Source organism: Vipera ursinii (genome assembly GCF_947247035.1).
Source record: "Vipera ursinii genome assembly, chromosome: 4".
Classification (NCBI taxonomy): Eukaryota; Metazoa; Chordata; class Lepidosauria; order Squamata; family Viperidae; genus Vipera; species Vipera ursinii.
In genome coordinates, this window is record NC_139514.1 from 19,049,629 (window position 1) to 19,293,421 (window position 243,793).

Below are 243,793 nucleotides of genomic sequence, written 5' to 3' on the forward strand. Positions count from 1 at the left end.
TCATTTTAGCCCGGTATTTTAGTCATTGTTTTTCTCTGTGTTGCTGTTCTAATCATATGAACCATGTTCTGAAAGATTTTTCTTGGAAAATTATCATAGGAAAAGATTGCCTCTCAAGGGATCAGTCTGAATTCTGTTTAGAGGACGGCAAAACATCCTTGAATTTTGATTCAGTATAAACTGACTGAGAGGATAAACTACCTTGTTATAAAGAAATTCTTCTGAAAATGGCCCATGCTTCCAAAGCTGGAAGTTATGTAGCAGAGAAAAGCATCAAAAACAGTGAAATAATATTTCTTTCTTACAATTTAAAAAGATCCAAGGTACTTTTTTTTAACTGCAGCTAGGTATTTATATTGTTTAGCTGTATGTACCTATATTATCATGGAGAAACTCTATCTGTGGTCACTAAGATTTGAAAATAGCACATAATCAATAAATGTGCTTATAACAAATAACAGATATAGAAGGAAACACAATTGGGATCTAAAGTAAGGAGTCTTTGGTTCTTTGACGCAGCTGTCTTCTCAAGAAGCATCAGGGGCATTACTCGCAGATCAAATTTTATTCATACTTTAACCTCTTAGCCTCAATTTTAGGTTGGACCATTGGTTATCCTCAATTTATGGAAAATCAGTTAATGATTGTTCTAAGTTCTGACAGACCCCGCCTCAAAAAAGGATTTAAAATGTGCATCCAAAGTTCTGCCAGTTGACCAGCCCTGCTGCAATCATAGGACCACACTGTGAGTGCTCAGCAACATGTCATTTGCAACATCCCACAGTCACATGACTGCATTTTACAATGGTTTTGCTGAAAATGGGCAGTTACTTCCAGCTTTTGGCAAAACTGTGCCCATAGTGAACCCACTGGTCTGCTTAACATCTATTGCGTTTGCATAACGACTGATACGTTCGCTTTACGATTGCTGCATTTGTTTAACAACCATCGCAAAAAAATTGTAAAATTAGGTAGCTCACATGACCAACCTGTGTTACAACTGTTACAACTTACAACCATAATGGGCAGGCTCCATGACGCTTGTAACTCAAGGACTATCTGTATGTTTGTTTGTTTGTTTGCATATGAGAGTGTGTAGCTCCACCATGCAAATTCCATGCGTCCACCTTTGTACTGCAATTCTTTGGGTTGTGCTGTTGGATTTATAGTATATTTCCTTTTGTTTTTCAAGCTATTTTGAGACAGTTCCTCTCAGTTTTGGTAGACGTCAAGGAACACCTTTCAAAACTCTTGATTGCCTGTTGGTCTGGCCCACATTCTGCAAATGCTGCTATGGGAATGAGCTCTTCCTAGTGTGGACACAAATTGGAAAAGTTAGCAACTTTTAACTTATTTTCCCCCTGCCAACAACAACAATAGCTCTAAGCAGCTTGGAAGCATTATAATATAAAAGAGTTTGTATTAGGAGATAGGCAACCAGATGGGACTCCGGCTGCCAGCTTTAAAAAGAAAACATTAGATGCCAATTAAAATGTACTTTGGATTATATTTCATGAAAGTTTTACAATAATTTTAGAATGAGAGAAAACAGCCCGTTATGTAAAGCTACATCTTCTATTTTGACTTTTAAATACTGAAGATAAGAATGTTAGATTCTAGTTTTCTACAATGCATTCACTGGTCATCCAAATAGTATATGATGTATCTGGCTCATAGAGGAACAGCCTTTTTGACTGGTGGAAATATTTGAAATTGTGAAGTCTTATCAACAGCATTTTCAGAATGTTTGCACATTCACAAGCCATTGAACTATGGTGAGCACCCATTGCTTCCTCTTCTCCCAATAGAATTATTCCAATTTTTACTGGGGAGTGGGCACATTTCAAGACACAACAGTAAGCTGTAGCTACCCAGCATTTTTATCTCCTATGAACAGTAACAAGGTCTGTTAGGACCCAGAACAATTCAGTTTTCTATTAATATTTATATTTCCCTCTCACCCTCAGGTCCTCTACCACAGGGTTCCCCAACTGCCCCCTGCCAATCCACAGAGCCAGAAAGGTTGGGGACCACTGCTTTATCTGATGCCTGGGAGAGGTTTGAGGGGTTTCCACTGTATCTTAGTGGTTTCTAGCACTGCAATCTTCCAGAGAGGAAGCTTTTATGTCATTCCTGGAATCTCTTGGAACTACTCTCTCAGCTTCAGCATCGCTACCCCAGGTGCTCCTACTACCACTTAAAACATTTTGGCCTAGGTAAATAGATGGTAGAAATGGAAGAATGATGTTGTTGTTGTTGTTAGTTGCGAAGTCGTGTCTGACCCATCGTGACCCTATGGACAATGTTCCTCCAGGCCTTCCTGTCCTCTACCATCTTCTGGAGTCCATTTAAGCTCACGCCTACTGCTTCAGTGACTCCATCCAGCCACCTCATTCTCTGTCGTCCCCTTCTTCTATTGCCCTCAATCTTTCCCAGCATTAGGCTCTTCTCCAGTGAGTCCTTCCTTCTCATTAGGTGGCCAAAGTATTTGAGTTTTAGCTTCAGGATCTGGCCTTCTAAAGAGCAGTCAGGGTTGATCTCCTCTAGGACTGACCGGTTTGATCGCCTTACAGTCCAAGGAACTCGCATGAATGATAGATTAGATATATGGTAGACTAGAGTAGAGTAGAGTAGAGTAGAGTAGAGTAGCATAGAATAGAATAGAATAGAATAGAATAGAATAGAATAGAATAGAATAGAATAGAATAGAATAGAATAGAATAGAATAGAATAGAATAGAATAGAATAGAATAGAATAGAATAGAATAGAATAGAATAACAGAGTTGGAAGGGACCTTGTAGGTTATCTAATCCAAGCCCCCTGCCCAAGCAGGAGTCCCTACACCACTCCAGTGATGAAGCACCAACTACATCTGAAGGCAGACTGTTCCCTTGGTTGATTGTTCTCACTGTCAGTAAATTTCTCCTTATTTCCAGGTTCAATCTCTCCTTGATCAGTTTCCATCTGTTATTCCTTGTCTGGCCTTCAGGTGCTTTGGAAAATAGGTTGATCCCCTCCTCTCTGTGGCAGAGAGAGAGAGACAGAGAGAGAGAGAGAGAGAGAGAGACAGAGAGAGAGACAGAGAGAGAGAGAGAGACAGAGAGAGACAGAGAGAGACAGAGAGACAGAGAGAGACAGAGAGAGACAGAGAGAGAGAGAGAGAGAGAGAGAGAGAGAGAGAGAGAGAGAGAGAGAGAGAGAGAGAGAGAGAGAGAGAGATGAGACAAACAGACATAAACATGGCCAATTAAAAGAATCTTTAGCAAGCATAAAGTCAAGTCAAGCAGCAATCATGAACAACACCCAGCTGAGGTGTCTTGAACCACACTGAGGCTTGGGTGTACTAAGTGGCTTTGAAGTCCTATTTTTTTCAGCCATGTTTGCTAGGCAAGTTCTTTTTCCTGACTTACCTTTCACTTTTAACAGCTACATGGGAGCGTCTATGGAGATTCTCAGTCATCCAGGTCATAGTTATCCCAGGATGCTTTTTGACAAGGCAACTGGACTTTTTTGTTTTTCTTTTGAAGACTTTTCGCTTCTCATCCAAGAAACTTATCATCCCCCACCATCCAGGCAGAGCTGAAGAAGCTTCTTGGATGAGAAGGGAAACGTCTTCATAAGAAAAACAAGAAAGTTCAGTTGCCTCGTTGAAAAGCATCTTGGGATAGCTACATGGCAGGCAGATTCTTGTAGTGAATAAGCTGTAGTGGTGATGGTGACGTTGATCAGAAAAGTAGTGAGAATTTCATTCAATAATTTTCCACATTTGAAGACAGAATATGCTTTTTAAGAAAATCAAAAGTGGAAAAACTGGCATACAAATTTAATAAAATAAATAAATAAAGTGCCTACTCTACATACATGTGAATGCTCTTTCTAAGATATCTTCTGCCCATATATTTTGCATTTGAAAAATTGCAGAGACAGACCAATTGAGGTAACCATAAAGAATACTAAAACAAGCTTATTATATTTGGGATGGTAGAGGACAGGAAGGCCTGGAGGAATGTTGTCCATGGGGTCGCGATGGGTCGGACACAACTTCGCAGCTAACAACAACATATTTGGGAAGAAGACTAATGACTATCCTGAGATGAAGTTGAATTAATGAAATTATGATCCAGCAAAATGTAGTTCCTAACTGGAGCCTTAAATAATGGTCAGCTCTATGACTGGTAAGGACTGAGGAAACAGCAGTTTAAACAGCCATCTGAAAACTCTTTCACTATCATTGGGGGCAAAAAACAGCTTGCCAGTTCACAAGGCAGTTAAAAAGAAAATGAGAAAGACGTCACCATAATGTACACTGAAGACACATTGCAAAAGATTTAAGTTGCTGGAATTCCTTTCTTCTTAATAAATTATTGCAAAAGACATTCTGTGGAAATTTTGCTTGGAGGAAGATATCCTTTGGGTTTTACACAGAGAGTAAGAGTCTGACACTTCACATGAAAACAAACTAGTCTAAAATGGATCAAGGCAGGATAGAAAAGGAAGAGGAAATAGGTATTGCCAAGCCTTTTGATTGAAGATACCCAGAGCCTCTACTAGTCAGCAAATATAGGTTGTAATGCAATAGGTTCACTTTTCATTTCATCTCCAGCTTTTTTTAAAAAAGGTTTTCTGTTCTTTTTTCAAGATGATGTTAAATAGCTGAGAACAAAGGGAGGGCACGATCTTAAACAGGAAAGGCATGGCGATTCAGTACATGACTCCTAAATTTCTTCAGCTGGAAGATATCCTCAGAGGTATTTACATGCAGAATAAAAAAAATGGAATGGCAGCCATGACTGTTGATAAAAACTCTGCTACTTTTCACATGACCAATATTGGGCCTACACCATCATTAGAGCTATGATTACCAATAGAATATTTGTAGCTCAGGATTGAACTGTAGGATCCTTGGTGCTCCTGAGCTTACTTGTTTTGATTACAATGACATTTGGAGTTATATACCACTTCACAGTGCTTTACAACACTCTCTAAGTGGTTTACAGAGCAGCATTTTGCCCCCAACAATCTGGGTCCTCATTTTATTGATCTCGGAAGGATGAGTCAACCTTGAGCCGGTCAGGATCGAACTCCTGTCAGTGGGCAAAGTCAGTGTGCAATACTGCATTCTAATCACTGTGTCACCACAGCACAACCAACTTCCTCTCCAGTTGGTTACTATAGCTAGTATGGAGATGGTGCCTGATCTTCTCCATCTTGATTTCAGACAACCATGCTTCCTATGTTTGTCCTTTGATTTTCCAGAAATTTGATATGCCATTTATCAAACAAAGACCTTGCAGATTATTAAAAAAATTACATACTCTATTTATTGAAATACTACCATGAGACTATATGAAGAAATACATTTACTGGAGTTTATTTGCTATTCCACTCCAACAATTACTTTTGTAAAATATTCTATTTATTAACGTAATTTCTATTCTATTCCAATCTGTCATTTCTGGCAGTATGTAAGAATCTCACCAAGCAACATTGAAATACAATCAATCACAATACAGTATAATACATAGAACACCCCAATTAAAAGTGATACATAATGTCAAACATTATAATAGGTCATAATTAAACAGGTCCACACTATCATGAGCTCTCACTATCATGAGCTCTCAAATACTGAAATAGTGTAAACAAAACACTTTACTCATACCCTTCAACTGTCAATATGTTTTCTTTCATGGACAGGGAATTAAAAAATAAATGGAAAAGTCAATCTGTAGGGTACCTGCATGGTGTGAAACAAACAGAAAGGCTCAGAAAGCAATTTCAATGCGCAGATATCTTTGGAAGAAAGTGTCTTCTCAAGTATTTTGATCTAAAGTTGTTGAAGGCTTTATAAGCTAAATACCACACTTTAAATCTGACTTGAATACACATCAGCTAAATACAATATACAACATCTTGACAAGTTATTACTTCTGTACTGTGTATAAGGTTAATCCCACATAGAGTACATTATCATAACTGAGATGTGAAGCTATCTGTCATGGAATGGTGGTGGTTGTTAATAGCATGGATGGAGCGTCAAAAGTCAAGATGATCATAGCCATCTGATAGAAGCCTCACCTTATTTTATGCAGGTGGAACAAGCAGCAAGGCTTAGGATTGTCCCTCCCTCACAGACTTCCCTGGTTGTTGGCATATAAATTGACATATAAATTGATCATGTGACATCAAATTGGGCAAGGCTGAGTGAATCCCCCTTGTGGGTGTCTGTCTCTTTCTTATTCAGTTCTTTTTTTATTATTTATTATTGCTTTTTACTGTGAGCCGACCAGAGTAATTCAGAATCAGAAAGCATGCTAACTGAATTAAGTAATTATTTAATTTTTTAAAAAATGTTAACCCTACATAGATTTTTTCTAGGTTGTTTCTGTCCCCAGCATGGTCCTTCAGGTCTTTGAAGAATACACCCATGGTCACTATAATTGCTTGTTCATCCTTTTTTCTTTCCTTCTATCCTTCCAAGCATTATATTGCAATGTGGACCTACATCTTCAAGAGGATGTATCCAAAGTATGATTATTTGAGTCTGGTCATTTGTGCGACAAATAAGACTCTGGGTTAATTTGTTTGATGGTCCATTTGCTTGGTTTAGTCAGGAGTCTTTTCCAGCATCGAACTGTTTTATCCTGCTTCTTCCAAGTCCAGCTCTAGACTTTTAAAAAACCACTGCCTGAATAATTCTGATCTTTGCAGGTACAGTATAGTCACATCCCAACATCTGAATATCTTTTCCCAGGCTTCATGGCTATTCTACTAAGTGCTAGACATGGTACACTTTTTGACTCCTGATTCAAATTCAAATCAGTTTCTTACAGTCATATGGCCAGAAACAATAAAATATCCAATTGTAGGCTACTTACATACATATATAAAAATGCACTGAGTATGATCTAATTATAAATAAGAACACATATAATAAAATTAATTTTAAAATAAAAATTATTAAAAAGGTATAAAAATAATATTTGTCTTATATATGTTTCCAGCAAATTCCCAGACTCCTGATTTTTTTATGGTTGATAGTCAATCTGAAAAGGCAAAAACTATCCATAATTTCAATGTCTTCATTGGCAATTCCAATGGCATACAAATAAAAAGTGAAAAAGTTGTTAGATGTTGAAACTGATTTGCTCTGGTGTGCACTACTTACATTGTTTGAGACGTCTATGGCATATTTAGGATTGAACTCCCAAAGAGAAGGGGAAGGTCATTGAAGAGTTAAAGGAATGGAATGGATGCCTTAAGTATTTCTCCAAAATGCAAAACTGGTCTAAATTTTTGATCCATGGACTCATGCATCTCTGACCACTGCAAAAGGATTGCAGTCAAAAGCAGGCAGCTTATAGGTCATTGTCATTATTATTATTGTCATTATTATTATTATTATTATTATTATTATTATTATTATTATTGTTGTTGTTGTTGTTGTTGTTGTTGTTGTTGTTGTTATATTATATTTTGGTATGTCCCAGCCTTTCAGAGAGATTGCATCCTTGAAATTATGGCGCTTTGATATATCTGAGTAGATATGATCAGCTGTGCCTGCACAGTGTCACAATATTTATAATCAGGAACTCAGTGACTGGAATATCGAGTGATTGAATTGCATCTGTGAAACAGCCATGACAGATTAAACACTTGAGATGGGAGCTTTCATATCACTTCAAATTTCTTTATATCAGATATAATGCTTTATACAATGGAAATAATTTACACCTCCATCTAAGAGCCAGCAAGTGATGAGGAGTCAAAATGACATTTTTAGCCAGACACAATCTGTTTACATGTTTTCACCCCACGTGTTTCAAATGCTGAATGAAAACAATATAACAGAAGGGAAACCTAACTCTTCCTAAACGTTTTTATCCAGAGATCACTCCTGGTCTTCAGCACTGCATTAATGGATTAGGAAGAGGAGAGAAAGAGAGAGAAGAAGTGTTTATTAAATCTGTAGATGAAATAAATTTATGCAGACTAGCTAATACCCTAGGTGACAGAAAGAATATTCAATATTATCTTGATAAGAAAAACAGGCTGAAAATGCCAAAATGAAATGTAGTAGAAACACTTTTTTTCTCTTGGAAAAAGAAATCAGGTATGAATGGTAATTAGCTTTGGAATAATAATTTAGAAAAGATCTGAAACTGTAATTTATTACAAGCTGATATGAATTAGCATTGTGATTAGTGTCCAAAAATACAGAAATAATTTTAGGATGCATTAACAAAAATGTAGTTGTTACTTTTATTGCAATTATTACATTTTACAGCATACAATGAGATAATTTTGGCATTGTACAATAGCTCAACCAACTACATTAAATATTCTAACAAAAATTAGAGTAGAATAGCACAATGCTCAATTGCTCTTTTTTAAACCAATAAATACTTGAGTATGCACATTTTATCATCTTGTGCATACATATTAAACTGGATCAAACTATTAGAAAATAATCAGCTATACCAAGCTTTTTCCCCCCTAACTTTCCTCACTTTTGTTTTGGGGAGGGATGCATGTGTCAGTTTCTTTATTAGGGCTATCTGCCAAGTTGATGAATCCAGAATTATCATTCCCTGTGTTCCAAACATATGTCATAAGTTGTTTATCAGCCACTAACAAATACATTATCAGTTGTTTTTACTGCCACTAATTTTCATATGCTTCAACAAATCCTGATAATAAGTTTGACCTGGGATCCTCTGCAGTACCTTGATTATTTCAATAAAAATATTTGCCAAAAGTTTTGAATTTTTATACAAGACCATCCACATAGGTAAATGTTCCAATTCCATGTTCACTGAGTGATCAGTTGGTCTATTTGTTATCTCCCTATAACTTTTAGGTTTTAAATATGGTTTATGTAGCAGCTTCATGGAACTTTCCATAGTTTTAGCTAATATATGGTTAATTGTGTGGATTTTTGCCCATGCAAAAGTTTAAAATCAGTTTTCCAAACCTTTTACATATAATCTAGAGTACTTGCAGAAGCTTTGAGGAAAATATTGAAATATTAGTGATTCTACCTCTTTCTTCTGGCATATCTGAGTTGGATTTTGAATCAGGACAGAACTTTTGTGTTGGGGAAGACTCCTGAGAATACCACATGATAGTTAAAAATATTAAGATGTGGATCACAGAGCAATCAATCCAGAATCCTCACTCAAGTCCAAAATGTCTAGACTCAAATTATCGTATATGAAAATATATGAAGTTTGCTTGAAAAATTGATACTGCTGAGAAAATAGAAGGAAAGAGAAGAAGAGGAAGACCACCAGCAAGGTGAATTGACTCAATTACATTAGCAATGAGTACACCATGGAAGACCTGGTTGGGAACAAATCATCCTGGGGAAAACCTATGTAGTCACTAAGAACTGCTACTGAGTTGATAGCACATAATCAATAAAAAAGCTTTTGAATAATATTCCTAAAAATGGCTCAAAATTTAAAGAATATAATTCCTCCAGATTTTTAGCTTTGTCTACCCAGAAAACATTGAGGGTATTTAGCTTTTATGCCTAATAATCTCTGGAAGTCTTTCAGTAATCATTATAATGTTACTGTACATATAGTGTTACATAGTTAAGGAGAGAAGCAACCTAGAACTAAGGAGAAACTTCCTGACTGTTAGAACAATTAACCAGTGGAACAACCTGCCTCCAGAAGTGGTGAATGCTCCAACACTGGAAGTTTTTAAGAAGAGACTGGCCAGCCACTTGTCTGAAATGGTATAGGGTTTCCTACCTTAGCAGGGGTTTGGACTAGATGACCTCCAAGGTCCCTTCCAACTTCTTCTTCTTCTTCCTATTATTATTATTATTATTATTATTATTATTATTATTATTATTATTATTATTATTATTTTACATCATTTCTAATTTACTCAGACTCACATGTAGGCCTGTCAAATAGTAAGACCTCTTGACAAGATTTATTAAGTTTTAAATGAACTCTTTAGGGTTGGTGATAACAAGAACTATACTGTCAGCAAACAAATTAATTTTCATATGAGCTGCTTTAAAAGCCATACCTTTTGATGTTCTTTAATCTCTGCAGCCAAGGTTCTACAGCAAAACCAAAAAATGAACATGGAAAAAGGGGACACTCTTGTCCCTCAGTCAATATTAAATAAGGGCAGGTCTATACTATTTAATCCACAGCGCGCATACTAGGCCACAGCTTGCATACTAGCCCCTCACAAGGTCAGTGTTGCTCACAGACCTGATTGGACTTTATGAGCTTGTGTCATGCGCCATAAAGATCCACTCCCCAATGAAGAAAAATCCTCCGTCGTGTACAAGATGTCATGCCAGAATTGCAATTGCAATTACATTGGGGAGATGGCAAAACGACTGAGGACTAGGGTGCATGAACACAAGCTCGCTATTGGAAGACAAGAACAACATTCACAGGTGTGGGCACACATGGCTACACACAACCACATCTTTAATCTAACAGGGACCGAGGCAATTGCCAGTGACAACACTAAAGGCGGCTGCTTGTTTAAGGAAGCTTGGTTTTCAAACCACTCCTCTATCAACCGGCACATAGACCTCCCCCTGCATACCAGGCACTAAGGAATTGGGAAGAGGAACGATGTGCACGATATGAATACAAACAGCGCAAGCATTCACAGAGTGCCTCATTGTATCAAAATCAAGATTGCACCAACACACAACCACCCCGCAATGTAGAACACAGGGAAGAAGAGCAACAACCATTTAGGACCTCTGGTATGAGAACACGGGCAATGACTAGAGCTATGGCTACAACACATGGAACTATCAGCAATTCACTTTTAACAACAGATACCCAGAGACAACTACATCCCCCAAAAGCGGATGCGCGACAACTCAAAGAAATACGGCCGACCTCAACAAATAGATTGGTGACACGCTCCATGAGCAGAGTGCAGACACCAACAGTATAAACGCGATCTCCCCACCCCAGCGTTTCATCCTGATAACATTGGCAGTTAGCCAATGAAAGCTTGATCTTTTAGCAATAAAAACTGTTTTAAGCTTTTCTTATTCTATCCCAGTGTTCGTTTAGTTTGTTAACTATTTAATCTTTAATTAGCTCTTATACGATAACTGATTATGTGCCAAAATGTAAATTTATTCAGCTTTAATGACCCCATAGACAGATTTACTCCATGACATGTATCACAATACCAATTATAAATTGTTTGTATAAAGTCCCCCTTGCAAATTCATGTAGTTTAACAACGAAAAAGGTAAGACCAACAAGTTTTACAGAAGTTGGTGGAGTTTTTTTGCAAAATCTAACAAAAAGATTGGAAAGTTTTTACATTTTTATTTAATTAATACATTTAGGAGTCTCCTGAGCATCATAAAAAGTTCTTTCTTCATCAGTGGTGGTGGATTTCATGTGTGATGGAATGTATGAATGACCTTGAGGAAAGAGGGCAAAAAATGCTGCCTAGAAAATAATCAGGCCAGTGAAGCACAAGCCAAAGTAACTTAAAGATCAGAGGAAGACATTTACCTGTAGGAAGTATATGCCCTAACAGATCAAGTAGTTAAAAGTGGAAGTGGGAAGTCTGCACATTCAGATTTGCAAGTTTCTGTTACTGTGGCATTACAATAAAGTAGAATTAGTTCATCTTGTTGTGTTTCCTGTCTGGTTTACACATGAGATCTTTACTCTCTCCGCACCTTCCGGCGCGACTTGAAGACTCACCTATTCCAGCAGTCCGGCCTGGCCTGATAGCTCTAATTGGGGTCCCAGTTTGTTTTGTTTTGTTTATTGTTTTTCAGTACTGTTCATTATGTTTGCCTACCTTACTCTGTACACCGCCCCGAGTCCCTCGGGAGAAGGGCGGTTTATAAAAACAAACAAACAAATAAATAAATAAATAAATAAATAAATAAATAAATAAATAAATAAATAAATAAATAAATGTTCTCTTGATTCTAACCCTTTAAGGTTCTTTGGCATCTGCTCCAAATTTGGATGGAATATTTTCTCATGAATGAAGGCATATATATGTATCCCAGGATCAAATATGGGTTGGTCACCGGGACCAGAGACTTACTCTTCCATATTTTCTCTACTGAATGATAAATGGCAGGTTGTGACAGTTCTATGGAAGTCCTATCAAATTCTACTGTCGTTTTTTTTTCTTACTCCCAAGGTTTAACAAACCAATTCTGATGGATATCTGGTTGGATTCCTTTTCAGATATCTGTCAGAATTTCCCCACCCCTCTTTCTTCTTGATATAAAAAGATAAAAGATCTAGTGGTACCATCACCGTCCATCAGGATTTTCCAAGCCTGATATAGAAGAAAGGACAAGTTTTGACCTTTATTAGTTAAAGCAAAATTAAATGAGGAATAAATATATGAGATGTGATATCTGATCTAGGTTTGCTTTTCCAAAGATTAACTAACAAAACCAATGTCTAAATGGGCATTTAAGAAGCAAAAACAACTAAGTCTCACTTTTTGAAACACTAGGAAATTTGTCATCATCTGTGCTCTCTATAGGTCATTGGAATCCACAAATGCTTTCAAAATGATAAATGTGTTGGTCTTTGAGATCTATAAAATTCTTTCTTGTCTTAACAAAAACGACAATATGCTGGAAAATGCACTCTATCAAATGTAGGCCACTGCAGTTGCTGCACTGGGACCTTTCCCCATGAGGATTATGGCGATGAGGGTTTCTTCTCGAAAGGCAGGAATGTTGCTTAGATGATGAACAGAACAAAATAATACAAACAAAATAATATTGTGTGTGCGCAGTCTAATCTTCTGTCTGCAAACATCCACAGTTTTGAATCATCCTTTAAAATCAAGGCTGTGCAGCTTTTAGCTACTTTGAAATGGCACAATGGGGCACCTACTTCAAACTGTAAGCAGGGATGAGACAAACCAGTAAGTAGTGTCAGCACAAATGCTAAATGTGTTTTAATGTAGCTTAAAATTAAATTAATTATATAGCATTACTGTATTTGAATAATTGCACTTTGACAGCAACTTTGGGAGGAAGAAAAAGATCATATTAAAAACTTGGACGTAATCCAGATGGTTGCAAAGGGGTAGAAATTTGCTATGAGAAACAAGGAAATACTGTGGCTGCTAGGAAGGAAGTGGGTGCCCAAAGATTGGTAATTAACAAAAGTAAGAAGCAATGGTAAGCCGGGAAGTAAAGAAGTAGTAGAGCATGGGATAATTTATTGTCTGGGACACTACACATCCTCTTCACGACCTGTTTTCCTTGTTATCTTCTGGGAGGAGGCTCTGTGGTATTCGAAGCAGAACATCCAGATTCAGTCACAGTTTTGTTCCATATAGTATCAACCTTGTGAACTCTCATGTTTCCTCTTCCTGCTATGTATGTATTCAAAATGGACAGTGATTAATATAAATATGTATGTATGTATGTATGTATGTATGTATGTATGTATGTATGTATATGTGTGTGGGCATGGGTGTAGGTATATATATGTATGTTTATTACATGTGTATATGTCTGCAATGTATGGGTATGGGTAAATGTATACTTTCTATTGAGAGCAGGCAACAGAATGTCATGTTTAATGCGGGCCAGTGTGCTCACAGTAAAAAATTACAATAAAGTTTATCTTATCATGTAAAATAAAGGTCTTCTTTGAAAACAAAGTGGAACCTGTAGAAAAACAGAACTGGGGACTCTTTAAAGGGCTAATGAAGGACATTCCATGGAGTTCAGAAAAACAAAACAAGATTTGGGGGGGAAAGTGTTCAAATTAGGAAATACAGTATTTGTTCAATACTTCAATACTCAAAAGAAGAATGCACAAGATTTTTCTACCTGCCCTGCTAGTTGAACTGTTAGCTTCCCTATCTGCATTTTAGGTGCAAGGAAGTAGATCACCTGGAAAGTTCAACCATGAAGGGAATAATCCTAAGAGTTGGAAGCCAATTTCGTTGTTCTGTATGGGACAATAACAATAAAGATTATTGTATCGTATCGTATAATGAGAACTGCCTGTCTGTGATGGTTAAAAAAGTGGAAAGGGACAGATATAGCCTACAATTAGCCAATCTGGGCCAACAAGTCACCAGAAATGAGATATTTTTTGCATGGCTGAGAATCATTGCCAAGGTAAAAGTTGGAAAAATTGGACTCTATTGACTAAATAAAACATATTTGTATATGTTCTCAATAGTTGAGAATGTATTTCTTTTTAAGAAAACTAATGGAAAACTGAAGGAGACATAAAGAAAACCTCCATACCCTAGGATTTCCACCCATCAAGTTCAGTAATGGCTGTTCTTTAGTTATTCTTATGTGTTTATATACTGTGTACATCTAGTGGTTGATATGGAGAGTTATTATTCCACATAGGTAGAGCTATTCCTAATCTTTAATTGTGAATGCAAGTAGCAGAGCAAAGTTGTGGATGGGTCCTTGGGGCTCTCTGAATTTTGTTGTTTCTTGTAGATGTTTCATTACTCAAACTAGGTAATATTATCAGTGCTGTAGGAATAGTAATGCTAGTTACTTAGTTTGGATAATGAAATGCTCACAAGAAAACAACCAAGTTTAGAGAACACCAAGGACCTCTCATTTCAACCCTGAACTAAACATATTCTCCTTTGTGTGTCTGTTAATTAGAAGTGTATATTGATCTGTGGAGGTAAAGGAATCACCCCATAGTGTTGGTTGAAGTTGGTTGGTAGCAAGTGTGGTTAATGGGTTAGACAGAGTTAGAGGCACTGTATGGAAGTTCTAAGTTTTTCAACCTTAGAACTAATCCTTGTGTGAAATACAGGGCTACCCAAACAGGACTACTACATGGAGGATATCAATGAGAACAGAAACAGGAGTAATAGTTTATAACAATACAATCAGAAGGCACAAGGATAGGAATCACAGTGTCAACCATCCCATCTAGCACTTTCAACAAAAGAAACTCCTGACTCTTTAGATTGACCAAGAGTGTAGCTTGATTGAAAAAATCCATCTAGGCAATGCAAAAGCAAAGTCAGTTCTGGGATTTTCCCACAAAAACACTCATAGTAACTCACCTGTTCCCCTCTGAGCCACCCACAGTTCATAGTTCACCGATTGAGTTTAGTTCTTTTGCTTTGGGGAAAAAACTGTGCTCCGGTCAAACATTCTTCATGTCTTGGCCTTGGTAGATAATGTTTCTCCAGCAACAGAAGGTTTACTTGCATTCTGTATCCTCCTTCCCCCCTTTTAGGATTTCACCACCCTTCTCCTGCTGTCACTGTTTGACCAAGCTGCGAGCAAAAGCAGATGCAGACAACTATGGAGTCAAGTCAGGTTTGACACACTGCCTTATACAGTGAAGGAAGTGCCCATTTCAAAAGTCATTTGCAGAAAGGTTGTGACATCATCTGAGGCTACTTTAAAATAACAGCAACCCTTTTGATGTTATTTAATTCATATCAAAATAGATTGCTTAATTCATCCACTTTTTTCCTGCAAAATTACAGTACAATTGAAGTAAGAAAATCTTGCAAATGAGAATAATAAAACTCCAAAGATATTTCTTGAAAAGGATACCAGGTATTTTAAAGTTATTCTATGCTATAATGGGGAGGGGGGGGAGAATGGTGAAAAACCAGAAGATCCTTCTGTCTATTGAATTGTAGACTCCATTCAGTTGAATGGAACTACCTTGCAAATAAATTCATAAAACCAAGTTGGGAGAGTTTCTCAATTTCACCACATATTTTTTTCTACAAATTACTATATCAGTTTCATGTATTTTGGATGCTGCTTCATAATTTGGTGCTGCTTTCATAAACTGGATACATCTCTGTGAAATGAAAATTACTGTACTGTGTGTTCAAAAATGGGAATTTGAAGAAAAGATTATGCAGTTCTGAAGAAGCTTCTTGAACGAGAAACAAAACATCTTCTAGGAAAAATAAGGTCCAGTTGCCTTTGAGAAAGCACCTTTGGGACAACCATGACCTGGATGACTTAGTATCTCCATAGCCTTTTGCCCATATATTTATTTTCATAAATGGTAGCAAGGAGGTCTATAGGGAATTCAAACTGATGGCTCTACCTGCTTTGAACCCCACTCTTTTAATGTATATTTTATGTTATGTCCGGAATGACGAGCGTAGACAGCGAGGTTGAACAAGGGAACGTTTATTGAATGCACATGGGTCAACTGGCTAGCAGCTGTTGGACCCCATCTTATATACTAAGGTGCCTTTAAACATAACCAATCCCTGGCCCAGAATCTCCCGCCGGGAGTGTAACAACCAATAACTGCACCTGGGTTTCCCGCCTAAGGAAAACCACTTCCATTAACTCTGGACACAACATTTTAGATGCAGGGCATATAAAAATGGAGTCAGAACTTCTCTCTTGTGGTGGTAACTGCCATTGTATCTTTTGTTTTGCCTCCCCTTTGGATAAATGATGTATCATTGAAAATATTGGGTGAAAAAATTATGTCTCCTAAGCCAACCACCTGACATTGATTTGTGCTTAGATTGTAAGCCGCCCTGAGTCTTCGGAGAAGGGCGGGATATAAATGGGATTAAAATAAATAAAATAAAAATAAACCCCCCAGGGCTAAAGAAAAGAGCACTGAAACTTAAATAGTGTTGCTTTTCCTCTAATCACACAGGGAAAGTTGAATTTTAAACCCTATTGCAGAAAAAAAAAGTTATGTTGAATGTAGCAGCCTCATTTTATTGGTCCAAAATATGACTGCAGTACATCAGTGCTGAATTTTGTCTAGTCTTTAGGGATATTTGGTTTAGGCACTAGGGGATTTGGATGCTGCTTTAATATTAATGGAACTTTCTTTTAAAAACAAACTATTTTAGAGTGATGCCATCTGTATGTTTAGAGATAAGACAAATAAATGAAATAAAATCAATGGTATATCCAGAGCACGGTGTTCAGTATCATTAACATTCCAGACTAATACACATAGCTCAGTACTCCAAAATAACATGGATTTTACTGTTTTCACAATAGAACAGAGGTGCTAGGAATCCAGAGGGGGGAAAAATCCCTAAAGTTTCTGCATATTGATTCCTTTTTTGGATGTGGACTGCACAGCAATTGGATGAGGATGAGCACCTGAAATTCTTCTCCTTATAATATTCATTCAAATGAGAAGCACGCATTGGTACATCTTCATTGTGAAGAAAGATGCACAGACTGTCTTACCCATCTATTTTCTAATACAAAAGCCAAGCACTCTGTCCTTTGTGGCTAATAATACATAGGAACAGACTCTGTAAGACTCATGTGTCCATCTTGGTACTAAATGCATGACACTGTGTGTGTCAGACAGAGTGAGAGTGACTAGTTAAATTGAATTTTATAAATATAATAGAAAAAAACAGATGGGAGAAATATTGGGTAGAGAAACCTTGTGCTTACATCTGACCTTGAGGAGAGTTAAAAAGCATGTGCAGGATGTATGTGTGCCTGGGAAGAGAAAAAAATCTGATTACCCATCTCATAAAAAGAAAATAAAGCTAGAGTGATAGACAGAGGGGAACCAGAGAAGCTAAAAAATCATTGCAATGTAATTCAACAATCCCCTCTGTTTGCTTATAGGTCACATTCTAAAACCATATTGAGGACTATTAGGGTGCTTCAGTCAGCGAGTAAAGGCCATGATTAAATCAGATTGATATTTCTTACAAACCACATCTTTTCCCTTCCCTTCTCCCTTGTGTGTGTGTGTGTGTGTGTGTGTGTTCATTGACTTGAATTCAGCCATAAAGAAACCAATCTTCCTCTCTGAAAGAACATTGGTCTGTTGTGTACTTTGCTTCTAATACATTCAGAAACAGCCAATCTCAGTCCTGGGTATGGGCAGAAGAGACATGAGGTCCAAACTTGCTGAATTCAGAACAGAAAAAACTAAAATACCCACCAAAATCTCTTTTCTTGCGAATGAGAGATTTTGCAAATACTGTAGGCCATCTTAATGGTCCAGCGTTGGCCAGAAATAAAGAACAATTCATTTTTCTTTCCTGCAGCCCCAAAATAGGATGCATTTTCTTAGAGACAATTCTGTTTGAAGAGTGCCAACTAAGAAATTCTCCTCTGGGGACAAAGAGGCCTGTTTGTCAGCCAGCAGAAATAGATATCACACAATAGATCAAAAGTTTCAGCAAGACAATTGGAACAGTTTGCATGACACAATGTGAGACATCGTTTGGTGAAACACAGGATCAAAACTGATGAACATTTGTCAGAAAGGAAGACCTAAGGGTAGGACAGCCTGTGTGGATCTATGTCAGTCCCTGTGTGATAGCTTGGAGCAGCATGTGTAGCTATCACCGCGTCCCTTAGTAATAGACTACTTTATTGTCATTTCAACAATATACAGTACAGTACACAGTGAAATGAAACAACGTTTCCCCAGGACCAAGGTGCTACATCAGACGACACGAATCAAAAGAAGAACAAAACACAAACTACACATAACTCTAAACTAAAAACTTAAAAAACCACAAATACAAGAATCCGTAAAATATAAACCATTCCCAACCAATTAAGTGGATACAGATTGGCCTGCACATAAAAAAAAAAGATGTAAAGGAAAACCTCATTATTCTGCAGAAAGGAAGAAGTTGCTGTATAGTTGCAATCTGGCTTCCAGATTTGGCCCTAAACTGGGCAAAATGAAGCAGAGGCCTCGTAGTAGACTTGAGGGAGTATGTGGCAGAGAGTAGCATTAAGATATTGAAGACATGACTTTTATTCCTTGAGGACCACCCCACAAATTTGGTGAGACAATGTAGGAGATGACAAAGCTGAACCTAAGGGCAGGATCAAATGCATCATCAGTCTGGAGTCCCTATGCCCCCAAAAGAGACCTCAAAGTGCTTTCTGAACTCTGTCCTGGATCCTGGTTTCTTGTGTCTGACAGAAAGGACCCTTTTTAGGAATTCAGAAGTTTTAAAAGGTGAAATGGTATAAGACATAAGGTAATGCATGTTTCCTCTCAACACCCCCACCTCAAGTAGGGGGAGGAGGATTTTTGTCCCTTATATACTCTGGGAACATAAAAGAGGCACTAATGAGTTATATTCAAACTTTTGATAGCATGTTTTCAGTCTGTAGAAAAACATGTTGTCACATTTCCTGATTTCCTAATTTTTAACTGCCAATCCAAGTTTTTACTGAATTTTTTTAATGAATTACAGTGGGGAGTAATACTGATTCTGAATGTTCCAAGCCATGAAAATTGGATTCCCAGCTATGATCTCTTCAAAGAACAAAATAGGCAGTTCTTAATTCGTATAGCATTAGGGAAGGATGGCCAATCAAACCTACAGACACATGTGCTTCCTGAATCTGATTTTTGTGGCCTTCAGAGCTCCTCCTAGTTGTTAAACCTCAACATTATTTTCCCACATCTTTAGAGAGAAGGAGCATAAACCCTAATGTAGACATAGTGTATTAAAAGTTTGGTCTTTGGACAGGCATCAAAAGATTTTCACTGAAATCAACAGGATAAGATGCCACCATCAAAATTCCCACTCATAAGACTTGGCGCAGTGGTTAGAATGCAGTATTGCAGGCTAATTCTGCTGACTGCCAGCAGTTTGATTTTCACTGACTGAAAGTTGGCTCAGCCTTCCATCCTTCCGAGGTCAGTAAAATGAGGACCCAGGTTGTTGGGGGCAATATGCTGATTCTGTAAACCACTTAGACAGTGCTGAAAAGCACTATGAAGTGGTATATAAGTCTAACTGCTATTGCTACTGCTATTGCTATTCTCAAGTAGAATAAGGTATGTAGATTCTAAAACAAGAAAATAGTTATGATCTCCCCAATTAAACCAAGGCTTCACCAATAAAATTATTATCTTGATCACCTATTAGTTGACCACCTGGTTATGATTTGAGGATATCATCTGTTCTTAAAATTCTTTCTTACTTATCAATGTGGTATCTAGTCCAACTGAATTTCCCTCTTTTTATAGCTGGAAAAAAGATTGAAACAAGAACTATGCACATTGCTGGATGAGGAGAAAGAAATGTGATATTTTTATCCTAAGGAATTAAAAGCTTGCAAAAGAAGGCAAAGAACTTGTCTAGTTAAAAATGAACTGAACAGTTGGATATTTGAATGTTGAATTTTTTGTCACAGAGGAAAAATCCTTTCTAAGCAGGTCCTTACAATACTTAGAAAATCCAATTAAACTGAAGCCATCTATAGCTGAATTTTGTACTTCTCTCCATTATGTGATAGAGTTTGTTTTTCAGAACCAAAAATATATTTTGAAAATATTTATTGGATTTTATCTTTTTGGAAATAAAATCTTCATATGTTGAGAATTTCTATACTTAAAAAGACTTGTATCAAGCATGAAGGGGAGGTCTCTCTCTAGAAGAAGGAAGGGAAGTAAGACTAAGGCAGAAATAGAAAAGAATGATATGTTATCAATAAAACACCTGGAAAGCCAGGTGAGGGGCCTTTGATGCTGAGCTTGGTGATTTGCTTGCAGACATTTTATTAAGCAACTAGGTAACATAATAAATCCTAGTGAATGTGTGGTTTCCTCCTTGTTTATAGCAGCAGCTTGCCCTGCCAGTGTGAGTGGGGGTGTGGAAAACCATGCACACTAGCACTGAGGATGTTCCTAGCCAGGTAATGAAACATCTGCAAGCAAGCATCCAAGCTCAGAGAGCACCAAGGACTCCAGACGTTGATTTATCTTTTTCCTAGATAGAAGAAAGTTTGGATCGTCTTTGGAAAAGGTGGTTCTGGTTTTGTCTTCAGATTATATAAATCTTTTGCCTTTTGAGGGTGGAGGGTGAGAGACCTAAACAGTTCATTTTCTTGAGACTGAGCAGCTCTCTGCAGTGAGAGCTGACAACCTCATCTTGAAATACTTGCCAATGTAGCAGTAGAATTGCAATCATTATTTCTGAACTGCATAAAGCCAAGGGAAGATTATTTTAACAGTATGTGGGAGATGCATTTTGCCTGATAAAAAGCTATCTTTTGCAACATTTCTTCATTGGTTAGTAATTAATGCATCACTATAAATAGCAAGGCTTGATTTGTAAAAAAAATAAATAAATAAAATAAATACTGTTATATTACGGAACCATGGAAACTCAATTGAATGCAGCCTACAATCAATATTGTGCCTTTCTCCTTTGCAGTGGGAAAGTGCAGCTGTTCTCGCTGGTGGTGGAAAAAAAATAAAGACTTCTGACTTCAAAGTTTGTGTAAAAGAGGAGGGTTGCTGAGAAAAGCAAAGGCAACAAAAGAATGAACAGATTAACATGTTCACTCTGAAAGTGTGTGTGTGTGTGTGTGTGTTGTGTACAATCAGTTCCTGGAACGTGGAGCTCTGCTCACACTGATGCATGCCTTCATGCTCTCCTGTCTGGATTACTGCTGTGGAGAAAATCCAGAGAAAGAAATATTTTGGGAAATATTAAAAAGGTAGAATATATTTCCCCAAAGGCAGAAACACACCCCCCACACACACACAACCAAATTGTAACAATTATATGATGAAATAGAGCATACTATAGGTCTCTTACCTACAGGAGATAATATGAACCAGAAGTGAGGATCCTGTTTTCTGTTGTGAAAAGAGGTGGAATATTTTTTGTTATCAGATGCCAGCAATGAGTTAACCTGGAATAAAATGGGCAATCAAAACCAACAGTAGCTAGTTTTCTATTTGTCTTTCTGCCATTCTTTCAATTTTCTTCTTACCTGCTCAGCCAGAAGAGGTAGATTACTTTTATTGAAAACTTGCATGTGAATTGATCCTTTGCAACGGACTTCCTTGTCTCTTCCTTCCACAACATTCCCCCTTTCTCATTTTCATGATCGATTACTTACATAAAATGGAAGAAGGAAATAGATTTGCTATAAAATGGGGCACAACCAATCTTCATTCAAGCATCTTGTTTGCTAGTTACCATTACTGTTGTGCAATTTGAAATGCAGTCTAGTGAAACCAGTCATGGATAATTCTCCGCTGTCTTTTTACCCAAACATTATCTGCATATTATGCAAACGACATATAGGATGTGATACTGACTGCATTTGCATGGTATATTCAACTACATTAATGGAAAAAAAACAGCAGTGCCATTCACAGTACATGCAAAGTTTGTTTAAGTTTTATCCTTCTGTGGTTTAATTGCATATAGAAATCCTGCCCGATTTCTTTATTATTCAGTTCATTGGATGAACCTCCAAACTTAATTTATTCAGCAATCAAGTTAAGCCTGTACTTCAATCGCTGTAGTCTAAGAATGAGCCGTACACTAAATAAATAAATAAGTCTAAGGCATGGGACATATTTGCAACAGCAGTTCTCAAAATGCATTTCTTTTTATGTGTTGTCTTATTTTGAGGATGAAGATGACGAATTTTGCAACCATTTAATCTCCAGTAAATGGACCCTCAGATTTAATTACAGCAGTGGAAAACAAATTGTTCAGCTGCATATTAAGCCAATGCCCTAGTTAAGCTAATAGGTACTGTACAATTTCATATCTGTTCTATTCCGTTGTGAGAAATTGTTGCCCATAGTTTAAAATACCTAGAAAAGCACTCCTACTGAGAGACTATGATGTTTATTTTAATTGGATCCCCTAATCAGTTAAAAACAGTGAAGGAGGAAAAATCTCTACATAATTAATGAACTAAACACATTTAATCAGTTAATGGCTGTGAGTATTTTAAAGTTAGTTGCAGTCTTGCATTTGTTCCTCAAACTTTGCTTAAGTTGAAGACATTACAATAATAGGTTAAGAGCCTTGGTGGCACAGTGGTTAGAATGTAGTATTATAGGCTAATTCTGATGACTGCCAATTGCCAGCAGTTTGGCAGTTCAAATCTCACTGGCTCAAGGTTCACTCAGCCTTCCACCCTTCTAAGGTCAGTAAAATGAGGACTGAGATTGTTGGGGGCAATGTGCTGACTCTGTAAACCATTTAGAGAGGGTTGTAAAGCACCGTGAAGTGGTATATAAGTCTAAGTCAGGGGTGTCAAACTCAATTTCATTGAGGGCCGCATCAGCATTGTGGTTGCCCTCAAGGGGCCGGGTGGGTATGGCCAGGGTGGGCGTGGCCTACTGGGTGGGCGTGGCTAGAGTGCGTATGGCCTACTGGGTGGGCGTGGCCAGCTCTACATTGTTCGCATCAAGGGTGCCTATGGGGGCCTGGGCAGGAGTGGGACAGATCTGAGGGTCTCTGGCAGAAGGAGGGTCTCTGGGCCAGGGCCAAGGCAGTGGGGGCCATTCCCTCACTGTTTCCAGGATGGCTTCGCGTGCCACATGAAACCACTTCGCGGGCCGCATCCGGCCCCCGGGCCTTGTGTTTGACATGTCTGGTCTAAGTAGTATTGCTATTGTTGCTGAGATGATAAACACATCTGGTTAGGGAAACTACGTTATTAAACATGGTTAAAGACACATTCTATGAGGTTCTTTTCTTCCATAAACCTTACAAATAGGGACAGATAAGGAAATGGCAAAAAAAGCCCATGGTTATTTTTCATTCACTACAGTAGTGCAAAACTAAAAAAAAAAGGTGCCATTCTTTGTGCAGAAGCAATACAGAAACATAAATTGTTGAACTAATTATACATCCTGCTTAGTACTATCTGGAATGCTTGGCAGTTTTCCAGAATGTGTGACCAAAATCTTTCTTGCTTGTCTGACATGTCATACATTGAACCATGGGCCTTCTATACAAAATCACGTATTCAACCACTGAACCATGATAGGTTAATCAAAGCTATTATGTGATATTTTAACAGCAGATATGGCTATTGGTATTCATGTACTTGTAGTCTTCCATACTAAAATATTATAAACATATTTAATAGATACATTCCTGCCATCTATAGTAAATACTCTACCACATATTTATTGTCAGTCAGTGGTACCTCAATCCATATTCCTTAGGTGAGTTTAGAATCACATAGACAGGAAGATTATTTTAAAATCCACCAATTTTGATGAAGTATTGAAATGAAGTAGAAGATGGAAGGAAAGGCTTAGAAGAAAATTGGGATTTATTCATCTCCCCAGTAGCCTCAGAATTGACTGATTAGAATCCCAGGCATTTGGAAGGAAAGTTCAGCAATAGTTTTCTGAAATGATAGGTAAAATTTAGATAAGAATGCATATTTTTAATATTTATTATGTGTACTTAAGCCTAACATTTATTTCCTCTGTAACTATGTGCAACTTTGAATCTTTGTACAATTTGCTTCCTCTATGAAATCTGAGAAGACTGATTAGATTCGATAACTTTTATTGTCATTTTTTACTGTGGGCACAACAGCACACATTAAAAATGAAATTTAGTTGCTTGCTCTTGAAGTGTACACATACATAACACACATTTAAACATACTATATACAACATATGTATAGAGCTGTTAAACTATGGCTGATTAAGATATTCTCATCAGTAAGTAGTGATTCTTTTGAACTTTTGTGTTGGAGAAGACTCCTGAGACAGCCAAGAAAATAAATAAATGGATCATTGAACAAATCAACTCAGAGTTCTCACTTGAAGCACAAATGACCATTCCAATTATCCTAATTGGATGATTATGTGAAAATCCAGCAACTTAGAGAAGATTCTAATGCTGAGAGAGGTGGAAGAAAAGATAAAAAGAGGAAAACTGGTAGTAAAGTGGATAGACTGAATCGCAGTGCTGATAAGTGCACTATTGGAAGACCTAAGGATCACACTGAAGATAGATCATCATGGACAAAATCCATGGAGAAAATCTATGTGTTCACTAAAAGTCAACACTGACTTGATGGCACATAATCAATCAAGAAATCAACACTGCCAGTACACTATATTAGAGTAAGACATCAAAGACTGTTACAGTGCAGTACAATACAGTACTGGTAAGATTGAGATGACTCTGAACAATTGCAGCTATCAGAGATGGAGAATGCGTTAGTTAACCTTCCGGTCAGCTATTTCATGACACAGCTGATTAGGTAAGTTAAATTAACAGGTATTTAGGGTTAATTGACTGCTCCATAGGCCCAGTTTGCATATTTCTCCAGCAGAAAGAGTAAATGATAAAAGAAGCATCCGCCCCTTTTTATGTACAAATCATGCTATGTCACAGAAAGCTTCCATCATGACAGCACAAAGCTGCTTATGTCATTTTGAGGAATGCAATAAATCTTATCAATTACAGTGTCCATTCATACAACTATTAGGGCTCCTGAGCTAGGTGAGAACACATTGACACCATTCATACAATAAACTTAATCAGTCCGTATTGAATCAGTTCATTTTCTCAGTTTGTAGGATATAAAATTGTAAGTAACTAAATGAGTTAGACCTGCACAACACACAAAACCCAAAAAAAAAAAACAAGATTAATTAAGCTTACGAATGCTATATTATGGAGTGGAAAAAATGGATTGAATATATCCAGAAGAAATATGGGACTAACAAGTTTCATTTAGCATTTGAATAAGTCTTCCTTTCTATTTTCTTTTTTTTCCTATATGAAATATTAGTATTGTTTTTAGTTATCTTATATGAGTTAGAGAGTGATAGATTTAAGAACTTATTGTTGGTAGCATATGGATGTTTATGATTGTTTTCTGTTTTTATACCCTGTACTTAGCTCTGGGAAGTCAGGGGGGGGGGAGAGGGGGGGATTGTTAAAGATAAAATGTATTTTAAAACTTTTCAATAAAAAAAAGATTAATTAAGCTTACAATGTTGTGCAAATGCAGCTACTAAGTTAAGCATTTGGGTGAAGACATCCTTGTAGTTACAAACTGGAGAAACAAATCCCTTAGTGTTTATCCATGCTTTTCCTATTTTTTCTTCAGGAAAATTGAAAATACCTTTCCTCTTTATACAAAGGAAATTTTGCCTGCTATTTATTTAGCATTCTGAAAGCATCATCATTTACAGATAAATTCTTAACATGAAATATTACAACCCCCTTTTAAATGATGTATAAAAACATTTCTTAATATTTTCTTCAAAGACAAAACAAGCCTTAAAATTTAATTAAATTGAACCAAAATGAAATTAAATATTAACTTTATTTTCATTATAATTGCGAAAGAAATACATAAAGGAAAAGTATGCTTTTCCATCATCACAAAAATCAGCCTGAGGTGGCCAAAAGAACCAGCTCTAAAGTCACCTTTGACATTTTAGGAACATTTGTAAGTTTTTAAAAGCTCAAACGTAAGTTTGAAGCAGGCTTCTCTAGTTAAACAGGTTTGATCTTTCATGTCCTTAATAATTTGAATAATCCTTCAAGTAGGGGAAATATGAATTGTATTATGCTTCCAAATAATTCATTTTCCAAATTTCCTCCATTTGTTTCTTGGTTTTCCAGTTCTCTCTTCAAAAACATAAACAAACAGATATTTCCTTTGCTGATTACAAATATTTTACCATATAAGTGCCAGCTATTCTGTTACACTTGTTCTGCTGTGCTAGCTCCATGAGAGATGGAGGATTTTTCACAGGGAGCTTTTATGGAACCTGTGGACTAATCTGATAGCTGCTCCAAATTTTTAAGATCCCCAAATCTTATTGCTACCTGGGTGTGGTATACAGTGAAATTAGTATTTTCTTTTGCTTTGAAACAATGCAACACCTGAGAGTTTGTGGGCAGGTTATGTCAGAATGAGCCCAGAATGAGCTCTAAAGTTCTAGATTTTCTTAATATGAAGGCGAGTAAGCAAAATATTTGAAATAACAATGGTCTTCCACATTGCCACTACAGATGGGGCAGTGCTACAATTCTATTTATTTTCCTTTTCTTTAGAGTTAGTGAGATGATGGTGATGGTGATGATGGTAATGCTGATGATTCATGAGTACTATGCTTTAATGAGTTGGTGAATGTCTGTAAAGTAATATTACAGTTTGGTTTAGAGAGCCAGTTTGGATGAAGGCACCAGACTAGAAAGCAGGAGGCTGAGTTCTAGTCCAGACTTAGGAATGAAAGCCTGCTAGGCAAGTCACATTCTCTCAGCCAATCTCACCACACAGGGTAGTTGTTGTGGGGATAATATATTATGTATGTTCGTTGCCCTGAGTTAGTTATAAAAATAATAAAGGCAGAATAAAAAATATGAATAAAAAAATAATGCGATCAGAAACCTTGTCCTTTATTATTACTGGGAGCACACAGTATATAAATGAAATAAACCCAATTTGATTTCTGAGATATAGATTTAAAAATCCTGCTACAATCATACTAAATCCACTGATGGATTCCATATCAACCATTTCACAAATAAGTTGATATTCATGATTTCTTTTCTTGAGGACATGTCAGTGAGTGGTTTTGGTTTCTCATTTGTGGTTGAGATTTAACGTACCATTATGGTAAAAAGTGTTTTATTTTCAACCCCACAAAATGCATTAGAGGTCAGATGATTTTCTCAATTATTTCAGATGGAATACAGTTTGGTCAAACCTGGAATATTATAGTTGTTCCAGGTTTTGCTAAAATAAAATTCATATGTGTCTTGTAAGGCAAATAATGTAAGGTTGATATGCCTTGTTTCTTTCTCTTCCTCTCTGCACACCTTATGCCTTAGCCCAGCATCTTCCATTGCCTGTATGCCCTTAGCTGCCCTTTAATGGATTGTATGGATGACCTTGAGGAATAAGGAAAAGAGATGCTCTCCAGGAAACAGATAAGAGAGACAAGAGTCCCCAGTGGTTCAACAATCAGAGAAATAAACTTAGGAAGGACCCACCCTAATGGATCAAGCAATTAAAACTGACAGAGGGAAGTTTATGTTTCAGACTTGCAAGATTCTGTTAATGTAGCCTTACAAGAAAGGAAAATTAGTTCATTTAGTCATGTTCTCCTATCTGATTATCTGGGAGGGGGGTGGGCTGACATTTACATAGCTGCCCTTGGATTCAAGCCCAGTATCTCCAATCAACTGTTCGCTCCATACTGAAAAGGTTGAGTAGGGGAGCAAAGGGATAGCACACAAACTGAGTGTAAACTCAAACCTTCTGTCCAAGAGGAAGAGGAACAACTTCATCTTAGCTTTGGCTGTCCTTGAATGGCATATTCAACTGATCCAGCCAGTTGACATTAGAAAGGCAGGATGATCAGTATTCTGACTCTGACTGTTGTTTAATGATGTATCCCCTTGCTGAGACCCCTGTGCCTGGCCTGTATATGTGGATACTATCACTGCTAAGAGCCTTTGCCAGATAGCAGAACTCATGAAATTACCTTTTTATCATCCAGAAGGACCTTTATTTGCATGCAGAGAAGATTACAGCAAACAAGATGTAGTAGATGATGAATGGACGGTATTTCAAGGTCAAAAGACAGTAATGGTCCTACTGTCCGCATGTAATGGTGGGAAGTGATAGAACAGAGTTAGGAAGAAGGAGGAAGTACGTCACAAATGGGAGGGGTTGGCTGAACAAATTAACATAAATGTAATTTCCCAAACAACCACATGGTGGCAGCACAATATGCACTGCATAATACTTTATGGCTGATGTAACAGCACAATCAGTTCCATGCTTCGGTACAAAAGCAGATTACTATCTCCCAATAGCCATTAATTTCTTGAATTCAAGTAGTGCATATCAAACCTGCCCACTCACCCCAACCTGGGAAGATTGGGGGTAGTAAGTGGCTCCATCATTTTTCCTTCTTCCCCTTGCTCAAAAGCCAGGAGGCAACACTTGTGGATATTTCCTTTCCTTTTCATCAGTATATACTGGAAGAGGCAAAAAAAAAAGAATGCTAGTACTTTGAAATTTTATGCTTCCGTAGAAACCCAATGAACAAAAGGATCTGCTGAAGTGTTAAAAATGCATAAATAAACCCCATATCACAGCAATCCATTGGACGTTCTAAGGAAACTGAAACACTTACCTCTCTGAACTGGATTTACAGATATGAAACATAGCTAATAGGCCCTCAAGCTAGCAACATTTGTATAAAGTCTCAGTTCAGTAATCAAGGCTCAATAACCAATTCATGTTCTTTATCATAACATGTAATTCAACTCAAATTGCTTTATGCACCTAAGAGCAATATTTCAGACCCAAACTAGAAAATAAAGGCTTGTGATTATTGCAGACAGCTGTCTGACAGCCACAGCTGAAAACATGTCCAATTCAAAACTTAATAGCCATACATAAAAAGTTAATCTCCACAAGCAGCCAATTTCCCACTGTGGTCAGTCAGATGCCCCAAAGCAGGTCATGAATGAAGAAAGCCGTAGTAGGAAACATCGAACAGCTGTGTTCTCCTCTAGTATTTCTTTCCACCTGGGCTGGACTCCTTTGCTCTTTTCTCAGAGGCTATCAAGACTAACTAAAGGCAGAACTGCCCTGCAGCTTAAGCTGATTGATTTCCATGCTGTCAGCTCTTTGAAATAAGCCAGCTCAGGAAATAACTTCACAAGAAATATTTAATCTCAGTAACTTTAAGATGGGTAAGCATGCTGGCTGGGGAATTCTGGGAGCTGAAGTCCACTCATCTTAAACTTGCTGTAGTTGAGAAACACTGGTCTATAGTAACTGAATCTTAAAAGCCTGAACATTTCTCCTTTCTTCTCTTTACATCAAAAAGCAGAATCACTTTCTTAACATTTTCCTTTCCCAGGCTTCAGTCATGTTTTGGTAATTGACAGCTAACCTCTTCAAAGTCATCTCTTTTTAATTTTGGTTAAAGTCAGTGTAGTGCGGGATGCTACACTGAGAGATTTTCTCCTTTCCAGTCTACCCTAGTTGCAAATGTTTCTGAAGGAGCATCCACTAAGCAGCTTGGGCATGGTGCAGGAGTTTTGTTATCAATTATAACTAGCCAGTGTCAGAGATGCATCCTACAAGCCTATCATTTCCAGCCATTTTACAGACCCAGCTCCTTTTTTTTTTTTTTTGAAAAAATAAATTGATGATCTGGACAACTGGCAACTTTTGACCATGCTATAGAGTTTGCAGAACAAAACTGATGGGAGGGATATATAAATCCAAAATAAACCTTGTGTTATTGGTGTTGCCTAACCTCACAGCTGCCTGGGATTTAGATTTTTGCATGATATCTAACCCATCCATAATTCAGTGCAGCATGCTAGGCAAACATAGCCAATAATACCAGTTCTCATATTGCCATATGTTTAAATAACTCATTTAAAGATCTAAAGACTGTCTTCATATAATATGTTGAGCTTGATTTAATCTAGCTTTTGGCTAGCTTTTTGTGGTTTATCAGGTTGTGCAACTCATAATAACAAATCTATGTAGAGCATGGCTAATTCAATAACCAGGTTAAGCATGTACTTAAAATAGTTGCCAAATAAGAACCTATTTGGTTTGTTTTTGTTCCCAATACCTTTTCATTCTGTGATTACTCTTTTTGGATTGGAAGTTTAAGGTAGAGCTGCTAGTGATCTAATTCCAAATGAATTTTTAAAATTCAGTGCAGAATGTCCTATTTCTAATTTGTTGTTATTGTTGTTTATTCACACATTGATTAATCTAGCCAAATATCCAATAAGTAGAGTCATTCAATAACCAATCCAATTTTCAAAAAAAGTGATCTGTCTGGGCAATTCTTGCTCACTTAGTTTGTTCAATAAAATGCATTGAGCAAACTATATGTTGAGCCTTTCTACAAAATTGATTAAATGATTCAAGAAAACATTACAGCTATAGCTTTTAGCCAGGCATCTCAATTTTTAACCCGACAATACTTGGCTGAAAAACATTTTAGCTGCTCTCATGGGAAGCTTTATCTTGCTAACATTGACTGAAAGTTAGATTTGGCTTTCAGCTTAAAAGCTATGGAAGAAATTAGCTGCTATCTTTACTGGTTGCTGTCTTCTGCAATTAATTTAATGCTTCATGAAAACTTCTTTATGCAATGACAATGATCGCCTAGCAAGGCCAATCCCCACCTAAAATGGCATCAACCAAGGATGCATTCCATTCCCTCTTTTGTTTAATTCTTACATTTTTTAAAAAATCAACTATGCTTTTTATCCTCCTTTGCCAAACCATGTACTGCAATTTCAAGACCGTAGATTTGTACAGTTATAATGAATAGGATGATATAATGAAAAGGATCTTGAAGAAAATACAAAGCAGTGATTTCATTGAGTTCTTACCCAATGTTGGAGTTACAGCCTTACTGAATTCAAAGGAAAAAATGCCATATAACCTCTTGATTGACATAGCTATAAATAGGGAAGAAGAGAAATCATTTCAGTTGGACGGGGTGTCCAAAGAACAATCTTAGCCTAACTAATTTCTGAATGCTTTGCCAACACTGAAAACCAGGTTGGACAGGATGAGTCATAAGAATAGCTAGTAATGATGAGGCTGGTAATTAGCCTCAAGGACTTATGTCACTGTTTCTGTGCAACCGAAGACTAATGTTGCTTTGTTGCTTATCTCTATTGTCACCTATCTATAAATATATTTGTAAACCATTGCAAGAAACAGGGTATGGAATTAAATATACCTTTTGATTGATCAAACAGAGTTGCTCTTATATTTATTCTGTAGCTTCTCCTTTACACCTTTGTCTGGGTCCTGCTGGCTTGGAAGCAAATCTTAAAGTTAAATGTATATATAGAGCCTAGTGTAGGAGTGGATGCCCCCATAATTTCCAGGTAACTTTCTAGTCCCCATTTTGAACCCTTTGCTCAAAACAGTTCCACATAATTGACTGTTAAAATTGGGTGGATCGTTTTCTACCAAATTTCACTCACTTCCCCCCAAAAGATCTAAAATAGGTGTGTTATCCCTCTGTGAGTCTTAATGTGCCTTTTGTATTTAGGCCAAAGAAAGAGAGAGAGTGTGTATGACCCATCCTCAGGTGATTGGCCTGGCAACCCATAGAACCCAACAACAAAAACAATTAAAAGTGTGATTCCCAATGGAAAAAGAAAACTATCCTTCCTTTCCATTTGCACCAGAGTAGGTTTGCTCCTATTCAATAAAATGAGAAGGAGCCAGATTCCACTCTTATCTCAACACCATCATCATGGGTTTGTGAAGAAAACCATATATTTAGCATATATTTCTTCCATCCTTTTTTTCAGGCTGAGGTCTAAACTTGGCCTTGAAAATGGCCAAGGAGTCAGGCCAGGACAAAATGTAAGTATGATCTGATTTAAATTAAATAAGAATAAAATAAAGTTACCAGAATTAATTTTACTAATTCATATACATCCATGACAGTATTCAATAAACAATCATAAAATAGAAGACAGGAATTACAGTCCTCAGAACTATGCAAAACTTTAATAAGTGATAATAACCCTAAATAATAGTAACAATAGGTGAATCAATGGCAGATTTTAAATAATATTCTTCTAAATAGTTCCATTTGTAATGTTTTTTCTAAAGGTTGGAAGTGATGCATTTGTGCAGATTTCTCGTGATATGTTCCACAGAGTTCCACAGGATAGATATCCTTGTTTAAGAATGAAGATGTTCTTGTTCTTGTTTTCCCAACACTGTGGGGGTCCTCTGAACTCTCATTGCATTGTAGAGTTTCCTAAGATCCTGGGACACAGGCTGACAGCATCTAGGTTAGGGCCAAAGAACAAGCTCCCATACAATATACATTAATTTGGGAGCAGTTACTCTTCACGGTTGAATCAAGAAGAAACATAGGTTAGCACAAAATTTGCCTAGTGGTGATTGTGTGCTGAATGGAGCATTTCATGAAATGAAACTGTTACCCATTGTATATAGCTTGCAAATTTGGCTGATTTAGGATGTTAAATATAGTATGAAGGATCTATATAGGATTACGTACATCAGTTGCTGTTGGGTTGCCAAGCTCATTCAATATTGCAGTGCTGATGTAAACAGGATAAAGCTAGATAAAAGTCAATTAATTGGCCTTCAGATTAGCCTGGTACATGCATTACTTGAGCTGCAGTGAGAGTTTATGACATGCTGAGTCATAACTTCACTTTAGCCCCTTCAATGAAATTGATACACTAGCAACCAACTTTGCCTATTACAATGCCCTATCTATTACAGTAGACAAGTTCATGAATTTACATTTCTAAATGGCTGAGAAAGCAAGCTAAAATAAATTTCACTGCATCTGGAATTTGGCAAAATTCCTCAGTACAAATAAAGCTGAGGTATCCTTGATTCACAGTTGCTTTTTCTCAATGAAAGTTTTAATCATAACTTTAGTTGTCAGTCATGCCGTTAATTAATGTAGACTCCTAGACTCAAGAGGACTCCTGAAGGACCTCCTGTAATGACCTTACTATCAAAATGCCTCCGCATAGAGGATGTCACAGAGCACCACCCAAAGCTTGCAAAGCTATATGCTGCACCAATTCTTTTACTGCCCTAAATACCACTGAAACCTGCTTCATTATATAGTATAGTAGGGCTAAACCAAAGGATTTAACCCAAAACAACAGCAAAATGATGATGATGATGATGATGATGATGATGATGATGATGATGATGATGACGACGACATCCATTCACTTGGTGATTCTATGAGCCACGTCTCTCTACATCTTTTGATCTTGCACTACATCTTTGAATGTTTCTATGGTCTGGGTGGCGTCATCTTTGATGGTGTCCAGCCATCATATTCTTTGATGGCCTGATTTCCTTTTACTACTAACTCCTCCAAACACAATTGCTTTCTCCAGTGAATTCCCCCACATGACATGGCCAAAGTAAATGAGACACGGTTTTGTGATTTTTGTCTTCTAGTAACATGGCTGATGTTATGCCCAACAAAACAATGGCAGTATGTAAACTATCATAGAATTACGGGACACATAGCAGCTGCAAAGATCATCTCTGCTCAAAAACTTTCAGGTGGATTCCATTGCAACTGGGCTAGAAGTTTGGTGTCCAATAATCAGAACAGAGTTTTTCCAGATTGCTGAATTTGTGATATCAGGATACTGTGAAAATCAGTCTTAATGGAAACTTCAAGGAAGTTCCAGCACTGCAAAATTTGAAAACACTTATCTTATTGGTATTGTTGCAACTCACTGTTTTTATGTTTACTGAAACAATACAGCTTTTTAAAATAGAAATTGGTGTGCCCAGATTACCTACTTTAATATTGGTGATTTTGAATCCCTCTGTTCCAGAATTAAAGAGCATAAAAGGAACATTAGGCTTAAAACACAGGACAGTCAGCACAGGACGAACACTATTATAATGGCCAACCATAAAATAGACCTGGAGAACATCAACATCCTGGCACGATGGGACAGATGTTTCCCCAGAATCATAAGACAGGCAATATAAATGTATAAATACCAAAAAAAGTTAAACAGAAGGAAGGTTACCAATTGTTAGCACTTGGTTGTGGGGATTGAACACAGGCCAGAAGATAAGGACACAATGTGCAGAGCTCACTTTCAGATCTGCACTGAAAAAGCTAGCGTCGATAATGGTAAACCCATCCCATATTTACCATTTCATAAGGCATTACCAGTAAGCTATTTCACTAGCTCAGTTTCTATTGCTGTTATTATTGTTGTTTCCATGCCTCCTTACCAATAAAAACAGAGGTCTGACTTGGTATCTGTCGTGCTTGGCTCTTTTTCCCAGGAGTAAAAAATAAAAATATTGATACTTAGTCCTTGACACTTAGGACATATGCAAGTCAGCCTTATGCCATGGAAGGTTTTTTGGCAAAGGGGTGGAGCATTGGGTAAACCATCCTGAATGATATGAAAATATTAGAAAGATAGAATTTTTCAGAGTATATGTTTGTAAATAAATAAAGTGTAAAAATATTTAAACTGATGGCCAAACAAAGGTTCTTTTAATTAAAATTTAGAAATCAGTTTTCACCAGAAGTAGCCTGAATAAAGCCTAGCCCTAGAAGAAAATAAGGGATTATGAAATGACATAGGAAACACGTTTCTAAAAATCTGCGATTAATATTTGTACCAGGGCAAGGAAAAAAAAACTTGCTATAACAAGCTGGAATGTGTCAGGTTTTCTATATGAATTGATCCTGACTCTGATGGCCAATTAGGCATTATAAATTTTCAGTACTGTAGCTATATTGCTACAGAATTTAGATGGTGGGATTAACACTGAGACAGATAGGTGATGTTTTTTCCCAGTCATGGTTGGTTGCAAGTCTTGTAGGGCAAGTGTCTGCCCAGGCCAACTCACCACAGCCAATTCTGCAGAACAAAGAGTTACACTAATATTAACAAAATGCTAGAATAGAATCATTAAAGAAAGGATGCCAAAGGAGGGACAAAATGAAATGTGAATGACAAAAAGTAAAATAATTTTTAATTATTTTAAATAACTAAATTGAATTGTTGAATTGTCCCATGCCAGGTTTTCTCCTCTCTTGACCAGCAAAGTCCAAAAACACTTGTCTTTATCCTTGACACTAAAATTCAATAATAATAATAATAATAATAATAATAATAATAATAATAATAATAATAATAATAATAATAATAATAATGACTATTATTTTTGCTGCCAGTTAATATTATCCAGTTAATGACAGAGACAGTCCTTAGATAAGCAAACAAAATTCTAATTCAAGCATACTTTTAACTACCGTTTCCCCCAAAATAAGACCCAGTCTTTTTTTTTTTTTGCCTCCAAAAGAGGCACCAGGTCTTATTTTGGGGGGTTGTCTTTTCCACTCACCTCATGGCAGAGGCACCAACAACCCCACTCAGCCGGCCCACTTCTTTTGCGGCCAAAGGAGCAGCTTCATTTTGAAGCTGAGAATGAGCTCCGGCCTGCATTTTGCAGTCAGAGGCCTTTCCTCTGCAGCGGAGAACCAAGCTACGGATTGAATCCATAGATTGGTTCTCGGCTGCAGAGGACTTCCGGAAAGGCTTCTGACTGTGAAATGCAGGCCTGGGGATGCCATAGAAAAAGTGGGCCAGCTAGGAAAGGCAGGTGTCGATTCATGGGAGGCCTGGTAAGTGGGTACAGGGCACGTGGGGCAGCTCCACCTCCCCATCCCCACCCTAGCTTGATTTTTAGGCGTGAGCCTCACCCCAAAATTAGGGCTTATTTTTGGGGTGGGGCTTATATTAGGCACACCCCCAAAAATCAAGCCAGGGCTTATTTTCAGGATAGGTCTTACTTTCAGGGAAACACGATAGTATCAGTATTTTAATGAATACTTCAGTGCTGTTTGGTTTTGTTCTCTTCGAGGAAGGAAAGAATGGAGGGAGGGAGGGAGGAAGGAAGGAAGGAAATAAATAATGGTATGTGAGGGAAACAGAACTGAAAACCATACAGACTGGACAACTGCCACATAAAAGATAACATAGCCCACAGACAGAGATGGGGAAAATGTTTCAGGAAAAAACCCATCCAGGTTTTCCAAACAGTAAAAGTAAAGGAGGGGAGAAATACTATCAATCTCGTAAGACTCTGTTAATGTAACCTTATAATATAGTGTTAATCCTCATGGTTCTGCTTCTTGTCCAGATCATCTCAAAGGGCTAACAGAAAGAAGGAAGACTCTTACTATACAGAATGTGTGAGCATAGAATGTGATTCCCTTATATTAAACCAAATCCAAAGCTTAAAAAGTTGCTCCAATTTCAGAGACATGATTTTTGCAGAGACTAATTTATATTCATCAAATGATTTAACAGCATTTCTTTATTATATATAATTTATAATGTGCTTAATAGATTTCTCCTGTGAAAAGAGTAAAGCATCTTGTCTGTCATACATAATCAGACTGAAATATTAAGATTTTATTTTTATTATATGAAATGGAATCCATTTGTGTGTGCATTGCTTGGCAATCTTTTTGTAATATGAAATGATTGGTAAAATCAGTTCCTAAGAACAAAACCTAAAAAGAATGCTTTTTAAAACATCAGTAGAGATTATTGATCCCCAAAGCATCAACGGAAATACCGTATTTTCTGGCGTATAAGACAACTTTTTAACCCATGAAAATCATCTCAAAAGTTGGGGGGTCGTCTTATACGCCCAGTCGTCTTATACGCCGGAAAATCAGCGAGCCCGGGAAGGCACGCCCTCTCCTCTCACTGTGGAGGAAGCAGGGCAGGCTGGTGTCTGGCGGGAGCTGGCAGGGCAGTCCTGCGCACGCGCGCGCTCCCCGGCTGTTAAGGAGCACTCCTTAGCAGCCGGGGAGTGTGCGCGTGTGCAGGACTACCCTGCCGGCTCCCGCCCGACGCTATTCCCTCTTGAAGCAGCATCGCTCCCCGGCTCCTAAGGAGTCCTCAGGGATGCTGCCTCAAGAGGGAAGAGCGTCGGGCGGGAGCCGGCAGGGCAGTCCTGCACATGCACAGACGGAGTGCGCGCGTGTGCAGGACTGCCCTGCCAGTTCCCGCCAGACGCCAGCCTGCCCTGCTTCCTCCACAGTGAGAGGGGAGGGCGTGCCTTCCTGGGCTCGCTGATTTTCCAGCGTATAAGATGAAAAATCTTGAAAATCATCTCAAAAGTTGGGGGGTCGTCTTATACGCCCAGTTGTCTTATACGCCGGAAAATACGGTAGAAAATATGTGCAATGCTGAATAAAAAACAATTTAGCATGTTGGCATGCGTATGTGCACACTGTGTACCAGTACATATTGTTCCATAATCATCCACACATGTAGTCCTGAGCCAAACTCTATGACAGTGTTTCTCAAGTTTAAGACAAATTTTGTCAAGTTTAAGACAAATTTCAACTTCCACAATTCCCCAGCCAGCATGAGGAACTTATGGCTGGCTGGGGAATTCTGGGCGTTAAAGTCCATACATCTTAAACTTGCTGAGGTTGAGAAACACTATTCTAGACCAGGGGTGTCAAACTGCCAGCCCACAGGCCGGATGCATCATGCTGAAACCATGCCCACCCCATTGCCAGCAATGGAGAAAAAGTTGCAATACATCGCGACACGTCACGTGATGTTGTGAGTTTGACACCCCTGTCCTAGACCGAAACTATTTTATAAATTAATTTCTACTTTTTATTATCTGTCCCCTTAACCATCTAGGTAGATAGCAGATCAAACCATCTCTATTATCTAGAACAGGGGTGTCAAACTGCCGGCCCATAGGCCGGACACATCATGACGAAACTGCACCTACCCCATTGCCGGCAATGGGGGAAAAGCTCCAATACGTCTCGCAACGTCATGTGACGTCGCGAGTTTGACATGCCTGATCTAGAATGTAAAGAGAAAAGAAGGTTGGAAAAGAGTCAATTTTGCTAATCAGCTTCATATTTGATCTCATAGCAGAAATGAGGTCATTACTCATACATCACAACCAAAGGTCAAATTGATTGGAGGAGAAAATGAGGACAAAACTATTTTTTTTTAAATCCCATTTATATCCCGCCCTTTCTCTGAAGACTCAGGGAGGCTTACAATCTAAAGCACAAATCAATGTGCTTAGCAATAGCCTTCATTCTATGTATATGCCTGCTTATTAGGGATTTTGGGGGCCCCCAATTATAGGTGGTCTTTGATTTATGACCACAACTGATCCCAATTTCTGTTGCTAAGCAAGACAGCTTTGCCCCATTTTACAAGTTAAAATTATAGTTTATAGTTTAGTTTATAGTTTTATTTAATTTATATACCGCCCTTCTCCTTGGTGGGGACTCAGGGCGGTTCACAGGGCATATATAAAAAAGACAATACAAAAATTAAAAAAGATTAAACCCATGCCCAGTTAAAAACAGTGAACAAATCTAAAACAACTATTAAAACCCATCCCCGTCAGGCCAGACCAGATATTTCAAATAGGTGGGTCTTCAGGTCACGACGGAAAGTTCGGAGGTCTGGTGCCATCCGGAGCTCCACCGGCAGTTGGTTCCATAATGCCGGAGCGCCCACAGAGAAGGCCCTCCCCCTGGGGGCCACCAGTCGGCATTCCCTGACTGGCGGCACCCTGAGGAGGCCCTCTCTGTGGGAACGCACAGGGCGGAGGGGAGTTGACGCCGGCAGCAGGTGGTCCCTGAGGTATCCCGGACCCATGCCATGTAAGGACTTAAAGATCGTTACCAAAACCTTGAACCTCACCCGAAAGACAACTGGTAACCAATGCAGCTCGCGGAGCAAAGGTGTAACATGGGAGTACCGGGAAACTCCCAAGACAACTCTCGCGGCCGCATTCTGTACCAGTTGGAGCCTCCGAGTGGTCTTCAAGGGAAGCCCCATGTAGAGAGCATTACAGTAGTCAAGGCGAGAGGTCACGAGCGCATGAGTGACCGTACACAGGGCATCCCGGTTCAGATAGGGCCGCAACTGGCGCACCAGGCGAACCTGGGCGAAAGCACCCCTAGTCACGGCCACTATATGATCTTCCAGGGTAAGCCGTGAATCTAGGAGGACTCCCAAGTTGCGAGCCCTATCCACGGGGGGTAAGAGCTCACCCCCCATAGAAAGAGATGGAACATTTTGAATGTCCCGGGATGCCGGAATGTACAGCCACTCAGTCTTGTCAGGGTTGAGTTGAAGTCTGTTCCTCCCCATCCAGACCCGAACCGCCTCCAGGCAACGGGACATCACAGCGAGGGCATCACTGGGGTGGTTTGGGGTCGAAAAGAAAAGTTGGGTATCATCGGCATACTGATGATACCCAACTCCAAAACCACGAATGATCTCACCCAGCGGTTTCATATAGATGTTGAACAGGAGAGGCGAGAGAACCGACCCCTGAGGAACTCCACAAACGAGAGACCTAGGGGCCGATCTCTGTCCCCCTGCCAACACCGACTGCGTGCGTCCCAGGAGATAGGAGGAGAACCACTGAAGAACTGTGCCTCCCACTCCCAATCCCCTGAGACGGCGCAGCAAGATACCATGGTCGATGGTATCGAAAGCCGCCGAGAGGTCTAATAGGACTAGGACAGAGGAATATCCCCTATCCCGAGCCCTCCAGAGATCATTCACCAGAGCGACCAATGCCGTCTCCGTGCTGTACCCGGGCCTGAAACCCGATTGGTAGGGGTCCAGATAATCCGCTTCATCCAGGACCAGAGGGAGCTGATGCGCCACCACACTCTCGACAACCTTCGCAAGAAAGCGAAGGTTGGAGACTGGACGAAAGTTGTTCAAAACAGCTGGGTCCAAGGCAGGCTTCTTGAGGAGAGGTCTCACCACCGCCTCCTTCAAGACGGTGGGGAAATAACCCTCACTCAAAGAAGCAGATATAACCGCCTGGAGCCAGCCTCGTGTCCTCTCCCTAGCTGCATAAACCAGCCAGGAAGGGCACGGGTCCAACAAACATGTGGAGGAGCTCAGCCTCCCCATAATCCTGTCCACTTCATCAGGGGTCACAGAATCAAACTCTTCCCAGATAACATTGACAAGACCACCCGTGTCCTGATCGCCTGACTCTGCCCAGCTGGAGTCCAAACCGGTCCGAATCCGAGCGATTTTATCCGACAGATGTTGACTAAATTCCTCGGCACGACCCTGCAAGGGATCCTCCCTCACCTCCTGATTAAGAAGTGAGCGAGTCACCCTAAACAAGGCGGCCGGGTGATTATCTGCAGACGCGATGAGGGTGGAGAAGTAATTGCACCTCGCCACCCTCATCGCTGCGAGATAAGACCTAATATAGGTTCTTAACCGCAACCGGTCGGGTTCGGATCGGCTAGACCTCCAGCAGCTCTCTAGGCCCCGTTTCCGACGCTTCATCTCCCGAATCTCCGCGGAAAACCATGGAGCTCGCTGGGATCTGCGCCGGGTCAGGGGCCGCAAGGGTACAACCCGGTCAAGTGCCTCAGTGGCTGCCCTTTCCCAGGCTTCCACTAAGGCATCCGCCGAGCTGTGAGCAGTGGAGGCAGGTGGGGACCCCAGCGCCGCTTGGAATCTATCAGGATCCATTAAGCGTCTGGGGCGGTACCATCTAATTGGCTCCGTACCCCCACGGCGGGGGGTGGCAAAACGGAAGACCATCCGCAGGAGATGATGATCGGTCCATGACAGGGGCATAATAAATGGAGAGCCCCCACCAAGATCATCCAACCACCGTCTACATAAAAAAATCAGGTCAAGGGTGTGGCCTCCCTCATGAGTTGGCTCTGAAATTACTTGCGTCAGGTCCATGGCCGCCATGGAAGCCATGAACTCCCGAGCTAGCTCAGATGAACCTCCCAGGGATGGTAGATTGAAGTCTCCCAAAACTATAAGTTTGGGAAACTCAACCACCAAACCCGAGAGGATATCGAGCAGCTCGGGCAGGGCTGCCGCTGTGCGACTAGGCGAAATGTACACCAGCAGCAAGCCCAACTGCGCCCCAGGACCAAATCTCATAAAGAGAGACTCACACCCGACTATCTGAAAAACGGTGGTCTCCCGCGGACATAAGGTCTCCCTAATGGTAACCGCCACTCCCCCACCCCTGCCATGAGCTCGTGGCCGGTGTAGCACCCGGAAGCCTGGTGGGCAGAGGTCAACCAAAGGGACCCCACCCTCTGGGCCCAACCAAGTCTCCGTGATGCAGGCCAGGTCCGCATGCTCACCCTCAACTAAATCCCTAACGAGGGGAGCTTTATTAACCACGGACCTAGCATTCAGGTACACCAGCCGGAGCTCAGGAGGCTGCACATCCTCGCTCCCGGCACCTCGGGGAAGAACCAGAGGGTCGGAGCGCCTCACCGCTTGTAAACAGCAGAGACGGCCCTCCCAGTAACGATACGGCCCTCTGTCCATACGCCTGCTGCCATACCCCAATGTCGTGGGAATCGGCAATCCCACGACCCGCTCCGGAGCCCCAGATGTAACCACACCCCGCTCTCCCCGAACGCCGTCAGACCCAGGCCTGGCCTGCAACGCCGTTGTTTGGCTACCCCCCACAGCCAGACAACCACTACCCCCCACCCCCCTCCCCAACCCCCTAAAAAATTTGACTAAAAAATTAACCAGGGGCCTCTTATTAAATTTATATCGAGAGCCCCTGGCCTTACCCGGCCATCTCTCAGGGTCCCAATAATTGGGCCCCTCATCGAGACTGGGGATAGAGAAGAAGGCGGGACGCACCCAGGAGAGGGGGGCGCCCCTGAGGGCGAGCAAGTCCGTATCAGAATATCGATGCATACAGTCCGAGCAAGTCCAGGGAGGGCAGTCCAATGATTAAAAATCCAACAGGAGGTTCGAAGGTAAGGAGTGGAACATTTGGGCCATCCACCAACCTACTGCCACTCGGTTGGATACTCCCAGGGGCAGACCACAACCCGTCCTCTCACAACGGGCCGGGAGTCTGCTCCCGGGGATGGTCCAAAATGCCCACCCTGGGTGGGGCAGCACCCACAGAGCTCCCACCTCTATGGGGCTGCCGATGTAAAACAAGCCACTCTCCCACTGTGGCCTGTACCCAGGTCCGTCCCAGTCCAAAGGGGAGAAAATATTCTTCAACTATTTGCTTATACTGTAGACTTGATATAATTCTGTTTTTGAAAACATGTTTAAATATCTGGAACCTGTGACTAAAAAGTATTTAATAAATATTGGAAATAACAAATGTCCCTAAAACTGATCTATTAAATAGAGGTTTCAGGATACTCCAAAATACAGGCAGCACAAGACTGCATAGTTTCAATGCAGTTTGGAATGATAAAATAGTGGTTTCAAAAAGTCAGTAGTGTATATTTTATAGCAGTTCCAGCATCTCAGAATTTAGTATTGTTCAGGGATTCCTGGACCTCCATGACAACCAGTTTCTATTCCCAGCCCCCAAAAGATTGTAAATTGCATCTTATCCCAAAGGTGCTTTTTCAAAAGGCTACTGGACTTTCTTGTTTTTTCCTTGACAACCTTGCTTGTCATCCAAGAAGCATCTTCAGTTCTAAAGAAGCTTCTTGGATGAGAAGTGAAATGTCTTCAAGGAAAAAACAAGAAATCCAGTTGACTTTTGACAAAACACTTTTGGAATAATAACCATGACCTGGATGACTGAGAATCTCCATAGACAAATTGCATATTAAGATTTGTTACTTCAACAAATGTTGGGCCAATGGATTTATGATATGGATTATATAATGGAAGGTCAATTAAGATATTCCAAATTTTAAACTGATTGATTCATGCTCATATCTGAGCATCTGTATATCCATAACCATAAGGAGCACTTTTTTCTGATAATCTGAATCTTAACCATTAGGTATATGGGAGCAGGCATACTTGCAGACAACTAGGATGTGTGGCAAACTGAACCCTTCTATCTCCTTTTCAACCCACTACATGGATCAACTACTTGATTGCACTTGACCTGGTCAGCTATCCCATATGTATCCCTCTGTGCAGTTGCCATAGCAATGATCTGCAAGGTAGCAACACTGTTAACTTCACAGCCTGATGTTCTGAGGAACACCTCAGAATGACGTTTATTTTTCACCTTTTTAATTAAATATTGTAAAGAAAGAATATAAACTATGAGACACAGAAGACATATCAAGTGGGTAAAAGAGATAAGTACATTAAAATAAAATATACAAATAAGGGATATATGGTATCATAGAAATTAGTTTTCCAATATATCATTGCAGAGCAAGTTTTATATAATGTTAATGCAACAGACTAGAAACCAGAAGACTATGAGTTCTAACCTTCTCTTAGGCATGAAGCCAGTTGAGTGACCTTGGGCCAGTCACTCACTCTCAGCCCTAGGAAGAAGGCAATGGCAAGCCATTTCAAAAAAATTGTGCCTATCTGTAGTGTCTTGTACAGGCAGTTACCAAGAGTTAAAAAAAATCTGACTCAAAGGCATACACACACACACTCACAGAGAGAGAGAGAGAGAGAGAGAGAGAGAGAGAGAGAGAAAGAGAGAGAGAGAGAGAGAGAGAGAGAGAGGAGAGAATGGCAACAGAAATTTCCCAGACTAGGCTGTGACCTTTTGAGTTTGTAGAGGTCACCCATCAAAGTAATAACCTCTTTAACTTCTTTTGCAAATGGAAGATAGAGCCTAAAACCCTTCTGTTGCCATACCACAAATTTCCATAAATTTATGTGACTTTCAATTTCAATGAAGGAGACTCTGTAATTATATGTAGTTGTTCTCACCTGCAGAAAATATTCTTAAGGTGCAAACTAATTAGAGTTTTAGATGAACTGGTTGTCAAGGTAATAAATAATCAACTCTTCTAATCATTGGAAGACTTGCACTACTTAATTTGAGCTTTATTGTGCAGAATGCAAGCCACTGTAAATTAACCCGAACAAAAATGCAGTAGTGACTAGGACAGAAATCATCTTTGAACTCATCCAGCAGAAATGTGTGTGCTGAATGCAGCCTAGCTATAGAGTTAATAGATTCATACATTAAGTATTGGAATCTCAGAATGTTATAGAGAAAAGAGATGTGGAGTGTACCATTTTCATTCTGCATGGAAAAAGATGTACCACTACAGTCACTAAAAGCAGAAAATTAGCTTACTGACGTGAAATATATTGCCATTTCTCTTCTATTTCATTTGCAGGTTTTGTACCTAGACCAATCTGATTCATTTTGTCACATTATTCCACTGAACAGGAAAAGAAAAGGCCACGTGGACTGTTCTGTATTTTTGAACTATATTATGCAATAGATAGTAAGAACTAATGTGAAGAAAAATCCTATTATTCATAGCAAACCTTAATGCCAATAATTTGTTTGCAGGAGCAGATTGAAATTAATTAAGTTAATGAACCATTTGTGATCACTTATATCATTCCATCTATGGTTAGCAATATACAACACAAGTTCTTGGAGAATATTGTATGGGCTTACTTTTGACAACCTATAAATGAAATTACACAGAGTCATATATTTTCATGGTTATGCTAACAGGATGTTGTTTGTTTTTGCTTTAAAAATGACTATGGGCATTATTAAAATATACCAGGAAGATAGGTCACAATAACAGTGTAGCATTAATTATATGCAATTTACGAGTTCATCTACAGAAACTCAATTTAGTGGTTTAATTTTTAAGTAAATTTAAAGCTACATTTAGCAGATAAGTAATTACACATAAGCCTGGAATTTGAGGAAAAAGGTGCAGGGAGGGGAGGAGAATTGAGGCAAGGGAAATATATTACCATAGCATAGTTCTGTTTAGAAAAATTATATTGGATAATTTTGGAAAGAAAACTCATGAGACCACAGCTCCCTCTCTCTTCTCAGTTATTTTTACAGTGAGATTCATCCCAGTCTGTTCATCTACTCAGTTAAGATCACAAGCCAATATGCAAGCTCCAAAACATTATTTGTAAGAGTCTGCAGAAGCTGGTCAGTCATACAAAGGAAGGACACATTACTCATGTTTCTAAGGTGAAAGACCCCCTCCCACTGCCAAGTACAGACCATATCTACATTACAGGAAGAAAGAGACTGAAATTACAAACAGATTATTGGTTGCGAGGTAGGTAGCAAGCATTCCATATTTGGATAAAGATGACATCATGGTAAGAAAAAACAGGTGTCTTAGAAAATTTTCATGTCTCTACTGTGTTGGGCTGTGCTGTGCCCATATCATGCTTAACTCTAACTAGCAAACACACATTTCTCTATTTGTCCGCAGTATTCACTCTTTGTAAATAGGGCTCGCTATATATACTGTATATGGGCAGATTAGAAAACATGGGCCATCTTCCATCAAGCAAAGTGCATTTTTGGCTCAAGTAACTTGATCATAATGTTGGCTACCTAAAGTCACCTCTCCTTCAAAATATCACACACACACACACACACACACAAACACCCTCTTTTCAGGGAGAGACTTCAAATCATTCTTGCTCCAGGAGACTTAGACACAAAGCCAACTGGGTGAATTTGGCCAGTTTCTCTCTTTCCAAAAATCTTGTCCACAAAACTGCAAGGACAAAGAAGCCTAGAGAGACAAAAATTTAAAATACTGTAATAATCCTGAAAAGAACATTTGGGATGTACAGTTCAGTAAAAAAAAATCCTATGACTTTACTATATGCGTTAATAGCTCAGTATTCAGGTCAGGCATTTTTCCCCATCCAGATTTAAAAATAAACACACAGAAAATATTGTAATTGTTTATGTTCACAGCATCTTGCAATATAGGGAGATTTCATCATCACTTTCTCCTAATTTATATAACTGTTAAAGTAAAGTGCTGAACAGTGTTTCTTTAATGCAATCACTAGAACCAAATAATATTGTTTTCTGCAAAGGTTTAAAAACCCTTTCTTCTGTTTAGCTTTGGATCCTTCAAACAGCAAATGTTAAGTTCCTCAATTACATTTGTTTTAGAATTTATAGCAACATAGACCAAGGGATTTTAATCTTTCACACTACATCAGCTACTAACCTAATCAGCTACTAACCAAACATTTCACTTTTAAATTTGAAAGTACACTGTCTACAGTATGTACCAGTAATAAAGGGCCAATAAAGAGGAAATAATCATTTCTGACCCAGTACCTTAACAATAAACAACTCAAGAAGCTTGGGAAATTTTGAAAAGTGAGATAATAAAGGCCCAATCTAGCACAGTACCAACAAAGAAGAAAAATAACAGCTCTCAAAAGAAACCAGCATGGCTGCATAAAGAACTCTCTGATAAATTAAAAAAATAAGAAGGAAAAGTATAAAAAGTGGAAAGAGGGGCACATAAGTAAGGCAGAATATCAGCAAATAGCCCATGCCTGCAAAGATGAAGTGAGGAAAGCTAAGGCTCAAAATGAACTAGGGCTTGCGACCAAAATCAAAAATAACAAAAAAAACTTCTTTCAACATGTAAAAAACAAGAAAAAAGTTAAGGAAATGATTGGTCCATTAGTGGGGGAAAGTGGCAAGAATGTTACAAGCAACAAGGAGAAAGCAGAACTATCTAACTTGTTTTTTGCATCTGTCTTTACACAAAGGGAAAAAACAGTCCAACCTATCAAAAAGTGCCATAAAACACAGAATAAAAACACAAGTTAAGATAGGCAAGAAAATGGTAAGTGAGCACCTGTCCAGCCTAGACGAGTTCAAATCACCAGGACCAGATGGATTACACCCCAAGGTTCTCAAGGAACTGGCAGATGTGATCTCAGAACCACTGAGCTATATTTTTCAAAGATCCTGGAGCACTGGGGAACTACCAGAGGACTGGAAGAGAGCTGATGTAGTTCCCATCTTCAAAAAAGGGGAAAAAATAGATCCAGGAAACTACAGAGCTATCAGCCTGACCTCAATACCTGGGAAGATTCTGGAAAAGATAATCAAACAACGAATCAACGAACACCTAGATGCAAACAAAGTCATCACTAAAAGCCAACATGGGTTTGTCAAAAACAGATCATGTGGGACAAATCTTATTGCATTTTTTGACCAAGTGACAAAATGTGTGGACTAGAGGAATGCTGTGGATATAATTTATTTGGACTTCAGTAAGGCATTTGATAAAGTAGATCAAAAACTACTACTAGATAAGATTAAAAAATGTGGGTTAGACAACATCACCACCAGATGGATTTGTAGCTGGCTGACAGGCCGTACTCAGTGTGTAGTCCTCAATGGAACTGCATCTACATGGAAGGAAGTGTGTAGTGGTGTGCCCCAGGGCTCTGTTCTGGGCCCAGTGCTCTTCAACTTCATCAACGATTTGGATGAGGGGATAGATGGGGAACTCATCAAATTTGCAGACAATACCAAGCTGGCAGGAATAGCCAACACTCCAGAAGACAGGCTTAAGATACAGGAGGATCTGGACAGACTTGAACACTCGGCACTAACAAAATGAAATTCAATGGTGAAAAAAGTAAGATTCTACATTTAGGCAGGAAAAACCAAATGTACAGGGGTACCTTGCTCAATAGTAGTAACTGTGAAAGGGATCTCGGAGTCCTAGTGGACAATCACTTAAATATGAGCCAGCAGTGTGCTGCAGCTTCCAAAAAAGCCAACACAGTGCTAGGCTGCATTAACAGAGGGATAGAATCAAGATCACATGAACTATTAATACCACTTTACAATGCCTTGGTAAGGCCACACTTGGAATACTGCATCCAGTTTTGGTCACCACGATGTAAAAACGATGTTGAGACTTTGGAAAGAGTACAGAGAAGAGCAACAAAGATGATTAGGGGACTGGAGGCTAAAGCATATAGGGAACGGTTGCTGGAATTGGGTATGTGTAGTTTAATGAAGAGAAGGGCAAGGGGTGACATGATAGCAGTGTTCCAATATCTCCGGGGCTGCCACAAAGAAGAGGGAGTCAAGCTATTCTCTAAAGCACCTGAAGGCAGGACAAGAAACAACGGATGGAAACTAGTCAAGGAGAGAAGCAACCTAGAACTAAGGAGAAACTTTCTGACAGAACAATAATTAACCAGTGGAACAACCTGCCTCCAGAAGTGGTAAATGCTCCAACACTGGAAGTTTTTAAGAAGAGACTGGACAGTCATTTGTCTGAAATGGTATAGGGTTTCCTGCCTGAGCAGGGAGTTGGACTAGATAACCTCCAAGCTTTATTATTATTATTATTATTATTATTATTATTATTATTATTATTATTATTATTATTATTATTATTATTAGAAACTCAGTCAACTGAACACTCAAATTGACTGGCACTAATGCTGCCAGCATCTTAGGTATCAACCAGGTATCTCCTTAAAATGTAAGATGTTCCGAGTAGCGCTGTTTTTTGTAGCTGTGCTGGAGTTATTGCAGGAAGCTTCAATTTCTTGATCTATTTTGCAAAGTTTTTGGACATAGTTCCCAGTGCCCCGATGACAATGGGTATCACTGTTACACATTTCATCCATAATTGCACAGTTTCGATGGCCAGGTCACAGTATTTCGTAATTTTTTCCAGTTCTTTTTCTTCAACTCTGGCATCTCCTGGTACAGTGATATCAATCAGCTGTACACCTCGGTTCTCTACAACTCCGATATCTGGCATGCTGTGTTCCAAATGGCGATCTGTCTGTATTCGGGCGTCCCACAAGATCTTCACCCTCTCATTCTCGACAACTTTTTCCACCCTATGTTCCCATGACTTTTTGGACACAGGCAAGTCATATTTTTTACACAATGCCCAGTGGATTAGTTTAGCAATTCGGTCATGTCTAGCTTTGTAAGCAGTTTGCATGATTTTGCTGCACTCGCATATTAAATGTGAAACAGTTTCAACTTTGTCGTTGCAAAATCGGCAATTTGGATTGTCAGTAGATTTTTGTATCTTCGTTTTCATGGCATTAGTTTGTAGTGCTTGTTCTTGAGCAGCCAGTATTAAGCTTTCTGTTTCTTTCTTGATGGTTCCCTTCTTAAGCCATGCCAATGTCAAGTTGTTATCACATTTTCCTTCAATGTTTTTCAAATGTTGTCCATTATTATTATTATTATTATTATTATTATTATTATTATTATTATTATAATAACAGGCTTCAGAGTGTCCAGTTCTGAGCATTATTAGGGCACGTCAGCCAGGCCTTGAAAGTGAATTTTCTCTCCCACTGCTTTGCTTCCTGGTTGGTTCCAATATTATCTGAAGAATCATGTCACCCCAATGGGATTGGCCCACCCCATTGTCTCTGGCACTGTCTCTTTGGAGCCCATCAGCCATGGAATATTGGCAAATGAGGTCAAAAAGAAGAGCCTTCTCTGCCATGGCCCCTTTCCTCTGGAATACCTTGCCACTGGAGGTGAGGTCCCTCTCCACTCTTCTGGCCTTAAAAGAGCCTTTAAATCTGCCTTAGCTGGTTAGCATGGGGGCCCAATGGAGGCATTTTATGCTGGAGGGGACTGGCTGAGTGAGAAACAAAAGCCCACCTCCATATCACTCTAAAGGTGCTTTTTCAAAAGACAACTGGACTTTTCTTGATTTTTTTCCCATGAAAACGGTTCGCTTCTCATCCAAGTACCTTGTTCAGTTCAGCTTCGTGGATGAGAAGCGAAATGTTTTCAAGGGGGGAAAAACAAGAAAAGCCCAGTGGCCTTTTGAAAAAGCACCTTTGGGACAACCATGACTTGGATGATTGAGAATCTCCATAGACATCTGTGCTCTTAGTTTTTAATCTTTGCTTAATTTTGTTAGCTTGTAATGCTTTTTATCTTTTATCTTTTTGTTTTTATTACATTAATATCTGCTCAGAATCACACAGGATAGTGTGACAGGCAGCATATAAATTTCATAAATAAATATTGATACTGCTCTGCAGTCAACTATATTCCACATTCCCACCCTTATAAGAACTAGGGAATAGTATGCAAGAATACACGCATGCATACTTTCCATCTGTGAAATGTTAGAATGGGACTACTTTTAAAGCTTCTTTGTACTTTTCAGTGTCACTGATCTGTTGTCAGACATAAATCCTTGCTAAAGCTTTGGCCAAGGCTATGTGCCAATGACACTGTAGCTTTTGCAGTTCACGCTATGGATCCAGTGTGAATATTTATAGTCCCTTTGCTTTGCTTCACTTTGATCCCCTGGGCTGATTAATGTAAAGTATTCTCTGACACACTTTAGACCAAACAGGCCCACTGGGGCTTGCTTTGTTCCTGGTAGCGAGTGTCTCCTAGCAGACTTTCAAATTCCCACCAGGTATCTTGCATCTGCAAGACAGGGCCAAAAATGCAAACAGGGAGAAAAAGCTTCTATGTGAAATTCCAGCTGAGAAGCTTTGAAAAATACTTGGCTGGAAATCTATAAAAAAAACCATCCCTGCTCACAAAACTCTTGTCCCCAAAAGCCAATTAAGCTCCCTGATATTTTTTCACCTTTGAAGAAGGTACCTTTACTCTCTTCTGTTTCTCAAATGTTTCCTAAATGCATATGTTTTGTACAATCTTGGCTTTAAGTTAGAAGTAAATTGAGTTTTCTGAAAGAATATGGGAGGAGAAGGGAACAAAAAAGAAGTTGGATTCATATATCATGCAGTGTATGCCTCCCAGCATACACAAAGGACAGCACAGCAGGAGGCTGATGGTGCAGATCAGCAGAGGGGTTGGACAGCTCCGGGCGATAACTGCTCACTCAGGATAAGCCTAATGAGTTAAGCTGTTGACAGCCCCAGGCATGGTCAGCCTGGTGGGAAGCCAGGATCTACACCCATTGTCACCTGCACTGGCAGGAAGCCCAGGTTTGAACTGATTGGATGCCATCCACCTGGGCAGGTACAAATAGACGCCAGGCTTCCCTGTTTCCCCAGTTCATTCTGTTCAGAATAAACTCATCTTTACCCCAGCTCTGTGTCCGTCTCTATGTGAAGCACGTGACTTTACATATCACATTAAGTTATACAGACAGTCCACAACTTAAGACTCTAATATTGCCCAAAGTTATGGTTCTGTGTCATGCCAATCATTAAGCAGGTCAACATATGGTCATGACTGATTTTATAACTTTTTTTTTTGCAGTGGTCACTAAGCAAATGCAGCGATTGTAAAGCAAATGCCACAGTCATAAAACAAATGTCATGGTTGCTAAATGAATGCCATGGTTGTTCAGCAAATCCATGTGGTTTCATTCTAAATCACAGACTTTTGACTGCAGACACTGCAAACAGCTGTAAATGTGGGCCTGTTGTGAAAAGCGCAGTAATATGACAGGGCGGTCCATTGTAACTTCAAATGGTCACGAAAGCATTGGTTTTCCCAAAGGTGCAAGTGGACTTTCTTTTTTCTCTTTGAAGATGTTTCACTTCTCATCCAAGATGCTTCTTCAGCTCTGATGCCACCTGGAGGCTTATCTGTGTTCCAAGAAGACTCCACACCCATTTGCATTACTCAGGTGACCCTGATGACACAGAAAAGCCTCCAGGTGACCTCAACGACTCTCTAAAATAATTTAAAGGACCAGCTGTCTGCAAGGAATATAAATCCTTCCATTTTCCACCATCCAATCAGAGCTGAAGAAGCTTCTTGGATGAGAAGTGGAAACATCTTCAAATAGAAAAAAGAAAGTCCAGCTGCCTCGTGAAAAAGCACCTTTGCGACAACCATGACCTGGATGACTGAGAATCTCCATAGACATAAGGCATTGGTTATAAGTGGGGACTACCTGTAATGCAGTTTGTTTGTGCTGTGTGAACTCAGACCCTTTAGTTTCTAAATGATGACTCATGGCATAACATACTGTGTGAATCCAGCCAATTTTGTTTAATAGAATATAGAACATATAGAACATGGAATAATAGAGTTGGAAGGCACTTGGGGGGCTTCTAGTCCAGAAGGCCCTATACCAGATACATGATTGCCCAGTCTTCTGAAGGCAAGTTGTTCCATTGGTTGACTGCTCTCACCGTTAGAAAGTTTCTTCTTAGTTCTAGGCTGTTTAATTAAATTATGAATAAGCAAACCACCATATGTTATATGAACATAAAGAGGACTTTCCCCATCTCCCTAGACATTTAGTTTCCATATTCTTTTCTGCAAAGAGGATCCCCTGATATGTGGAGGATTATGTACACGTGCAACGCATGGACAGATACAATTTTGGATATGGGGAAGATATAGTGGTTATGTACAGAGTTCGTTTTAGAAAATCTGTAAACTATGTCCTAAGACTTTTAATTACAAATCACTTTTAACGTTAATGTCAATTTGTTTTAATTTTATGGAAAAATTTTTTACTGTTAATAGTCCTGAGCAGAAAAGCAAGGTTTAAACTGAAGAAAGAAAGAAATGTGCATATATGTGATCAATCATTTCTGTTTTCCCCAATATATTGTATTTTCCCTAACTAACCTACTTTCAATTCTTGTTATCTTATTTCCTAAAGTAGTTTTAAGTAGTTTGATTGTTGATGTCTTTTCAGGAATAATGAAATGCTGAGTTTACACTTTTTCTCCTAATCTAGAGAAGAGTCTTAATAGGGTCTGATTAGATTTCTCATTATTTTGAGGGACAGAATGCATTGAATTATTGAACTCTGCCTGACTAAATTAGATGGTGCTAAATCAGTGAGATCCTCTTGGGAATTTACATAAATACTGTAATGAAATCTCAGCTAATTTCTGTTTCAGTGCTGGCTTTTATTGGGCCTTTGCCTAGAATTTCATATTGAAGCATTCTGTAATAATGTGTTGGAAGCAACAAAACTCAGAAGCATAAACAAATCTAGAACAATAATTTTCCTAGTATAAATTAGGATGCAGAGGTTTTAGTGGCCATAAAAATCTATGATCAATGGAAAGAATAATCAATTTTTTATTGCTGCTAGACTGCCATCCACCCTAATGTTTCATGCAATACAGGTACTCGATTTACAACCACAATTGAGCCCAACATTTCTGTTGCTAAGCGAGAGTTAAGTGACCTTTGCCCCATTTTATGACCTTTCTTGCCACAGATGAATCACTGCAGTTGTTCAGTTAGTAACACGGTTGTTAAGTGAAGCTGGCTTCCTCATTAACCTTGCTTGTCAGAAGGTCGTAAAAGGTGATCACATGACCCCAGGACACTGCAACCGTCGTAAATATGAGTCAGTTGCCAAGTATCTGAATTTTGACCACGTGGCCATAGGGATTCTGCAACGGTTGCAAGTGTGAAAAACTCTGATAAGCACTTTCAGTGCTGCCGTAACTTCAGATGGTCACTAGCTGAACTGTTGTAACTTGAGGACTATCTGTACCTTTCAGGTGGATTTACAGTTTTTGGGTGAAAGAATTCCCCATTCTGATCGTTGCCTCTTGTTTATATGGTAGAGAAAAGGAGAAGGCATGTTTCATTGTGTTGATGTGTGGATATTGTTGTCTTTGCCAAAAAAAAGTCTCAGAAGTAATGTTGTAAGAGCATGATGTATTTCCCCCATTTCAGTACATTTTAATAAAGGTTGCCTGTTCTGAGGATTGGTGAATGGGGCCAAAATTGTGGGGCAGGCAGTAGGAGGTGTCAGACTTGCCCCAGCTAGGACCTGGCCATAGGAGAGAAAGACCCTCGACTCCATTTGGTTGAAGTGATAGACTCTTTTACTAAGGATCAGTGGTTGCAGCAACAGGAAGGCTAGATCTAAGTATTAACAGAGGGATAGAATCAAGATCACATGAAGTACTAATACCACTTTACAAGGCTTTGGTAAGGCCACACCTGGAATACTGCATCCAGTTTTGGTCACCACGATGTAAAAAAGATGTCGAGACTCTAGAGAGGGTACAAAGAAGAGCAACAAAGATGATTGGGGGACTAGAGGCTAAAACATATAGGGAACGGTTGCTGGAATTGGGTATGTGTAGTTTAATGAAGAAAAGGGTGAGGGGTGACATGATAGCAGTGTTCCAATATCTCAGGGGCTGCCACAAAGAAGAGGGAGTCAAGCTATTCTCCAAAGCACCTGAAGGCAGGGCAAGAAACAATGGATGAAAACTAGTTAAGGAGAGAAGCAACCTAGAACTAAGGAGAAACTTCCTGACAGTTAGAACAATTAACCAGTGGAACAACCTGCCTCCAGAGGTGGTGAATGCTCCAACACTGGAGGTTTTTAAGAAGAGACTGGACAGCCATTTGCCTGGTTTTCCCCTTTCCCTGGACCTCCCCCCTTGACCAACATCGTCAGTGTCCAATGACATCCCTGGGTGTGATGTTTTGGGAACTACTTTGATGTTAGACATGTCTTGAAATGGTTTCACATTCTTTCCTAAGCTAAGCATCCTTGGGCACTGGATTATTCCAGTTTGACACCTCTGGTTCCTCTCAACGTATTCCTTCCCCCTTACATCCTTCTTCTTTTCTTCCGCTCGGCTTCCCCAAATTCCTCTGCCCCCTCCTTCCATTTATGGCAGGATGGCAGTGAGGTAAATTGAAATTGTTTGAATTTTATGAAAAAGCCTTCACCATTCTCCCCTTCCTGATTTCAGGAAGAGAATGGATGGAGCAGACTACAAAGCTGAAGAGGAGTTAATTCAAGTAGACTAACACACAGTCCCCCTTCATGGATTACTGCCTTGTCATGGCGAAGGGGCTTGCGTAATTCAATGAAGCTATGAGCTATGCCGTGCAGGGCCACCCAAGACGGACAGGTCATAGCAGAGAGTTCTGACAAAACGTGATCCACTGGAGAAGGAAATGGCAACCCACTCCAGTATCTTTGCCATGAAAACCTTATGGACAGTACCAAAAGGCAAAATGATATGACGCTGGAAGATGAGCCCCTCAGGTCGGAAGGCGTCCAATATGCTACTGGGGAAGAGCAGAGGGCTAGTACTAGTAGCGCCAGAAAGAATGAAGCGACTGGGCCAAAGCCGAAAGGACGCTCAGCTGTGGATATGTCTGGTGGTGAAAGGAAAGTCCGATGCCAGGAAGGCCTGGAGGAACATTGTCCATAGGGTCGCGATGGGTCGGACACGACTTCGCAACTAACAACAACAACAACAACACACAGTCAGGAAACTCAGCATACAGGGACTTCATTTGTTCCTAATATGGATCTCCTACACTTTTCTTGTTTGAATTTAATGAAAGAATATCCATGCTAGATTTATCTAAATCAAAATTCTATCTAGACTCTTCCCTCAGTGGTTAACTAGAACTTAGTGGGAAGCCCAGAAGAAGTGACAGCATTAAGGCAATATCTGAGAATAGTGTTTTCCTGAGATGTGGATTTTTATGGGAACAAATAAATCAGTACTTCAAATTCTTCTATAAAGAATGCCAATTCTAGCATTTTGAGCGTGTCACGTTTTCACTTTTGCTGGAATTAATTTTATAGCATATTATAATCATTTGGAGTCTGTGTGTGTGTGTTTGCATGCGCGTGCGTGCTAGCAGTGTTCCTTTTAAAAATATTATGTTGAATTTCTTTCGATACTATTTTTTCATTCCATTTCCTCCAATAATGAAACATTCAAGGATCACAATCTCTAGTGAAATATTTTTGTTTTTAATAAGTGTCTACTTCTGCAATTATTGCATATATTTTTATGCAAGGATGTTTTTATTATAGAAAGAATTATTTATAAAATTACGTTTTACATAAATATATCTTAAAATAAGTTCTAGAGCAGTTTTAGAGCAGTTATCTAAAGATGGCTGGAAACAGGACAAGCTTAGCATTGTGAGTTCATAACCGTCACGTTAGTATTTAACTTTATCTGCATAATACTCTGATTAATTATCATTACAATCTGGTTTTGTTGTGTGCTAGGTATTTCTAATTGGCCTAAAAGCAAATAAAAAAGAAATAAAAGTTGCATTAGTGTTCTTACAGAAGAGTGCCTTCCAGTTGAGAAGCCTGAGGAAGCTATATAGTAGATACTCACAGAGCTGAGAAGTAGCACAAACAAGTCTTTGCAGAACCAGCAACCATTGGACAATAGATTCTGGAGACTATAAGGTAAATTATTTGTTAGCAAGATAATTATTGTTCTATATCTGCCTGTGTTCAACTGTAGTTTCCTTCAGGCTTTCAAAAAAAACACCAGTCACAACATAGTTTAATTTAGAGACGGCATGGATACAGCCTTTCAATCACCCTTCACATGTACAGGAGCTTGGCTATAGTGGAATACATCTTTAGTCTATATTTATTATCCACACAAGTAAGAATTGCGAAAATCCCAGATCTCACAATGCAAGATAGTCTCCATTGCAGAAAATCAGTCTTCATATATGGAGGATGATATGAAAAATTGGTACTAGGATGCTTATCTCTGTTGACACTGCACAGAGGTTTGTTATCATCAAATTCCTCAGGACCCACATACATATACTATAAATGCTTCTATTTCTATTCATCAGGAGCAGCTAAAATAACAAAAATTAATGAAAGCATTCTACTATTTCTAAACTTGGGCTCCAAGATTATGGCTGTTCTAGCAAATCAGAGCAAAAGTCATGATTTCACAATGTTTTTTCCATTTCTAGTTGATTAAGGGAGCAACAGGACAGATATTTCAGTTTAACTGTAATGACAATATTTCTTAATTTAAGTACCGCTATTGTGGATGCAATCACCTGTGAACAATAAACATGAATATTAGGTATTTCATCTGAAATTGGTCACTGAGAGTATAATCTTTTCCAACTGATGTGGCATAATCCAATATACATGGAGAAAACAAGTTTGGAAAATATTGGTATCAATCTCTTGCAATACGAGGGGGAGTAGAAGAAGGCCTTAAATCAAGGACTTTAATGTGACAACAGGTAAGCTATTTTCAGCTATAAAATCCTGGGAAGGCATGAAGTTCTATTATATGCTTTATTCCATTATCAACTGAACAGAAGTGAGAACTGCATCCACATGGATAAACACAAACACTTATAAGCAACATATTTTATGAGCCTTTTATGTGCATCTAATTTTCTCTGCCCAAGTAGAACAGATTTGTTTAATCTGGAAATATTTAATTTAATTTAATATTTGCATTTGTATACCGCCCTTTCCCTGAGGACTCAGGGCGGTTTACAGGGAATTAAAATCGAAACATACAAAAGTTAAAACCAATTAAAAAAAGCATTAAATTCACCCTGTAGATTAAAACCCCAGTTAAAATTTTCTCCTCAGCCTGGGCCCGAGAGCTCAAAGAGCCAGGTCTTCAGGCCCCGGCGGAATGATCGGAGGTCGGGAGCAGTCCTCAGCTCTACCGGCAGCTGGTTCCAGAGGGCAGGCGCTCCCACTGAGAAGGCCCTATCCCTGGGTGTCACCCGCCGGCAATCTCTCACCGGCGGAACCCTGAGCAGACCCTCCCTGTGGGAGCGCACTGGGCGAAGGGCGTTTGATGCCGGCAGCAGGTGTTCCCTCAAATAACCCGGACCCAGGCCATGTAGGGCTTTATAGGTGATAACCAGCACCTTGAATTTCACCCGGAGGGCAACCGGAAGCCAATGCAGCTCGCGGAGTAGAGGTGTTACATGGGAGTATCGGGAAACCCCCATTACAACTCGCGCGGCCGCATTCTGCACCAGTTGAAGCCTCCGAGTGGTCTTCAAGGGCAGCCCCATGTAGAGAGAGTGTCTAGGAGTGTGCATGCACCTGAAACAACTTGTGTTTCGTTACTTTAAAATATATCTCCTTGGAAATGAAATTCTTCCATCACTGTGGAATGAAATAGTTTTACAATCCAGATCATCTCTGAAGAGATAAGACAGGTACCAGAAATAGAGGATAAAACAAGAAAATCCTCTATTTTCCATATTATGAAAGTATTATTGCCAAAGTTTGATCCAATACCATGACCAAGATAACATATACAATTTTGTTAAACTTAACTGTGCCATGTATGATATGCTTGGTTATAGTTGCCCATATTCTTATAACCTTGCCCTGTGACTACAGCAATATCCTATACAGTATTGTCCATGAAAACAGTCCTGAATCTGCGGCTGATTCCAAAAAAAGGATAGCAACAGAGTTAATCAGGGCTGAGCAATTCAACACATCAGCCATATTATTCTCTGGGACAGAAATTGTGGTAAAGTTTTAGGAGCAATCACTGTAATCATCCTACTGGATGCTCATTCTTTCAAGTATTGACAAACATTTCATTATTAATCAAAGAAGGTGGGATGATTCATGATACAGTACATAGGGCACGAGCTGGCATTTCCATTTTGCTCTGCCAGAAAGTACAGTTTTAGTAAATGAGAGTTCTGAGAGTACTCATGCCCACCATGTAAGACAATTTGTGTGAGGTTCACCATTTCCATATTGTCCACTAGCCAGCTTTGGAAACCCCATTCTGATGTGGAATACTGGATGTGATCTCATGTCTATGTTATTGTTTAAACAGTGCATCTGTGTCCAACCTATATATTCACATTTGAACTCAAATATTACAAAATATCGTGCTCCTCCAGTGACCTCTTGTGAAAAGAAATCAACCTTTTCCTTTTCAGAAGCATTTCAATCTCCTCAGCTGATTGTCAGCTTAATGGGAATTAAAGGCAGTTCTTAGAATCTCTACAAATGCCTTCTGTACATATAAGTGTGAAAATGAAATGGTATTCTAACTAGATGGGTAATCAAAACAAAACTGTGCATGGGGCTTGTATAGCAATTAGTAGAAATTGTAGATGCACAAAAAGAGAACTATTAATATTCAAAGTAGTCTTCCATTGACAATCAGTTGATTTGATATAACTTGCGTCCCATTACTTTTTGCTACTCGGGCAAATATGTTTTCATCCGTGCCTCTCTAGAAAATATATCTTGAATAGTTTCATAAAACTTCAAAATCCCGGTCAATGTTGTCCTGATTAAAATCTGCCTGACACAGCTCTACTCACTTTAATGAGATTACACAAGATCTTTTAAAAGTCTATTTAAACTTGATAGCGTGCTTTTGCAATAGGTTCATTAACCAAGACATATTGATTGTCATGATATGATACTCATGTGAATGTTATCTAAGGCTATGAGTTCAGGGAAGAAAATGCCACTTTTGCTTATTTATTTATTTTATTTTATTGGATTTATATACCGCCCTTTCCCACAGGACTCAGGGCGGTTTACAGGGTATTTAAAACAAGAAATACCAAACTTAAAAACAATTAAAAATAATTACAACAGTCCCTGAAAAAAGTAAAAAACCCCAATTAAAATTAAAATTAAAATTAAAATTCTCAGCCTGGGCCAGAGAGCTCAAAGAGCCAGGTCTTCAGGTCCCGGTGGAATGAACGGAGATCGGGGGCAGTCCTAAGCTCCGCAGGCAGCTGGTTCCAAAGGGCAGGCGTTCCCACTAAGAAGGCCCTACCCCTGGGTGTTACCCGCCGGCAATCTTTTACCGCCGGCACCCTGAGAAGTCCCTCCCTGTGGGGGCGCACTGGACGAAGGGAGCTTGATGCCAGCAGCAGGTGTTCCCTCAGAAATCCCAGACCCAAGCCATTTAGGGCTTTATAGGTCATTACCAGCACCTTGAATCTCACCCGGAGGGCAACCGGAAGCCAATGCAGCTCACGGAGTAGAGGTGTTACATGGGAGTATTGGGAAATCCCCATCACAACTCACGCGGCCGCATTCTGCACCAGCTGAAGCCTCTGAGTGGTCCTCAAGGGCAGCCCCATGTAGAGAGCATTGCAGTAGTCTAAACGGGAGGTCACGAGCGCATGAGTGACTGTGCGTAGGGCATCTTGGTCCAGGTAGGGTCGCAACTGGCGCACCAGGCGAACCTGAGCAAAAGCCCCCCTGGTCACGGCTCTTATGTGGTCTTCAAAATTGAGCCGGGAGTCAAGGAGGACGCCCAAGTTGCGAGCCCTATCAACGGGGGATAACACCTCACCCCCCATCGTTAAAGGTGGAATGAACTGGTTAACCCGAGATGCCGATATGCACAGCCACTCAGTCTTGGCAGGATTGAGACGAAGCCTGTTTCTCCCCATCCAGACCTGGACCACCTCCAGGCAACGGGACATCACGGCGAGGGCATCGCTGGGTTGGTTCGGGGTGGAAAGAAAAAGTTGGGTATCATCAGCGTACTGATGATACCCCACCCCAAAACCACGAATGATCTCACCCAGTGGCTTCATGTAGATGTTGAACAGGAGGGGCGAGAGAACCGACCCCTGAGGAACTCCACAAACGAGAGGCCTCGGTGTGGATCTCTGCCCTCCCGTCAACACCGACTGTGAGTGTCCCAGGAGATAGGAGGAGAACCACCGTAAAACAGTGCCTCCCACTCCCAACCCCCTGAGATGCCGCAGTAGGATACCATGGTCGATGGTATCAAAAGTCGCTGAGAGATCTAATAGGACTAGGACAGAGGAACAACCCCTGTCCCGAGCCCGCCAGAGATCATTCACCAGCGTGACCAATGCCGTCTCCGTGCTGTGCCCGGGCCTGAAACCCGATTGGTATGGGTCCAGATAATCAGTTTCCTCCAGGAACAGAGGAAGCTGATGCGCCACCACACTCTCAACAATCTTCGCCAAAAAGCGAAGGTTGGAGACTGGACAATAATTATTTAAAACAGCCGGGTCTAGGGCAGGCTTTTTGAGGAGGGGTCTCACCACCACCTCCTTCAAGGCGGCGGGGAAGACACCCTCCTTCAAAGAAGCAGTTATTACTGCCTGGAACCAGCCTCGTGTCTCCTCCCGGGCCGCATAAACCAGCCAGGAGGGGCACAGATCCAACAAACAGGTGGTGGAGCTCAGCCTCCTCATGATCCTGTCCACATCATCAGGGGAAACAGGATTGAACTCAGTCCAGATAACATGCTCAAGACCGTCCGATTCCTCCACATCAGACTCCGCCCAGTCAGAGTCCAGGCCGGCCTGGATCTGAGCGATTTTGTCCGTCAGATGATGACTAAACTCCTCAGCCCGTCCCTGTAAGGGATCCTCCCTCACCTCCTGGTTATTATATTATTATAATAATAATAACTCATCTTTCAAGGGTGTAATAAAGATATTACAGATCGTTGTTTGGGTTTCCTTTCATTAATAAATCTAATTTATTGATTTAGTCTTTGGTTAGTTCTTCTGCTTTCCAGCTCCAAAATCCAGTTAAAACAAGTAAATTCCATAAATTGTCCTTTTGAACCACCCTAAAATCCCTTGGTACTCCTCCAATCCAATTGAAACTTCCAGTGCTGTTTTATGCCCAATGTTCAGTCAAGAGCCTTGGTGGAGCAGTGGGCTAATGCCTCCTTAAGTAATAATAATAATAATAATAATAATAATAATAATAATAATAATAATAATAATAATAATAATAATAATAATAATAATATAATAATAATAATAATAATAATAATAATAATAATAATAATAATAATAATAAAAGTTGGAAGGGACCTTGGAGGTCATCTAGTCCAACCCCCTGGATCCATTTTTTTTCCCTTTTTTGAAAATGGGAACTACATCAGCTCTCTTCCAGTCCTCTGGTAGTTCCCCAGTGCTCCAGGATCTTTGAAAGATATAGTTCAATGGTTCTGAGATCACATCCGCCAGTTCCTTGAGAACCTTGGGGTGTAATCCATCTGATCCTGGTGATTTGAACTCATCTAGACTGGACAGGTGTTCACTTACCATTTTCTTGTCTATCTTAACTTGTGTTTCTATTCTGTTTTTTACGGCACTGTTTTTGATAGGTTGCTCTGTTTTTTCCCTTTGTGTAAAGACAGATGCAAAAAACAAGTTAAATAGTTTTGCTTTCTCCTTGTTGCTTGTCACATTCTTGCCACTTTCACCCACTAATGTATATTTATAATAATAATAATATATTTCTAATTTATATTTATAATGATATTTATATCAAGTCACATTACTTGCTGGTATAATAAATTGATTGATGAGGTTCATATCAGCAAAAAATAAAAAACGGAACCTGAGTTCCAGAGACAAAATAAAGTGTACACATATTTTACCTCTTCAGCAAACAGAAGAAAAATAAATAGTAGTTTTGCCTGCCTCTTACTTCAGTCTATGGATTACAAGGAACGCTGAATTAGCTGGCAAATTGTTTTAGCTGCTGTCATTAAAAGTGACATATTCAAATACAACTACAAGGATTAAATCACCAAAAACTCAATACAAATAACTTGGGAAGGGAAATGGGGAACCCTCTTATCTTAGCTCTCAGTAAATGTTTGATAAGGGAAAATGTGACTGTGATATAGAGGGATTAAATCAAACACTCCCCAACCTCCAACTTTCTTGAAGACCAAAGCAGAAGGGCAACTGAGTAATTTTAAAGTCTGAGGTACGTTGTCTTAACAAAGGAAGAAGAAAAGGCAGATTTTTAACATGTTCAATAAGAATCACCAGTATTTAAGGAGAAAGATAGAAAATAAATAACTGTAACTGTGCTGAACTAATCTATCCACTCTCCTGTCACTATCAAATACTTTTAAAACATACACAGAGAAGGAATTAGATTATTGTTGGGCCCCATTATGACTACTTCAACCCAGGTGGACGTAGAACTGACCTACTTTGCCTGCCACACTCTGTAGTTACTGCACTGTCTTGTCCTACTGAGCCATTGACCTTAGTTCTCAGGTGTACATTCCTGAAGCTATTCAAAGTTTGACAAGACTTACACAGTCAATGCAATGGCTACTGAGATGTGTTAACCTATGAACAGAATATATGTGACTCATTTATCCAAGTAAGAATTTGTCAGGCCTGCAGTCAACAATTTGCCAGAACTAACAAGAAAACAAACTAGATAGATCCCTAAAACAAAGAAAATAGGAGATCTTCAGACTTAGAATAGAGAATAACAGCGTTGGAAGGGAACTTGGAAGTCTTTTCAGTTTAACTCCCTGCTCAAGCAGGAGACCCTATACCATTCCAAACAAATGGATATCCAACCTTTTCTTGAAAACATCTAGTTAAAGGAGCACCCAACTTCTAAAGGCAAGCTATTCCACAGATTAATTCTCCTCATTGTCAGGAAATTTCTCCTTAATTCTCTCTTTAATAACCTTCCATCTGTTACTTTTTGCCCTATCCTCTGGTGCTTTGGAGAATAGTTCAACCCTCTCTTGGTTGTGACAGTATTAGAAGATTGCTGTTATGTCACCCCTAGTCCTTCTAGTATTAGACTAGATATACCTAGTTCCTGCACCTCATCATACAATTCAATTCTGGTTGCCCTTAGGGTGAGATTCAAGGTGCTGGTGATGACCTATAAAGCCCTAAATGGTGAGGGTCCGGGATATCTGAGGGAACACCTCCCTTCGTCCAGTGCGCTCCCACAGGGAGGGTCTTCTCAGGGTGCCGCCGGTAAAAGATTGCCGGCGGGTAACACCCAGGGGTAGGGCCTTCTCAGTGGGAACGCCTGCCCTTTGGAACCAGCTGCCTGCGGAGCTTAGGACTGCCCCCGATCTCCGTTCATTCCGCCGGGACCTGAAGACCTGGCTCTTCGAGCTCTCTGGCCCAGGCTGAGAATTTTAAATTTTTAATTTTAACTGGGGTTTTCATTTTCTCTCAGGGTTTCATTTAATCTTTTTTAATTGTTTTAACTTTTGTATTGATTTTCTCTTAAATATCCTGTAAACCGCCCTGAGTCCTTCCGGAAAGGGCGGTATATAAATCTAAATAATAAATAAAATAAATAATAAAGTAAGCCTCCAGACTCCTTGCCATCTTTGTTGCTCTTCTCTCCACTCTTTCTCAGCATCTTTTTCGTATCGTCACGATCAAAACTGTATTCAGTATTCTAAGTGTGGTCTTACAACTGTGGTATAAAGCAGTACTATCACTTCACATGATCTTGATACTATCTCTTTATTGATGCAGCCTAGGACTGCATTGACTTTTTTGGCAGCTGCAGCACACTGGTGATTTATACTTAAGTGGTTTTACGCTTAAGTTTTTAGATCAGCTAAGGAGATTACATGAACACTTTTTAAGGGAAATGATTGCTTTTCACATAGTTGGATTCATTCATTGTATCTGTTGCTTCATTTCCAGTAACTTACAATGTAGTAAGTAGTTGTAGACTAATTTCTCAATGAGTTACCATTCGGGGATAGCTAAAGTTCAATCATCCCAAAATGCATTTCAGTAGCGGTTATTCTAAGAATATTAGAGAGGGGTTAGTCTGACTATCTGCAGGTAAACTGTCCTGAAGAAAAGTGGTATTTATTACAGAGAAGGCTTGACTATAAGTGGCACTGCTGGTGGGACCTTCTACAAGGTTTCTCTCCCAGAAAGTGGGAGAGTCACAGGAAGTGGACTGTGAAGACTATGGGGGACATTTTGTTTTATTCAGCATACATTGGGTATGCAAAGACAGCAGAGGGAATAGGAGCTATTTCTTGCACTGTGCAACTAACTTTCATTTTTGATGTGTGCTGTTGTGCCCACAGTAAAATGACAATAAAGGTTATCTATATCTATATCTAAGTACCATTCATTCCATATCAAGAACTTGCAAAGAGTTTCAAGGTCAGAAGGAACAGAATGCGCCTTTTTTCTTTCTTTCTTTCTTTTATACTAACAATCATTTATCCTGATTATATTTTGAAGCAATATGTTTTCTCTGGTGCTATTACATTTAGGCTTTCCATTTCTTTTGACCATGATAAATAGACGTGAAATTATTATCTTGCTCCAGAACCACAGAGATTTGTTGGCAAGGTAACAAGCCCTTGCCAACAAGATCAGCAAAAATGCCCAAAGTTCATTAAAAACAGCGTCATAGATTGACATTCACAATAACACAATTTTTGGTGTCTCGGGGAAACTAAAATCTCCTCATTGATTGAATTCATTCAGACTTGCGTAAACATGCATAAGAGGAGTTATCTCAGGAGGTTTTTCATGAGGTTTAATGCATACATGGGGAAAAGGGAAACTGCAGGTTCCTAGATACATTATTATAAGATGAAAACAGAGAAATTATACCAAATACTGAGCCTCTTAGTAATTAAATAAATGCAACGCATTCCACCTCAGGCTTACCAGATATCTGAACAGGCAAAGAAGGACACAGGCAATTGGAAAGGAGGAGAAAAGAGGACATCCTCGGCATCCATGACAAAAAAAAAAATCCCAGTGAAAATTTGGAAAAAAGTGTACTTTGGAATTACTTTTCCCATTATTTTTCAGTTATAATATTTTTCCAACACATCTGTATTTTCAAAAACACAGGCTAGTGATAATACAGGTAGTCCTCAACTTATGATCCCAATTAAGCCCAAAATTTCTGTTGTTAAGTAAAACATTTGTTAAGTGAGTTTTGCTTCATTTTACAACCTTTCCTGCCACAGTTAAGTGAATCACTGCAGTTGATAAGTTAGTAACCCAGTTGTTAAGTGGATCTGACTTCCCCATTAACTTTGCTTGAGAGAAGTTTGCAAAAAGTGATGACATGAACTTGGGACACAGCAACGGTCATAAATATGAACCAGCTGCCAAGCATCTGAGTTTTGATCACATGATCACGGGGATGCTGCAAATGTTGTAACTGTGAAAAACGGTCATAAGTTACATCTTTCAGCAGCATTGTAACTTTGAACGGTCACTAAATGAACTGTTGTAAGTCGAGGACTACCTGTATAAAATTGACGACAACATGCTTTCCAAATGTCACCACAGATTATGTTGACGTAAATTTGAGAGGGCTGGATTGAAAAGTATTGCTGGAGTCAGGAAATAAATTTAATAACATAAATCTCGGTTGTCAAGAGTATCGACACACAAGGAAAAGAAAGAAGCAGACAATAGGCAAAAGTTTGAATGACTATTGTGAAAACTGTCCAATTTTTTTTAAAAAAAGAGAAACACTAAAAAAGCTAGATAATATGTAATATGATTTTATACGACTGTGCCTGCAGTATGTAGAACATGAGGACAAAACTTCTCCTTTTGACAAATGTCTGGTAACCCTATCCATGAGTGAAATTTTATCCAAAGGTCTTGTTTGTTGAAATAATTTCTAAAGTAGATCTGTTTACTGAATGGGAACTGGTAGAAAAAGATTGCCAGAACTTCCCTACCCCACATTACAAATTTGTATTCTGAGTTTTACTCTATTTAATTGGTCAAATTTCTCTGAATGTAATAGAAGACACTTCTAGGGATAAAACTCAATCTGTCCCATATTAAAACTCATTCTAGTCAGCAGCTATGTCCATGTCATTCTGTTCTGACACGGATGAGCCTTCATCTCCCCAGTTTTGTAAAATATGTGTCTGCAAAACCCCCAAAGAGACTGTGTCTGTCTACCAAGACATAAATTGGGTTTAGTTTGCTGCTGTGGTAATATCTTCTCCTTGTGCTAACAGCTAACAGTGTTTTTATTCTACTGCAGTGACTGATTGGCCTGGAAATTCAGATCCAAAGAATGAGACTTCATCTATAAGTCAAGGGAATGTTAACTTCCATATTATACGTGTTATTTGCATTATTGTAAGTCACTAATTTGGATTAATACAATCTACTATGGCAAGCACTATTTTTTTCCATTCAATAGTGTCAGTTACTAAAGACTTCCCGGACGGGTCCCTTTCAAAAGTGGTTTGTCGTTATCTTCTTCCTACAGCTGAAGGGAAGTGACTGGCCCAAGGTCACCCAGCTGCCTAAGGCAGACCTAGAACTCACGGCCTCCCAGTTTCTGATTTGATGCCTTTGCCTCTGCATAAAACTGGTTCTCTAATAAGTGCTACAGTGTTATATTAAGATAATTTATAAAATAAAATAATTGATATAAAATATAATTAATGTATAAAAATTAATAATAGCAATAGCACTAAGACTTATACACCATAGTGACAAATATCTGTAGCTCGATGTAGGATGAGACTGAAGGTTCGTTCTCCGAGCTTGTGGGTTGGTTTCTGAATGTTTCATTACCAGGCTAGGTAACACCTTCAGTGGCATTTGGGGGATGTCTGTGTCAGTGCTCTTCTATTTATAATGGCTTCAGGTGTAAGTGTGTTTGTGATGAGTCATCAGAGGGAGGCTTGTGATGGGTCTTGTGATGGGAGCTGAAATGAAAAAAAACAATGTAAACTACAAGATCAATTGTAACGATTGCAACCACTTCTATGTGGAGCAAACATCACATCAATTAAAAACCAGGATCCACAAACACCAGCTAGCAGTCAAACACCATGATCCCAAATCCTTAATGGCTACCCACACTGACACCAAACAACACCAGTTTGATTGGAGCAACACTACCACCCGCCATGCTCATGAGTTCATTGAAGTCTGGCACTCCACAAGCAATTCCATCAACAGACACATTGATCTACAACCCGCCTATGAACCCCTCAGAATCCAAATCAACTGCACCAACCCTCAAGCCCCTCTCCCTCCCCACCCAGCTGTTCACCTCTTAATGATTCTGACCTGACCCTGACCCCTTCACAAGACCCACCACCAACTTCTCACTGATGACTCACCCCTGACCCACTGATAATTCACACCTTCCAACGACCCTGACCTGAAGTAACCTCCCCATCACAAGACCCATCACAAGCCTCTCTCTGATGACTCATCACAAGACCCTCGCTTGGCACACCCACACCTGAAGCCCTTATACATAGAAGAGCCCTGAAACATACATCCTCCAAAGGCCACTGAAGATGTTACCTAGCCTGGTAACAAAACATTCAGAAACCAACCCACAAGCTCAGAGAACAAACTTTCACCCTCAAAATTATATACTATTTCATAATGTTTTACAGTCCTCTCTAAGCAGTTTACAGAGTCAGCATATTGCCCCAACAAGCTGAGTCAACCTTGAGCCGGTCAGGATCAAACTGCTGGCAGTGAGCCGAATTAGCCTGCAATACTGCATTCTAATAACTGCGCCACCATGGCTCTTATTGTTAACATTGTTCTAATATTAATGGAATCTAATCAACACTATAATAAGCACTGAAGATGTTGCCTAGTCAGTAACAAAAAGTCTGCAAGCAAACAACCAAGTCCAGGGAACACAAAGGAGTACAGAATATAAACTATTGCAGAAGCCTTTAAAGATTGGACTGTAAAAAAAAAAGTGAAATGAATTCTCAAAAAGAAATACATAAATAGGCTGCAAACCTTGTTTTCTTTTTAATCATGTACTGTATCATCTCCAATCTTTTTCCTTACCACAGAAGGTAATCTTTCTTTGAGTCACTTTTGGAATAATCTCTTAGTGAACAAAGAAAAAAAGAAAAAAAGAAAGAGTACAAGCATTCTCTGATTTCCGGAGGGAGGGAGTGTCTTTTGCTTTTTCTCCCAAGGAGAAAAGAACAACAAGAGGGGGTTTTTTTGTTTGTTTTTGTTTTGTAGAAGTTTAGGGCTGCAGAAAATTAGCTCCAAAACTGTCCATCCCCATTCTATTAAATGGTATTATTATTATTCCCATTGTTTCCATACGATGAGAACTATCCACAGATTTTGGTGAAAACAACCTAGAAAGTAGGAGGCTTTGAGTTCAAGTCCTACTTAGCCATGAAAAATGGCTGGGTGACTTTGAGCCAATCATTCTCTCTCAGCCCAACACACAGGGTTGTTGTTGTGGGGAAAATAGGATGTGTTACATATGTTCACTGCCTTGAGTTATTTGTAAAAATCATAAAGCTGCAGTACAAATAAAAAATAAATATATACTTCCTGAAACTTTGCTCTGTGTAGACATATGAAGGAATGAATACCCTGTAGGGAAAAGGACCGTTCAAAGGACTTTGATTGTTCTTGTTCTTGGCGTGATCTTGTGTGGTTGACTATCAAGAAGGTGTCCAGCCATGTCTAACAATGCAGTTTCTCGCTAAGTTTCATATCATAGCACAATGCCTTTGCCTAGGAATTCAGTAATGCTGAAGAAGAGAAGGAGGCATTGTCTTGGATGTACACATAACTCAATGGCCACTGCCAACTAGAAATAATGGAATTCATATTAAGTAATTGTGACCTTCTGTTCTACTGAGACTAGAGCAACTGTATTTATCACTGATGGTGGAGGATGAAACAAAAGATCCTAGGCAGAATGGCGCACTGCCATCTTCTGTTTCAAGCTAGTAGCTGATCTCAGATGGTCCTCAGATTCACTTATGAGTATGCTAGAAAATAAACTGCTGGATTTCTGTCACAGCTTTTCCTGACCTGGAGCTGCCTAGATATAGAGTGCCAGGTTTCTTCATGCTGCAATCCCCATACATCAGAAGATGAAAATCTTCAGGTTGGAAATATGTTTGTTTTTTTCAAGTTGTAATGCTTTGATTTAAGGTGCTGGTTCTTACCTATAAAGCCCTACATGGTTTAGGCCCAGGATATTTGCAGGACCGTCTGCTGCCAGGAACGACTTCCCATCGCCCAGTGCGCTCACACAGAGAGGGCCTCCTCAGGGTGCCGTCGGCTAGACAATGTCGGCTGGCGACCCCCAAGGGGAGAGCCTTCTCTGTGGGAGCACCATCCCTGTGGAACCAACTCCCCTTGAGCTCCAGATGGCCCCGGATCTCCGGTCCTTTCGTCGTGACCTCAAAACATTTCTTTTCCATCAGGCTGACCTGGACTGATGATAGGGGTTTTTAAAAAGAAAATGTTTTTAATATTTTATCACTGGAGCTTGTTAGTTTAATCTTTTTTAACATTTGTATTATTGTGTTTTATTGTTGCTAGCCGCCCTGAGTCCTTCAGGAGATAGGGCGGCATATAAGTCCCAATAATAAATAAATAAATAAATAAATAAATAAATAAATAAATAAATAAATAAATAAATAAATAAATAAATAAATAAATAAATAAATAAATAAATAAATAATGCTTTGCCTCACATCCAAAGAAAGCATTCCAATCATTCCATGACTTAGATTTTAGATACGACGGAAGCCCAAATGTACAACATCCTTGTTCTCTAGCATTTCAGATATCTCTGGAATAATTTTGTTTCTCTTGTTGGCATCAACAATATTAGTTATCCAGTGTTGAGAGGGGTGTCAAGAAGTCAAGATGGCAGCCACAACCATGTCATCAAAGCCTTATCTTTTTTTTTTTTTACACGTAGATATCTCTATAGGTTAAACAAACTAAGGATCTTATTCAGGGCAGTTTTCTATGTTTTTTCTGGGTTTTATTTTGATAGGGTTTTAACTTTATTTTTATATCTGTAAGTTCATATTATCATGTTTTTATGTTTTATATGTATTTCTTATGGTGTTTATACATTTTGAAATGTTTTTATGACAGCTGCTGTCCCAGGGATAGCAAAGGCAAAGAATTCAACCACTCACAGCAACTACTTTGCCACTTACACTGATTTTAAGAGCTATTGTCCATATTGTGCCTTCTTGGCGTGAAGGGGAGTTTAGCTTTCGGTTCATAACATCATCTCAGAGAGTGAAGTAGAAATAACTCTTCAAGAATATCAATTTCTCAGCTTGATGTTTAGAAAAGAAGGAGATGTGTTTTGAAGGTTAAAAGCCAATGACAAACCATAGTAGTGCATTATTATGCTGCAGTGTCCCACAGAGGCTTGCACTGTAGACAAAGGTTGTAATCATGGATATTTTAGTAAGAGGTTTTAACACCATGAAGATCTGTTGCCTTCTGACTCCTTCATTTTTCATGAAAAGAAGGTCAAGGGGTTTCCTGGAGAGTTTCTTTCTTGCTGAAACATTGCAGCCTTAGCATGTTTAATTTATTAAAGGGAAAACGTGGAGTTTGTATCAGGGCATAATTTATGAAGGAAAGGAAAGAGCTCAATGAAGCCTACAGACTCATCAAGATATATTCCAATTTTAACCAAATTGTCCCCCATAGCCTTCTAAAAAGCGGGTCCCTTCTGCTTCTCTTGATTGATTTATATAGCAGCCTCTCCTGGGGATCAGTTATAATGTGGGATAGTTTCTTCTATAACTGCCTTAGTTTGTTGTCCTTACAAAAAGCTGCAGTTATGTTCAGAAAGCTGTTTCAAAGTTTCTTTTAAATTATTTCAAAATAATGAATGGCTGAAATAGGATAGTGGGAGCATCCGAAATTGCAATTTGAGTGATTGATGCTTTCTGTGACTGGATTGTGCGAAGAGATTGTCTGTCAGCAGCCTGGACAATAACTGACTGGCCAAAGGTATTCAGGGGAGGACATGTCAAAGTTGTTACATTGGATTTTTGCTGAAATTCTGCTGTTGATCGTATTACCCTGAATATAATAACTATCTGTTACAGTAGGATTGTCGGATTAATCTGTTGTTGGTAGTCTCCCACTCCCACACACCCACACAAATCATATTTTCCAGACATAAGCATTATTTGCCTTTTGACATGATATTGAAAGAGGTTTTGGTGGTGCTATACACAACTATTTCTATGCAGTTGTAATCTGTAGCTATAAGCACCTTGGAAACTATAAATTGATGAAGAAACGTATGACTAAAGGCCACCTAATTAGTTTTCTGGGGGTCCAATTTGAACTCAAAAATTAGTCTGAACAGTTTTTACTGGAAATATTTTGAAGTAACTCATTGTCTTTATTTTGAATAAGATACAAGAAAACAAAGCTCCATTTTCCCGGATGGAAAAAAGGTTGCAGCTTTTTTATGATTATTTTCAACTGAAGAAAATCATCACACCAGTGATATCAGTGCCAAATTTCAGATAAAGAAATTGCCAAGGGGTAAAAGAAAACAAATATTTGTGCGGAATAAAGGTGTTTTTTTCGTGAATACTGTGAAACAAACAAGCATTCATCTTTTCATAAGATAAATCAGTCACTAGAACAAACCAGCTAGCTATCACACAATTCTTTAGAATAAGAAACTGGTCAATATAGAAGATTTCTGCTTATACCAAATACTGTGATTTGAGGACCATTGGACATTTAATAATCTCCCTTCCATCACTTATTATAACGTTTTCTTCCATAAACCTGTTTTGCCCCTGTTGATGTAATGTTACAGACTTGAACCAATGTTTTGTGGTATGCATAATCAAAGCAGAAAGTATGTAGTCTCACTCTGGGAAAATAAATATCACTTCCAAATTATGAAGAACCAAGTTTCAATTGAAACCCACTGCAGATATTGTTAGGCAACTTTACTGATTCATAAACAAGATTTGTTAAAGGGGAAAGATTCATAAACAAGATTTATTAAAGGGGAAAGAATTAGGTTAGGGAGTGGTGTTGACTGCCTTGAAATAAGCAGTAGTTTCTACTTTTGAAAAGTCATTTCCTGGAATTTCCTGGACTAGCCATCTTAGAAAACTGCCACCTCATATCCTATTGCACTTTCAAGGAAAAGTTGTTGAGAAAGTGATGAAGCAGTATAGCACCATAGAAGATATGAATTATCTGGATGCTTTTCAATCAGGGCTCAGGTGCAGATTCAAGGTTCAGTTACAGTTTGTGTAACAGAAACCACGTGAATCACTCAAGATTATGGCCACTGTAAAGACTTAGATTGAGAGAGTAACCTTATTGATCCTCTAGGATGTTTTGGCAGCCTTTGATACCATCATTCACAATATTTTTCTCAATATCTGTAAGGGTTAGTAAATTTTACCATTGCTACCTTATGTAGTTCCTTATGATTCATCTCCCTGTTTATTTAGAAGCAGGTGCATGATTTGGGAATTCTCTTAAGTTCATAGCTACTGCTCATAGGTAGGCGGAAGCTGTGGCCAGGCCTTCATCTGTTGTACCATTTTGGCACCTTCCTGAAGCAAGCATATGCCCTTATCACTCAGGGTGAGACTATTGTCATGTGATTTACATGAGGCTATCCTTGAAGAATACTCATAAACTACAGTTGGTGTAAAATGCAATTATTTCATTGTTAGTGAATGAGAGCCACCAAGTTCATATAACCCTAAAGTTGCAGATCTTACACAGATTTTAGTAGCAAGTTTCCAAGTCCAATTCAAGATGTTGGTTCTTATCTTAAGCTCTTTACTGTTCAACACCAAGGTACATTCAAGATCATCTCCTTCAGAGAAAACCAATCCATTTAGCATTACTTAAGATACTATGAGTTCTCTCCTTAAATGAGGTTCTGGAGAGCAGGAGACCAGATTTCTTTATTAAAAATACCAATCTTTAAAATTTCTTACAACTGGAAATGCACATTAAGAAGACGGTTCTAAATCTGAGGCTTTAATATATGCTAGCAAATTTTGATTTTTACTTACCATTGTTTTTTAAAAATTGTTTTGTTGCTATTAAGTTTTATTGTTTTTCTAACAAAACTATTCTAAAATGTTAGAATTCTTGTAGAGTGGCAATATTCCATCTGAATGTTCGAATAAATAAAAATTGTCCAAATCTGCATTCCAGTAATAATCAAGCCACAGATGGAAATGTTATAGAAGTAAGTCTGTTCTTTGTTGACTAAACACACAGTCAAAAATACAGATATCTGTAAGAAATGACCAGGCTGAGCCCAAGGGAGGGGTCAAACATACTGATGGTCATGACTTTCTGCATACCCACAAGAGATAGAAATCCAGTGCACCTTGAATTCCTTTCTGTTCCTAACTCCTGCATATTTCCCTTCACCGTCAATAGTTCAGATTCTTATAGAGAGCTTAAGCTTGCAATAAATCTTCATACTTATTTGAACTGCCTGAATCTCCTGATTTTCCTGGTGCTTGACAATTTCTTCAACTCATGCAAACTCCAATAATAATAATAATAATAATAATAATAATAATAATAATAATAATAATAATAATAATAATAAAAATAATAATAATATTCATTACTCAGCAACTGAAAAACAAAATAAGATGAAAAAACTAAGGCCAATAATCCCAGCTGGGTCAATGAAAGGAAGAAGCACTAAGAAATGGGGAAAATCCAAAGATCCTACTACTATCCTCAAAAAGATCCTACCTTCACAAACCAGAATTTCTTTAGCCCTGTCACACATTCCACTGCCCAACCTTTTATAATATGTAATATATTCCAGAATTTAAAATGTCTTTTCTTCTTCTTCTTCCTCCTCTGCCTCTTCTTCTTCCTTTTAACTGTTGTAGGAATAATAGGTCACAGAAATAGATACTTGAGAGGGGTTGTTGAATTTTTATTACCATATAGAGGAGCCTGATACGTCCCTTCGTGAATGAAAATCCTTTTCTCAGCTTTCCTGTCTTCCATGATTCTGTCACTAAAATCTGTCTAGCCTGTCTATCATAATGAAAACATTCAAGGTATCCATTATATTATTCATTGGCACACATTTTAATATTCCATCCTGCTCTTGGCTGATGAGTGTCTGAGACGGAAGCTTTCTTTATTGCAGAACTTTCTCATCAAGAAAGAGCAGAAAAGAACAGCCTCCTTCATATATTCATTAGTTCCTTATCATCTCATGCAATAAGGCCAGTTTGGGAGGGGGTGGGAGTTGCAGTGTATGCAGCTGCATTGGACTTCAGAAATTTAATGGTATGTAAGGAGAGGAGCAGACTGAAGCAGACTTCGGGCAAGTAAAGACACAAAAAAGAAAAGGCTACACTTCCCCCACCCACCCACCCACCCCCAACAACATTTTGAGTGTGCCTGAGGCTGACCGAGTTTAGCCAGTGTCACTGTTCCGTGTCATTCAATAGTAGATCAAGGAAATGGATCGTTTTCCTAAGTAGAATTTCATTATCTGGTAATTTTTGTTTCCAGGTGTGTTTTTCCCCCCAAGATAAATCTTTAATTTTAATCTTTAATTTTCAGTTCAGATTCTACGATTCTGAATGCATAGTTTTAATTTCCATCTTGCAGGAAACTATCTCAAGTGTTATTCTAGGGCATTGCAGAAGCCTCCAAATCTGCTATTATCTTGGACCCTAAAGCTCCTTAAGCTGGCACTTTTTCTCAAGGTGCCTATTACACATCTCAAAGAGATTCCCATCTCATGGGCTTTTGCATGTGACCACCATTTTTTCCCTATCATTCACCAGACTCCTTCAAACAAGTCATATTTCTATGAATTTTATCTTGTCCAGATTCTAAAAATGCATCCTATGTTAAATCTAAAAGCAGGCACTTTTTCTTTGTTACCTCTGTTTTTAAAAACTGTTGTCTTACAGTCATAAGGAATATAGATGGTGATCATTAGTGCTTTTTTTGTAAAAGAAAAAGGTGCCGGAACTCACACGTCATACAACCCGCCTTGCCTACCCTACAAGGTTCCATCCAAAAAAGGTGCCGGAACTCCGTTCTGAGCGTTCTATGAGAAAAAAAGCCCTGGTGATCATCTATATTCCTTATTTCAAGAAGGAAGAAAACTGATATTTGGGGGCTTCTTGAGAAGTCAGACTTTTTGCTGCAATGGGTGCCTTCTATCTGGCAAAAGTTTAAAAGTATTTATCTGCAACATAGTTTTCACAAAATCAGTGTTTAGACATGCATTTGGCACTGCAATCTCAGAGGGTAGAGTCATCTTCAAGATTGGTTTAAAAAAGTTAAGATGAAAGCTGAAAATATGCAATCAGCACCCCATCTTTATCACATTTGTTGCATATGCAATATACATAATGAGGGGGGTACTTGGCATGGTGACAGTCACTATCTTGATTTTTTCTTAACCCTGTGAAGTTCTTGGTGCTTTGTGATTTGGCCTACCCATGGCTGTCCCCATTAGAGGCTTCTGAAACCTAGGCTAGTGTGTTACTGGTCTAGAGAACTGCCTTGTTCCTGTGTTATTCAGAAAGATTTTTCTCTAGACTTAATCTAAAAAATATTAGATTTCTCATTTGAGCCAGTTCAGTTATCTGTTACATGCTGTGATTACTGAAACATACTTTTTGATTTAAAAAAGAAATGATTCTGTAAAAAATTAATGTGTGTAGAATATCATAGTTTAGAGAGAGACTGTGTGATTTTTGACATGACAAATCCTAAATAACATCAGATATTATAGCTGGTGAAATAACTGCCAGACCTTAGAGAGAAGGTGATTTGATTCAGACAATATTGACCTTTACTATGTGTTAAAATAATGGTTAGGCCACATTACTGCCCTTTTAGTAGTATGTCAGCAGCCACGTTCTAAAAATAGTCAGGGTCAGGGCAAAGAATTAGGAAGAGTCATTTGCTTTAATTTGATTGAAGTGTGAATGGAATTAGAATTAAATTTATTATATAACCAGTTCATAGGATGACGCCTGCTGTATTTAATAGTGCTGTGCCAGATTGTTCATTCTTCTTTTGTTTGTGAAGGTGGAAGGCAAATTAAAGAGGTACCAATGGAAATTGGGAAGAGGGCAAATTCCACTAGAAGTTTAAAGGAGGACCATCTTTATCCATTTCTTTTTTTGGACATTAAAAGATTCTTAATGTGTACCTAACCAATTGTAATGGTCCACCTATGCTTCCACCTCCCACCCCTGTGAAAATTCTATCTGCTCACCACTGGAAAATAATTGAAATTTGCTTTGAGCACATCAACATTTGCAGTAGTATATTTAAGGTATAATTAAGATAAGGTAAGGTAAGGTAAGGTGAGGTGAGGTGAGATGAGATGAGATGAGATGAGAAGAGAAGAGAAGAGAAGAGAAGAGAAGAGAAGAGAAGAGAAGAGAAGAGAAGAGAAGAGAAGATGATAAGATAAACTTTATTGTCATTTTTTACTGTGGGCACAATGGCACACATCAAAAATGAAATTTAGTTGCCCGCTCTCAAAGTGAGACATATACATGACACATCCCCAAAGCATACTACATACAACATATGTATAGACCCACACCCCTACATATACATAACAATAAAATATTAAATACTGTCCAAGTTGAATATGTAACAGAAGGAGGATGCCTGAGAGTTCACAAGGTTAATGCTGTATGGAATGAAACTATGTTTGAATCTGGATGTTCTGCTACGGATACCACGAAGCCTCCTGCCAGAAGGTAACAGGGAAAACAGGTTGTGAAGAGGATGAGTAGTGTCCCAGATAATCTTACGGACCCTGTTCAAACAACTCTTCTGTGCTATGTCCTTGGTGGGAGGGAGGGAAATGCCAATGATCTTTTCAGCCATCCTCACCACTCTCTGCACCGCCTTCCAGTCTGAAGCAGTGATGCTTCCAAACCAGACTGTGATGCTGTATGACAGGATGCTCTCAATCGTCCCCCTGTAGAAAGTGGTCAGAACAGGGGAAGGAAGATGAGCTTTTGTCATGCGACACAGAAAGTGCAGGCGCTGCTGTGCCCGCTTCACCAGTTTCTCACTGTTGAGCCAGCCTATGTGTTAGCTGCACACCCAGGAATTTGATGCTGGTAACCATCTCCACAGGTGAATCATTAATGCACAGAGAAGTGTGGCTGTGCTTGCCTTTTCTGAAATCGACAATGATTTCTTTGGTTTTACCAGTATTTAAAACTAGGCTGGTTTTTTTACACCAGTTCTTTTTTTTCTTTTATTAATTAAGGGGGAGTACAATGATTTCTATTGCCTTTTCTGTTTAAATTTTACCCCAAATTTTACATATTGCAAAAAAGACAAAAAAGGAAACAAGCTCTCAAATATAGAGATGTTTGAATTCAGTACAACACTGATTTTTATTCATATTCCCCTTCTGTCATATTAAAAAGGGCAATTCAGTGGCATGTTTAGAGGAACTCTTCAGCTGGACCCAGCCAGTCTTCCCAGGTAAACACTAGATGAGCTAATTCTACTTTATTGTATGGCCAGATTGACAGAATCTTGCAAGCCTGAAGATGCAAACTTCCCACTACCACTTTTAACACCCAATCAATTACAATGGGTTCTTCCTGAGCTTCTTCCTCTAACCATTAAGCCACTAAGACAGCCAGTGTGCCTGGCTGAGGAATTCTGGGAGTTGAAGTCCATGAGTCATAAAAGGGCCTAGTTTGAAGACCCCTGCACTAAGGGCTCCTCCAACGTGCAAACCAGTGTCTGCATTTCCTGTGTCAGATGAGGAGAGCACATCTTTTTTCTCCTTCTGTCCTGGCCACATTTTACAGGGCAAGATTGAGAGAGTCTTAACAAACTGCATCACTGTTTGGTTTGGTGGCAGCAGTGCCTCAGATAGAAGGTCCATACAGAGAGTGGTAAGGACAGCTGAGAAGATTATAGGAAGCTTGCTTCCCGTTATTCAGGACACTGCTTATAACTGCTATGCGCTCAGAGCTCGAAGCATTGTTAGAGAGATCCCACACGCTCACTTCACGGTCTGTTTCTGTTGCTCCCCTCTGGGAGGAGGTTTCTAAGTATTTCCAACAGGACTACCAGATTCTGTAACAACTTTGTTCTCTATGTCATAAAAATCCATGTGGTGTACTCACAAGATTCATTTTTCTTGCCATATCTATGTATACATCTGAACTAGACTGTGTTGTTTCTCTGGGTCATATATCCGTGTGTATGTGAATATATGCATAATTTTTTGTCATGTTTATGCAGTATATATTGGACGTAGTTGCCCTTTGAGAGATGTATGCAATGAAATCTCATTGCCCAAATCTCATATGTTGATTAATGTACACTTATAGCAACAATAAAGTTATTATTCTATTCTATTCTATTCTATTCTATTCTATTCTATTCTATTCTATTCTATTCTATTCTATTCTATTCTCACTTTCTTATCTGATCATTTCATAGGCAGTACCTTTTCCCCTCATCCCTCAAGCTCAGTCTGATATACCCTACATTCCCCAGAGTTTTGCATAATTATATACATCTTTGGCACCTCTGTCATGGACTTCCCCACCTCTCCATCAAACATCATCTGCTAGCAGTTTGAACAATAGTGTGTTTAGCAGTTTGTCATTTTATTCAATAGATCTCAGGCACTGGAGCTGCTCTGTTCTTGTGAAATTTCAGTTGGGCTAGTTCTAAGCACAAATCTAACATTTTGTCTGAAATGGATTAAACCTGTGTCCAAAATTGGCAGAATACCTGGAATGCATTCAATGGGCAAAACCCAATTCTCCTTCAGTCACCCAAAGTCTCTGGGAGCCAGGCAGCATATAACTTTAATTGACTATGATTGGTCAAACAGTCAGCCTGGTGTTTAAACTGGACTTGGAATTTTTGACCCTCTATCTAGTCCTCCCCAACATAGCTGGATGTTATTGTTTAGTAAGCATATTGTCATAGGTGTAAATTGTTCCAAGTGAAGCTACCTTTTGCAATTGACTGATGGTGATTTTGTCAATGTTGATAATGTTTAAATTGTGCTCCAGATGTTTGGAGGAGGAGGATTATCCATAGTTTAAATCAATCTGTCAGCACAGGTGTTGAACTTAGTCAAAAGATCGTTCAACCCATGTTTAGAAAACAGGTCTAATGCTCTTTCAAAAGAGCACTGATGTAATGTTTAAAAGGAACCTGCATCAGATCTAGCAAGCACTTTACGGCAGGACAGTCTGATATTATACAGTACATGGTGGATGGCCATGGATGGCAACTCTCAATGGCCAAAACAAGGAAGTGTACCTGCACCAGCCTAAATTGGCCAGTAAGATTTGGGCAGATGCCACCCCTGACTGCAGCCACATATTGATGAAGCCTGTTTGATTCTATCCACAGCATACAATAAGTGGTGTTTGAAGAAAAGGGAAAACATTACTTAAAACCGGAATAGCTAAAGACAACTTTAAGCTGCCTCATGTGATGAAGACAGTGCCATGAGAATGTCATTAAAAAACTGTTTGCCAGGCCATGTTTGTCCTGCAAGTAGGAGACATGAATACAAATACACACATTCCCATAGATTCTTCATCTAATGATACATCTAGATCAAACATTAGCCATTACTACTGGAATTCAAAAGGAAATGCAGTACACCTTGGTGGAGAAGTGAATGTAACAGTGCAGCCATTTTTTTTTGGGGGGGGGAACCAACATAGCAATGTGTGGCTGTAGCAAAAAAAACCTTTTCAAGCAGATGGCATCATGCCTGTGGAAGGCAAGAAATGACAGGCACTGATTTTGCTGCTGCCAATGTAGAATTTTATGTCTGGGAAAGTCTGAGCAACTTTCCTCTTTAATAGAGTTATTGGATCATAAACAGTTGCTGTGGATGGGTCTAGTTTGACTGATTGTGTAGTAGTCTGTACTTCTGTTACATATGCATACTGCTTAGTGCATGCCTTAAAATAATTGTCAGCAACTTTCATTTTTAATATGCTAAATAAACCATGCAATCATCTAAAATCTGGAGGAATTTACTAGCATCTTTTCCAGCTAACAAATTCTATTGTAAGGCATATGCACTACAATAGATTTTGTTCCTTTGAAAAACCAGATTTTTTTTCTGATTCTTTTTTTTATTACCATGGATTAACATGGCTCTCCTTCTTCAGTGTGAACTCCTTAAAATTCTTGGTCTTCTTTTTTTGCAGCTCAGATTTGGGTTCTACAACAAGCTAGCTCATCTGGATATCCATTCCTCTCCTCCATCCCATTATGACTTTTGAAACCCAAGGAGAAAATAAAGAAAACCATTATGATAGCTGCATTATGACAACTATATGAGAAAGTGAAATTAATCACTTCAGAGCGGCTGTTTCAAGTGGCTTTTAAGAACATTGCCCAATAAAATATGTTGAAGCAATGTACGCTTTTGGCAAGCTGAGCAGCATTCAGCATTGCTCCCAGAGGATGTCTTAATGAAATGCAGACAGCTTGGCATCTCATTGGATGTCAGCCTTCTGGAGCATCAGTCATGACTGACAGCTGATCAAGAAAAGTGTCCAAAATACTTTGGATGGGAGCTTGTCAGAGGCTTCTGTGCATATGATTTATACCCTAGTTCTAAGTGATGGTGAAAAGACAATTTTCACAGTATGCCACATCTTTCAATCCAGAGGAAAATGATCTACCTATTTGTAATAGCAACAACTGCAATTTTCTGGCTTACTCACCAATTGACAAAACCAGTTCAAACTGATGCAATACTCTTCATGTTAATGCAATTCATATGGACAAGCACTGCATGTAAAATAACAATAAACTTAAGAACCCCGTAATGTTGGATGCTCAGTTGTCCCTGTGGTTGCTATACTTACATTCCTGGGATAGGCACCACTTCAGCTGTACTCTGGCAAAGTCCATTTTGGTATTTCAACATTCCATACACCTCCATTCATCCAGTATGCCTGCCAGCAGATACAGTACAGTTCATGGCTTTGGGATGGTTAAAGGAGGGAATTGAGATGAGGGAACCCCTCCACATCATTGTGACATTACTAAATTCATATTCTGATTTCCTTCAACTATATGTGACATATCTTCTATATGTACAGCATATATAGAAGAGGGCTCCTTGGTGATCTCTGAGCTTGCTTCTTTACTTGCAGAAATTTCATTATCCTAACTAGGTAACATCATCAGTGCTCATGTTACCTAATTAGGGTAATGAAACATCTGCCAGAAAACAAGCAAGCTCAGAGAGTACCAAGCACCAAGGACCCCTCTATTCTCCTTCATTGATATACCGGTACTGTATAGAAGAGTCTAGGCTTTGTCAGCATCAGCATCCTGCCTATATAATACATTTACAAATTGGTAAGCATTCTAAGTCCTGTAAGTTTGGTGTAATGGTTAAGGCACTGGACGAGAATTCAGGAGACTGTGATTTCTCATCCTGCCTTGTGCACAAAAGCCAACTGGGTGACCTTGGGCCTGTGACTCTCTCTCACCCCTAGGAAGCAGGGAACAGCAAACCACTTCTGAAAATCTTGCCAGGAAAACTGTAGGAGTCCAGGCAATCACCAGGTTCTAAAAACTGACTTGAAGGCACACACATACAAAACTCTTGATGGTTTTACCCTGGTCTTGTGCTCCTGCTTACATCCTATGGAAGCCTGACTAAAAGAATTTCTGCAACTACTGGCTTGTATGTGGCTAATTCCAAATAAGAAAATTTGAATTGATAAAAAAAATGAACTTGTAAAATGGGCCCAGAGCAGAATTCTGCATTAAAGGGACCATGTTGTTTTGTGGAATGTCACATCCACATGGGAATCAGCACAAAGGTATTGTGACATAACCAACACAGAGTCTTGTTGTACCCTAACCTTGTCTGTAGCATAGTCCAAGTATGCATTGACAAGGAAACCCAAACAAACTTTAGGAGAGAGAAAGGAAAATGTGTCTAAAAAAATAGAACAACAAATTTGTGATCTCAGGTACTTTGGATACTGGTTACTCCCACATCTTGTATATACCTGCCCCCAAATGTTCCCATAATTTATTTAATTTTTTATTCAACTGACCACATACACTTTTATACGTTTCATAAGATACTTGGAGCTATTCTGAGTTGCCAAGGAAATATATGCATAATTGTGGGGTACTAAACGATATAAAGAAGCTAAGGAAAATGAAATGAAAAACCCCCAGATCTTGTGAATTACATTATAGTGGGTATATAATTAAGCAGAGTGATAATTCACAAAGCCAAGTGAAACATAACGCAAATATTCTAACATTGATAAACTATCAACAGTTGTGGGACAAAAATTGATTATCTGAATTTAATATTGAAGCTCTTTATAAACTGTAATTCCTCAGTTTCACACCAGACATTTGTTCAAAAACGGCCTTTTCAAGGCAAGAGTACAGTATTGAATGGTTGGAAAGATTTCCCACTGGTTTCTGTATATTGCCTTTCCTAATGGCAAATTTGTGCCATACCCAGTGTATCATTTACTTGAGTTTGAGGTAGACTTCAAAATGTCCATTAGTTATGGTGAATAGCCTCACTGCATGAAGCATGGGTCAGCCAAAAATGAAGTGAAATAAAATTAAAGATTGATCTAAAATTTTTCCAAATAACAATTTTCACCATTTTATTTTTTCTAACCCAATAGGGGTGTTATATATAAACTATATACAAGGATTAGGGAACTTATCTATTTATATCTATCTACTCATCAGCAAAATAACTCTCCCAAAATGGGATTAAATTTGGTGCCAGCAAAAGAAATATTATGTTTGAAAAATGAGCCAGAATAGGCTGGAGAAGAGCAATTCAGGGAGAAAGATCCTTAATATGTCCAGTGGAAGAGACAACTGGGCAATTCATTGGAAATTTTCATGGAGAAAAATCTATGTGATCACTAGGATTAGAAAACGACTTGGTGGTACATAAGTCGAAGTATTGTTGATTTTTCCATTTTAAGTCCCCCCTCCCTTTTCCTTCCTGGTCACATGACCTACAGCACCGTGTACACAGCTCATTTTTCCCAGTGCGTACACCCACACATACATGGACACAACAAGAGAGAAGACAGAAAGAAAATAAAGTTGCCTTCTATGATTTCTGGTGGTAAAGGGTTTAGAAAGCTTTTCCATCTTTTTTTCTAATGACACATTTACCAGGGTGGAAACAATATGTTACCCCAGTGCTATGTCTGCCTGACTAGAGTTCCAACAGTTGTAATAATATACAATTTTAACTGTGGATGAAAAGGCAAGGAAAAGAAGATAAAAGAGTATCAGAAATTAAAGAAGTCTGCTCTATTTACATCCTATTATGGAAAATATGCTACAGTATTACGGGAAACAAAGTTTCATAAAAACATAAAACAGAAAGACTGTATGAGTAATTTGTATACTTTGCTAATAATTTAACAATAAATTATTTTAAGACTTCTCAGTGAGATCCTGATTCTGGCAGGCAATATGTCATCCTGAATAAAGTAAGATCAAAGTCATTTAAATTTTGGGAGTTTGCACAGATTGAACTCTAATAAAATCCTGTTCATAATTCAGAACTGTCAGATTCAGGATCATGTTCCAGATGGATCCACTGAGTCTATGCAGCATTTCCATATATAGACAAAAAATATAAATAACTAAAAAGGATGCAATAGTCTTGGCTTGGGGGTTTTAAAAATACATCCATGGTATAAAGCAAGTAGGTAGCTATATGCATTCCTTGCCATAGATCTATGAGTCAGAACTATAAAACTCTAATAAAACTGATTTACATTAAGGAAGACATAAGAAAGTCATTTCCAAAGCCTAATTAAAAATGAAATCCAGCAATACAAGATAACTACAAGCTTAGATAGGTTTTTTTTTGAACAACAAAAATTTTGTAGCACCTTAAAGACTTTTTCCCCCCATTATAATTATGTCATCAGCTTTCACAGACTTGAAGCCATGGAATAAAATGTCTCAAATGCAATCCTCAGGGGTTTTTTGGTGTATAAACACAGAGATAAACAGTATGTGTGTTGCGTGCCTGCAGTAGCAGGGTGAGATAATAGCTGGAGTTAAATAACAATGGAATGTAAAAAGCACAATGCGACAATTCAACAAAGCATCAGTAATTAACACTGCATGGCAAAAGTGATCAATTTGTGATGGCACAGTTATTTTAGCATTGCAGAGTTAATTAATACCTTAGTGACACACACCAAAAAAAAAACCCAAAACGAAACAAAAGACCAAATCACAATGCCATACTCTGCCCTAAAATAAGGACAATCTTTTTGTTAAGTTACAATACACTATTTTCAGTGAAGTTCCCACTCAAAGTTCTTTCTTCAGCAATGGCCAACTTAAGATCAGTAACCAAATTAGTTGGTAGGATAACTGAGGATCTGAAATCCTGTAGGACTAGATTAGAGAAAGATCATCATGGAGAAAATCTATGTGATCACTAAGGATTAATACCAAGCACATAATAATAACTGAGGATCATAACCCACGTATCTAATGTTTGGGAAGGCACTTTTCATGACATTCCTCACCACTCTATTTATTTTCCTAGAGCAGTTCAAGATATGAAAAAAACTGTATTCATAGCAGTTCAAGATATGAAAAATTGTCAGCAAAATGGCCGACTGTGAATTCAGAAGGCAAATTAAGAGTGAGAATGAAAGGACATTTCCACTTCCATTCCCATTCTGAACTTCACCCAAACTCCAATATCAATTATCCTCAAGCTCAAACTAATGAGTTTCCTCCTTGCTAACCAAGAATCTCTGTAGTAAAACCTGGTTTAATTCTGCATTGCTACCAACTATCTCATAAAGTTAGCCATTGCAGTTCTGTTAATAGCACATTCACGTGTGCTATTCAATTCTGCCATGTGTGTGATAACTGGGATAATAAGCAGAGATAAGAACGTCTGAATAATTGTACTATATCCTAGAGCCCTACTATCATTATAACTGGAGTATAGGATTGTATATGCAGTGTAGAAGGTTTTTTTACCACAGCTTTGTATGAATAATATATTTATTTATCAAACTTGCATGCTGCCCATCTCACCAAAAATGACTCTAGTAATTAACAATATTAATTAATACAGAGGATTTACATCAATTAATCTATGGTAATTACCAAAAGTGAAACCCTATGATCTTTGGAAGGGATCTTCATTTGGAGGGAAAAGGCTGCCCTTATATATCTTTTTGCTGATAGACAGGAAAATGTTCTCTGTTGTCTTTCCTTCTCTACCAGATATGCTGCAGCTTCAAAAACTGGACATGCCAGAAATTTGTAGGCAAATATTTGAATCCAAGTTAATGGCATCAGTGGGGTTTCTGTGTGTCAGTATTGATAAGATAGTAAATGGAGCATCACAGCCCAAGTTCCATCTTTTTTTAAAATGTTTGTCAAAGTGCATACAAAAGGTGTGAGTCTTCTTCACAATATTCGATACATTATCTTACTACCGGTAATTTTGATTCACCCCTGTCCAGTTTATTGAAGAAATGTAGTATATCAGGCACAAAGCAAGTAGGATCAGAATCCATCTACTAAGATCTGTAGAGAAAACAACTGGTATAAAATTGGCTGCAAAGAACAGAAAAATAAATATCATTACTTTGCCTCTGATTTTCATTCTGCAGATATGGGCTTCCTCCCTGAGATCACCCTCAGCACACTGAATTCTTAATAATTACATTATTTTATAAAATAGATCTTTATCAGAGCAATTTTTTTTAATCTGGCTTAATGAGGATTTGATTTCACAATCCAGCAGTGAAGCTTTAAACTTCTACTCCTTGATTAATACAAAATGTCAGCAATTCTCACTAGCTGGAGAGCAGTACTAATGAATAGCTGCCTAAAGTAGATTTCTTTCCCATATGGGCAATGCTTGTGGTGATCTATGATTTGAGATATGAAAGTCACTTAGCATAGTCTCAGAAGCTAGGATCAACACTGCATTTTCCACTCTGTGATGCATATACAACATATAACCACCATAGGCATAAGTAAGTAATCAGTTCAGTGTCACTAAGGATAATTTCTATGGAACAATAAACAACTTCATGCTAAACCAAGGGGCATCTGCAGCTCTGACAAGGTTTTGCTAAAGCTTTTTGGGCTTTTTAATCACAGCTATCCAATTGTTATAATTTCCTTTTAATGCAAACCAATGTGCTTTCTTAAAAAAGAAAAGTGCAATGAATTCCATTGGTTATTGGCAATTTTTAAAAAAAATCTCTGTTCTAATAGTTAAGTAAAATGAGTGTGAAAGTAGGCTCATAATTAAAAGGGTCCCTCCAAGTGCAAGCATAAAAAATCTCCAATGCAATTTGTGCAGTTCACAAAGCAATGTTACCAAACTGGTGGTGTAATTTCCAAACTGATTTGTTCACAATCTGTGACATTCAACATGATTAATGTTTTGAAAGTATCACATTAAAGGGAAAAACACGTAGATGGTGAAAAACCAGTGGGTGAAATAGTATTTGCAATTTATTTTTTTATTTTTGCTGCCTGTTTTATTACCAACCATGACAATGTTATAACTGATGACCACTCATATTAACTACTGGCTGCCTGCCAGTCCTTCAGTAATTAGTGCCATCACCTGCTTCCTGATTTTAAAAAGTGATGGAATTTTTAAAAATTGCATTGTAAATAATTAGCAATGCTAAGCTTATAAACTAACTTTTTGTAAATTTAATACATTACTTTGAAATAAAACAAAACAAAGATTCAGTTTGGGTCTTTCAAAGGTACAGCTTATTTCACATTTGCCATGGTCACTTCTACACGACAGCTTCTTTATCCAACCTCTCTCTCTTCTGATGGACTCCCATTATTGGCTATGCCAACTGGAATTCTGAGACTTATAATTTAATATACCTGGAAGGCACCAGATGTAGGAAGGCTGATTTGCAAGCACAGCATTGGCATGAAGAACATTGTAGTTGAAGAGGTCAACAAAACCATGGATGCATTTAGCACTGCACTGGCATCTTTCCTAGAGCTGTCACCCAGATGACTTGGAGCTATTACTTAATTTCCCATAATGTCAAGAAATATTAAAGGGAGCACAATATGACCAGAGACCACTGATATAAGATGGAGTTATCCACTTTAGTGAGTACTCTCTCAAGTATGGTCCTGACAATAGGAGGGGTCTTCTAAATCCTGGTATTGATCACAACTGTAAATAAAGAGAAACCCTGGGTCATTCTTTCTCCTTTACTTATTTTATTTTATCTCTCTCCTTTGTAGTTGATCCTCCCTGCAGCCTCCCCTCCAAATAAGAGAGGTGTGCAGAAATGCCAGTTGATAGAGAATCACAGAACTATCTGCTTATGAAGAGGCATGGTGTCTCAGTATTTTCATGATGCTGCAGAAGATCTTTGCTCCAGCAGTTCAGGTTCTAGCACTAAATGGCGGGATGAACTCCTGGCACTCGCCTCAATTTCTACCCACTTAGCAGTTCAAAAGCATGTTATATATGAGTAGATAAATAGGTACCACTTTGGTGGGGAGACGAGCTGGTGCTTCATGAAGTTAGAATCCTGCTGGCCTTGGACCTTCCCTAATCTAATTTCTCAGGTCTTGCAATGGTGCACTGATCACCATTGTAGCTAAGTCCATGCACCTTGCTGCTGGTCGTCTTCTCTTTCCTTCCCTCTCTTCCATCATTAAAGCCTTCTCAAAAGAACAGGTCTTTTGATAATGTATCTGAAGTACAATAATTTGAGCCTGGGCATTTGTGCCTCAGGTAGGAACTCTGAACTGATCTATTGCATTTACAAATAAACTATTCAAATTGGTTTTCTATATTATTTGTATATGCCAAGGATTCCTAAACCCTTTACAGTCAGACTTCCCTTTGATGTAATCTTGATGCATACACACACACACACACACACACACACACACACACTAAAATCCAAACACCAAAATGAACAATGAAAACAATATACCGGTAATAAAACTGTTGGAAAGGTGGTTTAAGCTTGTAAATTAACCTCCTTAAATACAGTGGAACTTCTGAATAGACCCAAATAGGAATATCAAAACAATGCTTGAAACATTGAACAGTAGCCTGAAAGTGATGACACAAAAAATTCTATAACATAAAATCTAATGTTTTTACCACCTCCAGAATTATTTTAAAAAAGGACATCCAACTTTGCTTAACTTAGATCTAATCCTGGGATTTGGCACAGGCCAATATTTCTTTTTTGCTTTCTCAAACATTGTCAGCACTGCATAAAGCTTGTGCCAGGAAGATGATTGATCTATTTTGATCCAGCACGATGAGCAGGAAACCATAACTCTACTGGGATTGTATTTAATTTGTGTGGTATGCAGGAACGGCAAGTCTATGTGCTTGCCCACACAGAGAAAACATAGATTAAAATGGTGTCTAATACACTCAACCCTCTAATTTTCAGGGTTGCTGCTCATGTTACCAGGTTACTATTATACTGAGGAAGCCTTTAGAGCAAAGTCAAACTAAGGCTAAGGATATGTAATAGCCATCTGCTCACAATCGCTGTGTTTCCTTCCTCCTCTGCTTTCCCCATTATCATTTGGTTGTAGCTTTATTAAGAGAAGTGAGCTACAGTATATCTACATTGTTGCTCTTTTCTAATGAAGATCTAAATATTGATCTATAAATTATGGTAAACAGAGAATAAAATACACATTGATCTCCTTTTCTTTGCTACAAGCATCAAGACATGGAATCCTGGTTTTGAAGTATGAATGACAAAAGCAGAGGAACCATCCATAGTCAGCTATTTCAGTTCCCATTTAAGGCCCCCAAAGTACCAATATGGATATTTATTTATTTATTTATTTATTTATTTTATTTGGATTTATATACCGCCTCTCTCCCAAGGGACTCGGGGCGGTGTACAGGGCAATTAAAACACTATTAACAACACATAATATACAAAAATTAAAATGAAATTAAATCAAATAGCCCTAAACAATAAACACATTCTAAAATTTAAAATTTTTAAAATTTAAGATCTAAAATCCCAATCCCTCAGTCCAGGCCGGCAAGTTCAAATAGCCAAGTCTTCAGGTCGCGGCAAAAAGAGCGAAGGTCGGGAGCCATCCGGAGCTCAACAGGAAGCTGATTCCAGAGGGCAGGTGCGCCCACAGAGAATGCTCTCCCCCTGGGGACCGCCAGTCGACATTCCCTGACCGACAGCACCCTGAGGAGGCCCTCTCTGTGGGAGCGCACAGGAAGATGGGAAGTTAACGTCGGCAAAAGGTACTCCCGTAAATAACCCAGACCCATGCCATTTAGGGCTTTATAGGTCATCACCAGCACCTTGAATCTCACCCGGAAGACAACCGGAAGCCAATGCAGCTCGCGGAGCAGAGGTGTTACATGGGAGTATCGGAAGACCCCCATCACAACTCTCACAGCCGCATTCTGCACCAGCTGGAGCCTCCGAGTGGTATTCAAGGGCAGCCCCATGTAGAGAGCATTGCAGTAGTCTATCCGAGAGGTCACGAGCACATGAGTGACTGTGCGTAGGGCATCTCAGTCCAAGTAGTAATGCAGGCAGGGCTTTTTTAAAAGGGGTTGGTTCCTCAGCAGAGGGAAGAAGCCTTTTCCATCTATCCCACTCAGGCCATAATCTTGTAAATAATTATTTGGGAATCAAGATGCCAGCATATTCATATTTCAACAAGGTGGTAGAACTTTCTGAACTGATTTGCACTAGTTTGAGCAACTAAGCAGTAACAGCCCAAGTTAATTCTTGGATAGATTACCTAGAAAATCAAGGACTGCAAAATATAGAAGAAGAAGGAGAAGGAGAAGGTTTATATTGTTTCTAAGAAAACTGCATGGATGCCCCTCTGTAAATTAGCAGGAGCTGAGTTCACCTTAAAGATTTTAAAATCCACATTATTAAGAAAACCTCCTTGAAAGCCAATCCCTTCCACGTGTTGACTTTGTGCCAATCTGTGATGGGTACACATACTCCTGCAGCTCCATTAAACTTGATAGAGATGCTTCCTTCATGCAATGAAGTTGCTGTAGTGAATAAAAGAAAAGGTTAAGCTAGGCCAGCGATGTGAAAATGTCCTTATTAATTGGATTATTCACACCTGACTATGTTTTGCAACACAGTTCTTTGTTTAAAGAATGCACCTGAAATTTTTTTAAAAATGTAAACAAAATGTACTTTGGGATAATCTACAGGTAGAGGAAGGCCCCACTCATATCTGATAAGATATAGCATATAGCCCATTGCAAGGCCTCTGATGCAAAGAAGCAGCAAAAAAGCTATTTCCTTCTATTCATAAAACACCTGAAAGCTCTCAGCCTGCTGAGTTGCTTAGATGTGAAAGGGCTGCATATGCTCATTTGCTCTACCCAGTTCTGTTATAGAATTTTCAGGTGCTTTCAGTGTATTTGGGGGGAGGGGGTTTCAGATAAAATATCTCATATTTGACTGACCTGGATGTCCCTTTTGATGTGCAATAGTCTGTGGATTGATAGAGGTCTGTAAGGAAATATTCATAAGGAACAAGTTAGACGTTTTGAGCATGTTACGCCTGGAGAGAAGAAGACTTCAGGGATATATGAGAGCACTCTTCAAGTATCTGATGCGCTGTCATGTAGAAGACATGGGAAAATCTTTCAGAATTGTTACAGAAGACTCAAATATAAACAATGGATTTTAGTTACGTGGAAGTAGATTTCAGTACAGTATCAGGAAAAACCCAAATGGTAAGAGTTCTTCAACATACTGTCTTAAGGGGAAGTGGGCTCTCCTTTGTTGAAAGTGCTTACAACAGAAATTGGATTTTTATCTGTTAGAGAAGCTATAGTCATGGACTTCTGCACTGGACAGAAGATTGGACTCCATGATTTCTTCCAACCCTTGTGTTATAAGACTGCTTTTATATAGTTAGACTATACCAGTCCCAGTTTGAGATAACTAATGATGTGAACAGGATGCTTAAGTAATAAATCCCACCACATTCTGGATCCTTGTCCAACTTAGTTTATAACTTTTAGTCAGAATGTTAATAATACCTTGATTATCATCATAAATGCTTCTCTGAGAATGAGAGCAGATGCTTCCTTGTTTAATAGTGGCAATAATTAGAACACTTTTCTAAGATGTCTGCCTTGGAGACCCCAGACAAACTAATTAACCTAACATGACTGGGTACAGGAAAGTTTCTTAACTGCATGTAGTCCTGAAGTAAATATATACTGCTCAAAAAAAATAAAGGGAACACTTAAACAACACAATGTACTGTATTTAATAGTAGGATGTCTTATCTTGTGTTCCCTTTATTTTTTTGAGCAGTATATTTCTTAATCTATTTTACATTGGCATCAGAGTGAGGTACAAAGTTGAGATTGTCTTGGTGGGCCTGATGGATTATCATTCTCAGGGGGCAGACAGAGAAAATTCATGTTGACTTTTTATTAACTTTCAGTACCATCAATCATGATATGCTCTTGGATTGCCTGAAATTAAGAAGATAATGGTCCTGTTCTGTCTCTGAGGTAGATTTCAGATGATGTCTTTTGAAGACAGGTGCTTCTGTTATATTATTATATAGTTTTTAATATATACAGTATATACTATAGGATTTCTATATCAAGGCTTCATTCCCCCTTGAATAAAGCTACTAAGGGAGATGATCCGGATCAGAAGAATTGGAGCTGGATGTCCATCACATTTTCAGGAAATGGTGCATCTTCCCAAATTCCTGTCAGAAGTCAGTAACAGACTGGGTAAGGAATAGCAGGTTGAAATTGTGACCAAAGAAGACAGAAGTGTTCTTTAGAAGGACTCATAAATCTAGAAAAGTGATCAACCTACCTATCCTGAATGAGATTAATCTCCCAGAAGGAACAGTTTATGGTGCTTCTGGAACCCAAAGCTTTCCTTTTTTTCCCATTTGAAAAAGTGATAAAACCCTTGACATGGCAACTGCTTTTTTCCCTAGAAGATAGCAGTACATACTAGTTACTTGTACACTTGACTACACTTACAGTATGTGTTCAGTTGGGCTTGCCTTTATAAATTCCAGTTGGTACAAAATTTGGCAAGCCCCTGCAAAGAGACAAGAAGTCACCTGTGATAAAAAAAAATAAGCCTGCACTGGGAACCAATTCGTTGTTGGGAACAACTATCAAATCGTAGTCATTATTTAAACATTCCTAAATGGTTTATGTTCAGATAAGCAGCAGCAGCAGCTTGCAGGAGAGGGCAAGATTAACCATAAAACATTGCCATGCAAAGCCCGGTTTTGAATGTACATATGATAGACATGCATAGAAAAAAGAATGGGTTTGCATCATTTGTTATCTTGCTGAGTTTATTACATGCACACATACAGAGAACCATCACTTTCTCAGGCCATCTGAGAGAACGCCACCTTCAGTAAGACCACCCTGCTTACCTGTGGTTTGCCTACAATTGCTACCAGCTTAATATTAGGGGATTCAGAACAACAGAGCTGGAAGGGTCCTTGGAGGTCTTCTACTCTTTCAGACAAATGGTTGTCCACTCTCTTGTTTAGAACTTCCAGTGTTGGAGCATTCACAACTTCTGGAGGCAGGTTGTTCCACTGATTAATTGTTCTGTTAGGATATTTCTCCTTCATTCTAGGTTGTTTCTTTGATTAGTTTCCATCCATTGCTTCTTGTCCTGCCTTCAGGTGCTTTGGAGAACAGGTTGACCCCCTCATTTGTGGCAGCCCCTTAGATTAGATTCCTGTTCAGCCTTCTCTGCTGCTGCCCTAGCTCTCTGCAAAGTGCCTGTAATGGTCTGTGGGGATGATCTTGGGAGGCAGAAGGAAGAGCTGCAGCCTAGGCAACCATCATGCAAAAGGTATTTTGGTCCACAGACAAAAAGGACTGTGGGAAGCTTTTCCAAAGGGCTCTCTTTAATTTTCTGGAAAGTAAAAGTAAAGAAAGGGAAAAGTGCAAGATTCTGTTACAATAATGTTTATTATTTAATGTTTAAAGTCATTGTTGTGCTTCTTGCCTGGACTACTTCAAAAGGCTGACAGTACCCTCTTCGTTGCTTCTTTTAATTTCTGTTTATGCTTCAATTTTATTTATTTATTGTAAACTATTGAAAAGAATCTGGTAGTCTGTGGAATCACAAGTTCATATATTCATATATTTATATGAATACATTAATGGAAGAATTGTAAGAAAATGAGTTTTGCCATTTAAAAAATGATGATGTAGAAATGGAAAAGATGGATTTATGACTGAATCTGAAATAGATTGATTCCTATCCCTGCTTGAATGAAATGGAAATAAATAGGTTTATACTCTCACTCAATCTCTCATTCCTTCTGGCTGTCTCCTATATACTTACATTTCTTTTTTGAAAATCTAAATAGCACAGTTCTTAATCTGACACTTAATAGTCAGTCCAATAAATCTTTTTTATTTAGAAGGATATGCCATCTAAGATCTGCAGTGTTCATCTTTAAAAGTGCTGGAAATATTTGTTTTGTTTTACTTTCATCATATTCTTGGTTATTGAAAACAACATAACTTTGTCATATCATAATTTTTCTATTATAGATACTTATTTGCTTTACAGGGCAATGCATTCCTTTAAAGTTACAGTCTTCCTTATAGTTTCAACTGATTTAAACTCATGGCTTCTTGCTTCTTCAGCTGATAGTGTGAAACATTTGGTTCCTCACTTCTTTTTGACATCTTTGTAAATATTTCAGAACTGTCAACATATTTCCCCCATGCTCATCTGTTCCCTAGACTAAGCATATCAAAGTGCAATTTGTCTGTTAACCCTTTCATAACCCTCAGAAAACTCTCTCTTATATCCTTTCCAACCTGTCAATATTTGTTGTTAAATCCCAAATCCCAACAGACATAACAATTGCAGGGATTTTTTAAACAATTAAAAACAAATAGAAGCCAAGATCAAAGATTTCAGCATTTCAAAAGAGCATGTGGCAGAGCAAGCCATAGCTATCTTGATCATAGCCTTGCTGAAAAAGGGCTATATTTCAAAAGCCAGTAAGCAAACAAGGTTTGTACTGAAGCTGATTGAACTGTCCTAAAAGAGAAGTGAGTGGCAGAACTAATTGGCAGATTTTATGATAGCAAAACCTGGAAGGCTTGTATATAGAAGATCATTAGTACAAGAGGTGTAATTTTGCTGCATGAGGAATAACAAATGTCAGCCATTAAAGATCAGGTTCACATGTGAAAGTCCAATTAAACTGATGTATTGCAAATCATACCTATGGACAAGACTCTTCTCAAGTAAAGATTAACACCTGCTAGGGGTTAGATGAGGGTCAATGGAATTCAAGAGAGGTTGGACTTAGACCACCTGTGCTTACATAGGGATTCTAAGCTGATTCCTGTTTTCACCCCCAGGTTCTGCCAGCCTTTCTCTTACAACAGGGGTGTCAAACTCGCAACGTTACATGACATGTCATGACGTATTGTGACTTTTTTTCCATTGCCGCCAATAGGGTGGGCATGGTTTTGCTATGATGCATCCGGCCCACGGGCCAGCAGTTTGACACCCCTGTCCTACAATAATTCCATGAAAATGGGTCCACAGAATTTGAGTGCAGGGAAGTCTAGTATACTGATAGGAGAGCATCCAGAAGTTGCCATTGTCTGAGATCATAAACCAACACATATACATACACATACGCATACGTATACGCATACGTATACGCATACGCATAAGCATACAAATACGGATGGATTAGATAGATAGATAGATAGATAGATAGATAGATAGATAGATAGATAGATAAATGGAACTAAAAAGAAACCTCAGCTTAGAGCATCAATATACGGTATCTGCTCAAAAGTTTAAAGCAACAGCTTTGAAGGCCTTCCCATATCTTCTGAGCATGTGTGTGCATGAATCTTTAGCTTTCCAAGAGTCTAATATAAAATTAGAGAACACAACATGGCTTCATTATTGAAAATATCAAGGTCCAAGGCCACTCTCAGCAATGGAAGTTCATTGGATTATTCGGGATCAGTTCTTCACTCTCAGCCCTAATATTTTAATAGTATTGTTGCTGAGAGGAAAAATTGGGAAAGGAAGCCATAGCTTGTTAATTCCATTGAGTTAAAATTTAATAATTTAACAGAAGAACAGAATTGAAAGAGACCTTGGAGGTCTTCTAGTCCAATCCCCTGCTCAGGCAGGAGACCCTATGCAATTTCAGACAAATGGTTGTCCAAAGTTTCTTAAAAACATCCAGTTATGGAGTATTCACAAATTCTGAAGACAAGACATTTCACTGATTAATTGTTCTGTCAGGAAATTTCTCCATAATTCTAGGTTGGTTCTCTCCTTCATTAGCTTTCATTCATTGCTTCTTGTTCTGCTTTTAGATATTTTGGAGAATAAATTGACCCTCTCTTCTTTGTGGCAGCCCCTTAGATATTAGAACACTGCTATCATGTCACTCCTAGTACTTTTTTTTAAACTAGACATACCCAATTCCTTCAACCGTTCTTCCTACGTTGTAGCCCCAGTCTCCTAATCAAATTTTGCTCTCCTCTGCACACTTTTTAGAGTCTCAACATCTTTTTTTATATTGTGGCCAAAACTGGATACAACATTCCAATTGTGGTCTTACCAAGGCATTATAAATGTACTAACACTTTGGATGGTCTTGATTCTATCCCTCTGTTAATACACCTAAAAGGAGGATTAGTCTACTAAGTGTTTCTCAACCTTGGCAACTTCAAAACATGTGGACTTCAATTTACAGAATTCCCCAACCAGCACAGCCAAGGTTGAGAGATAGAGGACCCACAGGTTGAAGGACAAAGCGGACAGCTTTCTTCCATTGCTGTGGGGTGCAAATGGAAAAGGCAGGAGACATTCTATTTTTGGTACTATTCCTATTGAATCTTTTGACGCTTATTCCTTTCCAGACTTCAGATTCTCCAAGAGCTACAGGTGGTTTTGACAGTGATGATATCTTCTCATTCTTCCCAAATTTATTCCTATGGCCCTATGGCTACAAAAATTCCAGAGCCACCATTTATTTATTTATTATGGAGAAGCAACCCCAGCAAAGATATAAATATGCAAAGATTGCCTCGTTTCAGAGTCACTAGATAACTAGCAGATGGGCAGTTGAACACAAAGCTCTTTCTTACCCAAAGAAAGTGTCCTTTTGGATACAAATGGCACCATCTGGCTTGAAATGACACCCCGCTCGGAAGACAGAGAAGCAGGAGAATAATAAGGCAGGAACTTACCTTAGTTTGCATATAGCAATAGTTAGTGCATTGTAGTGAATCTTCTGAGGTCTTCATTGGCATATATCTTTCATTATGGTGCTGTTAACAGCCTTCCCTTCTCCTCTCCGAACACATTGTCTTTATGCACCACAAAGAATAACTAGTGAAACTGTGCCCCTTGACTTACATTTTGTAGGCAGGGATTGCTTACAAAAATTGAAACTGTGTCGTACTGTGCCATGGTGGCATGATAGTTAAAATGCAATATTCAGCTGACTGCCGACTGCCAGCAGTTCAGCAGTTCGATTCTCACTGGCTCAGGTTGACTCAGCCTTCCATCCTTCTGAGGTCGGTAAAATGAGGACCCAGATTGTTGGGGGCAATATGCTGATTCTATAAACCGTTTAGAGAGGGCCGTAAACCATTGTGAAGTGCTACATAAGTCTAAGTGCTAAGTATTGTCTATGGCAATGTTTCTCAACCTTAGCAAATTTAAGATATGTGGACTTCAATTCCCACAATTCTCTACCAAGCAGGGAATCCACTGCCATGTCCACATGTCTTACAGTTGATAAGGTTAAGAAACACTGGTCCATGCCATTAAAAAGTTAGCTCAGTAGTCAGGTTTGCCTTCCAGTTATCAGATTTTTGCTGTATTAATTTGTCATGAGAGTTCCTTGACTGGGGAGAGCACAAAAAACAGAGGGTATTTAGGAAGTTATTGTAAGATTTAAATTCCTAAGAGCATTTTTTCCTCTTATGTTTAACAAATCTTTATTAAAAGCTAAGGCATCAACAACACAGAGAAAAAGTTGAATTACAAACCGACATTTTAAGTTTACTGCAGATTTAACTCAGATTTAGAGTTTCTTGTGGGTTAGCTGACAATGCTGCTAACATCGGGTGTTATTGCTTTGACAACAGATGGGAATGCATTCATTTTTCTCTTTTGCTTTTAGAGCTGATTGATGCTGGGAGGGGGGATGTGGATGAGAGTCCAGGTAGTCATAACATCAATTTCAAGTCATGGGAATTCAAGGTTACTGAGCCTAGAGTTGATAACGATTTGGCGGGCTGGAGAGCTATGCAGAGAGCCCACGTTTCAAACTAATTGGGGAATGTGATTTATGACTGTTAGTTGGAGGAGGTAATTGTGCTTTGCTACTTTGTGCCAAGGGGAGGGGAATTCAATTTTTGGCTTCAATTATGTAGCGCTGATATTATGCTTCTCAAATAAAAGATTCTTTAAAGTAAACAATGCCTCAAAGTTCTTTTGAAGAGTTTCATCTGTCAGAACCATGACATTAGCTACATATTTAATCCATTCTTTTGTTTTAAAAGCCTTCCATTTAAGATCAGAGAATTAAGTCAATTTTTTCTGGCCATCTAGAAAACATGGAAATTATACATCTACTATACCTTACATAAGCACTAGTAGTAGAAAAAAATTGCCTAACCATTCTTTTTTTGTCTTCTTGAAAATTAGGTCCCCCATATCTACACTTTTCATTCGATTTTAGACTGAGAAGAATAATCCACACAGAAATTCAAGAAGTAGAGGTGCTCAGAACATTTTCCCATTAACACATTTGTACCTGACACATCCATAAAATTAATTTTTCTCCTCAACCACCGAACTAAGGTAAGGAATGTTCACACTACATTCTACAGGGACATTATCTTCACCAGTCACTTTTATTTAGGTACTTATTAAGGGTATTTATATACTAGCTTCTTATTTTATAACTGACAACAAATGAATAATAACAAAATACAAGCATAGAATAAAAACAGAATAAGAAGTGCAAAGTAAATTGTTAAACTTCTGTGCAGATAATCTTGACTTATAACCACAAGTGAGAACAGAATTTCCATTGCTGAGCGAGGCAGTTGTTGAGTGAGTCACACACAATTTTACAAACTTGGTTTGTAATGGTTGTTAAGTTAGTCACTAGAGTTGTTAAGCAAATCTGGCTTCCCCCATTGATTTTATTGTCAGATGCTAGCTGGGAAGGTGGCAAATGGCTATCACAGGATGGTCATAAGTGCGAGGACTGGTTATAAATCACTTTTTTCAGTGCCATTGCGTAACAAATGGTTGTAAGTCAAGGATTATCTGTGCTGTAGAATACATGAGCATTGGAGGCCTAGCATTTTACAGAGGGCAAGTCTATTCACGGGCAAGATCCAGCTCAGAAAATGCCACAACCAGCAATCACTGGAGAGAGTAGGAACTGCAGGGGGCTAAGAGACAGTGTCATCAAAGAACTGCTTTAGGTCAGCGGTCCCCATCCTTTGCAGATTGGCCACCTGCTGGGAGGAGAGGGGAACCCAACTCGTGCAGCCAAGTAGTGGGTTGTGGTCCAGGAGTTGGGGACCCCTCCTTTAGGTAGTCTATTGAGCTGTAAGAATATGACAGGCATTAGCACAAGTAGACGCAACTGGAGTCCAAAATTGCCAATGGTCCATGCATATTTTCCTGTCCCATCTGAATTTAATTTTTCACATACCATTATTTTTTTAAGAGATGTTGTAAAGCAGAGCAACATTTTTTTTAAACTGCTCCCCCCCCCTTTTTTTGGCAAGATTTCCCCATCAGGCATTATTTTTAGAAAATAAAAATGATGGGGCTCTGCAAACCAGAGTCTTCTTTGCCAAGAAAAAAAAGTGTTACTAACCTTACTAATGTTGGTATTTGTTAGTGACCATAAGAAGGCGCTACACCCTGGGTTTTGCCCTTGTACTGTGTTGAGACTCTGGTCAAACTAGTCCTATACTGCCACCAAGTGGTCAGGAAATGCAATCAAAGCTGATACAGATAGACCTCAATTTACAACCATTCATTTAACAACCATTTAGTATGATGGTGCTGAAAAGTTGTCTTATGACTGGTCCTACCATCGTGCCACTGTTCCCATGGCCATGTGATCAGAATTCAGACACTTGATAACTGGCATGTATCTATAAAGGTTGCAGCCTCCTGGGGTCACAAAGCCATTATCTGCGAGTTTCTGACAAGCAAAATCAAAAAAACAATGATACAGGTACAGAATGATGATACAGACACAATGATACAGAAACACAGATTCACTAAACAATTGTGTGGTTCACATAACAACAGCAAAAAGGGCATAACATTAGACATGACTCACTTAACGGCCACATTGTTTAGTGATGGAAGTCCTGTTCCCAATGGGGGTCATAAGTCAAGGACTGCCTCCCTATATATACAAAATGTAGATGTTTGATTGTGCGATTGTGCCCAAGTTCTTGCAAATGCCTTTGCTAGCTTTATGGCCCTCTGCAACAAGAAACAATCATATTTTCTGAAAATGCAAGAGTGGTTTACTACTGCCTTCTGCTATACAGGACAACGTGATTCTCTTGCCATTCACTAAAGTGATCATCTTCTCCAGCTTCTTCCTATATCATTGCTGCCCAATACGAGCCTGTTTGCTTTAGACGGGCAGCTGGGATGACCTTCACCCCTCAAATGACCTTGCTTGGAATATATATTCCAACTTGATGGCACATGATCAATCCATCATTACTGGCTTCCACCATTTTCAGCTGAAGGTATTGATCAGGTTTTAAATATTTCTGAGCAGCCTCAACATTGCTATTATTAATCTGACATTCACTCGTAGCATTGTCAGTTTTATTGCTTTATGTTTTATTGTTTACAGAGGAACACCCTGATTGAGCCTTAAAAATCAATGCAGGATGGCCAAATCTGAGCTGCAAAGTTGTGGATATGCAGTAAATGGTAAAAAAGAGATACCGAAAACTAATTCTTTACTGTCCTCTAGTGGTCCTCTGAATTCTTATAGCCAGATTTAATAACCCTAATAATTTTTCTCTTGAACAGTGGAGAATCAAGGACTTTGAGCCTTAATTTAAGCAGATTTCATTACCAGTTCATTTTTACATTAATGTTACATAATAAAAAAATACTAAAGTACTGATTATAAAGCAGAGGATAAAAGGAATTCAATCCAGTTACATCAGGCAATAATATTATTGCTGAAATATACATTTTAAATGATATTTTAAAGGATGGCACATAAATTTAAAAATAGAAAAAATATCTTCTGTTTTATGAAGCAGTACAGGTCCCCAAATTTCTGTTGCTAAGCAAGGATGCTTAGCAACAGAAATTTGGGGACCTGTTCTGCTTCGTAAAACAGGAGCTATTTTTTTCTATTTTTAAATTTATGTGGCATCATTTCAAAGGGTGTTGTTAAATGAGTTGTGCCTCATTTTATGACCATTTTTGCTACGGTTGGTAAGCAAATCAGTGCAACCATTAAGTGAATCACAGAGTTATTGAACAAATCCAGCTTTCCACATTGACTTTGCTTGTCAGAAACTGGCAGGGAAGGTCACAAATGATGATCACGTGATCCCATGGTACCACAGCCATTGTAAATACATGCTGGTTGTCAAGCACTCAAATTTTGATTGTGTGACTGTGAGGATGCTACAAAGGTTGTAAGTACAAGTAAGTCACTTTTATCAGTGCTATTGTAACTTCAACAGGTTACTAAATAAATGGTTGTAAGTTGAGGACTACCTGTGTGTAGTAAACCTTTAGCTTCCTTCTTCTGAATGCATGTTTAAATTCTCTCAGTTTAATAGCAGTAACACTTAGACTTATATACCACTTCATAATGCTTTACAGCCCTCTCTAAGTGGTTTACAGAGTCAGCATATTGCCCCCAACAATCTGGGTCCTCATGTTTACTGATCTCGGAGAATGGAAGGCTGAGTCAACCTTGAGCCGGACAGGATTGAACTCCCGGCAGTGGGCAGTTAGCCTGCAGTATTGCATTCGAACCACTCTGCCACCATGGCTCAATGGAGATGGACGTTCACTTAGCTACCATAACCAAGCATCTCATGCAATGTGCAGGAGAAAAGAGTGTTTAGAATCAATTCCATCTTGAACTTTTGATGTTGGGTTTTGCTGATTAATATAGTTTGTTCTTATAGAAATAGCTAGTATTTGTTAAATTACTAAAGTAAAAAGCTGATGTTGCAATTTTATTTTGTATTTCATTGCACTGAGAAAGTCGGAAGTCTAGAAAAAATGTTAGAGAAACACAAAGACCAGGAGTCTTCAAACAAAGGCATGCTGGCTGAGGAATTCTAGGAATTGAAGTCCACAAGTCATAAAAGGGCCAGGTTTGAAGACCCCTGACATAGACTATAATCCTGAATTTTTTTATTAGGTATAATGCCAGGAAAACTTGATAAACAAAGTACATATTTGATTTTACATGTGATACCAGCAGCAAGAATTATATTTGTACCATACTGAAAGAATGAAGAAACACCACCAGAAGAAATAATTAAAAAAATACTACTGTGCGGAAATGGACAGACTTACTTTAAGGTTGAAAGAAAAAGAAGAAACAGAACATTTTCAAACTTGGGACCTATTTTATCAATGGTTAGAGAAAAGATTTAGGGATTAGGAATTTAATTTGTATTTGTGAATAGGATACTCAGACAACAGTTTTGTTGAATGATTACTATTGAATTCTATATAAAAAATTATTTAAAAAAGTTGGAAGTCAATAAATTTTTCTTCTTTCTTTCTATCTCTATACTTCTCTTTCCCTTTTTCTACTTTCCCTTCTTCCCCATTTTATTTTCATTTGTATTTTATCTTATAATTTTAATAAAATTCTTTTAGAAAGAGAATAAGTTCCATCGGCCACTTGCTTTTAATGCCTATGAGAACAGTTACAATAAATCATTTTTGTCTGAACGGAAATCCATTCACGTCTTTCAAATGAGGGAAAACGCAGAATGAAAATAATTCCCTATTTTAGGGAATAGCATTTTTCATGCCGTACCAGAAGAACTGAAATGTCCATAAATATTATACACAGTTATTATACTGCCCTCTACTGTCTTAATGATGTTACTTGTCTTTTTGTTTTTTAGATTTTTGTCTGCAGGCTGAGGAAAAGGGAAAAGCAGTCATTTGGACCACATTTGGAAATTTCAGAGCACATCTGGAATATTCCCACAAAATGGAATAAGCCTGCAATTTCCTAAGGCCACTGCAGAATCCAAATCTACTTCTTTTTTCATTAAAATTCTAAAGTCTGCCCTTTGGAACTGAATACAAAGAGCAGAAACAGGAAGTTTTGGAGTCACCAAGGAAGTTGTGATGATGTTTTCCTCCCCTCTCAGTTTCCAGGCATTCTTTTTAACAGCCTGATTAGGAGCGAAGGAGGAACTTTTTAACGGTTGCTATTCAGGCTGAGCCAACCAACGCCGGCCTGAAAATATAACAAATTCATCCAATCAAATTCTGCTTCTGGTGACTATATGGGCACACCCATAAAATGTTCTTGCAACTATTTTTTTTTAATCCCATTTATATCCCGCCCTTCTCCGAAGACTCAGGGCGGCTTACAATCTAAAGCACAAATCAATGTGCTTAGCAATATACAGAAGTAACTTAACATGTCTTCTCCAGAATTGTTCTTTATTTTTCTCCCTTTAACTTTCCAACCTCTAGCCCAGTGTGACTCACCTTGGCAACTTGAAGAGGTGTGGATTTCAACTCCCAGAATTCCCTAGCCAGTGAGCTCTTAAAGTTGCTAAGATTGAGAAACATAACTCTGTTCTAACCTCTAGCCCATTTCTTAATGTTCTCCCATTCAGGTTCCACCCTGGAATCCTGCTTGTTTGTTTGTTTATTTAGGCACCATCTGCTATGTTACTCCAACAATAAAAGGGAGATCAGTCCTAGGATACATCGGGCATAAAATTAGCATGTGTGAAGATTAGCCTCAATTGCCTTAAGGGTTGCTATCTGCTGCACATGTAATCCTCAACTTACAACTGTTTGTTTAGAGACTGTTCAAAGTTACAACATCACTAAAAAAAAAGACTTAAGTCACTTAAAGTCTTTGGCATTTACAACTGTCACAGCATCCCCAGGGTCATGTGATCAAAATTCAGGCACTTGGCAACCAGCATATATTTTTGATGGTTGCAGCATCCTGGAGTCATATTATTGTTCATTTGCAATCTCCCTAGCCAGCTTCTGATGAGCAAAGTCAATGGGGGAGGCTAGATTTCCTTAGTTTCTGTGTGATTTGTTTAAGGCTAAGCAGTGAGTGATTCACTAAACAAATGTGCCAAAAAAAAGTAATAAAACCAGGCACGACCCACTTAACAACCACCTTGCTTAGAACAGAAAGTCGCATGGCCATTCGTTGAATAGCAGTGGCACTTAGACTTATATACCACTTCACAGTGCTTTACAGCCCTCTCTAGTCAGGATCGAATTCCTGGCAGTATGAGCAGAGTTAGCCTGCAATACTGCATTCTAACCACTGCGCCACCACTGCTCTTGAAGACAACCTGTACCCAGAATGTGCCTTATATCAGGGCTTTTCAACCAGTGGTACGAGTACCACCTGTGGTACATTGGCACCTGGCAGGTGGTACACGACCATCCTAGAAAAGTGGTAGTGGGGGAGGGGAATGAGCTGAACCAGTGGTAACACTGCACAAGCCTGTGGGAGAGTTGGCTGGAGCTACAGGGCTGTCAGGGCTCAGCGGAAGCGCCAGGATCAGCGCTTCTTCGGGGCTGTCAAGGCTCAGCGGAAGTGCCAGGATCAGCGCCAGGCTCCAGCTGGAGCTCGGCGCTGATCCTGGCGTTCTGCTGAGCCCAGAAAAAGCCCCAATCAGCTGGAATGTTGCAGCATCTCCAGGGTCTTGTGATTTACATTCAGATGCTTGGCAACTGATTCATATTTATGATGGTCACAGTGTCCCAGGGTCAAGTGCAGTGACCAAAACCTTCTGCAACCACCCAGCAGAGGGGGGTGGAATAAAAACCAAACACCCACCCCACCCCACCCCACCCCACTGACAATCCTCAACAGAAATGCTCACAACAATGTAAACCTCGGACAGGAGGAAGAGCGCTGCTGCGTGGGCAGGCAGGTGTCTTGCTCAGCTGTGGCTTGGGGGGCACTTTTTTCAGTGCCATTGTAACTTTGAACAGTCACTAAGTGAACTGTTGTAAGTCGAGGACTACTTGTACTTCATCACTTTTTTCCCTTTTTTTGTTTTGTTTTGGTTATCAAGTTTTTGACACCTTGCTAGGCGACTGGTGGTACTCGGATGTTGCCATATCCTAAAAGTGGTACAATGGGTGAAAAAGTTGAAAAGCCCTACCTTACAGTTCCTTAGGCTTAGAAACATTCTTCTTTGAAAGAAGCTTCTGTGCCATGTTCTCTTTTCCCCTAATTTATTCTCAAGTTTCTCTTGATGGCATTTTTGAAGTTCTTTATTTTTCAAGAGCACAAATAATGTTGTCACTTATTGCTTACTGCGGTCAACCAAATACTCAGGCTTCTCTTGCAAATGCTGCAGATGGGATTCTTTTGAGGAATGTACTTACCAGCATGAAGAAAACCACAGGGTTTAGTCCAGATGGTCACCAGGAGTCAACACTAACTTGAAGTCACAAAAGAACAGCCAAGCTATACCTAAACATCATAGGAACTTAAAATGTGGCTGAGCTCTTTGCTCATTGAGCACCCCAAAACTGCACTCACAGTGTGGAAGACTAATGATTTTAAAAAAACAAGGTCCTCACTTCACAAATATTACTTGCTCCATAGCGCAGCTTTGCATCAGTTTGGTGACTTACTCCACAGTAATTTGGAGCACAGTCAAACTGATTTGGAAACATGTAAGGCTGCAAATATTTGTATTCTTTCCTGTTCAGCTTCTTGACTTTCATGTCAGTACACGCACACCAGATTGTGTTAGACTTTGCTAAACTCAACTGGAGTCTAGTATTGTTTTGTGTCTAATGTAGAAAAACCATCAGTTTCCAGTAGAGGGCACCATCCTACAAAGTCACAGGAATGATTAGCAAGATCCAGCAAAACGATTGCTCTGTAGGGACTCATCATGCCTTTAAAACAGGGCAAGCCTACTTTGGGGCAGGCCATGGAGGAAGGGGAACCACACAGCCAGCACTTGTGTGTCTTTAATAGGAGATTTGAGCTCCTTGAAAATTCACCATCTCTCCTGTTGGTGCTGTGGGCAAGAGCAAAGGGGAAAAGTGCAAATATAAAAAAGGGAAAAAAAATAAAACCAATGAAGTGGAGAAATAATAAAGAAGTAAATCATTTAAAGAAAAAAAACATTTTTTATTTCAAAGGATGCTGTTCTTGTTCACATTCATTGCTCTTTTGTCTCTGAATGGAGGCTTCTGCTTATCTCTGATGATTTCTCCAATCTCTAAATGTGTTGGATTTCATCTCCCATAATTTTCCAATTAGCCAGAAGCCCAATCCATGCAGAGGGCACAGGTGGGAGAATCTGGCCTTGCGATGTATTACATACAGGGAAGGAAACATACAAGTAGTCCTTGACTTACAACTATTCATTTAGCAACCATTCAAAGTTACAACATTGGGGGAAAATGACTTATGACTAGTCTTCACATTTACAACCGTTGCAGCATAATCACCATGATTCAAATTCAGGTAGTTGGCAATCAGCATGTATTTACAACAGTTGTTAACAGCCTGGCGTCATGTGATTACCAAATGGAGCCTTCCCAGCCAGCAAGCAAAATCAATAGGTGAAGTTGGATTCACTTAACAACTATGTGATTCACTCAAGAACTGCAGTGATTTACTTATCAACCTGTGGCAAAAAAAACCCTGGGCACAACTCCTGCTTAGCAACTGAAATACTGGTGCCAATTGTGGTCGTAAATCAAGGACTAGCTGTACATATCCAGCAGCAAAGATGAACCCTACAAAGTAAAACTCAAACACCAAATTCATGAATATGAAAAATACTTTTATTATAGGGTTACAATAACAGAATCGTACAAGTCTGAATGTGTCTCCACTCCCTGTGTTTATCCGAAGGAGAACTAAGGAGTGTCCAGTCTAAGACTTTTTCTCCACCCCATTCTTTCTATGGGCTGAGATTTCTGTTATCTGACCATTGCCTGGACTGTGTCTCTTCCTCTTCTTTTTCAAGGTTATTCTCAGAGCCCATTACACCAAGATTATTCCAAGTTATGCTAGTCCTTGCTATATGAAACAGATAGCATTGCTGTGAAAAGGATAACAGTGCCACATACAAAAACATGTCAGAAACCACCAATAGACTGTTACAACCATGTGGCATCACCATAGGACTCAAACCAACTAAGGTCCTCCAAAACATTTTAAATAAACCAAAAGACCCAGCAACCCCGGAAGAAAAGAAAAAAGTACCCGGCCACTATGTAGAACAAACAGTACATGAATAACAGCTAACAGTCAAAAGACATGATGAAAACCCCTTAATTTCCCAGCATGTGGATAGACTGTTGGGAGTAGACTGTAGTTTCAAATGGGAAACTGTGAGCATCCTAGAGCAAGGGTGTCAAACTGCCAGCCCGCGGGCTGGACGCGTCATCCCAAAACCACGCCCACCCCATTCCCGGCAATGGAGAAAAAGCTCTGATATGTTGCACAACGTCATGTGACATTGGGAGTTTGACCTGTCTGTCCTAGAGCAAGCCAAATCCAAGAGAATTCCTAGAAGAGTAACAGTATTAATGAGGAAGTCAAGAGGTAGTCGTGACCATAATTGTGTCACATACAATATGTAGTGCGTAAAAAGGGGGGCAGGGTTGTGATTCTGTTGCAACTGCCATCTTGATTTTTCTGACAAATGTTTTGGGAGTTTATTCTGAATCTTTGCAATCAGCATGAACATCTTCAGAATCTCACTATTCCTTAAAGACTCCATATTTTCAATCAATTGATTATTTGTGAAAATATTTATTTCCACCCAAGAGTGCTGGCATATATATGCACTTTTCTTTTTTTACTGTACTACTTTTCTTCCTGCTGCTGATTTCATGTAAGGTCCCAGTTTTGAATTCAGGCAAGGTGATTAAATGTGACTCATATATAAAATACTAGCACAAAATCATAGCTACTTATTAAAGTGCTGGTGTGTTTTCTACGAATCTGAATGGAATACAAAATGCCATATTACTTGTATGGTTTACCAAGTAAAATTTCCACTTTAAAATGGAGAGTGTTTAAAAAGAATAATCAGCTTTGTGCAGTCCTCCCATGCACTCTTGAAAGAAAATCATTACAGCCCTTTGTAAGAGGTTCTTAATTTGCTAGTTTTAAGACTTGTTTTTCACAGAGGCTCAAAAAGAAGCAGGAACAGAATTCTACTCAGGGACATGATTTTTATCATAAAAAGAACATTTCATCCATGCCACAATAGTATCACTGTGTCCTCAGACATGATTCCTACAATTTCCAGAAAAGGGAGGGAGGGAGGGAGGGAGGGAGGGAGGGAGGGAGGGAGGGAGGGAGGGAGGAAGGAAGGAAGGAAGGAAGGAAGGAAGGAAGGAAGGAAGGAAGGAAGGAAGGAAATTTTTGTCTGTTAAATCCTGTTTAATTCTGTTTCATATATTAATTTTTTCTGCAACCTTTGGTACCACCACAATGTCACTTGACCATGTCATGTAGTGACAGCAGTCCTAACCGTTCCAGTTACTTTAGTTAGGTGAGGACTATGCGGGTTGTTAAACTGGGACCTTACATGACAGCGAGTTCTGTCTCACCCATTGATTTTACTTGTTGAAAACATCAGAAATTGCAATCTTGTGACTGAAATTTTACTCCCTTGGGAGACTTCTTGAATAAAGTGATTTTATACATGCAGGCTAAGTGGACATTAAATGTGAATGTAGACAATGAAGGTTCACATTTGGTTGGAGTTGCTTTGGTTTTTAGAATACCTTTGATGTTAAACAAATAAGATATTGTGTGTTATATGTGTACATCTACATACACATTGACCAACCTTTTTGATAATATAATTGCCTTGCCTATTTCCCAGAAGCTTTTCTCTTTCAAAATCCATGTGTTGTTTTCAGAACTTATAATAGTATTATGAAGAAATGCTTTTATAATTATTTATACCAATGTTTTTAATTCTAAGCCTCTTAATAATAGTTTCAAATAGGCTCACAAATCTTTAGCAAAAGAAAAGTGAATCTTATAGCCCTAGAAACATATGTAGGCTCTAGTTCTCTGTAAAAGACAAACCTTTGCATGCGAGAACCAATTTACTAATGTCTCAAGGCAGTCTTAGAGGAATTCATGGACAAAAAAGTAAGAATTATTAATGCAAAAGCCAAGTGAACAGACTATGAGATACTTTGCTAAGGGAAGATGCTGTTCTGGAAAATGAATCTACACATCAGTGTTGAATAATATAATCTATATGCTGTATATAAGAGCAAGCAGTTTGTTGAATGCTTTTATCTGTCTTCAGTTAATATCCAATGCAAGCAAGAACACAACCCAACAACTGTATTTCCAATTCATTCTATTTACCGTAACTCTCATTAGTATACAGACATAATGGGTGGGTGGGTGGGTGTGGGTGTGCAGATCTCTGCCTCCTTTAGGATATGTGAACTGTCTTCTCCTGCAAAGAAGTGTTTATCACTGTAACTCCAACTATATCTCACCTCTGTAAAGCCTTGAATCGGCAGGAGGGACATAAATTTAATACACAGCTGGCAGAATTCAATAACCTTGAGGATCCATTCCCTCAAGAGTATTTGGTTTAAAGTCAGCCCAGATAACTAGCCACATTTATATCTATAGGACCAGCAGAACCCAAGTCTTAACTCTGAGCAGATCTGAACAACTTTACCTGGCAGATGCCTTGCATAACTCTCAGAGTGGCCTTTCAAAGGTTCCCATTAATCTTCTTACACAGAAAGGACCAAGTCCTGAAACAGAATTGTGGCAGCTCTCTGTGGATGCTCTAAGAGTGGAGAAATGTGTACATTTCATCATCCTTACAACCATAGGATAGATCTTAACACAAACTCTCACCTGTTCTTGGTCAGATTCATTCTTTGTCTTCCTCCAGTGCTCTATGTATCTCTTTATAGTGCTTCATCTCTTGAGGTCCTTCTGTAAAACAAAAGGTCATCCAAGATCCATACACATAGAGAATCTACATAGCCATAATCCAGTCCAAGGCCATTATCACTTGTTCATTCTCAGAAGTGATTAAGCCTCAGTCAAAGCATGCACCAGAGCTTCAGGAACTCCTGTAGCAAGGAGAGAACTCTAAAGCCATCAGCAGGGAGTGATCCATGCATGACACGTGACTGATAACAATATCTCCCAATGCCACATCACAATACTCCAATCCTGAGATCTAATGGGTGACACCCACTATAATTCTGGCCAGGTCCATGGTTGTCTTGATGGCAGGCCCAGTAAAGGCAAGTTGAAGTCCTCCAGGACCATATGCCTGGGGATGTTCACTGCCACGTCAGCCCTAAAGTCAAGTAGCTCAGGCATGGAAGTCATTGTGGAGCAGGAAGGATGGTAGACAAGCAGCACCATGTGATCCTACAGTCCAATATCTGGTTATCTATAGAAAAGTACCTCTGGAAACCAACAGAGTCTCCCAGATGATAATCAGCTACACTTTCTCTTTGCCTGTCTTGGCTGATGCAAAGAAGGAAGTCCCGGGGACCTTGGAGAGACGGCAGTCGACCCAATCGGTCCAGGAGAAGCCTTCTAGAAACCAACAGGAGAAATGCTAGCCTAACTTCAGAGTCTAGCTCAAGCTGCAAGCAACCGAAGTCAAAAGCACTATTTTAAGCTTATTGTAAACAGCGTGTTTGAATCTGGGTAAGAACATCAATTTTCTCTATCCTACTTATCAACTTTCCTGAAGAAAAAAAGATCCCAAGAATCAAAAAACCTCCGAAAGAGAAGGAGTGGAATTTTTGCCCCACCCTTTTACTAACGGAAGCAGCGAATTAAACCTTTTTGGAGGACCAAAACATATTGAAATGAAATGAAATGACTATAAAACCTAAATTTGGATAAGTTTGAAATTACTGAATGGTTAAGATTCTTATTTTAAAGGCAATTTGTTCATTTTGAAAATTTGAAAAATAAACCAGTGCTGACATCTATTGGTGGATGAAGACTATGACAGTTATGGCTTTCATGCTGGACTTGGCAAAATCTGGGAAAAACTAATCTCTACTTGTGACTTTCAAAGCTCTAATAATAGAGAACAGCTGTGACAAAAAAGAAAACAATCTGGGCTACAGACAAAGTGAGACTTACAAACTTCAGGGGACAAAAAAACTTTTTTGAACTTTCTGGATTACAAGTATCTGTTTAATTCTGACCCCAAAGCTATTTGCAGAGAAAAGAAAATTTGGATTCTTGGTCATCATGGAAAATCAGAGAATTATAGAAAGAACCTATCAAGAAAAAATAAATACTTTTCAAGAGAAGACATGATATGTTGCAACTAATTCAAATAACAATGATTTCAAACCACAAAGAAATCCAAAATAACTTTGAAAATATAAACCAATTCATCTCCAATTTAACTTTACAACAACAAAAACCAGGAAACAACAACAGAGAAGGAACAGATAAAACAAACAACTGAATACAAATTTGAGGATAGAGACTTAAAGATGGAATCTAATAAAACAAAGAAGTATGATTTAACCCAAGTGGAAAAATTTACAAGAAATACTGGATTTGGAAAAAACATCCTATACTTTAACACAACAAAACAAATTTGAGGATAAGAAAAAAAGATTGGACAAAATAGACTACAGAGATGCCAGGAAAAACACTAGAACTGAAGAGACAAAAATGATAAGAGAAACAGAGAGAAAAAGAAAAAGATTTTCAACAACTCAAATGGGCAAATGCTCCTTACAAAGATATTGTACTTGACTTACCTTTTATATCTACAGTAACACTTACAAGAATATGGAAAGATTCTTTGATTCAGCAGAACATATTAAGAAAGGTACTGGGCAAAAGAAAAAAGGCTAAAGTGAAAATTAAGAAAATAGATGATGGGGCCTATCAGAGAGAATATTTAAAAAAGAAACACCTGTTTGAATATGGTTAAAGAAATAGAAAAATTTTGGATGTGAATTTGACTTTAAGAGGGAAGAGCCCCTCAAGTAACATAGTACTTTCTTTTTCTTCTTTTTAAATTTTATTTCTTGATATGAGTAATATAAAAGAGTTGGAATGGTTTATATAAAGGAAATGTTTTAGATATCTAAAGGTGATTGACTTTAAGAAAATTGCAATGGATTAAAAAATGTTTTGAATAAGAGTTTTGAATAAGACTAGAGGACTAGATTTATTAAATGGAATGTTTAAAGATTAAATATATTTTTAACTATGGTAAAAAAGAATGAAAAAAATTGGAAATAAATATGTATTAGCTTATAGGAAATCGGGATTTTAAGTAGCATACTATCTTTTTATTTATTTTTTTATTCTTATTCTTATTTCTTTTTTAGTCTTATTTATTCCTTAAGAAAGGTAAAAGTATTGGATTGGCTTACATGAGAAAAAATAATTTAAATATTTAAATGTAATTAACTTTGAGAAAATCTTAACCAGTAAGAATGTTTTGGAACATTGTGGGAAAAACAAATGTAAATGAGAACTGTAAACAGGATCTATGATGAGACAACCAGAATGACTAGATAAAAAAGGAATATTATATTGATGTGATTATTATCTGTAGAAATATTAGAAAACTTTTATACTCCATCATCATTCATTAAAACAACAAGAATCATATTAACTTAAAGTTGGTAAAAGAGAACATTATGGGAAAAAGAGGAAATCAAGTAAAGTTATTATGTGGATTATAGATTATAGAAATCCATTGTTAGTGAATGTTTCTTAAATATAAACCCATACAACACACAGTTTACCAAATATTAAGGTGATTACGGTATGTTAAAAATTAATAAAACATATTTTTTTAAAAAGATCCACCAATCAGGCTTTTTTTGTAATTCTTTGTAATTAAGTCTGAGATGTTAGGTGGCTTGTCCAATTCTAAAATCCCAGAGCACTTTAGTCCCATGAGTTCTTGATTGCAGGCAAAGGGTATTTTTTGCAACTATTCCACTGCACCATTGTTGCTACTGTGTCATGCTATTGTTTGTAGTCAGTCTATGCCAGTGGTGGCGAACCTTTTAGAGACTGAGTGCCCAAATTGCAACCCAAAACCCACTTATGTATCACCAGGTGCTGGGTGTGCGTGGCCTGCTGGGTGGGCATGGTTATGGTGGTCATAACAGACTGGGTGAGTGTGGCCAGTGTGGGCATGGCCAGCTCGATGTTGTTCTGGCTGGTGGGGCAATGGACAGGAGGGCATCTTACTCAGCAGGTGGGGGGGGCATGGGGGGAGGCTCCTGAGCTCCTTGTGCCTTCCACTGCCTGCCACGGCTCCGCTTGCCTGGCAGGATGGGGGCACACTCACGCACAGGGAGGCACATAGGGCTGCTGCCTCGATTTCCATGCTGTACCAGGACTGTGCTGGACTGGGCATGAAGCCTCCTCATGGCTTCTTCCCCCATGGACATCAGGAGACCCCACCCCACCTACCACTCTTTCCAAGGTAGCTGCCGCCATCCTGCGCTCTCCAGCCCGTTGCCAGGCATGCTGGGATCCCTCCCTTTGGGCTGCCTCAGCCTTCCCCCCCCTCCAGGCAGGTGCCCTGCACCCATTCCCGGCCAGCCCTTCTCTTCCATCTTTCTGCTCTTGTGGGTGGACTGTGGCTTATCGAGCCAGGCGGTGCCTCTCCCTGGCAGAGGAGCCAGGCAGCCATGGCTCTCATTCCCCTCCGGCCTCCATCTGCCCAAGGCCTGAGCTCGGCATGCCCAGCTGGCCAGCGACAGGCTGGAGAGCATGGGATGGCAGCAGGTGCCCCAGGATGAGCAGTAGGTGGGGCGGGTGCTTCCGATGTTCACGAGGGAAGAAGTGAGGTGACTTCCAGCCCAGCACCAGCATGGCACAGAAAGTGAGGCAGGAGCCCCACGTGCGTCGGATCCAACCCTTGCAGAGCGCCCTTCCCCGCCCCCCCCACCTGGTTCCTTACCTCCATCCGGCTTGTTCTGCGGCCTCATGGCAGTGGCATTGGGCAGGAGGCAGCAAATAGGGCTTGCTGAGGATCAAGCACGCTTGCTGCTGCCACTGCCACTGCCCTCGAAGCCAGTGATCAGCAGGGCCCCGTCACGGGAGGACTCGGGGGTACCAGGATCCAACCCTACAAAGCCCACCTTCTTCTCACCCGAGCTGCCTGGATACACGCCCCCTTTGCACGACTTCTGCAGTGGCAGCGGAGCGAAGGCTTATCGCAGGCGCTAGCAGGACAGCTGCGCAGGGCAGAGGCGCTACTCGGGGCTGAAGCAGAGCTGGGCGGTACTGTGGCGGCTCCACTCCAGCCCTGGGCAGTGTTTCTGCCCTGCGTGGCTGCCTGTTGTGCCTGCGATTGGCTGCCAGCACCCACAATCTGCCCGGCCTCCCCTCCACCTGCTTTGTGCAGCTACTCCTGGGCCCCCTGCACTTGCCATTAACCCTCCCGCCACCATGCAGGGCAAGGTTGCCGCCCCCACCCAGATGCCCTTGCCTCCCCCAAGCGTTTTTTTACTAACCTGCCTTGCAGCTGCATTCCGTTTCTCCGTTTGCTTCTCAGCCTTCACCACGTGTTTATGGGACTATCGGTTTTAAAAAAAAGTTCCATGAAACTTTTTAACTTCTCGCGAGATCTCGCAAGAAGTTAGAAAGTCTCATGGAACTTTTTGTCCCACAAACATGTGGCGAAAGCTGAGAAGCAAATGGAGAAATGGAATGCAGCTGAAAGGCAGGTTAGTAAAAAAAAACACATGGGGGAGGCAAGGACATCTGGGCAGGGGCGGCAACCTTACCCTGCGTGGCTTCGGCAGGTGTCTGGCAGGGGGAGGGAAGCAACAGGCCCTGCCCCACCCCTCACATGGAGTGCTGCTCCCCCCACCCCCCCACAGCACCTTTTTTCCAGCTCTGACCCAGATTCAAGGTGCTGGTGATGACCTATAAAGCCCTAAATGGCGAGGGTCCGGGATATCTGAGGGAACACCTGCTGCCAGCATCAAGCTCCCTTCATCCAGTGTGTTCCCACAGGGAGGGTCTTCTCAGGGTGCCGCCGGTTAAAGATTGCCGGCAGGTAACACCCAGGGGTAGGACCTTCTCAGTGGGCGCGCCTGCCCTCTGGAACCAGCTGCCCACAGAGCTTAGGACTGCCCCTGACTTCCGTTCATTCTGCCGGGACCTGAAGACCTGGCTCTTCGAGCTCTCTGGCCCAGGCCGAGAATTTTAATTTTAACTGGGTTTTTTTTATTTTTCTTTCAGGGACTGATTTAATCTTTTTAATTGTTTTAACTTTTGTATTGATTTTTCTTTTAAACACCCTGTAAACCGCCCTGAGTCCTTTGGGAAAGGGCGGTATATAAATCTAAAAAATAAATAAAATTAAAAAAAATAAATTACCTTCGCCGCTGTGTGGGACTGAAAATAAAGTTCAATCTAGCAATTCCAACTTTGCGAGTTCTTTTTCCCCACGAGAAGTTGAAATTGATTGATTGAACTTTTTGCACACAGCAGCGGAGGCCTAGGACTGGGGCGATGGCATGCGTGCCCATAGAGAGGGCTCTGCGTACCACCTGTGGCACGCGTGCTATAGGTTTGCCACCATGGGTCTATGCAATCTACTCAAAAAGCCTGAGTGCGGTCTATGTAACTCTGTTACTATCTTTTCAATTCTGGATTATATGCACTTATTCTTAAGGCTTAGGCTTGTGCAGCCAGAATTAGCTTCTCTGTCTCTTTGTTCCATTTTCCTGCTCTTAAGACATGCCAGATCTTGTTGTCATCTGCTTCCTGCTATTATTTTTATGTACTAGCCAAGTAATCCTTTGCCTTACCATGTCTCTTTTCTACTCTTCACTTGGCCTTTCAAGTAGGCCAGTTTGGTCTCTCCAATACTTAGTAAGCCTTCATGGTGTACTTAACTTTTGTGCATTTTCTTCACTGTCCTTCAGGTCTCATCTTCATCCTCTTCCTCCTCCTTACCCCTTCATCAGCCATTTATTAATTGCAACCAGAGGCATCTCTGTATAGTGCTAAGTCAGGGATGTCATCAGGAAACCGCGCCCACCCCATTGCCGGCAATGGGAAAAAAGCTCCGATACATCGTGCGACATCACATGACATTGCGAGTTTGACATGTCTGTGCTAAGTGCAAAGTCCCAAGATATAAAATTTTTCAAATATGAAATTTTAAAAGCAAACATTCTATAAATTTAAAACATGCACACTAAAATCTTTAAAATGTCAGGTGTGTCATCATTACTTAGTTCTGGATGCTTATTCACGAGCCTTGAGAAGTCTCTTGAGCATTAATCATTTTAGTATTAAAACATTTCCAACTCCTCCAGGTTATTGTCTACTTTTCAAACAAATGCCTCTAAGTGGGATTCAAGAGATATCGGAAATGTGGGTGTTGAGGGGGAAGGCATAGAAAGTGAGCGTACATTTATAACTTTTAAATGTAATTTATAAGCTTTTAAATTGATTCTTCATTACTAACACAACATTCTTCGTGACACAATTTAGTTTTTTCTTGGGTTGTACACTGTGAACTGTCTTGAGTCGACTGTGAGGATTATTCCTGGTAGATAAAATCACTCAAATTTGGCCTGTGTTGGACTCCCAACTAAGCAAGAAAAAGGATCACTATATAAACTAAGGCACACCACTATATATTTGTCCAAAATATCAGAAAATATTTCATTCATGAATCTGGAGATTACTGGGACCAATTAATCAATTTAAAAGGTATCACTGCATATTCACATATGCTCTATTACAGGCTGTTAAACATTCATGGTCCTTCTTCTGGTCAAATTGTACACGTTTCAAGTGCAATTTAATAAAAAGGTTTATGTATCCATGGAAGTTACCCCCAACTTGAAGGAAACCTTACTCTTTTTAAGTATATATTTCAGTGTAGTAAAATGAGTTGCTTTGCATATTTCTCTGTCCAAATTCAAAACACCGTTACTTATCCATGACAACCAAATACCTTCATTATTCTAAAATGCATTTCCTATTCATATCATGATTTCAGCTATGTTTTTCCAACTGTTTTCTCAGACATTTCAAAATGGTGTTTTATTGCTTAATGGTAGTATTGTTGATATGTAACAGGGAATAATTATAGGTGAACTATATACCTAGGCAGATCAAAGCTGTTCTGATAGTATAATTATTTCCACATTTTGGAAGAACATCACGTATAGAAAGTCAGATTAAACTTGTTCAACAAGACTTAATAGTATAGTCAGTCTGACATGCTGTCTTTTCAGAGACAAGTTTATAATTATTAAGCAGAAATTAAATTTAGTACAATAGTGAAAATTTGGGATCTCATTCTAATCCCCTGCAGATTCAAAATTATCGTATTACTGGTCAACATTCAAACATATCAGAATATTTAATACAGGCAGTCCTTGACTTACAACCACAATTGGGAGCAAAATTTCCATTGCTAGGCAAGGTGGTTGTTAAGGGAGCCATGCCTGAGTTTACAACCTTTTTTGCCATGATTGGTGAGTGAATCATTCAGTTGTTAAGCAAATCCAGCTTCCCCCATTGACTTTGCTTGTCATAAGCTGGCTGGGAAGGTCACAAATGGTGATCACATGACTCTCCAATACACTGAAACCATCTAAATAAATGCCGGTTTTTGCCAGGTGCCAAAACTTTTCATCACACGACCATGGGAATGCTGCAACTGGCCACAGGTCACTTTTTTCAGTGCTGTTCTAACTTCAAACAGTCGCTAAATGAAAGTTGTATGTCAAGGACTACCAGAAAATAGAAGGTAATGTTTTAATGAGTAAAAATGCTTGGTAGAGGACAGGGGTCGGCAACCTTGGCTCTTTTATGACTCGTGGACTTCAACTCCCAGAATTCTTGAGCCAGCATAGCTCAGTACTCAGTGGGTTAGGACACTGAGCTTGTCGATCAGAAGGTCGGCAGTTTGGCGGGTCAAATCCCAAGTGCCGCATAACAGAGTAAGCGCCTGTTACTCGTCCCAGCTTCTGCCAACCTAGCAGTTCGAAAGCACGTAAAAAATGCAAGTAGAAAAATAGGGACAACTACGGTGGGAAGGTAACAGCGTTCCGTGCGCCTTTGGCGTCTAGTCATGCCAGCCACATGACCACGGAGACGTCCTCGGACAAGCGCTGGCTCTTCGGCTTTGAAACGGAGATGAGCACCGGCCCCTAGAGTCGGAAACGACTAGCACACATTTGCGGGGGAACCTTTACCTTTTACCTTTTTATGTGTGTTATTGTTTTAATACACATCTTGTGTGTCTTCAAATTTCCCATTATTTGCTCTCTTAAATATTTTCATAAAGGTAACTTATAAATTGTATTATTATGATGATTTAATCCACATTCTGAACCATCTCCCCCCCTCCTTAATTCAAGCACAGGTTAGAATTGTAAAGCTTACAGCTCTGTGTGCTTGTTCATCTATAAACAGAAGAGCATTAATCTACTTAAACCATTTATTTGAATACTTTGTAGTTACTAAAGATGCACTAAACATAAGCATAAAAAAGAATATATTAAAGAACAATGAACATAGAGTAAAGAGAAAGAAAAATGATGATCTGAAGGCAGGACAAGAAGCAATGGATGGAAACTAACCAAGGAAAGAAGCAACCTAGAACAAAGGAGAAATTTCCTGACAGTTAGAACAATTAACCAGTGGAACAACTCGCCTCCAGAAGTTGTGAATGCTCCAACACTGGAAGTTTTTAAGAAGAGACTGGACAGCCATTTGCCTGAAATGGTATAGGGCAGGGATGTCAAACTCAATTTAGTTGAAGACCGCATCAGCATTATGGCTGCCCTCAAAGGGCCAGATGGGCATGGCATGGTATCTCTTCCCCACAAGCAAAGATATTTATTATGCTATAAGCCAGGGGTCTTCAAACTTGGCCCTTTTATGCAGGATGAGGAATTCTGGGAGTTGAAGTCCACAAGTCATAAAAGGGCCAAGTCTGAAGAGCCCTGCTATAAGCATTCCTTACTGCAGTCTGTTTCACAGACACATGAGTTGTAAATGAAGAAGAGATACAAATAGAATACACAGTTGGTTTGTCTGTGGCAGTTGTGAGCAGTTATATCAAAGGGAAATGAAATACTGAAGCATAAAGAATGATAATTCTGTTATTAATTGTAGATATTCACAATGGTGTTAAAAATTAATTATATAGTAAGGTACAGAACAAACATCTACTCTCTTTCTGGCAAATGCCTTTGAGTTTTGTCTTCTAGCAAGTCAACCTGTGTTCACTTTTGTCAACATTGTTCTTCAAACAAAGTGCAATCACATGATTTAACTACGATTCTTTTCTCGACCTCCCTTCAGCAATAAGAGTTTGCCACTGAAAGAGTACAATAGTTTCTTCAGCACAGATTTTCCCCCCTGGAAAAAGGAAACCTTATCCATTTAACAGTACAGTAGTAAGTAGAAGCAAAAAAAAAAAAAGCTAGGATGCCTCAAAGCAAGATTTACAGGAGAGCGTTTCAGATGCCTGTAGGATTTAAGACATGAAGGATGTTTGAAAGAGGGAACCACCTCTAGCACTCATAGGAATCAGCTTGTTGAGAGACTCACACTGGCTTTTTCAAATCATGGAGTGCAAGAAAAGAATTATAAAAAAGGAGGTGCATGAGGCAGAAAGAAATCTACAGTTGTTAATTCCCACCTCTCCCTAATTTTTGTCAGGCTCCTTCCTGGATCCTTTTTCATTCAGATACTGGATAACTCCAGTAAGAAGCAAATGATGCAAGATAATGGAGACAAAGATCACCAGGTAAGAAGAGTGCAAGAGGTGATGATGGGGAGGAAACATACCAGCAGATTAAAATGCACAGGGGAATTGCTAGGAAGGGAGAAAGAAAGTGCAAGGAAACAGAGAAGAGTTTGAGAGTAGGCTGTTCTGCAAGCTGGGGTTCAGACATTTAAGACTGAAAGAAAGTGGGAAGGGAAGGACGATGGGAACTACAAGTAATGTATGAGATGCTACATGGAATGTGCTAGAGATGGATTATGGCAGGGGATTATGTTTGGGGACCTCTGCATTATGGGATACAGAATTCACAGCAGAACAGTCTTTTTCAAACTTCGCAATTTCAAGATTTCAATTTGCAGCATGCTGGCTGGGAAATTCTGAGAGCTGAAGGATTTTAAAAGTTGCCAACTTTGAAAAACACTGCTGTAATATTAATATAAATATCACAAAGAGCATGTTTATATTTACTGCCCTCTAGTGGATGTCTGGCATTTTGCATCCCAAATCATCCTAGATTGCACAAGATCATTAAGGACTATCATTGGGAACATGCAAACCATGAGAGATGAGGTGGGAAAAGAAGGGTGCTAGTTGATGAGTAATCTGGCTGATAGTTCAGGCATGATAATAGCAATCTGCAAAAGGTGGGGGTGCCTAGATGAAATCAAAAGTTGGAACAGAAAGAAGGGATGTGTGTGTGGCATTTATGGCAGAATTGGTGATAGGAGCAAAGCAATGTGAAGGGGCTGTTTGCTTCACACAAAGGAATTGCATTTTAAGAGTTGCTTCCTAATGGGCAAGTTGGAGAAAGGATGAGAATGGATACGAGGATAGGTATGGGAAAATTCCCCAAGACCCAATTGATGAGTGAAGACCACACAATCTGCTTGAGCCAAGTTTTTTAAAGTGCACAGGGAACAAGAGTTCTGTCCATTGAAGGAGGGTACAAACAACCTTTATACAAATATAGTTGCATAATAAATGCTGATTACTAATGGCATTAATACGTCAATCATCATAGTATTTTGAAACCAAGAATTAGATTTATGCTTATGGTGTAAAATTCTGCAAAAATCAGTGTTTGTGGTTACTTCCCATTTCACATCTAAAAATACTAGTAATGTTGCAATAACAGGGAAGCTGGCTGGTTCTGTAACTTTGTATTCGTGTGTCTAGGCCAGGGGTAGGCAACCTCGGCTTTTATGACTCATGGACTTCAACTCCCAGAATTCCTGAGTCAACATAGCTGACTCAGGAATTCTGGGAGTTGAAGTCCATGAGTCATAAAAGAGCCGAGGTTGCCTACCCCTGGTCTAGGCAAACTAATGGTGTAAAATTCTGCAAAAATCAGTGTTTGTGGTTACTTCCCATTTCGCATCTAAAAATACTAGTAACGTTGCAATAACAGGGAAGCTGGCTGGTTCTGTAACTTTGTATTCGTGTGTCTAGGCTCTTTGAGCTATCTGGTCTGGACTGAGGGGTTTAATGTTTTTAAATTGTGATTTAATTTTTATGGCTAGACTTAATTTATTTTAATTTATTTTAATTTTATATTGGATTGTTTTTAAATTTTGCCTTGTAAACCGCCCTGAGTCCTTTGGGAATAGGGCGGTATATAAACCGAATAAATAAATAAATAAATAAATAAATAAATAAATAAATAAATAAATAAATAAATAAATAAATAAATAAATAAATAAAAAAATATTAATTGAGGCGAAAATTTTTAAGAGTCTTGGCAAGTTACAGGTTTGGGTTCAGGTGTTAGCATCGGTTCTATACCCCCCCGCTGCGGATTTCCTAAGGCAATCCTTGCTCCTGCTTCCTACACGCCAGTACAATCCGCGCCTCCCGTATTACGCGAAGGTGTGGCAAGCAGGGCTCAGCCGCCGGTCTTGCCCTTCCAAAGTGTCCTTGAGCAAGTGCAGAGTGCCCCAGAGGCGCCACAGCCCAGACTTTTCCTACCTCGGGTCCCCCTTCCCCCCCTTTCGCCTGAATCGGAATGGCAAAACCGGGGCAGGTAAGGCAGCCAAGACAGGAGGGGATCCCAGACCCCGCTGCGCCCAGGACCTGCCAGCCGCCCGCACCTTCACCTACCGCAGCTGACGCGACTCCCTCGCCTCCGCGGCCCGCCTCTGCCTCGGCCCCTCCCGGCTGATGGCCGCGAGGGGGAGGCGCCTGGGCACCAAAGGCCGCCGCGGCCTCTCCGGGGCCGCTCTCAAGACCTCGGGGGCAGCGTGCTTCCCGCACCGGGCCTAAGGCAGGCAGGCAGGGAGGCAGGCGTGGGGTGTGTGTGTGTGTGTAGCCGGAGCGAGGGCCAAGGCGAGACCCGCGGATATTCACCGGCGAAGAGGAGGCGGGGACCGGGCTGCCCAGGCCTCCCGTAACGTTATGCCTGTGCTCCCGCCCCTCTGCGGGGCAACCGGCCGGGTGTTTTGCAGGCCCGGCCTGGCGGGGAGGAGTCCTCGAGGTCGCGTTGCTGAGCTTCCCAGCCGCCGAAAGGCCGCGAGGTGCCCCGAGCGAGAGGAGGAAGGAGAAGGCAGGAAGGGACACAGCCGCTTCGTTTTGAACCTATGGAAGGTGAGAGACCGTCTCCGGGACCCGTCGGAGCTCAGTCTCCCGAGTCAAGGGCGCTAAAAACCCGCTTGAAAAAAAGTCGTCCCTGCCCCGAAAAAACGACCCCGCTTTGGCTTGAAAGCGTCCCCCGTTTTGCCTTGGCCCCGAAAAGCTGCTTTACGGTTTTCCAGCCGAGCCTCCGACCGTATGAATGCATCGAGCGGCTTCTCTTCCTGATCCTCTGTCCTCTTTTCTCGTTTAATTTCTTCAGATTTGCACGTTTGGTTCCCCGCCCCGATTCTTGCCTTGGGAGTTTTATATTAAAGATTTGCCTTGGAGGAAACTTCTATGCTGATGGAAGTTGTATCTCAGCATTATCCAAAGATTTCAGAGTCCTCCCCTACTCTGTGTAGGTAGCCTATTGGAGAAAAAGAAATCTTTCATTTGCTTTAGAATAAGCTCCCCCAGGATTGCTTTATGAAGCTATTGTGTATTTATCTCACAGACAACCTGTGAAATAAATTACATTTTAATTTTTTTTCTTGGAACATGAGCCAAGGTACAAATTAAATACTGGCTCCTTTTATGCTGCACTATGCATGACGAGAACTACACTCAGGTGTAGTCCAGGTAAGAAACAAGGATGTATGCTGAGCCATCCAGGGGATTTCCCCACTTGAAATCCAGGGGGAAAGCAAGTTCATTGTGCTTCTTAGCAGTGCAACAACCTTTCACCAGAAATCTTCCATGTCTGACACTTGGAAAAAAACGTTAAGACTAGCATTCAGTTAAGATCAGTCATCCGTATGCCTATTACATTGTTTTTGTTTTTAATATATTCTAAAAGAGTTGGACGGTTTTAAAGATTATTTCTGGAGTTATTTCTGTATTTTTGTTATATTTTTGTTTTTTATTGTACAATATTATGAGTCCATGTGGCTGTATATAAATAAATAATATTAATTTGGGGAAACCCAGGTTTAAATCTCTTCTCGCCTTATGAGTTCACCCTATTAGTAAACCAAAGACTATTGATAAAATATAAATTATAAGGCAGATTATTTTTCATCTCTTTCGTTTCTTTCTTAGTTTGTAGTCTTTTGTATGACATCTCTTTTTCTAATATTTTTCCTCTATTTTTTTATTGGTTTCTTTAGTTTCAATACTGTTTTGTCAATTGTGTAAGTTAAGAAAGTTAAATGAAAATATTAAACTTTTAAAAAGTAAATTAAAAAAGAAAGATTCACCAGTTAGGTCTGTAGCTGTAGCAGTCACCCACCTACCGCAGAATTGTGAATTTAAGAGGAAGGCAGTCAGATATATTATGTATAGTAATGGATCTTTCTCTTTATATTGTGGGATAAACTAGCAAATGTACCTAATAGTATACAGTATACATGATAATTCTGATAATGTGTAATCATTATAGATATTCTTGTGCTAAAATACAAATAAAAAATAAATACAGCAAGTAATTTGCTCAAGGCCATCCTATGGACCTATAACTAAGAAAGAATTTGGATCTTGGTAGGTGTTTTTTTTTAAGGTTCATTAATGCAACATGCTGCCCTCTATTATACCATGACTTTGATCCTGTGGAAGTTAAAAAATATTGACAAAGTGTGTTATAACCATTATCTGGTTTGATTGGTTTTGATTTAACATGTTGGATAAACTCAGGCGAAGTGAATGCTTTATAAACTTTTGCTTATGTCTTAGTGAAGTATGTGAAACCAGCCAACTAGCGTGTGCTTTTCCAACTAATTGGAAACAAATTATGGCTCAATATGGTTGATTCTTCCCCCTCCCAGGAGACATCCACCCTACTGATGTTCAAACAGCAAAGTGGAACGGGTAGTGGAGATTGTTTAGAATTTTGATTTCAGAACACAAATTATGTGATCTAAACTCAGTTAATATAGGCAGTATTCAACTTTGCTTCTGACAAGCAAAAACAATGAGGAAAGCCAGATTTCCTTAAAGACTACATGATTCACTTAACTTCAGTGATTTGCTGAACAACTGTATCAGAAAAGATTATATAATGGAGTGCAACTCACTTAACAACTGAGCTACTTGCTTAGCAGTGGAAATTGTGGGTTCATTTGTGGTCGTAAGTCGAGGAGTTGTACAGTATTCTTTTCGTGTCTGAATAATAGACAAAATCAGTCATAGAAAGGTTTTTATTTTCTTTCATTCAGTCATGTCTTTATATCTAAGGTGGTACTAGAACTCATGGTTTCCCAGTTTCTGATTGATGCCTACACCAATATGCCGATTCTACTACCGGCAGCATATTGACAACAATTCTAATTAAATACTAATATTAACATCTTCTGCAAAATGTGTTTGGGATAGTTTTTAATAAGCAAACTATCCACTTTGCATTATGTTATTTTTATGCATTTGAAATTTGTTGACTTCATGATTTGAACTGTAGTTTTTCTCACTAAATTATTGTCAGTTATCAGTAATTATAAAAAATTACTTTATTGTGACTTTATTGTATTATTTCTTTCTTTACATTAAAATATTTTGGAAAGATATGGTCAACTGGGGTTTTATTTCTTTATTATCTACTTTGAGATCTTATAGTTCATTGTTGCTTTAAGTGGTCAATTTTAATATTATAAACATTTCCGATAAATTCATATATAAACCAGAGACAAAATGTCTAAAAAAATCAGTTGGTTTAAACAACAGGCGTACTAGTTAGTTGATTAGTTGTAATCAAAACAGATCTCAGAGAATCTATATAGTAGATTAAGGACCGTTTGAGCTCTCTGACATATGTAGACCACTAAATTTACCCATGTCTTTTTTACTGTTAAGTATTTACAGACCAGCTGTTCCATGTTTAAGTAGCAGTACATAGTTTTGGGAAATATGACATTGGACTAGACATTATCATTCTTTCATATGTAAGAAGCTCATCTAATCACAAGTAATTTAATGGTGGTTCAGTCAGAATAGCAAGCTGGCCTGTCTGAATTTCAGCCCATTTTTGTACAGCAACATTAATCTCTGAAATAGTATCCTGTTCCATCTTTTCTACGTTTACCTTCTTTGCCCTGTGTCTCTGATTTTTAGCATTGTTTACAATATGCTTTTTAAGTTTCTATGGATAAAATAGGCATAAATCTTATGTCTAAAGCAAAAGAGGGAATGTGATTTCTCCTACGTTCTACACATTTATCTCTCTTACTGTTCTATGTGATAATGAAGCAGATTCATAATAAGGTAGAAAGCAGTCCAAAGAACATTTTTTCGTGTACATCTGTACAATTGAAGCTTACTTCCTCATAGTATTAAAGCAGTTGCATTTTCCAGAAAGCTTAGTGTGCTGCTGATTTTTTTTCCTATTGTTTCTACATGCATGTGCACAGACAGGTTCTACTCCCACTGGGGCTACCAGAAAAGTGAAGTAGCTGTGCATGTTCACAAAAACTACTGTATTTTCTGGCGTATAAGACTACTTTTTAACCCATGAAAATCTTCTCAAAAGTCAGGGGTCGTCTTATACCCCGGGTGCTGAAACTTTAGGGACAGGGCTGGCTGGAAAACCTGGAGCCGATCTCCCATTTAGTCTGCGCAGGGAAAGCGGGACCAATTGGAGAAGAAGCTGCAGCCTGTGATTTTTTACAGGGTTTATAGGGTTTCCTGCCTTAGCAGGGGGTTGGACTAGATGACCTCCAAGGTCCCCTCCAACTTATTATTATTATTATTATTATTATTATTATTATTATTATTATTATTATTATTATTATTATTCAATCCACTTGCACTGTTTTATGTTTACATGTTTGATGACAAACAGCCTTATGTTTATAAGTGACAGTTTTCCTACTAAGCACCTGCATGTCATAAGCATTTGAATTAAAATTACCATATTAAAATCAAATCTGATGTTTTTTAATTTTTATTTAGTGTGCGTTGGAAGAGGGATAGCCTTATACGGCGAGTATAGCCCAAACCCTATAATTTAACAGGAAATGTAGGGGGTCGTCTTATACGCCCAGTCGTCTTATTTTTTATATATTTTATTTTAATTCCATTTATATCCCGCCCTTCTACGAAGACTCAGGGCGGCTTACAAGCTTAGCAGTAGCCTTCATTCTATGTATATGCCTGCTTATTAGGGCTTTCGCCCCCCCCCCAAGCGGCATTATTACAAAGTCAGCTTAATTGCCCCCAACAATCTGGGTCCTCATTTTACCTACCTCGGAAGGATGGAAGGCTGAGTCAACCTTGAGCCTGGTGGGATGCGAACCTGCACTAATTGCAGGCAGCTGGTGTTACTTAAGGAGGCATTAGCCCACTGCTCCACCAAGGCTCTTATACGCCGGAAAATACGGTATTTGAGTGAGATAAAGCCTTCAAAACTGTTGCCTCCAGTCTTTCAGAGATGGTGCTTTAGACTTAGAGAAGAAGCGGTTTGCTTGCAGCAGTGTGCCTTGGAAGGTATATTTTGCACAGGTAGTAGTTTTCAAGTTTTTTTAAAAAAAATAACCTTTAACCTTTTTATTTCCTATGAAATTGCCTTTTTGTTGTTGCAAAATTGAGTGATTTAATTCCTGTATCTTCACATTCACATTTTCTCCTGTTTGTGGCTCACTTTTATGGGAAAATTAATATTCACAGCCTAGGCTCGGTTTTCCATAAGGTAATTAATAGTCCATGTATTGTTATATTGTCTATGACAGTGGTTCTCAACCTTTTCTTCTCCACAGACTCCCTTTAAATACATAGCCACAGATCTCCAAGAGTTTTAAGTCTAACATTTCTTCAAGCCTTCGTAGACCCTAGCTTTCCGCAGACCACAGGTTGAGAAGCACTGATCTATGAAGTTCAGCATAATAGAATTTCAGAGAATGAGTCACCAGTATGAAACCAATGTAGTATCCTAGGTGAAACTTGTTCTGCTTGAGATGGAAGGAATAAGGATCCCCATTGCTGAACGGTTCTCTAGGTGCATCGTCCATATGTAAATGGTGAAGGGGAAAATGTTGTACAGGTAGTCCTCAACTTACAAAGGTTCATTTAGTGATTGAAATTATAATGACACTGAAAAAAATAATTTATGACTGTTTTTCACACTTTGAACCATTGCAGCATACTCATGGTTTTTTGATCAAAATTCGGACGCTTGACAACAGACTCATATTTATGATGGTTGCAGTGTCCAGGGGCATGTGATCACCTTTTGTAACAAGCAAAACCAATGGGGAAGCGAGATTTACTTAACAACCTGGTTACTAACTTAACAACTGCAGTGATTCAGTTAACAACTGTCACAAGAAAATGCATAAATGGGGCAAAATTCACTTAGCAATAGAATTTTTTGGCTGAATTGTAAGTTGAGGACTACCTGTATCTTCTTTGCAATAAGTGAGCAATTCACTGGACTGTCAGGAGGGATGGCTGACAATTCTTCTGTTTATCAGAATTCTTTAAATTCACAACCAATTGTATATTTCTTTTTGCTTTGAAGAAGTTATATTTAGTTTAATAGTTACAGGAAAATTGAACCTTCAGATGTTATTGGAAGAGTTTTCTATTATGAGTCTTTAATTTACAAAAAAACAAGCAGGTAACTATGAGAGAGGCATATGGTAAGGAAACATTTATGTAATAAAAAAACATTTTATTAAAAATAGCCCACCAAACGTGTTACTGTTAGGAATTAATCATGAGAAATAACATTTTATGCCAAACTTCAGCAGTTGGGTATGTTGTATTTTAGGTTTCTAGGCAGGATTTCCAGATACATTGTTTGTCATTGTCAAAAAATTAGTAATTTTGAATTTTTTTAGAAAATTCAGTTGAATTGAAACAATAACATATATATTAGTAGACATTTTAAAGTGGACTTGCCATTCACGGGAGAGAAAGACACAGAAAATTCAAGAATTATTTCCTAATGAATAGAATTTCATTATCAGTTGAACTTGGATCCTGTTGAAGATACAATTTTTTAAATCATTCTTATTTTAGACTGAGGTTCATTTGGCAGACAATATTATTCAGTACCTCCTTATCTGAGAATGACACCTTTTGAACTTAGTGTTAATTCCGATTTTGGATTCATTTGCTTTGTGATTAGGCCTATCTTTAGACCGCCTTCATGATGGGAATTTTTAAGCAACTTTTTTGTTCAAAATATTCTTACTGATATACAGTTCACCTAGGCATTATTTAGTCGGGGGAAAATATATGTAAAATCAGGCATAAACAAGCCATACAGGGAGTGCAGAATTATTAGGCAAATGAGTATTTTGACCACATCATCCTCTTTATGCATGTTGTCTTACTCCAAGCTGTATAGGCTCGAAAGCCTACTACCAATTAAGCATATTAGGTGATGTGCATCTCTGTAATGAGAAGGGGTGTGGTCTAATGACATCAACACCCTATATCAGGTGTGCATAATTATTAGGCAACTTCCTTTCCTTTGGCAAAATGGGTCAAAAGAAGGACTTGACAGGCTCAGAAAAGTCAAAAATAGTGAGATATCTTGCAGAGGGATGCAGCACTCTTAAAATTGCAAAGCTTCTGAAGCGTGATCATCGAACAATCAAGCGTTTCATTCAAAATAGTCAACAGGGTCGCAAGAAGCGTGTGGAGAAACCAAGGCGCAAAATAACTGCCCATGAACTGAGAAAAGTCAAGCGTGCAGCTGCCAAGATGCCACTTGCCACCAGTTTGGCCATATTTCAGAGCTGCAACATCACTGGAGTGCCCAAAAGCACAAGGTGTGCAATACTCAGAGACATGGCCAAGGTAAGAAAGGCTGAAAGACGACCACCACTGAACAAGACACACAAGCTGAAACGTCAAGACTGGGCCAAGAAATATCTCAAGACTGATTTTTCTAAGGTTTTATGGACTGATGAAATGAGAGTGAGTCTTGATGGGCCAGATGGATGGGCCCGTGGCTGGATTGGTAAAGGGCAGAGAGCTCCAGTCCGACTCAGACGCCAGCAAGGTGGAGGTGGAGTACTGGTTTGGGCTGGTATCATCAAAGATGAGCTTGTGGGGCCTTTTCGGGTTGAGGATGGAGTCAAGCTCAACTCCCAGTCCTACTGCCAGTTTCTGGAAGACACCTTCTTCAAGCAGTGGTACAGGAAGAAGTCTGCATCCTTCAAGAAAAACATGATTTTCATGCAGGACAATGCTCCATCACACGCGTCCAAGTACTCCACAGCGTGGCTGGCAAGAAAGGGTATAAAAGAAGGAAATCTAATGACATGGCCTCCTTGTTCACCTGATCTGAACCCCATTGAGAACCTGTGGTCCATCATCAAATGTGAGATTTACAAGGAGGGAAAACAGTACACCTCTCTGAACAGTGTCTGGGAGGCTGTGGTTGCTGGTGCACGCAATGTTGATGGTGAACAGATCAAAACACTGACAGAATCCATGGATGGCAGGCTTTTGAGTGTCCTTGCAAAGAAAGGTGGCTATATTGGTCACTGATTTGTTTTTGTTATGTTTTTGAATGTCAGAAATGTATATTTGTGAATGTTGAGATGTTATATTGGTTTCACTGGTAAAAATAAATAATTGAAATGGGTATATATTTGTTTTTTGTTAAGTTGCCTAATAATTATGCACAGTAATAGTCACCTGCACACACAGATATCCCCCTAAAATAGTTATAACTAAAAACAAACTAAAAACTACTTCCAAAAATATTCAGCTTTGATATTAATGAGTTTTTTGGGTTCATTGAGAACATGGTTGTTGTTCAATAATAAAATTAATCCTCAAAAATACAACTTGCCTAATAATTCTGCACTCCCTGTATTTTCAACTCCTGTGGTAGAGTTACGAAACAATAACAAGTTAGCTTTTAATAATGTGTTTTACATGATAATTCAAGTTAATTATATGTGCTTCTTAGGGATAGTCACCTGGAAAAGTTTAATTACATTTTAATTTTAGATATTATTGGAACTGTAGCAGTTCCACTTGCCCAAAGTATTTTAGATTCTTTTGTTAAGATACTAATTAATATTCTGAAGCACCACACTGAATGTCAGTGTAATATACTAGTTAAGATGTTGAATCAATAACACATGAGTTCATACTATTCTTAGCTACCCAGAAAGTCATTGGATGATTTTGGACCAGTTATAAAACCCAAAGTGAGCAAAGAAAGAACAATGCACACTACCATGAAAGAAAACATATATCTTTATTATTTATTAGATCTATATCTGAGAGCAAAAGTATTTTCATACATACCAAAAATAATAATTGAACACTTTTCAGTGCATATCATTGCATTGAGTACATTTTTTATGGACATGAAAAGATTTAACACTGACCTATATATCTATACCAGAAAAATACACTGGGAATTATGAATAAATGCTTGATTGAAAAATGAGCAAATGTTCAGTCACTGAAAAAGACTTAACTGATCCAAACAAATCTCAACAAGCAAAAAAATAGTTTTGGTAAACCTCTTTCAATATACAGCTTCCCGAGCAGTCTTAGAAATTCATTAATTTAAATTATTTTCCATTTTGATTTCTGTTTAGCTTCTGAACAGTAGTGCATATTTTAGTGATTACAATGATGAATACATATTGCCTTGAACTAAATGATGATTCCTTAGCCTAATCCAAATTATTATGTTTGAAGTCATGCAGAAATGTATTAGAAACCAAAAGGTAGATTTTTGTTTGACTGTTTTTGTAAACATGTGAAAGTAATAAATAAGATTACCGTATTTTCCGGCGTATAAGATGACTTTTTAACCCATGAAATCTTCTCAAAAGTTGGGGGGTCGTCTTATACGCCCAGTCGTCTTATACGCTGGGAAAAAAACATAAATCAGTCGAGCGTCCCCGTTCTTGCAAAGCAACTTCAAGCCTCCTTAGTCCAGTCCCCCCTCCATCGTGACTCTCCCTTCCCACCCCCAAGAGCCTCTAAGCCCCTTCCCCTCCCCCTTGCAAACGCCAGACCCCGGGAGCGGCAGGAAGCCCCTCCCCCTCACCCAAGCAGCATCTGAGCATAAGCAGAGCGCGCCCTGCTACCCGCTATCTCTCCCGGCAGACGCCCACATCTGGCCTCGCAACCAGCCGCAGAAGCCCGCGCCCGGCTTTCCTTCCCTCCACCCGCACCCGGCTACCGGTTCCTGGGCCCCGGCCCTAGCCGTGGGCCAGCTCGCCAGCGACCAGGCCGACGGGCTCCCAGCCGCCAGACGCTGCGCTTTGGGAGACGCTCCCCGGCGGATCGGGGAGGGAGCGCCCGCCCGCCGCCAGGCCGTTCCAAGTTTGGGGAACTTCCGGCGGGCTGGGGAAGAGCATGCCTGCCAGCCCGTTCCAGGAACTTCCGGGGACTTCCGGCAGGCCTGGCGCCCTTCTTGCCTGCAGACCACGCAGCGGCCCTTGCCAGCCGGCCTCGGCATGGCCACCCCAAGCCCGCCTCTCCAGCGCGTCTTCCGAGCCCACCTGGCTGACCGCCTCCTGGGCAGGGCTTGGCTCCAGACGCGCGGCTGCTCCATCTGCAAATGTGCTCTCAAATGGGTGGGTGGAAGGAAAAGCCCCTTTGGGCTTCAAAAGGGAGGCTTTGCACCATCTGCATCAGACGGGGCTGAATCGGGCTTGTGTCGGACACTTGGCAACTGGCATGTAAGTATTTTCCGGCGTATAAGACGAAAAACCTTGAAAATCTTAAAAGTCAGGGGTCGTCTTATACGCCGGGTCGTCTTATACACCGGAAAATACGGTAGTTGAAATCTAAGTTAGCAATTTGGTTCATGCTTGCTTAGAATGTAGTCCAAATATTAGCAAACAGGATAGGGCTGTAAACATTATGTTATAAATAAGAGTAGCAACTACTCACGAAAGTAATAGTTGCTGTGTGTATTGAGTATGTGTACATATTATAGATTCCAGCTAGCTAGAGGGCATAAAATATAAAATACTCATAAAGATATTAATAATCCTAGGAATTTTCAAACATCAAATTATAGATCCTAACATTTTCGGAGTGTGTCACATCAAGTCATTCACCACATTCCATTCCATACATGGATTTGAGCCATTTTAATGCAAGCATTACAAGTCAGTTACAAAAAACAGTCTTTATTGAGCTTTAGGCATAACTCACTTTGAGTATAACATTTCATGTGTAAATCTGCATAAATTATATTTTACTTTGTTTCATGTAAATTACTAAAATAGGCAAATGATAATGTAGACATTTAAATTTTGATTTGGTTGAATACAGTTTTATAGATTTAGTAGATTGAGTTCATATACAGCAATTCTAGAGTAGCAATGGTAGACTTATTTCTGTTACCCAGTTTTGTGCATATGGAATCAGGGATCTGGATTCTAGGCCTTCATTAGGCCTCGTTTGCCAAAGAAAATTGTAACCAAGAGTGGATGCCTTCTTGCCAGAAGAGCTTTCTCTTTTTGCGAAGTCTTTTCTCTGAGATGCTAGAAAAAACAAAAACAAATGCTTTCAAGATTTACATTATTAACTTGCTTACCCTTTATAAGTTTAAAGTTTGATGAGTATAAAGAAGAAGAGTATTTTTCACTTTTCTCAAGAGAGGATTATCATAAGGGTAAGTTGCAATTTGGCCTCAGGGCTTGTTGATGAAAACTGAAGTCATACAAAATCCAGTTCCCTGCATAGAACTAAAAAGGCAGTGGCCACGGCTGTCTCCTGTTTTTAACCATTGTAAGCAGCATAATATTGAATTAGATTTGAATGTCAGTTTTGCAGTGCCAGTAGCTCATTTTGTTTATTGTGAAATAATTACAATCTGTAGTCAGTGGCTGCGGCTTTTCTATTTTTCTTCATTTTTTGGGACTATTTAATTGTGCTTGCATTTTTGTACAATTTTAATATCTAATTCTTAAAATAATTATGCAGCTGCATAACTTAATCTCGGGGAAGATTTACTTGATAAATATCATGAGGCTTTCAACTATTTTTGTCCATGGAAATGTTCATTGTTGCATGCCTGAACAATACTCAGGCCAATATCGTCAATAAGAATTAATTTTGAATTTGATGACATTGTGCCTTGGATTCAATATTTTACATTAGCTGAACTTTGAAATAGATGATCTCAAGTTGTAAAATAGATCACAAACTGAAAATGTAGATACGTGATATTAATATTGCAGATCTGCCAAAACATAGAGATACAGATAGTCCTTGACTGACAACACTTCATTTAGTGACCATTCAAAGTTACAGTGGGACTGAAAAAAGTAACTTACGACTGTTTTTCACACTTACGAACATTGCAGCGTCCCCATGGTCACATGATCAAAATTCAGATACTTGGCAAGTGACACATATTTATGATGGTTTCAGGGTCACGTGATCAGCTTTTATGACCTTTTTATACAAGCAAAATCAGTGGGGAAGATATTTACTTAACAGTAGTGTTACTAAACAACTGCAGTGTTTCACTTAACTGTGGCAAGAAAGGTCATAAAATGGGGCAAAACTCACTTAACAGAAATTTTACGCTCAGTTGTGGTCGTACGTCAAGAACTACCTGTGTACTTAATTCATCTTTTTTTTATTGAAAAGTTTTAAAATACATTTTATCTTTAACAATCCCCCCCTCCCCCCACCCCTACCTATCCCTCCCTACCCCTACCCCCCTGTACTTAATTCATCTTGTATTAAAAGTTTGATAAAGTAATAAATAAAGTAATAAATATTCCTCTGTTCTAGTCCTATTAGACCTCTCAGCGGCTTTCGATACCATCGACCATGGTATCCTGCTGTGGCGTCTCAGGGGATTGGGAGTGGGAGGCACGGTCTTACAGTGGTTCTCCTCCTATCTCCAGGGACGCTCGCAGTCGGTGTTGACAGGAGGGCAGAGGTCGACCGCGAGGTTTCTCGTTTGTGGAGTTCCTCAGGGGTCGGTCCTCTCGCCTCTCCTGTTCAACATCTACATGAAACCGCTGGGTGAGATCATTCGTGGCTTTGGAGTTGGGTATCATCAGTATGCTGATGATACCCAGCTTTTTCTTTCTACCCCAAACCACCCCAGTGATGCCCTCAACGTGATGTCCCGTTGCCTGGAGGCGGTTCGGGTCTGGATGGGGAGGAACAGACTTCAACTCAACCCCGACAAGACCGAGTGGCTTTGCATACCTTCATCCCAGGTCTATTTGGATATTCCATCTCTTTCTATGGGGGGGTGAATTATTACCCCCCGTAGATAGGGCTCGCAACTTGGGAGTCCTCCTAGATTCACGGCTCACCTTGGAAGATCACATGGTGGCTGTGACTAGGGGGGCTTTCGCCCAGGTTCGCCTGGTGTGCCAGTTGCGGCCCTATCTAAGCCGGGATGATTTATGCACGGTCAATCACGCGCTCGTGACCTCTCGTCTAGACTACTGCAACGCTCTCTACATGGGGCTTCCCTTGAGGACCACCCGGAGGCTCCAACTGGTACAGAATGCAGCCGCGAGAGTTGTGTTGGGAGTCTCCCGATACTCCCATGTCACACCTCTGCTCCATGAGCTGCATTGGTTACCAGTTGTCTTCCGGGTGAGATTCAAGGTACTAGTAATGGTGTTTAAAGCCCTACATGGCAGGGGTCTGGAGTACCTTAGGGAACACCTGCTGCCGGCGTCTACTTCCCTCCGCCCTGTGCGTTCCCACAGAGAGGGCCTCCTCAGGTTGCCACCGGTCAGAGAATGTCAACTGGTGGCCCCCAGGGGGAGATCCTTCTCTGTGGGTGCCCCGGAGCTATGGAACCAGTTACCGGTTGAGCTCCGGATGGCGCCCGATCTTCGCTCCTTTCGCCGCGATCTAAAAACATACTTGTTCGAGCAAGCCGGCCTGGCCTGAGGGGGGATTGGTGGGGTTTTTATTATTTTTATTGGGGTTTTTAGTATGTATTAACTGTATTTTTTAATTGGGCATGTATTTAATTACTTTTTATCTTTTGTAATTTCTGTGTTTTATTCCTGTACACCGCCCTGAGTCCTTCGGGAGAAGGGCGGTATAGAAATATTAATAAATTAAAATTAAATTAAAATAAATAAACTTTATTACTTTTCGTACTGACTCTGTCTCTGCATCTCAGGATCAAAGAAAAGGGGTTTTTCCCCCTCTCTTTGTGCTAGTCTGTAATTCTATTCTATTTCTTCCACATGACAAATACCCATACTTCAGTTATGCAGGCCTGATCAGCCATCTGAACTGGTGCATAATATGTAGATGTAAGACAAGATACATAGAAAGGGAACAGGTTATACAGTAAGAAAAGGGTGATGATGATGATGATGATGATACTTTGATATTTTTATCATGCCCCTCCCCGTGTGTGTGTCTGTGTGTTTGCTCAACTCAAGGTGGTGAAGCCTAATATTCCTGCCTCCTATTTTTCCCACCAGAATAACCCTGTGAGGACTGGCCCAACTTCACGCAGCTGGCTTTCAGGCCTAGAGTAGACCTAGAACTCTCAGTCTCCTGGTTTATAGGCTAGCACCTGCACCACTACCCCAAACTGACTTCCATTTATGAAAGGACAATACTTAAAGCAACTTACACTTGCATAATTATTTCTAGTAAAAATTCCTTATGATACAGCTGGAATATATATTATTCAGTATTGAGAAAGAGTGTGTGTGTGTTTTCATTTTGCTTATTAAACTCAGAGGTTTTTATTAAATTAATTTTGATTTTTAAAAAATGGATCACAAACCTAATACCAAGCAGGAAGTAACATATTTCTTCTCTGTCTCTTGTTTTATTGTATTTTTATTTTAATCCTATTTCTAATCTATCTTAAATTTTATATTCTTTTAACTGTATATTATTCAGTGTCTCCCTTTTTCTGGTTTTAATAAATATTTTACATTGTGTTGTATTGGATCACTATTTGACTATTTCTTTTTACTTTGCTAGTCACTGACTGCAGTTAAACAATTTAAAAATGTATGATGCCATTAGGAGTTCAGTCAACCTGAGTTCAATTAATTGTTCTGGGAATTTGGAATATATTTTGCCATGGTGTACCAAAAGAAAGATCATCACACTTTCTATTATATTGGAAATCTTATTTCTTTCTGATAGTCTTTAAAAAAACCTTATTTTTTTTAAAAAACATATTTTAATCAATTTATATACTCTTTATATAAAAATAAGACAATTTCAACCCAGTCAGTAAATAAGAAATTGAAAATATTGAGTAGACAATGCTCAATGTCTGTCTTCCTCTTTATTCAGAATCTTGAGAAAAAGTTTATTTTTTTAGTTCCCAGATTGCTTCATAATTGTAAATGGATTATACTATAGGATGATAATACTTTTTATACCATCCATCACTATTCCAATGACTTCTGAATTCAAATGTTAAGTATCTTAATATGTTTCTAGTGTAACTAATGAAAATAGCATGTATTTTGAATAAATCACTCTTTTCTTGATTTTTTTAAATAACTGATATTATAGAAGAAAACAGGTAACCACAGCATACTGAACTTCAATAATTTAATCTTGGCACTGAGTATTGAGAATAATGTAAAAAAGAGCTGAAGGCAATGCTTATTCCTTTTTTAAAAATATTGCATATACCTTAACTTTGTCATTATTTATTTTCAAGGCCTCATTTCCTTCCAGACTTCATGGAAATCAAAAAAATATTTCTTTTCATATTGTTCAGTGCCAAGGACATAGGCTTTAAGATAGCTATCAGATATTTAATATGTGCATAACTCCATATGAATAACATTCATTTTGTCAGGGATTTATTTGTTTGCATTTTGTTAATAAATTGCCATCTAAATAGGCCAGTTTGTAATATTGGAGTCCAAACAATTCACAAATGTGTTCCACTGCAAATCTTATCAGAGAATTAATTGAAGCAATTACTGTAGAAGTATGCATTGTATGCTTACATTCCCCTTTGCTTTTGGAGCATTGCACTTAATTGAGCAATCACTGCCTAGACTCTCAGTCTTTCACAATACATACATACATACTCTTTCCTTGGACATTTGCAGCATTATGCATGACAGAATTTGAAATTTTGACTGTTTTACTGCTGTTTATAAATTGTTAGCAGTACATGGATTTCCTGGTGTATCTTTTTTTTTAGTAAGGAAGATGCTTCCCTTACTAAACACATGCAGTGGAATTGTTGTCCCATATCCCCAGATAACAATTTTTCCTCTAAATTATTTGCATATTTCTAAGTACTTCCTTAATCTCTTAATTCAACAGTTTCCCCAGCAATGTTTGCTCTTTTGCATGAACAATATTGTGGCACCATGCCAATTAGTCATGGATTCTCAATCATACAAAAATAGATTGTGAGATTAAAAATAGTGCTTTAATTAATCTTGGTATAATTTCTTGTTTTTTATTAAAATGTAATCTATGTATTGACCTGAAAGAGTTTCTTTCTGTGTCTTTTACTGACATATTATGTGAATATGTAGCTGGAGCATTGCTGTCAGACATCTGAAAAGGTATCCATCATTTGGAGACATTTAAGATGATCTGGTTAGGCAACTATCCACCTGTGTAAGTGAAATTAATTTAATTGTGCATACTGCATTGAAGAAAGTGGGCATTAAGACGAATATCTGCCTGTTTTATTTATCTCTATTAAATTATTATAATGAATAATTAAATTTTTGTTCAAACTCAAGAATTCTAATAACCTTCTTGAAAAATCTCTAAGAAAAAGACTAGACAAGCTACAAGGGAAGAAGTATATTAATGAGGTGGACAATCCTCTATGATTGAACATGCTCCTTTTGACATTTTCAGAAGAGGAACAATGATATTTTATTTGGCAATCAGGTCTTGTGTTATTTATGCATTATTTGCATTTTGCTTTTACGCACAAGTCATGTCTGTTTTACCCGCATTATATAGGAATATATTCCCAAATGAGTTCTACTTAGGGTATTCTTGCCACGGTTAGATTTTAGTCAGAAGAAAATATACTTTATGACTAAGAAATTTGTTTTTCAAATGTTCAAAGCTGTTGGAATGTGCTCTGCTTGCACTGATTTTTGTATTTGAACTTCTAAATAGAATGGAGTGCCTCACATTCTTATTAGCAAGCAGAAAGGATTTAATTAGAAATTATATTTGTTTATTTTTATGAAACATTTAAGATTATTTTAACTAAATATGAGCATCAAAAAAAAAATTTTAAATTGTTTTTTATTCACCTTGTTTACTTCTAGTTCCTATAACCAAAATGCTTTTTGTTAAAGGTGTCTGACAGTTATGAGTAATTCTAACAGATCATCTGACACGGAATAAACAATCTAAGTTTGGATTCAGAATTATATGGAACCTAACATGATACTGAGGAAACATCACCATCTCATTAAAACACATGTTGGAGAGAAGTAATCAGCAAGAGATTCTATTTAATAAATTGAGTAGCACTCTTGAGTACTATATTACTTGGGATTTAATCATAACCATTGAATTAAAAAAAACCCTCTAAATGAAATATATCTATCAGTATTCATTAATGAACTCTGTTAGATTTTTCTGGTTTCTGCCAGGAAAATCTGTTCTCTCAAGGCAAAAGCCCTAAAATTGTAGAAATTATATCTTCAGGCCACTTTTCCTTGATCTGAAGCAACTGTTAAATGTCATCACTGTGTTTTAAATATAGCAGTGGATAATAATTAGACTGATTGAGTTACTGAATTTGAAAACTTTAACACAGAACTAAAGTATACTTTTTATTTCTGATCAATGTCTTTTCCTGTAATGTCATTGCTCATTGTCATCAATGTGACAAGAAACATACAGTACATTTTTACTTTCTGCCAATATATTTTATTGTCTTTGTTACTGTATGAAGTCTAGGATATTAGCTTAACGTTCAAAACATATACTTTACAGATGCATGAATGATATTTTTAAAAAACCCTGGACTAATTTCAATAACTTCCACAATGTCTAACTTTTTCTATCATTAATTTACAATATTTCAGAGAATGGTGTTGTGTTGTGTAGCCGGTTCTTTGCAGGCAATAAGCGAGACGGAAGGTTGCAAACAAGAACATGCTTTATTGAAATAAACAGGAACAGAACTGAAACAGTGGCTGCTGCGCAGCTACTTATATGGTTGGCCACTAGGTGGCAGCCTATAGGTTTAAAGTAACGCATTCCCGCCCCAAATCTACCAATGATCCTTCTTGGGAACAAGAAGTCTGGCTTAGTCGGAGACCGTTACACAGACACACCATTGAGCAACCTTTAAGCAGCATTTAAACAGACACGTGAATCAGTACAGGTAAAAATCCCAATACATTACAATATGAAAGCAAATCTATATAATATACTAAATAATAAATAAATACTAGAATTATGTCAACAAGAAATAGCGAACTAGGTTTTAAGCTAATGGCTTTTTAGAGACTTAAACATAAATAAGCTAGCTCCTTTTGTTTAAATACGGCAAATAGGCAATGCTCTTTTAAAAGAAAGACATCTATTTAACATCACACTAACGTTGTCAGATGTAAGATTTATACTGAGGTGCATACTAAGACTCTGCACAGTTTATTCTGTGCCTTGTTGGCAACGTTTAGCTGAATGCCATTGCTTGATCAGGAGTTAAAGGTTGTGACTTTGTCCACCTTTGGTTGTACATCAATTTTAACACTTTTTGTAGGAACAGACCAGTAAAACATATCTTCTTGAGGTTAAACTTATGTAGTATACTCTTAGGGCTACTACTTGTTGGCAGGTGATAGCTGCTTCAACAACACAATATGCCTGCTGCAGGTCCTCTGTTGGGTACCAAAAGATTTCTGAATATACGGTAGTTCTCAGGCTGATGTTAGCCAGTAAAGTTCCACGTGGTAAGTTGTTATCTGTCAGATCTCTCCTTCAGCCATCTTGGGTGTCTTCAGAATAATTCTATTCTCCCAAGAGAATGAAGGGTGGGAAATAAAGGAAATGTTTTCTTAGTTGCCACTCCTACATTATGAAACAAATTGTTCTAAGAGACCAGGAGGGTAACAACTCACATCTGCATTGTGAAACAGCTTGTTTTCAAAGGGCAGAATGGTGGCAATTATTTTGCTGGGCAATCTGAATTTAGTGTTTTAGCTTTTACGTTTTAAATGGTGTGATAAATAATTTTATTAGGCTTGTAGAAAGCGTTTGGATTTCAAGTTTCTAAGCTATTTTAGCATTTGTGTATATGTGTTTGTATGTACTATTTACAATACAGATCAAGAAGTGTTTGTGTTAGATGAAGATTACGAACATATTATCCATCCCATCCCTACCAAAATAAACAGTTCTAGAGTTATTTGAAAAGTACTTCTACATCATCATATAAATTCTGCCAGGTACAATTTGCAGCTCCCTAAAACAGATTTTGATCCTCCATTTCACTGATAGATATTTTTAATATGCTTAACATTATCCAATACTGATAACTGTGGCAGTCTAAATATCCCAGCAGGGACTGATTAGCTTTTTCAGATCTCTGCCTTTATTCACTGTTTGCAAAGCAGCTTAATCCAGTGCTAGAGATCAGGCATCCTGCTGTGGTTTGAGGTAGCTTCCATTCTTTCTTTGTGTTTACAGCAGCCGAAATTGGGGGTAATGCCTCCTATTTTTGAACCACTAAAACAGGGGTGTCAAACTCAATTTCATTGAGGGCCACATCAGCATTGCGGTTGCCCTCAAGGGGCCAGGTGGGTATGGCCAGGGTGGGCGTGGCCTACTGGGTGGGCGTGGCCAGCTCTACATCGTTCGCATCAAGGGTGCCTATGGGGGCCTGGGCAGGAGTGGGACAGATCTGAGGGTCTCTGGCAGAAGGAGGGTCTCTGGGCCAGGGCCAAGGCAGTGGGGGCCATTCCTTCACTGTTTCCAGGATGGCTTCACGGGCCGCATGAAACCACTTCGCGGGCCGGATCTGGCCCCCGGGCCTTGTGTTTGACATGTCTGCACTAAAATATCAGTGAAAGCCTGAAAATAAAACATTTTAGATATATTTTTGGAGGGTTGATTTCTATCCATGTCAGTTTGCTTAATGCCATTCTCAGAAAAATTAGATGCTGTGATACATCATCATTTGTTGTTAGAATCATACGTCAGCAAAAGCACATGTATGTTAGGATTATGGGTTCCTGTTATAGATAGCTAGAAAAAATGGTGTTCCAATTAATAACTGTTCATATTCTCTGGTACATTGTTATGCTTACTAAATACTTGATTTTATCTGCTGGCAGAAAGATACAGATGGTTATTTCTCTACAAGGTCAGTTTTCAGAATAATAGAGAAATTTTAGTTATTGTATTTGATTTTTTTTAATCCAGTAAGATTAAAAAGTTTAGCATTTAGTTCATGCTAAACGTGTGGGTTTCCTCTGAATTTGGGCTATCAGATTTGACTGTAGTTAAGATTAAATGCCATGCTTTGAATTTTGTTAAGATTGAAAATCAGGCTAAAACTCTTATTAAAGCAATAAACAGTGAAATGGTAGCCAATAATATCATTGGACATATATAAATATATTTATACTTCTTTCAAAACTGTTCATTTATAAGAAGATATTATCACAACTCTTTCCATCCCTCAAACCATGGCTGGCCTGTTTCCTTTCAGATGCTATTAGAAACTTCTGAATAAACATATTTCCAAAAGAAGTCAAGTGACACTGTCTCATTTTATTCTGTTGAAATGTATTTGTTCAATAGAGGTTGTGGTACACGGACAGAAATGATTAAAAAAAAACCTATTCAAACACATTAACAATGGTAACAAAGGACACTTTGGCAAATAGTGTTGATGCCTTTTTGTACTTTTTATAATTGCCCGTTTGATTTTCCAGTTTAAACCTGGAAGAGAATGCAGGTAAAAAGTATGCAACCTCTCCAGCACCATTCTCTTCCGGTAGAAGTGAAAGTTATTTGTGACAAGGCTATGTTTTTTTTTGTTTGTTTGGGTTTTGTTTTTTGTTTTTTTTTTTTAAACACTCCTTGCAACTCTTACCGCTCAGAAATAATTCCTTTTCTTTGTTTCATGAATTAGAAACAATGAGGAAAAGCTGAAGTCTGCTTAGGCCAGGTGTTTCTTGTTGGCAGGCTGTTCTCTAATGACTCTGGCTCTCATACAGCAGCTGCCTGCTACTCTCTTTTGTATGGGCTATTGTTGTAGCACACCCCTTATTATTACACATGCTGCCAGGGGCAGACCTAAGAGTGACATCAGCTTGCTTCTCTTAGAAAGCAAGAAATCTACAAACCTGACCTAGGGTGGAGAGTTTGCCGTGCATCTGCCTTGGCCAACTAATTGTGAGCCTTTCCTGCACTGTGATTGGTGGTTCTTCTGCTCAGTAATAGGTTAAACAAAAACCTATTCCATCTGGCCAACCATTCATTGTTCTGTCTGCCTGCCTGGAAGTTTGAAGCTGAAGTTGTATTAAGGAGTGCTTTTGGAACTGCTGCAAAAACGTCAGTATTTTGTGCTGGCCGGAAGGTAAGCGTTTGTCTTTGCAAGAGATGAATCATGTGGTAATTTTTCAGATTTACCAATTTATTCTTTTGCAGCCTGAATTTAAGTGCAATATCAACGGAAAGAAACTTTGTAAAAACTATAACTTCAAACACTAACATTTTGAAAAATCTTATTTAAATCTTGTACATTTAAATAAAGAAGTGTTATAGAAATGGATAATAGTACAAATCTCACAACAATTGGAACAATTTTGAAACAGCACTTAGCCTGAGATTAAATAACTAACAAACTTAGGACATTTGTTTAGTAGAATGAACAAGTGGCTGAAAAGCTGGGAAAGATGTCAGATCAGTGTTTAAGGCATGAATTAAAGTTAATATGATTTCCTAATCTTTTACAAAGGATACAATCCAACTCCCTTAAAATCAAAGGATATTTTCATATTAATGTTCTGAGAGTGCAGAAGCTTACAGCTTGTGCTATGTTAATTCTGGGAATTTTGATTTTCTTTTTATTTGTGTTCAAGTATTAGGATGAGATGAGGAAAAAAAGGATCAGTTGGAAGGAAATGGAAGCACTGAAAGGGTTAAAAAGAGGTTTGCATTTCTACCACATGCCCTATTGTGTGAACATATGCATAAGTCTATTGAAAGTTTTCAGAAGATGGGCAGGCCACCAGTTGCTGATCTCCCGCGGTTCCAGTAGACATCTGTTGCCCCAGAGCATTAACCAATCTGTTCAAGTGGACATCTTTCCTTTGTTAGCATGAGGCCTGTTGCCTGCATCATGCTCTGAAATACATGAGTAATTAAATAGTTAAAAGTCCTGTAGAAGATACATGTTACATACTGTTTCATTATTTTGATTTGTAATTTACTGTTTCAATATTTATATTACTTGTCTTATATTCTAATTGTAATCTTATTGAAAATTCAGATCTCTCAGTCATGTAGCATCTCATTCAAGATATATTCATGATATTCTTGCTATTGAAAACAGTTGCTGTAAAATGCTGACAAACATATTGGTAATTTTTTTGCGTCAAGGCAGAAATTTTCATAGATGATATGATCTATTTGTGTTGGACAAAATAATAAGCAGACCTCATGTAAATTCTTGTTTGGATTTCATCATACTTTAGTAAGGCCTCTTTCAATACATTATTTAAAAGTTTAACAAATGATTTTCCATTGCAAAATATTCCACTGCATTTATTTGTTGCTTAAAATTGATGTGCCTGTAGTTTATTTGTACTATACAGTACAGCAGATGTTATCTCCAAAGTCTTCTACATTTAACTGCAACTCTAAATATTTCATAAGAACCAATAAGCATAATATTAAAGTGCTAAAGAAAACACAAGAAAACTCAAGTTCAAGTGCATTCTGACTATGGAGGTTCACTGGGTGACTTTGGGACAGTCAATCTTTTTCAACCCTATCTATACCATAATGGGATTGTTTCCGGGTGGGTGAATAGAGGAAACAAGGCTGCGTTGAAATCCTGGAGTGGTGGGACATAATTTTAATAAAGAAATGAAGTCGTTGCCAGTTTCCATGAAGCAATAAAATCTGTAGATTTGAAATATGGCAGTGTTTCTGGGATTTTATAGAAGATTCTAAGAAAAACTCTCTTAAGGATGCAGTCTTCTGTGCATTTACTCTGGAGTAAATCTCACTGAATCAATGGAACTTTTTTTCAAGTAACCATATGGGTTAGTGGTGTTTTAGCTAAAAAATTAATCATATTAGTAGTTTTATGCTTTTCCTCATTTTTATTTTATTTTCAGGTAACGTTAATAAGTTGCCCATATCCATTGTGGATTTCCACATAATGCTTGTAATTAGAATGTAAGCATTTTTGCAAGAAAGTTGTCTTGGCAGATACCATCTTCTGTGGCTTAGTTTATATTCAGTGTACACGTGTTTAACTCGTAACTGTGGAATTTCTTCTCATGATGTTTTGTTAGAAGTGGCCACTTTTGTAAATTCCATTTATTTACAGTTTTCACACATTATATGTTCTTTAGCTAAAATAATTTCTAAAGTAAAACTTTTCTGACCTTTTTTTTAAAATTTCAGCTCTAAATTAGATAAAAAATTGCATTCTGACCAAAATCCAATTTAAATTGAATGGTTGTTGCTTCAAGAAAATATTTCAGTATGAGGCAGTACTGGCACGATGCATGCACTTGGAGAGTGGTCCATTACCTCGACATATTAACTATTAACTACTGCAATACAGGAGCCAATTTGAACTTTTTAGTTCAGTTTAAAAGTGTTGCCTGTTAAATAATTTCCTTCAATCAGAGCAGCTTGCAAGGTTTATGGAACAATGATGTAGGAGCTTCCAGATTCATTTGGCAGCTGCATTGTTCTCCAAGGGTATACCAGACGCACTTAAGTCCCCTTATTTTTTTATAGGCTTTGTTCATACTAAATTATTCCTGCACTCTGCTAGCATTCATGATAGCTTGTTAAAGGAGTGCATCCTAGCAACGAAAAGCTAGTTGCCAAGCAACATAGTTTTCCATCTCTTTTTCTTTTTCTAGGGTACATTTTGGTTGTAGTTTATGAAGGCCGCCAAAGTGTTGGTTTTATATTCTTTTATACTGTTGTAATTTATCAGTGGCAATGGACTGAGGGAATTGCAGCAGTTAGAAAACCATCATGTTGTTTAGTTTTACTTTCTGAATTAACCATGTATTTGACCTATAGCATTGTTTGAATGAACCAAAAGGTTATATGTTAATAAACTTGCCTTTTCTGTCTTCATTGTCAACACTGATATTATTGTAGTCCTGCATCCTTGAAATAAAATGAAGTAGTTAAAGAAAACAAGCAGACTTTCTGTAAAGAGACTAAAATGAGCTATTCCATCCAGTTAAATTTTATAGTAACATACATCAGGAAAAAAATCTAATTACAAATAATATTGGAAATTGATGTTTAACAGCTGGGCAAAAGAAAAGGAAAAAATATTGGAGAAAAATAGATCAGTGGGAATAAATTATGAACTTTTTGACCCTCTTAACTGATAATTATAAAATCAGTTTCCCTACATGATGAACAATTCAGACAGTTTAAATTTCTAACATTACCCATTAAAAATACCAATGTTTCCAGACTGAACAGTTCAAGCTTCAAAATTAAAACACTTGCTGTTACCTTGGAGCTTCAGGAAAGTTTCAACCATGTATGTAAAAGTTTGATATTACAAGTAATCTAGCACTAATTTTTAAATGTTTTTTGAAAGAGGGAACAAAAATCATTTCTTTTGTCCATTGGCCCTAATCCACAGATTTAGGCTTCTGAGGATATCCTGTGCCAAACAGATGGCTGTTGTCATCAGATGTGATAATGATGGATACTTGTTGAGGAGAAAAGGAGTGCCTTTCTATTTTCACTCCCAATCCAGTAATCTGTATTGTTCTCAGTTCCCCCCATCCTTTTATGCTATATATAACCATTTTCCCTACACACAGTATTGTTTTATATATATATATGGAAACTAATTTAGAAAATTTGTGTTGGAAGGGCTTCCTTTTTGCTTGCTGCTACTTATAGATTAGAGGAAATGTTTCTAATTTTTTTCTGTCTGCTTTTGTAGACATTCAGTCTCATAAATTGCTTTGTACTTTAAGAACATATTCATTTCAGAAGCTTCTCAAAGTCATATATTTGCATGCGGAGCATATGAGGCATTTCATAATGAGGTGACCAAAAGAAAATTTGGATCCAATATTAAAAAAAATATGAAAATTGCAAAGTACATTTCAAAAATTAGTTTTAACTTTATTATTTCTTTTTTTAGGACTACAGGATACTTTGTACACAGAAAAACCAACAAAGTGGAGTCAATCACATGCGGCAACTTCATGGGCTTGAAGGATCACTTGAAGCATGACCTCGGGCACCTCTATGAGGATACATCAGAGACTCAAATACGTGCAATTGCACCTTGGTCAATGATAGAAAAACCAACTATGGATAAAATTAGTTCTAGAAAGGAGGATCCTAAGAAAGAACTGTCTGAAGAAACTGGAACCTTCAGTTGTGATTCTGAGGAAAATACAAATTCTGATAATGAATTGGGAAAAGCAGCTAAAATTAGAACAGAACCCTGCTCCTTATCTAAGGATCACAGACAGACGTATTCATGTTTAGAACCACATATTCTAAAGCGCAATGAAATTTTACAAGACATTAAGTTGGAGGAAGTTCAGATAGGATCTAAAGAAATTAAAAAACCTCCTGATATGGTGAAAGAATATCAAACCAAACTTGACTTTGCACTTAAGTTAGGTTACTCTGAAGAACAAATTCAACTTGTGCTGAATAAACTTGGTACTGATGCTTTAATCAATGATATATTGGGGGAACTTGTCAAACTTGGAAATAAAACTGAGGCAGATCAGAATGTAAGTTCTATTAACACTAGTGTAATGCGAGAAGCATCTTCCATTGATTCTCAGAGATCTGACTCTCCCCTTCAGGAAGAGGTGCTTGTGGATGGTGACAACCTGAGGCCAATAGTTATTGATGGCAGCAATGTGGCAATGAGGTATGTTGCAGTAAAGTGTTGTTTTTATATATTGAATTACTGCTTTATTTTACACACATAATTGTATTTATGTTCCACTGAAATAGATTTCTACCATTGAATGGAGTAAGCCAATATTTGCTTGGGTAATAGTTATCACAATTTGAAGACTTCTTCTGAGAATTCAGCATTCCAAGAGCAATACTATAGGAACATGTGAATTCTTCAGTAACATAGTGCTCTGATACAGCGTGTTAAGGATGCACAAATATCCACAGAAGCATCCACTAGAAAGGTATTTTATTCTGGGTGAAAAGGAGAGGAGATGCAACATTCTTAACCCTTCAACCACATATGTTTCCAAAATTGCAGTTTGTTTTTTTCACCTACATTGTGTTTCAATGTGCTGTTTGAAACCAGGTATTCTATATTAAAAATACTGGCTGAACAAGTAAATTTATGAGGGCAATTCGGAAATAAATCTCCATTTGGTTATCAATAACAAACACTTGCAGATACAGAACTTTTATTATATACATTAGAAGACTACATTACATTACTTTTTGACATAATCGCCATTCAAATTGAGGCACTTGTCATAACGTCCTACAAGCTTTGGAATTCCTTAGTAGTAGTTGCTCGGCGCCAAATCTGAGCTTTGGGGGGGGGGGGATGATCAAAAACATCCCAACAGAACTGCTTCAAAAGTTCTTGGGTGCATCTAGGTGTGTGGGCGAGCATTATTGTGAATCAACACCACACTGAAAATGGTGCCATAGAAGATCCTGCCAAATGTGAAGATGCCAAAGGTCTACTGTTACTGAAGTTCATAGAGTGTGGTTCGACCATCAATTCAGAAGTCTATTGTGAAATGTTACGAAAACTCAGACGAGCCATCCATAACGAGAGTCGGGGCATGCTGACTTCCGGTGTGGGGTTGGTTCACGATAATGCCCACACACCGCTAGTCGCACCCAAGAACCTTTGAAGCAGTTCCGTTGGGATGTTTTTGATCACCCCCCCTTTTATTTATTTATTTATTTATTTATTTATTTATTTATTTATTTCGATTTATATACTGCCCTTTTCCCGAGGGACTCAGGGCGGTTTACAGGGCAAATTAAAACAGTACAATATAGACAATATAGACTACTGCAACGCTCTCTACATGGGGCTGCCCTTGAAGACCACCCGGAGGCTTCAGCTGGTGCAGAATGCGGCCGCGCGAGTCGTGATGGGGGTCTCCCGATACTCCTATGTAACACCTCTACTCCGCGAGCTGCATTGGCTTCCGGTTGCCCTTCGGGTGAGATTCAAGGTGCTGGTGATGACCTATAAAGCCCTAAATGGCGAGGGTCCGGGATATCTGAGGGAACACCTGCATCAAGCTCCCTTCGTCCAGTGCGCTCCCACAGGGAGGGTCTTCTCAGGGTGCCGCCGGTTAAAGATTGCCGGCGGGTAACACCCAGGGGTAGGGCCTTCTCAGTGGGCGCGCCTGCCCTTTGGAACCAGCTGCCCGGGTTTCATTTAATCTTTTTGTTTTAACTTTTGTATTGATTTTCTTTTAAACATCCTGTAAACCGCCCTGAGTCCTTCGGGAAAGGGCGGTATATAAATCTAAATAAATAAATAAATAAATAAATAAATAGGTTGAAATAAAATTAAATTAAATAGCCCCAAAATAATAATTAAACATTAAAACCTTAACCCCAAACCCTCAGTCCAGGCCGGCAAGCTCGAATAGCCAAGTTTTTAGTGAAACGAGCGAAGGTCGGGCCATCCAGAGTTCCACAGGCAGCTGATTCCAAAGGGCAGACGTGCCCACCGAGAACGCTCTCCCCCTGGGGGCCGCCAGCCAGCACTCCCTGACTGGCGGCACCCTGAGGAGGCCCTCCCTGTGGGAGCGCATGCTTCAATTTGAATGGTGACTATGTCAAAAAGTAATGTAATGTAATGTACTTTTCTAATGTGTATAATAAAAGTTCTGTATCTGCGAGTGTCTGTCATTGATAACCAAACAGAGGTTTATTTCCAAATTGCCCTCGTATTTTACTGATGTAGAAAAATGCAAATGAATTAAAATATAGGGGGAAATGATTCCTTGCAGAAAATACAAATTTATATTTTATAACATTGTCATTTTAACCTATATAGGTAGTCCTCCACTTACAACAGTTTGTTTAGTGACCATTCAGAGTTACAACGGCACTGAAAAGAGTGACTTATGACCATTTTTTACACTTAAGACCGTTGCAGCATCCCTATGGTCAGGTGATTTACATTTGGATGCTTGACAACTGGTTCATATTTATGAGTGTTGCAGTGTCCCGGGATCATGCGATCATCTTTTGCAATTCTCTGACAAGCAAAGTCAACGGGGAAGCCAGATTCGTGTTACTAATTTAACAACTGCAATTCACCTAACAAGTGTGGCAAGAAAAATGAGTCCAAACTCACTTAACAAATTTCTCATTTAGCAACAGAAATTCTGGGCTCAGTTGTGGTCATAAGCCGAGGACTACCTAGTCCAGGGGTAGGCAACCTCGGCTCTTTTATGACTCATGGACTTCAACTTCCAGAATTCCTGAGTCAGCTGACTCAGGAATTCTGGGAGTTGAAGTCCATGAGTCATAAAAGAGCCGAGGTTGCCTACCCCTGACCTAGTCCATTGGTCCATTTCAGACATTATACAAAATCTAAATTATTATTTAAAACCAACTCTTGAGGGTTGTTTTTTTTAACCCACAATTTTTTTCATATACAACTCAAAGTGTCAAACATCTCAGTCTTCCTCCTATTTTCTGTACAACAACACCCCTGTGAAGTGAGTTAGGTTGAAAGAATGTGACTGCTCAAAGTCACCCTGCTGGTTTTTCATGCCTAAATTGGGACTAGAATTCACAGTATCGGTTTCTGGCCCAGCACCTTAAACCATAATTGCTTGTTTATATGACATTTTGGTTTTGATGGGACAGCTGACCCCAGACGAGTAGACTTTATCTACAGTTTGTCAATTTGGAATTCTTCCAAATATGATAGGAAACCTCCATGATAGGATCAAAATGTTGAATGGACTTCCTATACCAAAATTGTTGTCATCTAATTTCCTCATTCCCGTAATGCTGTTTTAAATGTTACATTCTTTTAGGTGGGATCATTCAGCAAATATGCATGATAATGTATTATCTAGTTAAATCTATCAGCCGACAATAGGCAGTAAATATAACTGAAATTTCAAATAAATAATGAAATAAAGCAACCCTTGTCCTCAAATGGAACATACAACTAATATAATGCCAATAGTGGACTGCAAACTTTTTAAATTTAAAACACTTTCAACTTTGAAATGGGCTGTGTCAGTCATTCTGGGAGCATTTTGAGCTTGAAAATATCTCTCCCTCCAGTTCAAAACACTTGATTCCAAACTTGAAACATTTCCCAAACAGTTTTTTTTATTTTAATCCCATTTATATCCCGCCCTTCTCCGAAGACTCAGGGCGGCTTACAATTTAAGCACAAACCAATGTGCAAAGAAACTATATGCAAAGCAACTATTACAAACTCTTGGAAGTAGAAAAGGAAGAGAAACTAATTCAAACGGAATGTTCTTCCAACTAAAGTAATGTTTATTGCTGTATTGCAAACAAAATAAATAATTTGTATTTGTAATATATAATTATCTCTATTGTGTTTGTGCATGCCTAATTACATGTCTAGCTTAACGATCTAACATACATTTATTTACAGAGCTGCTTTGAAGTTCCTTGACTCCTCCTTTAGTCATACAGTTGCTTAATTAAGCACTGATATTTGTTAATGCCTTCTTTAGACAACTTCACTTTACTTCATTTTCTAAGCCAAGCCTTTTTTACAAGGTATTGAGGAAGAGAAGAAAAGGCAAAATCCCCTTTTCCAGACATCTTCTAGACCAGTGATGGCGAACCTTTTAGAGACCGAGTGCCCAAACCGCAACCCAAACCCCACTTATTTATCACAAAGTGCCAGGGCCGCATCAGCATTGTGGTGCCCTCGGGGAGGGGCAGGGAGGTGCCTCTGAGTGCCGCCTCTGGCACGCAAAAACCGGGGTGCAAAAATGGCTACCGCAGCGCCGCAGGGGAAAGATACAAGGCGCTGCATCATGCAAGAACAGGACAGGGCTAATAGCATGCAGGCCCTTGCCCCACCCCATTTGCAGCATGTGCGTGCTCACAGCCCTGTGCGTGCATGCACGCATGTAAAATGCTTCCCCCTCCCTTTTCTTCCAGTCCACCAATCAACAATGGTTGGTGACCTCTGCTCTACCACCTCTACTTGAGCTTGCTAGTCAGCCGCTTCGCCTCCCTTGTGCTGGGCAGGGCTCCTGCTCCAGGTGGGGTGGTGGCCTGATGGACCTGCTCCTGGCGACGGTGGTGCGCGTGCCAACAGAGAGGGCTCTGAGTGCCGCCTCTGGCATGCGTGCCATAGGTTCGCCACCACTGTTCTAGACATCCAATGTCACTCCTTTTTTCCATTCTCCAATCGTTTTAGCAACTACTCTACTTACTGATCTGTATTCCCAGTTCTCCCTGTTCTGCTGGAGCATCAGTTGCACGTTCCTTCTTTTTCTAATAATCTCTTCTTTCTTCCAATGGCTGAAATCATTTTGATAGGTAATACTCTGTTCCACACAGTAACTCAAAGCACAACATTCAGTTCTTATAAATTTGCTACTTACAAATCTTGCTCTAGGAGGCAGATGTGCCTATCCATAGGTATCTTAATTAAAAACAAAACCTTTTAAATTACTTTCATTATATTTCTCATGCATCTGGCAAGAAAACAATAATGCAACCTTGAGATAATCTCAAACAGAGTCCTAGCAGCTCAGTCTGAGCAAACTCAAAATGCAGTGCTTTAAAGTAAGAACTCTCTGTATCCTTCCTAGCCCCAAACCAGGAATTGCCAGGATAGTAATATTGTAAAACTATCTGAATATCACTATTACAACATTGAATTAGCTCAGGAAATCTTAAGTTTTGTATCTGCATATATATATATATATATATTTTCAGAAACTTTAGGATCTGGGAACGTGGAGTACACAATAAGGACATTCTGTCTAAAGCATAGCATTAAGCTTATGATTTTTAATAATGTTATGTAGGAGGAATTTTTTAAAAATTATCTTGTATCTCATTTTCTGGGAACAGCAAACCTTTGTTAATAAACCCTAGGAAAAAAGTTTAGCTTGAAATCCTTTTGCAGATAATTTGATGTACACCATATCTTGTACTTTAATGGAACAAAGCTTGCTTCTCACTGGTTTTCTAGCTCACTTCTCTGTACCAAACCATTCTAGACTTGTTTTGGTTCAATTTGATAAAGTGGTAAGTTCTTATTGCAAGAATCTAATGTTCACAACTTCATACGCTATGTTTCTATATAGTTTTTCAAGGAAAAACTAATACTGATGCTTTCATTCAAGTGACAAGTTTTAGAACATCTTTATATGCCATCCTATAATTTAAAGAATAACAGAGTTGGAAGGGACCTTGGAGGTCTTCTAGTCCAACCCCCTGCTCAGGCAGGAAATACTATACCATTTCAGACAAATGGTTGCCCAGTCTCTTCTTAAAAACTTCCAGTGTTGGAGCATTCACAGTTTCTGGAGGCAGGTTGTTCCACTGATTAATTTTTCTGTCAGGAAATTCCTCCTTAGTTCTAGCTTGCTTCTCTCCTTGATTAGTTTCCATCCATTGCTTCTTGTCCTGCCTTCAGGTGCTTTGGAGAATAGCTTGACTCCCTCTTCTTTGTGGCAACCCCTGAAATATTGGAATAGTGCTATTATGTCACCCCATGTCCTTCTTTTCATTAAACTAGACATACCCAATTCCAGCAACCATTCTTTATATGTTTTAGCCTCCAGTGCCCTAATCATCTTTGTTGCTCTTCCCTGACTTTCTAGAGTCTCAACGTCTTTTTTACAAAACTGGATGTAAGTGTGGTCTTACCAAGGTATTATAAAGTGGTATTAACACTTCATGTGATCTTGTTTCTATCCCTCTGTTAATGCAGCCGAAAACTGTGTTGGCTTTTTTGGCAGCTACAAGCACACTGCTGGCTCATATTTAAGTCATTGTCCACTAGGAGTCCAAGTTACAACTATTGAGCCAAGTACCACCTATACCAGGGGTCAGCAACCTGAAACAGTGAAAGAGCCACTCGGAACCGGTTCCCTCAAAAAAGGAAAAACTGGGAGCCGCAAAAAATGTGTGCGCATGTGCGTACATGCACACATGCGCAGAACAGGGTTTGACTGAAGAGTGGAGCCAAGGCAAGATATGCACCTACCCTGCATATTTGAATTGATTGGTTGAACTTTTTTAGTCCCACTTGGGAGGGACTAAAAAAGGAGAGGACTGGGAGCCTGTGCATTTGGTTTTTCTTTAAAATCTGACTCTTTAAAAAGAATCATTTTCTGAATTGAGAATTAACTGAAATTGAAAAAAAAATTGCCAATATTTTAATTCCCTTTGTAAAAGGAGAAAAATGGAGTGCAAGCTCCCTCCAATAACTTTTTCTTGGGACCAGGAGGATGATAGTTAGCTAGACAGCTTAGCTTAACCTCAGTCTGGTATTGGTGGATGCTTAGTCAATATGTAACAAGGTGAAGCCCCTGTGTGTTGAAAGACCTGACATGCCTAACAGGATACTGATTAGGTGAGAGGAGCATTGCTGTAGAGAAGCACAGAGATGACCTTGGAGAAGATAATGTGACAATTGACAACACAAGATTTAAGTTTGGGAAAGGAAGGTACCATTAGAAAGAAACTTGGCTCCATTTATGTTTGGTGTACAGGGAAGAGAGGGAACGTGTCCAATAGTGGAGTACAAATTAAAATGAATCCAATCAACTTAGTTTGCAGAGAATAATGAAAATTTCTTATAGCAGATGCACCACCTGCTCTGGATAAGTAGAAATCTGTTGCTGAAGAGAAAGACTGCTTTCAGATAGTGGTATAAAAGGTCCCTGAAAAAGACATGTAGACTAGATATTCTGTAACTGAGAAATATAACTTTGCTTCTGTTTAACCTAGACATCAAGATTGTATTTGAATTAATTCTGTTAGACTGACAAACCTATATGGTTTTATATAAATCAGAAATATAGTAATTCTCTATTGCTTCTATGTGATGCCGTGGAGAGATTAAATAAGGGATCTTCCTTGCCTGTGAAAATAAAGAAATTTTTTTTGGTACAGTTAAGGCACCAGGCTAGAAGCCAGGAGATTTGACTTCTAATTCTGCTTAGGCATGAAGCCAACTGGATGGCTTTGAACCAGTCACATTGTGTCAGCTCCAGGAAGAAGACAAATGCAAATCATTTCTGCATATGTTGCCAAGAAAAGTGCAGAGAATTGTCCAGGCAGTTGCCAGGAGTGAAGACTGACTCAAAGATGTACAGACACATTTATATAAAAAATACTAACAATAGACTTTGTAATAATTTTAACCAACTAATAAATTAAAATTCAGAATAATATAATTGATAGACATAAAATGCTATAGTTGTATACCCTTGCAAATATAATATTTATTTTTATTTTTTTATTTTAATTCCATTTAAAATAAAATATAATATTTAGCAGCATTCAGAGAGATTGTATCAATTCTGTCAGACGATGGAGATAAAATAAATCTGGGTCACACGGATAATTTGCGGTTATGGGTATTAAATTAAGAATTATGGCTGAATATCCTGATAAAAAGGTAGCATAGAACAGACTTGCGTGGTCCTTGGATTCCTGGTGCTCCCCCAAGGTTTTCTCAGGAGTTTTCAAAATCAAAACTATTTGGAAGCCTGTTTTGAAATGTAATAAAATATACAAATCCCATCAAACATGAACTCATATCAAATGCATCGACTTTAATTTTTAATTTAGTAAATATCAATAAATATGGTCAACAGGTAGTCCTTGACGTATGACCACAATTGGGGGCAGAATTTCCATTGCTAAGGAAGGTGGTTAAGTGAATTGCACCTGATTTTATGACCTTTTTCACCATGGTTGTTAAGCATACAGTTCTTAAGTGAATTTAGTTTTCCCTGTTGACTTTGCTTGTTGGTAGCTGGCTGAGAAGGATACAAATGGTGATCACATGACCCCTAGGATGCTGCAACCATCATAAATAGATGTTGGTTGCCAAGCACCCACATTTTGATCATGTGACTGTGGATGCTGTGATGGTGATGTGAAGATTGGTTATAAGTCACTTTTTTCAGTGCCATTGTAACTTTGAATGATTGCTAAATGAATGATTAAAAGTCAAGGACTATCTGTATACAAACAAAAGTTTTGGGGGGGTCCTCCATAATTTTTCAAAGTGGAAAGGAATCCTGAGAGAAAAAAGTTGAAGAAACACTGGTATAGAAGAAAATGAGCAGGGTTTTCAATGTGACCACTTCCACATGGAGAAAGCTGTTCATTACAGAATTTTCTTTTTAACTACCTACCAAGACAACTGGGTAGGCAAAACATTTTTTGTTGTTAGTTGCGAAGTCGTGTCTGACCCAACGCGACCCTATGGACAATGTTCCTCCAGGCCTTCCTGTCCTCTACCATCTTCTGGAGTCCATTTAAGCTCACGCCTATTGCTTCAGTGACTCCATCCAGCCACCTCATTCTCTGTCGTCCCCTTCTTCTATTGCCCTCAATCTTTCCCAGCATTAGGCTCTTCTCCAGTGAGTCCTTCCTTCTCATTAGGTGGCCAAAGTATTTGAGTTTCAGCTTCAGGATCTGGCCTTCTAAAGAGCAGTCAGGGTTGATCTCCTCTAGAACTGACCGGTTTGATCGCCTTGCAGTCCAAGGGACTTGCAGGAGTCTTCTCCAGCACCATAGTTCAAAGGCTTCAATTCTTTGGCGCTCAGCCTTTCTTATGGTCCAGCTTTCACTGCCATACATTGCAACTGGGAAGACCATAGCCTTGACTATACGCACTTTTGTTGACAGGGTGATGTCTCTGCTTTTTAGTGTGCTGTCTAGATTTGCCATGGCTTTCCTCCCAAGGAGCAAGCGTCTTTTAATTTCTTGGCTACAGTCCCCATCTGCGATGATCTTGGGGCCCAGGAAAATAAAATCTGTCACTACCTCCATTTCTTCCCCATCTATTTGCCAGGAATTGAGAGGGCCAGATGCCATGATCTTGGTTTTCTTAATGTTTAGTTTCAACCCAAGTTTTGCACTCTCCTTCTTCACCCGCAACAAGAGGCTCTTTAGTTCCTCTTCACTTTCTGCCATTAGAGTGGTATCATCTGCATATCTTAGGTTGTTGATGTTTCTAGGCAAAACATCAAATTTCTCAGAAGAAATAAGGAGGAGCCAAGCCACTAAGGTAAAACTCTGGTTTTTTATCAATTACCAGTAGGAGTAATCTAGTTTAATTTGCTAGAAGAGATTCATCTACATCTTCTTCATAACAGTAGAATGGACCTGTGCAGCTTCTTTAGAACTCAATAGGCCTTTCATCAAACGGTTCTACTGTCAAATGGCCATTTAATCCAAATTGGACCAATTTCAGAATCCATTTTATGAGCAGCACTAATGCCCAAGTATGTTATATTTCCTGATATTCTTAAATGGAGAACAACTGGAAAGTTATCATTACCAGGATACATTACAATTGTATGTTTTAGCAGATGTGAGATGACGATCCTTGATAATGCAATATATTATTTCAAGGAGGGCTATGTATCAGCCAAATGTTTATATGCTGCTGGCTAGCCTGTATCCAATGCATTGCTCAATCTAAACTGTTCAAAGATTGCATCGTACACAGTCTTTGTAGGTTCACAATATGATCTTTCAATTGATGCAATGGTAGGAGATGCAGTTATAAAATCGGGGTGGGGGGAAGCTATGAAATTTCACATAAAGCTTATTAAATATAATTTTTGCATTACAGTCCCTTGCCACTATCATATGAGAAATTGGCTACAGACCATGTAAATGATAGGAATGGGATTTTTTAACTATACCCTGCTTCATTAATCAACGAATGAGTGCGTAAGGGAATATACTGTATATACATGAATTAATAACAAAGCTATTAAAAGATAATACTGACATTGCATATTTCCAAAGGGGGTAGTTCTAATATTAATGCTAAAGAAACAAACACATATACAATCTTTCTCCATTTCCTGGGAGAGGCAATGATTTGTATTCACATTCCATTTCTCCTGTAAAAGAATAATATATCCATTAATTTGGAAAGGCAGAATCATTTAACTTGGCAGTTCAAGTACTAACATTCCATGATATAATTTGAGAGAGATTAGTTCCAAAAATTAATCAGATGTAAGGGGAGGGGATTCATTATTTTACACTCTTTCTGAGTTCCTTCATTAATTCCTAAATTAAGGAATTATCTATATCTGTAACTGAGATATACTGAGTCAGAAAAATGTTAATAAAACTAGTAACAAAGCTGTGAACTATTCCTTTTTCTTTCCCATTTTGTTGTATGATCCCTATTGAGTTCAAATATATAAGAAGAAGGCTTGAACTACCACAGTGTTAGTTTAAACATATTTTATTGATTTTTTAACATAAACACCTTAATATTTGGTAAACAGTGTGTTGTCAGGGCTTATATTTACAAAGTAATCACTAACAATCAGTTTTTATATTCCAAAGTCCACATAATAGCTTTGCTTGATTTCTTCTTCTTCCAATAATATTCTCTTTGCCAACCTTGAATTAATACAATTCTTATTAATTCAATAGGTAACAATTCAAATATATATATTATTTAATTTACTACCAATAATCACATCAAGATCATGCTTCTTTTCTGTCTAGTCATCTTGGTTGCCTCGTCATGAATCTTGTTTACAATTCTTATTTAAATTTGTTTTCCCTACAACAGACATGTCAAACTCGCGACATCATGTGTCATCGCACGACGTATCGGAGCTTTTTTCCATTGCCGGCAACAGGGTGGGCGCGGTTTTGTTGTGATGCGTCCGGCCCATGGGCCGGCAGTTTGACACCCTTGCCCTACAATGTTTAAAACATTCTTACTGGCTAAAAATTTCTCAAGGTTACATTTAAGTATTTAAGTCTATTTTTATATCTTAAAAAGTAAATGAAAAAAGTCATCAAAGAAAAATAGAAAGAAGAGAGAAGAAAAAAGGAAAAAAAGAATAAGAAAATAATATACTATTTAAAATAATATCTCTCTTAGCATACAATTATTTTTTCTGTTCTTTTTACCATAATTAAACAAATTTAGATGTTCCATTTAATAAATCCAATCATCTAATCTTTTAACTATTCAAAACATTTTTTAGTTATCTATTAAAAGTTTCTTAAAATCAATTACATTTAAATATCTAAAACATTTCCTTTATGTTAACCATCCCAAACATTTTTATATTTCCCCATATCAGAGAACAAACTAAAAAAGAGAGAAAAAGAAAAAAAAAACTACCTTACTTTACTTGGGATATTCATCCCTCTTAAACTAAAATCTTTCTATTTCTTCAACCATATTCAAATAAGTGTTTAATTTTTAAGTATTCCCTCTGATATGCCCTGTCATCTAATTCCTCAATTCTCACTTTAGCCCTCTCCTTTTCCCAAACATCTTTCCCAATCAATTATTCTGTTGAATCAAAGAGTCTTTTCATAATCTTGTAGGTGTTATTGTAAATATAAGAGGCAAATCAAACATCATGTTTTTGCATAGAGATTTTGCCCCTTCATATTCATGGAAGATTTCTCTCATCATCTCTTGTCTCCCCATTTCTTGTAGTAGCCCCAACAGCTCTGCAATCCATCTTGTCAAATCTTTTTTTTTGTCCTCAGATTTATTTTGTGGTCTTAGAATTTTCTTTTCCATGTCCAGTGTTTCTCTAAATTTCTTTCCACTAGTTTATATTCAGTTGCCTGCTTTACATAAACTCTCTCTCTTTTTGTTTTCTGATCATTTATTTGTTGTGATGTTAAATTAAAGATCCATTAATTTAAGTTTTCAAATTCATTTTTAATTTCCCCATGGTTTGAAATTAGTGTCATTTGTAATTGTTGTAACATAACATACATTGCCTCCTGGGAAGTATTTATTTTTTCTTGGTACATTCTTTCTGCAGACCTCTGATGCTCCATAATGACCAAAAATCCTTTCTCTGCCAATCTCTTTAAAGTCACAGTTTAAAAAATATTTATAGTCCAGGAAGGTCAATTTCACCCACTACTAGATGTCAGCACCAGTCCATCTTTCAATTTTCAAAACAAATAAGCCTTTTATTTCCGTCAATAATCCTTTGCCAGGAAACACTTAATAAATTCCATCAATTTCACATTTTCCAGGTTTAAATCTTATATTAATTTTATTTCTGTATCTTTATTCCCCATAAATTTAATTCTCTGCTTCCGTTTAGAGAGGGGTGGAGCAAACCACCCTCCTCACATTCTAAGAATTTTTTACTTTGGGTTTGTTTTTTCTTTTTTTCCAGGAAATCAGTCAGGTAGAAGAGAGAGAATCAATATTCTTACCCAGTTCAATCACGCTGTTTATGATCATGCTTAATTTAGTGCTTTTTGTCTTCAGCTGCATGTAGCTTGGGCTAGACTCACAAATGATACTAGCCTTTCTTCTGTTGGTTTCTGGAGGGCTTCTCCTAGACGTCTGGATCAGCCGCCGTCTCCCATGATCGTCGGAGCTTCCCTCCTTCCTTGCCACCTCTATGGGGTGGCTTTGGGCCCATTTAGGGTCTCCAAACAGAGAGAAATCAGTCGTAGAGCATGGAGCCCCGCAATCCCTCAGCTGTTTCACTAACTGCATAAAACCAAAAGCCTGATCTACCACAGTGTTTGCATCCAGTTGTAGAAGTGGGCAAAATAATTCCACCAGACAAACTTAAATCCACCAGGTAAAACTTAAATCCACACACAAGACAGCTCACCAGGCAAGCAAATTTCAGAGTTTCCAAGACACAATTCAGTTCCGAACATGGTGTCAATCCAGAGTGAAGCAGGAATCGCAGTGACCAAATACACAGCTAGAAAACAAACATGTTGTTCCCAGCAACACCTCCATCTGTCTGCTGTGATAAATAGCCAGCTTCCAGTGCAGCCCATCAAGAGAGATGAGGCTTTCTCCTCTTGAGTAATCTGGCTGACCTCCTCTGCTGCTGCCTTTTCTCTCCCCTTTGTGTTCTTGGATCAGGCGCAGAAGGCAGTTCCTCCTCTTCTTTGCTGGCCATCAACCACTGCAAGCTTTCCCCAGCTGGAGCCTCAGCTAAGTCCCTTCTGGATGGCCATTCAGAGTCATCAATCAAATCAATTCCTGACCCAGGAATTAGCTCATCTTCCCCTGAGCTGACATCTAAGGAGGTATCTGGGGAATCGTCCAAGGGAGACATCACACATTGGGGCATTGTCCCCAGGATATTTTGCAGTTTTCCTTTTTGAATTTACAGTGGTGACAATTTGGTGGTATGGTGTAACCAGAACTGAAATATTTTTCTCTTCATGAAGTACCTGTTTTGGAAAGATTCCTCTGTTCTAAGTAGTGTCAATCCCTCCCAGTTTTGAACATGTAATAGCCTTGCTGGAGTTGTCATTAATAAAAGCAAAGTTTTTTTCTAGTTGCTTATCAGTCTCAAAAAAAAAGTCTTTGGTTTCAGTTGTGTTGAAATTCCCCTTCTGACCCTCTTCTCTCAGCAATGCAGTTGCTGATTAATGGCAGCAGATGAAGTAAAGGACCCTGAAAGTCTGATTCTTATGGTGAATGGAAGAAATAATGTACTTGGAGCTACTCTCTGTCTTCTTTCTTTTTTCATTTACTGCAATATGAGAGTATTGATAAAAAAATACCCAATTATAAAGTTAAGAACGATCTTATGCAACTAAGGGTGAGAAAATTACAGATTAAAAAGAGCTGGCTATTTAGAAAATAGTCCAAGGAGCAATTATATGTGCTTCCTCAACACCATGTTACTTTCTCTCTTTTCTTGAGGTATATCTCAGACATGATGATAAACTGAAATCCTTGTACTTCTGTCTTTTATGCAACAGTTATAGTCATAACTATACTTTGCATTTCAAAGTTCTTGTTTGAAATGCTATTAACTGTTAATGAAACAATTATATTCCAGTTTGTATATGAGAGAGATAACTGCATTTTGTTTTCAAACATCAAAGTCATGTCTTGGTTTATTTGGCCACCATTTTTACTATTACTCTTTACTAAGTAGGTTATTTTGGTCTAGTTATCAGGACATGTGTTGCATCAATTGTATATAGATTAAACTGAAATTAAATACTTAATCATGTAGTTCTGAAAATATGTAAAACTTATTCATAATACTTAAATATAACGGATTTGGAGTAACATTTGTCAAAGTAATGCCATACACAAATTTACAGGCAATTGATTATTTTATGAGTGTGTTTAAATGCCACACTTAGCTTTTGTTAATTACTTTGGAGTGCTTTGTGCTTATGAGGGCAGACTGCAAGTAGATTCCATTCATACATATATGAAACAGTGGTAGTTACAATAATGTAGATTAGTAAATTTAGGACATCTGTTTCAGCCATGGAAACAAAGAAGTATTCTCTTGTCGTGGGATAAAACTGGCCGTGGATTGGTTTTTGGAAAGAGGACACAAAGATGTCACAGTGTTTGTTCCAGCGTGGAGAAAAGAACAGTCACGACCAGATGCACTCATTACAGGTATATTTTGATCAGCTTTCAGCAGTTTCATTTGTAAAATCTATGACAATTTTGATCTTGCTTATTCTATGTGAGTAAATATTTTAAGGACTGCTTTAATCAAAATATTTTAGAACATAGAATAACAGGGTTGTATAGGGCCTTGGAGATCTTCTAATCCAACCACTTGCTCAAGCAGGAGACCTGTATCCTTCTAGACAAATGATTGTCCAATCTCTTCTTGAAAACCTCCATTGACTGAGCACCCACAACTTCTGAAGGCAAGTCGTTCCATTGATTAATTGTTCTCACTGTCAGGAAATTTCTCCTCAGTTCTAGGTTGGATCACTGTTTGATGATATTCTACTTGTTATTTCTTGTCCTGCCTTCAGGTGCTTTGGTGCCCACTTCAGTACTATTTCATTTTCATGCATAAGTCTAAGCACGTTGCACCTAAAATAGATATTTAGTATACTATTTGTTCTCAAAAAGCATACATGTTGATGTAGAATTGCATTTCAATATATGAAAAATGGAAACCCGACAGGTGCTTATATTACAATTTATACTCTGAATTGATGTTTTTAGATCATTTTAAACCAGAATTTGCAAATTCCTGATGTCTCTCTAAATAATATATAGCGGATAGTACATATTCTGTTGTGAGGGAGGAATGTTTTTTTTAAAAGAAATTATGTATAAGAACCTAGTACTGTTAGTTTGATATAGAAGTGAGGATTGGGTATGTCAGGAGAGACATAGAAATAAATTGAGTGCAATGTGACTAGTGCACTTAATTATGTATAATAAAACAAGAAAATATAGTAAAATCAAGCTTAAATGGATGTTGAATGTGAATACAAAAGTGAGTGACATAGAAAAGTGGTTTAGCCATAAGGTTGAATCTATGACAAATGGTCGCTAAATAAGGCAGTCTTTAAGCGAGGGTTACCTGTATGAAATATTTCATCATTTGCCATAGGATATCTGTTTTTCAGTTGATAATATTATTATGAATATTTGCATTCAGTATGTTTTAATGCTTGTCACCTTCTGTTCGTATATTAATAACACCTATATCTTAGAGTCACAATCTTAAGATTTGTTACTATAAATCAAATCTATTGCCCTAACCTTTAATTGGAGGTTTACAAATGAAAGGGACTCTTAAAGGTTAATCTTGTATTAAACAATAAAAATTAGATCCAGAGCTGATGCTGACTCTGTATCTTGTCACCTATCTATTAATATTCTAAGCAGGAAAAATGTTTAGCTAGACAATATTTGATTAAAGAATGTGGCTTGATGACTTAATTTGCAGTTATGTCAGATGTTGCTTGTAACCTCCTTGGAAAAGATTTGTATCTTCAAATAAAACGTGAAATATAATTAAATATTATAAAAGCTGTTACCATTTTGGACAAAAATAAATATTCAAATATGTTTCTGCAGATTTCCAAACCTATCAGCAACTACTTCATTATTAAGCAAGGCCCTTTTCCTAAATCCTGAATTAGTAACTGAATTTATTTCAGCTTGCATCATCTCGAATTGCCTCAAATGCTTGGGAAAGGCTATGTCTGTAATATAAGTTGATATTCAAATAGTTCAAAAGTTATTGGAAACTTTTCTTTTTCAGTCTTGGTATCTAAGGGCTGATCAAGAATTTATTTTATTTTATTTTTTATTTTTATTCCATTTATATCCCGCCCTTCTCCGAAGACTCAGGGCGGCTTACAAACTTAGCAGTAGCCTTCATTCTATGTATATGCCTGCTTATTAGGGCTTTCACACAACCCCCAAGCGCCATTATTACAAAGTCAGCTTAATTGCCCCCAACAATCTGGGTCCTCATTTTACCTACCTCGGAAGGATGGAAGGCTGAGTCAACCTTGAATTTGCCTTTTACTATGGCCTCAGTTGAATATATCTTTAGGAGAAACTGCTCAAATTATGTTTACAGATATTTGAAATATAATATAGCATTATAACTGTGTTTAATAACCAAACATACTCTTAATGTATAGAAAACATAGCATTCCAGTCTTTTAATTTAGTACAGGTCTTACTGCAGATTATTGGAATTAAATGTAGAAACATCTGGTCCTAAGCATAGTTGTTGAGGTTATGAGTAAAGGCAGCTTATATTTTTATGTGTTGCTGAATTGTAACTATCTGCTTCCATTAGAATAATATTTGCTTTTATTAAGCCAAGTCTTCTGAATGTGTGTGTGTGTGTGTGTGTGTGTGTGTGTGTAGATAATAGGGTGAATTAAGTGAATTTCAGTGTTCTATTTTGTGTTTCCCTTTTCAATTTCAATATTCTAGATCAAGAAATCTTGCGTAAATTAGAAAAAGAGAAAATTTTGGTGTTTACCCCATCACGTCGCGTTCAAGGGAGAAGGGTGGTATGCTATGACGACAGATTCATAGTGAAGTTGGCTTTTGAGTCAGATGGTATAATTGTATCTAATGATAACTACAGAGATCTAGCTAATGAAAAGACAGAATGGAAGAAATTTATTGATGAGCGACTCCTGATGTATTCATTTGTCAATGACAAGTAAGTTATAATTTTTAATTGTCTATGACTTAAAAATGACTGTCAACAAGATTTGGGACATGTACTCCTCTGATGGCCAGAGCTTTACTATCTCTGGACAGAGTAATTTTGAAATGAAGTTCATGTCCTAGGAAAGCCATATAGTACTTCTTATAATTTTTCTTTTTCTGTTTCCTGTTCTGAAGTTTGATTCTATACTATTAAATGCAAACCAGTATCTGGTAAAACATATAAAGACTAGTATCAGTTGCTGAAATTGAGTATGTCTAGTTTATTGAAGAGAAGAACTAGGGGTGACATGATAGCAGTGTTCCAATATCTCAGGGGTTGCCACAAAGAAGAGGGTGTCAAGCTATTCTCCAAGCCACCTGAAGGCAGGACAAGAAGCAACGGATGGAAACTAGTCAAGGAGAGAAGCAACCTAGAACTAAGGAGAAATTTCATGACAGAACAATTAATCAGTGGAACAACCTGCCTCCAGAAGTTGTGAATGCTCCAACGCTGGAAATTTTTAAGAAGAGAGTGGACAGCCATTTGTCTGAAGTGGTATAGGGTTTCCTGCCTCAGCAGGGGGTTGGACCAGAAGACCTCAAAGGTCCCGTTCAACTCGTTGTTATTGTTATTGAAATAACTTCCTCCCAAATCTCCAGAAGTGACTAAAATCAGGCATAAGGTCAGTGTCTTATGGATAAATATTCCAGTCTACAAATTTTGCAATTTCTGTTCTGTTGTAAAACTGGATAGATATTTTTAAACTGCTAACTATGTAGTTGTTCAATAGATTATACATTTCTAATATTTATTCCTGAGGGCACATTGGGTCTAGATTCCTATAAGTCAGAAAGCTGGATTTGAGGATTAAATATGTATCATTGGAACAGGAGTGTGGTTCAGCTTGGGGAAAAGCCCAAACACAATTAAAGATTTTTCAGGTTTTAAACTCACTTAAGACAAGTGTCTCTGAATTGCTGTGTTTCTGATTCAAAATCTTTTGTGAAGTCCTCCCTTTGATATTTAGCTCATTAGCTCCATAGCATTAGAAAGGACAGAGCCTTGCACAACTACCACTGAAAGTAACTATTCATACTCACATAAACATCTTGGTCATATGATAAGGGAGGAATTAGGAATATTCCCCAATCAGTGATAATCTATTTAAGATAATTCTTAAAGTTATCTCTGCATTTTTGGTGTATATAGAAAGATGACTTAAGAGCTTCCTTTCACGTTGACATTCATTACCCCAGTCTCTGTTGTTGAGTAGTAATGATATTGAATTCATTGTGACCAGTTGACTTATTCTCATTATGCTAACTCCCATTCTTACCTCATCTGCCTTTTTTGTTTTTGTTTTATTTTCTTTTTCCAACCCTTACCATCTTTCCTTTCTCTCACAACGTATATATTATGTTTTAATGTTTTGTTTTGATTTTATTTAAACCAATCATTGTTTTGATTTTGTTTAAACCAGTCATTGTTTATAGACTGTGAGGAGAAACAGAAGATTCCAGAGTTCTCCAAAATGTTTTGTTTTTGGAAAGATAGATTGTATACTACCTACTATACACATAACTATTTATGTAAGTTTGTGTATGTACAAGCATGCAGGAAAATCTATAAATTGTGTTTCCTTACAGTAGTCCTCTACTTATGATCACAATTGGGACTGAAACTTCCATTGCTAAACAATGCCATCATTGAGTGAGTCATGCCCAACCTTTGTTGCCAAAGTGATTACCTGTGAATCACATAGTTGTTAAGTGAATCCAGCTTCCCTCCCACTGACTTCGCTTGTTGAGATTGCCCTCTAGGAGGGTTGCAAATGTTGAGCATGTGATCCCACGATGCTGCAGCCATCATAAATACATGCTGGTTGACAAGTGCCCTAAAACATCGGATGTTCTTGCTTGACAGCATAGGGAGAATGTATCTCAAGACTGTTTGCAATAAGAGAAGAGAAGAATTTGGCGGGTTGTTAAACAGGAGGGAAAATTTGTATTTTAAACTAATTGGAGAAAGTGATTTATGATGTTAAATTAAGGGTGGGAATTGTGTTTGATAAGATGTGTTCAGGGGAGGAGAATTCAGATCTTGGCTTCTAATAGGTACATGCCAAAGCTATGCGAGTATAATAAAAGATTCTTTAAGGTAAACAATGCCTTGAAGTTCTTTGAAGTACCGCATTTGTCAGAACCATGACAAGGACATTGTGAGGATTATATGTGCAAAGACTGGTCAAAAATCACTTTATTCAGCACCATTCTAACTTTGGTTGTTAAATGAATGGTCATAAGGCAAGGACTACTTATATGCAAAGACCTCCTCATAGAACAGCTGCTCTAGACATTATCTTAAATGAATGGAAATAAGGACACCCATTTATCTGCTATGCAAATTGAATAGATTGGTACATGAACCAGGCAGCTATCTGCACTACAGGCAAATACATTATTTTCATTATTTACTTTCTTAGCTTCTCACAGGCAGCTGCATTTAAACTAATAGGCAGTAGCTATAACTTTGATTTACTAGTATTTTTTAGGAGCAGGTTTAGAATAGATCTGAAATATGGCACAGCAAATACATTGTTCCTTTCATTGTTTTATTATTTAGATTCATGCCTCCAGACGATCCTCTTGGCCGTCATGGCCCAAGTCTGGAGAATTTTTTGAGGAAGAAACCTGTTGTACCAGAACATAAGAAGCAACCCTGTCCATATGGTAATATTATTCAATTAAACATTAAATGTGTTTTTTAAATGAAGCTTGATTGTTTGTCTCTTCATAAATGAAGTGAAATATATCTGTGTTGAAATTTTCATTATATAACAAGTTTAATGAGGAATCCCTTTGTGTCCTCATTTCATTCCTCTTAAGTAGTGAATGGGGGGAAAAATCCAGAACAGCAGAGATCCTGAAGATGAGGCTTCAAAGTTTGGATAATATAGCAGGCAATTGTTTAGGTAAATAATCCTGATTTCTATATGATTATTCCCAGTTATTATATAATCTTGATTTGTATTCAGACAGTATGATAGGGCTAATCACAGGATGGGTTAGCGTGTTATGCAAACACACTGTCCAATTACTGATAATTTAGTTAATTTCATTGCATAACAGTTAATGGTCCTACAGTACTTTTTTAACATTGCTGAAGAAATAATTTACTTTGGGTTTTTTTTACTTTGTATGCTTACATCTTCAATTATAAATTCATACAGGGAAGAAATGCACTTATGGACACAAATGCAAATATTATCACCCAGAAAGAGGAAATCAACCTCAGAGGTCAGTAGCTGATGAACTTCGTGCCATGTCTAGGAACACAGCTGCCAAAGCTGCTAGTGAAGGAGGACTGGTGAAAAGCAACAGTGTTCCTTGTAGTACTAAGACAGATAACACTACAGATCTCAAGCGAACTACTCCAAAGAGGCAATCAGATCCTAGTATAAGGACTCAAGTCTACCAAGACTTGGAAGAAAAGCTTCCCACCAAAAATAAATTGGGAACCAGATCTGTACCTTCTTTAGTTAGTATACCAACTTCTGCTGCTGCAAAACCCCAAAGTACTGCACCTTTAACTAATGGCCTTCCATCTGGAGTTCATTTCCCACCTCAGGATCAAAGACCACAGGGACCGTATTCTCCAGTGATAATGACAACCAAAAATCATGGAACGCCAATGCCTTATGAGCAGTATCCCAAATGTGATTCTCCTGTGGATGTAGGTTATTACTCTATGCTCAGTGCATATTCAAACTTGAGTATCTCTGGTCCCCGAAGTCCCGAAAGACGTTTCTCTTTGGACACAGATTACAGAGTTAGTTCTGTAGCTTCTGATTGTAGTAGTGAAGGGAGCATGAGTTGTGGCAGTGGTGATTCCTACATGGGTTACAATGATCGATCCTATGTAAGTTCTCCTGACCCTCAACTGGAAGAGAATTTAAAATGTCAACATATGCATCCCCATAGCCATCTGAACTCACAGTCCTTCTTACAGAGTTACCACGATACACTAACCAGAGTGCAAAGTTATAGTCATGAAGAACCAAAGCATCATCCGAAACCTCCAGTTCCATACATGGCTGTGCACTTTCAGCATCCAAACATGGGAAGCCGTTCTACTTGTCCTATTGACTACCCTGCTTCTCAGAGTTCACAGCATACAAAAAGCATGCCTCTGGGGAGAACTCTTGCATCCACAAGACTGGACAGTGTATCGGACTCACGTTTGTATGATAATTCTCCATTGAGAAAAAGAAAAACATACTCCGCTCAAGATGGACTCAGTAGTTGGGATAGGCCAGGCTATGGGATGGATACATATGGCTATCGCCAAACTTACTCTTTACCCAGCAATCCCACCCCACCATGTTATGAGCAGTTTGCTTTCCAAAGTTTACCTGAGCAACCCGATCAGCCTTGGCAGATACCTTACTGTGGAATGCCTCAAGATCTTCCAAGATACCAAGACAGTCGAGAGAAAGTCTACATCAACCTGTGCAACATTTTCCCGCCTGACCTGGTGAGGATTGTTATGAAGAGGAATCCTCACATGGCAGATGCTCAGCAGCTTGCTGCAGCCATTTTAGTGGAGAAGTCTCAGCTAGGTTATTGATGACATGATATTGATGATGCATCTTTATGGTGTCTATAGTTCAGTTTCAGCTGTATTGCTGAGGGAGGTTTGCTACAATAGCATTTGTGATCTCCTTCTCAGCAAGGAGGTTATATAGTAATCCATATATGTGAAATACTGTGCCATGGAACCTGTATGTATAACCCCACACTGGAAGTAACAGGATTTATTTTAAATACTCAGTTTTTTAAAAAAAATATTTCATGCCTGGAATGTCTCCAGCTGAATATATTATAACTGTGATGTCTCAAGTAAGAATCCCTAGTGCATGTGGGTTTTATATGCAGCACTTTTTAATATTTGTTACATATTTATTAAATTATTGGGTGTTTTATCCTTCAAGTGCAAAACATTTTTTTTCAAACCAGCCGAAAACTAAAGAGGATTTTCTGTGCCCAGCCAACTTTTTTTCAAGTTAAGCTTATTAGGATATTTTTTTCATAATTAAGTTATTTAATTTTATTGTGTGATTTTCTGTGTATATAATCATTTTATTTATAGAAAACAACAGTCTTTTACAGCACTAAATTTTTTAAAGTAATGTATAAGTTACCGTTTTTTACATTGAAATGGGTAACAATATATTAGTACTTTATAGTATGGCACTTTTTAATTTGGCTATGGATTTAATTTATTTGTTGATTACTGTTAATTTTGTTGTAAGCAGAAGCAATCAGTAGGAGAGAAACCTGTTTATTAATTTATTATGCAGATGAAAAAAACTTTATGTGCAGATTCTGAAATTATTCAGCTTATCCAGTTCCTGATTGTCACAAATTTGACTACAAATATATCCGTTTAGGCAGCAGTGTTGTGCAGCCAATGTGCATTTCCATTAATCAGAAATGGCATTGAAAAGTGTATCTCTTGTTCTTTTACTTAATGCACAGGTATTTCATAAAATAACTGTTTTTAAAGAAACAAATTGTGTTCTCAATGCAATTTTTGTATATAAGATTGTGTATTTTCATGCTATTTATTGAGAAGGTTTTACATTGTGTTCAGGATATGCAACATCTTAACTGCACTATAGTAATGGTAATTATAGATGAAAACAGCACATTCTTTTTGTGAAATACTGTATAGAATTAGTTTGTCTGGCCTGTTGCATTATATAGGCCCAATTCTTGCCATGAACAACATAGCATTAGAAGTAGACACTGTCATCTCTTCTAGTATTAGTATGGGAGATTTCTGGTTTTGTGTTTTGAGCTTTTGTAGCTCTTGTAATATGTAATTTTACATAAATAGATTAACAGTAGATCTCACAGTGCCTGATACCGTAGACATCGTGATTGACTGCTCATATAGTAGAAGTCCCTTCAGAGCTTCATACTGTGATGATTCCCACGTTCACATAATTATTGCTGATAACTGGGTAGATGACTGCAACTTGAAGAACCAGAAAGTACCTACGCTGTTGATACAAATTGTATCTTTAACTATTAGAACTATTTAATTTATATATCTAACTTTTAAAAAGAACATTGAATTGTGTGAAAATGATTTTAGACTTTGGGCAACATTTTATCTCTTATTTTTTTAAAAAAAAATATTTCAAACCCAAACTGTGTTTCTGTTTGAATACCCCCTTGACCATTTATCATATAAGACTGAGTAAGATGATAGCTAAAAATAATGATAAAATGCTGCCTAAAAAGATATCCAAGCACCTTTTGAATACATTTTCACTACTTATGCAACACCATGTGTTGTAAGAAGTAGGATGTTGATACACAGTAAATGCTTCTGCAAAGCATTATACTTTTAGAGGTATCCAGTAATCTGAACCATGTTCAGCAACTTTAATTCAGGAATTACTCTTCTACACAGTGTTCACTATTGTATAATCAGACAGGATATTGCTTCTGTTAGGTTCATCTCCCTTCCTGAAGATGGCATCTTACATTTTGTCCATGTGTCCTAAAAAAAACACCTCTTTCAATATTTCTTTATTTTGTCCTCAACTTCCTTGTTTCTTGCTTTTGCAGAATATATTTTATTGAAGAGATTGTACATTTTGCATGGATATGCCAATCCTCTTTCCTATGAATATAACTGACTTGTTGCAATGGGCTTATTGTTCACATGTTGTTGATGCTGGTGAGGGCGAAATGCAGAATAGAAGTGTTTTATATTTATTTTCAGTTGATGTATATCAGACATGTCAAACTCGCGACGTCACGTGAAGTCACGCAACGTATCAGGAAAGTTTTGCCATTGCCGGCAAAGGGGTGGGTGTGGCTTCCGAATGATGCATCTGGCCCGCGAGCCGGCCATTTGACTCCCCTGATGCATATCGAATCATACTTAAGATTGACTGCAGCATCCTTTCTTGAGAAAAGGATATGATTGTACATTGTGTGTGTTACAGTGTTAAAATGTGCAATTGCTGGACTCGCGTAATATAGAATTTAAACACACTGATGAGAAATGTGCTGACTTAACTGAATTTAGGACACATGGCAGCTCCGCTTTGATACTCATCTTCAGAGCTGATGTGGTCTTCTCCAGTTACAATTAAAATTAGGTTTCTCCCCCACCCCACCCCTTGCCACACAAATGTCTATGTTGTGTTCCACTGCAGTAACTTAACATAAGTTGCTCTACTGTATACTGCATTTTACAGAAAGCCCCAGTGTGTGAAATAATCAACTTGTTTGGCCTCATTCTATCATTCTTTAGTGGGAATACTTGGTTTGGGCTAACTGTAATTCTGCCATCTTATAAACCGTTAAATTTGATTAAGCTCATTATTGTTGCTTTTTGTGCTGCGCAGGTCTTTAATAAGCTATTTGAGTAAAGAGTATTATTTTAAGTTCTAACATTTAGAAAACCAAGGAATGTTTGGTTATCTGCATATTTTTGTGGTGCATGGTCAGGGTGTAGTAACAGCTAGAGGAAAATCCACTGTTAGCTACCTAAGGCCTCGTAAGGCCCAAGAAACTCAAGGAACAGTCGCTTACTCTTTAGTCTGATCTGCTGAACAGGCTTGATCTTGCTGGGAAAAAATTAGAGGCAGAACTGAGTTGTTCATCTCCCGGAGCTCCTGGAAGAAAGACGGGATATATAACATTCAACCAATGATCTACTGTTGACAGCTTGAATCCTTTTTTGTCATTATACACCAGACATTCAGAGGCTGCTGTTACTGTTCACCTCCTGAAACTGGTTCTTCTATAGTATATTTTAGTAGGTTTTCAGAAATGCTCTGCTGTGCTGGAATAATAAAGAAAGTAATTATAGTAAATCTGATCTATTTCATATCAAATGCTTGATGAAATTCAGAAAGACACCCACCAACTGTATGCAATTCCATTAACACAAGGAGTAATTTACATTAACTCAAAACGAGTCTTTTTAGTGAGTAGCTGAAAAAAGCATGCATGATTGATGCATTCATGCATATCAATTTTGGATCTAGGCAGTTATGATTGTAAAGTTTAAATGTAATTTTATTGGGTAAAATTTTAGCTTTGAATGTTCACACAATTACACTTTGTTCCAGTTGCAGAAGTTGGCCTAGATAAAATGAAAATATAACTCTATGTTATTATTTGGAAGTTAGCTGATGGATATCAATAACTGGAACCATTTCAGTATTTGTAATGTACGGATACATACAGTAGAGTTCATAGTGTTATATTTTGTGCAAGTACCTACATTTGTACAAATTCTTTTGTAAGATAAACTGAAGTTTTCAGAGGCTTTGTGTGTGTCACATTAACATTTTTGAAACCTCTAATCTTTTTAAAATTAATATGGTTTCTTAGATATGAGCCTGAACTGGTATTATTTTTAGGAAAGTACCATATTGTTATAGCTAACCTTTTATTCCCAGGCATATCAAAAATTAGTTTTTATGAGAAAAACATAATTGCAACCACTTCTTTTTGCAGCTGCTATGCATTAGAATGTCATTTTAAGTCTGATAATACTATGGAAAATAAAACACAATATTGATACTTTGTGGTATAGAACAGGCTTTCCTGTAAATTATTTCTACTGCCCTGCTTGCAGGAATTTTTTATTTCAACGCAGATGGTTTCTCTCCTTTTTATAGCAGCAATTTGCCCAGTCGGCCCATTCACCCCACAAGAGTCTTTATCTACTTTCTTAGTTAAAAGAATAGGGTGAACTTGCCAAAAATAGACCAGATTCTTGAAATAGAGGTGGGTGGGTTGGAGCTCTAAAAAAAGGGGAAGGGGGAATAATGGAATAATTGTGAAAAAAAACCCTCAGCAATAACAAAACCAAGATGCTTATCATGGTTGCTTCTATTCGTAATGAGGGTTACAAAGATTTGGGTAGACAAACCCATAGCTTTGTTTCATAATCTTTTTAAAGCTATCCAAACTAAATTCTCTGCTGTTTTTTCATTTTAAACTGTTCCAATTTTGGTGTAGTAATTATAGAGCCATTTAAATCTATGGGACTGAAGTTAGTATTTACAGGATCGAAGTCCTAGTGATTTTGCTGTATCCGCTTTTGATTTTAGAAAGAGTAATTTCTGTAGCATCCATCATGGTACTGTAGCAAATCAGCAATAAAACTTACAATATTCCTTAGCTTTCGATGTTGTGTCCATTATATGTTAAGTATACATTAAAATGGAACAATATTAAGTATTGTGATCTATGCTCTTTTATTCTACTCACACTCTGCCCTCTTCTTCCTTTCTCTCCTGTGTATGGTGTATGTGTATTTCCCGGTTTTATTCTTTTAATATTATCCCCTCACTTGCCTACCTTCTTTCCAGTTTTAATTACTTCTCACAACAAATCCACTTTCTACTTGCATCCTCGTAAGAGGTACTCAAATTATTTGGCTTCTTTACTTCCATTCTGTGCCTACCTTTTTCTTCTGATACACACCCAAATAGCTTGTAACACCTACATACAAATGTCACATTTTAGTCTGGAGTTTTTAAAAATATTCAGTAGTACTGTGGCTATTTCCTAATAATATTGAAATGTTAAATATACTGTTAATTCATATCTGTTGACATGTCTTGATAAAATAATAAAGAAAAATAGTTATTTTGTTATTTGTGCCTGGGAAATTTAATTCTTAAAGTATAAACTAGTAAAATGGAAACTTAACATTGATACAAGTTTATTGTAAAGGGTAAAAAAATTTATAAATACATTCAATATCAAATTTGGGACAGATTGATATGCATTATACAGTCAAACTATAGGTGGTATTTAACCATTGGACAAACCTTTCTTTAAAAAAACATTACACTTGAAATTATGCTGGTGATAAAGTGGTGCATATTTCTGTAATTTGTGATTACGGTACATCTTATTTCAGCATAGTTGAAACTGATGAATTCTGTATGTGCAGAGCTTAGATGCTTAAATAGTGCTGATATTAAATAGAAAACAGTAAACATTATCAATTTGATCTTGCTTTTTTTAAAAAAATATATGCCCAATAAGCTAATTAAAATCTGTTATGTGTGTGTCCCAAAGGTCCTTTTTCAAGAAGCAATTGATCCGTCTTTGTTTTTCCTAAAGATGTTTTGCTTCTCATCCAAGAAGCTTCTTCAATTCTGAAAAGAACTGAAGAAGCTTCTTGGATGAGAAGCTAAATGTCTTTAAGGAAAAACAAAGTCCAATTGCCTCTTGAAAACCACCTTTGGAACAACCATGACCTGGATGACTGAGAATCTCCAGACATTGTGTGTGAGAGCTTGTTTTGCTGATGATGGTATTATCTTAATTAGACATTCCATTGTTGCATGTTAACCTATTGCCCAATGCTACATTTTGGGAAACTTGTTCACCACTGATACCATTACTTAGTAACATGTCCTCTTTTCACGCTGGCAAAATTCATGCTATAGCCAAAGAGAAAATATGGTAAGAGGAGATTATAGTTGCTGTTCGTTTCCACTGTTGGGGAATATCAAGCAATCCATGTAGAAACTTACACATCCCGCGATGCCCCAAAACATTATTTGTAATGCCATTACATAAATACCAACCCATTACTTTCAATGAAGGAAGAGTTTCATACACACGATAGATTCATATAACTGCCTCCGCCTTCCATCCTACAGACACTCATTAGATAAATGAAGTATCCTATGCAAGCAGAGATTCATATGGACTGTGGATCATATGGTATACATTTGCATCAAGGTATTGGCATAGTTGACATGTGACTATAGCATATTTTTAGAGAACACCTAGATGCACACATTAATAGTGTATCTAAAACTATATAACTGCATCATTGACTATTAAGACCTTTTAATCATCAGCGCTCAACATACATTTCTAGTTACAAGAAACTTTTTGAAATAATTTTTATATACAATATACACTTTCAGAATTATATGTAAGAAACAGTTGGAAGGGACCTTGGAGATCTTCTAGTCCAACCCTCTGCTCAAGCAGGAGTCCTATACCATTTCAGACAAATGACTGTCCAATCTCTTCTTAAAAGCCTCCAGTATTTAAGCACGCACAACCTCTGGTCAAAGGAATGTATAAATGATCTGGAAAAATAATTGTTCATTTCCTTTTCATTGATTATTTTATACTTTTTCCATGATGGAACTATCCACACCCAGTACCTAGTATTTGGCCTTATGAAAAAGGAGTATGGATGAATTCTGTTTTGAGAAAAAGTTTTAAAGGCCTAGAAGAACTGTCACCACCACCACCTCTTTGACAAGAAAAAATGGGTGATCCTTATGACAATAGGGAAGGAACATGTCAGGTTATTGGGTTACAAAATGCTGACCTGTGGAAGGTAGAAACAAGTGACAAATACAGACAAGTCACTTTTGAGGTCACATTAACATGTATTTACTAGCCAGAAGTAGAATAGAGACACTTACTTATCTGTACTTCAGGTGGCATAAGAGATATTTTCAGGTTATTTCAATCACATTTATCTCTCATCTATCTATAATCTATTTTTCTAACTGCCCATTCCCCTCACAGGAGCTCTGTTGCTGAATTCATAAATGTAGAAAGTGAAAGAATGAATAAAAGTTCAACGCAAAAAACTTATTTATTTATATATCACATTCATACACTGTCCATCTACCTCACAGAATGACTCTGGGCAGTGTACAAGTAGACATGAGAACAAAATATATACAGTAAATATTACAATAAAAAGCAGTTAAAAACAAGAATAAGATAATAAAAGGTGGAGGATGGGCTTTAGAGCACTAACCAAAGCAACTGAAAGGTCAGGAGAGTTTGGTTTCATTGCTGAGGGAACAATGTTACAAAAGGTGAGAAAATGGCAGAGAAGGCTCTCTTCCTGGGCCCCACCAGTCAAACGTCTTTAACTGACATTATCCACTGCATATTTTCCTTACCTGACTGAATTTTAGAACTTACTTTTCTTAAGATTTTTGTTTTATTTTAATGATATTTTCAATATAGAGGTGCAGAGTATATAACAATATACTATTATCTGGTTCTAGCTTGAAACCCATTGAGGTGAACGGCTTGATCTCACAATAGCCTTCTGGGACTTTTTATCCTGGGTTATTTTTTACCTTGGAGTTAAGGCTTGGTAGTATCCACTGCACCCACCTGTCTTTCAGGTGTTCTTAACCAGGGGTCCACCCCATTTCTCTAGTGCAGGGGTCTTCAAACTTGGCCCTTTTATGACTTGTGGACTTCAACTCCCAGAATTCCTCAGCCACCGTGCCTGGCTGAGGAATTCTGGGAGTTGGTCCACAAGTCATAAAAGGGCCAAGTTTGAAGACCCCTGCTCTAGTGTGTGAGTGAGAGCGCTCTCTTTCTGTTGATTATAAGATAAAAATTCAATAAACTAATTTCTGTAATAAAGCTCCTGGCCATGTAGTACAGAGGTATGTGATTTGATAATTTAACTCTTCCTCTCCCCTCCCTTTAGGGTTTAGACCAGGCATGTCAAACTGCCAGCCCATGGGCCGGATGCATCACAATGAAACCACGTCCTCCCCATTGCCGGGAATGGGGAAAAAGTCACGATATGTCGCGCGACGGCACAAGTTTGACATGCCTGGTTTAGACCAATCTTACCACAAATAAATAAACCCAAACTTCACTTAAAAAGCAAAAAATACAAATTTAATAATAGGTTTTATATTTTACACATTAAAATATTTTTTCAAAGTTGAATAGAATACATTCCTGAGCTGTCCAGATCATAGTGAAGTGGTTATTCAAAAGAAATTTACAAAAAGAAAATGCAACATGCCAGGTAGACTATAAAATGATGATTTGCTACAAATGGCTCAATATTTTGTCTAAACAATATAAGAAAACTCTAGAGAAAACTTGGCATATTCAAACTCAGCCAGATGGATAGTTAAAAGACTGAAGTTACACAAATTCCTAATTTGTACAGAAAAAACAATATGATACTTGTGCATTAAAGAGAAATAAGAATATAGCAAAATTTTCTAGCTTGACTTTTTTTTGACGTATAACTTTTTTCTTGCTTTTACTCAGATAATAAAACCTCTATTCCTCTGCTTCAAATTTCTTGGACTTCCCATTTCTTGGAAATTCCATACTTTATTCAGCGATGCTAATATGTAAATCTCTATTCCATTATCAGTCCACAACTTATTTGGATTTCTGACCTGTGAAGCAGTGTACATATGTGTCACTTGTAAAGATGTACTGTATATTGACAGTTTGACATTAGAAGCTGCTGTCCCTTAGTAGAAATTTGAAACAATAGGCACAAAGTTTATACTTGAAATATGAAATTTGACAATCCAGGCCATCATGTTTATATTCTTTTGTGCTAAAATGTAAGAACTTAAGAGAAGCTGAGTTGCGTCAAGCCAAAGGACATCTGTTCTAGAATTGTTCCCAATGATTGAAATCAGATGCCTTTATAAGCACAACAGCACTTCCTGTTCTCCAGCAATTAGTGCTGAAGATAAAAGAACTGCATATCATACTCTACGTTTAATTTCATCACAAATATCTGCAAATGTACTGGGTCCTGGGGTTTTTTCAGTTCCTTTCCTAACCCACCCCCAATATAATTGCAATTTTCACAGTACACAACCACATTATGATCTGGTTCATACATAGTACTGAGCCATATTTTACTTAAACGCGTCTTTATTATTCTATTCTCGTTTTTATTTAGAAATTGACCAATTGTTGGGAGTCAAGGATGTAAACATTTAACAAATAGTAGACCAAATTAGCAATTTATAAACTATGGGTTAATATGCGCAGCTTGCTAATTATAGCTGTTTAGTAAGTCATGCTTAAGCACAATATAAATATGATGGATGAATGTAATCACTTTTGAGAGCTTTCTATCATTGCCACGCAGATGATACCACTCTAATGACAGAAAGTGAAGAAGAACTAAAGAGCCTCTTGTTGCGGGTGAAGAAGGAGAGTGCAAAACTTGGGTTGAAACTTAACATTAAGCAAACCAAGATCATGGCATCCGGCCCTCTCAATTCCTGGCAAATAGATGGGGAAGAAATGGAGGTAGTGACAGATTTTATTTTCCTGGGCTCCAAGATCACTGCAGATGGGGACTGTAGCCAAGAATTTAAAAGACGCTTGCTCCTCGGGAGGAAAGCCATGGCAAATCTAGACTGCACACTAAAAAGCAGAGACATCAACCTGTCAACAAAAGTGCATATAGTCAAGGCTATGGTCTTCCCAGTTGCAATGTATGGCAGTGAAATTTGGACCATAAAAAAAGCTGAGCGCCAAAGAATTGAGGCCTTTGAACTATGGTGCTGGAGACGACCTGCGAGTCCCTTGCATTGCAAGGCGATCAAACCAGTCAGTCCTAGAGGAGATCAACCCTGACTGCTCTTTAGAAGGCCAGATCCTGAAGCTAAAACTCAAAATACTTTGGCCACCTAATGAGAAGGAAGGACTCACTGGAAAAGAGCCTAATGCTGGGAAAGATTGAGGGCAAGAGAAGAAAGGGACGACAGAGAATGAGGTGGCTGGATGGAGTCACTGAAGCAGTAGGCGTGAGCTTAAATGGACTCCAGAAGATGGTAGAGGACAGGAAGGCCTGGAGGAACGTTGTCCATAGGGTCATGATGGGTCGGACACGACTTTGCAGCTAACAACATCATTGCCACATCATAAGCATAAACTCCATCATTAGTACACTTAGTTTCCACACAAACACTTTCTGGTATGTGCTTTACATTTGCTTATACTGGACTACATCTGCATGTCGATGGTCTCATTTCTCAGTTTGAAGGTTTCTAATTTATTTTTCAGTTAATTCTGAACTCTTAGCAAACATGGTCACCTCACTGATTCTCTCTAAATCTAGGTTAGTTACAAAACATTGATCCCAAAGTGATAAATATATTATGAATTTGCCTACCCGAAACAAGTTTACTGTGTATTGTGTAGGCACAATTTATTATGTATGTGTGAAATCCTAACAAAAATGTCAACATTCCTTTGAAAAGCTCAGAAGCTATTTTAGCCTCATAGTCATCTGATTTAATTTCAGTCTATCTGCTTAAGATCATCCAAAATCTTCATAGTATGATTTGTCCTACATCAACACCTGCCAACTTACAAAACTGGAATATAAGGTCAATTGATCTGCATGGAATATCTAAATTTTTTATTGCAGCAGAAAAAAACCTTTATGATATTGTGAGTTTCACAAAACTAGACAGCTTTAAAATTAAACACGGAATTACTTTTTAGGTATAAATACTGAGATTGAAATGAATTTCCTTTTAAATTGGTTCAGACATCGAGACTTTACCCTATTTATGCAACCTCATATGGCAAATCTGGATCAGATACCAATATGCCCCAAATTCAAACTTATCTACATACACCATCTTAGGTTAAGTCATGAAACTCAGAAAGAAAGCAATTTTTAAACATTTATAATCGCTTTTTGTCCATTCCAAAATGATTGCTTTTCATTGCAATCCAATCAAATGTCCATTCCCCTCCTTAATCTCTTATATTTTATTGTATTATTGAAGTGAATGAATCACATGTTTTCTTGAATTTTTTTCTTAGACCTAAGGACAATACAATTCTTGTCAGGAATGATAAATTAAATAACCACAATGAACCTCACAAAATTAGCTGTATTCTCTTTATTGTTAGCCAATGAGTGTTATTCAAAATAATAGATGGTAGTAACTATAGCTTAATTTTACAACACAAAACATGATGCTAAAGAGAGGAGGAGGGGAAGCATACGAAAATATCTTCACCAAGTATTTCCTGAATGCCTCAACATGAATTAGTGTGTTCCCCCAATAGCAGGTGACAACCCATTATCATCAATTTAGTCATGGTGAAAAACCTTATTACAGATGTCAATTCCTAGAAAAATATTCACAGTTTTATAAATGGATTACACCCATTTAAATATTAAACTATACACTGTAGATTATGAACAGCAAATTTCACTGGTACTTCTCTTTGCTGTTCTTCCATAGTAATAGATTAACATGTCAATGCATGTGCACCTATTTCGGGGAAGAACCATACACAACATTCCACCTGTTATGGCAAAAGTTTTGAACACTTTAGAAATCCATATCTCAGAATTCAGCGCATGAAAAGATGCAAGGCATTTGCCCAATCCTGCAGGTGGAAGCAGAAGCATCCAGGGCAACCAGACGTTTGAGCACATGCACAATGTTTGCACACCAGTCTATGCAAAATTGCTCATCTATCGTTATTCCATAAAACAATGGGTATATATGTAACTTTCACAGTATCTACCTTTTGATTCAGCGGGGAGGAAACCCCTAACTTTCAGTGGGATTTCTAAGGAACCTGTGCATGAATGATTAATAAAATGGCAATTTTCATAGGTAACTATAAAGTTGAGTGCATAATACCAAACATAACAAGAGCTGAACCATCCTCAGAGAAAGCAGGACTTCTTTCTCCCAACTCTTAAAGTTCACTGAACATGGTAACTTCAGTGTTACTTCCACAAATATGATATTCAAACCCAAGATGCCAATTTTAATTAGCCATTCCATAGGTAAGAGTGATTCATATTGATTCCAACACACACATTCAATAATCTTTGAGTGCATGTTGAACTTCAGCCTAAAGATCTGCTCATACTTCATTTGCCCACATTCTGCCACAATTCCTGTGACTACATTCTCTGAAAACACAAAGCATATTCTCAGAATTAACATGGAAGGATCAGGAAGAATGTGCAAGTGGACATTTTTTTATGCACTGACTTCATTGAATGTTTTTTGCAACAATGTTAATTTAGTACAAAGGTATTCAGAAAACATAACCAAACATTTCACACCTCTTATTGTATAATATACCAGTGACAGGTTAAAATTAAAAAATACATGATTCAAAATTTAACTTGTCAAAAAGGCAGCTGAGCACTCTTTGAATACTATAAATCTATTAACAAAATATTAAAGAATAAAGGCTCCTAGATTCTTGTAGTGTTTAGCTATGCAAGACATAGTTTCACACTGTTAGCATGTCAATGTGGTGTTTCACGGACCAATCATCATGTTTATTACAGTGAGGTAGGCTTCTGTCCCCTTCTTGGGACTGATGTTTTCATATGTTCCCTTATCAGAAAGGTCCAGGTTTCCCACACACACATACACACACATATATATGTGTAACATATATATGAATGGAAAAAGTGCTGGAACAGCCACCTACCATCTAGACCTTTGTGAACAGGCAGGCAAATAAAACCATCAATGATGACAGGACATGAAACACCAAAGAATTCTAACCTACAAAGGGAAGCCCTTAAAAATTAGCAATATCAAAATCCTTACCAATTTGCTAAATGAAAACAAACAAGCAAAAGTGCACAAATGCCAAAACTGAAGTCAGTTGTAAGGTAAATTATTAATATTTGAATTAACAGCTTTGCTACCATATGATTGCTGTTACTTCAAAGGAGAAAGCATGAAAATATAAAATCATGGAAACCTTCTCAATCACCTCCAGAGAGTCATAGCTGATCGACTGCCTTATTGTTGAACAATTATTATTTTTTTGGAAATATGTTTTAATCACAAACTGGTATAAGTGCTTTGGCAAGGTGAGGTGTGATCCTTTCATCTGTGGAAAGGCCTATATTTCTCTGCTGGTGGTTCAACTTTATTGGAGAACAGACATGCAAAGAAATGGCTCTCACATTGCTTCAAACTCATCAATCCGCTGCTTTGTATTCCCTTGCCGTATCTGTCGAAGAGTCTTGTATTTATCACGGCCTGCTTTAACATTTTCAGCATGAAGTACATCATTCTGGGTTTTCTTAGTTTCATCTCTGGCTTGGGCCAATTCAGAACTGAGAGCCTATTCAATACAAGTATTGAGTGGTTAGATATTGCCATAACAATTCTACCCATCAAATTCTACCCGCAAAGTGGTTTCATGTGGCCCGCGAAGCCATCCTGGAAACAGTGAGGGAACAGCCCCCACTGCCTTGGCCCTGGCCCAGAGACCCTCCTTCTGCCAGACCCCCTCAGATCTGTCCCACTCCTGCCCAGGCCCCCATAGGCACCCTTGATGCAAACGATGTAGAGCTGGCCACGCCCACACAGCAGGCCATACGCACTCTAGACACGCCCACCCAGTAGGCCACACCCACCCTGGCCATACCCACCCGGCTCCCCGAGGGCAACTGCAATGCTGATGCAGCCCTCAATGAAATTGAGTTTGACACCCCTGTCTTAGAGACAAATGACAACATATTTTGTTACCAGTGATTCAAAAATGTATGCCTTATTTATACATTTAGTCTGATAAGACTGTTTGAAAATAGTTGGCATTGTACTTCAATGTTTGCTTTAATAATATCCTTATTTGTTCCAGAGTTGTTTTAAACTGGTACTATTTTCAAATAATTGTCCAAAACCTATATACAATATACAATTACTCCTTCATATAGCTAGGGGAAGGAGAAATGACGTGTTAAAAAGAGGGATATAAATGAGATTAGTTGTGTACATGTCAGGAACTTGCCAAATCCACTGTTTAAGCCAGACATGTCAAACACAAGGCCCGGGGGCCAGATCCGGCCCGCGAAGTGGTTCCATGTGGCCCGCGAAGCCATCCTGGAAACAGTGAGGGAACGGCCCCCACTGCCTTGGCCCTGGCCCAGAGACCCTCCTTCTGCCAGAGACCCTCAGATCTGTCCCACTCCTGCCCAGGTACCCTTGATGTGAACGATGTAGAGCTGGCCATGCCCACCCAATAGGCCATACACACTCTAGCCACACCCACCCAGTAGGCCATGCCCACCCTGGCCATACCCACCCGGCCCCTTGAGGGAAACCGCAATGCTGATGCGGCCTTCAGTGAAATTGAGTTTGACACCCCTGGTTTAAGCCATTAAAATACATACATGCTAGAAAGCAGGGGGATTTTATTTATTCTTACTTTATCTGTTGCACTGCATTAAAATAATTTATATGCCCATTTAAATGATCCACTTCTCAGTACATCATGTAAATTTTTGTAGTTCAGAATGCTTATTCCTAGCACAATATTGTCAGAGATCCCACTTTACTGGTTTTAATGTTTTTAAAAATCAAACACTTCCTTTACCTCTACTACATCTATTGTTGAAGGAAGCTTAGCACAATAAGCTATTTCAACAGCACCAATAAAACTGTAATCTAATTTTCTATGTTTGTGGGGAGTCGAAGAATCGGGGTACTTCAACAGCCTGGTGTCATTCTAGATGTTGCTGCTTGGCTGCTGAGTATGGGAGCTGAAGTCAACGCATCTATGTGTCCCATGTTGACCAAGAACATTTCATGCCCCATTAGGTTTTATATTCTAAGGAGGAGATATCCAGAAGGTAACAATGTAAAGAAAAGATTCCTGATACTAGGTTAAACTCAACCCTTAAAAAGTCCTTGGTTTTCAGCTTATACGACAGGTTTTCCAACAGCCTGGTTTACCTGAAGTTGTTTCTTTACTCGTTCATTCTTCTGTGTTTCCGTGATACGTTCTTCCTCACTTCTATGGTTCATAATACCTTCGGAAGCCAGTTCAGCACTTGCTTCAGCATTATTCTCATCTTGTTCATCATGTTCATTATCTGTGGGAGGAATTACTGGCGGGGGTGGAGGTGGGGGCGGAGCTGACATTACAGTTTTCAGTTCTTCTTTGGTCTTTTCCAGATCTTCTTGAGCTGCAAAAGCCTAAAAAGTTGCAATAAAAATAACTTTAATACTCATAACGCAGAGGCAGAGGAAAAGTTTTTAATTAGGCTGGAGAGAATTGGATTGTGCAAGTTTAAAGTATTTATAATATATAATAATTTATATATTTACAAATACTGCAAAACATTTTTTGAAGATTCTAAATAGCTTTTGTGGCCTACAGCTGAAAATCAAGATACTGACTGAAAATGGCACTTCACAGAAGCCTAATTAAAATTTGGGGATGGATGATAAGACGGACCTACATACTGTATCAAGTCATATTTGTTCTACCCAAGTAAAAGAAAACAGGCAAATATAAACGTGGCTGTTGTTCTTCTGATGAGGATGGAATAGTATTAATAGAAAATAAGGCTCCAAAAGACTTAAAAATACATTTTTCAGCAGACCAAATTTGACAAATAGAGTTAAAAATTGGGGGGTTCCAAAATAGAGTTAATAATCTTTTATTATCAAAAATTCTAGCAATAGTTTACAAAAGAATTACTTTATGTTGCCATTCTGAAGCTTCTTCTTCCTTTTTTTTCTTGGCTTCCTCCAAAAGTGCAATCTTTGCAGTAAATTCAGCAAGTTCTGCTGCCTAGGAAGCAAGAAGAGTTTATTTTCTGAACAACTTCATAAAATCAACTATAATACAAAAATATTCATAATTTTGGCATAATTTTATTATTCAACTTGTGAACCTCAACTTATTTATTCAACTTTATTCTAAGTGACAAGACCATATTCAAAGTAACACAATAAAATCCATCAAAAATCCTGTAAAGACTAAGAACATCCTTAAAAATAGTTTAAAATACTGAGGGCCACTATATGAACACATACTAAAAGAAATAATTCATATAACTGTATTTTCTAAAATACAAATGTATATAGCATAAAAAGTGAAGTAAAAGGTCTAAGATAATTAAAAAGGAATTTGCCTTGCACTGAATCATAAAATGTTTGCCATGCAATCTTTATATGCATTTTCTATAAAGAATGAGACCTTTTCTCATTGGAGACCTAATTCCAATTATGCTTCAAACAAAGCAAAACAATCCCAATTTAAAAATTGCCATATTTTATTAAAATTAGCCAATTTAAATGGGAATCAGTATACAGATGTTTCCAATAGAGGTATCACAACAATTAAGATATTACAGGACAAGGCTGTTAGAATGTTTTGACTTTTAAAAAAAGAGGAGTCAGAAAGCCATCTTGGAAAAAGCATTCCACTGATATACTGGTATAACATAAAATAGCAATTTATTCTCCTCATACGATTAGTCAGTCAACTAATTAGCTAAATTAGGGAATTTATCCCTCCTCCTAAATGGGGTCTGGAATAATGGAAGCCTTATTACTGACCAACGTGCCATTCGCCAGCAGCAGCTGAACCCCAGGGCCTCTGAGGGTATGCTGTCCAAGGGCTGGGAGTGACCTCAAAGGGCTGGAACACACCAACAATACTGCACATTGGGATGTCTTTCCTTGTCACTGTTTTTGGCTCCTGTGGCTCCCTATGCCTATCACCACTTTAGTGCGTTGTCCACCCTAGATTCCCCAAGGTGCTCTTTCCTCTCCCATTTTAACATTTCTAGGACAACAACACATTCTAACCCAATCTACCACAGCTTTGAAGGAGAGGTCTTACTAGTTGTTCCTGATTCTTCATCTGATCTGCTGCCTGCTTTGCTAGAGCAGCTTTTGCCTCTTCAGCAGCTCTTCGTTCTTTTTCCAAGCGCTCTGCTTCCTCTTTTGCTTTTTTTCGTTCCTGATCTAGCTCTAGAGCTCTTCTTGTTTGCTCTTCCAGTTCTGTGTATTCATTATATCAAAGAAATAAAAATCAAGTTTTAGCAGTCCAGATTAGCAATACAAAATTAAACCATGCCTACAAAATTTTCTGCTGACCTTGCCTCTAGTTTTAACCAAGAAAATTAAGTTGTCTAAGATGGCATAAACTCATCAGGTAGAATTTGTTTCCACTATTAAGTCCAGTCACTTTTACATTCAAAGAACCAATTCCAATGTTTTCTCAACTTTACCCAATGAACTTGCTTTTTCTGAAATGAATAAGTTTGTTTTTAAATAGAATTTCAGAACTTGAAGAAAGGCTATCTCGCTACCTAAATTGCAAACCATTTACATGAAAGTCCACTAAGTATCTGAATATTCTACCGGAAAGGCAAAAGCTCCCAGTATTACAGGAAGTGAAAAACATTTTACCAATCTATTCTTCATTACGGACGCCCCTTTAAATACCTTTTGTGGCCAGGGAGTATCATGACTTTACTCAAGATTTAAATCATAACATTTCTTCAAGCCTTCGTGGACCCCCTGATATCACAGTCCTTCAGGAGTCTGCAGATCACAGGCTGAGAACCACTGCTCTATTGTAATGCTGATGCTGTTCATACAGGCAGAATTCAGGCACAACATCTTGCACCTTCAGTTAACAATATATACTGTATTAAGTAATGGGAAACTGATTTGCCCATGATTCTGGAATGCCATACAAAAGTGGACAATCCTGGTCTAAATGAACAAGCTATCTGATTTGATATGCCTTCAATGAATTTTAAATACTTGGGCAACTTCATCTAATTTTAAAGTCCTCAGGTCATACTTGCAAATGAAAAAAAAAATCAGAATTCCTTGGCAAGATTTTAAGAACAGGAAATTTCCCATCTGGGAAAAATTATTAGATATTTAACTCTTAATGATTATTCCAAGCATTCCAGTTTTATTTATGCAAAATATGTACTTTAGACTAATTCCCCAACTGGTTGGAACAAACCCGCAATTTGCCAATAAGTTACAAAGTATGGTTTGCATTTGTCTTCTGTGGGTGGGTACGCTGAGTTGCCAAGCGCCACTAATTATGCTGTTTATTTCTCGCTGCACACTATCCGTTCCCAAGCAGCAGTTAGGGGAATTGTTGCTTTCTGGTGTCTTCAGGCAAGCCATTAAAATAGGTAAAAATGGCACAATGTAAGAAAGTAGAATAAATGTTTTTATAATATTGGCTAATTTTTTCTTCACTTGAATAATACATGTTCTTAGAAGACTTACAACAGCTTTTCAAATCATAACATAATGTCCTGTCATTAATACATAAAAGGCTTTTACCTTTTTGGGCCTTCATTGTCTGTTCTTCGATCTGTCTTAATCGTTCTATCAATTCTTCTTTTTCATGCTCTATTTTTTCCTTTTCTTTTTCGGCTATTTCCCTTTTCTTTTTTTCATTCTCTAGTTGGGCCCTGTATAAAATGAGATAGGTAAAAATAAAGCATGTGAACAAACAGTATTCATCCCCCCCCCATGAATAAATCCATTTACCCAAACAATATGCTAAGTGATCTACTGGTAAAAAATATCTTACTGCAAAAAAGCAGGTTTTACAATTGCTCGTGTTGTTGCATTTAAGATGTACAATATTTGGCTGATATATCTCACAATAACTAGTAACCATGGCCTTCGACCATACTGGCTAGGAATTCAGACCTGTGGTCCCATAATACCTGGATGACACCAGGCAGGCCTATGCTGTTTTCAAAAAAACAAGGTCCAACTCCCAAACATTTCAGCCAGCTACCAAATACAACCAAACAGTAACAGCCAAACATTTAGCTGATAATCACAAAACAGTAAGCAGATAATATTTTACTTCACTACACTGAATAAGAATTTACTATTCAACTAACATGATTCTAGCATGCTGCACAAGAAACTTCAAATTATGAACATGGACTAGAACATGGACTACAACTGTATAATACCGTTGCTGTGTAATAAAATAATAACTGATCTTCCATGGGAAAACAGAAGTTTTTCATTGTAATTGCTCAATATGGCAACTTATGGTAGTAACTAACGCTAATATGAAAGTGACACTTACTGGAACTCCCATTAATATCAGATCGATATATATTAAGATTCAGCCTATCTAGTACATAACAATCTGATGTTACCTAAGAGAACATAAACAGGTCAGTACAAGTACTTTGTTTTTCCCAAAAGGCTTCCAGTAGAGTCTAATTAAAATAAGCAAACTGTTCTCACTGTACTTTCTTGAATTGGGGCACAATGCTGGAGAACCATGTTTTTAGGGCCATTAAACAGTGTAAACTGAGCACTATAAACACTGCTGCCTGGAGGACTAAGTATCACTCAGCACTGTGCCCAGTCAGACAACATTGCTCAAAATGTTACAAACTATGCATAAGAGATCCAAGACACTAAATTAATACGCTCTATTTAATAAGTATTGTCCCCCATTGTTTTCAGATAATTCTGTTTCTCCATGTGGTCGTACTTTTCTTCAAGGAATTCTTCTGAAGATAGAACATGAAATTAATTTTCAAACTAATTTGCTACAAGAATCTCAACCTCCATGACTAATTGCAAATATCCCACCTCTCCAATTGTTTTTGATGCTTTTCTTCTCTAGCTTGAGCCTTCATCTGTTGCACTTCAATTGTATCTGGTTTCCTCCTTCTCATGTATAGCTCATGGTTTCCCATGCATAGTGCCAATATCCGCTTATTAATTCTCAGACGGGGTGCGTAAAACACGAAGTCCTAATGAAAAATATTTAAGTAAACAAAATGTCATGTATGTTGAGAAACATGACTGTTTATTAATAAAAAATATTTTCTCTTCAATCAGATATCAGCATCTTCAGTCTTTCACTAATTATTCTCTAACAGGACTAGTCAAAGCTATTCTAGAATGTATCAGTGTTCTAGAATTAGCATCCTGTTACCCAGAAACACAAACACATTTACATCAACTTAGTAAACTATGAGTGAAAAGTGTTTCAAAAAGAACTGGAATGATTATGTAACAAAATGATGGGAAAAATTCAACTTGCACTTAAAGAAAAAGAAAATATAATAACACACGTAGATATTGGTCATCAGTTTAAACTGTCAAACAATAAGCTGCATCAATGAAAAAGTTTATTATTGAGAATAAAATATGAAGTGATCTATACCATAGTGAAATTTTAAATCATTAATTGGGGGTCTGGTTAATTACATTTTAGAAAAAATGTTACAAAAAGTCACAACAGAAGAATGATAAAAAAATAAGGTGGTTGGGACTTTTAGTTAACATAGGCAAGAAACAACAAATTCCATGCGCCCATACACAACCCATACACAACTGAGTGTTTGACATTATCAGACACCCAGAACTTTTTCCACAAATGCTGATTTCCATAAATCAACAGCAAGCTGCTGATATATACAAGTATGTTTTTTCCTGCTCCTTTTTATGCAGAAAATCAAATTAAAACCAGAGTAAGCCATAACTTTGATTACACACATGCAAATAATAGAAATATCTTAACTAGTAATTATTAGATTTGACGGCAATCACATTTGGAGGTAATCAGATTAGGAAAGCTGCCCAAGAGCACCAGATGTTTCATATATATTTTGAAGTTATTTTTATACTCCCAACACCATATTAACTGACTGAGCTAATTTATATACTGGGACTAAATCAATCATGTTTATTATGGCCTGAGGTTTGCACCCTTAATATTAGTATTAATATTTGAGGCCTCAACTGATTAACAAGAAAATCAACGCGTACAAAAAAAAGTAAAGCAGGGGGAAAGTTACTATGCCAACCAAACATTCATTTAAAAAAGACTTTCAATATTCTATGCAAGACTCTTTATCTTCAAGGCCTTCCTAAAACTTGCCAAGATTTGTTAAATCTCTGTGAGGGTTATTTCACAATCTATGGGCCATAATGTAAAAACTCTGATTTTATGTCCCTTGTGAGTGTGGAACAAGCTAAGTCAGATGTTGTTGTTTAGGCAGATGTTGTTTAATAATGTAAAGGTATTGTTGCATGATATAAATTATTCCAAGTACTGTCCTTTGCAATTAACTGATGGTGATTCTGTCAATGCTGATGGTGTTCAAGGGTGCTCCAGATGTTTTGGAATTGCACCAATGAGACCTGTTAATATTGGTACAATCTTTACTTTCTTTTTTGTTGTTCTACTTCTGCTCACAGATCTTTATCTTTCATTCTTCTTGAATTCTTTTTCTTCTATTCTGCTGTCTCCAGTATTTAAATGTCCACTATCCAAATTTCTTTTGTCTTTCTCATCAGTTATTATCATTATTCTACTAGTCCACAATAACTTTGAGTATTTACCATTCTAACGCATTACTTTGCGATTACAAACTCTAATTCAGACGGAAATAAAAGGTAACAACATAGAATTCCAACGTAACTAAAAAAGAACATTGGCAGCATAAATAAGCCAAACCGTAATTAAAAAACAAATCATGAATGCAGCAAAATAAATTTTGTAAGTCACAAAAGACATTATTTGGAGAGCTAAGAAACAGAAGGAAAAAACCAACAGATGTGCTGATTATATCTCAAGCATATTTACTTACAGGGGCCTTTTTGTCAATGGGCTTTATCACAAACTTTTTGTCATTAAATGATATATTTCTTATCTCACTCCAAGGAAAACCTATCTTCGGAGTCAACCTTTAGGAAAGAAGGAAAGAATCTTAGTTATGGGGAAAAAACACAGAAATAGACATAGGGCTAGGCATGAAAAGACAGAGACAAAAAGCATCTGCATCTGTTAAAACAAAAGGATTTTTCTTTAGATTCTGCATTCTGTAATAGAAAGAAATCTACTTCTGTTAGAAGTACTGTCTGCTATAGTATTCTCAAGGGGCATATTCTAAAAATATATTAGAAAGTTATTGAAAATGTAATACTTGAAAGCTGTACTACAGGATCAACAGAATAGTATTATGCTACTTACTTGTCATCATGTTCATAAATATTCAAACCCAAAGCGTCAACACCAAGCCATAACTCAGTTCCTTTTTTGTTTTTAATTTCAAAATAGTTGACTCCATACATTTCCAAATCTTGTCCAATTTTGAGGTATTCCATCATAGAATCTTCCCTGACAATAAAAATAACATAATATAAAGCCATATAAAATGCATAATATCATAGGCCTGGTCTGCAAACATTAGTTTTAAACTATGATGTTTTATTCTTACTAGATGAAAAATACTTAAATTCCATCTAACTCTAGTAGGAAATAAGTTCTATTTATTTCAGTGAGAACCAGTCCCAAAGATGATATGGTCAAGGTTAATTATTGCTAGAATGAAAACATAAAAAACATGCTGACTTAATATAAACAGGAACATTTATTAAAAATTAAATATTGTACAAATATTTAAATTAAAATAGTTCTCTGGATAACCTATTTCACTTACACACTCAAAAGTAACAAAGAGATTTTGTAGGAGAAAAATTACTATTAAACCAAAGGAAATTAATTTCCAAAAGTTATAAAAAGGCAATATGGAAATTACCTTAACATTCCTCTGTGTTCTTCATGCCAATTTTGTATTCTTTCTTCCCACTGCTCTTTTGTCAGTTTATGTTGTTCCAAAACACTATAAAAATAAATTTTATTTTTATTTCAAGTATTTATACGGCTGCCCCTCTCAAAAAGAAACTTGCCTGTTTGCAAAAGGATAGGGAAGACAGCAAACAGTCTCCCTACTATTCTAATTGTTTGGACTTCTCCGCTATATCCAGTAGCAAAAGATGTAGAAGATACAGTCCAGTATACCAGGAGAATATCAAGTTGTTTGCAGCATGTTAAACTTCCAGAAATCCCAGCCTCCTGCTCCACTAAATTCACAGCAATGGATGAGTTATAACAATCCAAATGAAAATTCTTTACTTTAAACAAATAGAAGAATCAAGCGATTCTTTGGATAGAGAGCCACAGCAGCACAATTACCCAAAAACTGATGTCTAATCATCAGTGATATCTTATTCAACTTTAGAAATGCTATTAATGGCACAGCTGTAATAAAGAGAAGCACCCTCCACCAACGAAATTGACTTTATCTTATGTCATGCATCATATTTAATTCCAAAACACCCAAATAATATTTAGCTATGGAAACCAATTTTTAGAAATTTGCTCCTAGCTCATTTTGGCTTAATATTATTTGTATCACAGCATTTAAACTGTTTTATAAATAAAATGTTAATTAAAATCAGAAGTTTTACTTTTCTTCTTTTCTGTTAAATATTGTATATTCACACAAACATAAAGAGATGAATGCACATTTAATAATTATCTGATGTTATCCATTTAGTCATATCCAACTCTTGTCTCTCCACATCTTCTGATCTTGTATTACTTCTTTAAATTGTTCTATGCTCTGGCTGATGTCAGCTTTGATGATGTCTAGCCAGTTTTCTTTGGTGGCCTGCTTTACTTTTACCGCTAACTCTTCCTAACATAATTGCTTTCTTCAGTGAATTCCCCCACATGACATGGCCAAAATAAGTGAGACGCAGTTTCATGATTTTGCCTTCTAGTAACATGTCTGGTATTATACATGCTTGTTCGTCATCTTTGCTGTCCAAGGAATACTCAGGAGCCTTCTCCAACACCACAGCTCAAATGAGTTAATTTTCTTCCTGATTTGCTTCATTTAAAGTTGAACTTTCACAATCATAGGTAGCTACGAGGAACACAATAGAGCGAACTAACCTACGTTTGGTTGCCAGGCTGATGACCTTGCTTTTCCATATTCGGCTTCTAATTATCTCCAAGCAATATATTATACATGCATCCATTTTACTTTAATTTTGAAAAGATACATATTTAATAACACTGGCTTAATCACAAATTCATATCATATTATGTACTACATTGTTCATAGTGTATATTACTTAAGCAACATTATCAAACTCTAAATCCAATGAAATTTTGATATAGCCAGAAATTTCTTACCGCTGGGGTAAAAGTCTGTCATTGGCCAAATATCCTAGCTTATGTATTTCCTTATTGTAATCAGCATATTTTGCTTGAACAGCATAAGAAGCCAGTAGAACTGCAGTTTCAGGTGGACAATAGATTTCATCATTCAAGATGGCTTCTTTGATTTGCAGAAAAAAGAGTCTCTGAGTTATTTCTTGAATCAATTCTTCAGAAACATCCTCAGGAAAAAACTTTGCCCTGAATTTGAACTGAAATGGATTTTCTTTCCTTACATCTTGCTGTGTTACCTAAAATGAAATATATGAATTATAAAATAAAAATATATGTTATAATATAAAATTTCAAAGGATAAAGAGAACATTAACATATTGGAAAAAGTAACTATAACTATTTATCATATTTTGCAACATAATATAAAAAATACAGCACTGAAGGACGTGATTTTCACAGATACTTAAATAGGGAAGCGTGAGAGCTTTCAGAATGTATATTTCAAAAACGTATTTCAAGACCACAATAAGGGATGGAATTATCCAACATTTATTTAAAAAACTCAACTCTGAAAGCCTATTTATACCACTGTAGATATAGCTATATTTTTCCAGGTCAACCAATTGAAACTATATTTTGAATGCATCTCTTAATGATTAATAAGCATTAAAAGTTTAAAGGTTTCCCCTGTTCAGTTGTGATCGACTCAAGTGGGTAGTGCTCATCTACAATTCTTAGTAGAAGGAGCTTGCATTGTCTGAGAGCGGCTTCTGTCATCATGTGGCCAGCATGAAAATATGGAACAGTTTCCTTCCAACCAAAGTGGTACCTATTTATCTACTTGCATTAGCATGCTTTCAAACTGCTAGGTTGGCAGGAGCTGGGGTGAGTAACAGAAGCTCACTCCCTCACATGACACTTGGGTTTTGAGTCCAGGCTGTCAGTTTTCCAGCTTGACAAGCCCAGCGTCTTAACCACTAAGACATTGCACCGCCCTTAATAAGTATTATGCACATCAAATTTTATGAAAATGAACTTAATTGATATGTTATATAGCACTGAGAAGTTTAGCAAGAACTGCAACAAAAAGATTTTTAAAACTGCTAAAGTAAAATATTGACAAACAACAAATATTTATTTATTTATTTATTTAGATTTGTATACTGCCCTTTCCCGAAGGACTCAGGGCGGTTTACAGGGTAATTAAAACAAGAAATACAAAAGTTAAAAACGATGAAAAAAATTACAACAATCCCTGAAAAAGTAAAAGCCCCCAATTAAAATTAAAATTAAAATTCTCAGCCTGGGCAAGAGAGCTCGAAGAGCCAGGTCTTCAGGTCCCGGCGGAATGAACGGAGGTCGGGGGCAGTCCTCAGCTCCACGGGCAGCTGGTTCCAGAGGGCAGGCGCACCCACTGAGAAGGCCCTCCCCCTGGGTGTTACCCGCCGGCAATCTTTTACCGGCGGCACCCTGAGAAGACCCTCCCTGTGGGAGCGCACTGGACGAAGGGAACTTGATGCTGGCAGCAGGTGTTCCCTCAGATATCCCAGACCCAAGCCATTTAGGGCTTTATAGGTCATTACCAGCACCTTGAATCTCACCCAGAGGGCAACCGGAAGCCAATGCAGCTCGCAGAGTAGAGGGGTTACATGGGAGTATCAGGAAACCCCCATCACAACTCGTGTGGCTGCATTCTGCACCAGCTGAAGCCTCCGAGTGGTCCTCAAGGGCAGCCCCATGTAGAGAGCGTTGAAGTAGTCTAAACGGGAGGTCACGAGCGCATGAGTGACTGTGTGTAGGGCATCTCGGTCCTGTTGTGACTCAGGGCCAGCCTGTGGGTCCGACAGCCGGGTCCGATGTATTGGAGGACTCAGATGAGGGGGAGGAGGGAGACGAACCGGCTGATGATGGTTTGGAGGCTTTGCAGAGTCCTCAGCCGGGGACCTCTTCTCAGCTGCGTGAGCCCGAGAGTGCGGAGGATGATGACCCACAGCTGGCCCTGTTCAAGGACGCCCGACGCAGGAGGCAGTCGAGCAGGAACAAACAAAGAAAGGCTATGGGACTCCTCGGGAGGAGGCACAGGGAGACCACGCCCTGAGCTCTCTATAAAAGGAGTGTTTGGGGAGGGGCTGGTTGCTGAAAGCAACTTTTCCGCTTGAGAAGACAAGCTCTTGTGTTTTTGTTAACTGCGTAATTAAATCTTGGCAGATGCCTTTTAGCCTTGGAAGCTCTCCAGTCTCTTCTTCCTAAATAGGGGTTTGCCTTTACAAGGCCAGAAGAGGGCTGGTTCAGAACAGGTCCAGGTAGGGTCGCAACTGGCGCACCAGGCGAACCTGGGCAAAAGCCCCCCTGGTCACGGCTCCTATATGGTCTTCAAAATTGAGCCGGGAGTCAAGGAGGATGCCCAAGTTGCGAGCCCTATCAACGGGGGGTAACACCTCACCCCCCATCGTTAAAGATGGAATGGTCTGGTTAACCCGAGATGCCGATATGCACAGCCACTCAGTCTTGGCAGGATTGAAACGAAGCCTGTTTCTCCCCATCCAGACCCGGACCGCCTCCAAGCAACGGGACATCACGGTGAGGGCATCACTGGGTTGGTTCGGGGTGGAAAGAAAAAGTTGGGTATCATCAGTGTACTGATGATACCCCACCCTGAAACCACGAATGATCTCACCCAGCGGCTTCATGTAGATGTTGAACAGGAGGGGCGAGAGAACCGACTCCTGAGGAACTCCACAAACAAGAGGCCTCGGGGTGGATCTCTGCCCTCCCGTCAACACCGACTGCGAACGGCCCAGGAGATAGGAGAACCACCGTAAAACAGTGCCTCCCACTCCCAACCCCCTGAGACGCCGCAGTAGGATACCATGGTCGATGGTATCAAAAGCCGCTGAGAGATCTAATCGGACTAGGACAGAGACCCCTGTCCCGAGCCCGCCAGAGATCATTCACCAGTGCGACCAATGCCGTCTCCGTGCTGTGTCCGGGCCTGAAACCCGATTGGTACGGGTCCAGATAATCAGTTTCCTCCAGGAAGAGAGGAAGCTGATGCGCCACCACACTCTCAACAACCTTCGCCAAAAAGGTTATACAGGTAGTTCTCAACTTATAATCATTTGTTTAGTGACAACACTGAAGAAAGTGACTTATGACCATTTTTCACACTTATAACTGCTGCAGCATCCCCGTGATCATGTGATCAAAATTAGGATGCTTGGCAACTGGCTTATATTTATGATGGTTGCATTGTCCCAGGATCATGTGATCATTTTTTGTGACCTTCTGACAAACAAAGTCAACGGGGAAACCAGATTCACTTAACAATCATATTACTAACTTAATAACTGAAGTGATTCACTTAACAACTGGGGCAAGAAAGGTCGTAAAATGGGGCAGAACTCACTTAACTGTCTCACTTAGCAACAGAAACTTTGGGCTCAATTATGGTTATAAATTGAGGACTACCTGTAATTAATATTGCCCAATTAAGACTACATTAGGAAGAGTAAATAATGCTGCAAAAATGTTATGGCATATTATTTTCTTGTTCAGTGTTCTAGAAAATGTTCGATCCCTGATTAGAACAGAACAGAACAGAATAACAGAATTGGAAGGGACCTTGGAGGTCTCCTAGTCCAACCCCCTGCTCAGACAGGAAACCCTATATCCTATACCTTATTCAGACAAATGATTATCCAATCTCTTCTTTAAAATGCTCCAGTGTTGGAGCATTCACAACTTCTGGAGGCAGGTTGCTCCACTGGTTAATTATTCTGTCAGGAAACTTCTCCTTAGTTATAGGTTGCTTCTCTCCTTGATTAGTTTCCATCCATTGCTTCTTGTCCCGCCTTCAGGTGGTTTGAAGAATAGCTTGACTCTCTCTTCTTTGTGGCAACCCCTGAGATAGTGGACCACTGCTATCATGTCCCCCCCATGTCCTTCTCTTCATTAAACTAGACATACCCAATTCCAGCAACCATTCCTTGTGTTTTAGCCTCCAGTCCTTTAATCATCTTTGCTGCTCTTCTCTGCACTCTTTCTAGAGTCTCAACATCTTTTTTACATCATGGTGACCAAAACTGGATGCAGTATTCCATGTGTGGCCTTACCAAGGCATTACAAACTGGCATTAATACTTTACAGGATCTTGATTCTATCCTTCTGCAAGAATGCAGCCTAGAACTGTGTTGGCTTTTTTGGCAGATGCAGCAAACTGCTAATTTAAATATTTAATTATGTTTTAGTTTTTATAATCCAGACAATCATGCTCTCAATTTAGCAGTACATCCTTACTTTTTCCCCCTTACATCCTTTTTATAGTTCTGTTATTTTTAGTACCCTGGAGCGTATCAATACAATCCTCTTGTTTCTCAGTAGACTCATTGTGCCACAATATGATCAACACTTATCAGCTTCCTTTACTACTAGGAGGAATGATTTATGATCCATGGGATGCAAGTATAATAATCTTCTCTTGCCTCTCTCTCAGTGCCTCATCCACAAAGAAATATGAAACTAATAAGTTTAGTCAATTGGAATGCTTGCCTTATATGGAAATAAAAATAATTCTCTTTATGTTCTAACACAGAGATGAATCCAACAATTTTACTTATCCATACTTACTGAAACTTTAGCTCTCCTTAGATGCTGAGTATTTATCAGGTATATATTAAATCCTGCCATCATTAGTTGGGAGTGGGGGAAAGAATAAAAAACAAAATCTAACAGGAGGAATATACCTGTTTTATGATCTGCTTTCAGTGACATTCCATATTACATGGTATCAAAGAACTGAGAACAGCCTTTGAGAAACATACCATTTAGATATGATTCAAATTTATTTTTTATAAAACTAGATTGACATGTAATAGAAAATAATCTTAGAAATGGATTTACACATACTCTAGAAATATATTTTAGTTTACTCTTTTCTTCATTCATTAGGCACCCATCTAGTATCAACATTAGCTTGACTTACAACCCAATCTTCAGAATGTATCTATTCTACCAATGATACTTTTGCTACATCAAACATAGAAAAAAATATTTTTAATTTTTAAAGTAAAATAATTACCTTTTTGTTTAATTTCAACCAAGTTGTGTACCCTTTGCTGTCCACATATTGCAATCCAAAAAACCAGACTTCTCGTAGGCCAACTGTTTTTACTACCTAAAAAAGAAAATATCAGTATCAAAAAATGGTCTTGCCATGGATGTTTTACTGCTGCCATTAGCTATTAGAAGTCCTTCCTTCATTTAGTGATATGCAAATGCAATAAATAAATATTTCCTCAAGAAAAACAGCAATCTGTATCAGCCTATCAAGAAAGAACTTTGAAACATTTTAAACTACAATTAAAAAGAAGAGACTACTGAAATAAAGATGGCCAGGAAGTCACAGAGCAATGCAGTTGTTACTGAAAAAAATGGCAAGCCGTTTTCATTAAATAACATCATTCATGACTTTGTTTAAATACACTCCATATTTGCTATAGAAAATCCTCATACGGCATAATTTTATGAAATAGGACAACTATTTTATTGCGTTATCAGAATTTAAGCGTGTCCTGTTAGAAGCTAAAACAGAGGTTTATATAATGTACTGCAGGCTAATTTTGTGCACGTGGTCACTGGTAAGATGATTTAATTGAAACAGATGCTAATCTCTCTCTCACACACACCCCACATACACCTAGCACATTTTTATGGAGCAAATCAAAAATCAGTTCATGCTTCCCAAAGTGACAAATCACACATCTACAAATAACCCACAAAAAGACAAGAATAGAATCTTCCTCTTGCTATTATTTCTAAGCCTTTAACATTCTAGGCATATTGTTTCTATTTCTGGCATAACTATTCTGATAAACTTCCCAGAATATGAAACAGAATGAAGTTATTCTTTGGACAGCTTCCTTTTTTATGGGGAACTTTACACAGTTATAGTGGATGTAGCCCTTTTTTGAATGAATACAAGTAAAACTACAGATTAAATGTTTCTATCTTTGTCATCATGTTTTGCAATAGAATTCTAATGCTAAATAGGACTATCTAAATTCTAAACAACTTAACTTTGCACCAATGCTATCTTTTTCCCCTATGAGAAGAAGTTTAAAAATATTGCTTAGCTCATCACAGATGTATGGATTTTTTTATTTTATTTTTTTAGAATGTAAACACTATATTCTATAAAAGGTAAAGGATCACCCGCACATGCGTGCTAGTCGTTTCCGACTCTAGGGGCCGGTGCTCATCTCTGTTTCAAAGCCGAAGAGCCAGTGCTTGTCCGAGGACGTCTCTGTGGTCATGTGGCTGGCATGACTAGACGCCAAAGGTGCACGGAACGCTGTTACCTTCCCACCGTAGTGGTCCCTATGTTTCTACTTGCATTTTTATGTGCTTTCGAACTGCTAGGTTGGCAGAAGCTGGGACGAGTAACAGGCGCTCACTCTGTTACGCGGCACTCGGGATTCGACCAGCCAAACTGCCGACCTTCTGATCGACAAGCTCAGCATCCTAACCGAGCCATCGCGTCCCTTGAGCCACCACATCCCTAAATTATATTATATTCTATAATTCTTCACAAATCAGGCTATCAATTCTAGATAGGTTAATAGATTATTTTTTGCAAAAAACATACTATGCTATCATTTATACAAAATGTAAAATGTTAATAAAAGATGAAGACATACATAAACTCAACATTTATACCTGATCAAAAAGCTGTTTCCCTGTTGTGTTCGGTTGAATGGCAAACTCTAGTTCTGCATCCATAGTGGTAACCCTTACGTTAATCTGCACAGAACAATAATACGTAATATAAATACAACATTTTACACATTAATTTAAACATTAATATAATCCCAAATGATATTGATATGGTCAGCTTCTCACAAATTTGCTATGACTAAATAAAAAAACTAAAGAATATTAAAAATCAGAAATTTTTTTCTTACATATTAATATTTCTATTCATTACAACTAAAATTTTTGGGCAATGATTAAACACACAAACATTATATTTATTGAAAACATGTCACTGAATTTAAGATAACCTTTCCCCAAAAGAAGTGTATTTAGACATAAGAAAAGGGTTATAAATATGCAAGTCTTGCTTTCTCAATTATGATTGCCAGTGCCCACTGAAACCAGTCCTGGAGATATGCCCAAGTGTGTACATATATAACACACACACAAATTTTACCTAATTAATTAAATCATATATCTATATCTACATCTACATAAGATAAAAGGTAAAGGTTCCCCAGCACATGCGTGCTAGTCGTTTCTAACTCTAGGGGCCAGTGCTCATCTCTGTTTCAAAGCCGAAGAGCCAGCGCTTGTCCGAGGACGTCTCCATGGTCATTTGGCTGGCATGACTAGAAGCCAAAGGCACACGGAACGCTGTTACCTTCCCACCGTAGTGGTCCCTATTTTTCTACTTGCATTTTTACGTGCTTTCGAACTGCTAGGTTGGCAGAAGCTGGGACGAGTAACAGGTGCTCACTCTGTTACGCGGCACTCGGGATTCGACCCGCCAAACTGCCAACGTTCTGATCGACAAGCTCAGCATCCCAACCCACTGAGCCACCACATCCCTTATACACACACACACACACACACACAGAGATATATACTGCTCAAAAAAATAAAGGGAACACTTAAACAACACAATGTACTGTATTTAATAGTAGGATGTCTTATCCTGTGGCCCCTTTATTTTTTGAGCAGTATACATATATATATACACATATACACACACACACACACACACACACACACACACACACCTCCTACTATGCTCAATGACTCTTACTACCAGCAAAGTGTGTATAGGATCTTGTCATGTCTATTTATCTCAGCACACATAATGTTAAGATGTGACAGAAACTATGGGGGGGAATCCTTGGGGTACTTTTCAGGTTACAAAAAGGGTATATGTTGGTATATGGCTTTCAGTTGAGCTGCTTGCACAAGGAAAAGGATGCAGTTTATTCCATAGCACAGTCCATGGCTCTTAGTCCCACACAATTGTGTTCAAGATTGTTGCTTTATTCAGTCAGTCTACTATCATTACTTTCCCCTTTGCATCCACAAGCAGCAGTATTTGCATGCATCCCTCCCTCCCTCCCTCCCTCCCTTCCTTTCATTTTATAAGTCATCTTATAAGTCAACCTTCCCCTTACCAGGAGGGATGAGGGCAAAGAGAAAAACCATCTTTTTGAATAAATTCAGTAAGTAAACAGCTGAACATTAATAATTAATAATCACCCCTTCATGGATTACTGCCTTGTCGTGGTGAAGGGGCTTGTGTAATTCAATGAAGCTATGAGCTATGCTGTGCAGGGCCACCCAAGATGGACAGGTCACAGCAGAGAGTTCTGACAAAACGTGATCCACTGGAGAAGGAAATGGCAAACCACTCCAGTATCTTTGCCATGAAAACCCTATGGACAGTACCAAAAGGCAAAACGATATGACGCTGGAAGATGAGCCCCTCAGGTTGGAAGGCGTCCAATATGCTACTGGGGAAGAGCAGAGGGCTAGTACTAGTAGCGCCAGAAAGAATGAAGCGACTGGGCCAAAGCCGAAAGGACGCTCAGCTGTGGATGTATCTGGTGGTGAAAGGAAAGTCCGATGCTGTAAAGATTTTTTTCCCATAGGAACCTGGAATGTAAGATCCATGAATCAAGGCAAGCTGGACATGGACAAACAAGAGATGACAAGATTGAACATTGACATCTTAGAAATCAACGAAGTAAAATGGACAGGAATGGGTGAATTTAATTCAGATGACCATCAGGTATACTATTGCGGGCAAGAATCCCTCAGAAGAAATGGAGTACCCTTCATAGTCAATAAAAGAGTAGGAAAAGCAATACTGGGAAACAATCCCCAAAATGACAGAATGATCTCAGTTCGAATCAATATCACAGTAGTCCAGGTCTATGCCCCAACCACCGGTGCTGAAGAGGATGAAATTGACCGGTTCTATGAAGCCCTACAGCACCTTATAGAACTAACACCCAAAAATGATGTCCTTATCATCATAGGGGATTGGAATGCTAAAGTAGGAAGCCAAAAGATAACCAGAATAACAGGAAAGTTTGGCCTTGGAGTACAAAATGAAGCAGGGCACAGAATTTTGTCAAGAGAATACGATGGTCATAGCACACTCTTTTCCAACAACCCAAGAGACGGCTCTACACATGGACATCACCAGACGGTCAACACAGAAATCAGATTGACTATATGCTCTGCAGCCAAAGATGGAGAAGCTCAATACAGTCAGTAAAAACAAGACCAGGAGCTGACTGTGGCTCAGACCATGAGCTTCTCGTTGCAAAATTTAGGCTTAAACTGAAGAAAGTAAGGAAAAACACTAGGCAACTCAGGTATGAACTAAATCATATCCCTGACAAATATACAGTAGAGGTGACAAACAGATTTAAGGAATTAGATCTGATAGACAGAGTGCCTGAACAACTATGGACAGAGGTTTGCAACATTGTATAAGAAGTAGCAACTAAAACCATCCCAAAGAAAAAGAAATGCAAGAAAGCAAAATAGCTGTCTGAGGAAGCTTTGCAAATAGCTGAGGACAGGAGGGAAGTGAAAGGTAAGGGAGAAAAAGAAAGATACACCCAATTGAATGCATAATTCCAGAGAATGGCTAGAAGAGATAAGAATGCCTTCTTAAATGAACAGTGCAAAGAAACAGAAGAAACCAATAGAATAGGGAGGACCAGAGATCTCTTCAAGAAAATTGGAGATATGAAGGGAACGTTTCATGCAAAAATGGACATGATAAAGGACCAAAATGGCAGGGACCTAACAGAGGCAGAAGAGATTAAGAAGAGGTGGCAAAATTACACAGAAGAACTATACAAGAACGAGCTTAATATCCCAGATAACCACAATGAGGTGGTCACTGACCTCGAGCCAGACATCCTAGAATGTGAAGTGAAATGGGCCTTAGGAAAGCTGAGCAACAACAAAGCTAGTGGAGGTGACAGTATTCCAGCTGAGCTATTCAAAATCTTAAAAGATGATGCAGTAAAAGTGTTACATTCAATTTGCCAGCAAATTTGGAAAACTCAACAGTGGCCACAGGACTGGAAAAGATCAGTTTACATTCCAATTCCAAAGAAAGGCAGTGCCAAAGAATGTTCAAACTATCGCACCATTGCACTCATTTCTCACGCTAGTAAAGTTATGCTTAAAATCCTACAAGCTAGACTCTAGCAGTATGTGGATCGAGAACTACCAGAAGTACAGGCACGATTTCGAAGAGGCAGAGGAACTAGAGATCAAATTGCCAACATACGCTGAATCATGGAGAAAGCTAGGGAGTTCCAGAAAAACATCTACTTCTGCTTCATTGACTATGCTAAAGCATTTGATTGTGTGGATCACAACAAACTGTGGCAAGTTCTTAAAGAGATGGGAGTACCAGACCATCTTATTTGTCTCTTGAGAAACCTATATGCACGTCAAGAAGCAACTGTGAGAACTGGACACGGAACCACTGACTGGTTCAAAATTGGAAAAGGAGTCCGGCAAGGCTGTATACTGTCACCCTGCCTGTTTAACTTATATGCAGAGCACATCATGAGAAAGGCAGGGCTAGATGAATCAAAAGTTGGAATTAAGATTGCCGGGAGAAATATCAACAACCTAAGATATGCAGATACCACTCTAATGGCAGAAAGTGAAAAGGAACTAAAGAGCCTCTTGTTCCGAGTGAAGAAGGAGAGTGCAAAAGTTGGGTTGAAACTTAACATTAAGAAAACCAAGATCATGGCATTCGGTCCTCTCAATTCCTGGCAAATAGATGGGGAAGAAATGGAGGTAGTGACAGATTCTATTTGGCTGGGCTCCAAGATCACTGCAGATGGGGACTGCAGCCAAGAAATTAAAAGACGCTTGCTCCTCGGGAGGAAAGCCATGGCAAATCTAGACAGCACAATAAAAGCTGAGACATCAAAAGTGTGTATAGTCAAGGCTATGGTCTTCCCAGTTGCAATGTATGGCTGTGAAAGTTGGACCATAAAAAAGGCTAAGCACCAAAGAATTAAAGCCTCTGAACTCTGGTGCTGGAGAAGACTCCTGCGAGTCCCTTGGACTGCAAGGCGATGAAACCGGTCAGTCCTAGAGGAGATCAACCCTGACTGCTCTTTAGAAGGCCAGATCCTGAAGTTGAAACTCACAATATTTTGGCCACCTTATGAGAAGGAAGGACTCACTGGAGAAGAGCCTAATGCTGGGAAAGATTGAGGGCAAGAGAAGAAGGGGACGACAGAGAATGAGGTGGCTGGATGGAGTCATTGAAGCAATAGGTGTGAGCCTAAATGGACTCCAGAAGATGGTAGAGGACAGGAAGGCCTGGAGGAACGTTGTCAATGGGCTCACGATGGGTTGGACACAACTTCACAACTAACAACAACAATACTGAATGGAAAAACCCTTCAGTTGGAGTATTCTACTTTCAGAATAATTCTCTTCCTAATGACTGACATTTGCACTCAGAACTGTAGCATGCTGTATTTGTCAGCTACCTTGTGACAAATCCTCTTATAAAAACTAGAATAGTAACAAATCTTAACTCTATAAATGCCAAATATAATTGAAATCACCATCTATGTTAACTTTACCAATCCTAATTAGTCCATGAAAAATCAATCCACTGCAAGATAGAGCTTCATTGAAAATTTGAGCTACAATTTACGTAACTTAATGGTTTTCTTATATGTATGTATGTATATATTTTCCAAATTGTTTTGTTCCAGTGGTCGCAGTTCCTATATTTCTGTATGCATTGCTATAATTTGTTATTTAAATAAGAGTGCAAGAGCCTCTGAACAATAATTAAGATAACATTCTAACAACTAAGTTTAGAAATAATATAATTAATAGTTGAATCATTCCACCTCTCTTGCATGTCAATACAAAACACTCATTGCCTTGAATCTCAATGTAACTTATGGAAATCTGTAGAAATTTTCCCACCTGCTACCTCAAGGGACTGTGGCACACCTTGAAATACACTAAGGTGTCCATGAGCAATACAAGAGAAGTTGCTGAGGAAAAATAATTTCTCCAAAACAATCAAATTCTATGTGTCAGTAGCTCTTGTACATGATTTCCATACTGTATAGTATTCAGAAGGATATTTCAACCTCCAAGGATACATTCCAAGACAATAGTTGTTTATGGGAGTGAGAAAGACAGCACGAGAAATTTTTCTTCCATAAGGTTTGTTAAATTTATTACAGGATCCATGACTTTGTCTATAGTCTCCAAAGAAGTTACAAATATAGATCAAGAGAGAAATGACAATACAGTTTTGAGTTTTTCATAAGATTAAACTCTATATTGATTTTTCAATAATGTCTATGTATTAATGCACTGATGCAGGCCAAAGAATGCCTAAGAATGCATCACAGATAATCCTTGAATTATCACTAGTTATTTAACAATGATTTAAACCTAGGACAGCCTCACATGCTTTAGCACTTCTGCATATCGTAAAATGTCATGACAACCCTGCACGTGACATTTCAGGCACTTTGCAACCAGCTCACATTTGTGACCAGTTGCAGCATCCTGCAACTACAAGTTGTGACATTTTTTGCTGATTTCTGGCAAAAAATGCCAATCTGGGAGAGTGAATTCAGACTTACATCCATGTGATTCGCTTAATAACTGCCATAAAAACCAGTAAAAAAATACTGAGCCATGGTGCCTTGACTTAACGATTGCAACAACTTAGTCCTTGTAGTTTTAAGTCAAGGACTATTTGTATAACATAATGACTAATGACAAAGACAATGATATAATGTTAAATTATACTGAAGATGAAAATTAGCCCTCTGAATCAGCAAACCATACACTCTATGCAGGCTGTAATGAGACAAATATGCAGCTGCATATACTTCATGCTCATGAAAGATGCAAATTCTTAATGCCTTCTTAAAATGCTAAAAATCTTGCTCTGACATATAATTTTTTAAAACAAAAAACAAAATTCTGCATTATAGAGCCTTGCATAAGTATTAGATTTTATCAGCAAAATATATGATGTTACTTAGTACCAAGTCTATATTCTAGCTTATTATTTTTGTACAGTATTTGTATATAAGGATAAACAAAACAGGACCGTATTTTTCCTGTCACAAAACTTCACTTCTAAATTGAATTATATATCTAAGCAACAGTGTTCAACTTTTTAAGTAATACAGAAAATGAAGCCACAGATAACTGAATAATTCAAGATCCCAGCGATTAGTTCTTCAAAACAGATATAATATGTTGAAGGCTAAATACAAGTAACAAAAAAAATAGAAACCAAAGTATGTGATAGAATCTGAGGTTTTGCTGAGGGGAAAAGTAAAAAGGCTGAGTTGCTGATGGGAAGGAAGTGGCTGAAAGGAGATCCTCCCTAAAACTTTGCAGTGTATATGTAGTAGTTGCTTTACTGCGGCAAAATTAAGCTGCAAGCAACCAGAAATATTTATTGCTACTCACCTAGAGACAGAAATCTTTTCACTCCTCCCAATAACTAAGCTCAAGATTCTACCACAATCAGTGTAACAGAGGGGGGAAAAATCATCCTAAGAATGTGAAAGTTAGAATTCTATTTTTCATTAAGTTTTAAAACATAAAGAAAACTGAAATTCATCTGAGGAAAATTTAATTCCCTTTCCATAGAAAAATCTCAACGTATTTCATAAATCAATCAGTTTTCCAAACAAGAATCCGTATTTTTATTCTTGTTGAAGACTGCTAGGGATTGTAAAACCAGTTTCATACTCCAAAATCACTACCTGAGGAAGGCAAGGTCTCAACTCTGCCCACTACTGCTTCCCCCACACATAGAAACACTATAGGTAGAGCTCACTTACTTACCAACCACAAATGGGACTGTCAACTGTTGTTAAGCAACATAGCATCAATGATTACGCCAGATTTATCTCAGTTCCTTATAGTCATTAAGCAAATCACCCATAATTGTTAAGTGTGTGACATCACTGGATCACAACTAACAACTTACTGCCAACTTCTCAACTGACTTTGATTGTCAGAATCTAATTGTGAAGCTTGCAAATGGTGATCAAGTGACTGCAGGACACTGTTACAGTCATAAAAGCAAAGCTTTTGGCTGCAAAGCACACAAATGACAATTATGTGACTGCAGGAATGCTGGGACAGTCATAGGTTTGAAGACTATAACAAAGCTACTTTTTCAGCTCCGTTGCAAATTTGAACAGTTGCTAAGCAGAGCCATCATTAATCGAGAACTACCTGTATTAAATGCTTTCAGAAAAATCCCCCAAATATTCAGAAATTTGTCAGGTCCAAGTCCAAAGGTGACACAGTGAAATCTAATCAGGTCCAATCCTTACACCTAATGGACAGAATCTTGCCAAACTAAATCTGCAATTCTCTACCCTAATAAATAGATCCTAAGAAATTTTAGCGTGTGGCTATCCTGAACCTCTTAAACACCACCACCACCCCACGCACACACATCCAGTTCGGAACTGCAGCCTCTTAATTTGTGCTTTTCTTTAGAATATACTGCCTTCTTCCTGGGAAAGCTCTTTGCTGCCAAACTCCCTCTATTGTCTCTCCAGGAGGTGAACATTCCATCACAGAAATAGCTTTTTTAGAGGAGGGAGAGAGAAAGGAAACAGCACTGAACCCACAGGAAAACGCTCTTCTGTTTTATTTTAACTGATTTACCACTATTATTTGGGATCAAGGGAAGATTAGATACTTTGGGTGTACTGAAACAGGTAGATAGTCCTTCACTTTGTAAACTCTATTCCTTAGCAATCCTTAGGGATAACTTAGGGATCGTAAGAACTAAAAGTCTATCAAAGACTATTAAAGTTCCATCTGGGTTACTTACTGGTTTCGGCATTTTCCTTTTCTTCTCTTTTTCTTACTTACTCTTCTCTTTTCTTCTGCTAAGACAAAATAATTACATATAGTTTATATTAATCTATTGTGAAATATTCATACAGTAATTTTCCAAACTACAATAATTTACCTGAGTAAAAGAATATACATGTACAGTATACTATTCTTCATCTAGTTCCTATGTTTTAATGGAAGAATAAACTGTAAAGCAGTATGACAGATCTCAAAATGTAGTACTTTTTGAATTAAAAATCTTAATGATAAAAAGTTGGACCTTACAATTGCATTTTGATCATATATTTTTGCTCCACAGTTAATTGCTAGGGCAAGATTAGTGGAAAAATATTAAGATTCAACTGAATCTGAAGAGGTCCTAACAAATACTAAAAACAGCAGCCATCAAAAAATTCCAAGATATTTTAAACATAAATCAGCTTAGAATTTATTTAGAACACATAGAACTGAAGTAAATCTAAGGCCTGCTACGTTGTACACACTAACTTGTTAAGAACCTATTATAATTTTATCTCTTCATGTATGTTAATTTCTGCTAAGAGTAGCAAGCTTATTATACTGTTATCAATCCTCCAAACCTACTAGTGGTAAGGAAATCGCATAAATTAGAATTAAATAATGAATGAAAAATGAATGAAAGAATATACGATATATCTTTATAATAAAATAATTTAAAAGTTTGCCATAATTTACATGTAAACATAAGATTTGTCATTTGATCAAATTAATTTAAGAATTGAAGTCCACATGGAAAGCACAGCTTTAGAAATAGAAGAATATACTTTTTACTTTTGTGAAAATTATTTTCTATCCCAATTGGTTGAACATTTTTATTTAGTGTATATATTCATTTATAATGTGTCAATTTAAGCATTAGAAAGGTAACTAATAGCTTTTAATTTTTTTACAGTTAGAACTTTATTTAGTATATAGCATATACAGTGATTATATTATAAACATTTTCTCTTTTAAAAAGTTTATCAACACCCCTCTGCGCTCATTTTATTTTTTTTAGTCTTCTTATAATCCTTTTGTTTAAAAAAATGTTTCAAAAAAATAAAATTACTGAAGTTATACAATTATTGCTCAATATGACATTATTAAATAGTAACAAGTAGAGTATATTTTTTTAAAAAATGATTTAAAAAATATAAATTAGTGGACAAAATCTCCCCTATATTGTTTATATTAATAAATGCTTAAAAATATAGGTAAATATTTAATTTCCAACTTTCCCCTTCTTTATACTCCAACCAATTTGCTGTATCTGTTGTCATAAAGCAGCTTTAATAAATTAAGCAACTATAACAAAAATATAATTATACTGTTTGCCATTAAAGTCGTAGTTACTCTGCAAAAATCAATTTCTGTATTATCGAAAGATGCAGAGCTGTGCATGAGACATGCTTTAAACTTGCATTGTATTATAATATTGTATTATTCTCCTAATACAACACAATGCTCCCCGTTTTACAGGGGATTTGTGAATTACAGTATCTCTCCCGACATTACAAGTTAATTTGGCTGCACTGTGGTTTAATTTTATTTATTTAATGCAATTCTTAACCATCTTTCATTTATGCAGTCTCCTCAAGATGGTTCTCCCACCAACTTTGTGTGATGTGGATCTTTCTACAGGTAGTCCTCAACTTACAACAGTTCATTTAATATTGTTCAAAGTTAAAACTGAAAAAGTGACTTGTGACTGACTGTTTTTCACTCTTACAACCATTGCAGCATCTGCATGGCTACATGGTCAAAATTCAGACACTTGGCAACTGATTCATATTTATGACAGTTGCTGGGTCCTGGGGTCATGCGATCCCCTTTTGAAACCTTCCGACAAACAAAGTCAATAGGGAAGCCAGATTCACTTAACAACTGTATTACTAGCTTAACAACTGCAGCGATTCACTTAACAACTGTGGCAAGAAAAGTTTGTAAAATGGGGCAAAACTCACTTAAATATTGTCTCGCTTAGCAACATAAATTTTGGACTCAAATATGGTTGTAAGTCGAGGACTAACTGTATTTTCTTGCAAGTTTTTAGCTGAATTACTGCTTACTGCTCCCCAACCAACCAATTTCTAAAGAGCCATGGGAAGATCCTCTAAAACATTCTTAATCTGTAATCAAAAAAATTATTTGACTGCCACTTTCAAACCTAGTACACTGTAGTGATTTTTTGTCAAAAATACGTTATGCTACTTGTTGATCAGCTATTTCATATACTTAACAACTTGGATGGCATAAACTTCTAGTTGATATTCATTATTCTTAAAAATAATATCTGTAAAGCATTTATATATATGAAAAAGGATAATGTGATCATCTTTGCTTTTATCTTGCACATGAAGTTTACTGAAAACATTAGGATACTTTTAAATATATATTGCCAAACCCCAGATGTGGATCTTCATGTAATCAAATAGCACATTTTCCAGCATGTGTTAATCATTATATTTTATTCCTAAGATCCTACTCTCCTTGAAATTATTATCTTATAAGCCATAATTAGAGAAATGTTCTGGATTCCTAAGTGTCAATTATAAACAAGACTGAGGGTTTCAAATTCCAAAACACCCACACCAATCTTTTAGATGTTAAAATGACACACATTTTCCAACATCATCACAAACCATATAAAACTGAAATTAGTATGTCATTCTCTCAGACACCACAAAATGCTATTAATGTTACATTTACTATCACATTTTTAAAGAAAAAACCTTGTGCAAAATAATCTGTTTCATCCAGTTTTTACAGTACTTTAAAAATGTGAATCAGTAGCTAGGATAATGGTTTTTAAAAAGTAATTCACTGAGATTCTAAACACGCATTCCTAAACGTAGGACAAGAATATAGGCCTTCTTGGGAGACTAAAACTGGTTAAAATTTTGGACCATATCTCTACAATGTGTCTGGAAGAGGGGGAGGGGATTAATTGACAATTTTTTAACAGGTTGAAAATATCATAGATTACCAAAAAGATATATTCAAATTTTGATGAATAATCTATTCAGCATCAAATGTAATCCAATGAAAAATATAAAGTGATCAACTTTAATATAAATCATCTCGAACTTTTAAGTTTGTTCAGAAAGGGCCTGCTCTTTGTGGATAAATCAGTGGGGGGAAAAAATCACAATAAAAAATAAAGATTCTTAATTTCATGCCTTAAAACAAATTGATGACAGCCATATTTGAAAATGTGTAAAAATATTTGCCTTAACACAATACCATTGAGTTTGCCTTAACTTTAATACAGTATTAGAGATTTGTTTTTTATAAAGAAAAACCTGTTATCTACATTATTAGGCTCAAAGGCTTTTTAGTTTGGGGCAGGTATCCACAACCCTTTTTGAGCCAGTAGATCAATTTCTATAGCATATTATATTGATTGCCACAAAAAGCTTGCAATGGTGAATAGTCAGTTATGAAGCATTTATATGAAGTGGTGAGGTTGCCTTCTAGCACTCAGGATATTCCCTATAAATACTAGTTTTCCTTGGATTTTTTTTTCTGGAGGAAGATAGCCTTCCAAAATAAGCAATGGGTTATAGCCATTACTGATGGCTCAGATGCATTGTTAAAAAATGATACAGGAGGCTGATATTTTGCTTTACAACATTGTTCATATATTCATTTTTAAACATTTTAAAAATATATTAGAAAGTTGTTGTTAGCTGTGAAGTCGTGTCCGACCCATCGCGACCCCATGGGCAACGTTCCTCCAGGCCTTCCTGTCCTCTACCATCTTCTGGAGTCCATTTAAGCTCACTCCTACTGCTTCAGTGACTCCATCCAGCCACCTCATTCTCTGTCGTCCCCTTCTTCTCTTGCCCTCAATCTTTCCCAGCATTAGGCTCTTCTCCAGTGAGTCCTTCCTTCTCATTAGGTGGCCAAAGTATTTGAGTTTCAACTTCAGGATCTGGCCTTCTAAAGAGCAGTCAGGGTTGATCTCCTCTAGGACTGACTGGTTTGATCGCCTTGCAGTCCAAGGGACTCGCAGGAGTCTTCTCCAGCACCATAATTCAAAGGCTTCAATTCTTTGGCACTCAGCCTTTTTTATGGTCCAACTTTCACTGCCATACATTGCAACTGGGAAGACCATAGCCTTGACTATACGCACTTTTGTTGACAGGGTGATATCTCTGCTTTTTATTGTGCTGTCTAGATTTGCCATGGCTTTCCTCCCAAGGAGGAAGCGTCTTTTAATTTCTTGGCTACAGTCCTTATTAGAAAGTAAGGAGAGACAAAGATGCTGGCAGGTATAGTATCTGCAGAGATACTGTTGTTTATGGTCAACATAGTAGAAATCTGGGTTCAGAGATGGAGAAAGTAACCTGTGCACATCAAGATTTATCAATATGATAAAAAGGATCAACAGAGCCTTTGTTCATATTAATATTAAAATACAAAGCCATGTCCCCCCCCAAAGGAAATAGGATGTTCAGAATATTTGTAAAAGAATCACTTCTTCACAGACTGTATAATTAACTTTTTTAGATTTTTTTTTAAAAAAATCTGCCCTTTTTTATGAATAACTCAAGATGGCAAACATACCTAATATTCCTTCCTCCTATTTTCTCTGTAACAACAACCCCACAAAGTGAGTTGGGCTTAGATCTTAAAACTGATTATCATAAGATAGCTTTAAAAATGGTCTAGAAAAACATTTTATCAGCATATTTAGGAAGACTATGCGTTGAATATCAGCTGCCAAAAGCAAATGTAAAGAGTATTGTTTTTATTCTCTCCTTGTGATTTTCCTAAAGTAGGCACTTGATTGAAATCAATTGACTCTTGGACTAAAGTAGAAGGTATATTGAACGAATTAGTGAATTCAACATCTAAATGTTACATTTAGTAATAGCCATGGGAAAATAATTCCTCCTGTGATAAAATTCACCCCCCCCCAAAATAATCTCTCTTGAAGCTCTCTGCACTCCTGCCTACTTTCCCTCAAAGAAATGAAATACATGGGAAGTAATATATTTTTATGAGAACACAAAAGAAAGTTTAAACCCAGTCTTCATACCTCAAAGCCCCCCTTCTGCTATTTTACAAAACAAAAAGCAAGAGAGATATTTTTAAAAATGCATTTCACATGTCATTTAATTCAGACTATATTGTCATCTATTGCAGCTGCTGTTCTGTTCTTAAAGCACAAAAGAATTATGGATTCAAAATACTACAATTATATATGAAAGTTGCCTATATTACACTTAGGTCAATGGGACTTGAACAAGTGGTATTACAACCAATTTTTTCAAGCAGTCTATACTCATTATGTAATTGAATATATTAAAACCAGGCATTAATAAAATGTTTTTAACATCAGCCATCACTTTGGAACAGTTTCATACAAGGTCACTTTTATTAAACTATTTTTTTCTGGTTTTATCATGAACCTGTAAGTGGATGCTCATTGCCAAACTAAATGAACCATTAACATTTTGTAAATGTAGGATTTTGCAAAACTATGGAAGTTTTCACATCTGTGTCTATCTGTACTCCTGATATTTTGTTGTGGAGTAAAATTTGTGTGTGGAGTAAAAATTAGGGGCCTGCTGGCCTCACGGTTAAGATGCTGGGCTTGTCAACCAGAAGGTTGGCATTTGAGACCATGTGATAGGGGAGCTCCCATTCTTGCTCCAGCTCCTGCCAACCTAGCAGCTTGAAAGCATGCAAATGCAAGTAGATAAATAGATACCCCTTCAGTGGGAAGGTAACATTATTCTGTGTGCTGGCCACATGAAGCGTCTTCTGACAATGCTGGCTTCCTCAGCTAGGAAACGGAGATAAGCCCTGTCCCCTAGAGCTGGACATGGCTGGTCAGTGGAAACCTATACTTTTACTTTTAAAATTCAGAATTCTTTACCTTTTTAATGCTGGATTGAAATAATGGAATCCAACAAAACCAAGTAAGGCAAAGGAAGTCAATTAGATGCTGGAGAAACATTTCTCTCTTCAATATCCTTGTTTCTCTGTTGTTAGCAAATACTCTAGACTTCTCCCTGCCTCCTAATAAAGTGAATGACAGGAAACTGAGTAGAGCTTTTGCAGAGTTGACCACATGGACGCGTTTAACTGAAACATTTCAAACTCAAAGATTTATAAGTGTTTCAAGTTCAAAATGGGCTGCCCCAACTACACTTTCTCACCATTCCACAAACATTCTAAGTTCAAATGTCCTTTTCTGAATGCAAAACATGGCTCTTTCAGGTAAGAAACACTTTCAGAATGTTTTAAAAAATGTCAGAATACTTTTTAGTAAGAAGGAAAGAGTTATCTCAGACTTAAAAATTACTTTCTTCAAGTTTGAAATGAGAACTCTGTAAACTCAGAACGTTTGAACTTTGAAACTTTTGTGTAGCGTTAACAAATATATTAATGTATTATGTCCCCATTTACAAATAGTCAAGATACCTGACAGAAATATTTTAGCTCCCTTTTTTTTTCATTAACCCCTTACGATTTTACCAGCAGCATGAAAAGAGAATCTAAACAATATCTAGCTCTTCCTTGGAAACACAGATAAAATTGCTTGATATAGGTACGATAGATAGATAGATAGATAGATAGATAGATAGATAGATAGATAGATAGGTAGGTAGGTAGGTAGGTAGGTAGGTTAGGTAGGTAGATATATCTATATCTCCCAACATCTTTCTTGTATAGAAACTTTCTCAGTTAGAAATCATGCACTTTAATGCAGTCTGCTTCCTTATAGTTACCTAGAATTGCTGTCTTTACTAGAGGTAGTAGTGAATACATACTTGCAAGCGAGCACATACATATACGCTAAGAATCAGAAGCTCTTCTTTAGCAGCTGTCTCAGGGAACTTACTTTACCTAACCCCGACTTAGGAGGATTCATGTTTTAGCCCACTTCTTATAACTTCAGGTGTTTTCTCCCCCTCCCCTTCAATCTATCCGCAATAAATTTGCGGGCACCTCCGGCGAAGGGAAATCTACGATTTAAATATCTGTACCTTGTTAAGTTAACTTAACGGATAAGCGATGCAAAACCCGTCAGCGAACTGATTTAACCACACACCCTTTTTTTTCTACCTGGAGGGGCTGAAAGGAAAATGCGGGGAAAGGGGAAATCCGGCGGAAGGAAGGAAGCGCTGGAATACGCTTATAGCTGTCAGGAAAAAAAAAAAAGAGGAAGAGAAACCGCAGCGGGCAAAGGAAAGCAACGTTCTCCGTCCGTCCTTAAATCATCGGAGGCAGCGAGCAGTGCTTTTTACAACATCCCGCCGCAGCCTGCGTGGCGGGAAGCGGCGCCACTTCTTCAACGCCTGCCCCAGAGCAGACGGTGGACCTCACAGTTCCCTCAAGCAAGCTGGCGTGAGGACAGCCCTAAGTCCGCCACTTCGGGAGAGCGCCGGGTTATATAGGAAGCTGTCTCGGGGGGCGAGGCTTTAGGGCAGGGGTCTTCAAACTTGGCCCTTTTATGACTTGTGGACTTCAACTCCCAGAATTCCTCAGCCAGCTTTGCTGGCTGAGGAATTCTGGGAGTTGAAGTCCACAAGTCATAAAAGGGCCAAGTTTGAAGACCCCTGCTTTAGGGAGACCGGCGGGAGAGAACGTAGGACAAGGCGAAGAGCGGCCTAGTGGTCGCCCCAATAAACACAAGCACGCAACTTCTCTTCCCTGCCGAACTCGCCTCCTCACCTGCCGAACTAAGGCGCCGGGGGCGGCCAGCTCTCGTCGGATGGACGCTCGCTCTCGAAGGTCTCGACAACTGATTTTGATCGGAGAGGGAGGGGGGAAATAACAACCGGACGGGAGACGGCGATTGCACAGCTTGCCCCTCTAGCGCTCCGGAGACGCTCTGAGGGCCGCGGCGGCGAGCTCTTTTCCCCTCAGGGGCTCGCTGGATTTGCGGCGGCGGCGCCGCGTCCGCTGACAGATCCGCAATATGGCGGCACCCTTTGAGATTTTTCTCCCCTATCACAGCGGTTGGCGCCTCCGTCTCGCTACGGAGCATGCGCGGAGAGAGACGGAAGCATGCGTGCGGCGGGGCGGGGCGGGGGGGGATGAAGCTGCGTCTCCGAAGTATCTCTTTTTGAGCGGCGCGCTCAAAGTCTCCGCTCCCTTTGGAAGACTTTATTTTGGGCTCGCCAGCATAAGGCGTCGGTCCCGTTCATTGTCCGTCTACGCCAGGGGTCTTCAAACTTGGCCCTTTTATGACTTGTGGACTTCAACTCCCAGAATTCCTCAGCCAGCTTTGCTGGCTGAGGAATTCTGGGAGTTGAAGTCCACAAGTCATAAAAGGGCCAAGTTTGAAGACCCCTGGTCTACGCTTTTTTGCACGGTCTATATTCCGAGTCATGAAGTCTTCTACTGAGTTCTAGGCAGCCATCGTCTGGTGGAGTTTCTAATTAAATAAATAAACCTTTATTGTCAAAGTACAACATTTATTTTTTATTTATTAATTTAATTTATATACCGCCCTTCTCCCAGGGGACTCAGGGCGGTGAACAGGGCAATACATAAAAACTAGATACAAAAATTAAAATTATTAAAACATGATTAAACAATGCCCATAAAATTAATACAAATTTAAAATTAAAGTCGTTTATAAAAATCCCACCCCGTCCCATCAGGCCAGGCCAGCTTGTTTAAAGAGATGGGTTTCTCATGTGTACATTGAGATTAGCTGAGCCTCCCCCTGTGCTCTCTCCCCCCCAACACACAGTGACAACAAACCCTCCATCCCACCACACTATGTGAACCAACTACACCACACACCGGCCTCCCAAGTCAATTCTGCATAAGATTATGTCCCATTCAAAAGCCTAACAGCCCACGGATAAAAGCTATTTTTCAGCCTGTTGGTACGGCTGGCTATTAATGAGGTTAAAGGAAAATGAAATGCAGAAAGGGCTGGCAGTGAAAAGTCCTGCGTCCGGTTAACGGCCGTTCACAAAACAAATCGCTGCAGCAGGAACGAGTACCTGCATTGGTACGAAAATCAACATGGAGCAGTAATTATGGGACAAGATGAGAGACCAGTTTCTCACTCATGGAAGCTTAGTGGATGACTTTGGACCAGTCTTGTTCTCAACCCCGACCATCCTCAGAGGATGTGTGGAAAAACAGGAATGGAGATTCTCAGTCACCCAGGTCATGGTTGTAATAATAATAATAATAATAATAATAATAATAATAATAATAATAATAATAATAATAATAATAATAATAATAATAATAATAATAATAATAATAATAATAATAAAGTTGGAAGGGACCTTGGAGGTCATCTAGTCCAACCCCCTGCTCAGGCAGGAAACCTTATACCATTTCAGGCAAATGGCTGTCCAGTCTCTTCTTAAAAACCTCCAGTGTTGGAGCATTCACCACCTCTGGAGGCAGGTTGTTCCACTGGTTAATTGTTCTAACTGTCAGGAAGTTTCTCCTTAGTTCTAGGTTGCTTCTCTCCTTGACTAGTTTCCATCCGTTGCTTCTTGTCCTGCTTTCAGGTGCTTTGGAGAATAGCTTGACTCCCTCTTCTTTGTGGCGGCCCCTGAGATATTGGAACACTGCTATCATGTCACCCCTCGCCCTTCTCTTCATTAAACTACACATACCCAATTCCAGCAACCGTTCCCTATATGTTTTAGCCTCCAGCCCCCTAATCATCTTTGTTGCTCTTCTCTGTACCCTTTCTAGAGTCTCGACATCTTTTTTACATCGTGGTGACCAAAACTGGATGCAGTATTCCAGGTGTGGCCTTACCAAAGCATTGTAAAGTGGTATTAGTACTTCACTTGATCTTGATTCTATCCCTCTGTTAATGCAGCCTAGCACTGTGTTGGCTTTTTTGGCAGCTGCAGCACACTGCTGGCTCATATTGAAGTGATTGTCTACTAAGACTCTGAGATCCCTCTCACAGTTACTACTATTGAGCAAGGTACCACCTATACTATACCTATGCATTTGATTTTTCCTGCCTAAATGTAGAACCTTACTTTTTTCACCATTGAATTTCATTTTGTTAGATAGTGCCCAGTGTTCGAGTCTGTCCCAAAGATGCTTTTTTTTTAAAGAGCAACTGAACTTTCTTTTTCCTTGAAGAGGTTTCACTTCTCATCCAAGAAACTTCTTCAGTTTAGTACTGCTTTGGGCTTCTGTTAGTAAAAAGTGAGTTGTAAAAGTAATAAGTCCATCATAGTCCATAATGTGCTGTGTTCGCTTTTAGTTCAGCATTGTGTGAATTAGGATATTATGGCTGTGCTCACAAACATGTTTGTTTAACTTGTGTTTTAGAACCCATAAAGAACTGGGCTCAAGAATAAATTAACCAAATAGTGGCTTACTCAACGAACAAGGTATGAATCCAGTTTATGACTTGTTCACATTTTAATATGTATAAACTCAGCTAGCCAGTATGATAAACAATGCATTTCTTGTGCTGGAAAAAAAATGACAGGGATGTCTTGAACGGCAGCTTAACTTCAATTCCACTAATTTTAACTTAGTCTTAAGTCTTCTTGCACAAATTATCTGCATTTTAATTCCAGAAAAGTAGAATAGGATCCAACCTAACGTTAATTCCACCCGTAAATAAAATTAGGAATGCAATAGAATAGTTCCCTTTTTCTTAATTAATGCATGTCTGTGTGAGATGTGAAAACAATAAATCTTCCTCCCTTATTAGCTCTACAATTTGGAAAAAAAATTATCTAGATTATTAAATAACTATTATCTAATGTTGCTGTCTCAAACTTTAGGGTTGTTGGTGAGATGGAAACTGTGTCTGTGGTTTCCTTTCTCAGCTTCTCTAGCCAAGAGGGCCTTCAATAGGGGACTAAGCGTTCTTTCTTTGGAAAAGCAATCTTAGTCACATCTCCATTATAGTCTTCTAATGCACACTGAAAAATTGTGTTTCATGAGGAGATCTACTGGCCCCTAGATTTGGGAGGGGCTTTAAGTCCCATCAGTTCTAGTCTGAATGAGTACTAGCAAGCAATTGTGGGAACTGTCATTCAGAACAATTGGACAACATCAGTTTGCCATCTGAGTTATTGTGTATCTTTAACCCCCATGGGGAATTTTAATGAATTTAGAGAGTTTAGGCAGCAAAATAACTTGGCCTGGGCCTGGACAATACATTTTAAAGGGACTTATTATTTTTATAATAGCCTCCCACTGAGAATCCATTAACACTTTCCAGAAACAGCATACGGTCCCTGGCCCTTTTCAAAATACACTTGGTTATCTGGTTCAAACACTGGTTGGGTTTACACACTAACTAAGCCATAATGTGATGGGTTTTTTTCACTTGCTTTGTGAATCTGAACCATTTGTCTCTTGTTAGCTGTGGTTTTTGGATATCATGTTGAATAAATCCAGCCAATTGTGGTTTACTCAGTACATTACAATTAAGCAAGTACATTACAATTAGCACGGTGTATTATGTGAATTGTACTATAACCTGGGCATATAAGCCCACCTCATTGTGGCTTTTTCACCATTAAGTGATTAAGCAACTAATTGAGCATAATGTAAATTAAATCTATGCAGACAGCTATATTCCTAACTTGTCCACAGAAACATTGTTAGAGGCTAATTGGGAGATTCAATAGTTAACACCAGGATATTTTTATTTGCTTATTATCAGCTACTGTTTTGTAGAAAGTAGCAGGCAAAAGCACCCTGCTCACCTCTATGGGATTTGATTAGCTAATACATGGCAAAAAACATAAACAGTAATTAGACGAAAGAGATGGTGTTAGACTTCCGGAGAAAAAAAGAGGAACCTGCCCCACTTTACATCGGGGAGGACTGTGTAGAGAGAGTTCCCTCCTTTAAATTTCTGGGAGTCTACCTCTGTGAAGATCTGACCTGGAAAGTTAACACAACCCAGGTGGCTAGAAAGGCCCAACAGAGGCTTCACTTTCTTAGGATCTTGCGGAAGAACAGGGTAGAACAACAGCTAATGACCCTCTTTTACCGGTCTACCATAGAGAGCGTCCTCTCATATGGTATTGTGGTTTGGTATGCCGGTCTGACAGCCGCGGATAGGAAAGTATTACAGAGGGTAGTGAGCACAGCACAAGACATTGTGGGCTGTTCCCTGACACCACTGGATGACATCGCCAGGGTTCGTTGCCTTGGAAGAGTGAGGAAGATTCTCAGGGATGACTCACACCCTGGACAGTATCTCTTTACTCTCCTACCATCCGGTAGGAGATATAGGAATATAGCCAGCCGTACCAACAGGCTGAAGAACAGCTTTTATCTGTGGGCTGTTAGGCTTTTGAATGGGATGTAATCTTATGCAGAGTTGACTTGGGAGGCCGGTGTGTGGTGTAGTTGGTTCACATAGTGTGGTGGGATGGAGGGTTTGTTGTCACTGTGTGTTGGGGGGAGAGAGCACAGGGGGAGGCTCAGCTAATCTCAATGTACACATGTTGTACTTTGACAATAAAAGGTTTATTTATTAGTAAATGTATTTTTAACATATATTAAATACTCCTGCTATGAATTCCATAAACAAATGGGACTTCTCTACACAGATCTCATCTCTGATCTACCACCTGGGGACAGGCTGATACCTTTTAAAAAAAAGAAAACTAGTGAATGTCTCTTCCACATACAGGAAAGAGAAGGGTTTTTTAAGTTTACATTCCTCATTTCACTATATAGGTAGAAGAGCAGGAATTGCTGGAGGCAGAGTTAAGTGCACCATCAGCTTAGCGTCTTTCCATTCCCACAATCATGCCAAATCCAATCCCTCCTGAATTCTGTTGATCCTTGTCTGGCACCAATTTAGTGTTGAACTTTAGTTGAACAGATTCTTGTGCATAGGCTTAAATAAATCCATATTGCGACTTTATGAATGGTCCTGATTCTTTTGCCCGACAATATATACTCTTTTGGAATGGAATACTATCATATTTTCAAATCATATTTTCAAATGTTCCCAAATTTCTGTTTATTCTCAATTTCTCTTAAATCAATATGGACATTTAAGCATAGGTGTAATTCTCTTGTTCAGTTTAAAATAATAAGAACATTTTGTCTTTTGTTTATTATAGATCATCATTTTCTCGACAGGTTTACAAGGCAATGGAACATATCAAAAAGTGGTATTCATTTGTCATATAAATTTGGCTAGCCTGCTGGTTAAATTAATATTTATATTCACAGGCTAATCTAATCTCCTAAGTCAATATAACAGATTTACAATTGTGGAAATAGTAGGTAATATAAAGTCTACTTTATACCTGCTTGTTTCACAAGATTTTAAAATCACAGCCATATAAACATAATCTAAAGTCAACAAATGCTTGCGAAATTTAACTGATAAGGAAATAAGTGGCAAACCTGGCAGCAATTTCATTAACTATACAAACTAACTGACTGAAATGTAGAACTTTTAGTAAAGCTAAAATGTGCAGATAGGGTGATTAATGCAACAGATATCAAAGTTTTGTCCCATTCACTATGATTTTAATAGCTTATTGTGAGCTTCCATGAACAATCCTACCTGGGTTTCTGGATTCCTCAAAATATACACACAACTAAGCAGAGAATTAAAGTTTCTGTAGATGTTTTAGAACGGCTGATTCTGTTTATGAAATAAGGAGTTCACCAAATATTTTCTAGCTCATAATGCTGATTTTCTGACATACATCATTTCAAGTGTCTAACCAATTACTTTCTTTCATAAAAAATTCTTTAGTGATTTCTCTCGTTAAGTATAGGGATTTCTAATTGGGGGAATTCTGAAAAGGAGGAGTGAGAATTGACAAAAAGGTGCCAATTTATTAGTGTTGATGGGATTACATCTGCCATTAGTCCAATATGTCTGACCTTCTCTAGATGCTTCTAGATGAAACATTCATTTCACTATAATTATGCCTGATTCAAAGAATTGTATACTGGACAGCCAAATAACATTTTCCATTTCTAATACTCGAGTGTGTTTTTTCACAAGATGCAAGGGAAGGGGGAGGAATTGGCCACAAAAAGGGACACATAAAGTATAGAATACTTTTGGATTGATATCTATCTGGAAGCATTCTTAGTGCAGCTCTATTCCTGGTATGCTTTCAGTTTATTTTGGGTTGTTTTATAGAGTAAGCCTTCCATTTTAAAGAGGGATACATAGCTTTTTTTTTTCAAACTAAAACCAATGTTTGACCTCTGTGAAATATCTTGTTCAGCTTTTGAAAATTGTGAGGTCAGAATACAAAAAAATGGATGGGATCAATGCAAGCCAACCATTAATTTCAATTCATATTTAAATAGATTTAACATTAAAGTATTTATTTTATATTTTATTTTTTTTATTTTAATTCCATTTATATCCCGCCCTTCTCCGAAGACTCAGGGCGGCTTACAAGCTTAGCAGTAGCCTTCATTCTATGTATATGCCTGCTTATTAGGGCTTTCACACACACCCCAAGCGGCATTATTACAAAGTCAGCTTAATTGCCCCCAACAATCTGGGTCCTCATTTTACCTACCTCGGAAGAATGGAAGGCTGAGTCAACCTTGAGCCTGGTGGGACGCGAACCTGCACTAATTGCAGGCAGCTGGTGTTACTTAAGGAGGCATTAGCCCACTGCTCCTCTTTAAGCGCATATATAATTTATTTCCAATTTATTTAATAATAATCCCTTTCTAGCTGATTAAAATTATAAGAATAACTCATGTCCTGCAGCCTGTATAGCTTACTTTAAGGTATGGACAGTTGAAGATGTGAAGGTAGTTAACTCCAAGACTGGCTTAACAGAAAAGTGTCACGCCCCGCAGGCTCGACACTCTGCGGCACCCCAGGCTCGTCCCTCACCGGCTCCACGTTTCCTCACCCACGCCGACGTCCCCGACCGAAGGCAAGCCGCTCCCGCATCGGCACTTCAGCAGCGGCGACATCGGGATGTGCGGCCAGCTGGGAGCCGCGCGCGTGCGCACACTGGGGCAGCTGGAGCTTCGGCGGCGCACATACACGCCCAACAGCCTGCCCTCCCCTTTCCAGCGACGGTGGCCTCGTGGAGCCCTGGGCTTAGGGCAGCCGAGAGATGGGCTGCCGAAGTGGACTCTGGGGCAGCTGGGCGGTCGGCAGCTGAGAAGCCGGCTGCTGAAGCAGACCCTAGGCCAGCTGTAAGGTCGGCCGCCGAGACACCTGGACCCTGCGAGCGCCTGGGTGCGGGGCGGAGGGACGCGGCCTGTGTTCCAGCAGTGCCGGCGGCATTGTGTTGCAGGGGCCCGGGGCTGGGTGGGGCGGTGTCCGGGGAACGGGGGCGGGAGGTGCCGACCCAGGGAAGGGGCGCGGAGGTAGGGTCTGGTAATGGTGGAGCGGGATTGTGCGAGGAGGCTTACCTGGGGGGTGATGGGTGCCGGATGCTGGGATGGGACAGGAAAGGCCGTCACTGGGAGGGATGGTCGTTAAGTACGGGTTGGGCGGACATGGGTGCGGTCGGGTGGGTCGTGGGCGTGTACGTGCAACGTGTATTTAACAGCGTTGGTTGCGGGTAGCAGCCAACGCTGGCTTTATTTCCTTTGGAGTTTGTTTGTTTCTTGTCAATAAACTGTTCCTGAGAACTCGGCACTCGTCTCGGTTGCTTGATTTTCCTGCTCTCCGGACGAGGCCTGAGAAAAAGAAGGGAGGTCTTTCATTTTCTTCAACACAAAAGCAAACCTAGATCCAATCTTTGCCTTTGCATTTCTGTTTAAATAAAGGTACTTTTTAAAAAAGCCCATATGCATATACAAATCAGCATCTACATTTTAAATTTACACATGCTTTAACTTTATTTTTAGGTGCTATATTTCTTTCTCTTGAGGAAAACGTTTTAGATTAGAGCAACTGTCTTGAAGCTTATAGGAACATTTGGAAAAGTAATAACCAAGACTTTAGAAAGGGAAGTGACATGATGTGTATTGTTATCTTTTGAATCATCAGTATCCATAGTATAGTCCTCCTTCAAGGGTAGACACATTTTTTTTTATCCCATTTATATCCCGCCCTTCTCCGAAGACTCAGGGCAGCTTACAATCTAAGAAGCACAAATCAATGTGCTTAGCGATAGCCTTTATTTTATGTATATGCCTGCTTATTAGGGCTTTCGCGCCCCCCCCAAGCAGCATTATTACAAAGTCAGCTTATTGCCCCCAACAATCTGGGTCCTCATTTTACCTACCTCGGAAGGATGGAAGGCTGAGTCAACCTTGAGCCTGGTGGGACTCGAACCTGCACTAATTTATGGACAACTAAAAGATAAATCTCACAGTGATATCCACCAAGCCTGTGGAGCACAGGGCAATAGGGGCAACTGGGGCTGTGCACAATGGTGCTGGCATGGCTAGTCGCAGTGTGTGGTTTAAGGTGGCATTTCTCTGTCCCAGTAGCAATGCAGGGTCTGAAGTAAAGGCCTGAGAGCAATGGCAGGTGGCTAATACTGGTGAAGGCCCCAGGAGTCTAGTTCAGTCCTGGTGCTGCCACTATGGGGGCTGTGTGAGGAAGCCAAAACAGAGCAGATGAGTGGGTAGGGGGAGCTGCAACATCCCTGAAGTTGCAAATGTTTGTAGGCGGCCAAGTGCCTGAATTTTGATCACATGAAAGCAGGGGTACTGCAGTGACTGTAACTTTAGAAATAAATCATGTCCTTATTTCAGCTACTATGGTAATTTTGAACAGCCGCTGAACAAATAGTCATAGGTTGAGGACTACCTGTAACATTAACATATTTAATTAAATGATGTTATGATTATACTCGTGTATTTAGTGTCTTTCCACTTAATGTGCTGTGCAAACTCAGAGTCTGTTTAATAAATCAGGTTTAAACAAATTGTCTTAACATCACAGGCACTCTTAAGTTCATACAACTTACTCTTTGTAATGTTTTTGATGGAATAACTCATTTCTGTGCTTTGATTTTAAATGTGTGCTCCATAACAACAAAGAATAAGCCTGCCCTTCAGATACCAGAGATCACGATCATGATTTCCTTTGCTCTTTTAATCCCTTATATCTTGTCATATATACGATCCCCCCAATTGATAGGAACCTCAGTATTTAAATACAGGAATATTGTTTTGTCACCCACTATTAAGGAATATATTGACCCAAGCGTCGCACGACCTAGAAAGTTAAGTTATTTCTATCCTGGTCTTGATACAAAACAGCGAGGACCTATGACACTAACTCCTGTGAAAAAAAGTTTTAGGAATTGCTTATACTTAGACTGGAAGCCTTTTAGCAAAGGCAAGTATCAGGTACTATAGTAATGGATTTTCTGCACCGATACTGGCTTGGACTAGATGACCCTTTTAGCTGTAAAGCTAAAATGTTAAGATTTCTGATTTTTCCTTAGTGATTTTTGCATGGCATATTCTTTGCCTTAGCAACTGTGGTTTATAAACCATGATTTTGTGTATTTATAAAATCAGACAGTTGTGGTTGATTCCATAACCATAGGTGAAAAATATAGCACATATAAAATAAATCCATGATTCTTTATATAATAAAGCACTGTAGTGGAATACAGTTTACCTAAAGTGATTTAGCAATTACTTCCTCTATTAAGTAAAAATTAATTTCATATTAAAATAAATTTTGTGTGTTTATAATGCAGTTCAATACTTATCTGTTTAATAGTAAGCCTCGGGTTTAGTAGGTCTAACTCCTGAGAAAATATATAAGCTTGCAGCCTCACCCTATAAATGTAATCCTTTATTGAGTAATCCTGTATTTCAGTTACAAAACTGAATGCTAATAATAGGCATATGATTGAGAGTTAAATCTTATCAGTTGCTGAAGATGCCGGAGGCAGAAGTTGGGTGAAAACCTAAAATAAGGAATCTGTCACCTTTCATTATAAAGCAAATATAGATTCTGGATTTAGTTTCTTATGAGTTAGAGAAGTTTAGAGTTAGACTTTGTTTATAAGAGAAATGGTAGCCAAGATTAGGAGTAATTTTGGCATGCTGTCTTCATTACTTATTTGTTGGTCTTTAGCATTTGTTGCCTACTTAATGACTTTGAACTGCAATTTGAATGTATGATTTTTTTTGTACATATATATCTGAAATGCAGCTCCTTACATGCAAACCATTTCAGCAACAGGCACTGCTGTTAATTTTTCTGACAAATAAAATCTAAAAATTAACATAATGCAGGTCAGGAAATGAATTCGGGTGCTAATCTAAATATAGTTTTTTATGAATCTTGGCTTTTGATTCAGTCATGGAATTAACTGTAATTTATAAGTCACTCTGGTTAAGTTCAAATGTTATACTAACTTTTTAATAGTAACTTTACTGTTGCTGTTGTTGGCTCAATATGAATATCTAAGAACACAAAGCTGTCAGTTTTAAGACAAGTCACTTTGTATTATTTGTTTCTGTTTCTATTCCATTTGTATTGTTCTATTAAATGGATAACTAAGGGCCAATTTGGGCTCCACTTCCATCAATATGGTCTTGAATTTTCAGTTTTCCTCACCTTTCTTCATTTGCTTGCCTGCTTAAATATTTTGGTTGAGGATGCCCACACTTGTTTGGAGTCAACCGTTCTTCAATAAAATGTATTTACTGCCTCTCGGCAGGGGATGAGAAAAAAAATGAGGTGTTCATTAGCAATCTGAGAAGATTGCAAATGGTGGGCACTTGATTGCTGGAAAACTAGTCATAAGTGCAAGCAGGTTGCCAAGCATCCAGATCATGATTATGTGAACAGGGAGCGTTTTTCTACAATAACAAAAAGTGCTTTACAGACCATAAAGAACACTACCTGTAGCTCCAAATAGTAGTTGTTGAAGATTGGTGGCCTTCTTTTTTGTTTGTGAGTTTTCCTGTGGCAGTTGATTGTGAACTAAATTTCTCTAAAATGATCTTTTGGGCAGATTCAATGACATTTCTCAGTTAGATGTGAATTTCCTGAACTGGGGGATATATTTGAGTGCTGCCACAAAATAGCTTTTACCTGAGGTCCAGCTTCCAAGCAAATGCCAGTTGGATTTTAGTCAGTCACAAAATATTTTACCAGAGTTTAGGCTCTTTCCTAGCTATGTCCGTATTAGCCGTCCAAGACATTATCACCCCAGTGTATCTTTTTCTGTGGAAGGCAAACAAGATAAGATGCAACCTAGTTTAGAAACAAACAGAAAAGAACCTAAAAATAAATTATAATTCAGTAGTTGCCCATGGAGGTGTCTTAGGCATATTGATGTCCATAAGCATCCTATTCTTAAACATGATTTGCATGCCCCACAGGTGTCATATGCAGTTGCTGAGTAAAATTGTATGAAAATGTAGCACTAAAAGCTTTACTTAGTCATCAAGCCCATAACCTGATTCCAAATCTGCATAGTAGAGTGCAACGGTTCTGCCAGCTATCAAAAAAAAAAAAAAGATTTGTAACCATGCAGTACATAATATTGTTGCAAAATAATGAGCTGATAAAAGAAGCCAATTGATGAATGGACCTTCCTTGCACAAATAAAGTTAAGATATGGTGAGCTAAACATACCAGCCTACTACTGATTAGCTCTTGACTTTTATTATTTGAATATGTATCAAGGATTTTATTACACCAAGTCAATAGGAAAACTGCAGATAGAAGCAAAGGTCAGACAACTGCTCTAGTCTGTAGGGTCATCCTAAATTACATAGAAGATTATGACAAATGCATTGGAATGTCCAAGCAATCTCTCGATACCTTTATTTGAAAAGGAGAGTTCTTGCACTGCTTCTGGACTGAGGTCTTGCACTCTGAATGATAATAATAGTTGTAGGGGTATTCAGTCACAATAGCTATCAATTTACACAAGAATGGAGGGAAGAAAGATAGCCCCTTCCAAAGTAAAAGAGAACTTGCATATAAATTATGTGTATAGATGCAAATTGGAAATTCTTGCCATAATTCAGTAATGAATTTTACTGAACTCCACCTTTAAGTAGCCTAGTTAGCATAATTTATTGTAAGGGATAATGGGAATTGCAGCACAGCATCTGGAGTTGTTGCTAAATCTTCATGTAAATTAAATACAATACTTGCTTGCATCAGAATGGGAAAGATTGTTTCCAGATAACCTGTTCAGTTTGTTTTCCAAATTTGGATGAGCAAGTACTCTTTGTCTTTGAAACAGACTTGGACTGAATTGCTTTTTAAGCACCTGCTTAATAGTAAGAGAGAACTGTCCTCAGTTAAGCAGAGCAATCATTCATCAACAATGTAAGAATGTGCAGAGCAGAGGACTTTATCAGGATTGCTGATATCTATATTTCCCACAATTCATCTTAACAATTTTTGAAAATTGCATTTGCTTGTTTCTTTTTCTTAAGAAGCTATTGGAGAGTTTATTAGTATACTGTATCCTAATGCTGCTCTGCACTGATAAGACTCTATTTACATGTCTGGAGGTCTCTCTCATGCCCTTTGAGGATAAAATTTAAGCATGTGGTCTGGTGCAAGCATGACTCAAATATTAGTCAGATTTCTTAGAAACCTGAGTTATTAAAACTAAAAACTCAAAACAAAACCTTGAAACTACACTCTTAATCTAGCATTGCCTCAGAGGATTTTAAATTATATTTGTTTTATTTTTATTTATTTAATTAATTTAATTTTTATACTGCCCTTCTCCCGAAGGACTCAGGGCGGTGTACAGGGCAATACAATAAAATACAATATATAAAAATTTAAAAATATTAAATACTACAGCCCAATTCAATAAATTAATACAATAGCGTTAAAATACCCCTAAACCCATCAGACCAGGCCAGCTTGTTCAAATAAATATGTTTTTAGGTCACGTCGGAAGGAGCGAAGGTCGGGAGCCATCCGGAGCTCCACCGGTAAACGGTTCCAAAGGTCTGACGCGCCCACAGAGAACGCCCTCCCCCTGGGGGCCGCCAGTGGACACTCTTTGACCAACGGCACCCTAAGGAGGCCCTCTCTGTGGGAGCGCACTGGACGAAGGGAAGTTGATGCCGGCAGCAGGTGCTCCCGTAAGTAACCTGGACCCATGCCATTTAGGGCTTTATAGGTCATAACCAGCACCTTGAATCTTACCCGGAGGGCAACCGGAAGCCAATGCAGCTCACGGAGTAGAGGTGTTACATGGGAGTATCGGGAAGCCCCCACCACCTCTCGCGCGGCTGCATTCTGCACCAGCTGGAGCCTCCGAGTAGTCCTCAAGGGCAGCCCCATGTAGAGAGCATTGCAGTAGTCCAAACGGGAGGTCACGAGTGCATGAGTGACTGTGTGCAAGACATCCGGTCTAGATAGGGCCGCAACTGACGCACCAGGCGAACCTGGGCAAAGGCCCCCCTAGTCACAGCTCCTATATGATCTTCCAAGGACAGCTGTGAATCTAGGAGGACACCCAAGTTGCGAGCCCTATCTACGGGGGGTAATATCTCACCTCCCATAATTAACGATGGAATATTCTGAATTTCCCGAGACGCCGGCACACACAGCCACTCAGTCTTGTCAGGGTTGAGCCGAAGCCTGTTCCTCCCCATCCAGACCCGAACCGCCTCCAGGCAATGGGACATCACATCGAGGGCATCACTGGGGTGGTTTGGGGTAGAAATAAAAAGCTGGGTATCATCAGCATATTGATGATACCCAACCCCAAAACCACGAATGATCTCACCCAGCGGCTTCATATAGATGTTGAACAGGAGAGGCGAGAGGACCGACCCCTGAGGAACTCCACAAACGAGAGGCCTCGAGGCCGACCTCTGCCCTCCTGCCAACACCGACTGCGAACGTCCCAGGAGGTAGGAGGAGAACCACCGTAAGACGGTGCCTCCCACTCCCAACCCCAGAAGACACAGCAGTAAGATACCATGGTCGATGGTATCAAAAGCCGCTGAGAGGTCTAATAGGACTAGGACAGAGGAGCAACCCCTGTCCCGAGCCCGCCAGAGATCATTCACCAGCGCGACCAATGCCGTCTCTGTGCTGTACCCGGGCCTGAAGCCCGATTGGTACAGGTCTAGATAATCAGCTTCCTCCAGGAACAGAAGGAGCTGCTGCACCACCACACTCTCAACAACCTTCGCAAGAAAGCGAAGGTTGGAGACTGGACGAAAGTTGTTTAAAACAGCTGGGTCCAGGGCAGGCTTCTTGAGGAGGGGTCTCACCACCGCCTCCTTCAAGGCGGCGGGAAAACTACCCTCATTCAGAGAAGCAGTTATCACTGCCTGGAGCCAGCCTCGTGTCCCCTCCCGAGCCGAATAAACCAGCCAGGAGGGGCACGGGTCCAATAAACACGTGGTGGAGCTCAGCCTCCCCATAATCCTGTCCACCTCTTCCGGAGTCACAGGATCGAACTCCTCCCAGATGACATCGACAAGACCACCCATGTTCTCACCGTCAGACTCTGCCCAGTTTTCCCTTTATATGTAGAAATAATGTCAATTCACAGAAATATAACCCATGTCCAGCAAGTTATGATTTATAGAAGACATGGAATAGAATCTTTTCAGTAACATAAATTGTGGAGGATAACATTTTCTAGGTCATTTCAACTTGCTGAGCTTTCACAGCAATAAAAATATTCTTAAAGTCTGTGCTCTCTAGACACATCGGCAATCAAAAAGGACAATGTAGTTGTAATAGTTCCAAGCTGTCAGGAGTGATAGCATTTCCAACACATGCACACCAGCACATCTGTTTCTTACTTGGTACTTTTAATAGAGCTGTACATTGTCATGCCCAATAGTACATGATGACTTTTTAGAGATCTAAATAGGATATTCCATCCAATTGTTTGGTTTGCACCAAAATACTTAAAATGCTGGACAACATTTACCTAGAAAACACAGATCTTGTACAACAGTAGTTGTTTTGGATGGAAGAGTTAATACAATGTTACTGTAGTTTGTTAGTACCAAATGGAAAGGAATACAACACTAGTTGGAATGGAAGACTTAATATAGTGGTACTTTAGTTCATAGGAATGACTTTTGGGGATCAGCAAAAGGCAATATTCTGAATCATCCCTATATCTCCTGTTGTATGGATATTTCTAACAGAATTTGTAGGTTGTTTTGCAAATTAGGATGGTCTGGGTAAAACCTGAACTGTGATATCAAGGACTAGTTTCAGAAAACTGCTATTACTGTACTACTGTACTACTACCAGGATTCATCCCCATGTGCCATAATGTACTGGCTAAACAGGCTCTCTTCATCAATAGAAAATTGCATTCTTCTATCATTGTATAGTGGAGTTCCTGAACTACAGGTTGAGAAGCTTCCTCTTTCCAACCAGCAATGGCACTGATCCAGGATACATTGATTCCAAAGACAGGTACTCTGAACATACCCTCCTTACAAGTTGGCAGGTAAAGACATTCATACATCTCACTCATCCTCAATAAACATAAGAAAAATATCATTTAGATGCAGAAAGATACCCATGGCTCTTTGCTGAAAACAGGGAAATTAAGAATACTTTAAAAACTAAGCAAAAATTGCTGGAAAGAAACTGGAAAATAAGCACAGCTGGGAGCTTCAGAATTCTGTGGGGAAGTGAAAAAGTGAAAAGCAGAGAGTGCATCTATTTAAGAGTCCTCTATTTCTATAGAGATAGGTAAGACAAGTTTGCTCAAGTGGTCACGGCACCAGGCTGCGTGACTTTGGGCCAGTCACTCTGTCTTAGTGCAACTTGCCTCACAAGGTTGTGGGGAAAATAGGAGGAGGAAGGTGTATCAGATATGTTCACTGCTTTGAGTTATTTGTAAAAATAATAAAGGCAGGATATAAATAAATACTGAGCCAGGAACTTGTGCTTAGTTTTTTTCATAACTAACACAAGTTCTTGGCTAAGTGCAAGTCTAATATTCTTTCTCTATCCAAGCTTAGTAACTATAGATTTTTACACATATCAGGTTGTGCAAGAGGATTTTTCTTTTTTGTCAAATCTCATATGGTCTAGAATTAAACTTGCTATCCTCTCTTTCATGTTATGGAGTTGTTGTTAGTTGTGAAGTTGTGTCTGACCCATCGCGACCCCATGGACAATATTCCTCCAGGCCTTCCTGTCCTCTACCATCTTCTGGAGTCCATTTAAGCTCACGCCTACTGCTTCAGTGACTCCATCCAGCCACCTCATTCTCTATCGTCCCCTTCTTCTCTTGCCCTCAATATTTCCCAGCATTAGGCTCTTCTCCAGTGAGTCCTTCCTTCTCATTAGGTGGCCAAAGTATTTGAGTTTCAACTTCAGAATCTGGCCTTCTAAAGAGCAGTCAGGGTTGATCTCCTCTAGGACTGACCAGTTTGATCGCCCATGTTATGGAGACATTGTATTATATAATGGTAATTTTATGGTAGAATATGATAAGGAAGAAGAAGGGCAATATGTTAGGCATATTTTTATATTACAAACGCTGAAGAAGCATTTTACATAATTATGCATATATTTACATATTAACAACTCAATGTTGCTGTCTTCCTTGATTTGCTCTGCCCCCTACTGGTGAAAGATTACATAAGCTAACTTAATTGAGATTACAAAATGAAAAAATCCCTGCATTAAGATAAATTGTCTAAGTGTCCAAAACTACAAAGTAATAGATCTCGAACGGAAATCCAAATCTGTTAATCATTACACTTTGACCACTTCTAGGGAAAAAAAACACATAAAATCCATCAAACAGCTAAGTTACACCTTAAAGACACGGTTAGACGTTTGTTTAAATATACTTAATAAAACAAACCAGCGTTGCGCTGTCATACATTGGCCAAATTCCTAAATTAAAAGGGAGCCGAAGATCAACCTGCTAAGCTTGTAAGCCGCCCTGAGTCTTTGGAGAAGGGCGGGATATAAATGGAATTTAAAAAAAAAAATAGAGGACGAGCATGCGCGGTTCCCAGCCCGAGCGCTCGCTCTTCTAGCATGCATGCGCCCGAAAGCTTCATTTCCGGAATTCGCGTAATCCGTCTGCCATGCAAGGGGCTCTTGCGCATTTTGCGGCACCTCTGACGTCAGCAGCGTAAAAACCTACGAGAATAGCCGCCGTGCATTCCGGTTGGGTAAATGGACCGACCTTTGGCTTTCAGCAAGTAATAAGCGGAAGTCCCTCGCGCTCCCTTTTCCGTTGGCTTCGGGGATTCGCTTGTTACAGCATGGCCACCTCAAGCAGCTTTCGTCTTCTCTTTCGAGCCGCTCCGACTTCTTGCTGGCGGCTCCTGGCGGCTCCCTTCCGGGCCGGCAGGAGCTGGAGTGATGCCGCCCGCCTTGGGTCATGCCGGACCTTCCACGCGGTGGGGGGGCTCAGGTAGGAGCTCCGTCCCGTCTTCGCCAAGTCAGCCTTCCCGGCCTCAGTCGAAAGTGGGGCGACGGGTACCGCAGATCGCTCACCTCTCTCTCGTTCCTCGGGAGTTGACAGCGCCAAGTGAGGGAAAATCCCGGGATTGGCCGGTGAAAAATGCTTGGGGCTGTCTGGCCTCGGAGCAGTACTTGGACTACGTCAGCTCGGAGGTCACAGAAAGTGCCAGCCGTGACTTTGGTCACGGTCATCCACCGCAATTCTCTTGTACCTGGGTTAAGACAACGGGTTTTAGTAATATGACCCCGGTATTGTGCGAATGCGGCCCCTGAGGTCAATTTATAGCTAAGGTGTATTGTGCGAGCCCAGAAAAATCGATAAACCGTGGTTCTGTTAACCATTGGCAAATGTGTTCCTACAACAATCTAATCCAGAGGAGGATTTGTGACTTTGACTTTACATAAAATACTTTCACTTAGATTTGTTTACGGCTTAGCAAACTATATAAGTATATAATATGGAAGCCTACTAACTCTGCTTTTCAGTAAGCTGCAATTAACTATGCCATGGCCTAAAGTTTCATAGGTGTAGACTAGAGTTTCATCTTATGAAGTGGCTACTTGTTCCATATGTGAAAGTTGGATGGTGTAAACAAAATAATTGCTTGGATAAGACACACCTGCTAGCCTTTGTTTTTTGAGAGTTAAAGGGAAAGTGAAGTAATCCATGGTTTCTCCGTGTAAACAATTCATTTAACAGTGATCATTTTATTCTTTTAAACTGAGCTGCCCAGAATGGGAATTCAAATGGGGGAAGACAAGATCAAGTAAGAACTTGCCACTATTGCAAGATAACTCCTAAACTTGTGTAATCTACTCTCTGGCAGTTGCACTTTCTTTCTGCAAAGGAGAGAAAAATATTTTCTAAGCATTCCAGTTCTGGTCTGGAGGATGCCCCAGTCCTATGGACATGGAAAGAATAACTCACACAAGTTCTGCATATTGGATTCCATCCATGTTGATACAGTAGTGCCTATTTTGTATTTGTGCAAGATTTCTAATTCTTTCAGCTTTGTTGGGCTTATAGTGGATCAACATCAGTTGTTTATTTAAAGCGCCATATCAGGAATAAGGGCAGGCACCCCAGAGGGCTTTAGTACCCCTAGTTCAGTAGCTATTTAATCAACTGTTGGCATGATGCTGGGATACACTATTCACAATTTGACAACTAATGACTGCTACTCCTCTGCCACTAATAATGACCTGGAAAGTTGATGGTGATTATCCATATATACTGAAATAATAAACATTTATCATATGCATTTGTGTGCCCTTGAATATCATATTTGGGGTCAGAAACGCTAAGTAAAATGAAGTATCCTTCAAGTTAAAACTTGAGTCTTGTTAACGGTGTAGGTGTATCTCTGTGTTCTTGGGAACAACATGGAAATGGTTTCCTATTGCCATCTAAAAAATTTTTTTTAAAAAAAATCTGGTTTAGTCTTCATCTCATTCAAATAGTATCCAATTTCAGGCTCTCTTACCCTTTTTAAGATGAGTCATTCTGGTCAGTTAGGTTCTTCTACATTCTATGAACAAAAAAAACCCTTGCCTATACAGACCTTCAGTAGCCTGAATCCAGCATATCCAGAAAGAAAGTACAACCAGTACTGGCCAAACCAGTTAGATCAAACAAAGAGAAACTCTTACTGATCCCACATTTTCAGGAGATTCAAGAGCTGAGGGAAGAACACACAGCTTTTCAGTGGCAGTTGAGATATTGTGGAACAACCTCCCAGGAATGATCATGGTAGCCCCTCGTTATTGATGTTCCTAAAATTATTACAAATAAACTTACGGATTTCTAGAAATAATTAACAATTTCAAAGACCCAATCCCCCATTTCTAACTTCTGTTTTGTATTGTTTGCATTATGTCTGGTTTATGCTGTTTTTATTTTTAATAGTTGTTTGTACCATGGCTATATATATAAGCTGCTGAAAGTCTTTGATTGCTCAGAGGTACAAATATAAAAAATGTTCATAGGTGCTATGGTAATACTCAGTCTCTAATCTCTGAGCTGAGTAGCTTTCTGTTGCAGGTTGTAGCAAAATTGAAGTAATTCAGCCATTTTAATTGTCCACAGTTGTAATACTTTCATTTTAATTATTGTTTTTCAACTTAGTCCACCTATACAATAAATGCAGATTTATTAATATTGGGATTTCTGTGCCACTCTAAATGGTCATAGTGCGTACCAGTCTATACCTAACAAATTATATTTATTGTGATGAGATGAATTATGAAGTAATATTTTGGCTATTATAATTGCCATCTTAGTTACACAAGCAAGGAATCTATATAGATTCTGTAGGAGCCGTGGTGCGCAGTGGTTAGAATGCGTTATTGCAGGCTGACTCTACCCACTGCCAGGAGTTCAATTTTGACTGGCTCAAGGTTGACTCAGATTTCCATCCTTCTGGTGTTGGTAAAATAAGAACTCAGATTATTGGGGGCAATATGCTAACTTTGTAAACCGCATAGAGCAAACTGCCGGCCCGTGGGCCGGATGCATCATAGCGAAACCGCGCCCACCCCATTGCTGGCAATGGAAAAAAAGTCATGATACATTGCGACATATCATGTGACATTGCAAGTTTGACACCCCTGAAGCAGTGTATAAATCTAATTGCTACTGCGCACACATATTGCATAGGAATAGATACAACTCTGTCTTTAATCAGTGTTCCACAGTATCCTCTCTTAAGAATGAATGTACAAGGCAGGCTAATTCTGACTGGGGAAGATGGTCCTGCAAGTACAGAGACACCAAGTCTTACAGGGTTTTAAAATTAAAAACCAGTACCTTAAAATAGCCCTTTTTAATATAATCAACAAGACTCTCCGCAGCTTACATAGAATTTAACAAAAGAATTCAAACATTCAGAGTACCATATAAAACCACATAAGAATTTAACAAATGACAGCAAGAAGAACAACAGCAAACAGTACCAGACACCCCCCCCCAAAAAAAAATTAGAGGGTGGGGAGGCAGAGACAAAAAGAAATAAAAATAGCATCATAAAATCAGGGGAAGGTTCTCTGAAACAATTTCATCTTCAACTATTTTCATCAACATGATGTTTTGAAAGTAGTTGAAGACAAAGTTGTTTCAAAAAGCCTTTTCCTGATTTTTATGATGCTGTCTTTATTTCCCTCCTCTCTCTTTATCCTCTCATCCTAATTCCTCTTATATGAGATTTGATTTGAGTTGGGTTTTGGAGTTGGGTTTATTATTATTGGTATCTAATTCCAAAGACAGTTCCATTATAACATTTGTTGGGAGATTTTGTTTAGTTTCAACTGAATGTCATTGCAAGTCACCTAGGATTATCATGTATAAGATAGGAAGCCATATACGTTTTCTAAATAAATATATTTAGTCTCTGTAAACCAATATTTACTACACTGAAAAACATTTTTTAAAAAAATTGGATTAAAAGGGAACAATAAGGTACTGAATTTTTTTTCAGCTCGGAAGAAAAAGTTACAGTGCACTTTATAAATCGTGATGGTGATAAATTAACAGCCAAAGGAAAGGTTGGAGATTCTCTTCTAGATGTTGTGATAGATAACAATCTAGACATAGATGGATTTGGTAAGTAAATGTGTTTCCTAAGAAATTTAATTTTTTTTATTAAAAAAAAGAATTGAAACTGAGACTTTTGATTCAGAGCTAACCATATCTAAGCAGCAGCACTGCTGTAAGTGGGTTTTTCCCCCTAAAATTAGGAAAAAGAATATTGTTGGTTTGTGTAACTAACTCTTCAACAGCTAGGTGTTCTGACATCAGTCACTATTAGTGAATTGTAATTTATTCTTCTACAGGTACTCCTCAATTTACAACCACAACTGAGCCTAGAATATTGGTTTTAAGTCATTACAGTCTTTATGCGAGATGCCCACGTGACCACCTTGCACAACAACCACAATACCAGCTCTCCCCTTTGTGGTGGTTAAGTGAATGGAATGAAAGAGCTCCCTGCCAAAGGGGAGCAGGTAGCTCCCCTCTGTGCACAGAACTGCTGCATATGGCCAGATGGATTTGGCCCATGTGAGGCAAAATCAGTCTGGAAGGCTGGCTTCAAATACCCAGACTGTAAGCGCTATGTGCCAAAAATCCCACTTGGCTCCCAAATAGATGGTTGAAAAGGTTCCATCCCCCAAAATGACATTTTTCCATTGACTTTCTGGGAAAACCGACAGGAAAGATTTCAAATGATGATCATGGGTGCTTGGCAACCTGCATAATTGCAGATGGACTGCCAAAAGGTCACATCGCAAGTCACATGACTGCAGGGGTATTGCAACAGCAATAACTTCGGGCATTGGTTCTAAGTCTCATTGTTCAGCATCGCCATAATTTTGAATGGTTGATGAATGAATGATCATTGAGAAGACTACCTGTATATAATTTCTTTAGTTGTAGTCAATTCTGTTCCTCAGTTTGAAAGCATCCTCTATGTATAGTGGGGGAATCTTGGTTATATAGCTGAATTTGGACATCCAAAGCTGGATTTGTACATTGTGCTAAACCATATTCTTGCCATAATTTTTGGACAGGACATAGGACCAAATTTTAAAATAACTGTAACACATCAACAAACATTTACAAATGTAATCATAGGGGTCTGCAGGTAACCCTAAGCCAAAAGCAAATAAACTGCATTATGGCTTAAATAAAATACGTGATTTCTTCTGAATCTCATATAATTAGTTAATTTTTTTCTGTTTATATTGCTGTCTTTGCTATATCATTTAACCTGCCTTCTTCTTTGGCCTCAGACATGTGATCCTTCTAATTTTAGTTATTTGAAGCTTTACCTCATCAAAGTTCTCTAATGCATTGCACTGAGTCTAGTATCACTTTATGAAATGTGTTTATTCAAAAATATTTTAATACAGTCTTTTTCAGTGAGTTATGAAAGTTTGCAACATATTCACAGTACAACAGCAAACATTTTAAAAGGTAGATAAATTGTGATTAACAAAGCTAGAAATGTCAGAAAAGATTTAAGGGTAACATTTTTCAGAAAACAAAAAAATAGTCTCAAAAACTAACTTGAATGTGTTAGCACAGTAGACTGATATGGTATTTTAAAACTGACTTCATACTTTTTAATATTCCAGATACAGAAAGTAAAATTGAAAAGTTTAATATTGTCCACATTCAGTCCTCTAAAAAATGATCAGTTACATTGGTAATGCCTAAAAAAGAAAATGTCTGTTCTAGCTTTTTTGTCAGTAGGGGGCATAGCAGGCATACAGATAATATGTTGACATTTAACGTTTTAAATATTTGCCTGTTTGATGAAATCATTCTCTTGTTTAGCATAATTCTTGTTCAATTAAAGATGCTATTGCTATTACAACACTATTTTCATGTTTTATCTTTTTTTAATTTTTGCTTTACAGTTGTAATTTATCTGTATTATAGGCATAGGTATATCTTCTGCCTATGTTATCCTGATCTGTCATTATTAATTGATGATGCCTATGATGTTTCATACAAACTCTTTAAACTATATTGTACAAATGTGTTCAATTAAAATGGTCCTGAAAATGGTTTTGATTTGTGAAAGATTTAGTCCAATACAGTACCTCTAGTGTGAGTAACTTTGCTGAAATTGCAAACAAGACTGTTGCTTCCTGTTAATAAAATAATTTGTGTTGCAAGTTTCATAGCACCTTAAGCTTATTTAATACATTGTTTGCCATACTGCCCGTGAAATATTAATTCTCAGGAAGAGATAGCATTAGTCCTTCCATTATCTCTCCCCTTGAAAATCATGCATTTTATATACTGCCAGGTTTCTGTATGAAGGTGATTGTCTCACATTAATGAATGGGATTATGTTGTTGATGTTGAATGATGAACACAAAATGATGTTGAAAGGTAATGAATTAAACGTGTACCTAATTTATATTTAGGTGCATGTGAAGGAACACTTGCCTGTTCTACATGTCACTTAATCTTTGAGGACCACATATTTGAAAAATTAGATGCAATTACAGATGAAGAAATGGATATGCTGGACCTTGCCTATGGCTTGACAGAAAGGTAAGGTGGAATCAACATAAAATCATTGAAAATATGTTCACTGTTTTATACAGTTGACCACGTGCTGCTTAGGTCAAGGACAGGCAGTGCCTATCTGCCCATGGAAATTACTCTTGACAGACATCATGCTCCTTTTTCCACCTAATTTTTTTTAATTTTAAAAGGAGAGATTTATTTATACATCGGATTTAGAGACCACCCATCTCAGTCACAAAGTAATTCTGGGTGGTATACAGTTCAAATATAAAAAACATAAACATGGTATCATTTTATTTATTAAAATATTCCTGCATTGCATATAGGCTTATAAGCATTCTTAGAGAGTGGTGTATAGCTGCAGTCCAGAGTTCTGTTTAAATGTGCTAGAAAACTAAGATACCCTGGGATAATAGGGAGCGGAGGTGGCAGTGCTGTAGGATGTGGTATGAATTAACTTCATTAACATTTTTTGATTGAACATACTCATTGTGCCTGTCCTTAATAGACATTTTGGTAGAATATTTACTACTACTTTCAAAATTCAAAATTTCAAAGGTCCCCAGTAGCTAGTGTGTTTATTAACCTTGCTGATTTTATTATCTACTTTTTTATCTGCAAAGTATTTTCAGTTATCAAGTCAGGAGAGGATTGAACATTTATGTTTCAGCATTTGGTTAATGGTGGTTTACGAGTTTAATCCAAACCTATTTGCAAAGTTGACTTTTGTTGTCCATACTTAGGCTCTGAACTTTGGCCTTTAAAGAGCAGGAATGTTTCTTGTCCAATGTTTGTATATCTCTATTTTCTTTGCCTTTCCAAAATTTGCTTAGTGTCTTCTCAGAATTAATATCTAAAACAATGTTAGATTTTCACAGAACAAGAAATTCATTTATTTAAGTTAGTCCATGAAACTTCCATAAGCTTTGTAAACTTTTTTTTTTTTTTGCGATATTCTTGCGTAATCAAAAATGAAATATTTCTCTATTATGAATTCTTGGATTTTACATCAAAGTTATTTTATAAAGTTTTATAAAGGTAATTACAATATATCTTATACAGATTGGATATAGAAAATTTGAGGTTTATCTTTTCTCCTTTAGGTAGAAAATATGCAGAGAAGTGAATATGCAAAGCAAATTGAACTGTCTAAATTAGTCTTCCCCAGTCAAGCCCCTTTCCATATGTACAAGCTACAGCTCCCAGCCAACATGATCACTGTTGAGAATTATGGGTTTTGAAGTCTGTACAACTGGAGGGTCCCAAGTTGGGAAAGGCTCGCTTAAGGCTAAATATATATAGACTTTTCAGTTGCATATCATGCTGAGTAGACCTTAGCTTCTTATCCTTCGTCCATATATTTTTATAATATATTTTGTGCTTGTAATTTTGTGCAGGCAGTCCTTGACTTACAACTGAGCCCAAAATTTCTGTTGCTAAGCGAGATAGTTATTGAGTTTTGCCTCATTTTATGGCCTTTCTTTCAACAGTTGTTAAGTGAATCACTGCATTTGTTAAATTAGTGACACAATTGTCAGGTAAATCTGGCTTCCACATTAATTTTTTTTGTCAGAAGATCACAAAAGGTGATCACACGATACTGCAAATGTCATAAATATGAGCCAGTTGTCAGGCATCTGAATTTTGATCAAGTGACCATGGGATCCTGCAACATAAGTGTGAAAAACAATCGTAAGTCACATTTTTCATTGCCATTGCAACTTCAAACAGTCACTAAACGAATGGTTTGAAGTTGAGGATTACCTATACTTGTAGTATTACACTAGTGGAATGTTATAATATTGTCATTCATACAATATGCTTTTTTCCTTCTCTAGATCACGTTTGGGCTGTCAAATTTGCTTGAAGAAATATATGAACAATATGACTGTCCGAGTACCTGAAGCCGTTGCTGATGCCCGGCAGTGTATAGATATGAGCAAGAACCCATAAAATGATGCTTAAAAATGTGTTTCATGATTCTAAAAATATTTCATTACTTATTTCTAATTTTTAAAGAAATTGAAATACTCATCCTTTGATTATCTATGTTAAGGTATGAATTTTTAAAAATTACAGTCAGCCTTATTTTGAGAGAATAAAACAAAAAGATATTTAGAAGGGACCTGTGGAGTGATAGAAACATTTAATGCATCATTACCGCTGCTGCATTCATGTTTTCCTAAGGTAATAATTACATGCTGGGTTTGCAGTAGCTGAGAATAAAAGTCACCTTTTAAATTATATTTTTCACACTGAAGCACTGAAAATACATTTACCAAAGAGTGATATTAGTCACTATTAGCTGCTAAATTTTGGCACAAACTAATTGTAAGATTGTGTAATTGTACAAAATTGTACAAAATCCTACTGAACCTTGTAAGAGTTGCATATTCGTAGTTGAACGCCATGTTGTGGTCAACATGTCGGAAGCATTTTCAAAGACATTTTTATCAGAAATACTGCATAAGTACCATGTTATTTTTAGGAAGTTGCACGGGCAAATACCCATTTGGTATGGTATGTTTCATTTCATGAACAGATGTCATTCCAAAACGATAGAAATATTTCCCCTAATAGAAGATAGAAAAGAGGGAGCCTTATATTGCATTGTGATGGGGCTTTAAATCAAATGTCCAACTTCTAACCCACTTCCTCTTCTGTCCATAGATTAAAACTGGCAGCAAAGTAGACAGCAGAATTAAATATTTAAATAAAATGGTCTTCTTCTGGTACAAATAGCAACATTCAAGTGAGCTCTGATGAGAAAACATCAGAAACTGAGAAGGGGCTTTTTTCAGTTACCGCCCATCTCATATGTTGTGATTCAGGGTCAGCCTGTGGGTTCGGCAGTTGGGTCGGACGATTCAGAGGAGGAGGAGGGGGATGTTGGAGAGCCTCCAGAGGATAGCCCTGAGGCTCCGCAGAGCCCTCAGCCAGGCCCCTCCCATCTGGTTATGACGCAGACCCAGCTGTGTGAGCCTGACAGCGTGGATGAAGATGACCCACAGCTGGCCCTGTTCAAGGACGCCCGACGCAGGAGGCAGTCAATCAGGAGTAAACAGAGGAAGGCAATGGGGCACCTCGGAAGGAGGCAGAGAGAAGCCACGCCTTGAACTGTTTAAAAGGGGAATGTGTGGGAGGGCTGGTTTGCTGAAGGCAACCGTTTGAATAGCTCCTGTTTCATGGTTCGTGTTTCTGTTTGCTCTGTTTTATGTCAATAAATTTGGCAGGCTTAGTTCCAGCCTCTTGCTGTTTTGTAAAGGGGTTGTCCCTGCCTTTTCTGCAGGGCCGGTAGTAGGCTGGTACAGAACATCATATCAGTGCAGACACCTGAATGAGGAGCTCAGATTATCTCAGAATGTAGACAACTGGGAGATGCAACAGGCATTCCTTTGGAGACCCTGGTCCAAAGCCATTTAGGAAATTTCAAACATAGAAATACAAAAGCCATGGTATTTCTTTTATGGATGTTTTGAGTCTCTTCCATCTTTTGAAGTTTTTCATATATGCTCAAGCATGGGCCTTCAGACTACGTAGGATATGAATTTGTAGTGTATGGCATGTTATGTAAAAGAATATGATTATTTCCAGCACACACCAAGCCATTGAAAATTAAATGAGCTAAGGAAAAAATAAACACTGTCATCTTCCTATGTCAGTCCATAAGAACTAAATAGTCATATGGATTACAATGGGTCCATTGGCCATAGAAGAAGGGGAGGGAGGGAGGAAAGAAGGAAGGCATGTTTTCAGTCCTCTTGTTTATCTGCATTTTGAAAGTGGGGAAGAAATTAATATTATGTAAATGTCTTAGATTTTGTTGAATCTTCATCAACCATTGAAAACAACTGACTATGAAATGACAAGCGCAAACAAACTGCACTGTCAAGGTGATCTGTGCTTTCTTTAAAAAATGTTTCTTGAAATAACTGCTATGAAGAACTAGGTAGAGTCAACACTTAATATAACTTTTGTACCTATCGTATAAATATTGATTATTTAAACTGCTGGTGCAGTACTTAGCATTTTTCAGAATCTGAAAATAAACCTTGTATCTAGTTTTCTAAGCTCCTTCATCATGAGCAGATGCCTTTCATTTTTGGAATATTAACAATTGTCAGGAAATCTTTTTTGACTGGAAGAAAGTGTTTTCTTGAAATAAATATAAATGGTTAAAGCAATGGATATCTATCTAGCCTTCAGGCTTTTATTTTCCCCCATAATAATACTCAAGAGATAGGTTGGGTTGCAAAAGATTCTGGTGGATCACTTGGAGAGCTTTCATGGCTAACAGCTACTCCAGCCCTAGTCTTGGTCTCCTACATTTGAAATAAATATATTTTGGTGCATAACATTTTAATAATAAATATAAATACTTTGTCATAATCCTTTTCCACACAATAAAGTTATATTATGTTCATCCTTGTTACACTGGTGTGGCAAAAAGGTTTCTGTACTGGAGTGTAACTGGCAGAGGAGGACCATCACTCATTAACTTTTTTTGTGAATGCTTTGTTGTTTTTTTTCAATTGTGAAGTTTTTGCAAAATAGATTTGAGAACACGATTGTGTCTTCTACCACAGCTTAGTACATCTGGCTTTAATAGAAAAGTCGAAGCTGCATTCCTGGA

The 243,793-nt window shown here is 38.5% G+C and overlaps 3 protein-coding genes and 1 long non-coding RNA gene across 7 annotated transcripts; 2 read left to right on the forward strand and 2 right to left on the reverse strand.

The window, feature by feature from the left end:
* Positions 1-109,431: 109,431 nt before the first annotated feature.
* LOC310640136 lies at positions 109,432-121,566 on the reverse strand. The gene is made up of 4 exons (XR_014492477.1): positions 121,546-121,566; positions 110,133-110,267; positions 109,569-109,649; positions 109,432-109,462 (listed from the first exon to the last, which is right to left on the reverse strand). It is a non-coding gene; the product is annotated as an uncharacterized lncRNA (long non-coding RNA).
* Positions 121,567-121,889: 323 nt separating this feature from the next.
* Positions 121,890-171,602, forward strand: ZC3H12C (zinc finger CCCH-type containing 12C). Its single transcript, XM_083362253.1, has 6 exons — positions 121,890-122,028; positions 146,270-147,019; positions 161,583-161,722; positions 164,030-164,264; positions 166,878-166,984; positions 167,485-171,602. Exons 2-6 carry the CDS (start codon positions 146,334-146,336, stop codon positions 168,879-168,881), a joined length of 2,565 nt encoding a protein of 854 aa, XP_083218379.1. The 5' UTR covers positions 121,890-122,028; positions 146,270-146,333; the 3' UTR covers positions 168,882-171,602.
* Positions 171,603-171,798: 196 nt separating this feature from the next.
* RDX (radixin) lies at positions 171,799-215,780 on the reverse strand. 4 transcript variants are annotated; one of them, XM_083362257.1, is made up of 15 exons: positions 215,498-215,780; positions 207,786-207,843; positions 199,583-199,666; positions 197,946-198,041; positions 192,890-193,164; positions 191,445-191,528; positions 190,877-191,023; positions 190,494-190,590; positions 188,485-188,648; positions 187,198-187,328; positions 185,723-185,883; positions 184,574-184,666; positions 183,823-184,065; positions 182,049-182,209; positions 171,799-171,951 (listed from the first exon to the last, which is right to left on the reverse strand). In XM_083362257.1, the coding sequence occupies exons 2-15, from the start codon at positions 207,795-207,797 to the stop codon at positions 171,936-171,938; spliced, it is 1,764 nt and encodes a 587-aa protein (XP_083218383.1). In that variant the 5' UTR covers positions 207,798-207,843; positions 215,498-215,780; the 3' UTR covers positions 171,799-171,935. The 4 variants fall into 4 exon arrangements, with proteins under 4 accessions (XP_083218383.1, XP_083218382.1, XP_083218381.1 ...); XM_083362256.1 differs by lacking the exon at positions 171,799-171,951 and adding an exon at positions 172,088-172,121 and having other exon boundaries at positions 207,786-207,840; XM_083362255.1 differs by lacking the exon at positions 171,799-171,951 and adding an exon at positions 172,088-172,121.
* A 16,353-nt stretch (positions 215,781-232,133) lies between these two features.
* FDX1 (ferredoxin 1) lies at positions 232,134-243,577 on the forward strand. The gene is made up of 5 exons (XM_083362267.1): positions 232,134-232,583; positions 232,646-233,073; positions 236,597-236,721; positions 239,055-239,184; positions 240,999-243,577. The coding sequence occupies exons 2-5, from the start codon at positions 232,922-232,924 to the stop codon at positions 241,111-241,113; spliced, it is 522 nt and encodes a 173-aa protein (XP_083218393.1). The 5' UTR covers positions 232,134-232,583; positions 232,646-232,921; the 3' UTR covers positions 241,114-243,577.
* Positions 243,578-243,793: the final 216 nt, after the last annotated feature.

What these genes read in the sequence shown, in the direction of transcription:
- ZC3H12C (XM_083362253.1), top strand. Translation starts at nt 146,334, where the DNA reads ATGGGCTTGAAGGATCACTTGAAGCATGACCTCGGGCACCTCTATGAG. An exon ending in GGCAGCAATGTGGCAATGAG is followed by an intron (nt 147,020 to 161,582) that starts GTATGTTGCAGT and finishes CATCTGTTTCAG; the next exon opens with CCATGGAAACAAAGAAGTAT. An exon ending in GAAGCAACCCTGTCCATATG is followed by an intron (nt 166,985 to 167,484) that starts GTAATATTATTC and finishes AAATTCATACAG; the next exon opens with GGAAGAAATGCACTTATGGA.
- RDX (XM_083362256.1), bottom strand. An exon ending in GGTTGAAATTAAACAAAAAG is followed by an intron (nt 193,165 to 197,945) that starts GTAATTATTTTA and finishes ATTTCATTTTAG; the next exon opens with GTAACACAGCAAGATGTAAG. An exon ending in GACAATGAAGGCCCAAAAAG is followed by an intron (nt 185,884 to 187,197) that starts GTAAAAGCCTTT and finishes ATGAATACACAG; the next exon opens with AACTGGAAGAGCAAACAAGA.
- FDX1 (XM_083362267.1), top strand. Translation starts at nt 232,922, where the DNA reads ATGGCCACCTCAAGCAGCTTTCGTCTTCTCTTTCGAGCCGCTCCGACT. An exon ending in TCTAGACATAGATGGATTTG is followed by an intron (nt 236,722 to 239,054) that starts GTAAGTAAATGT and finishes ATTTATATTTAG; the next exon opens with GTGCATGTGAAGGAACACTT. An exon ending in GCCTATGGCTTGACAGAAAG is followed by an intron (nt 239,185 to 240,998) that starts GTAAGGTGGAAT and finishes TTCCTTCTCTAG; the next exon opens with ATCACGTTTGGGCTGTCAAA.